At 38.0% G+C, this 248,844-nt stretch overlaps 1 protein-coding gene across 3 annotated transcripts; it reads right to left on the bottom strand.

Annotated features, from left to right (window-relative positions):
- Positions 1 to 86,456: 86,456 nt before the first annotated feature.
- Positions 86,457 to 241,702, bottom strand: LOC131078430 (uncharacterized). Of its 3 annotated transcripts, none has more exons than XM_058016128.2 (5): positions 241,134 to 241,699; positions 161,043 to 161,195; positions 160,706 to 160,847; positions 160,365 to 160,585; positions 86,457 to 87,117 (listed from the first exon to the last, which is right to left on the bottom strand). In XM_058016128.2, the coding sequence occupies exons 1-5, from the start codon at positions 241,431 to 241,433 to the stop codon at positions 86,911 to 86,913; spliced, it is 1,023 nt and encodes a 340-aa protein (XP_057872111.2). In that variant the 5' UTR covers positions 241,434 to 241,699; the 3' UTR covers positions 86,457 to 86,910. The 3 variants fall into 3 exon arrangements, with proteins under 3 accessions (XP_057872111.2, XP_057872110.2, XP_057872112.2); XM_058016127.2 differs by having other exon boundaries at positions 160,365 to 160,606; positions 241,134 to 241,696; XM_058016129.2 differs by lacking the exon at positions 86,457 to 87,117 and adding an exon at positions 159,859 to 160,239 and having other exon boundaries at positions 160,365 to 160,606; positions 241,134 to 241,702.
- Positions 241,703 to 248,844: the final 7,142 nt, after the last annotated feature.

Raw genomic sequence — 248,844 nt, 5'->3', positions numbered from 1 at the left:
AAATAATATAATTGAAATCTACGACTGCTTATTAACAAATAACTAATTACATCCGTAATGTTCATTATCCTTAGAGCATGAACTGCAAGAACTCTATCGTAGCAGAATTACTATAAGGCTTACCCTCCTTAGCAAATAAGTTTCTTCATTGGGTGGAGAGAAGAATTCTATGTTGAATGGAGACAGCATCACGCAAAAAAGCCTTGGGCATTGGAAAAAAGATAACTGGCGGTGAAGGCAACGATAGTGATGGGGAAGAAGGCTTGACAGTTCTTAAAGTAGAAGGAAGTCTACTTTAGGGCATCTCTTACAAGTGTCACCCCAGACCATGACATATTTATTCTTGAAATGTATAGAGTATAATCAAACTAAATTAATAATAATTAGCTGCATATTTTATTTCGTCAACCCCGCTCCTATGCCCTTCCCCTCATATGATATAACACTATATCAAACTCATTTTTTACAAAATAAGAGTTGTCTTATAGTTGCTCATTGATATAAAATGATGTTGATTTTTACCACTTGTGTGAATCATAATAATAGACTAAAGTTTTATGCACATTATAACTACTTTTTAGACAATTTTACAACATTATGTCTACATTATGACTTACACACTTACACATACATATACATATATGAAAAGAGATACATAATGTATACAAACACATACATCACATATATAAATAATTCTACAATGTTGTCTCTACACTAAATCTAATTACACACATACATACATACGTGTGCGCGTGTGCACACACACATGTACGTACATACCTAAATGCACATACACACGTGAACACACACACACACACACACACACACATACGAACATGTATACATATTTGTATATAAACACACACAAACACACACACATACACATACATATAAAGAAACATACACACACGTACACACATGTGCATACATATATACAAACATATATACGTTGAAGAGAGTCTTTTACCTCTTTGTTGATAAAAAAATATATTTCTCACTTGTGTCCACCTTGGTTTCATGTATGTGAACTTAGGCTCATCCTTGTAGAGAACTTGCTTAACAATATAACAATATAATGATCATAAAACCAAGGGCTAAAAGATATTTTCCTACTGGGTCACTTTCCTTCATACTCCTTAGTTGAAGTGCTACTTGAATACATCTATTATGACGTGGTATATGGGGGTGTAGGATATGCAAAATATAGAGCACACATTTGACAAATCTCCCACTTGGTGAATGCATTGTATAGGGGGCCATGCATAAATAAATTATCTACTAATAACTTTTTGTTTGTAACTATATTTATAATAAAATTACTTTGTGCATCAATATGCATTATCCAATCATGATATGCAGTGTTCTTTGTCAACCAAATTGCACTTGAATTATTGTAGTGTATTTTTACAACTTTTTGTAAGAAACCCATTTTAACACATCCTCTATAACCATATAATTTTCTTGCATGTATGAGTGGTTTTCATGTACTTAGCTTCTATAGTTGAAAGTGTGACAATTACCAACCTCTTGCTCCTACTTTATGGACAATTGAAAGTGTGACAATTACCAACCTCTTGCTCCTACTTTATGGACAATATGTTATCAAGTATAGATTCTGATATACAGTAGATTTCAAATAACAAGGAGGAACTATGAAATTAGGGTAATACTTCTACACCAATTGACAGTATGTATGCTTAAAGTTCCCATTTCCTGGGTAATTTGTGATCAAGTATAGGTTGTGATATACATTGGTTAAAGGAACTTAAAGTACCATTGTTAATAGATTTTCACAATTCTGAAATTAGGGTTATTGTTAGAAATTAGGATCTAAGGATACTAATCATTATAAACAAGATTATAAAGTAAATGAAATATGAAACATACATGCAAAATGTACACATTACACAAGATATACATGGGGAAAACCCTTTCGGGTAAAAAACCCCATAAAGCATCATTTAATTAAAAAACTTACAAATATAGTCTATAATAAAATAGACATGAACCTGGGGATACTCCTCCAATACTTCCACATGGGCAATAATACCTCATATGCATAGTGATACAACTCACCATAAAGCTCCAAATTCACACACCTCTCAAATGAGAGAGAACCTCCTTAAATATAGGAGGAAGGGTGACTTCACTAGTCACACATTTTCAATAACTCCCACTCATAAATAATTAATAATCTAATAGTTACTGGATTATAATTATTTCAAATGGGATATGCTTATAAAGCATATAATATATAAGGTTTTATAACCTTATATTAGAACATTATATATAAATGTTATAAGGATGTGCTCCCTAATAACATTATGTTCTAACACTCCCCTTTAATGTTAATAGGGGATCACATGTCAATTTCCATAGAAGAAAAAATGAAGCACCCCAGTAACGTAGGTCTTTTTTGACAGTGATAAATAGGGACACAAATATATGCCAACATGAAGGTCATGCATTCCAGACTACATGAAAGTCATCTTGTCACAATTTATAATCCCAGTGTTTTAAAAATGATGCTATGAGGTCTTAAAAATTTATATTGGAGCCGCGGTCCCATCAAATTAGCCTCTCCCCAGGTTCATTACATAGTGCCCATAGGTCTTAATACAATGCTTTTACAAGTGGAAGATTTACAAGGAGAAGAATTTACAATATGTCCGTAGGACTTAAAAAAATAAAGGATTTAGCCACTAGGTGTTGTCATTGACATGCACACTCCCCCTCAATGGCATCACCTAAGGCCAAACATTATTTGAATTTAGAGCATATAATGCCTAAAGGTCTTATGCCTATTAGGTCTTAAATCTAGGATTTAGCCACTAGGTGGTGTCATGCACACTCCCCCTTAATGGCATCACCTCAAAGCCAACCACTGCATAGAGGATTTCAAAGTGATGGCTAAAATTATAATATATAGTATGTACTCATGATCTTCGAAGTGTCTTTATTATAGAATAATTTCACTTGAGTGAGGTGCCCATGATCTTCAAGGTGCCTTTATTATAGAATGCTTTCATTTGAGTGAGGTGCCCATCATTTTCAAGGTGCCCTTATTATAGAATGCTTTCACCCGAGTGAGGTGCCCATGATCTTTAATGTTCATTTTGATCTTTAGAAATGATATTTTCTAGAAAGAGTAAAGTAACTTCAAGTAATATGGTACTTTCATATGTATCCAAATGGAACTCTTCCATAAATCTTCAAGGCCATATTGATTCTTCATATTTTGTCCATTTGATTCAAAGACACATAGAAGACAGTCTTCTTATTAAAGTATTGCACCATCCATGTAATAGCACTTGCACCATATGTTTTGAAGGCATAACCTCGCCATAGAAGAAACAATATAGTTAGTAACATAGTAATCAATTAAATTAATTTTTGGTGCAAAGAAAGAACATAATAGTATGCATTTTCCATTTGCCAAAGGTCATATAATATTCCTCATAAATGTAAAATATAGTCCAATAATTGGTAGCAAGGAGATCAATGTATATTTTCATGAGAATAAGCATGAATAACTAGTTGTCTTGTTTAAGATACAAAATAGACATGCTACTACATATAGTAATGATCCATATAAAATTTTAGGCAATGGGTGAGCTATCCTTTCCAGGTTTGCTCCCCAGACAGTTTATAAGGGCGATAGCCACCCATTATAAATAGGATGATTGAAAAAGGAATGGATCAAATATAGAATAGAATAACAAATAACTTGGATCTCCAAAAGAGGATACTAATGAGAAATTTTTAAATTTACATATGCATTATTAATAGCCTTTATATTTCATAGGTAAATATTTTATCCTCTATCTATAGATGATCATGTGATAATTTGATAGTAAATCATTCGTACATCAAACGTAGTACAAGTAGGAATATCCTCAATGTTAATATAATGCATATCCTTCATCAAATACTAAAAAAAATTAAGATAATTTATGATGTTCCTTCTTTTATTCCTACTAGTTCGTATGTGACATTTTAAATGCAACATAAGCACTAATATAGTTAATAATAAGTAATTTGGAAGGGCCACTTGAAAGGCATGTGACACATTGAAGTAAAGTTAGTTGATCAAAGATTCAAAAATAATTCCATGGGTCTTAAATATATATGAAGACTTGATTTTTTTTTAAAGTATTGAAAGTAAATGGGAAATGTTATAAATAAACAAATTTCATTATAATGACAATGGATAGCAAAAAATTACCCTATCAAAATGTAGTTTAAGATATTCTCATAATAATTTCATGCCAATTAAAATGACAAAAGGACCCCAAGAATATGGTTTGCTTCTAGATATTATCATGCCAACTTAGAAGGGGTGTAGATTTTGATATATCTTTATTTTGATAGACCTAATTCAATATCTTCTATAAAAAACTCAAGAAATCTTGAAAGAGAGGAGGGCATTATTGAACATGAGGTTGAAACTTTCATTTAGAATTGTTATGAAATTAATCTCATATTAAAAAAAATAATGTAGATTATACTCCACAATCTTAAAATCTCTTCAAAGATATCATCTTTATGAAATTAAAAGTGGTTATATGAGAACAATGATCCATCATAAACTCTAAAATGCATTATTGGTCAGACACTTAGATGTGACGTAGAAAAAAAAATTCTACAAATTTCACCTAGCATCACACTAAGTTGCATTATCTATTTCATGGAGAAATGACTTGAATTTGGTTTCATATGTGAGATGTAACTGCAAGAAGGCTACTGAGCATGAAGGAAAATTTTCAAGTGGAAGTAATACATTAATAAATATAGTTTAATCAAAATTGAATATATTTCATTCTAATATTCGACTTAAAGTTTTAAGGCTAGTTTGGAAAAGTAGTACTTATCTTGATAGATTCTCTGATTTGAGATATATGTTTCTATATTGTAAACATCCCCTTAGACCATGGTTGATATCTAACAATTAGTGGAGAATGGATAAAAAACACAAATAATTTTCTGAAACAAAAATCTTCAATCTTCAACATGTTGTTGACTCCTCTTAGACCATCATTGACCTTTTGTTAATGTTGATTGTTCAAATCACAATCAATAAACTGCAAGGCTTAGGTGAGGCTAAAATAAAAAACACAACCAATATTTCAAAGTCTCCCAAATGAATCAATTTCATTCCCTTAAAAAAAACAACTATAATGATGAAATCTTCAAACTCTTTTCTAATTGCTGCAAACTTTGTTTTAAGATTCTTTTATTATAAGAATCTAAATAACTATTGTGTGGAGCCCACAAAGCACCTTGACAAGCTTATTCTAATACTAATAAATCTGAATTTTCTATTGAAATCCCCTTACTATAATTCTGATATCTATATCAGACCAGATGGTATTCCTAATTCCCTCCTTTCCTGAATCGATACTTGTGCTTAGACTTGTTAACAGAAGATATGCCAAATATCTACTAATGTTTCAGATTCAATTCTACAATATGGTATAGGTATGTCTGTTACGGGGATATGAAATATGTTATGAATGTAATATTTGCATCAAATGTTATGAATGTAATATTCCCATCACTAATAGTGATAGACAATGATAGTATGTCTGACATGAACAATATAAAGTATCCAAATAATATGTATTACCGGCAGTGGAGCGTTTGCTATGTCGCAAAGGACAATGCGATTTGATTTGATTTGGGAAAACAGGTTGCATAAATGAGCAATACAACGTCACGCCCTGTTGCACTCTTTATCATCAGATTTCACTCTTTCTACGGTAAGCAATTCATTTATTTGGATATTCCTGAGCTACTGGCAGATATATTTTTTTAAATATAGTTTGATGATATATTTTGTACAATGTCACACTGTATGATTAGTTTTACTTATTTCAGCTTTGCATCGTGCTGGTGCTTACACCCATTTCATGGAGGAGGAGGATTACGAAATGCTGGAGTGGTTTAAAATATTCAAGGAAAAAAGTTCTTTTCATGTCTTTTTTAAAGAGTGTAATCTAAACATGGAGATATAATTTGCTTTTGTGTATCAACAAGATTATGTTTTGTATCCCTTCAAAAACACGTCCTTTTGAAAATCAATCATATGTTGAATGGTGAATGGTGACGTATCTAATGAAAGACAACTTCTTACACATTTTGTGTAGTCTATAAACAATTCAGTCATATGTACTTATTGTATAGCCACGCTGAAGGTCCTCCATGACCACTTTATGGATTATAATAGTATCAATATAGTCATAAAATATTGTTAATGGTCGCAAGATTATGTGATGTTTTAACAAATTCAAATGGTATTTATTTATTTATTTTTAATAAATCAATTCTTAAAGAAGATAATTTTTGGAAATAATTGAATGGTCATTCTTTAGAAAATTAAGAAATTATTGTTATAAGAATATAATTTTGGTTAGCATTCAATTTTATTCTTTCTTGAAGAATTTAGATATAAAATGACATCGTGATGATTGAGATTGTTGAAACTTTTCTTAGCATATATTATAGATGAGTACCGATTTTTTATTTTAAGATGCAAGCTAAAATATTAGCCTTTTTTGTTTTTCGGAAATGGTGTCCTTGTAATCATGTTGCTCAACTAATGTAATATATGATATATTTCTTCCTCAAAAAATAGATTAGCAATGAACAGTTATGTCACTAAGATTTGTTGATTTAAAGAAATTAAAGTGAATGATAATAAGAATGAAATTTGATGATTTTTAATGTAATAATGGAGAAAGAACATTCAATTCATGTGAGAGGAGGGAAACCAAGGTCACGACTTATGACTTTTAAGAACATTATTTGACATTTTAATAAGGGATAATAATGTATTAAAAGAAGCATAACTTTCTATAGATTTGGCACTCAAAGGTTTTGATAATAAAGTTATTTTATAAGAGAACAATTCTTGATTTAGTTAGAATGTAAAATCATAACCACCTAATAATTATCTATATGCATTATAGATATTTAGAAAAAGAATTGAAATATTCTTGAAAATATCACTTATGAAAAAATAATAGTTAGAATTTCCTTACTTGGCCTTGATAAATTGATTTAAAAAAAATAGATAAATAAGACCTTGCACATGTGTTGATTCAACATAAATAAGAATTCCATCAAGTTGAACACATCTTTTAGTATAACCTGTAAAAATGATTAGTATAGCCTAACCTGCTCTGATACCATGTTAGAAATTAGGATCTAAGGATACTAATCATTATAAACAAGATTATAAAGTAAATGAAATATGAAACATACATGCAAAATGTACACATTACACAAGATATACATGGGGAAAACCCTTTCGGGTAAAAAACCCCATAAAACATCATTTAATTAAAACACTTACAAATATAGTCTATAATAAAATAGACATGAACCTGGGAATACTCCTTCAATACTTCCACATGGCCAATAATACCTCATATGCATAGTGATACAACTCACCATAAATCTCCAATTTCACACACCTCTCAAATGAGAGAGAACCTCCTTAAATATACGAGGAAGGGTGACTTCACTAGTCACACCTTTTCAATAACCCCCACTCATAAATAATTAATAATCTAATAGTTACTGGATTATAATTATTTCAAATAGGATATGCTTATAAAGCATATAATATATAAGGTTTTATAACCTTATATTAGAACATTATATATAAATGTTATAAGGATGTGCTCCCTAATAACATTATGTTCTAACAGTTATACTTTGGCACCAATTGAGATCAAAGATGCTACTGTGAGATTTTAAAACTTCTAAAACTAATCTTACCAAACTTCCACCACACTTAGAACATTTCATTTGTCAAAACTATATTTATCTAATGTATTTAACAAATTAAAAAAGTAGGGTTTTATTTCACAATAAGAAATTCATCGAATTCCCAAAAAGGAGTGAAAATCAAACAAACCTTAACTTACTTTATTATTACTGTGGAAACAATGATGCCCCATGAGATAACCCATTTGATTGAATTTAAATTTAAGGCAAATTTAGGGAATGTTTGTAGTTATCTCAAATCGTTTAGGTACAATTGTTAGCTATAATTCTCTAAATGTGTAGGATTACAAAAATCTTTATAACATTATTAAAATGGATCACAATCTTAAGAAATGAGCAGAGCAATGGATGCACACACTTGGTATATAGAGAGGGTGAGATATAAATAGAGGATGAGATATAAATAGAGGGTGAGATAGAGTGACACATGTGCGTGTAATCATATTGTAACATCTCATTCTACTTAACATAGAAAAGTAAATGAATTTCAATTTAATGTAAACACATGATTGAGATTACCCATATGAAATTTTTCTAACTTTCAAGATAACTTTTTGAAACACACATCAATGTGATTCATTGCATTGCATAATAAACATTGAAATAGTTATGAATTTCTCAACAAGAATTAAAGATTTCCTTTCAATTAATAACATACTTTAATTTTCAACAAATGAAATAACATAACAAGTGATACAGTGTAGAATCTACTATTGATTTGTATCTCAAGCCTCAATGCGTATCTATGATAGGGAGAGCATCACTCGAGTGCTTTTCCTCCAACCACAAGTTGATGGTCCCCCACACACCTTCCAACTATAGACGTCTTTCTAACTATGCATGACCATTTGACTGGACTCTGCAAGTAGAATATGATAAACCAACTAGACACAAGCAAACATTTGTGTAACTTTGGCCAAACATTCATGTAATATCACTTATGATCAAGTAGCACAATCAAACGTTCACACACCCTTACTTAACTTGGGTACTATAAGCATCCTACAGATTGAAATTCATGACTCAAAAACAAATTAAGATTTGACATGGAACCTCTAGTCACGCATACTCGCATCCACTGACTCTAACAACTACTTCTAGTTCTCATGACATAAAGATAAACAAATATTTTATAAAAAAGAGGGCCTCAACTCACATCAACATAACTTGCAATCTGGATAAGAACACGTCAATACTATCACCCTTCACATACTCATGACTTGATGAATTATAATGCACCTAGTGAGGATAAAAGACGTACTGTTTTTACCAAACAACTTATCGGATATTCTTATTGATTGATTTTCAACTAGTCTATAACATGATTTTAGCTTAATATGATTCATACAAAGTTCACAACCATCCAGAAACCGAAGGTTTATAACATGTATTATTCTTTATTAAGAATGATACTTGAATACTGTATAACTTGTGTTCACTGTCCTCTTTGGTGTTAAATCAGTTTCCATTTTTTCCCATTCATAATCCACTAAATAAGAATTAATAGAATTCCATATGCTCGAATGCATAATAAAGAACATCCCTTGCTCTTATATGTAAACATGCGGGCTTATGAGGAGTTGTGTTTTTATGCTCTTACCATGATAAGGTTTTAACATTACTCATCTTCAAAAGACTGAGTGATAGAACAGAACTTCCCTTCCTCTTATATGTAAACATGCGGGCTTATAAAGACCATACTGCAGTTCTAAATAGAACCTATAATAAAGACATGACTATCTCAAAATAAATCTGCATTTTATGAAGAGTCTTTATACATTTGCATGCATGTACACTACTTGTATATGCAAGCATGAGTATATGACTACTCATAGGCTTATTTTCTGAACAAGTTTGATCTGAAAATTCATTACAAAATAAATAATTACTCCTTTGTTTGTGAGGGTACATTCCTATGCTTCTAGTCTACGTCATAATAACAAAACCATAGCCAAGATTCTGTATTTGGATCATATAAACAAGAAGAATGCAACTACACTCTTTTTACATATAATGGAGAGAAAATAAATCGTTAAAGTAATTAAAAAACTACTGTTGAAAATAGAGAAAGATATTGAAGTAAGAAGCACATGCCTGGAGAATAATATGTTGTAGCTATAAAAGACTCAAAGCTGCCAACATTGTCTTCTTTCCTTTCGAACCTTTATAGACTTATCACACCCCAAAGCAGCATGCAGTTGCAAATCCAAGTCTTTCTTCCCCTTCAAGCTCTAACTAGCTCTATTGAACTCACAAACAACTCTTTTTTGAACTCTTTCAAACTCTATTAAGCTCACAGTAACTCTCTCTTTGGAGCTTTCTTTTGTTCTGTCAACTTTCAACTCCAATCTGAGAGGAAAATAGAATGCGAGTTTTCTAAATTTAAGTAGAGAAAAGAATCAAGCTAAAAGAAGCATTACTCTCTCCTACAAGCAAATGCAAATAGCAATCAAGTAACAGTTGAGAGATTTTTGTTTTACTCCCTCATGAAAATGCAAGAAGAAAAGTCTATATTTCATTGCTGGACAACAGTTTCTTGAAGAACTTATCATGTTTCATAAACAATGACAAAGATAAAAACTGTTTCCTCTCAATATGCTTATCTTGATAGCAACTGTGCCAGGCTCTTCCAAAAGCATATCCACATATGAAAGGAATGGTTTTGAAGGATTAAAGTCTCTTTCACATCGTGTCCCATAAATCGGTTTTTAGATGGATATATCTGCAACTTTTAAATTTCGCATTCACTTTACAAAGATGCAATGAAAATATCTTTCATCGAGTTGGTATGAAATCGGTTTAAGAAATGACATGGCCATGTATCCATATGAAAATCGATAGCTCCCAGTGAGGTTCGTTTGTCCTCGTGGCTTTAAGCCTATCATGGATTAGTATCCACTATTATAAGACAATCTGTAGGTCCTCAGTATGGTTGCCAACATTGGCCAAAACAAAAGCTTACCATTGTATTAAGATATCGTTATACAAATTTACATTGTATTGTTGCCTAACAATATTAAGCCGTAAGAAATCAGCTAAGCAATTTTACACAATATCGCAGCTTCAGGTTTGGCAATTTAACCACATGGGATTTTATCGCGGCTATTTCCACACCACAACTACTATACTACTATATATATGATCGATATAGGTTCATACTGACACTTTATCTAACGTGACACAAAGTACTTCAATCATTAATTTGACCACAAAACAATGACGACTTGAATCTGTAGACACTCAAAATTGATCATCACTCTTATGTCACTAACCCAATTTTTAACATGTCTTCTATGTCGCATTTGATCTTCATCATATGTTGACATTGTGTCATTCCTCCATTTCAGTTCATTTCAAATCCAACCCTACACGGTCTTGTTCATTCGCATTTGGTCCTAAATCATTATGATTGGCATTTTATCATTTTCAAATCATTTGAATTGGTCTCATCTTGACAATTAGACGCAGTTCCCTCTTTGTTGATAATTAATCAGTCATTAATTATCAACCTCTTTATCAATCAATTTCAATCAGTCCTCCGTGACACACTATCTGCCTTTCATGACACTTTATCAATCGATCTTATCAGTCTCTTATCAAAATCATTATTAATCTTGGATCTTTTTCGATCTTTGTCCTATTTGTTGTCAACTTTAGTCAATTGTCTTAATTTTTATCAATTATTAGCCAATCAATCATCACTATTAGGACCTAATTCAACAATCGGGTTGATATCTTAAATTGTTCAAATAATTTCCCTTCGTTTGATTAATTAAATAATTAATCAATCCCCTTTCTTACTAATATGTCCTCCCTTTTGAATAATTAAATGGATATTTATTTATTCTTTCACTTTTTTTTACAATTAATATTTTTTATTTTAATTGGCTAATTTGAGTGGAATTAATAATTGTTTATAAAGTCACATAAATTTGTCCACTTAATTAAATGAATATTTAGTATTTATTTGATTATTTAACCATCAATCAATAATTAATTAAATTAATATTTAATTAATTCATCTTAACCCTCTTCTCTTATTAATTAAATAAATTATTCAATTTATTCGATTTAATTCACTTAACCAAATTCAGACCATTAATTAAATAAATAAATCATATTTGTTTAATTAAATCTTCTCTCACATTTAAATAAATTAATATTAATTTAAATCCCCCAAAATCCCATCTCTCACATTTAAATAAATCAACATTTATTTAAATCACCTTTATCCTCCACCCACTTACATTTTCCTACAAGTGCAAGTTGCACAACTATTTTAAATAAATAAATAATTTATTTAAAATTCTATTTATCCTCACCCACTTGAAACCTTTAATGGTTTCCCTTAAAGTCTTCAAACTTAGTGGCTTCCTTCTAGAGTCTTCTCAAGCCTTTAATGGTTTCCCTTAAAGTCTTCAAACTTAATGACTTCCTTCTAGAGTTTTCTCAAGCCTTTAATGGTTTCCTTTAAAGTCTTCAAACTCAATGGCTTCCTTCTAGAGTCTTCTTAAACCTTTAATGGTTTTCCTCAAAGTCTTCAAGCATTTAATGATTTATCTTCCTTTTTCTCATGTAAATAAATTAAGATTTATTTAAATCCAAAATTCACATTCACATCTAAATAAATTAATATTTATTTAAATATCTATCCAAATACAAATTACACCATTTAATTGAAATAAATGATTTTATTTTAATTGAAAATCCCAAAATTCCTCCCACTTACATGCCTAAACCCCTTCTAGATTTTTCTAACCCCTTCCTAATTAGCCTAATCCATCCCCTAAATATTGTCACATTCCTAAGCAACTTGGAAGTCACTTCTCAAAGCCCTCAAAGTCTTTGAAAGACATTTAAGGCTTTAAGTCTTCAAATGGTTAACCTCTAAAGTCTTCCAAACCATTAAAGGCTCTTACATAACCATTTATGGTTAACTCACCTTTTACCTTTGGTTAGAGACTTTCCTCTAACTTAACCATCCTTTTGACTCACGGGTCTCTTCAAATCATTTGTTTCTTTGACTAAGGTAACCATTTAACCCTTGCACATTCATTTATCCCTTGAATAAAAGGAATATCCATTAACCTAACCCTAACCCAACCCCTTAGGGTAACCATTATGTCCCCTCAAGCATTCAATGCTCCTTATCTCTCCTCTCAAGCCTCCACATGGTGAAACTTGTCAACATGAGATTGGGTTGAAAGTCTCATATGGATTGAATATCTTTCAATCCTAACCCTTGTTAAGATTGCTCAATCTTAACCCTTCATTTTCCCATTTATTTTATAAATAGAACCCTTCTCCTCAAGCAAAGGAAGGAAGCATTAGAGTATTGTTGTTATATTGGTATTAGCATAGAGTTTTTTCATAGCATCACTATCTACACTTGCATAGCATTTGTTTATCAGATCCAACCATCTTGAATCTTCATATGGCATCCATGGCTAGTGCTAAAAGCTGAGAGCTACACTCATGTGGAATTTGGAGAGGAGAGAAACAAGGGAGGAGAAACTATGAGCATCTTGATTAGCATTTGGAAGAGTATAGTTTATCTATTCTATGTTTGTATGCTTTCTATTTCATGTTTAATATCTTTCTTGATATGCCTGTTTAGGATAATCTTTTTTTGCTAACACTAACGTTTGTTTCTTGTGCTCTTGTGTGTGTTGTCATCGAACAGATTTTCTAATCCTTTTTGCAGAGCATAATTTGGTGAACCTGACGTGAATCAAAAAGCAATCATTTTGAAGACTACTAACTTTTGAATATTTTAATTGACACACAGGTTATTCTCTTGCGCTTTTATTCTCAGTTTAGCGCCTTCGCAAATTGATACTTTAGCGCTATTGTCTATACTGTTTCTCTTTCGTGTTAAATATCGCTTCTATTTTCACATAGAGTAGAGCTATTGTAACAGAGAGTTGTAAGAAAATTCCTTTTAACCGAAAACCTAAATTTTTAGGCTTGTAGAAGCCCACCAAAACATGTGGATTTTTCTAACTAATTATGTTTTGTGCAGGTTTTAACTAACCCCTACAATAGGATTTTTTTTAGCAATTTTAGTTTAGGATATAAATTTGTTCATATTGCTAACTTTTTCTTTCAAATTAGGATAAAATAAATCCATTTTCCTTTTGGGTTAAAATCAACTACACTTCCATTTGGAGTTTTAAAAAGAACCACATCTTTCGTTTAGAGCTCTAAAAAGAATCACACTTGTTCAAAGTTAAAAAGAATCACAAAAACAAACACAAAATTATTTTTTGCAAAGTTAAGAACAAATTCTTTTGGTTTTCAAAATCAACAAGACAAATTTTATTTCTTGCATCAAACTAAAATTCACAATCAACACTTCATTTTGTGCAAGTTAAAAAGAATCCCCAATTTGTCAAAGTTGTTCTCACATTGATTTACTTCAAGCAAAACATGCTCTTAATTTAGTTGACTAGGATTTCCAATTCCTAGATTACAACACATTTTGCCATTGAAGGATAAAAAGAACACCATGACTGTTGGAGCAACATCTCCAATTAGATAGAACATCATTGCAATGACAAGTTAAAAAGAACAAGTGCATTTCGTGTTTGGCACACTTGTGTAAAAAGAGTTTGTCGAGTGGTCCTACTTCTAACACACACTATCCTCTCCCTTGGCTTTCGTGTTCCTAGGTGCAAGAGAAAAGTGTTAGTAACACTCAAGTTTTATCTTTTTAAGAGAGGCCTGCCAACAGATCGATCACTCTTGGGAATGACCTCGCGCGGTAAATCCTTCAAGCCGCTATAGAAATCAGGTGAGAGCGAAAGCTGTAGCCTTGGGTATAGCTGTTCCTACAGTGTAACTTGCCGAAAGGACAAATGGGCTCCACCGCAAGTTACAAGGCTCTTAAGTGAGTCATTGCAAAATGAACTTATGTCCAAAAACATCGAAAATTACTAAACACCTTTAAGTAGTAGCCCACCCGTTCTATTGATTGAGGATATTTTTGATAAATTTAGTGCAAGAGCATAGAAGGTTTTGCTCCCAAGACACTCACCATACATATTTTCTTGAGTAGAAACATAGCTTTTTGAAAGGTTACTTGTAGCCCGATAAAAGTGGTGACTCCCCCATCATAGGGATCATCTATTTGTTATGATCGTGCAAGACTTAGTATATCACATCCTTACCTGCCACAACGAGATTCATAAGGTATGTAGTACCAAAGTCGAAGAAATATCAAGATGTGGGCTGAACTTATCACAACTGGCCATTTGACCTTAGGGATAAATAGTGTTTGAAGTGTTTTCGTTTTGAGTCAAGACCAGTGTAAATTGAGCCGACTTCAGGCTTTGGAAAACACCTAAAATACATTTAAAGGAAAGAGTCATAAAAAGTCCAAGGATTGGGTTGATCTAGACCCATACTTATTTGTGCCTTTTTGAGGCAACATTCTTGTGTTTGTGTGCTTGCTTTGTTTTCTTGTCAAAGAAGAGTCAAAAATCAATTCCAAAACAAGTATTCATCCAACACAAACATTTTAAAAAAACCAACAAAGATAAAAAAACAAAGGGCAAAAATAGAGTATCAAACTATATGACCATTCTTCCAATCTTGAGAAAGAAGAATCTTCATCAACATATCAACTTGAAGAAAAGACCATTGAGCTCAAAGGCTTTTATGAAAAAGAAGAAATTCTTCTATCTAAATGGACAAATCTTTTTCTCTCATAGAGCTTTCTTACGTCACATGTGTCTATATCTTCAAGGGAAATCAAACGAGTTTGATCAAGAGTCATTAAACCACAAAGCTTTCACTCAATACCGAGCTTTGAGTTATCACAAGAACAAGGGAGGCAAGATCAATCCTGACTTCTTTCAAGACATTTGTATCACATATAACGTAGCTCGGGAAGAACCACCAACTCCCGAAAGAGAAGAGGAAGAATTTGTCCCCTATGTAACACAAAGTTTTTATTGAAGTTAACATCTCATCCATTCTTACATTCACATATCATCACACCATTCCAACTCTCAAAACATCAAGAGGTTCTTGTCCTAAGTTTTTTTTAGTAATTGCTGAATCAAACACAACACATTATAGGAGTTGAGAAAATACAACACCATAGGAGCTCAAATAATCTCTACAAGCTAAAAAACCTGTTATAAGGAGAAGCAATGAAGCAAATCACAAAAGGAAAGAATACACAGGAAAAATATGCTCCAAAAGATGAGAGCTCAATAATCTCAAAAAATGTATTGTGAAAATAATCCTTCTTCATACAATGAAAAGAAAGAACTCAACCTTTAATAGGTCAAGAAACCCTAAAAGGGAAAACCTAGGTTTGCACATAATAATTAATTAAAATAATTAATTATATGCACCTAAAGTTAGCTTAAGTGTAAAGAGATAAAGAGAACTTAAATAATTAAACAAATAATGTTTAATTAATCAAGTAAATACCCGAATACTCTAACACCCCCCCTTAAGCTAGACTTAGGGAGAAGCTAAAACCTAGAACAACTACTGAAAGCAATAAAGATGGGTCCTGGCAACAAGGCCTGATCAGGTATCCAAATACAATGAAATCTCTATGAACAAGAGAAATAGAGAAAACCACATGGGAACAAAACTCTAATCCAAAAAGAGATGGAAAAGAATATCATTGAAGCATGAAGACCTTGCAAACTCTGTCGAAGAATAACTGCTGATCTGAAGAACATCCACTGAACTAGAACATGACCAGGTAGAGAAGACTGTAATCTGCATGAGTGCCCTCAAATGACACTACTCGAATCAGAGGCAAACAAGGCAAAAACAACTGAAATCGAAGATGCAAATGGCATGAGAAACCAAAGCGTGAAGAGCTGATCAATCAAACCACGGAAGCATTAGAACCAACAAGATAAACCTCCCCATAATGCGGAAGTGGGAGAGGGACAGGAACACTGAAAAGGATAGCAAAAAACAACTACATGACGAAGAACCAAGAAAATCAAAGGTGCTGAGACACATCATCATGAGGCGAATGTCGTGGAAGGAACACTCACTTGACAAAGGAAGATGACAAACAATAGGCAAACATCAAACCCCTCATGGCACTTGATCAACAGTGCATGTACAACAAGACACAAGATATGCAAGATTCCAAGTAAACAATGCATGATGGCACTTTATCTCAGTGCGTTTGCATAATTACAAGCTACAATGATAAGAAGACTGGAAATAGAAACTAGAATCAAAACAAAGACACCCTACTCAGAAAAGAGATCCTAGGACCTGAAACAACCACGATATCCACCAGAGTGCTGAAAAGCAAAAAACTAAATAAAATATGCATGGAGCAGAATCTGAAAAAAAACTCATATTTATGGAAAGTAAACAAAACACGCTTTTCGAAAATATAAAGTTTTCAAAAAATGGAGGTTGAATTCTCATTCTACGTCTCCCGGAGTGCAGAAAGGAGACCTCACTTTGATTGCAAAAAAACATAGTCAAACAGAAAAATTGGGAAAAATTACCAACACCATGAGGTCAGCCTCAGAACCAGCTTTCCGACGCCTATTTGTTTTCGAAAAAATGACTCCGTATGCCCAAGATAGGGCCAAAAAACCAAACCCCCCCTGAAAGAGCCAAAAAAGGGGTCTGGTGGCCGGTGGCCAAGGAGCGGCGCTCCGGTGGCGGCCCGGTGGCAGGGCGGCGGCTCGGTGGCACAGCGGTGGTCGGTCGGAAAAAAGGGCTGGGTAGTGGCGGGGGCTAGGGCGGAGGCCGCAAGGCCGGCAACGGGCTGGGCAGCTGAGCGGGGAGCTGGGGCCGCAGGCAGGTGGGGGCTAGGGCGGAGGCCGCATGGCGGCGGGCTGCAGGCTGAGCGACAGGCGAGGAGACCGGCGGTGGCGGTCGGGGAACATGTAGTGGCCGGCGGAACATGTAGCGGCCGGTGGAAGAGCCGGTGAAAGGCGGCGCGGGGCCCGAGGGTAGGCAATGACAGGGGCTGTACTGACACCTGCAGGGGTCCCACGGTACCCTGCGTACCGTGGGAACCCCCCATTAAAATTGCAAACAAACAAAAAAAAAAAAAAAAAAAAAACTATTTTCGCCTTTGTTTTTTTTTGAATTTTTTTTTTTAAAGCAAATTTCGGCTTGCATGCCGTAAAAAGGCAATTTTTTTTTTCATTTTTTCTCGATCTGCGTGCCAGGGCCGTACGACCTGGATCTGAGAAAAAAATTCACCCAGAGGCTCAGGAACAAAAAATGGTCGAATTTTATATGACCATAGGGGTTTTTGGGCCTTCTAAGCACGATGGCGAGGTCCGTTTAGGCCCAAAGTTCTCAGAAAAAAGGTCAAACCCTAGGTGCATAAAAAACTTTCTGAAACCCTAGATCTGCTTCCAAAGCCAAAAATCTCAAAACACGAACAAGTAGCTGCAGATCTGAAGCTCTGATACCATATAGGAGTTGAGAAAATACAACACCACAGGAGCCCAAATAATCTCTGCAAGATGAAAAATGTGTTACAAGGAGAAGCAATGAAGCAAATCACAGAAGGAAAGAATACACAGGAAAAATATGCTCCAAAAGATGAGAGCTCAATAATCTCCAAAAATGTATTGTGAAAATAATCCTTCTTCATACAATGAAAAGAAAGAACTCAACCTTTAATAGGTCAAGAAACCCTAAAAGGGAAAACCTAGGTTTGCACATAGTAATTAATTAAAATAATTAATTATATGCACCTAAAGTTAGCTTAAGTGTAAAAGAGATAAAGGGAACTTAAATAATTAAACAAATAATATTTAATTAATCAAGTAAATACCCGAATACTCTAACACACATCACCTTTTAGAATGTCTCTACATCTAGGATAGACTCATCCTAAGAGGCATTTCTACGTAGGTTAAAACTAGTCTATGAGTGCATCCTCTCATTACTAGGTAGTTGGGTCGGTAACACATCTCAGGCCTCTCTAAACCTTATCACATCAAACTTTGTCAATCAAACACAACAAGCAATTCAAGAAGGAACTTTGGTACCATCTACCTTTAGTGCTAGAGATTCATATGCAAAACGCTTCACCAAACATCAATCTTTCATTTTATCACCAATTTATAATCATTTTCATCAAGCTTCAACAAAAAACTTGTAAACAAAATGGCTCATACCAGGTCTAGGTCTAGACAACAAAAAATTGAAGAGGAAGAGGAGGAAAATATCAATGAATTCCAAGAAGCCTTTGGAGGAAACGTAAATGATGACAACCCAAGTACTCCTACTCCTGCAACAATAGAAAGGGCACAACACATCCCTCTCTTTAATAAACTTTTTGACAAAATACTTAGGGGCAATGCTGATGCTCACTTTTTAAGACTTGCTCAAGAGGGGGCTAAACTACCCTCTGACTTTGATGTTGCACAACTAAGACAAGCATCAGAACGCCAAAGTCGTAATGAGGATGAAAGAGGTTGAGATCACATCAGATATAACCTTCCTCAAGGTAATCCCCCACCTCCTCCTCCAAATGAAATAGACATGTTGCGACAACAAGTCAAAAATCTCGCCCAACAACTTCATAGTGGTGTAAAACCTAATCAATTTTCACTCAATGACATTTGTCCCTATCCCTTTTATAGGAATCTTCATATGCCACCTTTTCCATGAGAGTTTGAAACACCTAAGTTCGAAAAGTACCGAGGAAAAGGAGATCCTCGTGATCATGTTAGAGAATTCCATTCAGCTTGCCTCGAAGTGGCTTACGAGGATACATACCTAATGCGACTTTTTCTCCAAAGCTTGGGAGGAACAACCACATCATGGTTTTCCCGATTACCAGGTGGCATTAGGACATTTGAAGAACTCATCCAAAAGTTCCTGACACATTACCCACACAACATTGAATGTGATATCACCATGGCTGATCTATGTAACACTAAACAAAAACCAGGTGAACTATTTTCAGTTTTTCTGCAACGATGGCGTCAAATGTCTAGTAGATGTTCTCTTCAGTTGCTTGAAGAAGAACTAGTGGGAATATTTATTTCCAACTTAAACAAAGAAATGGAATTTCACCTAGACGTAAAAGACACTGATTCTTTCAATGACATGATCACCAAAGGCTTAAAATGTGAGCGAGCTCTCATCAAGAAAGGACTTATCAAAATCTACAATGAGCCAAAGGATAACCCTCGTCCACACTTCAATAGTGACAAGCCTAACTTTTGGAACAAAAATAAAAACGTTGTCAATGACGAGGTTGTGGATGCACGAACTATCAAAAGTGCACAACCTGTGGTCCGATTTGCAGGACAGAACCCCCCCCCCCCCAAAGAATAACACAGTTGCTCCTCCAAATCAAGGCCGCAACCCATCTCAAGAATAACCCAGATAACATCAACAAAATTTTAAACCGAAGCGAACATACACTCCCTTAGGGGAACTCATCGAAACAGTGTTACGCCAATTGGTTTCTCAAAATCTGGTGACCTTACCCAAAACATCAAATTATGAACCTCAAGTCAAACCTTCATGGTGGAGGGATACTGAACATTGCGATTTCCATCAAGGGAAAGGGCATAAGACAAGCAATTGTCACAGATTGAAAGATCTTATTGACTGAGGTGAAATTAAAATCGAAGGACATGACCCAAAAACAACAAACAATGATCATCTTATGTTCAAAAATCCACTTCCATCCCAAGATCAAAGGGGTCCTTCCACTTCAGGGAGAAACACAGATACCATTGATTATATGTAAGCCGCGTATAATTACATTGTGAATCACCTATATGATGCTAGCGAACAAATTGCAACTATTACCAGAAAAAATCCCAGCTCCACTTGCAATGTTGTTACACATCGTGACAAGATTACCATAAAAGCAGCTCCACAAGGCACCCCATCTATCCCAAAGCAGTATAACCTTGTGGAACAGTTAGACAAAGTGCCCACACTGATATCTATCTTAGAGTTATTGCGCCTATCTCCATCCCATAAAACAATCTTGGATCAAGCTCTCCAAGAGGCGTCAGTCCCTGCAAACCTAAATACAGTTCCGTTCCAAGCTATGGTTGGAAACCTAAGATCATCAACTTGTCTCACTTTTTCTGAAAGTGACAACTCATCCTTCCAACAACCTCACAACACCTCACTCCATATTGAAGGGTTTATCAACCAACATAGGATCAAGCGAGTCTTGATCGGTAATGGAGCAGGCCTGAATATTTGTACGCTGCAATTAGTCACAGCTTTGGGATATGCAATTGAATCAGTGGATCCCCGCAAGAAGATAACAATCAAAGCCTATGATGATGCAGAGCATTCATCCAAAGGAGCTGTTGTGCTACCAATCCAAGTGGGCCCTGTGGTGAAACACATCATCTGTCAAGTTATGGACTTTCCTCTGCCATACAATTTGTTGTTAGGAAGACCTTGGATACACGCCATGCAAGTAGTTCCATCCACCTACCATCAGTGTATCAAGTTCCCGCATAATGGTGTAGAAATCACAATCCTGGGCGATGCAAACCTCTTTGCATATTGTCATAATATAAGTCATCAACTAGAGATTACCGTTCCCAACAATAGAGAAGCCATTTCATCCACATCATACGCAAGTCCAACCTCTCTTTCTGGTTCAAACACCACTATACCCAAGCACGAGAAGCTCAAGATGAAAATATCAGAGGAAGGTCTCGAAGAGTACAATCTAAGCCAACTCTTTTGTGTTGGACAACTGCCCACTTCTCCTAGAACACATGACAAACCTCAACAGATACTTCAAGCACCATTGATCAAGCCAACATATACTTTGACACCGTTCATCCTTGGAAATCAAGAAAAAGAAACCAGAGATGAAGACTTAGCAAAATGGATCTATAAAGATCCTATCACCACTGACATTCTACAAGCTAAGCTTCCCACAAATCAATATGGAAAAGGCCTTCTCATTATGCAAAGAATGGGATATGATGGTCAAAGTGCTTTAGGTCATTGTAAGCAAGGGCGACATGAGCCGCTGCAGTCGGAATTAAAACCCAAAGATAACACAGGCTTAGGCTTTCAAAAGGAGATCTTTCCTAAGCTTAGATTTAAAGGGAAACCCACCAAACCTCTATATCAACCTACTACAAAGAGGCCGCCTTTGATTATAAAAGCAACACCCAAAACCATAGCAATTGCCCCATTGAGGCTAAAAATCCCAGCAATACCATCCACAACACCAATCATCCCACCAATAAAACCAACAACCCCATCAACAACAACAACTCCATCAATAGCACCATTATCAGTATCAAAACCCCCAACAGTATCGACAACACCGACAATTCCATTAGAAGCAGCAGATTCAACAACATTGATACTCCCCGTATCGGATTCACTGGTCCTAATAATCCTTCCTACAACACCAATCATTCCATCTTCCAAGATACATCAGCCAATTACACCTGCAGTTTTTAACTCAAAAGATATCCCAGTATGGTATAGTAATCGGCTACTAGAGGATGACTCAGAAACTGACTCACATGAGTGGGAATTTGATTCGGTACAACTTAATACTTTAGATGAGGAAGACACATCACCCCCTCCACCTCACAAAGAAATCCCTATTGATGGAGAAACACAAATAAAGACCTCTTGGGTTCCTGAGTTGGAAACTTCTTCTCCAAACCCTACGTCACATCCTACGCCTGATTCTGATAGGGAGAGTACCACTGACACATCTCATGAACTTAACCTAATCGATGAGGTAATGCCCATTATCCATCCCGAACTCATTGAATGGAACCAACCTAATTCCCATGTCTTGACAATTTCCAAAATGATGAGGCGATCATTGACTTTTTAGAATTACAGGATAACATACCAAGCGGGGATCACAAAGCTGGATTCACCATTGAACTTAATAGAGCAACATACTTCGGGGCGGATGCCAAACCTTTCAGATGCAAAAATATAACAATAAAACATGGATCTTCCAGTGAAAACCACACTGTGGCACTGTTTGATCCTGCAAAAGTAAAAAGAAAGAGCGTATCCAATGGTGAAAACCTCCCTGAGGTGCTGGAGGATGAAAGGTTTGACATTCTCCCCTCTAGTACGCAACAAGAACAATCAACAATCCTTATTGAAGAGACAAATGAATACAACGTGGGGACTCCTGAAACTCCTCACCACATACATCTGGCATCTCGTTTGACTCCAGAGGAACAACCCAAGTTTGTCGAATTCTTCAAAAAGCATTTGATCAACTTTGCATGGTCATATGCAGATATGCCTGGACTTGATCCTGATTTAGTCATGTATCATCTTGTCATAGCAGCACATGCCAAACCTGTCAAATAGAAGCTTCACAAGATGCATCCTCAGATTGCAGTATTAGTCAAAGCATAACTTAAGAAACTCCTGGATGTTGGTTTTATTAGACCAATTGATTATGTAGATTGGATATCCAACATTGTGCCTATCAAAAAACCAAATGGGGGCATCTGTATCTGTATTGACTTTAGAGATCTGAACAAGGCATGTCCTAAAGATGACTTCCCCCTACCAAACATCGACATAATTGTAGACCTAACAACAGGACATGCCACGCTTTCACTCATGGATGGCTTTTCAGGGTACAATCAGATAAAGATCACACCAGAGGATCAACATAAGACGACCTTCACATGTCCATGGGGCACATACTACTGGAATGTCATGCCTTTCGGTCTAAAGAATGCAGGAGCAACCTATCAATGAGCAATGACCACTATCTTCCATGATATGATGCATACCATAATGGAAGATTATGTTGATGACTTACTGGTAAAATCACTCACAAGAGAAGGTCATCTGGAAATATTAGAAAAAATCTTTGATAGATTGGAACAATATCATGTTCGACTCAACCCAAAGAAATGTGTCTTTGGAGTAACCTCAGGGAAGCTTCTAGGGTACATTGTCTCAAGCAAAGGCATTGAGGTTGACCCAACAAAGGTCAAAGCAATCATGGACATGCCACCTCCAAAGAACATCAGCCAACTAAGGACATTACAAGGGTGGCTTCAATCTATCCACAGATTCATTGCACAACTGGCAGATAAATGTCACCTATTTACACACTTGCTACACAAAAATATCTTCTTTCAGTGGGATGTTAGATGCCAGCAAGCATTCCAGATGCTTAAAGATTATCTCATGAATACGCTGATCCCACCAGATCCCAGTAAGCCTCTATTGCTCTATATTTCAGCAACAAGTACAACATTAGGTGTACTTTTGGCACAACACAATGCAGAAGAGAAAGAGTGTGATGTTTACTACATCTCTCGCACACTGGTTGGCTATGAACTCAATTACACGCCTATTAAGCGAGTTTGCCTAGCAGTAATCTTGGCAACCACTAAACTGAGGCACTATCTGTTAACACATAAAGTACAACTCATTGCAAAGATCGATCCACTCAAGTACTTACTCAACAAAGCAGCATTGACAGGCCGCTTAGCCAAATGGGTAATGATTCTCAGTGAATTTGATATCGAGTATGTGGACCGTAAGGATATCAAAGGACAAGTTATTACAGATCAGTTGGTCGATGCACCACTCATAGGCAATCATCCCCTCATTTCCAATTTTCCAGATGAAGAGATATTCATGATCACAACAACACAACCATGGAAACTCTACTTTGATGGTTCATACACTAGACATGGCTCGGGGGCAGGCATTCTGTTTATCACACCTTAAGGTGATAGCATCCCAAAGTCTTACAGGCTCACATTTCCATGCACAAACAACATAGCTGAATATGAGGCCTTGATCATAGGACTCAGGCTAGCCATACAATGGAAGTTACAAGAACTACAAGTATATGGTGACTCCCAACTGGTCATTCGACAAGCAACAGATGAATATCAGACCAAGGATGACAAACTCATGCCGTAAAAACAAATGGTGGACAATTTAAAGGGATCATTTACTACTATCACCTTTGAGCAGATACCTAGAGATCAAAATCGAGCTACTGACGCTATGGCTACCATTGCATCTCTCCTAGATCTTCCACATAATTCAACACGCTACGAGTTCTTGGTAGAGCAACTTTGGATTCCCGCTTATGATATCCCCGAATCCGAGTTGATATGTCTCCTTGTCGGTTCCAAATCCCCATGGTATGGTGAGTTCTACACTTACCTCCATGATCACACACTTCCTCCTAACCAATCGAATAACCAACGTAAAACCTTCATTCGCCAAACCGCTTGATATACCATTATTGCTAAAACCCTATACCGACGCAGTCTTGATAGTACTCTCCTTCGATGTTTGGAATAGGATGAGACAACAAAGGCCTTGGAAGAAGTCCATGAAGGAATTTGTGGGACTCACTCAAGCGGTCCCTCACTAGCTAAGAAGATCATACGAGCTGGATACTATTGGCCATCAATGGAAAAAGAGTCCTACTACTTTGTCAGAAAGTGCAAAAAATGCCAAGTTCATGGAGACCTGATACATGCACCAGCACATGAATTACAACCCATCACAACACCATGGCCTTTTTGTTAATGGGGACTTGACCTTGTGGGTAAAATCCATCCATCTTCATCCAACGGCCACAAATTCATTATTACCGCCACCGTATACTTCACAAAGTGGATCGAAGTTGTTCCACTTACCCAAGTCACTGGCAAGCAGATCGCCTCATTCATCCTTAATTACATCATCTGTCGGTATGGTGTACCCATATCTATCATCACAAATAACGAGCTTCCTTTCAAAAATCAAGATGTCCGTGAGCTCTATGAGAAGTTTCACTTCCAAAACCGCTTTTCCACTCCCTATTACCCACAAGGCAATGGTCAAGTTGAAGCATCAAACAAGAACATATTGAGAATCCTCAAGAAGACAGTCAATGATGCTAGCCGTGATTGACATGTTCAATTAAATCCAGCACTATGGGCGTATCGAACTAGTATTCAAACCCCTACAGGCGCAACTCCTTACTCACTGGTCTATGGTGTAGAAGCCATCCTTCCCATCGAGGTTGAGATACCATCTCTACGAGTTTCCTTGCATAATCTGATAGATGATGAAGCATACAGAGTATCATGTCTTCAAGACTTGGAACTACTTGATGAGAAATGACAAGCTGCATACAACCACCTCAAAGCCTATCAGCAACGCATGAGAAAAGCTATAATCATTGGGTTAGACCTCGTACATTTGAGGTAGGTGATCTTGTTCTTTGAGAGAATCCTCGTAACCAACCAAACAGAGAACATAAGGGAAAGTTTGAATCAACTGGCTGGGTCAATATGTTATCATTGCTGTATTTGGGTCCAGGGCATATTAGTTGGCTACTTCAGAAGGAGAACCACTAGCAGATCCAATCAACAACATGCACCTCAAACAATTTTATACCTAAAAAGCTGTATAGAGCATCAGGCTCCCATACATACCATAAAAACACCAAAAACATTCAGATAAATGTCCTGAAGAAAATACAAAAACATCAAAATAGTAGTGAAAAATCATGCATCCAAACGGTGAACAACCACTCCGGTGGCACCTTGGGTAAGTGCGATGGTGAAAACCTGGCAAACATGCACCACTCATAAAGGCTATGGCTCCATTGTCTTTTAGACTTGTTGCAATCACATTCACTACATTCACTCATCCATCAGTCCAAAACCATGGCTTGTTATTGATCTGCAATCAAGGATAGTACTTCATGCGTCTTGCATCCCACTTTTTCATAGTCATATCTAAAATGAGGGCAATACCCTTAATCTAGTTGATGGAAGTGGATTCTACATTATTTTGTGATTCATTGAGTTCTTCATTCAAAACTATCTCACAAAATCCAAAAATATTGAAAAACTATCTCACAAAATCCAAAAACATCAAAAAACATCAAACAAACAAAAACATGGCAACACCTTGTACATACGTTTTTCAAAGCAGATACCAAACAAACATTGTGAAATAATCAAATGATGACCACTTATCACATCGACCAAACAATCAACATCGACACACAAACTGTCTTAATAGGGATAAATCTTTCCTCACCAAAACAAAGACAAGATAACATTTTCTTTGACAAGAAAATTTTGTTTAAGCTATCAAGTACTTGGTCGGTTTGTAGGTTATTCATTCATTTATATCAGGTTCCTACGCTACTCCGGGATATCCACAAGTGATTAGAGTGGCCGGGATGGTTCCTAAGCATTGTTTGTATGTCTTCTACGAATTATTCCAGTGAAGTTCCGGGGCATGTACTAATGGTGTCTACGTGGGAAGTTCACTAAGCTACGTGATCTTATGCAAAATATAGTAATGGATCACTAAGGCTTGCTGACTTCAGCGTATACCTTGACCATATGAGCATGAACCATTATGGAGGGTCCATATTCTTTATTCTTTATTTATGTTGCTTGCTTTCAGGTACAATGCTCCATCCTTGGTTCCTACTGCCTCATCCAAGATTGATACTACCATACTCAATGATGAAAAATAAAGCACTATGGATCGTCATTCTATCTCATCTGTATATATTGCATTCAGTTGCATTCCATCCATCCATACATTCATAATAGCTACATATCATTCATACATAGTAATGACAATGGGTGCATACTCTATTTTCCTCTTCTTCCATAAGAAGGAGTCATAGGTCCTCCATTTCTTCTATTTAACATTGAATCCCCCCTTACCCTCCCTATCATGGTCATCATCATAATCCCTTCATCGTTTTCCATCAAGCCAATCAAGCCACGTTCATCACCATCCATCTCTAAATAGGTTGGATTGTGTTTCCCATCCTAAGTCAACACAATCAACCCAATTACTTTGTCTGCATAGGTACATCGACTCACACACACCTAGACTATCAATAGATACTCTGATCAAGTATCTTCGAGTCTCAATAGATAATCAATCATGGTAATCCTAGACTACAACAGACATTTCTCATAATGACCTAGTCTCAACGGGGCTGCTATGATTCACCACAACCATCCATCACATGCACACACTATCAATTGATCAACCAATCAAACACAATCATAACAGACAATTACATCAATTGTTTAAGTCTCAACGAGTATTTTTCTTCAAATACCTTGACTTCATTAGGCAATTACATCAATTGTCTAAGTCACCATCAGGTCACTTTAATTCATTTACTCAAACTTTATCTTGTCCAAGCAAACAACTGACATCAACTGTCATGCTTTGACTCGACCGGGCAATTAAACCGATTGCACCAAATTGTCCAACCAATTTTGATCAATTGTACAGTATCAATCAAAAGCACAACACCACACTTGTACCGTATCTCCTGCATAACCTACGGGTACTCACTGGCTTGCCATTTCTCCATATTCACTCTGTTTTCTTCCATTCTTTCACGGTTATAGCTAATTTATTTTATTCTACCTCCCCTCCACTTCTTTCTCTTTTTCGAGAGATCGCTCGATTTTTTGAAATTTTTCGACCCATCTCTCGAGGGGGCATACCACCCACTAAATTAACATTTATGGGGCATATTTCTTCACACCTATTTTTCTTTCTTTGAAACGACACGATAAAACCACACCGTCTCAAAGAGGGGCAAATGTAGTCACATAAATTTGTCCACTTAATTAGTATTTATTTGATTATTTAACCATCAATCAATAATTAATTAAATTAATATTTAATTAATTCATCTTAACCCTCTTCTCCTATTAATTAAATAAATTATTCAATTTATTTGATTTAATTCACTTAACCAAATTCAAACCATTAATTAAATAAATAAATCATATTTGTTTAATTAAATCTTCTCTCACATTTAAATAAATTAATATTTATTTAAATCCCTCAAAATCCCATCTCTCACATTTAAATAAATTAACATTTATTTAAATCACCTTTATCCTCCACCCACTTGCATTTTCCTACAAATGCAAGTTGCACAACTATTTTAAATAAATAAATTATTTATTTAAAATCCTATTTATCGTCACCCACTTGAAACCTTTAATGGTTTCCCTTAAAGTCTTCAAACTTAATGGCTTCTTTCTAGAGTCTTCTCAAGCCTTTAATGGTTTTCCTTAAAGTCTTCAAACATTTAATGCTTTATCTTCCTTTTTCTCATGTAAATAAATTAAGATTTATTTAAATCCAAAATTCACATTCACATCTAAATAAATTAATATTTATTTAAATATCTATCCAAATACAAATTACACCATTTAATTGAAATAAATGATTTTATTTTAATTGAAAATCCCAAAATTCCTCCCACTTGCATGCCTAAACCCCTTCTAGATTTTTCTAACCCCTTCCTAATTAGCCTAATCCATCCCCTAAATATTGTCACATTCCTAAGCAACTTGGAAGTCACTTCTCAAAGCCCTCAAAGTCTTTGAAAGACATTTAAGGCTTTAAGTCTTCAAATGGTTAACCTCTAAAGTCTTCCAAACCATTAAAGGCTCTTACATAACCATTTATGGTTAACTCACCTTTTACCTTTGGTTAGAGACTTTCCTCTAACTTAACCATCCTTTTGACTCATGGGTCTCTTCAAATCATTTATTTCTTTGACTAAGGTAACCATTTAACCCTTGCACATTCATTTATCCCTTGAATAAAAGGAATATCCATTAACCTAACCCTAACCCAACCCCCTAGGGTAACCATCATGTCCCTTCAAGCATTCAATGCTCCTTATCTCTCCTCTCAAGCCTCCTCATGGTGACACTTGTCAACATGAGATTGGGTTGAAAGTCTCACATGAATTGAATATCTTTCAATCCTAACCCTTGTTAAGATTGCTCAATCTTAACCCTTCATTTCCCCATTTCTTCTATAAATAGAACCCTTCTCCTCAAGCAAAGGAAGGAAGCATTAGAGTATTGTTTTTATACTGGTATTAGCCTAGAGCTTTTTCATAGCATCATTATCTACACTTGCATAGCATTTGTTTATCACATCCAACCATCTTGAATCTTCATATGGCATCCATGGCTATACTTGTATATACACAGATGCATATATATACACATACTCTAAAATAAATGCAACTAAGCACTTCTCTTGTAGACTGAAAGCTTTGTAAGTTGACTCATTAGTCAATTTACAAAACTTTAAGTATTGTCCTAATTATTACAAGTTTTTATAGTTAGTTAATAGTAAATTCATTATGATTCACAAAAAAAAATGTGATCTACTTAAAGATTTGCTTTATTATTCTTGCATATTCACTTTTTTTAGTAATACATTTCCACTCTATCATTCAAACAGAAAACAACCACACTAACACAATCAAATTTCAACAATGGATAGAAGATTGAAAGCAACAAAGAACATGAACAGTGTAATTGAAAGCATGTTGCAAGAAAGCAACAAGTTAAAGAGCAACCTCAGAAAGATAATTGACCACTACCAACATAAATCACCAAAACAAACAACAATCAACCTCTCTACATCTTGTAGTGCTGTAACAACCATACATAGTATTGAATTAGCACCTTTACCAATACCAAGTACTGAACAATTGGTTGATGAACGGTTATTTTCACATTGGGAGACAAAGTATTTAAATGGACTGATAACGAGCTTGGATGGGTTGCTTGGGTTGATCCTATATGGTTGTAATTATTCAATCTTTGAAAAGTTACATTCACATTTTGGTTAATATTCGAAACAGACAGAAGCATCCCATATTTTCAAAGATCTTTAATGAGATGAACTCATATTTTGTTAATATGCTCTCAAATATGTAAATCATGATGTCATATTTAATGTTTTTTAAGCTTATCAACATATGACCAATTATCGTTTTCAATGCATGTTTCAATCACATTATGATCAATTCATTACCATTTGAAACAAAAAATAAACTGTAACAACGTTACTCTATGCTCAGTTAATTTTGCTCTGCTTGTGCATATATACCTTTGATAAGCTTACATCATGTTGTGATTGTATTCTGATATAAGAACCACAATTCATCATGCTTATAATTTACTTTTAATTCTCATAAGGTCTATATGCACAATGGCATCTTCAGCAGCTACCTCTAAATCGATAGAGCACTGCACTATTGATAATTTGGTAAGCTAAATTATCAAAGCTTTTCAATATAGAAAGCTTTTATGCTCTTTTTTTGGACAGTTCATCACTCTTTTCCATACCACCCTTTTCATTACCACATGCATCCTTTTTTCATAGCATAGTGTAAAAGTAGATGCATACTCTATAGACAACATATCTTGATTACATAGTTTACTAACACAAGCTTTACATTAACAAGTAAGAAAATATATGAGTTGCTTGCCGTTAAAATTAAATCCTCTACATTCATATTATTTTTTGTAGGCAAAAACCCAAGAGTATGTCCCTACCCCTTTTGCAATTCAATCTATCAATGCTGGGGATGACCTTCCTTCAGCATTGCTACAAGTTTTGTCATTTCAGAAAATGCAGAACACAACAGATGATATTGATAGACATAAACTAGTGTTATCTGATGGCACATATATGCAGTTGGCAATCTTGCCTTCTAAATATGCTACTTTGATAGATTCAGATATTCTAAAAATAGGCACAATAGTCCAGTTATCGAGTTATACATGTCGAAACATATGGAACACAAGGTAGGAAATCAACTATGGTTATTAAATACAATATGTTTCATCTTTTTTTAAATTCATTTTTGTATAATTAACAGTCATTTAAAAAAAAGTCTTTTGTTTTCACAGGACTATTGTAATACTTAGTCTGGAAGTGAAACAAACTGATTTCCCATTCTTTGGTCAACCAGTATACCTGTTCAAAGAACAAGAACCAAAAATTTTGTTTGAGGATAGACCATCAACATCTAAATGATCTCTTCAGTTTGCAATTGAATTGCCATCCCCACAAACAACAACTTCTGAAAATATAAGCCCTATCAAAACTTTGAATCCTTGCTTTGCGTAATGCTCATGTTGGCTATTTCAATGGTAAGCTTATAAACATAAAAGCTGCAATGACATTACATATCAACCCATCTTTCCCAAAAGCAGAGCTTCTGACATTAAGAGGAAGGGACCCTTTGCTTGTTGTACCCTTTGTTGCAGAAACTATCCACATAGATGGCAAATATACAAGAATGAAAATTTCTTCAATCCGTGAGCGGATGAGCGTCAAACCAGAAACAATTCAGACAACTTTGCTAGTTGTTCTGCGCTTTGTGAACATAAATGACCAAAATTTCTTTTACACAGCATGTCCACTAATAGTCAATGGAAGGCCTTGCAAGAAAAAATGTACAAAGCAAGTTGATGATTCTTGGTTCTACTCTAAATGTCAAATCACTATGCAAGACTGCAATTATAGTTACCTCTTGCCACTAAAGTTACAAGATGCCACAGGTACTCTATGGGCCACTGCATTTGATGAGGGTAGCATTCACTTGCTACACAAAACTGCAAAATAGCTTTATGCACTACAAAATGATGCAACAACAACAGAGACAGTTTCCTCAGTGATTAAGTCACTACTATCACATTACTATTCATTCACACTGCTGGTTTCTATTGAGACATATAATTCAGAGTCAAAAATGAAAGTGACAGTCAATAAAGTTGCTCCTGTTGACTTCAAAGCTGAGTGCCATGCACTACTTGTAGAAATTGGCTGCCTAAGTACACAGACTTAGAATTATAACGCATCTTTTTTTATTATTAAACTTTGCAGTTTACAATACAATTATAGTATTAGCTAATTTACATATTTAATACTTTTACATATACAAACAATTACATTTTACGAAGACAAGGTTGCTTCTATAAATATCTACATTTCTTACATCTACCGATTATCTCTTTCAAAGTTTTACCTCTTGACATAAGTTATTTCCAGTCATACTCATTACTTTTAATGTGTTGACAGTATGTTGTTTGCAAAAAAATTACACATATATGCACGTATATCATTGTTTTTCTGGTCTAATATCTATCTGTATAACAATACAACACCATAATTATTCATATTTATAGAATTCCACAGATATACAACAATACTTATATACATACATAACTATATATAAGTATTCATAGTTATTGTCTTTTTGATATACACATGTGTAGTTATATATGTGCATATGTTCATATACAAAACTTTGAATTTTTAAATGATATGTATATGTACATGTGTATATGTGTGCATACATCTGTATGTATCAAAATTTACTATAGTTGTGCATAACTATATTATAATCATGCTTTTAAAAACACGAAACAAGTAAGAATTTAATTCATATGTATATATACATGTGTATATATATACATACATGTGTATATATCAAAAAATGCTATATCTATGCATACCTATATTACAATGCTACCTTTTGAAAAACCAACTTGGTAACAACAACATGTCTACGCAGTCCAACACTACAAAGTCAATTTATGACTTTCCAGAACCCATACATTTCAAGTAAAGTAATTTACAAGTATATAAAAAGGTGTACATATAACTTGAGTGAATGAGAGAAACAAAACAACAGAACAAATCACTAGAGATACAAATAAACACAACAAAATCAGTTTACACACAGAACAAATCCTCTAAAATCACATAACCATAGATGAAGCAATTTTCAATTTTCATACATTCTTGATACATACTTCAAAGTTAACTACCTTCAATTATGAAAGTTCTGACATACCTCTGCTCTCTTTCAAATATTAGATATCTATCTAACCTTGCCCTCAAGAAATTGATGCTATCAAATTGAAGAGAAGCGAGACCAATAGAACTTATTATGCAAAGAACTGAGCCGATATCTCCAAGAAATGACAACTGAGGCATCATGCACTATATAGACCTTCCAATAACTCATGAAAGTTATTAGAAATAGAAAACAATGATGTTGAGCAAATTAATCTCAATCAAACATTTTCTACTGCTCCTGAACTTGCTATGAAGACTGCTTCGTTTCAAAATACGTTGTCTAATTTCCGCAAAAAGATTGATATGTTGGAGGTCACAGAGCCATGTTCTGTTTGCAAAGACATGTATGTGGGCATGACTACTAAAAAAGTCAATCATGTAGTTATGTGCATGAGATGTTATGGTGAAAAAGTCCTACACCGCTTCTCATTATCAAACAATATGGACCCAGGTGAGCTACCTTCTATTTTAAAGTCTCTCTCTCAAGTAGAAGAAATGTTCATATCAAGAATTGCCCATGTTTTACAAGTAACACATGCAAGGGGAGGGCAATACAAATATTCTGGCCATACAATAAACTTCGCACAAGATATTTCTGAAATTGCAATAACATTGCTCGCCATATTAACCAATTAGAAATTCTAATTGTCTGTAGAACCAATTTGCAAGGATTAACTAAAAGCTGAGAGCTACACTCATGTGGAACTTGGAGAGGAGAGGAACAAGGGAGGAGCAACTATGAGCATCTTGATTAGCATTTGGAGGAGTATAGTTTATCTATTCTATGTTTGTATGCTTTCTATTTCATGCTTAATATCTCTCTTGATATGCCTGTTTAGGATAATCTTTTGTTGCTAACACTAACGTTTGTTTTTTGTGCTCTTGTGTGTGTTGTCATCGAACAATTTTCTAATCCTTTTTGCAGAGCATCAGTTTAAATGGAAGTTTCCATTTTTTTTTTTTGATTTAATACCTTTTTCTTTTCACTTCTAATGGTAATTTCCTTTTTAACTCATTCTTGCACAAAATCTCAACTGTTGGATTGAGTTGATCTTGTCAGTTCATTGTGATCTCAAAGTCTATAAATTGGGTTCTTGTTTCCTCATTTTGATATCTTAGCAATTTACATTTATGCTATCATTTTGTCGAATCCATCTGCTTTCAAATCTTCAAGTATTCTCGCTTATCACTCTTTCTTCCTTGTTTCATATGAGTTGCACAATGGATTGAACCAACATACCAACATAATTAGAGAAGAAAGAATGAGCAATGTCGTTGCTCCTTTCTCTTCTAATTATGTTGGTATGTGTCGCTGCTCCTTCTTTCTCCTCTAATTATGCTAGTATGTTGGCTCAATCCATTATGCAACTCATATGAAACAAGGGAAAAAGTGTGATAGGCGAGAATACTGGAAGATTTTAAAATCTATTGATTCAACATAATGATAGTGTAATTGTAAACTACTAAGATGTCCAAATGAGTAAACACGAACCCAATTTATAGACTTTGAGATCACATTGAACGTACAAGATCAACTCAATCCAAGTTCTTGTTTCCTCATTTGGACATCTTAGTAGTTTACATTTACGCTATCATTCTGTTGAATCCATATACTTTTAAATCTTCCAGTATTCTCGTCTCTCACACTTTTTCCCTTGCTTCATAGGAGTTGCATAATGGATTGAGCCAACATACCAGCATAATTAGAGGAGAAAGAAGGAGCAGCGATGCCTTCGTCAAAAGAGCTTGGATGGTTTGATTGTTCAATTTATTCATTTCATTTGTGCTTTTTATGACCTTGTTGTGAATGTGTTTGATTTTACATATTTATGTGTATTTTTTTGCGTACATTTTTTGGTGAACCCGACGTGAACAAGTTCTTCCTGATATATGTTTTTGAGTGATTGCAGATCATGCTTCTTCTTGGTGCTTTACAAAATTTCTAACATGCTTGATGTTTGACAGATTATTTCCAATAGATCACACCTCTTGTTCATGTGTCACATTTTGTATGCATGTCTGTTTGATCATTGATCTCTCTTAGAAAGTGCATAAATACATTTTAAATCTGCCACAAAACAACCAAAACACGTTCCAAATCCTTGATAATATGTTGCAGTTTTTTTGCTAGAATTTCTCTTTTGTCTTTGCCTTCATTTTGCATGCATGTTGCAGGTTTAAAAACATTTACAAAAAAAAAATCTGTCAAAAATCTCTGCCAAAAAACTTGCTGAAACCTACTGAAAATATATTGCAAAAAAAATCAGTCAAAAATAGATTGCAATTCCTCTAAAATACTTGGCAAAATCAATCTTGTATATGCTTTATAATCTGCATGCATCTCTGCGAGAGTCGTTCCAATATATTAATACATTCCAAATCTATTACAGAGTCTTCCTGAACACGTGGATAAACCTGCCAGTACTTAAATTTATCCCAAAAAATAATACATTGAGATTTTGATACGCCCCCACATATTTGTCTTTGGCCGACATAATTTGCTCATGTGCTTGAATGTGAATGTGTTTTATAAAGGCTTTCATAAGCCCACGTAACAATAGGGATCCATTTACTTTTAAGTTCAAGTTTTAAAGTTAAAAGTTAGTTATTTAGCTTAGGTTTTTGTTTTTACTTAGTTTTTGATTTATTTATTTATTTATTTTAAAGTTAGTTTTTGATTAGCTTTTCTTAAATTTAGTTTTGGTTTAGTTTTTTAGATTTTAATTTAGTTTTTTAAAAAAAAATAGATATTAGTTTTAGATTAGATCTTGTAATTTAGTTTTTTAAAATAGATATTAATTTTAGATTTTTCAAACTAGATTTTTTTAATGTATTTTCTAATTTAGATTGTTAATTTTAGATTTTAACTTAGATTTTTTAATTTGGTTTCTAATTTAGATTGTTAATTTTAGATTTTAATTTAGATTTAGATTTTTTTTATTTTTTTATTGTTAATTAACTTAAATTGTTAATTAGATTTTCAATTAGATTAGATTACATCTTAACTTTTGTAATTAAATTAGATGAAATTTTTATATTACTTTAGTTTGTCAGTGTATTTAGTCATCATAGAATTTCTTTTTGTTTGGTGTGCATTTTTGATCCTTGGACTGATTTCGTGTTGTTCTTGTGGAGGTACCTTCTCTTATGTAGAAGATCATAATCTTGAAACTACTGACATTGTTCGATGCAGGGCACGACCAAAGAATCTTATAAAAAATAAAGTGTCTGTGTTTTTTTTAGATTAGTGCACACTTCGATTTCTAAAGGTTAATGAACAAGTGCTTGCCATGTTTTCTTAGATGGTTTGCATGTGTTAACCTTTGGAGGACCTGCCTCCTCAGTAGCCTATAAGGCTGTGTGAGAGGGAACGACCCAAGTGGTGACGAGCTAAGGCCAATCTCTTCCAAACCACTCTAAATAACTGTGTTTGCAACAAAAGTTGTAAGCAACGGGTGCTGGAACGACATAGTGACGATTAAATTCGCTGGACCTATGCCCACCCGAACGGATGCCATGACTAAAACCTCTTGTGTTTAGAGACCAAAATCCCTCTATTTGTTGACTCAGGCGTTGTGATACGTGCATGCCGAAGAAACCTCTAATGTACCCCTCAATTAGAGATAGTAAATTCTTGGGAAGTGATGCCCCTTGAATTCGGAGCTTGGTATGCCCGTAGAAGCGAGTGTTGTAGAGAGGAGCCAATGCTACCATGCTTCTAACTATCCGGTTAATTGTGGTATTTTATGGTAAGAGGATTCAACATATATTGTCCTTGCCAGCCTTAGGAAATGTTGTGAAGGTGAATGATTTTTTTCGGGTCAAAGTCCAACAAACATTTTGTCTTCTATGTTTGCCAAAAGTTGAATAAAAAAAACAAGTGTTACAAAAAGTCATTTCAAGCAAGTCCAAACATTCTCCAAATCAAATTCAAAACCAGGTTCAAACAAGGGTCCAAAATCTTCTCCAAGTATTCATCCAACATTCAAACATGGCTTGTCAAAACATTGGAAATCCTTGTCTCAAAATAAATGTCACTTAGGGTTAGACTTTGCATATTCCAAACTTAGGTCTTAGGACATAATCATCACTCTTCATTTTAATCCATTTCATTTGTAATGCCCTCATTTTGCACTTAGGTTTAAAATAATTTTCCTAAGTCTTCATTGCATTATAATCATCCCAAAATTAGGTCTTGGCTTAGGTTGCTCTTTGCATTTCCAAAGTCATTGGTCCTCACATATCCATATCATATTGGTTTCATCATTGCATACTTCAAACCCTAGTTCTTTTCTTAGGTTGGCATTGTCAAACATTTGCATTCACATCCTCGGTTTATATCATTTTGTCATATCATATCATATCTTGAGACCATATCATATTCATATCATATCCTTAGGTCCTTGTCATAATCATTGTCTTCTTGCATTTAGTCTCAAAATTAGGTTTTGTCAAACTTCAAAATTCAATACTTTAGGTTTAACCCTAAGTTTTTGTTAGGGAGTCTTGACCTTGTCCAAAATTTGTTTTCTTGTCAACATCATTTTGTTGAACTTAGCTTAGTATCCAAGTGTATAGGTGAGACATTGTCAATTTGTCTTCCAATCATTTGGTCCTTTTGTCCTTTGTCAACTAAGGTCTTGACTTCATTTCAATTTCCTAAGGTTGCATCTTTAGGTTTGCATTCCAAAAAAAATTGTCCAAATCTTGAAAAGTCCAAAAACATAAGTTGCATTGTCAATCATCTAGGTTGCATTTATTTGAATACCCTCATCATTCCAAAAATCCAAAAAAAAAACATAAGTTGCATTGTTATCCTTTTAGGTTGCATTAGTTGCATACATCATTCAAAAATTCAAAAATACTCAAAAAATTGAATAGTGGCATGCCTATTGAAACAAGGTCTAAGTACAAGAAATCACAGGAATCAACATATCAAGCCATGTCTTTTCCAATGGATGATACCCAGTTGAGACAATCACAATTCTATCCCACACAACAAAGAGACAATATCGTAAAACCAAACTTCAATCCAAATGTTGGTCCACATACAAACATGCTACTAGAGTATGGAATCATTCAATTGGGACCACCACCAAATTTTGAACCAATCTTCGTACCAATGCAACTAGGACTCATAAGTGTTCAACCAAGATAACCCTCAAATCCAACAATTGTTTAAAACCAAACCTCAAGTTTGCATCCGAAACATCAAAATCTTAGTCCAAACAAGATTGATCCTAGCCCACATGCAATTTGGTTAGAGAGAATGATGAGAGAAAATCAAATACCACCAATCATAAGAGAATCAAACTCCGACTCAAACTCAGAATCAGAATCAGAATTGGAATTTGAGTCATACCAACCTTCATATTCTTATGAGACTCAACCTTCACAAGTAATCTATCCTTCCTACCAATCTAACTTACACATGGTCCAACAAATCCAACCAACACAACCAATGGTGCAATTTCAACAATATGCCCAACCAACCATACAACCTCAATAATTTGTTTGAAACCAATTGTGGAATATCAACAACAAGTTAAATCAACATATCAATGTCAACAACTACAACCAACAATTCAAAAATAAAAGTTGCAACACAAACCAAACCAAATTCTAAACATGTCAGAGCAATTCAACCAAAAACCAATTCAACATCAAAATATGACATCAAACCAAGACCAAATTCTTGCCAAACAAGTTCAAAATCCAAACCCAATCATGTCAAAACCTCGCAAGGATTCAAATGTGTCTCCAAAGAAAGGTGGCTTTATTAGACAAATCTTAAAGAGAGTCCTAAGCGATTTTCCTGAAAAAGATCAAAATTGTGTACCTATGTCTACCAATGGCTCATCCCCCCATAAACAAATTGACTCTCCAGTGGCATCTATCCCTACACCTTTCAAAGTTTCACAAGAACCTTCCATATCATCCTCATCAAACAATGCACGCAAGGATGAAATTTCCCAAGGGCTATCCACATTTGATTGCCAAGCTAATCCAATTCATGATGCACATCCTTGCCATGCTTCAGAAATGCTAGGCCCAATGCCACCATGTGCTTCATTACCCGTCAAACCTATTTCAGAGGATTCCATACAAAGTCCATCTCCCTCATGTCAAAGCATTGATTCCTTGCCAAAATCCCTCGTGCATATTCAAAGTCCAACCACATGTCATGAGGATAATTTAGAGCATGAAGAAATGAGTCCTAAAATAGATCAAGATTAAGATATCCTAGTCCATCCTATCCCAAATAATCCCCTTCCATGCCAAGAACACAACACCCTTTCAAATCCCGTTGACATTCCACATCCTGAGCAAGGTCAAGATATCCCCTCCATCCTTTCTGATGACCCTATTGAAAGTCACGAGCATACAAAATTTAAAGAGGAATCCAATGATACTCCTCCTTGTCAAGATCAAAGTATCCTTTCAGATGCATGTCCACCACAAGACTCTATTATCCCTTTAGATCAACCACATTATCCTGATCCCCCTCATGATTCTAACACGGTGCAAGATGTTCATGAACCCCCTACATGCACAATGGGTTCCTCCACTTTGGTCCAATCTAATCCACTTCATGACCCCATCATCCCCATCATCTCTCCTCCACCTCATAATGGACTCGCATCTTCTTCCCAAAACAAAGAGTATCCTATGGGTCAAAATATTCAAAAAGCCAAAAGGGTAGACCTTCTCAAGCAAAACCCCTTCATGTTAAAAACAATATTCATGGTCATGGCCTCAATAAAATTCCTCAAGACGTTGGTATCCCCCCATCAAAGTCCAAACATATGCCTTCCCCTTCATCCCTTCCATCCATCTTTGGTCCTTATATCCCTTCATTCCTTATTCAAGGTCATCAAAGGCACACATCATTAAGCACCTTCCATCCATCCAACAAACCTTCATATCATTCCTTTACATCCACACATTCCTTTCCCCCTCCAAGAAATTTGGATGTCGAGCACAAAAGTCATAAGTCTAGTAATCCACATGTATTCAAGGATCAACATGTCCAATCTAATCGACATGTAAAACAAAGCAAAATATGATCCAAAAAAAAAAGAAAAATCCAAAAGGCCACAAAGGCCCATTGAGAAAAAAAAAGAAAATTCAAAAGCTATATGGGTTCCTAAATCCCTTGTGCAAGCAATGCACTCCAAGGAACTACAAAAGAATGAAACATCAAAAACCATGTGGATCCCCAAGCAGCTCCTTCAAGCACAAAAAGAAAAATCCAAATTGGCATCCAAAATTGTTGTTCCTCCATCCAAACCTTTCAAATCTATTCCTCTATCATCTCCTTCATCCATTTTGGGTCCTTATGTCCCAAAATCCATGGCCTTTCCTCCATCAAAATATCAAAATTTGAAATCCATTGTTCCTCCATCATTCCATCACCTCTCTAGGTGTGTGCCAATGTTGATCTTTCCTGCATTTCCATCTGCTTAGGCCCAATTCTTCCAATACCCTATCCATTATCCAACACCTTTTTTCCATCCTTTCATCAATCCTATCCAATCCTTTGCATAAAGCCTTAGCTTAGTCCCATCTCATTTCCATGTCATGATCCTACCAACGTCTTTGAGCATAACTTTAATAGTCATGGTCCATTTTTCAAGGATACTATACAAAAAACAAGATGCTTGAGTCTTTCTTCCATCCCCTATCATGTGTCCATCTTCTACTGAAAAGTCAAAAATGTAAAAAAAAAAATTGAAAAGAAAAAAAAAAGAGAGAAAAATTGAAAAAAAGAAAGTAAAGAGAAATAATTCATCCACTAGTGAAAACCTGGCAAACAGGCGCCTTGGGAAAGTACCATGATGAAAACCTGGAAAACATGCAACATGCATAATCCATGAACTTCTTGCATACCATACTTGGGGGCAGGTTTCATCCTTCCTATCCTATCCTATCATACCCTTGTCATACCCTCCATTATCTTATCATCCCTCATATTCTCGACAAGGCAGAGGATCTTCATGAACATCATACATCTCGTTCGCAACTTTTAGTCTATCATAGCTTTTGGTCTTTATCCATTTGCTTATTACAACCTTTCATCCATATTCCTTGGCTAATTGCAACCTTTTGTCACTATCCCTTAGCCTATCAAAACCTTCAATCTATATCCCTTATCCATTTTTTTATCTTTCTTATCCTATCCATATCTTATCACTGTCCGTACACTCTTTTCCATCTCTTGATCTTGATTCGACATAAGAACATAAAATGCAAAACATGGTTTCAAAAACCTCTTGACATGTTCCTCATTCCATGCCATTGCTTTACATTGTCATATCCAATATCTTATCCCATCATGCGATAGCCCTCAAAAATTGCATCTGCGTTGTCTCCATAATAAATGGCCTTTCCCTTCCCTCTATCCACCGATATTTCAACAAGATTATCTATCCATTTGTCATATTCCTTGCCTTGCTAGACAATAGGGGCAAAATCATGAAAAAAAATCACTAAAAATCAAATAAAGTCTTGAAAAAATCAATAAAAAAATTACAAAATATCCTGAAATAATACAAAAACATTCAAAAAATGTTTTAAAATAATCCAAAAAAATTTGAAAAATGTCCTGAATTTTTTTAAAAAAATAGTAAAATGTCCTGAAAAAAGCATAAAAAAAAAGAAAAATCTTGAAAAACCCTAAAAATTGAAAAACATAAAAAATCCCAAAACAAACGCTTTTGTTTCATTTCACCAATAAATTGTCCCTTTTGTATATAGATAGACATCTCTATAGACATCAAACAAATGACGCGTTAAACATTGCGTTTAGCAAATCATGCATTAACAGATGAACTGTTCAACCAACCAAGCATTCAAACTAATCGAACTTGTGCTATCAATCAACAATATCAACATTATTGGTCCTTTGTCAACGTTATCATGGGTCTTATGCAGGGTGTGGTATACTCGAAACCAGACTGTGTCCTGTCTTAGACAGGGTATTGCATTCCCTAACACTAGACATCATGATTGTCCTTTAAACACAACATTCTCACTTTTGGCAATGAAGACCAGGATGTTTGTTTGACTTGTTTGAACTTGTGAATCTTATTTTTCTTTGATTTATCTTTGATCATGTTCCTATGCTACTTGATGATGTCACTGAGTGATTTAGAGTGACCAGGATGGCTCATGGTCCTTTTGTATTTTTGTTTTCTGTTTACGGAGTATTTCATAAATTTTGGGGACACGTATGTCTTGGGTGTCTATGATAAGTACGTTCTCTTTGTGAACGCCGCACATACCTCGACCCTTGACACACGTATTGTCTTAGGTTATTTTTTACTCATTCCTTGTCTGTAATGTGTTTGTTTTACGCAAAGGGATTGCATTATCGCCCTGGCCTTCATTGCCATGGTGCGCCACATCCGTTTTGCCATATTAAATAAAGGCTTTCATTCAGTAATGCGCACTTGTGATGTCAATGTTTCTTCACCCTTTTTCTTTGTCTAATTTGCACTTACTAACATTTCTTCTATCAATTATTCAACTCTTTATCTCTAATCAATTAATTGTTCTTTTGTTCCCACATTTTTTATAACATTTCTTCTCTTCTTTCGAGAGATCATTCATTTCTTTCATACATAAACAATCTCTCAAGGGGGTATCCCACCTTCGTCTCCCAATCTACTAGGGCATGATCTTTTTAATTATTCTTTGAAACAATGCTCATAATCGCATTGTCTCAAAGAGGGGCAAAATGCAGACACTCAAAATTGGCCATCACTCCTACGTCGCTAACCCAATTTTTAACATGTCTTCATCATATGTTGACATTATGTCATTCCTCTGGTTTCAATTCATTTCAAATCCAAACCTAATCGGTCTTGTTCATCCACATTTGGTCCTAAATCATTATGATTAGTGTTTTATCATTTTCAAATCATTCGAATTGGTCTCATCTTGACAATTAGACTCAATTCCCTCTTTGTTGATAATTAATCAGTCATTAATTATCAACCTCTTTATCAATCAATTTCAACCAGTCCTCTGTGATACACTATTTGCCTTTCATGGCACTTTATCAATCGATCTTATCAGTCTCTTATCAAAATCATTATCAATCTGGTCTTTTTCGATCTTTGTCCAATTTTGTTGTCAACTTTAGTCAATTGTCATTAATTTTTATCAATTATTAGCCAATCAATCATCATTATTAGGACCTAATTCAATAATCGGGTTGATATCTTAAATTGTTCAAATCATTTCCCCTAGGTTGATTAATTAAATAATTAATCAATCCCCTTTCTTACTAACATGTCCTCCCTTTTGAATAAATAAATGAATATTTTTTATTCTTTCATTTTTTTTCTACAATTAATATTTTTTTATATTAATTGGCTAATTTGAGTGGAATTAATAATTTTAAATTATTAATTCCACTTCATTCTTGTTTAAATGAAATATTTTGAGTACAAATGGAAGTTTCCATTTTTCTTTTTGATTTAATGCCTTTTTCTTTTCACTTCTAATGGTAATTTCCCTTTTAACTCATTCTTGCACAAAATCTCAACCATTGGATTGAGTTGATCTTATCTATTCAATGTGATCTCAAAGTCTATAAATTGGGTTCTTGTTTCCTCATTTTGACATCTTAGCACTTTACATTTATGCTATCATTCTGTTGAATCCATATACTTTTTAATCTTCCAGTATTATTGCCTATCACGCTTTTTCCCTTGCTTCATATGAGTTGCATAATCGATTGAGTCAACATACCAACATAATTAGAGGAGAAAGAAGGAGCAGCGAGGCCTTCGTCAAAGGAGCTTGGATGGTTTGATTGTTCAATTTATTGATTTCATTTATGCTTTTGATGACCTTGTTGTGACTGTGTTTGATTTTACATATTTATGTGTATTTTCTTGCGTACAAAACCTATGTGTGTGTGGAAGCATTGCTAACCTGTTCACTGTGTCTATATCCCTCTCTCCAATGATGCTCCCCCTCTATATCTTAGAGGGCATGGTAGATTGTCCTACATCCAACTTAGCAACCACAACAATAGTTAGCCCATTTCATTAACATCATCATATACATTGAAACACAAGTGACAATCATATATTATTATACATTACTGTTAAATATTAGATATCCATATGCTCATCTCGAAATATCCATCTAATGTAATCTAATTATCACTTGTATACTTACCATACCTTAACATGAAAGTGAAAAGTATTATCAATGTCATAAAATGGGGTGTAACACATATTTATACCTAGTGCATAATTGAGAATTTAAGGACCACTCAATCATATTAGTATCCTTCAACCCACTTGTTAACTATATTTTATTGAGACAACAAGTTTGTCATTGTGTTTTGGTAGGAGCTCTTCAAATTGATAGGTATAGAGTTGACATCAAGCAACACTTAATCACCCATAGGCATATAGACAAACAAAAACTATTAAAAAGTGTGTTGAAAAATACCTAAGAAATTATGTGTGTGTGTATACATACATACATACATACATACATACATACAAAATGTATATGTGGGAATGCATGCATATATATATGTATGTATGTGTATGCGCACGTGTGCACACACACACACACACGTGTGTGTGTATACATATATGCATATATATATCTACATATAAATGTATATGTAAATTATAGGTGAGTATGTTGAGAACGTATCAAATTTTGAATAATTATAAATTCCTTTATTTGTACCTTTAATATGCAAAGATTGAAGGAATTTATTTTTAATATGTCCCATTCTTTCATCTCAAAACATTGTCTTCTCTAATATCAATACCATATAGGTTCTTGTTATTTTTATCACTCAACGATTGCCTCAAACTTGGATAGTGTTTTAGTGTAGATTTCTCTTGGCAATATCACTACACTTCAATCTTATGTCTTTGTTAAATCTATATTAGAAATTTATATTACTTTAAACTGCACATATAACCTTAAGGAGTGTTTTAACCTTTCTACTTTTAAATATCTTGACTAGTCCAAGCCCTATGATCTTATTAGCCCTATCATGACATGGCATTTTAACATTCAATATTTGTAAATAGATTTAATTGTTTCGAATTTTATTAGTATCTAATCAACCCATTTATTTATTTATTAATATCAATATTTGATCTTTTAAATAAAAATATACATTTTCTATCTAAGAAATTGAAAAAAACATAAAAATGCGTGTCTAATTTAATTGGAGATTAATGCTAAAATGTAAATACTCTATAAATAATCATTAGAATAGTTGAAAAAGTCTCAAATAATTCTTATGTGACATTCCAAGTTTTAAAAAGAATCTATAACATACACTATTTAGTCATTTGAGCTTTTTTAAAGAAGTTTTGATTTTATTAAGCTTGCCCCCCTAGAATTGCTTAAAGTGGCTCAAATAACTCTCTTATGAGATAGTGTACATGCACTCTAAGTTCTCAAGAGTGCTCTCCAAGCTCTTAAGTATGAATTTTCTCATTACATTATTCAATTATTAAATATCTTTTAGTGAATACCCTTGTCTAAAGTAACACAAATTCCTTGTAAGAATATTGTACGAAGTGATGTACATGAACTCCAAGTTATCTAGTATAAATTCTCACCTTAATTGAAAATTTGCACTACTCTAGTGAATGCCCTTGCTTTAGTGTGTGAATATTAATAAGGCAATTTACTTTTTCCTATGAAAGGATATAATGCATATAATAAATGATTTTCTTATATCTTACCTCTTCTCTCAATTAGGTAAATGACTCAATAGGAATGTAGTTGGGGAAATTGTCATTGGTTAGCAAGGATTTCTTTTGAATGAACAAACTACATTAGATATTAGTGAGTTTGAAAATTAGTCCAAACTAATTGCATGTCATTAATATTGTCAAAATAAAATAAAATTATAAAGAATGCTAATTAATAGTGATTCTCTCTCAAAAAAAAAAAGGAAGGAAAGTGTTCAAATTCTTTTGTAAATGAAGGATGGGTTTATAGATTATTGCCATATTCTAGTAAGCATAACTCTATAAATATGTATTGATTTTCGTATTATTATTTTATTTAAAAACAATTAAGTGTATTGTATACAAATTTTATTTGAAACATGATATTTTTAACTAAACTACAACACATACTTTGAAAAAAATAAATTAATTTTAAAATATATTATAAACTATAATTATAGATATTAGCTTAGCTATTATGCCAATAATCATTTTATAAGGTCTCTTATAAAGACATCACCTCCATTATAGATTTTATATTTAGAAAACCATTACTTATGAGGAGTTTTACGAGAAAATAAAAGTTGAATTGATCAACCATGTAGCATGACACGAGTGTGCTCATTGCAAGCGGAAAGGAAAGTTGCCCCCCCTCCCCCCCATAAAATAAAAATAAAAAAATCCTCTTTTCTGAGTTTTGGGTGATCCTCCTCACTATTGAGTTGAGTCCTTTTGGGCTTTTACAGGTTTAGCTTACCCTTAACAGTGGTTTTGTCTTACTACTGAAGGCCTATCTAACCTGTTTTATTTCTTTTTCTGCCTTGGACAGTTTGTAAAAAGGGTCAGCACCTTTGTTTGCTTCTTTTCTAATAAAAAATATGACATGAGTGTGTGCTTGAAGATATCAAGTATACATTCTTTACTTCTCTTGTTAACGTATTTGTTTATATAGAATGGTCATTGTTAGAAGCCTTATATCATTCAAACTTTTAAAATATGTTTTTGCTTCTAAAATGTCCAGTTTTACTATTTTAAATTTACCTCTAGAATACAATTGTCTATACATTGACTTTTTAATTTATTGTGGGAACAATCACACCCAAACAAGACATTCAATTGGTAACAAGGACACAAGTACCTCAAGCTTAATTTTAAGTTATGTGCTACTCATGACCACTACAAGATTATCCCATGAATCTAGGAAATAATATTTAACAAAATAATATATTTATCTTATAAATCTATTTGAACATTAAGTAATGCTAGTTGACTTATGGAAAACACTGATGAATCTATGAAATAATATTTAACAAAGTAATATATTTATCTTATAAATCTATTTTAACATCAAGTGATGCTAAATGACTTATTGAAAACCTTAATGCCCATCAAATATTACCAAAATAGTCCGGACTTAGGTGTGATAATTTTTTGGAAGATTTATTTAAATTAATTTCAGATAACAATTCTAAATAATGGCAATGAAACAAAGCATAAGCTATGGAGGACCCCATGGGGTCCACATAGGTCAAATCCATGTGGACATCTTTGTCCAAGCAATTTAAATACCCTACAACTCTTGATTATTTCCTTCCCATGAAGGCCTAATGACCATCCTAGGATTAAAATAATTGTAGCTATCAAATTTAAACTCCCTTTTTAAAATTTAAAACAATAAAACCCCTGAAGCAAAAAGGATTTTAATTTTTCTATATCCTTTATCGAAAAGGGATATCCACCCTCCATTTTCCATTTGAAAATATCATTGACTCCTTACATAAACCTCAAGAAAGAGAGGGAAGAGAAAGTTGTAATTCGCTTCCTCAATTTATTCTCCACCATATAAAGAAACAATAAGGAGATAAGGGTGTAACCTTTCAATGAACATCTTATTCCATATCCATCCACAAACCTAACACTTTCATAATCTTAGGATAACTAGAGTAGAGATGTTTATCTTATTTTTTGTTTATTTATTTCATGACAAGCTCTCCCCTTTCCATAGAGGAGGTTTAACCTTGAGGCTAATGACCTGTAAATTTTATATGTATTTTATTTTGAAATATATTGTTATTATTTCAAGCTTTGCAACTACTTTTTAAAGTGAGTTAAAACTTATAACTCATTTTAATTGTATGGTTAGGAAGTGATGGGTATGTGATCATCCTCATGGCCATATTGTTGGAAACTTGAGTTGTGTTGTCATTGATGTCAAAATTGCTAGTGTTGTTCAGTTGTGTGGATGTTGTAGATGGTCAAGAAATGAGTATTTAGATGTGGCTATGCTATTTGGTGGTGAAGTTGAGTAAGTATGAGGTGTTTCCAGAAGGCTAGTGCAGTGGACGTTTCAATATGAAAGAAAGAGTAATTAAATGTCTTTCTAGAAGAGTGCTATGCATCCCTCTAGTTCTTGATGATCATGGCCTACGATTATGAGTATAATGTCTATGTTATATGGATGTTACACTCATTTTTTTAGGTTCTCAATTACTTAGATGATGTAGTTAGTTGTGGCAATTTGTTGATAGTGAGGTTGTCTGTCAAGACTGGTCCAAAGAATGCTTTGTATTGCTCTACTATGTTGATTCAAGTGTTGCGGATTGGTAAATATATTTATATGGTTTGTGAAATGTTTTAGTTTAGTTTTCTAATGTTGGTTTGATCAACAAGTGAAGTTATGTTGTTCTTTGTTTAGTGTTGTTAGCTATATTGGTCTCTGGTTGATTCATGTGGTGTATCTTATTTGGACCATACTCTTTGGTCTAGATATGCATTGGAGGTTGAGGTAGAATGTTCATATGGGTCTCACTATAGGGTGTGTAGATTTGCATTGAGTATTTTACATTGGGTGATGTGTTTGGGTCGACTAGTTAATATGTTTCATTACTTCTCTACACGTTATGGTTGACGTCAACTTTGGTCGATGTTATAGCATGTGCAGTTCATTGGAATCGAATTTGGAAGATGTGTTGTGATATTGTTGGGCCTCCTTTATCTCCTGGGGTGAATCACATTGTGTATTTTTGGTTTGGGTGGTCAACTTTTTGTAATTCATGTACATTATGTATGTGGCCAACCTAGTTGAGGATTCTAATGTATAAATAGATGTGTGAATGTATGATTTAATGTATGAAATGTGTGTGGATTGGTGTGAATTGGATGCAAGTAGCATAAATGTGAATTTTGGTTTGTGATGAGCTTAAATGATCATATCTTAGTGCAATAGCAAGTTGAGACAATGAATGAAGTCAGAGATGTTTGCCATGATATTGTTTGCTTGACATAGTGGTTCAAGGACAATTACATGATTAGGATATCTTGTTCATTACAATTCATTATTCCTTGTACTTGTAGGAAGACAATGTGTCGTTTGGCAGCTTGTGCAACTCTTTGTATCTTGCCCTGAGATTGTGTGTCTCAGTATTGCAAGTCCTTTATGTCTTTCCCTAAGGTCCTGCACTTTATCTTTGCAAGTCCAATTAGGTGTAGTGAGCTCCTTGGATTTTAACCTAAAATTTTGTAATTAATTAATCATATTGTGATTGTAATTCTCATTGTGGTTTTTCCCTTCTTGGGATTTCCATGTAAATTTGGTGTTCTTATGTGTGTTGTGCTTTTTTCTTTCATGTTTCATATTTGCATAGATAAGTTAATTATGGTTTGAAGTTTAAAGGAATATAAGTAAGTAGTTTAAGGTCTGGACTGATTCACCCCCCTCTCTTAGTCCTATTGTGTATTCAACAATTCTCTCTTAAAAGAAAACGTAGGAACATCTAGGGGTGTAGGGCAATCCCGCATCATCCAAAGAAAATGTTATTTTAATTTTTAGTTAAGGTCAGGTGAATAAAATAAATTAGAACATCTATGGGTCTCTAGGTACCTAGGAAAGTGTCCAAGGGGGCATGGGGTTGAAAATATTCAATATTTGTGTCTTATGTGTAAAGGCAATTGTAATTTTCAAGAAGTGACACCTTTTTGTATCATTTATAATGCTTAAATCATAAAAATAACCTTTTGGATGTGGAAGTAATGAAGGGGAAGATTCATGCACTCATATTTATTGAATGGTTAGATACAAATTGGAAAGAATGCTTTTTTAGGCACCCACTTGGGAAAATTAAAAAGACACCTTTTTAGGTGGCCTCTTGGGAAAGTTGAAAGGTCATCTATTGGCTATGTATTGCATTTCTTGATTGTCATGCATTGCTCTCTTAAAGGTGGCGTGATAATTGCAAGATACATAAGGGAACTAGAAATAGAAGCTTAGGATATAGGTTTAAGCATCTAGAGTTGAGTGGATCATCGAGAGTTGATCCAAAGTTGAGTGGATCATTGAGAGTTGATCCAAAGTTGAGTGGATCATCTAGAGTGGTATGGATCATTTAAAGTGGAGTGATAATTTTAAGTTGAGAAGAATTCTCATTCATTTGGAAGTTGAATTGTAGTTTTTCTTGCAAGATTGGTAAATCTAATGAGGATAAACATTATATTTTAGAATATATGTGTTTCTTTATATTGAAGTAACAAAAAAATGGTTATTTCTATTCTTGCAATTTATATGCAATTTTATTTGTAATTATATGCATGAATCTTGGGTGTAGTACCCCTCATACATTGTAAAAGAGCATATGTTTTGTGTGTGTTAGGAGAGTCTCATATATTAAATGGCATTAGAGCCAGATATATTGAGTGTGTAGATTGTAAACCTCTAAATTTGGTTAATCTAATTAATTGAGTTTAGCTATCCCAAATGCTTTTAAATTAAATAATTATGCATTATTTAATTAATTAGTGTTCCCTCCTTCTAGCTAATTAATTTTATTAATTATGCTATAGTCCCCTTTTAATTAATTATTTAACAATCACTTATCATTTAATTAATTAAATGAGTCCCTTCTATTAAATAAATCAAATGCAAAATTTGACTATTTAATTCACCCTTTGTCCTTTTCCTCTTTTTCCCCATATTAAATTAATTAATTAAATTAATTCTATTTCCCCACGCCTCTTAACCGAAAACCCCATCTAGCCCTCCTTCTAATCTAACCCATTAACTAACCTTGGGTTTTAACCAACCCTACCCCTTCCAACCAACCTTATCCTTTCTAATCTCCCCCCTCACATGTGTGTGCACGTTTGTAATATTTTTAATATTTGAAAAATAATATTTTATTTGGGCATTTCTCTCCCAAATAGACGTGTCCTTGGGGACACTTGTCATTCCTCTCCATGACACTTGCCCTTCACAAGGACAAGTGTGGAATCTTCTTCCACATGGCATCTTGAAGATTGCAGACAAGTGTCTTCTTTTCATGCCTCTCCATCTCCCATCCATTCCTATTTAATCGTTCCATTTTTTCTTTGCAATTATCCACTTTCATGCAACCATATCGTCATAATGCCAAATTAACTACTCACATCATTCTCATTTGCAACCTGATATCATATCCATTTTAATATAGTTTGCATACTCATCATCATGGAGCACACTCAAGAACCCTTGGAATCGTAGATCAAACACACATCAACTCAGAGGACTATCAAATTGAAGGATAAATCTAGAGTTTGCATTTTAAATTGCTATTATTTTGTTTATTTAGTTTTCCTTCTCAATCGTCCTTATCTTGAGTGTTTGAATGGATTTTGTGTTTGCTTAGATTGCTAGGTTTTGTCTCAATCATTTTATTTGCACACATTTTCACTCACACATTTTTGGCACGACCAATGGGACCCACTTCACAAGTCATATCTCAATTTTTTGTTGTTGTTTAAGTGTGTTTTTCAAAAGCTTTGAGAACTTGCAAGCAAGAACGTGAGAATATAGGTGAATTTACGCCTTGACAAAAGTCTATTTCATCACTAGTGCAATTTCGAGAAACAATGGGAATGCTGGTTGAAACCGTGAGATTGACATGAGAAATGATGAAAACACATTTTTGTAGTCGTACAGAAGGTATGAAATCAAAATTCTACTCTCAGGTTTTTTATTTTATTCTATCAAGTTTTCACAGTAAAGTAGCAGGATTACGGGGTAAAATAGTAGGTTTGCATAGTAAAACAACAGGTCTATGTAGGGAAACATCGGGTTTGCTTTATTTGTCTATATTGTCTTGCTCTTTTTTTCATCATAAATTATTTTACTAGTAAAATGGCAGGTTTTCTTAGTGGAATGGCGGGTTTGTAGGTAGTTGTTTAGAAATAGCAGGTTTGCTCTGTCAAATGACAAGAATGCTCCGTGTCATAATTATTTTCATTTTCTTGAATATTAATTTCTTGATTTTATTGCTAACCCACTAATATGTTGTTGTTGTCTTGTTTTTTGCTAACATTTATGTAGGTTCGTTAGTAGAAGACCCCAAAATCCTAAACATCTAACTTGTTTGTTGTAGGACTACCAAAGAGGGGTGCACTTGCAAACTTGGTTAAAATGAACAATGTGTTTTTCTTTGAGTAGTTAGAAAACACTTCAATTTTCTAAAGGAATTGACTTTGTTTGTCATGTATTATCTTTGTTAGATTAGGTTCCTAAAATAATATACAAGTATCCTCTCCCCTCGTACCTCCAAGTGACCTTGGGTGTAAGAGAACATAAACTATTTTATTAGTGAGCCCACCTTCTAGTGCTATACGCTAGCGAGGGAATGACAAGTGGAACTTTATCTGGTCCGCTATATCATTGAGGGTGAGTTGAAAGTCACAACCCACTGGTATTAGCTTTTGTCATTCTTGTCAATTTGAAACAAGTTTTATACTCAAAGTACAATTGCCTTGGCACATGCAGGGTGCTGGCTTCCCTGGATTCTATCGAAACACCCATGTTGCAGTGGCCCAAAACCATTTGCTTGCTGGTGCAGAAGGTCGAACCTCCGAAGCTGTCCCAATTTGTACTTTGTATTGTTGAGATAGATGTCCCTCGGTTCATAAGATCTTCGAATCTTCGGGGTATGATATTTTGGTGTGCCCGAGAAGTGTGTGTCGTGGTGGGGGAGCCAGTGCCACCAAAATCTCTTTTTGTTCGCTTTGTTTAAATATCTAGAGGAATACAAGTGGGGATTCAACAAGTAGTAAGTAGTATCACATTTTCAGCATAAGAAGTTTATGCTTACAATAGCGTTTTGGTTTGTTCATACCAGTAAATGACTATGGGCTAATCTAGGCCCCCATCTTCTAGTTGAGTCGAACATTTCTGCTTGTATGATTGCCATGTTTTTGTGTCACTGTCTCTTTTGCGAAAGTCGGGTCTCAAAAACAACTAGTTCAAAATCCTTTTTCATCACTTAAGTCTATTAGAAACCACAGGTTCATTGTCTCAAAATCGTGGGATTACACCCTAAAACGACGGGAACAGTCTTCATAGAGTCAATATACTCTTGTTCGCAAAGTAGCGGGTTTTCACTTTGAAGTGGCAGGAACAAGTCTCACTCGCATCAGTTTACCACATTTCCTAAAGCAGCGACTTTGCGTCAAAATTTCCAAATCAACTTGCTCAGCCTATCAAAGCAACGAAAATGTTGTTTCTTTACTCAGTCAATTTACCACACTTTCCAAAGCCACGAGTTTGCGTCAAAAGTGCCAAGTCAATTTTTAAGTTTGTGAAATAGCGGGAATGCATTTTCCCAAGTCAGTGTATGCATTTTAGAAATAGTGGGCTTGCACCCTAGAAGGACAAGAACACTATTCTTTGTCATTCGTTCTATCGAGTTTTGTCAAAACCTCGAGTTTATTGTTAGAAACCATGGGAACATTGTCCAGAACATCAGGTTTTGCACCCAAAAGTGGCAAGAATACTATTTTCCTCGTCATTTTGCTCAAATTTTCCAAAATTTGAGTTGTATTACCAAGTTTAGCGGGTTTTCTTATTGCCTAAGGTTGTTAATGATCTCACTGTGTCATTATTATCACCTATCAAGGTCTCGTTCTACGTCATCACTTTGACCATCCTAGTTGTCGAGTCATCTTGGTCATCTTTCCATTCTTGCATCATTATTATCATCATCTAACATCTTCATATCTTTGTTATCATTGCATCTTTCCTAAGTCAAGGATTAATCTTTCAATCAAATCGATCTTTATCCAATCAATTGTGTCGTCAATCAAATTATCCAACATCAATTGAGTCTCAAATTGGTCTCCCAATATAACCGATTTGAGTCATTTAGTCTTTCATCACCATCTCTTTTAGCTGGCCATCTTTCTAAATCAGTTATCATTTTTTGGTCAATCATTCAGTTTGTCATCTGATTCATCAAATCCATCGAACCAATCTTTCAATTCTTGTTGGTCTCATATTCCACTATTGCAATATAGTCTGCATCATTTTGTGTGACATTTATGATTAGCTCTTCATCTATATCGTGTCCAAAGTTCAATCTTTTGTATCATTATGGCCTTATCACCTCAAGCCAGAGGTTTGGTTTACATTGATCTATCTTGTTGCTTGAGTGCATCCTCTAGAGTAATCGCAATATCACATTGCTTTAATTAGACTTCATCTGATTGCAATTTGAGTGCCAATCTCCCAATAAGTTTGTCTTTGGTTTAGTTATTGCTCCTATCTCATCACCCATTTCATAAGTTTGATCGAATCAGTAAATTAATCCAATCCTTGACTTTAGTGTTTCTTTTTCATAATCTCATCTTCTCATCTCATGGTTTATGCCCATCACCTTGGTCGCGATCTCAAAAAGCAATGGAACATCAAGCTTCTTATTTTGGGGTAGGATTTTTTGATCCACAATTGAATCTCGATTTGGGTGTCAACCCCATCATGTTAGAAAATGTTTCGATTAGTTCCTATCTTCTTAACCTGATTATCACTGACAAAACTATGGTTAATCAACTTGACGAGACAAATGTATAGTTCAATTGTGTTGATTAGTGCCTCTCGAACCCGAAGAATGCTAAAATGGTAGATGAAATCATCAAAAGTTGCAAAAACCTCATCTTTGCAAATATGGTTTTGTCAAGGTATGATTGTTGCATCACCCAATACACTTGTGGTTGCTAGCCTATAGGAACCTCCTCAACAACAAATACCTCTGCAATAACCCTTGTCATCATCATTTTCGATTCAACAACAAGACCAAAAATCAATAGCGCCACCACAACAAAGTATCCAATTTGCATCAATCGGATTACCACCTATGGGTACGTTGGGAAGGCATTATGAACCTTTCTATGCCAACTCGTCAGGATTTGTACCACCTCCATCTTCAAGGGGAGTCATCTACAATGCATCAAACACTACACCATCTACACAACTCACAACCTCTATCACCATGGTGGCTCAATCACCCATGACTTCCAGGGTGATACACACCACCCCTTTTATCAATCCAGTCATGTGACTTGTGAATTTATCCTTTGTGCAAACATCCGCTTGGACTACAGGATTGCCTAGTTATCTGCCACCACCTATTACCTAGGTTCTGACTAGGGGCACGAGTTCCACAACGTCAACATTATTTGTACCCCCACTTGTGCAGTCTATGCCACAAATTGTCAACTCACCTCAATATCAACCACAAGTCACTTCACAACTTGTTGTCTCACAAGTACGATTCAGTTACTTGAAAGCACCACCTTTGTCCTACATTGTTATACACACTCATCAACTGCCAAGTGGTGCTAGTCAAAATCCCCCCTTGTATAATGCTCAATCCAATGTACCTCATCCTAGTTATACTGGGGGAAACTATCTTCAGGGTGGTACTCATTAGGTCCAAAAACTTCACAACGTGCAATATCAATAGCAATACATCGCTCCCCAATAGAATACTGCAAATTACTCACAACCACCCTAATATCAACAACCACCGCTTGTCTAGCAACAATTACCTATCTATCAAAACATGAAATCTATCAATATCCACCACAACAACCAAATTGCATCCATTCACATCAAGTGGCATATCAAACACCACACTATTAGTCTGCTATATTGTCTCCTGATCCATTTCCAGTCAATACTGAATGGGAAGAGACGAAGGTAACTCTAAAAAACTTTGCAAGATAACAAATTTGAGCGAGTTTTCAAATTTGATGAGTTTTTCGCTTATATGTTCAACAAGTCAATAACGATAATGCCATTCCCCAAACACTTTAAAATGCCAAAGTTTGACAAATACAAGGGGAAAAGTTATCTGCACCATCATATCAAAGAGTTTTATATGTCTTGTTGAGAGGTAGCATATTGCAACAACTATCTCCTATGTTCATTTCCCAAAAGTCTAAGTGGACCATCTCTAGAATGGTTTTCCAAATTTCCATTTGGCACTATCACTACATTTTCAAACTTATAAGAGAGATTTGTGGCTCACTACCATTACAATGTGGAAAATGAAATTTCCATGCTCAATCTCTGTCATACCAAACAAAAAGGAGGCAAAAGTCTCTTATACTATATCCAAAGATGGAGAGTCATTGCCGCCTGCCTCCCTTGCACAGTGCCCAATGCTTAATTGTCCCCGATGTTCATCAGTAGTCTGCACCTAAAGTTTTCATATATGTAATGTGGTGAAATGTGAATGAGAGATCAAGAGGAAAAATACCCTTTCCCTCCAAGGAGAGATGAGAGTTTCACTACGGGTTTCCCTTCAAACACTTTTCACCTAGTTACATTGGAAGAGGAGAGGAGAATTCACTAGATTTAACCTCCAAAGATGAATATGTAATTCTGAGTGAAATGGGGATGATAAGCTAATCCCCTCTTCCTATTTGAAATGGAAAGGAATTGATTGAATTATGTAGTGCAAAAGTGACAAAGAATTGATTATAACTTAAGATCAGAATATGGTATGAAGCTGTGCATCTGGATCTAGCAGTAATATGTCGAGACGAAGTCGCCTTGTGAATTTGAGAAAAAGTTGCCCGGACCGTGGCGGGAATGTACATGGTCCTTCGAAAAATCCGTGAAACGAAAAGGGTTTTTTGCGCCTCTGCAAATGGAGCTTGAATCCAAAAGTACAACTGCACACCTACAACCTACACACAAAAAAGAGAGGAAAAAGGGTTGGGATTGGGGGTTTGCCTTTAGGTCAAACCCCAGTTTTGGAATTAACCAAGTAATGAAAGAAAGTACTTACAAGTACATGTAAATGAAAGACTGAATTGTAAATCACCTCAAGGGAGGTTGTGGTAGCAATGTTGATAGAAATGCTTGTGTGGAATTGAATATTGGAATCAATCTCCTCTTCAATGGTTGAATCCTTGACTTGAATGCAACACCTAGCCTTGAAGAGAGACTTGAGAATGCTCAATGCTGGAAAAGAATGCTTGATTGCACTTGAACGCTTGATCGCTTATGCAACTTGACCAACTCCAACTTTAACCAAATTATCGAACCTATGCAAATGAGGGGACAAATGCCCCTTAAATACATGTCAATGAATTTGATTTTCGTGACAGACCGACATCAGAGGAGTTTCCTCGCTCACTGCACAACCTTTTATGCAACCCTAGGAAGGGTCCTACCCCAAAATAGGGTAGGGATAGGGGCACCACACCCCTGTCCTACCCCTTTCTCCAGGGTAGAGTCCAGACAGGGTGGTGCAGAGGCCAAGGAAGAGGCCGATCCCGAGGGTTGAGCAATCTCCAGTCTCTGATCAGGCTAGAGGATTTGATCTCACATGCGTGAGGAGCCTAATGCAGTCAAAAATTGCTAGGGTCACAATCTTATGACACTACAATATCACATATGATTGAATTGTGGAAGCACATTATATGATATCATGACTAAAGGATCGTCGGTAGAAAAGGTTTTGATCAACGAAGGAGTCATCAAACTCTACAAGGAGTATTCTGATAGGACAAATAATGATAAACAAAGGTATTGGAATAAGAACATGAATACTATGGGAGATGGGGTCACTAACTTCAAGATGGTTCAAATGATCATGGCCGCAAAGCCACCACCCCCGTAGAATATGCCAATCCCCCAGAACAATCGCACACCAATCCTTCCCCAACAATCCATGTCAATCTGCCCCCTCAAGATTATCATCATCCTCAAGAACAAATGCAAAATGCACAGGCTAATCGGATGAATTTTATCACTGTTTCTCAAGCTCCCCATTGCTAGGTAGGTCACAACAATCCAAAGCATCAATTTACTCCCATGGGGGAGCCATTAGATGTGATTTTCTAACACATGGAGCAAAATAACATGGTTGTGTATCTACAAACACAACCATTCAATGAGTCCTAGCCTAAGCCTGATTGGTATAAGGATAACAAGTATTGTGCTTATCATTGCATCAAGGGTCACACCACAAATAAGTGATTGAAGCTTAAACACTTGGTCCAAGATCTCATTGATTAGGGGAAAATTGATGTTGATCCCACCACGAGAAAGTCACCCAATGCTAATCTAGGCATGTATAAGGATGCTCTTCCCAAACATCAGGGAGAAGCTAGCACGTCTAATGTTGGTTAGTCTCGTACTAATAGCAATATCAACTACAATAATGTGCCATTTGGTTATGGTAGTACGATAGGTTGCATTACTCATGTGGAGGATCATGTCAACATGATTTGCGTGAAAGGAGATGATACTCAATGTGCATCAACCACCAAAAGGGCTCACATGACAGTCCTTGGGGCCCGAGCTCCTACCAAACCCCCAGTGTTTGTGTTTACACAGTATAACCTTCTCAAGCATTGAGGGAAAACCCCCGCATAGATATCTATCCCATATTTTCTCAAAGCTTCACCTACCAATCAGGATATTCTCACTCGTTGCAAGAGGCTCGTGTTCCCAACAATATAGATCCTACACAATTCCAAGCTATGGTAGCACACTTGTCGTCCACATATCACCTAAGCTTCACACAATCTAATGCCATGGTTCCTGATCCTAATCACATTTGTTTGCTCAATATTGAAACCATTGGGAAACACTACATGGTAAAGCAATCTCTGATCGATAATGGTTCTACCTTGAATCTTTGTACATTGAAGTTTGTTACTCAAGTGGGGTAAACTATCACAAATATGCACAATTAGTACATTACCATCAAGACATATGATAACACTGAGAGAAGCTCAATGGGGATGATCAACCTCCCTATTCAGGTGGGCCTAGTAACACAACATTTTGTGCCACATCATTGTTCTTGACTTGCCATTCAACATCCTTCTTGGTTTCCCATGGATCCATGCCATCCAGTTCGTCCCCTCCACTTTCCATTAGTGCCTCAATTTTTCATATCAAGGTTGCAAAATCACAATTCATGGTGATGCTCAACCATTCGAGTATTGTCGTGCTCTTGAGGCTTCCTCACAATACTCACACCGTTGCCCAGGTATCAACATTGGAACCTCTCAGGCCACCTCTTCATTCTCATATGTTGACCTTGATTCCATACTCATCGCTGCTAAAGAAAAATTCCATTTCATCTACCTTTTCCCAACACAAACTCAATGATGCTGGTTGTGGCGAGTACACACTACAAGGAACCTTCACAGTGGGTGTGCTACCTCTAGATCCTCATGCTCACGGGAAACCCACCAAAGAACAAAAAAAGAACTAACCTATGGTCAGAAAATCTGGCTCCACCACATTCCAATCTCACAGTGAACTTAATCATGAGGTCATAGAGGGAGATATCAACCAGTGTCTTTTCAAAGATGTCTTTATGGATAATGATACCCGCCCATCAGTTCTAAGAGAAATATCTGATAGCCCACAAATTGGCTACCAAGAAATGGAATTATCAAGATGAAGGACTGGGACAAGAAGAAAATGGAATCATAAGACCTATTGATCTAGCTTCCAATGTTCGCCATCAGGGCCTTAGTTTTGGATGTCCATCCCATGAAGCCTCAACTTCAGCAGGCACTTCCGAAAACAACGAAAAAGTTTCGATCGATATTAAAGACATGCCTGAGGAGTTTGTCAAATAAGCGTATGATGATATAGATAACTCCTCGACCTTTGACATGTCCACCCTCTTTGACACAATTGTCCTCCTAATTGTCCTTCCACTTCACCATCTTGAGCTCATCGATTGGAGCCAAACTGTTGCATACCTTGACACATTCCAAAGCAACACAACGCTCCTTCAATTCCTAGGGGCAATTGAGTGTGCACCATATTATCATCCAGAGAAGAATACATTAAATAAATTGGATCCTCAAGGCTACTTTGGGGAAGAGGGGATCCTTAACTGCAAAAGTGAAAATGAATTAAAAGGTCAAGAGTCTACTGGTCAAAACCTTTCTAAGGCACCCATAGACCACAAAATAGTAAAAAGAAAGGGTGTATCTTCGAGTGAAAACCTCTCAGAGGCAACAAAAGATGAGGATTACCCTCTTCCTCTCATCGACATGTAGGTTCCTGATAGATCACTGATTCTCATAAACAAGACCAAAGAAATCAATCTGGCTACCACAAATAGGCCACATATCACTCACGTGACTGCCTCTCTACCTGATGAAGAGTTCCATTTTTGCCTTGTCCTATGCAGATATGACTGGGCTCAATCCAAAGCTCATAGTCCATCACCTAGATTTTGATCTGAATGCCAAGCCTCTTAAGTAGAAACTCTGGAAAATGTATCCCCAAATTGCATTAGTGGTCAAAGAAGAGTAGAAAAATTAATAAAAGTTGAGTTCATCAGACAAGATTACTCAGATTGGATATCCAATATGGTACCTATTTCTAAACCCAATGGAGATATTAGAGTGTGTATAGACTTCAGAGACCTAAACAAAGCATGTCGTAAATATTACTTTCCACTTCCCAACATCAACATTCTTGTTGATTTGACAACAATTAATGAAATGATTTCCCTCATGGATGGCTTTTCAGGATACAATCAGATAAAATTTGCAGAAGAAGATAAACATAAAACAACGCTCACCACTCCTTAGAGAAATTTCTATTACCAAGTCGTGCCATTTGGTCTCAAGAAAGCATGCACTACTTGTCAATGCACCATGGCAGTGATTTTCCATGACCTTATGCATAAGATACTAAAGGATTATGTAGATGACATATTAGGTAAATCAAAGACAAGAGATGAACACCCCACTATTCTTGAGAAGATATTGAGTGTCTATATAATTACAAACTACGTCTTAATCCTAAAAAGTGTGTGTTTAGAGTTACATCAGGTAAACTCTTGGGATTCTTTATTTCCAGGCATGACATGGAGGTTAACTCCAAGAAAGTTAAAGCAACATTGGAAATGCCTCCTCCTAGAACGTTAAGGAATTTGTGTAGCCTACAAGGAATGTTACAATCTTTGAGGTGCTTCATTGCTCAACTTGCTGACAAATGTCATCCATTTGCTCATCTTGTTAGAAAGGGTGTAGAGTTTTAGTGGGATGCCTAATGCCAACAAGGATTTGACAAGATAAAGGAATATCTGGCTCATCCACTAGTTCTATTGCCACCAATTTCAGGGCAGCCTTTTCTTGTATATATCTTGGTTACTCCAATTGTAGTGGGGGTACTCCTTGTCCAACATGATGATCAGGGAAAAGAACAAGCCATTTACTATATCACTCAGACCTTAGTGGGATATGAGCTTAATTACTCTCCTATGGAAAATGCATGTTTAGTTGTTGTCTTTTGTTCGCAAAAGATTCAACACTACATGTTAAGTCACGTTGTTGAGCTCATATGAAAGATTGATCCCTTGAAAAACTTGTTGTCAAAGATAACCCTTACCGGTCATATGGATAAGTGGGTCATGTTGCTCAATGAATTTTATATCCAATACATGGACACAAAGGGTATTAAAGGATAGGTCATTGCAGATCAATTGGCAGAAACACCCTTGATTGATGCTTATCCATTGGTCATATAATTCTAGGATGAATATGTCTGCACAATCACATCACAAACGCCCTGGAAGCTTTATTTTGATGGTTCTCATACATAGAAAGGATCAAGGGTAGGTTTCCTATTTGTTACTCCTCAACGGGATATTATTCCCCAGTCATTCAAGTTGTCTTTTTTGTGTACGAATAATATTGTTAAATATGATGGGTTCATCATTGGCCTTAAGACAACTATTCAGTGGAACATTGCAACTATCTTCATTTATGGAGATTCACAACTAGTCATCAAGTAGGTGAATGATGATTACAAAACTAAGAATGATAAAATCTTGTCGTACAAAAGAATGGTCGATGACCTCAAGCAAAACTTTCAGAGCATCATATTTGATCAGATCCCTAGGACACAAAAAAGGGCAGCTGATGTAATGCCCGCTATTGGCTCTCTTCTCACAATAGAATCTGATCGCCATAAATATGAGTTTTTGGTTGAGCAACTTCTCCAGCCAGCATTGGAGACATCACACACAGAAATGGTGTGCAACAACATTGGTCCCCAATCGCCCTGGTATTGCGACATCTTCACATACCTTAAGGATGGTACCCTTCCACCTAACATTTCCTAAAATGAATGCCAAAACTCCGCCGCTCTCCTTGATTCACACTTATACGAGATAATCTATATTATTAGGGATATCATGACATCCTCACTAGATGTTTAGATTCAAACAAAGCTAATCTTGCAATGAAAGAAGTGCACGCCAAAACTTGTGGCACTCGTATGAGTAGATACATTATTTCCAAACAACTCTTAAGATTGGGATACTACTGGCCCACCACTGAACATGATTGTTGTGAATTTGTCAAGAAGTGTGTGCCCTATTAGTGGCACAAAGATCTGATCCATGTTTTAGCACAAGATTTGCAGCTGATCACAACACCATGGCCATTTTCTACATGGGGTCGTGACCTCGTTGGTAAGATCCATCCTCTTTCCTCAGATGGAAATAAGTTTATCATTTCCGCCATCGAATATTTCACCAAGTGTGTCGAAGCTATCCCTCTCACCCTTACCACCGGTGTCCAAGTGTCCAAGTTCATCCTATATCATATCATTTATGGCTATGGAATCCCTTCCACCATCATTATTGACAATGGGACCCCTTTTAAAAACCAACACATGCATGATCTCTGCTCCACATTTCATATCCAATATCATTGGTCCACTCCATATTACCTTAAGGGTAATGGCCAAGTTGAGGCAACCCACAAAACTTTACTAATTATCCTTGAGAAGGCTATCAAAGAAATCGATCGTGATTGACACCTCCATCTCAACCCTACCCTTTGGGCTTATCACCCCAACATCCAAAATCCCATCGGAGCCACTCCATATTCCCTTGTTTATGGTGCAAAAGTGGTATTACCAATTGAATTCAAGCTACCATCTTTATGCATATCCTTGAAAGAGTTTGCTTCTGATGAATACTATAGGGTGACAAGACTAACTCAATTAGAACTTCTTGATGAGCAGTGTCAACAAGCATATGATCACCCGTAGATCTATCAAATTAGACTCAAAAGACAATATCAGAATAAAGTTCATCCTCGTGAGTTTGAGATAGGTGATCTAGTCCTCAAAGAAATCCCATGATACCAACGGGACAGAGAGAAAAAAAGAAGTTTGAAGTTAACTGGTTAGGCCCATATGTAGTAACAACAAAGTATTGTTTAGGGGCCTATCAGTTATCTACTCTAGAAGGGGATCCCCTCAATGATCCCCTCAACATCTTGCATCTAAAGTGATTCTATGCCTAATATGTGGTAGTGTACCTCATGTTCTAAAAAAAATAAAAAAATAAAAAATCAAAACTAAAAAAAAAAAATGTGTCAAAATAGTAAAGATAAATAAACTTGTCCTATGGTGAAAAATACTTCCAGTGGCACCTTGGGAATGTACGCATGTTGAAAACCAGAAAACAAGCACTATATGTAACTTGGGTAGTTCCATAATCCCTTGGTTCCTCACATCCACCTTCCACGACGCGATATCTTTCGCTATCCGCCCTCATTCGCAGCTCCTTCGCATACACCTTTTCTAGCATAATATCTCACGTTACCTACATCTTGACGTCCATGATTTGCGCCCATCTGCTCCACCTTGTACTTCTATGTGGTCATCTCCTCTCCATAGGTACTTGTACATAGTTTCTACATTCGATTCTTTGTACATGGTGGCAATCCTCGCCTGTATATTCCCTTTGCCTCCTTCTTGGTTGCCATGTTGGTTGTACATAGGTGTGCTTTGTATATAGGTGTCAATTGTACATAAGCGTGTTGGTTGTGTCTTAAGATCACAACCCATCACTTGGTTCTTCAACAATTATCCTTGAGTGTCTTTACCATCATGATCATAATAGGTTTCGTTTGTTGGTCAATCTCATGGATCTCTCATCCAATCATCCATATGTGCAGGATGTATCCTTCCTCTAGTTAGACAACAGTGGATCCTCATCCGTTAGTCATCCTTCTGGCAAAAGATATCAAAGACACTCGTATTGGCCTTTGATTATTTTTAATCATTTTTTATTTTTTTAAGCTCCTTTGTTTCGTTTCCTCTCGATCGCCTCGATCCTTTATATCATGGTGCTCTGGGAATAAAAAAACCAGGGATGTGATCTTGTTAGTCTTGTTTTCTTTTGTTTGAGTGTCTTTTCTTGTTATGTCCCTTGTTGTACCCTCATGAGGTCTCGGATATCTCATGTTACATTGGGGCATATCTTCTGCTTGTGAATAACTCTGTATGATGCTAGACTAACCTTTTGTGTTTGTTTATTTGCATTAGTCCATGCATTGGTTGTGAAATTCACCTTGGTTCTTCGTACCATGGTGCATCACATATGATGCTAAATAAAAATAAGTGCTTGTGACATTAGAAACCCATTCACGAGATGCTCATGCTCCATGATCTTTTCATCTGCATTTTTCATTGCATTGCATTTGCCTGATTCCTTTCCTTTGTCGATCATGACTAGGAATGTGCACATGTCCCTTTTTATTCTTTCCGACATGCTATCCTCGCCGAATATATCTAGAGCATTTTGAATTCATCATAATATCAATCCTACATTCGTTGCATTTGCATCACATCACCTACTCACATGCATTGGATCTTGCATCACAAATGGGTTAGCACACAATCCATACATTGCATACCATTACTAATCCACATGCATCGTATCCTGCCTCATACCTTGGTTAACCCATACTACATATTCATCCATCACATAATCGTATCATATACATCCATATATGTCATACTGCATGATCTCATATATCCATACATCTCATATAAATCCATACATCCATAATGTCATTACGCCTACATCTATTTTATCCACATAAGAATACATTACATAAATGATTGCATCCACGCATCACATCCCGCATCACAAATACATCAACACATGTCATACATATCATATCATAATCACATCATATAACATAATCATCATGCACACACATAATATCCCGCATCACAAACATGTCAGTGCATCATATCATATGTATCCATACATGCATAATGATCTATCTATACATGCATTAAAAACATAAAACGTTCCATACACATGTGTCAAACCAATATCCATCACACACACACACATATCATCAAAATGTCTATCAAAAATATATGTGCAAGTGTATCAATATATAGATCATATGGTACATCAAACATGAAAGAATATTGTGCATCTCTAAATCATCATGAATAAAAGAATTGAGTACACCACTCATGCTCAAAAACCACATGGGGTGAAAAGGATCAATGCAATATTTGAATCAAATCCTGTGTATGGTACATAATAACTAATCAAAGCTATATCAAAATGCATCGAGGAGACTAGTCTGGTCCCTATCTTGCAGGCCTATATCCCTGATCCTGCACTTGGGATCCCTATGCGGATCTTGATGCTGACCCAAGACTTTTCCCACTGCGTTGCATGTGGGTCTTCTTGCCTGATCGGTCAATACTTTAGTTGAATCTCCCTATCCCCTTGCTAGATCCTCCACTCTGAGATGAGATGAACCATCTAACTCTAGGAGGGACTGCGTATACCTCTTTTTACTCTGAAGGGACAACTCTCTCATACTGGGCCTTGTACCATCCTGCCTGGTGTGACAATGCCTAAATATCCTCAAGATTTCTCTCGATCATCACAGCTAGGACGACCTCTCCTCCTTCCCTGCTATTGGATGTGCATCGTGCCTCATCCCTCTCCTGCTAATATCATGAGACCCTCTCCTCTATCCTTAGCCATGTGTGCTCCACGACATCCCTCCCAGCTATAGTTGTGTCCCTCTCCTAATCCAGATTATCTCTATTAGCCTATAGCTGGGATCTAACGTACTCTACTATGTCTCTCTCCCACCTGAGGCTGTCCCTCTCAACAATGCCTATCATGATCCTCTCCTCTGCCTTGACAACTGCCTCTTATAGAGACTGAATCCCTGCTGCAGAACTAGTGGTGTCGATGAATCCTCTCCTCTTTCCTCCCTCTAGAATCGAGGCCAGACCTGTGCCTGTGTGCTCTGCCCCTGTGCCTGTGCATTGTCATCTATGTCCACGACCTAGGCATCCCCCATGTCCCTGTCTCATGCCCTGCTCCTGCCCTCTGCCAACCTCTCCTAATAGGCGTTGCTAGTATCCTTCTATCCCTCCTAAAAATTGTGTCTGTTCCTGCTATTACTCTCCCCCAAGTTGGCTGAGATGTATCAAGTTCAATGCCCATCACCCGTGCTACCCTCCTCTGTGTGCCTAAGGGTGTCAAACCTACTCTACCAATTGTTATGGGTTTGTCCCTTTTCCACCATGTTGTGTATGCGTCGATAACCCTGGGATCAATCACTCCTGCTTAAGGTTCCCATCTTGTAGGTGCTAATCGAGTCCACTCCTCTATGAGCCTCATCCTGTCCCCTAGTAGTGGCCGAAACTCAGCGACGCTCTCCCCGATCATCCATTTGAATCAGTACAGAGCCTTTAGTACATCTTGGTCCAAAATGAAACTACCTTCAGACCCTATCGAGTCTATACCTCTCAATCACATACTCCCATTAGCCAATAATGTACATAAGGGTACTAATATAAGGGACATGTTGCAAATCCTCAAGCCAACCTGCTAGGCCCATGTACGACCACCATGTAATCTAAGTTGTGTCTAACCTATCAAAAATAACTTTCTAGTGATCCACATCCTTTGTCTCCTTGTAGTGTAATCCATCTCTTTGGCTATATACAATAGGTAAATCTACCGCTCTATCTAATCTACCTATTGGCCGGGTAACTACAATATGCTCCCAAGCCCATACTTGTAATACTGTTACGTAACAAAAACTGCGGCTTCAATGATAGCACATGTCATACAATTCCCTGTATAGCTCTGCCAAAACCAAATTACCCCAAGCCATAGGTCGATCTCTTTCTACCACGTCGATATATACTTGAATTATACCCATAATAATTGATCAGCCACCTTTGTACGAAAAAATGAAGTCACTGACCAATGCACACACAAAAAAGTAGATCCACCTATCAGTAGGAGCTTGCCTCAATGCCTAGTCCAATGACAACTACCTGTGTCACAACTCTACACATGCTCCAACCAATCTCTAGATATCATCATCTGGAAATTCTCGCTTTGCGCTCACATGCACTCCTCAAATCAACAACCTCAAATTCTGATACATATCCTCGTCAGTGACTATCATCTCCCCCATCATCAAATGGAAAGTGGTTGTATCAATCCTCCACCTCTCTGCCAAGGCTATCAACATCATCATATGGGACCTAATATGGGGCATCTATGCTATATACCCTAGTCCTATCGCATCAATTAGTGCCCACTCAATAGGTCCAAACTGCTTCACAACTCGCAAAATTGATGATCTCCTCTCTCAGCTAACTAGGATATCCACACTCTACTAAAATCAAGCAAAAAAACATGACAGTTCTTTTTTCCATATCTATTCTTTTTCTTCTTGGCCCCTATTTTTCTTCCATTTTCTCTCAATCCCACCACTTTTAGTAGTCTTTCCTTTCCTTGACCGCAAGAACACATTCTTGCTAGTCGTTTCCCTGTGGGAATGCATTACCACTATCCTACCCAACATTCGTGCTAGGGTGGGAACGCTATCCAAATGTTCTTCCCCTTTTCCCTCTTTCATAGAGCACGAGAATGCCATCTCTCTTGCCCATAAGCTGCGAGAATGTATTCTTGCTATCCTAGTATGTGAACTCGTTGCTGCGGGAATTCATTCCTGAACCCCCCACATTCTACCTTATGCCTACCTGATCCCACTCCACTGTGTGAGTGGTTGGAACGCATTCCTGCCGCTTTTGCGCACATTCCTACGGTTCACAAATCAATGGGAATGCTATTTTCCTAGGTTTCTAAGGGTAACAAATATGCAAAAATCAATAATGAGGTCTCAGTTTTTTGTCCATACTTGGCAATTTGGTTGTTAGAGCCGCCTGACACTCACTACCATGTCCATGCGATACCTCAAAGCCTCCCTAGCTGACATCTTGTCCACTGCTCTCAACTCTCTAAAATGTGCTAAGCAAACACAAAGGGGTCTGAAATCTCTCTATTTTCTCTCTCATGCACGGTAAAATTGACTAGTAAATTTTCAAATTTGGTAAATAGGGCATTCTAAAGTCCTATTTTTCATTGTCTCCGTCCCCCTGGGACCATTTTTCTCCTCGTTTCTTCTTGCGGGCTCTGTTTTGAGCGTCGTTTTCACCTATTGGTACAGTTTCTCGCCTTCTTCCTTCCTGTTTGCTAGGGCAAGGGAAAATTTCTTGTCGAGACGCTTCCTGGGCCTCCATTTCCTGTGCACCCTCTTGAGGGGTATTGCTAACCCATACTTCCTTTGTCATCAACTCAACCTAGGCTAGGCATTTTCTCGCTCCTGTTTCTTGAAGTCATTTTCGAACATAGCTATGCCTTGTATATAGGTGTCGATTGTACATAAGTGTGTTGGTCGTGTCTTAAGATCACAACCCATCAACTGGTTCTTCACCAATTATCCTTGAGTGTGTTTTCCATCATGATCATATTAGGTTTCTTTTGTTGGTCAATCTCATGGATCTCTCATCCAATCATCCATCTGTGCAGGATGTATCCTTCCTCTAGTCAGACAACATTGGATCGTCATCAGTCACTTGTCCTTCTGGCAAAAGATATCAAAGACACTCGTATTGGCCTTTGATTATTTTTAATCATTGTTTATTTTTTTTAGCCCGTTTGTTTCATTTCCTCTCGATCGCCCCAATCCTTTATATCATGGTGCTTTGGGAATAACAAAACTAGGGATGTGATCTTGTTAGTCTTATTTTATTTTGCTTGCGTGTGTTTTCTTGATGTGTCCCTTGTTGTACCCTCATGAGGTCTCGACTATCTCATGTTACATTGGGGCATATCTTTTGCTTGTGAATAACTCTGTATGATGCTAGACTAACCTTTTGTGTTTGTTTATTTGCATTAGTCCATGCATTGGTTGTGAAATTCACCTTGGTTCCTCGTACCCTGGTGCATCACATATGATGCTAAATCAAAATAAGTGCTCATGACATTAGAAACCCATTCCAAGGGTGCTCATGCTCCATGATCTTTTTATCTGCATTTTCCATTGTATCGCATTTGTCTGATTCCTTTCCTTTGTCGATCATGACTGGGAATGTGCACACGTCCCTTTTTCTACTTTCCACCATGCTATCCTTGTCGAATATATCTAGAGCAGTTTGCATTCATCATCATATCAATCCTACATTCATTGCATTTGTATCTCATTACCCATTCACATGCATTGGATCTTGCATCACAAATGGGTTAGCACACAATCCATACATTGCATACCATTACTAATCCACATGCATCGTATCCTGCCTCATACCTAGGTTAACCCATACTATATATTCATCCATCACATAATCATATCATATACATCCATATATGTCATACTGCATGATCTCATATATCCATACATCCATACATCTCATATAAATCCATACATCCATAATGTCATTACGCCTACATCCATGTTATCCACATAAGAATACATTACATAAATGGCTACATCCACACATCACATCCTGCATCACAAATCCATCAACACATGTCATGCATATCATATCATAATCACATCATATAACATAATCATCGTGCACACACATAATATCCTGCATCACAATCATGTTAGTGCATCATATCATATGGATCCATACATGCATAATGATCTATCTATACATGAATAAAAAACATAAAAGGTTCCATACACATGTGTCAATCCAGTCTCCATCACACACACATATATCATCAAAATGTCTATCAAAAATATATGCACAAGTGTACCAATATATAAATAATATGGTACATCACATATGAAAGAATATTGTGCATCTTTGAATCATCATGAATAAAAGAATTGAGTACATCACTCATGCTCAAAAACCACATGGGGTGAAAAGGATCAATACAATATTTGAATCAATTCCCGTGTATGGTACATCAAAACTAATCAAAGCTATATCAAAATGCATCGGGGAGACTAGTCTGGTCCCTATCCTAATGGCCCATAGCCCTGATCCAACACTTAGGATCCCTATGCGGATCTTGATGCTGACCCAAGACTTTGCCCACTACCTTACATGTGGGTCCTGTTGCCTGATTCGTCAATACTTTAGTTGAATCTCTTTATCCCCTTGCTAGATCCTCCACTTTGAGACGAGCTAGACCATCTAACTCTAGGAGGGATTGTGTATACCTCTTTCTACTTGAAAGGGACAACTTTCTCATACTGGGCCCTATACCATCCTGCCTGGTGTGATAATGCTTGAATATCCTCAAGCTATCTCTTGATTATCCTGACTAGGACCGCCTCTCCTCCTCCCCTGCTATTGGATGTGCATCGTGCCTCATCCCTCTCCTTCTAATATCAAGAGACCCTCTCCTTTGTCCTCAGCCATGTGTGCTCCATGACATCCCTCCTAGCTATAGATGTGCCCCTCTCCTAAGCCAGATTATCTCTATTAGCCTATAGCTAGGCTCTAGCCTACTCTGTTGTGTCTCTGTCCTACCTGAGGTTGTCCCTCTTAGCAGTGACTATCCTGATCCCCTCCTTTGCCCTGACAACTGCCTCCTGTAGAGATTGAATCCCTACTGCCAGATCTAGTGGTGCTGATGACCCCTCTCCTCTCTCCTCCCTCTAGCATCGAGGCTAGACCTGTGCCTGTGTGCTCTGTCACTGCCTCTGCCCTTGTGCCTGTGCACTGTCATCTATGTCCACGACCTAGGCATCCCCCCTATCCTCGTCTCAATCCCTGCTCCTGTCCTCTGCCAACATCTCCTAATAGGCGCTGCTAGTATCCCTCTAGCCCTCCTCAAAATTGTGTTTGTTGCTGCCACTACTCTCCCCCAAGTTGGTTGATATGTGTCAAGTACAAAGTCCATCGCCCATGTTGTCCTCCTCCGCATGCCTAAGGGCGCCAAACCTTCTCTACCAATTTTTATGGGTCTGGCCCTTACCCACCATGTTGTGTATGCGTCGGTAAACCTGGGATCGATCACTCCTGCTTGAGTTTCCCATGTTGTAAGTGCTAATCGAGTCCACTCCTCTATGAGCCTCATCCTATCCCCTAGTAGTGGCCCAAACTCAGCGACGCTCTCCCTGGTCATCTATCAGAATTGGTATAGAGCCTTTAGTACATCTCAGTCCAAAACCAAACTGCCTTTGGACCCTATCGAGACTATACCTCTCAATGACATACTCCCATCAACCAATAATGTACATAGGAGTAATAATGTAAGGGACATGTTGCAGATCCTCAAGCCAACCTGCTACACCCATGTACGACCACCATGTAATCTAACTTGTGTCTAACCTATCAAAAATAACTTGCCAATGATCCACATCCTTTGTATCATTGTAGTGTGATCCATCTCTTTAGCTATATACAATAGGTAAATCTATCGCCCTATCTGATCTACCTATTGACTAGGTAACTACAATATGCTCCCAAGCCCATACTTGTAATAGTGTTACGTAAAAAAAACTGTGGCTTTGATGATAGCATATGTCATGAAATTTCCTGTATAGCTCTGCCAAACCAAAGTGCCGCAAGCCATAGGTCGATCTCTATCTATCATGTCGATATATACTTGAATCATACCCATAAAAACTGATCGACCACCTCTGTCCAAAAAAATGAAGTCACTAACCAATGCACACACAAAAAAGTAGATCCACCTATCAATAGGAGCTTGCCTGAATGCCTACTCCAATGACAACTACCCGTGTCACAACTCTACACATGATCCAACCAATCTCTCGATAGCATCATCTGGCAGTTCCCTCTCTGCGCTCACATGCACTCCTCATATCAACAACCTCAAATTCTGATACACATCCTCATCAGTGACTATCATCTCCCCCATCAGCAAATGGAAAGTGGTTGTATCAATCCTCCACCTCTCTGCCAACGCTATCAACATCTTCATATGGGACCTAATATGGGGCATCTGTGCTATATACCCTAGTCCTATCGCATCAATTAGTGCCCACTCAATAGGTCCAAACTTCTTCGCAACTCGCAAAATTGATGATCTCCTCTCTCGACTAACTAGGATATCCACACTCCACTGAAATCATGCAAAACGACATGATAGTTATTTTTTCCCTATCTATTCTTTTTCTTCTTGGCCCCTTGGCCCCTATTTTTCTTCCATTTTCTCTCAATCCCACCACTTTTAGTAGTCTTTCCTTTCCTTGACCGCAAGAACACATTCTTGCTAGTCATTTGCCTGTGGGAATACATTCCCACTATCCCACCCAACATTCCCGCTAGGGCGAGAACGCTATCCCAATATTCTTCCCCTTTTCCCTCTTTCATAGAGCACGAGAGTGCCATCTCACTTGTCCATAAGTTGCGAGAATGTATTCTCTCTATCCTAGTATGTGAACTCGCTACTGCGGGAATGCATTCCCAAACCCCCCACATTCTACCTTATGCCTACCTAATCCCACTCCACTGTGTGAGTGGTTGGAACGTATTCCTGCCACTTTTGCGCACATTCCTGCAGTTCACGAATCGGTGGGAATGCTATTTTCCTAGGTTTCTAAGGGTAATAAATGTGCAAAAATCAATTATGAGGTCTCAGTTTTTTGTCCATACTTGGCAATTTGGTCATTAGAGCTGCCTGACACTCGCTACCATGTCCATGAGATACCTCAAAGCCTCCCTAGCTGACATCTCGTCCACTGCTCTCAACTCTCTAAAATGTGCCAAGCAAACACAAAGGGGTCTCAAATCTCTATTTTCTCTCTCGTGCATGGTAAAAGTGAATAGTAAATTTTCAAATTTGGTAATATAGGGCCTTCTAAAGTCCTATTTTTCATTGTCTCGGTCCCCCTGGGACCATTTTTCTCCTCGTTTCTTCTTGCAGGCTCTGTTTTGAGTGTCGGTTTTTCCTGTCGGTACCATTTCTCGCCTTCTTTCTTCCTGTCTTTTGGGGCAAGGACAACTTTCTTGTCGAGACGCTTCTCGGGCCTCCGTTTCCTATGCACCCTCTTGAGGGGTATTGCTAACCCATACTTCCTTTGTCATCAATTCAACCTAGGGCATTTTGCCGCTCCTATTTCTTCGAGTCGTTTTCTTATTGTCTTCACATTGATGCTATTTTAGTGCCACTGCAAAGAGGGGCAGAATGTAGACACCTAAATTTGATAAATCTAATTAATTGAATTTAGCTATCCTGAACACTTTTCAATTAAATAAATACACATTAATTAATTAATTAGTGCTCCCTCCTTCTAGCTAATTAATTTTATTAATTATTCTATAGTCCCCTTTTAATCAATTAATTGACACTTATAAATCATTTAATTAATTAAATGAGCCCCCTTCTTCTATTAAATAAATCAAATGCATAATTTGACTATTTAATTCACCTTTTGTCCTTTTCTGTTTTCCCCATGTTCAATTATTTAGTCAAATTAATTATATTCATGTCTCCTAACCTAAACCCCCATCTAACCCTTTTTCTAACCTAACCCACTAACTAACATTGGGTTTTAACCAACCCTATCCCTTCCAACGAACCTTATCCTTTCTAATATCCCCCCCCCCCCCCCCCCCCCTCACATGTGTGTACACATTCCTAATATTTTTAATATTTGGAAAATAATCTTTTGTTTGGGTATTTCTCTCCCAAATAGACATGTGTCCTTGGGGGCACTTGTCATTTGTCTCCATGACACTTTTCCTCTACAAGGACACTTGTCACCCTTGACTTAGTGTGGAATATTATTCGACGTGGCATCTTGAGGGTTGCCACTTGTCCTCTTTGAGGACAAGTGGCTTCTTTTCAAGCCTCTTCATCTCCCATCCATGCCTATTAATCCCTTGTTTTTTTCTTTGCAATCATCCACTTTCATGTAGCCATATCGTCATAATACGGAATTATCTACTCACATCCCTCTCATTTGCAACCTCATAACACATCCATTTGTATCTATTTTAATCTATTTTGCATACTCATTTTCATGGAGTGCATTCAAGCACCCTTGGAATCTAGATCGAGCACACATGAAATTGAAGGACTATCAAATCGAAGTATAAATCTAGAGTTTGCATTTTAAATTTCTATTATTAGTTTTAGTTTTTTCCTTCTCAATCGTCCTTATCTTGAGTGTTTGAATGGATTTTGTGTTTGCTTAGATTGCTAGGTTTTGTCTCAATCATTTTATTTGCACACATTTTCACTTACACATAGATAAATCCTCGAATGTGAGGCGATCTACACCAGGACATTGGGTTGGATGAAATGCATATGAGAGAATGTTGGTTATTTTCTAATAGGGATTGAGGCTGGGTATAAGGTGCACATTGTTCGTCCACTAAGAGAGAGTGGGAGGTGTTTCTTCCAAAAACCTTTGTTGGGTAGATGATAGGTGTAGTTGTGATTTTTGTTGCAAGTTTGAATTTGTATGTAAACATGAAAAAGAGGAAGAGTTTATTGAATTTTACAACACAAGCACCTACAAGATCAAATGAAAAACAAAAAAACCTTCCACAAGAGAGCTGCACAAACAAATTTTATATTACTCAAAAGAAAAGAATATAGAATGAACTACAATTCTATAATGAGATGCTTATAAAGAAAACACAAAGATTCCCTAATCTAAATTTAGGAGAACTAAAGTGCAAGCATGAGGAGCTAAAAGAAGATCAACTCTAGCTAAACTAGATACACAAAAGATAAACTAGATGCACAACTAAAGCAACTAGAAGCAAGCACTTCTAAGTGAACTTAAGAAAATTTGCAAAAAAGCATAACTAGTAAAAAAGTAACTAATAGGTAAAAATGCTCTAACAAAGTTTGGGGTTGGTTGTGGGCAATCCCTTAGGAATTTCAATCCTTGTCAAGAGAGAAAGAATGCACATGAATGAAATGAAGAGTATGATGAGAGGCTTAAGGGAAACCAAAAGAGGAATGAAAAATATAAGAGGAGCAAAATGTGTGTATGAAGTATTCCCATTATTTTTCTATCAAGTATGCATTTGCAAATGAAGTTGTGGATGCAGGTTAAGAGGAAAAGGAAATATTACAACAACATGCCTTAATGATGACATGAATGAAGAGATAAAAAGAGAAGTTGTAGAGGTTGAGGGTGAAAAAGAGTAGAGTGCAACAGTAGATGAGAGTCCTTTGGAGGACATAAAGGTATTTGAAGATGTTGCAACAATCATAGAGAAAGAGATTAATGAAGATGAGGATGTCATTTAGGAGGAGATTCAAAGAATCAATATCTTCTTAGAAGATGAACTTAAGAAGAAGGTGGAAAAGATTGCAACAAAGATAAGTATTTGCAAAGGCTTGAAAATATTGATAGAAAAAGAGGAAGGTGAAGAAAAGTTGCAAGAATGGATGATATTGTAGTAGTCAAGGTAGATTGGCTCGCATCAATTGAAGATGGAGGAGCATGTCTTTGGGAAGGTATGAAAGAGGAAAATAAAGAGGTTGTAGTTGTATATGGTGTTGCGGTAGATGAAGATATAATAGAAGTTGAGAGATGTCCTTTGGAGGGCATGCAGATGATGGGAAGCGTGGAGCAACCAAGATGAGAGAGGTTGGTTGTAAAGAAAGAGGATGTTGAAGTGGTGTATGTGGAGGTGGTGAGTATAGAGGAGGTTGAATAATGTATTTGGTGGAGGTAGTCTACCATTGGTGGGTTAAAACCCATAAAGAAGAGAAGAGGAATTTTGAGTGATGAGATGAGAAGGGATGCTAAGTGGAGCAACATTTGGTGGTGGATGGTGGGTTATAGTGGAGCTAATTCCACAATGAGGAATACAAGAGTGAAGAGTTATTAGAGGACGATGCTTGTTCTAGCTAGGTGTTGGGAGAGGAAAAATAAGAACTAGTTGGAGGTACCTATAGCAGTGATGGAGTTCGTTGAAGATTGTTGAGAATTTGAAAGGGTGGTTCTACCATCCAACTCCATTTTGTGAGACCAAGCCCACAAGATTTTCCTATCCCAGGTGTCTGATGTAGGAGCATCTAGGGGAGTAGGGAAATCTTGCATGGACAAAAAAAAATATTACTTTAAATTTTAGTTAAGGTTAGTTGCATAAATATAAATGCAAGCATCTATGGGTCTCTAGCTACCTAGGAAAGTGTCCAAGGGGGCATAGGGGGTTGAAAATATTCAATATATGTGGCCTATGTGTAAAGGCAATTGTAATTTCCAAGAATGGACAACTTTTTCTATCATTTATAATTATAAAATCATAAAACTACCCATTTGGACATGGGAACAAGGAACGGGAAGAGTCATGCACTCGTATTTATTGAATGGTTAGATAAAAATTGGAAAAGTCAATTTCTTAGGCACTCACTTGGGAAAATTGAAAAGACACCTCTTTAGGTGGCTTCCTAGGGAAGTTAAAAGGTCATCTATTGGCTTGTATTGCATTTATTGATTTTCATGTGTTGCTCTCTTAGAGGGGGATTGAAAATTGCAAGAGGTATAAGAGAACTGCAAATAGGGGCTTGGGATAGAGGTTTAGGCATCCAAAATTGAGTGGATAGTTGAGAGTTGATCCAAAGTTGAGTGGATCATTGAGAGTTGATCCAAAGTTGAGTCGATCATCTAGAGTGGTGTGTATCATTCAAGGTGGAATGATAATTTGATGTTGATAAGAATTCTCCTTTATTTGAGAGTTGAATTGTAGTTTTTCTTACACAATTGGTAAATCCCATGAGGCTAAGCATTGTAATTTTTCAATATTTGTGTTTCTTTATATTGACATAATAAAATATCATTTATTTCTATTCTTGCAATTTTATTTGTTAAGCTATGCATGATCTTGGGTGGAGTAACCGTCATATAGTGCGAAAGAGAACGTGTTTTGGGTATGTTAGGATAGTCATCTACATAAAAAAATATGTATGATCATTTTTCAAATAATTAAATCAAATGTATTAAGAAAAAAATTAGCTTTATTAAAATAATAAAGAAGTTTTTTTCCACCCACTCCACATTGTGCCATTCTTTTATTTGTAGTATATTTTTTAAATAAAGGATTATGTTCATAGGGGGCAGAGAGAATGGGCATGTAGGATTTGGTTCCCACCCCTAATAAAAACCAACCAAATCTAGTAAGATTGACTCTAACCTTACAAGGGGTACTAAGCCTTACAGACTCAATGACCTATGTAGGGATACTAGCCTTGCAAGGGTTGACAACCTTGCAGGTTTGATGATCATAATTATTTTTGTTGTTTTTGTTCTTTATATAAACACACATACACACAAATATGTATTTATTATTTCTTGAACATTGATATGAAAAGTGTAATCCCACAATAATAGTTCCCAAACTTGGGACATCCTAATTTTACATAAAATCATATATATTTTTAGTAAAATCAAGTCTTGACAGGTTCCATTTAAATGATTTTAATTGAAGAAAGTTATATCAGACCCTCTATGAAGGAAATGATAGAGTTAAGCTAGCTAAGATGCCGACTGCTAAAGGTAGATATGAGAACTTGAGGATGGAAGAAGGTGAAGACATAACAAATTATTTTCAGAAGAGATTAGAGATCTTGATAGTACCTTGGATGATAAGGATGTGATAGAGAAGATCATGAAGACTTTACCGAAATGTTATAGTGACAAGATTTCAGCTATTGAAGAAACTTATGATCCGTCCAAATTCATTAGAGAACAATTGTATCACACCTTGACTGCATTTGAGATGAAAAAGTTTGGTAAAGACAAAGAAAGAATGGAGACAACATTGAAAGCATCAAAAGCTTTAGATGAAGGTTCATATGATGAGAGCTTGGATGAGATGGAAGAAAACTTTGTGAGAAAGATGAAGAGAGGAACTGAAAAGTATAAAGGTATGTTACCCCTTAAATGTTTTAAGTGTGGAAAGATTGGTCATTATACATCTAGATGTCTAGAGATAGGAACAAAACACAAGTTAATGAAAACAAAGGAAAGTTCAATAAGAAAGCCTACTATGTTAAACATGATGCTAGTATTTTAGATGATGAATCAGATAATGAAGATGTTGATTGTTTTTGGTTGAAAAAGATGAATATAAACCTAGCAATAATAAGGAGATGTCTAAGGTAGTTGAAACTGTTGCTTCAACATTTCACTTTAAAAGAGATAGAAATGAATGGTTGATTGATAGTGGATGCTCAAATCATATGACTGGTGACACAAGTTTCTAAAACTGGAAAAGTATGATTGCGGTTATGTTAGATTTGTAGATGATAAGACTACTCAGATAGTTGGAATTGGTTCTATTACTTTTGATGGAAAATATAATACTGATAATGTATACTATGTGAAATGATTACATCATAATCTCTTGAGTGTTAGACATATGTGCGAAAATTGTTACAATGTTGTTTTTTAAGATGGTGGCTGTGAGATTTAGAAGAGATTTAGAACTGTTATTGTTGCGGGAAAGAGAACAAACGGAAACATGTATCATTTGGAAGCTGCTACAGGACATTGCTTATTATCCTGGATCAATGAAAGTTGGACGATGTGTCATATCAATTTTAACAATTTGTTGAAGATTACTTTGACAAGAGTTGTGAGAGATTTACCGAGACTAACTAAACCAGATAACAATGTTTGCAAAAAATGTCAAGTGGGAAAATGGACAAAGGGAACATTTAGAGGAAAGGAACAATCTTCTACTGGACTGTTGGATTTGGTACACACAGAATTATGCAGTCCGACTAGAACAAGGAGTTCACAAGGTGATAGGCATTTGATGTTCTTAATTGATGATCATTCTAGAATGACGGGGGTTGCATTTTTAAGAGAAAAATCAGAGGCATTAGAAAAGTTTAAGATATCCAAAGCTAGAGTTGAAAATGAAGTTGATAGAAGAATCAAATGATTAAGATCAGACAGAGGAGGAGAGTTTGTTTATGATGAATTTGATACTTTTTGTGGAAATATGGGATTAGGAGACATTTGTCTACCCCTAGGACACCCCAATAGAATGGTGTGGTAGAAAGAGTGAATAAGACTATACAAGAAGCGGCAAGAACTATGATCAAAGAAGAAAATCTACCAGAAGTGTACTGGAGAGAAGCAATACATACTGCTATATATACCCTTAACATAGTTCTATTTAAAAGAAGTTATGGCATGGAAGGATTCCCTCAATAAGGTATTTCAAAGTTTTTCGAAGTAAATGCTATATTTGAAGAGATGAAGAAAATCTTAGAAAGTTTGATATCAAAGTAGATGAAGGTATATTCCTAGGATATTCTACAAAGAGCAAAGTTTACATATGTTACAACAAGAGTGAATAAAAATATTGAAAGTGTAAATGTGAAGGTTGATGGAAATATTTCTAAAGACTCAAGAATACAAGCAAGGTATGAATTTGATGAGTCCTTGGGCAAAGAAGATGAGAAGAGCAGAGAAGATAAGAAGAAAGAAACTCAAGTTGCTCTGGCAACTGCATCTAAAATCCTGAGGTATGTTCAAAAGAATTACTCTGAAAAATCAAATCATAAGAGATAAGAACAAAGATGTAATTACAAGAAGTAAAACAATTGAAGAACAAGTTCTATTGTGTTTACTTTTTGAAACTGAACCTAAGACAATTGAAGAAGCATGTAATGATCAGAATTGAATGAAGGCTATGGAGGAAGAGTTAGATTAGATTGAGAAGAATCGAACTTGGGAATTAGTCCCTAGACCAATAGATAAAAATGCTATTGGAACAAAGTGGGCGTTCTAGAATAAGCTGGATGAAGATGGCCAAGTAATAAGAAACAAGGCTAATTAGTATGCAAAGGTTACACTTAGATTGAAGGCATTGATTTTGAAGAGACTTATGCTCATGCTATCCGAATGGAAGCTATAAGGATGTTTTTGGCTTTTGCAGCATGCAAAGATTTCAAAGTTTATCAAATGGATGTGAAGTCAACATTTTTTAATGGGGAATTGAAAGAAGAAGTCTACACTGAACAACCAAAAGGATTTAAGTTGTTAGATTATCCAAATATTGTTTGCAGATTGAAGAAGACATTGTATGGGTTGAAGCAAGCACCTAGAGCTTGGTATGGAAGGCTGGACAAGTATTTGTTGAATCAAGGATTTCAAAAGGGGTCTGTTGACAATAATCTTTATTATAAAGTTGAATAAAAAAAGATCCTAATTGTTCTTGTATATGTGGATGACATAATTTTTGGAAGAAATGATGGCACGTGCAAGAAGTTTGTTGGTGAGATGCAAAAGGAATTTGAAATGTCTATGATTGGTGAGTTGAATTTCTTTCTTGGATTGCAAGTAAATCATAACAGTAAAGGTATTTTTTATCAAAGTATGTTAGAAAGTTGTTGAAAAAGTTAGGATTGAAGAATTCTAAACTAGTATGTACTCCTATGACAACCAGATGCAAGTTGACTAATGACGATAAATCTCCTAACACCGATGCAAGCAAGTACAAATCAATGATTGAAGGACTGTTATACCTGACTGCTACCAAACTGGATATCATGTATGTTTGTCTTGCAACTAGATTTTAACTAGATCCGAAAGAGACATGTTGTTGCAGTAAAGAGAATTTTTAGATATTTGAAATGTACAAAAGATTTTGGACTGTGGTATCCTAGTGGATCATATTTTACTCTAAAAGCTTATACTGATGCAAATTGGGCAAAAGTGTTGATGATAGAAAGAGTACCAGTGGTGGAGCATTTGTCCTTGGCTCCTGATTAGTTGCATGGTTAAGTAAAAAACATGATTCAGTGTCTTTATCAACTGCAGAAGCCGAGTACATTGTAGCCGCATGATGTTGCACTCAGATACTTTGGATGAAACAGACATTGAAAGATATTGGTGTGATGTTTGATGAATCAATTTCAATCATGTGTGATAAATATCTCTAAGAATCTAATACTGCATTCCAAAACAAAGCATATCTCTATTTGGTATCATTTCTTAAGGGAGAAGGTGTTGGACAATGAAGTAAACCTAGAGTATGTTCCTACAAAAGAGCAAGTTGCAGATATCTGTATGAAGGCTTTGTGCAAAGATATTTTTGAGTATCTCCGACAAAAGTTGGGGGTATTACCCCTTCCTAGTTTGAACTAGTACAATTTGCAGTGGATTAGTCCATGGAACTTCAAGCATATTTTAGTTTGGACTAATAATCAGGGCTTCCTCTTAAGGGGAGCTATGTGGATTCTGAGTTGAGTTGTTGCTTACCTTTGTCTTTGATATCAAAGTGGGAGAGATATAGTCATTTTTCTAATGGGGGATTGAATAGATAAGATTTGTGTTTGTCGTTGATGAATGCTGCCATCAATGACAAAGGGAGAGATTGTTGCAAATGTAAAGTCAATGGAATGTCAGTTGGGTTGTCATTATGTCAACGTATTGATTCTTGTGATTCAATGATTGGTTTGTGCTCCACATTTTTTATATATTGTAGATGTGTTTATGAAGTTTTGATATGTCATTGGATATTGCCTTGAGATGCTATTCTTATGTCTTGGTGGTCCGGAAGTTGTGATCTAGAAATTTTTTCAGTGATGATGATGTTTTATGGCAGAGTTTGTAGAGCTTCGTGTTTCTCCGCATTTCCAGTTCTGTTGATGAGATTTCAGATTTATGTTTTTTATTAAAAAAACAACGTTAACTAGGGCACCGACCCTTTACATAGCCAAAAGGCTATCAAAAATTAAATAACAAACCAAAGGCGGAAAACAGACCAAGCAGAGGTACAAACCCCAAACAAACAAAGTCAGACATGCCAAACAAACCTGTCAAACCTGCAACAACTCAACCCAACTCAAGAGTGGGGAGAGACACCCAAATCTTGACAAAGGGGGGGTTGGGAAAGGGAGACATATTTTCCCTTTCGCCCGCGACAAACAACCATCTATGCAATACTATCATTAGGAACATTCAAAGAAAAGTCAGGCGGGGAGGACCTCGCAGAGTCACTGCCAGACTGCTACTACAACACAACATCAGATTGTTGTTGTAGAACAACAACAAGAGCAAAATTGCCAGGAGAAGAGCGGAGTTATGGAGGAGCTATAGATGTAGGAGCCAAAGGAGTGGAAGAGTCCACAACAATAATAACATCAACAAAGGCTTCATCAATAGTAAAGGGCACCTCATCTCGGGAGGAGACATCATCCTCTAGAGAGGAGTCAACTGAAGCAGACTCATAAGTATTAACCATCAAGTGATCTTCAATATCATCCTTCCACCTAGTAACAACACCTCTGCGGTGGGAGAGAGAACATTACAAATCTAAGTGACCCGTTGAGAAGCATCTTCGACAGTGAAAGGGGAGACCCTCATAATCCAACGATTGAGTCCATGGTCTATCTATGACCATCAGAACCACATTCCTAGGGAGGGCAGACATATGTCAATATTGATTAATAGACAGGCAAAGGTTGAATGACCCATGGAAGTCGTGGCATCATCAACTTTCAAGAAGCTTCCAATGGATTTACTGATGGCCTCAAAATAAGAAGGCTCCCAGAAATGGAGGGGAAGATTAGGAAGGCCGACCCAAACCGGACGAATAGTAAGAGGTTCAGTTTGGGGGTTCAAGAAAGTTGTCCAGGGCTTAATAGAAAGAGAATGATCTCCCCAAGCTCACAACTTACCCAAAACCAAATCGTGATCAAGAGTAGAAGTAAAGGAAGCAATGGAAAACCCTTTAGCACAAGGAAAAAGCTCAATGCCATGAGCAACTAAAGGTTTCCAGAAATCACTCACCTAGCGATGAAGGTCTAGAAGAGAAGGCCAGAATCTAGTAAATCTGCAAACCAAAGAGCAACGTTGGTAAAAATCAACATTTTCCGCAACCTCTTGGCCACATACCACAACAAGGGAAGTCTTGGCACAAGGAAGAGTACAAAATTCCCTTGTGGAGATGAACAACAACTATGGCCACACAAGCAAAGCTACGCCTAGGAGCAAAAGGAGGTTTGGGAGGAACAAGATCACCAACAATAGGGATCTTGGCACCAACATTACCAACCCCGACATTAACACCCACAACAGAAGAACTACCGTTCACAACAACAGAGGAAGGAGCTTTGCCAGTAACAACCAAACCCTCGGCGACAACACTCCTCCTAACACCAAAAGGCAAGGCCGAAGCCCCAACACTTGCACAGGCACCACCAGTCGAATCGCCAGCCACAATAGGGGGGCGTCCAAGGGAAGGAGCCGTTACAAGGAGAGCAAATGTGTTCAAAACATGGGCGGTGGAAATGTTACCATTGTGTGGAGAGGCAGACATCTTGGCAGATTAATACAATGATGATTCGTATTTATTTTATTCATGATTTATCTTTGACATTCTGATTTGGCACGTGATGATGAGCTTTAGAGTCGTGGTTGCTAATATGTTCATTCTAGATCTGGTTGACCTTAAATGATTCTATTTTTGCTCCAGTATTTGTGACGTATGGATAACATGTTGATTTGATCGATGTTGTGCATTGTGGTATGGTCCACTTCTCATTCCTTTTCACTGTGAGAATGTTTGGTGTAGACCTATTTCTAATTGCATTTTTTGGTGAATTGTTTTTGGCCGACTTGGAGACTCTTAATTCAGGAGATCAGTATATATAGAGGATGATTGTAATGAAAAATATGCAAGAAGCAAGCAGATTGAAAAGGAAGTTCTATTTTTTGTGAATGTGTGTGAGGTTGTGTGAAGTTGTAGTTGAGTAGTGGGATTGTGTGTTGTTGTTTGGTACTAGACGCAATGAACCAAATGTTTTTTTCAGCATTGCAACATTGTGGCAGTTGTGTTTTAGTGGTGGATTCCTTCTTTTTCTTTCTTCTTCCAAACAGTGAGCCACCCTTTGTAAAAATCACCCTAACGGGTGTTTCATAATTGAAAATTAGCATTCTCTGTGGTTTTTCCCTTGGGTTTTCAACATATATCTAGTGTTCTTGTGTATATTTTGTGTGTGCGCTCTTTCATGCTTATATATATTTATGGTTAAGTTATCAGAAGTTTGTTTATCGAATATGTTTCTGTGGATTAAGTAAAAGATTTTTATTGGTACAACTGATTCACCATCCCTCTCAGTTGTTTGAGATATTCAACACAATTTTGTTCTTTCTCCCTAGTTTGGTTTATATAATTTTGTTTTGTTAGTTGCTTGTTTTTATCTTCTTTGCATTTTTGTTCTTTATTAGTTATTAAGTTTCGATTCTCTTTTGTGTTTCTTCCTTCATTTTTTGGCTTGCTCTTAGTCTTTGCCTTACTTTATAGGCCATTATTTTTTAATATCATATTCTTTTGCCAAGCAAATATGTGCTACACACACACACACACACACACACATATAATGGTTGTATTTAATAAGTTTGACATAAATTTTTCATTATTATCTTTGGGGATTTTTTGGTTTTTATTATTATGTTATAATTTTATTTTTCTTACTCGTTCTTTGTGCCTTTTCCCTTCCTCTCCCCTCCTTTCTACCTCTTTTTATTCAGCCCCAAATCTCCAACTCACTATCTTGCATCTCCTTAGAATTCTTGTTCATCCTAATGATGAATCATAGAATGTGATTCAAAATGTTGATGATAAAAAAAAATTGACACAATCTAATCCAAAGATATCAAGTGAATTTTTGCATGGATTGTGGAAACCTGATAACATTAACAAATGTTTTATGTTAAAACTTAATGTTCTAAAATGGTTTCATATGAATATAATGTATATATGCATGCTTTATCCATGTTTTCATATGAACGTTTAAAATTTCCCTATATATTTCAAATTTTCCCTATACTTTATATAGACATGCCCTTTGCTCTCCCCTAAATTGGCCAAAAAAATTGTCATCCTAGAAACCTATCCCCCACCATCCTTGTCTGGGAAGCTCAGGGTAACCTTGGTAAGGAGGCATCCTAGTTAGAAGCCTCTAGTTGTTATCGAACCAAACACAAAAAAAAATGGAGGATAATGCCATCAAAACAATATGTAACCCAACCAACCAGCTCTCCATTTTGCAGTGCAACAACACATTAATTTATATAATGAAAGTAAGCATAAATGTGCCATTTATTACCGGAACGGTTTTCAACATTTGTAAGAGTTCCATTCAGCTTTCCATGGCCCAAACCAGTTCATAACGTAAAACTATTCTCTAGATATTGTGGGATTTTAAGAACAGATAAACAGTGCTTGATAAACTTGGATATCCTGCCCTGAACTTTATTTCAGAGGCAACTTGTTGACTTAAACGTACCTAAATACTTAAATCTAACCAGCCAAATGATCTCAACATGAGTCACATGGTTGAAATAGATAGAGATGTAATTGTGAGTAGTGACCAAGCCAGAGTAGACCATATCATTTTAGGAATGAAACTGATAAATCATAAAAGTGCACCAAACACAGGCTTGATAATCATAAGCGTCCCAGCATTACATTAGATGGCCTGGAGGATGGTAATGCTTTCAACCAAATGTAGAAATACATTCTAAGTTTTATAAGTTCAAGAAAGACTAGACTACACTTACAGATGAAAAATGTTCCTCAAAGGTTTTGTTCCATCATTGTTCACTGTGCTAAATCGGATCTAACAGATTTTTATTTAGGCAACTCCCGTTGTCATTTGTGTATATCATGCATAACACATCATCTCTGAATAAATAGTCATCCATATCTAAATTGTGGAAGAGGAACAAAGCTAAGCTTTTTAGATCAGACAAGAGAGAAGACTAATAGAACACCTTGCATGTGCACGTTGTTTGTGGCTGAATAAAAATAGAACCATATTGTCGAAATGGCCAATATACAATATGGTATTCCCTCTGAAGCCTCAAATTAGTTTTTCCTTGGAAGTGCAAGAACTGAAAAAGATTTTTCCAAAGGAAAACAGCATATTGACAAGAATGAAAAGGATCAACATAAATTAACACCCAGGTTCACTCAGGAAACTATATCACCCAGCAGGACGGAAGTATAAAATATCTAACTCACAAAAAGTGAGATGTTAAATATGGTAATAGCCTCGGGTAATAAACTCAGATTAACGTGAGTAAGCAAAAATACATGAACATGATTCAATTTTGCAACCTTTGGTTCATTTTCATATGTAATTCGCAAATCACCATATTTGATGGCTGCCTGTCTGCTAAAAACAAAAGTGGCGTGAGAGACTCTGCTGAAGGTAGCAACTTGAGGGACACTTTTCATGTGTTATATTTCTTACAAAGTACTTCAGAATGACAAGAAATGGTCTTGTAAGAGGTGGACCATGACTGCAAAATTGCAAATGGATAAGAAGGATATTGCTGCAACAGGGACACAGGTAAAGAACCTGAGAGTTATTAATTATCATAAATACAATTGAATTAGCTCATCACTGACAGCTGATGGTGTTAGAATGCCCAAGTCCGTGAACAACAGAGTAAGATACTGAGGAGGAGTGTAATCCCTTTTAGATGATTCAACTTCAGCTGATTGAGGCACAGGTACGCTGAAGTTAATCATGCACGGTGTTGGGGACATGTCCCTTTGATCAAGGGGAGAAAGTCTAGTGAACTGCATATCAAAAACAAAAGGTCAAACGAAACTGCTGAGAATCACAAAATTGAGCATAGCATTATAAACAGTGACATTTTATGTAGAAAACATTTAGAATGTCACAAATCAATATAACTAGGTAAACTTTACATTGCATAAAATGTTATAAAATCAATATCGAGCACAATACTCAGCATAACAGCTTATAAAGTAACCATTTCTGCACAAAAATATCTAGATCATCATTTATCACAATCAATAAAAGCAACTGGATCAAACAATTCCTGTCAAATCAATATCCAAATTCTAGTACTTGATAATCTTAGTGCGTTGTGGTCAATGTAACTCATATTTAACTTTCATTGGATTATACCAATTGAAGTCACTTTTAAAATTACTATGAATGACCAACATTCCATGCACCAATTGTACAGCAATCCCCTACAGTATAGAAAGGTTCTCCTCCAAGCTTTACAGAGACTTCTGAGAGCCCTGGTTTCCAATCTTTTCTCTCAAGCTTTGGTCTTCACTAGCTGCGTGTTTGCTATAGTGTCCTTACCCTCACAAGACTAGATGTATTTTGCATTTGTAATTGATAATGAAATCAGCAGGTTTTACCCCCTTTTAACAAAGTTTGTTCAGTGTTTCAATGGTTGTTGACTCCATCACCTCCTAGGATTATTTCATTCTTTCTCAAGAAACAATTAAATAATCTTAGGATTAGTTCATCACCTCCGAGGGTCTGAGGACCAAGTCCACAGCGGGGTCAAGGCACAGTGCCCCTCACAGATTCTGGAAGAAGCAACCCTATCATGTTCCCACCCCCACCAACAAGCCCAAATTAAGGCCTTTGAGACCACATGGACCTTCACAGCACGTCATTCTTCATAATTTAATCACTTTTAATATTAACCATCAATAAATCAATGCAATATTATCAAAGAAAACAATTGCATATCCTGTCTGCCAAATTTTCCTATCTCACAAATTTTTGACAATTTTCTCAGCAAATTTTTTGGCTAGTTTTTAGGTAATTGTCCAGTCCCATTTTCCTCATGATGCTCATGAGTTATTGAGTTACTCACCTTATTTTTATGCCATGGTTACAATCAGGTCTAAAGCATCAGTACTCCCCAAATAAACTATCTGCTTAATTTTTTTCTCCTATCAAGATATTTTACATAGAAGAATTGTACGTCATAGAAACAAGAATCTACTTAGTAGCATCTTGAGCGATCAAAGAAACAAGAAAAAGAAGCATTAGACTAATTACCTTTGCTAACATTCATGTTTTACTTATTATGTTCTTATCAGCACTTGAAATAATGTTCCCCATTCATGTTTTACTTATTAGGTGCATTTTCTCTTTGTGATCCCCTGGAGTCTAACAGCTTTAAATCATCAAGCTAGGAGTATCACTTTGGTGATTCTTTCCTCCTTTGCTTAGATTTTGTCCTTGGTTGCATGTAAATGTACATTTTGCTCATCTCAAAATTGATTTGGAATGCAGGTTGAGGTACCGTTGGCTTGACCAAAGACTATGTTAATGTGTTCTTGAGCTTCTACACTCAATAGAAATGTGATGCAGATCATATTTAAGTGTCACGCCAAGAGTTCCTCAAGCTTCCACTGCTCAACGTAAAATAAATTTTTTCTCCTTAGCATCAAATGGCTCTAACCACAACTTCTTCATAATGACCAAGAGGCTTTTGATAAGAAGTATATCTCTGTTTGGCTTCCATAGATAAAGGTTAAATGCCCTTCAACTTGAAATTGGATAAGAGTTCTGATGACAGGAACAAAGACCTTATACACAAGTAGAATTAATATAGTAAACACTTATAAAGCTCTCAAAATATAATGTCCATAATCACTTGTGATGAAGCCTTCTTCTGTGGCTGCTGTAAATCCTAATCAGAGTTCCACTACTGTGAATCAATCTCAGAATATCGTGCTCATTATTGCTGATGAGCAGATGACTGTTCCTTCATCGGCCACAGCTAGTGCTGTTTAAGGGATGGCAGAGAGTTTGGGAAGAGTGATGCTCAAGCATAGGTGGTTTTGTGCAGGCACCCACTACTCCAAGCATCACTCAGTGCTCCTCAAAGGAGCTTGCAGCTGCTGGTGATAGAAGGAACAAAAAGCTGATGCTGCTTTAAGACCAGTGGCTCAGGCCCCCCTATTCTGAGAAACTTCTAAGGCTGGAATGGTAGCTCTAGTCAGTTGGTAAAATGAAAATCAGCAAAGAAGATTCTGCTTTTGGATTTGGGCAATGCAGTTTTGGAGGAAGCTGAGCATTACTCAGCTATGGCTTTCATATGCAAGTTCAACTCTCTTTGGCCCAGTATGCCGGAGTTCCATGAATGGGTAATAAATTCATGGTAAGTTTTACTTGAGGAATTTATTGTAATTTACCCGTGTTCAGAGTTTCTTTGTCATTTTTTGTGACTTTGTTACAGAGACTAAATTCTGGCAAATGGTTCATGGGTGTGGAGTAATACATTTTTTTTAAACCCTGGTTTCCAGGTTTGATCCCTTGACAGAAAATTTCAAGATTGTTCCAGTCTGGATGAGATTGCATGATCTGCCTTCGCACTTTTGGCTTCCTTCTACCCTAGAAAATATTGCCAACTCCTTACATTAGTGTGATTCCATATCTCCTGAAACCCTTAGGTGCTTTCATTCTACTTATGCCCATATTTTAGTAGAGCTTGACTTATCCTTGGGTTTCCCTGCAGAAATCTGGCTGGCAGTTGGTTAATATTTGGTAGCAGCCTCTTGATTAAGAGAAGTCGGCCTTAAAAACTTGGAACTGTTTTGGTATTGATCACTTGTCAAGTGCATATTTGATTAAAAAACATAAAGCTTGTATTACAACAGGGTGGCAAGATGCAGATCTGCAGCATCAGATAGTTGGTTGCTCCCTGGATCCTACTTCTCCCAAAAGTTGGCTAGTCTCACCGGTTGGGATCTCTATGGTTCGGGTGGAAGAAAAGTCTAAGATAAAATTGTTGTTGATAGTGCAGTTCAGTGTTGGCATTAATCTGTGAAGTCTGACAGTTTCTTCAGCAGTTAAAAAGGATGTTTTCTCTGGATCATTGCATCCTTCCTCTAGAGAGACTATTTTGGAAATGCCTCCAATTCTTGAGATAGCTTGAGAGGTAAAAATAATGTTACCTATGAAGGTGCAGCTCAAGAGAAACAAAGCATTTTGTTCTTATCTATAACAAGAGGATGTGCTAAAGCTATTGGCACTATCTTCGATCAATGATGTTAATGTTCTGGGTTATTACAGAGACTGATGATTTGATACTTTATTTTCTAAACAAGATTTTTCTTGTGATGTGGGTTCTTTAGGAGAGGGGAATGTTGGCATGAAGGCAGTTTCAGAGAGAAACTAAATTGATTCTTCCCAAACGATTTTAAGATCTCATATTAAAAAGGGATTGGTCAATTTGTGGTGTTGCTTGAATTGTTTTTTCAGGCATGGGAGCCCCGATAGAACCCCCAATTAGTTAATCAAAATATTAATACTATTTTTTTTTTTAAAATTTGGTCAGTAAACTTGGAATAACTCAAACATGGTATGGAACTTAGCATCGCAAGAGAAAAGTAATTGGCAACACAATATATGCATCCCTACAAAATCTTTACCCAACCTAGGAAAATCTTAATTTTTAGACAAATTCACAATGTCAAATGAGAAGTGTCATAGAAAGACTAAATTAACACGAGTGTAATCAAAGTTTGACAAGGAAGTCAAGATCTATCTTCTCGTCAAGCTTCAATCCAAATGGATGAAAAAATTCTAGCACAACTCCCAAGGTGGGCCAAAGGCAATATCAGAACAAAATCTGATATATTAGGATAAATTGTTCTAGACAATGAAAACTTCCTTCTGAAAAAACATTCATGTCCGAAGTAAAAGAATGCAAACTGATGATGCAATTGAATCCTCAACTGCAAGCATGCACTGAATTACCTTCCTAAGAAAATCTCTCCTTGAACAATAATACTACATGATGAAAACTACAAACTGTATCACTGAGTATTGTCCTAGATGCCCATGTACCCATTCCCCCACAATGCTAGTACTGGTTCAAGTCTGCCCTAGGTGCATTATAGCATTTCCCAGGAGACCCTCATAATAGCATCACTCTAGGTACATCCATTTTCTCAGATACTGCCATGGGTGTAAGTTGTTACCATCTAAACAAATTAAAATAGCATTATGAAAACAAACATTACATACACAATAAAATTGCATAAAAGAATATACACATAATTAACTAAAAATAACTCATATCTATCCCCCCGTATTTTAAACAGGTATTGCATTACATGCCTTGTAACCATCCCTGCATTGTCTTGGTCCTGATTCATGTATGCCTTGGGTATGTTATCAAGCATTGGTTTGGAGGTCCTTATAACTTATAAGTCTATGATAGACTACCCAGGTACAACCTACACCAGGTATACCTATCTTAACAAAAAACAAACGTTATAAACACACAAAAAAGCAACACACCTATCTAACCACACTTCAATTAATGTATATCTTACCCTGCACCACAAACTTGAAATTGGATGAGAGTACTTATGAAAGATCCCTGATGGATCTCTTTTGCTGATCTGCTGTAATTTTTATTATTTTAAATTTATTTTTCCCGTTTATTAATATTTTCTTTCAGAAATAGACAGAAGTTGCAGAAGGGTTGGATTCTTTTTGTGTTTTGATGATTTTTCAACAAGTAATAAATGAAGTACAAGTACATGAACAAAGTACTAAAAATGAAGTTCATATAGAGCCAAAACAAATTCGATTCAAGGCAGATTTCTGAATATAAAATCAAATATTTGACTAGATGAAGATTTCCAATAATTTCAAGAAGATTACAATCAGGAATGAACCCAACCTGGATGCTGAAAGAGTAATATAACTAGGAATCAAGCTGCGGCAAGATTCCAGCCCTCCAAGTGCTGCACGTGGGAAGGAAAGTGCCTGCCAGGTACACCCATACGGCTGCCAAGTACACCCAACTGGATAGAAACCCCCAAACCCCACGCTGAACTCTGTCAGAATCACTGAAACCCCCAGAAAGTGTGTCGTACAATCTCCAAGATGCTAATAACAGCAAGCAAATCCAAACCACTGTATTGGGGGCTACGTCCCAAACAGGCAAGGCATTGGGGTTGGCATCCCAGATGCTGAAAAGCTCTTCCAGAGCCAAAATCTCAAATTCAAGATGTAAAATGTGTAGAAGATGCCCAAGAATTAGGTCTCAACTTCCTTATAAAACCTTCCCACTTAGCTCGAACCCTAAAAGTGACTCAATGTGGCGTTTAGGGTTAAAATGTTATATTTCTCATTTTAAGTTGCCAAGTGCATAGAAAACGACCTTTTTTCAAATATAAAGAAATCCGTTCACCGAAAGGATCCGAGTCAAGAGAGAAATATTTAGAAAAGTCCAAAACCTTTCCAACGAGCTATTACACCAAGGGATACGCATCTAGATGAGGCCAAAAACCCCTTATTACTCCAAAATGGCTATAAACATAGCCTTATTTAAATAATAAATGCTAACTTAGGAAATATTAAAAATATAACCCAAATAGCTGCAAAATGCTCAAATGACACCACAAACCAAAAAGTCAACCTGCCACCTGTTTGTGACTGAAGTCGGAAATCAAGGATCCACTGGCAATCTCATCCCTAAAATCTAGGGATGCTCCTAGAAACTAGGAAACAAACCCAAATCCTCTGAAACTGACCCCAAGGAATAATCTCAAGGAGACCCAACCCTGGGTATGGTCATAACCTCCTAAATAGTAGGGATACCCTCCATAAACGTAGGAACTGCCTCCTAAAAATAAGGAACTGCTCCAAACTGATCAACTACTGCCAGAACACCAAGTCCCAAACACTGTATAACCACACTGAGTCTCTATCCATCATTGTCAGCCTACAAGACCCCATAATAAGCTGACTCACATGTCTCTGCTAGATAGAGCTAAAGAGGGGACATGACAGTCCTCCCCTCTTGGAGATGCTTGCCCACAAGCAACTGTAATGCTGGATGTTGTAAAATGGCCTCACCCTCCCAAGTGGCATCCTCTATGGGAAGATCTCTCCAACGTACCAAATACTCACGAATCACCTTGCTTCTCAACCGCCGTTCCCTCACCTCAAGAATCTCCTCAGGAACCAAAGTCAATTTACCTTCCTCATCCATGGGAGACAAATCGGGTGAAACTGTAATATGCTGTCCAAGGGCCTTTTTCAAGCAAGATACATGAAACACATTATGAATTTTACTGCCTGGTGGTAACTCAACCTCATAAGCAACCTCTCCAACTCGTCTGAATACCCTGTATGGTCCATAAAAACATGGTTTGAGCTTCTCAGCTCCCCCCCCTTTAAGGGTGCTTTGCCGGTATGGCTGTAAGCAAAAGAAAACCATGTCATCCACCTCAAATGCTCTCTCAATCCTATGCCGATCAGCGTATATCTTTTGCTGATTCTGTGCATGCTGTAAATTCTCCCTGAGAGATCTCATGATATCCTGGTTCTCCTGTAACCAATCCTGAGCCAAAGGAACTCATTGTCACTCAGAGCTAAATCAATGAAGGATAATGCCTCATAGCCGTAGAGAGCTTTGAAAGGCGTCATACCAATGGACATATGGTGCGTAGTATTATAACAATACTCGCCCAGATACAACCAACGTACCCATGCCTTCTGCTGCCTTGACACATAGTTACGCAAATATCCCTCAACCCACTTATTGACTATTTCGGTCTGTCCATCTGTTTGAGGGTGGTAACTAGTACTAGGTGTCAACTCAGTGCCTGCTAGCCTAAAAAGTTCTTGCCAAAAGGAAAGCATGAATCTGCTGTCCCTGTCACTCACTATGGTCTTGGGAAGACCATGGAGTCTAAATACCTCTCTGAAAAATAGCTCAGCCACCTGAGATGCTGTAAAATCAACTGCAATGGGAAAGAAGTGGGCATATTTTGTTAGCCTATCCACGACCACATAGATACAATCCTTCCCTTGCACCTGAGGAAGACCTATAATGAAGTCCATAGAAATCCCAGTCCACTTCTGTTCTAGTATAGGCAAGGGCTATAACAACCCAGTAGGATAAGTATGCTCCGACTTGTTCTGCTGACAAGTCATACACTCACGGACATGCCGCAAAACATCATCTTTGAGACCCTTCCAAGAGAATCTCTCTCGAACCGCTCTGTAAGTCTTAACATACCCTGGATGTCCTGCTGTAGGAGTATCATGGAAAGCATGCAAAATTTGTTCCTTCAATTGTGAACTCGGAACAAGATAAACCCTACCCTTGTAATAGATAATATCATCTACCACACTGTATCTGTCATCCACTATCAAACCATCCATGACCTCACAAGCATGCTGATTTTTGGAATACTCAACCAAAAGTTGAGCCTTCCAATCTGCTGAAATCTCGCTCAATGAACATAGGGCAGCAAGTGAGGGTTTCCTAGAGAGTGCATCAGCCACAGTATTATTCTTCCCCTTTATGAATTCGATATCGAAATCATAAGCCTGAATCTTGCTCACCCATTTTTGCTGTCGATCATTGAGCTCTGTCTGATCTAGGAAATATTTCAAACTGTTGTGGTCGGTTCTTACCACAAATTTGCTGCCAACAAGATACTGTCTGAATTTGGCTAAAGCATGCATAATAGCCAACATTTCCTTATCATAGGTAGAATACAACCTCTCATTATCTCGCAGCTTCCGGCTCTCATAGGCAATGGGATGTCTGTTCTGTATCAACACAACTCCGATGCCCAGACCTGAAGCATCACACTCTAGGACAAATGGCTGTGAGAAATCAGGTAATGCCAAAACTGGACAAGTGCTCATAACCTCCTTGAGTCTATCAAAGACTCCCTGTGCCTGTTCTGTCCATCTGAACGCCCCTTTCTTTGTGAGGTCTGTCAAAGGTGCTGCCAACTGAGAGAAACCTCTCACAAATCTTCTGTAATAAGCACATAAACCAAGGAACCCACGTAACTCAGTAATGTTCTAAGGGCGGGGCCAATCCTGAATCGCCTGAATCTTCTCCTCATGCACCTTCACCCCATCAGTACTGATCACATGGCCCAAATATAAAACCTCCCTAAGTTCAAACTCACATTTGGATAACTTAGCAAATAGAGACTAGGTCTCCATAATGCTAAGTACCTCCTCAACATGTCTGAGATGGTCCTCCCAAGTACGACTGTAAATCAATATGTCGTCAAAGAACACTAGAACCGACTTCCTCAACTGCTTGTTGAAGATATGGTTCATACAGGACTGGAAAGTGGCCGGTGCATTGGTAAGGCCAAAAGGCATTACCAGAAACTCATAGTGCCCATAGTGACAACGGAAGGCAGTCTTGTGTACATCCTCTGCTCGTACACGTATCTGATGGTAACCTGAACGAAGATCAATCTTAGAGAAGTAGATAGCTCCATGAAGCTCATCCAACAACTCATCAATGCGTGGAATAGGGTATCTGTTCTTGATTGTCTTCTTGTTCAAGGCTTTGTAATCTATACACATCCGTAGAGTCCCATCCTTCTTCTTAACAAGCACTACAGAAGAAGCAAAGGGGCTAGAACTAGGCCGAATGAAACCCATATCCAACAACTCATGAATAGTCTTCTCAATTTCATCCTTATAGGCTCTAGGATGACGATATGGGGTACTAATCACTGGCTTCGCTCCATCCTCCATCTCTATACCATGCTCAAAACCTCTATCTGGAGGCACTCCAGAAGGTATGTCACCAAATACTCTCCCATGACGGTCCATCACTGACTGAATATCAACATGAAATACCCTGCCATCCTGAGGTGTAGGTGTTTTGGACTTCACCAAACAATGTGTAGCCCAAATCACATCATTATGTCTAATAATAGTCTCCATCTTGCGAGAAGACACCTCCTTAGGTCCACCATCTGAAGCTGCCCTCAAGATAGTCTTCTTCCCCCCAGAAAGGAACTCTAACTGCATACGGTGGTGATCAATAATGTAACGCCCAATACCCTGTAACCACTGCATGCCCAAGACCACATCATAATCCTCTAATGGAAGCAAATAAAAATCATCGGTCAGAGTATAATCCCCCATCTGAATACTAAGCTGTGGAATCCGTTTAGTACAGCCCAAAACTACACCATCTGCCACCTTCACTCCTCATACTGTAATCCACGCCTCTCCACTAACTTCTGATCAATAAAGTTATGCGTGGCACCTGTGTCTACCAAGCTCATGACCCGCTTGCCCTTCAGTGTACCTTTCAATTGAAAGGCATGAAATTTAGGATAACTGGAGAGGGTAGCCATAGTTACTTTGGCTGTCGCCAAAGGCTCAGGGGTATCTAACTCTAACTGTGTCTGCACCTGCTCAACATCCTCCATGCTATCCTCAGTGTCAGTGTCGGGTACCTCCTCATCCCCTAACTCAGATGTCACCTCAATCAAATGAACCTTTCCTTTACCCATACAACGGTGTCCTAGTTCCCAAGGTTCCTTGCAGGAAAAGCATAACTTTTTCCTTCTCAATTTGTTCCTCGTCTCCTGATTCATCCAAGGGGGTCTAGATGATGACCCTCCTTTATTCTGTGAAGTATTGGCCTTCTGTGCAGGCCGAGAGTCCCTGAATGGCTTCTTATCTGCCTGATAAGAAGTGGGAACGGTATCCAGTCTCAATGTCACATCAATGGCCTCCTTAAGAGTGGCCGGCTGGAAAGCACGTACCAATCCCTTAAGTCTATCTTGCAATCCCTCAATAAATAATATCACACTCCGCCTCTGGGGCATATCAAGTACCATAACCACAATATGCTGGAACTCATTAATAAAAGCTTCTGCATGCCCAGTCTGTCTAAGATGTGCCAACTCTCTATAGTAGAGCTCTGTATCCTTACGGTCAAACCGAGTGATGAGTCGTTTAGTGAACTCGGCATAGGAACGTACCAAGACGTGATCCTGGGTGACCAATCCATGGTGCCACCAATCATAGGCAATCCCGTCTAGATGCAACACAACAAACTGAATAGCCTCACGCTCAGGCATGGGCCTCAAGGATAGATATATGTCCAGCTTGTGCACCCAAGCTCGTGCACTCGTATCACCAGAGCCATCATATGTAGCCAATGTGATCTTCCCAGTAGCTCTATTGAGGTCATAGTTCTGCTACTGTGGTGGTCTATAACCACGATCTCCTCTGAACCTAGCTATATCTCTACGCTGTGCACAATACTGGGGAAGAGGGAAAACATCCCTAACCTCTGGGGGTAGGGCTCTCCACTCAGCTGTGGCTGCCAAAACTGACTCTTGGAACCCAACCTCTAGTGGATCTACCTGTGCTGGTTGTTCACCTGGTACAAACTGAGGAAGCAAAGGTCTATCCGTAGCAGGTGTACAATGGCATTCCCGCCTAGAGGAATGAAGGGAGCTCCCAACTAATGAATGGGACCGATGGCTACGCTGACTGCCTGCCATTGAAACTGATCTGCTCCGCCCATGTCTGCCCCTATGTCTATCCAACTCCATTCGTGCCAAGGTTTCCTGTAATTTGTCAAGTGTCTAGACTATCCTGGGCTGTGAAGTGATGAGAGTTCTCATCATCTCCCGTTCTTCATCCTCAATCCGGTTCTGTCTAGCACCCCCTTGTTCATCCGCCATACTGGGTACCTGTTCAAATCCACTCTCACGCTCCTGTTGAGCTACCCTGCGTGTATAATACCTGTGTATCTCCTCTCTACCCGGATGCATAGAATAAAATGTAACCCTAGTGTGAAAATTCCACACAAACCCTACAGGCTGGCAGGATGATAGCTCTGATACCACTGAAAGATCTCTGATGGATCTCTTTTGCTGATCTGCTGTAATTTTTATTATTTTAAATTGATTTTACTCGTTTATTAATATTTTCTTTCAGAAATAGACAGAAGTTGCAGAAGGGTTGGATTCTTTTTGTGTTTTGATGATTTTTCAACAAGTAATAAATGAAGTAGAAGTACATGAACAAAGTGCTGAAAATGAAGTTCATATATAGCCAAAACAAATTCGATTCAAGGCAGATTTCTAAATATAAAATCAAATATTTGACTAGATGAAGATTTCCAATAATTTCAGGAAGATTACAATCAGGAATGAACCCAACCTGGATGCTAAAAGAGTAATATAACCAGGAATGAAGCTGCGGCAAGATTCCAGCCCTCCAAGTGCTGCACGTGGGAAGGAAAGTGCCTGCCAGGTACAGCCGTACGACTGCCAAGTACACCCAACTAGATAGAAACCCCCAAACCCCACGCTGAACTCTGTCAGAATCACTGAAACCCCCAGAAAGTGTGTCGTACAATCTCCAAGATGCTAATAACAGCAAGCAAATCCAAACCACTGTATTGGGGGCTATGTCCCAAACAGGCAAGGCATTGGGGTTGGCGTCCCAGATGCTGAAAAGCTCTTCGAGAGCCAAAATCTCAAATTCAAGATGTAAAATGCGTAGAAGATGCCCAAGAATTAGGTCTCAACTTCCTTATAACACCTTCCCACTTAGCTTGAACCCTAAAAGTGACTCAATGTGGCGTTTAGGGTTAAAATGTTATATTTCTCATTTTAAGTTAAGTGCATAGAAAATGACCTTTTTTCAAATATAAAGAAATCCGTTCACCGAAAGGATCTGAGTCAAGAGAGAAATATTTAGAAAAGTCCAAGACCTTTCCAACGAGCTATTACACCAAGGGATACGCATCCAGATGAGGCCAAAAACCCCTTATTACTCCAAAATGGCTATAAACATAGCCTTATTTAAATAATAAACGCTAACTTAGGAAATATTAAAAATATAACCCAAATAGCTGCAAAATGCTCAAATGACACCACAAACCAGAAAGTCAACCTGCCACCTATCTGTGACTGAAGTCAGAAATCAAGGATCCATTGGCAATCTCATCCCTAAAATCTAGGGATGCTCCTAGAAACTACGAAACAAACCCAAATCCTCTAAAACTGACCCCAAGGAATAATCTCAAGGAGACCCAACCCTAGGTATGGTCATAACCTCCTAAATAGTAGGGATATTCTCCATAAACGTAGGAACTGCTTCCTAAAAATAAGGAACTGCTCCAAACTGATCAACTACTGCCAGAACACCAAGTCCCAAACACTATATAACCACACTGAGTCTCTATCCATCATTGTCAGCCTACAAGACCCCATAATAAGCTAACTCACATGTCTCTGCTAGACAGAGATAAAGAGGGGACATGACAACTTATGATGGCAAAAAAGGCCTTATTGACAAGTAGAATTAGTAAAAATAAACATTAATAGAACTAGCATAAAAAAGTTGGTCAATGAACCTGGAATAACTCAAAAATTATTTGTAACGTAGCAACAAAAGAGAATTGCTTGGAAACACAATATACATCCCTACAAAATCTCTGAACAACCTAGAAAATCTTATTAATTTAGACAAAACTTGTGATGACAATGACAAAAGTTGTACAGAGACCAAATTAACACATGATGGAATAGCAAATTCTAGCACATTTCTTAAAGTAGGCCACAAGCTCATATCAAAAAAAAAATCTGACATTGTAGAATATAAGGGAAAATTGATCTAGCAACGAAAAAATTCTTTAAAAAAGATTTCAAGAGAAAATTTAAACAATCAAACTACTGATGCAATCAAATACTCAACTTCAAGTATGCACTGAACTCTCTTGCTAAGAGGTCAAGTCCATCTTCAAACAAAACTACTACATTCTCAAAAACCACAAACTATGTTTCTAGGTTTTGTCCTAGGTTTTGTTCCCAGCCTAGCATAATTCTACTATTGATTCATGTATGCCCTGGTACATCATTGAGTATTTCCCTAGAGACCAACACAGTAGTATCACTCCAATCTAAGTCATTGCGTTCAAGTTGGAGTTTGAATTTGTCAACATTAAAATTCGGATGAAATTCGGCATGAGAAAAAAATTCGTCATTAAATTCATTTTATATAAATTTGATTTTTTAGAAAATATAAATAACATATCTAAAAAATATGAAAATAAGCAATATTAAATTTGTTTAATTTAATTTAAATTGTCAAATTTTATATAGTAATAATTAACAATAATATTCAAAAATATTAATATTAAATATTAATATGTTAAATGTTTTTGATTAATAAAGCAGTGAGAACAAGGGCATTGACCCTTTACATAGCATAAATATTAACGAAACCACAATGCAGAAACAACACTATAACAGCATTAACAACAACTAATAGCAAAAAGAGAACAAGTCTTTAGAAATCAGAAACAACAGCAAAAAACACAAAAACAAACTATAGGGGTGCCTTGCGCACCCCAGTGGCATCCATGGCAGTGTTCCATTCATTGGACAGGAACTTGTAAATGTCCCTAGCCTTTTGCTTATCCTCCTTCGTGTCCGCAGTACGTTCCCTCAACAGAGAGAGGGTGAGCGCCGAGCTATGTAACACCTGCAAATGAAATTTGTTAAGGCCCGCCATTTGGGCATCTCGGGCCTCCATCTTGCTCTTGAGCCGATTGACATCATCCATGATAGCCTGCAATTCAAGCACGGGGCCTAGGTTCTCAATCCTCTGCGTGATGTCCAACACGTCCGTGCGCAGCTTTTCCATTTGCTGCAAAGTAGGGACACCTCGGGGGTTCACAACAACCATGTCATCCGTAGTCTTTTCCATCTCCTTGGGCACATCTTCAGCAGGGGGGTAGTCAATGTCATTACCCAGGCCCATCAGCGAGAGAGATTGCATCACCTGTTCTGCCATCTTTAAATCCGGGTCCAAGTTACCAGAGTCCAGGGCTTTGTTATTAGAAATATCCTCACCCATGACACCCTCAGTGCCCATGTTCATAGGGGTCGTATCCTTAACATCAATAGGGTCCTGGGTTTGCATCTTAGAATTGCCCGTGTCAGTGGCACCAGTAGTGGTTGGAACCATGGGGTCCCTAGTCATATCCACATCCACAACATCCCCATCAGTGGCCCCCATAGTGGTATTAGGGTCCTCTCCCTCCTTGTCCCCAATGGGGTCCTCCTCCGAGTCAATATTTTCGATCACTGGGGTCTTCTTCTTGCGGCTTTTGGAAGCCAATCTGGAGGATCTCCTTTTAACCTCAGAATTAGGGGAAGGATTGTCATTCTCAACATCCTCAGAGGATGAATTGTCATCAAAGACAATACGTTTGCGTTTAACAGGGGTTTTTCCTTTGCCCTTGGACAGGGAGCGGGAAGCACTGGGAGAGGCTGATTGAGTCAAACTGGGGGAGACCGTAGATAAGGAAACAACAGAGGCATAAGAAGGCAAAGACATGGTGGCCATAGCAAAGCCTTCATGAGGATACTAGAAAAATCTGGGGAAGGCCATAGACAAGGCAGCAAGCTACTGAGGAGTAGGCATGGGGGGCTGAGAGAGCAAGAGGTTCCGGGGGGGCAAAGGGCCTCATGGAATTTATACAGCCTGTAAATGAGGCCCTGGTGAAGGAGGTAGGACGGCTTATCCCCATGCTTGGGATCCATGGTGTCTTTAACAGAGCTTTCAATAGAGTGCAGTAAATAAAAGGGCAGACAGAGCAAATCATTATTGCGGAAATGATTGAGAAGGGGCAAATGATAGTAGTAGAATACCTTGTGCCTGCCCTCGAGAGTGAAGTACTTCATGATCATAAGGCAGATCATGTTCCATGGGTGTTTGAGCTCCTCCTGAGCAAACACACCCTGGAGTTTGACAGGTTCTTCACAGTTGCGTAAGAATCGTTTCAAACCTTTGCTATTGGCAACATGGCTAGTATGCTTCCAGCGTCAACCGTCAAGGGTCAGCTTCGTAGCCTAGGCAATAGTCTCCTCAGAGACATCAAAGGAAATGTCGTCCACCGAGACACGCTTCCCAAACCAAGAGGAGGCAAAAGCAGCCGAGAGCTGCTCATCGTGGCCCTGCAGACATTCTAAAAAATCAGCAACCCCTCCTTCAACGCATAAATTCCAAACCAGGGGGTCCTTCAACCCATAGCTTCCACAGTTGTTGGATAAGGGGGTTGGAAGAGGGGCCCCGAAACTCCTGGGACAAATTTAACTGATTATCATTCATAATCCAACATATATTGAGCTTGCTGTAGACCATCCCCTAGAGCTCTCGAGTACAGGCACAGTGGAGGAAGAGATGAGCAGGACTTTCCTCATCAGTTTTGCAGAGGATGCATCTGTTAGGGAATTGGAATCCCCGCTTCACCAAATTGTCTTGGGTCAAAATTTTGTTGAGGAGAGCAGTCCACCAAAAGAAATTAACCTTGGGGATGAGTTGGGGATTCCAGACCTCTTTCCAGATAGAGGTGTAAGCAGGTTCTCTTAGCAAGCTGGTGTAGGCAGTTCTGACAGAGAAGTCTCCAGAAGGATCCCACTTCCAAATGAATCTATCTTTCCTAGGAAAAAGGGGGAGGAACGTACTGTTGACGTGTCTGAAATCGCATTGCTGCAAACTCCATACGGCCAACGCAGAATAGAATAGCCGACTGATTATCCTACTCTCTCTTTAGATAAGGAAGTCTCTAATGCTGTTTTCTAAGTTTGATCAAAGGAGACAACCTCAAGGTTTCTTTTGTCAGGTCTTGACTGCGGGATCTCTCAGTGGCTTGATGTGTTTATGCTGGAAACACAAGGGGACTTACGTTTAATTGGCAATTCTATGAATAAGTTCTTCGGAACCTTTTACGGTCTTTCCATCAGGTGATATTGGCTAATTTGAAGCTGTTTTAGCAAGACTGCAGATTTTCCGAATAGATAAAAAAGGGGAAAAGGGAAGAAAGGATAGAGAGAGAGAGACATGAACTGTAAATTCTAACTAGGACAGCAGATTCAATTAAGCACACAGACACCTCCAGGAAACTAGATTAGGCATCATCAGTCATTCAGACGCAATGCTTGCATAAACTTAGTGCAATCTTCAAAGGAGAAACCAGATTTTCATATTACCAAATACGATATTAGAACTTCTACATTCATGGTATATATATTTGATAATCGAACTGAGCATAAAATGGTCCAGATTAACCATGCGGAAAGGAAAAGCAATCAGCTATCCTCTAATGGTATGGACTGTGAAGGCTCTATCAGATGCTTGATTAAAAAAAACTGCTATGCAAAATGAATAGACATAATTAAAAGCTTTCAAAACTAAGTGAAGAAGGAGACCATGCACTCACAAGGAAACTTGAAAATAGTCTTAATCCATTGTATTAATTCCTGCAAATTCCTTCAGAGCTTCCGCAACAATCCAAGAACTTCTTACAAAATGAGGGAAAACCAGTCCCTTAAATAGGCCTCAAAAAGGGATGAATGGCCTGGATTAAATCTAAATAAGTGGCCCAGACTCACCATAAAGCAGGGCTGCCCATACCCATAAATGGGAGGCAAATATCAACAACTACCCCAAAATGGGCAATAACTACCCGAAAAGGGATAATTACAACAATTGGAATAATCCAAAAAAGGTGTATAAAAAGCTTTACAATTTGTTGACCAAAAGTCAACTGTCACCCTTTTGGGATAAAAGTGCACTTTTAAGATTTGGAGGGAAAAGAGCACTTTTGAGAAACTACTTTCTCTATTTTGGTTTCACACTCTTTCTTTAGAAACTGGTCCTCGTCATGCAGGTATTCCCGCCATAAATCACGACCTGCCGCTCGTTCCTTGCGAACGTATTCCTGAAATTTGATACATAACTGGAAGAGGAGACTGAAAGGTGGCATGGGAGGGTGCCGAATTTTGTACTGCATGCCCTCGAGATACTGGTCTACGTGCCTTAAACCGTCCTTCCAGCTGGAGCGATTACGCTCGAAGCACAATATGTCTGAATGGAACTGACCAACAAAACTCAAGTCTCCAACAGAATAAGAAACCCTATCTCCCCCCAACCTTTCTTCCCAGTTTGGCCGGATTACACTGTCGGATAGGTCATTTATCCATCCTGAAACCATTGATCGGAGGATGGTCTTACCTAGTTCTTGCATGTTCCCCAGAATTACCTCACATGCGTCATTTTCTTTGTCAATAATTTCCTGGGCGTCGTTCTTCATGGTGACGGTCCAGTACCATTCCTTGAGAACACTGATGCCATGGGGATCTAGGATGTCAAACAGTGTGGGAATCTACGTATGTGTCCAGAAAAGAGCTCTCATGAGGGGAAGGGTAGAGGCCGCTACTTCGTGCATGTGAAGGGATTCCCTCTTTACCTCCAACAGCCTGACTAGAGTGAGCTCTCGATGGAGAACCATTTCCTTCACCTCCCTAAGGATCTGTTCTCCCTTTTTCTTGATGTCCTGCATCCATTCCTTGACGGCCTTTGCGGTATCCCGAATTCCTTCAAATTCAGTTGTGGTCCTTTGTGCCAATGCCATTGGGGGAATATGGGATTCGGAGGGGTTGTGTAATGGCCGTAGGAGCTTATCGATGTATCCCTCGGCTTGTTCAGCACGGGCCCGATACATATCCTTTTCCGCAGTGATCTCCTCGAGCTGTCTGAGTATGTTCTGCACTGAATCCTTTAATTCCTCCTTTTCCTGCTCTTTTGTAGCTCGTCCGATGGGGACAGTCGTAATGCTATAATCTGCCAGTGTTATTTGATCTGCTGGCTTGTCTACGGGCGGGGTGGCAATATGAAGAGTGCGGTTCCTTTGCTCATCCCTGGTTACCTTAGAATATGCCCTTGGTTTCTTCTTCCCTTTAGTTTTTGCTTGATCCATTCGTGAGAAGATATCCTCTAGATCGATGGGTGCTTTGGTGGCGGCCCTGCGCTGAGCTCTGGCGATCAGCCACTCTTGAGGCACTGTCTAGGTTGATGATAGGGTCAAGTTAGCACCCTGTTCTCCTATGCTCTCAACCGGCTGACCACAAATTAGCGGCTGCCCCGCCATCGGAGGGGTGAAAGAGGGAGGAAGCTCCTTGCTTGCAGCTGAGTTCTTCCCTATTTCGCTGAACAATTGTCTGACATCCTCCTGTGAAGGTTGCTCCTCGGTTCTCTCAAGCTCATGAATTTCGTCTATCCTTTGTTCTCCTTCGACGGTCGAGTCGTCCTTGGCTGTATTGAGGAGTAGCAATTCGTGACGGCTTTGCTGGGTAGGTTCATGCACTTCGATCCCTTGGGTGGATGGGATTTCTCCTTCCTTTATTTGGTCACCCAGTTTGGTCAACTTGGGGCCTTTTGGCTCGGTGTCCGGTATATCAGGTGCAGGAGGATCGTTGGCCTCGAATGCATCGATGTCGCTCTGGGAAGGCGGAGCAGGTACGCAATCCAACTCTATGGCATCGTCGGACGAACTGGAGTCCTTTGAAGATGAAGTGGCCTCTGGCCTCCTTATGGGAATCTTCTCCCTTCTTGTTCTTTTGGACGTCCGAGTCCCTCTGCAAGCCTTAGCTTTCTTTCTTTTCTCTGGTTTCTCAGTCGATGTCCCTTCGTCTTCAGAAGACTGAGAGTCGAGACTGCCCATCAAATGGTAAGTGAACTGGACCCCCTCATGGACTAGCCTCTCGATCTGATGATGTAACCACTGATCTGTGTATCTTGCTGGGGCTACCATAACTGCTTCGAAATCCGTGATTGGGTCCTGAGACCAATCAACGCCTGGCAAGAGGTGTCTTACTGCTTCGAATTCTCGGACTTGGAGGCAATTCCCTGAGTCCGTGAGCTGATCTGGGACCTGACGGTATTCAAAGAGTCGCATCTGCTGCACACTCAACCTAGAATATTCCCGTCGCCTGACTTCGTAGTCATCGGAGCAATTTTTCCAATAGTCTTCAACTAACTCCTTTGCTCTGTATCTTCGACCATAGGCCCTTTTTGCTAGATTATCATGATCGAAGTACTTTCTTGGGAAATGGTCCTGGAGGCCATAAGAGGCTAGCTCTGCAAGGGACTCCTCTGCTAGGGTGGGGGTTCTCAATTGGACATCATGGCTGCCTATGATCATAGGAAATGTGAATCCAGCATGCTTGCTCTCTCGAAGTAATATGCCGGCGGGGCGTGATTGCCTTGCCACCTCCATGAGGATTACTTTATCGGTTGGGTATCGTGGAAGTCGAAGGGGGGCACCATCGAAGCCAGCTATTCGGATGTAGGAAAACCTTGGGAATTGAATGAACCAGGCTCCATACCTCTGCACTAAAGTGGTAGCTTGCTCCGAGAGCCTTATGTGTAACCCTCCCTGCATTAGCCTGACCAGGCGCATTGTGAAGGCGTCATTGACGCGCTCATACTGACCAACCGCGTAAGCCGGGCTGTTCTTTTCCCTTTGAGCTATATCCTGGTAATGCAGCTGCGGGTAGCAATCATAGACCCTCACCTGACCAGGCCCATTCCCGATCTCACCTTTCATTATTAATCCTGGCAGTGGCTGGTTCTTTGCGAACATATAGACCAAATAGGAGGTCATGGTGAAGTATTTCTTTGTTTCGAGCTCAATCAGCTGAGCGTGGATGTTATCGCTTATGATCTGGGCCCAGTCAAACTTAGACTTTCCGGCAAAGACCTGCTCTGTAAAATAGAACATCCACTCTTCGAAGTAGCTGGACTTAGGAAGTCCCATGACTCGGCTGAGTAAGGTGACCATATCCCCATGTTCATTATGAAAATCACTTCTGGGGGTCTTTTTCACAATCCTGGTGTTCGGAGGCCTTTTCTCCTTGAACCATTCTTCGTTAATCAATGCCCTGCATCGGGCCGGATTCATATCATATGCCCCTTGTGCTTCGTCTATGGTTGTAGCTGTGGGATTATTTGGAAAGGGGATATCAAATGCATCACCGATAGCCTCAGGGGAGAAGTCGGCGATAGTCATATTTTCCAGAAGCACTAATCTGGACTTTGGTTCGTAATGCCGAGCAGCCTCTACTACTAATTCATAGTTCTGGATTGCTGGAGGAAAACCTGCCGCTTGGGCGATGCCACTTTCCACCATCTGCCTAGGCCTGCCATATGCGTTGGGTGAGAAGACCCGATTCCTGAAGTCCTGAATATCAATGTGGCCCAGGTCGGTGTCACCAATGTTGTCCCAGACGCTCTGGACCTTCGACTCCCTTAATCCTCCCCTCTGATATTGATACTTCATTCTTTCAACCTTCCGCGGGATGTCTGATTTGGATGCTCGTGAGGTTTCGGCTGCAGCGGGTGTTTTTGATGATTCCACCGCCGATTTAGGCATCTATCCTGCACAGTCGGATGCGGATTACAAGGTGATACAAGAACGATAATGCGGGTTAGATAACAAAAGAAGTGCTCCAGCAGGCCGGGATTAGTTTAGAGTTAGTTCGGACATGGAGCAATATCATTTTAGCTAACTACTTGATTAACTTTAACAGCATCATATTCTTGAAGATTTGTGACTACGCATTATCACTTTCGGATTTTGGATTAATTTTCAACAGAGGCAAAACATGAGAATTTTCTTGAATTTGAAAAGAGATGCAGTTTCTGGCTAAACCTCGGGAGTGAATTCTAAATTTCGAATGTTTCGAACAACGTTTTATGAAAAAGAGATGTAGACTTCAAGAATTCAAGCATTGCGATCAAATTTCGTGCATTTGCCTACTTGATTTACACAATTTCAAATGACCATACGCGATAAAGCGTACTTACCTGATGGGAGCGGATGGCGAGAGATTACCCGACCTCGTCGCTTGAAGTGAACGGACGATCCTGCAAAGTTTGAATCCCAACGGTTATCCCTTTGATTTAAATTTTCACGGTTTGGCGGATGAAAGGGAATTTATCAATTTTAAATGGTTTTATCCTTGGCAATCTGAATTTAAATGGTCGAGGGGGGGGGGTTGATGCAGCGTCTTACCTTCTTGTTTTCGGATCTTGGAGAGTTCTTTCAAATTTTGAATTGCATTCTCTCTTCAACTTTGGATTTTGACGAATTTGGAGGTTTCGGAATTTAAACCTGGCTTCACTCGGCCTGCACGAAATTCAGAACTTGGACGCTATTTGCAACCTTGGAGATCTCAACCCGCTGGCGAATTTGGGAAGTCCCTGGGGTTTAGGCGAGCTGGAGATGCTTTCGGAGCTGGAAACGCTTTCGAAGTTCGTCAAAAAACCTTGGACCTGAGCGCCCACTTTGCATGCTCCAGCAACTTTGGAACTTCGGAGCTGGGAACGCGGATTGCAAACCTCGGCAAACCTTGGACCTGAGCGCCCACTTGAACTTCGGCGAGTTGGAAAACTCGGAGGACTTGCCGCCTACGTTGGGTGAGAAGACCCGTTCAAACTTCGGAGGTTTTGGTTTTTAAAGCCTCTCGCACTTCGACTTCGCGATTTCGGACCTAGGGTCCGAAAATAGCACTTCGTGATATTAAACTTCGGACCTGGGGTCCGAAAATAAGCTTTGCGTCTTACTTTATCTCTCTTCAAGGGTCCGAAATTCGGACTCAAGTGCTCATCGGGCTGTTGGACCTTAACGCGCTTTAAAAGACTTCACACCTTTTCAAAACCTCGGACCTGGGGTCCGAAAATAACACCTTGCGTTTTTAAACTTCGGACCTGGGCTCCGAAAATAAGCTTCTTAAGTGATTACGGGTGTTGGAGGCGCTTTTAAAAGATGTCGTATTAACTTCGGACCTGGGGGCGCTTTTAAAAGATTTCGCACCTTTCTTCGGACCTGGGGTCCGAAAATAACACCTAAGCGCCTTTTCGGACTTTCGGACCTAATGCGTCCTTTTTTTTGCTTTTCGCCTTCTGTTTAAGCTTTCTTCGGGGGGGTCCGAAAATAAAGATTTTGAGTTTTAAACTTCGGAGGTTTTGGCGCATTTAAAAGATTTCACGATTTAAGCTTCGGACCTGGGGTCCGAAAATCGCACTTAAGTGATTTTCGGACTTTCGGACCTCATGCGTCCATTTAAACTTCGCTTCTCTTCTTTTCCGTGTTTTCCTTTTGACGTCTCTTACCCCAGGGGTCCAAAAAGAAGATTTACGAGCCCCCATCCGAAGTTTCGGACCTTGAAACACTTCTGCAATATTAAAAAAACCTCGGACCACAAGTCTGCTTTAGCGAAGTCGAGATACTTCTAAAATTTCGGAACAGGGGTCCGAAAATAAAGATTTTGAGTGATTTTCTGGGTTTGAAGCGCTATCTTCGCAACATCTTAAAAGAACTTCGGATTGCTTTCGAACCAAGCAGGGAGCATCTGCTTTGAAATTTTCGCTCCAGGGCCCGAAATTCGGCCTTTTAGACAATTTTGGAAACTTGCACAGAACGTCGGACCTCCCACCAGCTTCGCCAGGCTCCACAAATCTGGATTTGGGAGGCATCAGAATACTAAGGCACTTGGCTTGGCGGGATCCGTCAATTCCTACCATCCTATACCTATCCAAGGCAATCTTCAAAAAATTGGAACAAAGCTCTTAGCGCTCACGCCCGAGAGCTAGACTAGTCAGGAGGACTCATCGGCTCATTATTTCAACGTCAATCAGTTTACGGATTGGTCACTAACTCGCTCGAAGAGACACGAGAAACTCTTCTTGGAACCTCAGGACAACGATCGAAAGCTTAAAACAGGAAAGGGGACCCTGTCGCCGACAGGGAGCGTGTGCAACGCACAACACGTACCAACCAAAAGCTTCTGGAGCTCTCTAGCAGCAGGGAGGAGGAAGGGATGATCAATGCAACACTCCTCCAAGGCCCTCCAAGTGCAGTTGCTGAAATAATCACTGACCCTTTTTCCAAAGAAGCTTTTGGTAGCATCTTGGAGCCTTCTAAGGGAGGGGGAAGAAGCAAGGGGTTTCTCTCCCAACCGACAATCCTCCCAGAAGAGAATATTCCTTCCATTTCCAATAAGCCACCTCAAGCCATGAGATAAAGGGTCCTTGCAGCTCAAGATGCTATTCCAAATTTTGGAACCCCTGGGAAGGCCCTCCTCTTTCAGAATAGAGGAGAAGTCCCCATTACCCAGGTATTTGGCCCTGATGATCCTTCTCCAATCCGTATCCTTATTCAAAAGCTTCCAGGCAATTTTGGTCATAAGGGCCTTATTGAACCTTGAGATCTTGCAGGTTCCCAACCCACCCATGGCCTTCGGAAGACAAACTCTGTGCCAGCCCACCAAGGCGAGCCTCTTCTTTTCTTCCATTCTCGTCCAAAGGAAAGTCTTTTGGATATTCTCCAGCTTAGCAACCATAGCCGCAAAAATCTTAAAAAGGGAGAGGAACTACACAGGGATCCCCTGGAGGGAGGAGGAGAGTAGCTGCAATTTCCTAGCACTACTAAGGAATCTACCTTTCCAACCAGCCAGCTTCTTCTGCATTCTTTCGAGGATAGAGATCGAGAAGGAATTAGAGACATCTTTAACAATCAAGGGGAGGCCCAGGTAGGTGCCAGGGAGGGAGGCCCTTTGACAACCAAGGATTCTGCAGAATTTATCTTGGAGTTGGACATGAGTGTGAAAGAAGTAAATGTTGCTCTTCTCATAGTTAATGTGTTGGCTAGAGGCCAGAGCATAGGAGTTGAGAAAGGATTTCCAAGCCTTAGCTTCCCACACAGAGGAGATACCAAAAAGAATAGTGTCATCGACGAACTGCTGCAGAACATTAGGAGGCGTCGTAGAGGCAAGTTTGATGCCCAGGAGAGATCCCCTGCGAACCATGGAGTTCAAGTTAGAAGCCAACACTTCAGCAAGGATGATAAAAAGGTAAGGGGAGAGAGGATCCCCTTGTCGCAGACCTCTGAAGGCCCTGAACTTCTCCAGGGGGCTCTCGTTGAGAAGCACAGAGTAGGTGATTGTAGATATGCATTCCCCAAAAAGTTTGATGAGTTTATCTCCAAAACCCATAGCTTTGAGAACTTTGAAAAGGAAGTTCTAGTTGACTCTATCATAAGCCTTGGAGATGTCAAGCTTGAGCACCATCCCCGACTGATGATACTTATCCATGGAGTGGATAATCTCATGAGTAGAGATGACCGCATCAAGAATCTGTCCACCCGGGACAAAACCCTCCTGGGAGGGGCTAATCAGAGGATCCAAGAAAGGTTTGAGCCTATTAACAAGAATTTTGCTGAAGATTTAATAAATAGTGTTGCAAAGACTGATAGGGCAGAAGTCCTTGAGACTAGACGCCTCTTGAGTTTTAGGGACAAGGGCAATGAAGGTGTAATTGAGCTTGTTGAGAAGCCTTCTAGATCTGAAAAAATCCCTAGTGGCCAAAACAACTCAGGGCCCACCACATCCCAGAAATCTTGGAAAAAAGCCGGGGGGAAACCATTAGGATCCGGGGCTTTAAAGGAACCCATAGCAAAAACAACGGACTTGACTTCCTCCTCAGAAACAAGGGCCAAGATGAGGTTGTTATCTTCAATCGAGAGGGGTGGTGGGAGGCAGTTGAGAAGATCCTCCCCAGCAGGGGCCCCAAAGTCACCATCTTCCCTAAAAAAAGTGGCAAAATAGTTGGTAGTTAGTCTGCTCAAACTATCCTCATCATTGACCTCTTGATTGTTATCATCCAATAGGGAGGAAATGTGGTTTCTATGCCTATGGATAATAGCAGATCTGTGAAAGAAAGTCGTATTCTTGTCACCCTCTTTGAGCCATTGAACCCTGGATTTTTGTTTCCAGTAGAGTTCTTCTTTGTGGGAGTTTTCCTTCCATTTTCTGCGGAGAGCAGCCTCCTCCATATGGGTAGCTTCAAGGGAGTCACCTTGATCAATGTGCTCTTCGATAGCAGTCAGTTTACTATTGAGCTCCTTTTTTTGCCTGAAGATATCCCCGAAGGTGTATTTATTCCAACCCCAGACGTTTCTTTTGACCAAATCAAGCTTCTGGACAATCCGGAACATAGGCGTGCCAGGGATGCAGGTGCTCCACCATCTTTTAATGCAATCCTTGAACTCCGGATGAGCGTTCCAAATAATTTCATGCCGAAAAGGATGATTTTTCCTTGCAGCATTTGTGGTATTCCAGAGGAGCAAGGGGTTGTGGTCAGAGACCGTTTTGGGGAGGGCAGTGAGCTTCAAGGAGGGACCAATTCCCCAATTGCCCGAGATGAGAAATATGTCAAGTCTGACCTGAATAAGATCCTTTCCCTTCCTAAGATTGGACCAAGTGAATTTTTGCCCCGTTAGTTCCACATCCTTTAACCCATTTCTACCAATGAAGTCGGCAAGATCAGTCATGTTGTCAAAGTACTCTGGGAGGCCTCCCAACTTCTCAGAGGGGATCAAAGGAGAGTTGAAATCACCCGCAATCAAACAGTGGCCATTGGCATTATTTTGTATTAGAGCAGTTATGTCGTTCCAGAGATTTAGTCTACCCGATCTGACATTGGGGGCATAAACATTAACGAGAAGGCAGGAGTCCATCGGGAAAGAGAGTTCAAAGACCAAAAGGTTGGCCGAGGGGGAGAGAAGACTGCCAAAAAAATGGGAGGGGTCCCACATGGTAACCAAGCCACCGGAGGCTCCAGTAGCATCATTGATAACAAACTTAGCACCAGGCCATAGCAACAAGGGAAAAGGAAGACATAGACATCTTAACTTCTTGGAGGACCATAATTTTATTTTCTAAAATACACTTCTTAAGAGCATATTGCTTTTGGGGGTTGTTGAGGCCCCTCATGTTCCATGAGAGGACCTTCATTTCTTACCTTTTATGGACATCTCCAAGGTCCGTTGCCTGCCATTGGAAATATCCCTTGCTGCTTCCTTTTGCCTTGATAGTCTCTGCGATGGTCGGCCCACTTTAAAGTCCGTCCCCACATCAGGCTTTGCGTTCCTAGTCTTGCGTCTTTGAGTAATCCATCCCTCGTCAACAGGAGTCATGCAACCGCTGGATGACACACCAGGAGCACCAGGGGAGAGGATACCCTGGTTTGGAGTGGGAAACACCATCGGGGAGCGAGCTGTCTCCAGGGCAAGTGGGGTCCCTCGCAATCTCGCCATCTTCCAGTTGATCAACCAGTGAAACCGAGTTGGCCATCGGGGAGATGCACTGTTCCTTCAGGGCTGATTTAGAGGCTTCGTCCACATGCTTTGCAGGAGATTTGAGAAGGTTGATAATACTCTCAGCAAAGGGGTATTCTTCCATAACCGGGTCCTTGACTGCAGGGGGAGGTAGGTCCAGGGCAGGAGTAAGAGTCACAACAAGCCCCACAATCGGATCTTGATGAATAGGAGGAGCATTTGGCATAGGCTCTTCAACCAGGGCCGAGCCCTTAAGCTTAAGAGGCAAGGGAGCCGGAGCTTTACATTGAGAAATAATATGCCCAGGTTTGCAGCATTCTTGGTAGAAGAGGGTGGCATTTTCATAAACCAGGGCTTGAGTCCAGCTACCAAGCCTGGATTTGAGGGTTATAAAATTGGGGAGATTCATGCTCACAGTAGCTTGAACACAAAAACAAGCATAGACCAGGTGCGATTTGGTTCTGGTGATTTCATCAACACCAACAAAATGACCAAAGGAATTCCCAATCCATTTAAAGATGGACTCATCCCAGTATTCAAGGGGGAGCCCCGAGAGCCGAACCCATACCAGAGTAGTTTTTTGTAAGTCAGCCGCTGGGTCAAAACCAGCCTTCCAACGACAAAGGGATAGATTGTTTCGAACATAGGACCAGCATCCAGAGAGGACAAGAGCGACATCCTCCTCAGCAGCGAATTTGAAGAGGAAGAGGGCTCCAGGCATGGCACTAACAGAAACACTCCCTTTCAGTTTCCATTTGTCCTTGACCCATTTTCTAACCATCTCCACCATGGGGCGTAGGGAGAAGAATTTTCCCACCAAAGTATTAGCCATGTTCTGCAAAATGTGGTCCAAAACAACATTAGGGAGCTCTAAAGGCATTGCCTCCTTAGTTTGCGAGTAGACGGGGACGATGTTGGTGTCCACAGTTTCAGTGTTTCCGACCAACACGTTTTTCCAGCCTTTGAGATTCGTGTTAACAACAGGAGGTTCTGTGATATTTTGTTTATCATGAACAACCGGCACGTCGGGTATAGGATCAGAAACCACGATCGTGGCCAGAGAGCTCTCTGAAGAAGAACTGTCAAGCTGAATCACAACCGGATCGGAGGGAGGATCCACCGTGGGACTAGGAGAGGATGTGACAGACAGTGTTAGCATCACAAAGTCTAAAACGGGGTTCGCAGGCGGTGGGGGAAGATCCCCACCAACAGATTCCACCATGAACGGCAGGGGTTTGAAATTTGATAACTTGCAAAGCGGGAGAGCTTGATAAGAACTAAAACTTGAAAACTTGCAAAGCGGGTTATCTATATTGTTATGGTTTTTGTTTTTAATAATAAAAGCAATATGTTAAATGTTTATCAAGAGAGACTTTGTATTTATATCCATAAAGTTTTTGGTTTAATTTTTTTATATTAATTAGCATCGCATCGCATGCCGTCTCCAAACCCTACCCGGCATGGCATTGCGTCATTAAAGTTTTGCTTTAATCTTTTAATAGTTTTTAGAAAATTCGTCAATAGAGTCTTTTTAACATTAAGATTTATATGAACATTTATATTTGAGAGGCAACTTTTGTCGAGGCGGCAATATCCAAACCCTACCCGCAGCAAGTCATTGCGTCCGTCTGCAGCCCTTTAGCGGCCTTCATCCCTCTCGGTGGCAAGTGGGAATTGTTAATCCGCTGATGGAAAAAATATCTGCCCATAATCCTACGAATTTAAGATGAATTTTTGCGAACTTCATGCGTTTTTTATAAGTTCGCCGAATTTTGAACCCAAAGCCAAAAATTCGGCGAATGCGGTGACTAAGACCCCAATCCATCTATTTTCCTAGTTCCTACTATAGGATTACCCTTCTAAGCAACTATGATCACAAAAAACATTACAAACACAAGAAATACACAACAACAACCCACACAATTAGCTAGAACCAAATCATAGATAAACCACCACCACCGATATACTAGGCACATCCTAGATGCCCTGTAAGTCCCGGATTGAGTACACCCTGTGTACATTATCAAGTCTTTCCCTAAATACCACTAAATAGTACTGCTCAGGTACAACCTACTGTGGGCAGCACATATAAACAAATGCAATCATACAAAAACATATTAATAAAACATACATTACAAACACAAAACTCTAACGATGCAAACTCCCTTCATTATATATATACTCTCCCAATATGCTTAAAACTGAAACTAAAAAGAGTGACACTTTCAACATCACTTCTGCAACATTCCTACACCATTGCTAGTGCTTTTTCTTATAAAGCAAGGATATCTTTTTCTTTCAAGGTAAGTTCTTATTTTTTCTTTTATTTACTCATAGATTTTTGTTTTCAATTTTTTAAATGATCTTTTCATTTTATTTTTATCAAACAACAGCAGTCATCTAAGATTTGTCATTTCTTCTTTTTTTGTTGTCTATTTTGTGTTTGTTTTGTAGCTTGTAACCTAGTATATTTTAAATTTATCCTGCAATGGCAACCAACTCAGCTTCTTGGACCAAAGGACAAGACCTGCCTTAAAAACTAATACTTATTTGCATCTTTAGGGACATAAAACAATGTCACTGGATATTCTGAATTGAGGTGGTTATCTTTGTAGATGCTTTGAGTGCAACAACAAATAAATTATCCCATTTCTGTGCACCCCTTGGGTTGAAATTAAACTTGTGTTTGGCCAAGTGGTAAAGGGTCACCAAAAGCTGAAATTCTGATATTAAAAGATCAAGAGGATGCAGATGCAGCAACCACAAGAGCTTGGTCCCATTCCCAACCTTTCTCAAGAAATCTCTTGGGCAGATCACCAAAAGCATCAGTTTCTAATTCAAGAAAGATCCCACTTTCAAATCCCTTTTTGCAAACAGCTCCTCCTTCAGTAGAGGATACTTCACTTTTGTGTTCAAAACTAGGAGATGCAGGCCTGTTGGAAATAATTTCAATAATAATTCAAGGACCACTGAGTCACATCCCTTGTACTATGTCCCTATACATTAGTTTGGGTCCAATATGTCATTCATGGTGTCTCTACACCCTATGGCTAATAGATTAGGTTATGGTTAATATGGATGCCATTACTAAGCTAACACCAGTTGACCTTAGTTGTACGAATGATATTGTAAGACATTGTAATCATGAGTAGAAACTTGTTATGGTGGCACTAGACTAAGTTATAGTCATTAAAAAATGGCAAGACATTAGTATGTCATTATTTCTCTGAATAAAAGAAGATTTATTGGAAAGACAAATGTAAAGGTACATAGTGTACTATGGTGGTAAATCAAAATTATGGATATGTTTTTCTAAATACAGCTTTATGATTGTGTGGATGTTGGAAGTGAGAATTGACTATGTAACCTTTGAGAACTCTAAATCAAGTTTTGCACAGTAAATTCTTGAATATTAGTAGACAATCAGATAGAACTTGTAAACTCATATGTCATTTCAAGGTCAAGATGTTATAAACTTGATAACCTTGCCATCGTCCTTGGTACACGTATGGTAGCATCTAAGTTGTTGTCTTGTAATCCATATGCTTAAAGATGAAGGGGATAAATAAGGATCTTTGTCATGTCCACTTCTCTAGCATAAATTTAAAGAGGACTGTTGTGACATTTTCACACATTACCCCATTGCAAATGGGGACCCCCCACTTTTTCACTATCTAGGTTAGTTGTCTTTGCTTGGCCGTTGGTAGTTTTTATCTTTAGCTATTAGCATTTCACTTGGAAGAGGTGTAGTATCTTAGATGGCCAGCAAGTAATCAAGTCATGTCTCTCTTTAGGATGAAGTGAGCTCAGTTAGTTCTCAAAGCTTGCGATGATCATTTCATTTGATCATCATCTTTTGCTTGCAAAATCAGAGTTGAAGTGCAACTTTGGCTAAGGCAAGTTGGTTCTGGAGGTCAACATTCTAAGAACAAGGGAGCTGAAGTTCAATTTACCATGAGAAGCTTGGAACAAAGGCATTAAGACAGCAAAGGTTGCCATTTTGGAGGACTTCCTTTGCCCCCCAAAATCAGCAGCCTAAGGTTTTCCACTTCCTTTAATCCCTGGAATCGGTGAATGAAGGTTTTTGCATTGCATTGTTTTGAATGAGATCACCATTTTGTCAAATGCATTGCTAAGATGCTTAAGTGATATCAAGTTAGGGAGCGTTTTGATTACTTCCATTGACCCCTCCAAAGAACGACTTAAGCATTTCGATCATTTCCATTGACCCCTCCAAAGAGTGACTTAAGCATTTTTTGCTTCCTATGAGACCTGAAATGTGCGACTTAAGGATTGAGTTACTTCCTTTGACACCAAAAATGTGTGACTTAATGATTGGGCGACTTCCTTTGCCACTTGAAATGTGCAACTTAAGGTATTTTACTTCCTTTGCTGACCCAAAAGTGCGACTTAACACTTGTGCATCCCCCTTGCTTGGTGATGATCATGACCATGCTAGAACACTTTCAAAAAAAAAGTATGATCCATGACAAGAGAATGGAATGGCAGGTTAATCAACAAGTGATGAATCGCTGAAAATGCTACTTCCTTCCACCTCCACTTTCTTCCATTCCCTTTCACTTCCACTTTCTTTGCCACCTGAAACCAATGCAAATCAGGCCAGTCTCAGAAACCAATGCAAATCAGGCCTGTCTCAGAAAACAATGCAAATCAGGGCTGTCTCAGACCTGAAACTTATGAAATCAGGCATATAAAGTGAGAAATCCACCAAAAATCAGGCATATAAAGTGAGAAATCCACCAAAAATCAGGCCTGAGACACAAGATCAGACTCAAAAGTAGATGTTTCCATGATCAGAAAATTCCTTTCCAAAACTAGAGAAGGTAGAAGGAAGCTTGATTAAGTACTTTTTACAATGTTTTGATTCAAGTTATGTTTATTTCCAGGTTTGATGCAAGGGGAATGAACATGCAAAGGAACCTGAAGAAGGTCAAGACTCCAAGGCGTGGAAGGAACATCAGCTCACATACAACATCAAGATTTCACCACATAAGCAAAGACAAGGGCCCAAGGAAGACATTGCAATTCAAGTCTCAAGCTCATACAAGGCAGCTGATGGGATCATCATCATAGACTATAGGGCAAGAGTAGGAGTCATCTACATCAAGGGGAGCACAAGAAAGTTCCAAGCTTGGAACGAAAAATTTCCACCACATGAAGAAGATAATATTATACAATGAAGATCAATGCATTCAAGGCAAGAAGGAAGGATCAAACATAGGCATCACAAGTTCTACATCAAATGCAGCACTAAGGCGGAATTCCCAAACAAAGGATAAAGGGTGAAATGATCAAGAAGAGATATGCCTCATTCATTTACCTTGTGATGAGGTACAAAGACGAAGCAAGCTAAGGTGGTGCCCAGTCATCACTTAGCCAATCATATCATTCCAAGTTGAGGCATCCAAATCCAATGCACCTAACTCATCCAACGAAGCAGATAACTACCACATGTGGGCACAAAGTCCAATGCACCTACCATTATCACCTATTGGTCAATTATTCACAGAAGGACATGTGTCCCATCAAATGTAATTTTGTCATTGGTCAAGCATTAAAAGCTTTGTAATGGGTGTAAGAAACCCTAATTAAGGGTTCTATCTTTCAATTTTGGCATTGATTGTGAATCAATCTAAGCCACTCAATTGTAATGAGAGTGCTATATAAGGCTCCACTCTTTCATTTGTAAAGGTTAATAGACAATAGTGAATAGTTCAAGAATAGTTAGATAGCAGTTAGAATAGAGTAGGAAGAGAAGGCAAAGATTGCTGCCTAGATTTTGTTGTGAGAAGCATGTAAACTCCATTGAAGACATGGTGAACTCCATGTGTTGATTCAACAATTTGCATGGTCTCTACCAGTGTTACAAGACTCGGACTTGGCAAGCTGATTTTTGACTCGGACTCGGACTCGCCAAAAACTTGGCCAAGACTCGGCAAATTGAAAAACCCAAGAAATTCAAAGATTTTTAAGAATTTAAAATTTGTTTAATGCATCCTTTAATCAATAAATCTTAAAAACACAATAATCTCATCAAATAGAATAAAAATGACTATATACTGTTAAAGACACTATAAATTACTAGATCTGTGTATAGACTATACAAGGTTGATTGAAGACAATCATGTGCAAATGACAACTTCTTCACAGGTTCAATCTCTTAAATCAACCAACACAATTTTCAAACAGATTGTGTAAAATGACACCAAATTGCTCATTCATGACTCTTTGTAAATTCTAATTTGCCTTGATGCACCAATGGGGTTCATGCATGCCTAATACAGTGCTTAGCAGAATTAATCAAGTGCACATGAATGAGATATTGAAACTTTTTAAATGTATTAGATTTAGGATATCATATCTCAATTACGTGTTTATTCTCCTGTTTATGCCTTACCTAACTATGCTTCTATTGGAAAAGATTGATTGGGCTACAAGTTATGCATCTTCAAATTTGAATTCAAGACATTCTTTTGCAGATGTGTAGCACTGAAATCTAGCAATTTTTGATTGAAATTTTACTTCCACAAGATAGCATTCAGTAGATTACATATTGTACTACTAATTTTGTCCCATCCATTTAGAAACTTTCTATGTTGGCAGATACAATATTCTCACTCAAGAGTCAAGATATGTTGTCCTCCGTATTCAATAACTATCTGGATTGGACATTGGATATAGCTCATGATCTGATATCATCATCTATAACACATATTAAGAATTGAAAATAAAATTTCCATACCTAAAAATTAGCTCTGAAATCTTCTATGTGGCAGAGTCTTACCCTCGAGACTCGGCGAGTCTGCCAAGTTTGACAGACTCAGCGAGTCTGAGCAGACTCGGCTAGACTCGACCGAGTCCGAGTCTAGGGTTGTTTGGACTTTGCAAAGTCCACCGAGCTCGGGACTTGTAGAGTCCAAGCCAAATTCGCAGAGTCTTGTAACTATGGTCTATACCAAAGTTCCCAGACTCGGACTCGGCAAGGCTGACTCGGCTCGGACTTGGCAATGACTCGGCAACGACTCGACAAAATAAGAAAACCCTTGAAATTTAGATATTTTTAACGATTTAAAACTTGTTTTATACACCCATTATTGAATTAAGCTTAAAGACACTATAACATCATCAAATAGAAGCTAACTTGATCACATACATAAACATACATCCATCACATGCATAGAAATGTAAATTGTAGTTGAAGGAATTAGAAAACATAGATATATAGAGTTATAAATGTTGTCCAATGTATATAAAATCCATGACTTCAAATGTTCCCAAACATATATGTAACTGTAAAGTGTAAACAAAAACAAGTCTATGGTTCAGGCTCTGGCTCAGCCTCGTCTATCTGCCTCCTAGAAAGGCGTCTAAGGTAGGTCCTAGATGACTGAGTAGCCATAGTCTTTGCCTGTGATGTGCCAGTCTGAGTAACCATAGGTGTTGTGCCTGATCATGCTCTATCCTCCTCTGCCATAGCCACAGCCTCAGCCTCTCTGTCTGCCTGGTCAACCCACTCAAGGTCCTCATCAATGAAGACTGGATCGATGGACTCAGTGAGCCAATCGGACTCGAGGTCGACTTCCTCTAGAGTGATCGGAGAGGAGTCAGCGTCCAAAATCTGTCTGGTCCTGAGACGGAGGTTGTAATAAACAAAGACTAGATCATTCAACCTCTCCACAGACAATCTATTTCGCCTCTTCGAGTGGATGTGCTCGAACATGCTCCAGTTGCGCTCACATCCAGAAGCGCTGCATGGCTGGCTCATTAAAAAATCATTAAAAATATTATGTTTTTTTTGTTTTTTTTACTGCACTTTTTTAAATGATGTCGGCCGGGTCACGACCCTCGGACTCGGCGAGTCAGGGAGTGACTCGCTGACTTGGCAAGTCAGGCGAGTCACGCCCCCTGACCCGTCCAAGCCCGGGTCAGGGTCACCTTTACCCGACAGGGGTCACCCGACCCGCTAACTCGCGTGACTTGCCGCGAGGCACGAAACTCTGGTCTATACTTCTCATTCGATTTTCATGTTGTTCAAATGAATGGAAGAACTTTGTGTATGATCAATGGTGAAATTTGTACATCCATACTGCTAACACCTTGCCGATGGTAAAGTGCCTTGCGTAATCAACTAGATCTATCTTAGCCAAGCTTAACTTTAATTATCACTCCTTCATTGATATGCTTCACCTTGAGAATATCTATGCTTGTATTGAAGATTTGAAAAATCATTAGCTGTCCTTAGGAGATTGCACTAGCTTTGTGGAGATGTTCACTGCATGTCAAAGGCAAGCTTAGTTGAATTATATCAAAGATTCTCCATTGCTCTTACATTCTTAGAGTAAGACTAGCTTCCAAAACCCTCATCTTTTTTCCTTCTTTTCCAAATCAAGTGAAGTGAAATCCACGTTCCAATGATATCCAAGCATTCAAGATTCAACATAAGTCCACCTTGTTATTCCAGCAATATCATAGCAAACAATTGAGTCTATCCAAGAGCACATCAAGACCTGACATTTAGAAGCTTGGAGTCATCCCATTTGATCACGCAGCTTAGCATTTGAGAGGATTTTGTTCAAGAGAGGATAGAATACTTAGTATTTTATTCTGTGTTGCATAGTGCGTAAAAACACCATCAACAAAGACCCTTAGCCTATTTTTCTCAGTTTTTTCCATAGGTTAATGGGTGTGAAACAAGGGCAATTACTAAAATAATTATATTAAGTTGTCAAAAAGTAAATTTGAGTTATAAATGAAAAGACAATAAGGATCTATGTCATGTCCCCTTCTCTAGCGTAAATTGAATGAAGACCCTTAGCCTATTTTTCACATTTTTTCCCATAGGCTAAGGGTTTGAAACAAGGGGAATTACTTAAATAATTATATTAAGTTGTCAAAAAGTAAAATTTATAAATGAAAAGACAACTTATATCTGGTTATTTAAAAAAGTCATCAAGTGAATGATTAAAGTTTTGCTAGACCCAAGGTCCAAAAGGTATAAAAAAATTAAGTGAATAATTTAATTTTTTTTTTTAAATTTGAGAGCAAGTATAGAAAAAATATTATATTATTTCCCTAAAAAAAATTATAATAAGAATGTTTTCAAAAAAGGGTCTTCTTGCTCATTCAAACAATTTCATTTTCCAAGAATGAACATGAGTTCTTAATACTTATTCCTTCTCCAAAGGATGCAAACCCTCTGGAATGTTGGTTTCAAGGATGAAAACCCTCATAGCCTTTCAGCACAGTTCCACACAAGGATTGCCAATGTGCTCAAGCTGATCTTGATTTCCAATTCGCAATTGCAAGTTTTTGGTGTAAGTTTTTTGAGTTTGCAGTTGAGGTGATATAATATTATGTTGTTACTTGTTTATCAATGACTTAAGAGTGCTAATCCTAATATGTAGGCTATAACATTAGTTGATTTTGATGAATGATTGAATGAGATCCAATGCTGGCCATACATTTCTGGGTCGTACATCTTGCAGGTCATTCCAGCTTGTACCTGCTGGTATCTCTATTTGTTTGCAAATTATTAGATATTAATGCTGATCATAACATCTCTGTAGGTCATGCCAATGCAGGGGGAAGGAATTAATGTCATAAACTGAAAGTTGAACACTGATTTTTATCATAATCCTAGCCGTACCTATCATGTCTACTGGCCATAGCATTCCAGTTGCCGATTGCAGTTATTTTGTGACCTTTCTATGGTGTCATACATATCTAGATAGGTTCGTACATGAGCAGAAATTCCAAATATTTTATTGGCAGGCTGCCTGTGAGATTGGGTGTTGATTTGAATAGAACTTATAGACAAATTGCTATTTGTATTGTTCTTCCAAGCCAGTCATACCTCTTCTTGCATGCATCTATTATTCTGATCAAACCATACTCATCAAGATAGGGACCTACAAGTTCAATTATCAGTAGCTTATTTCGTTAAGGTTTGATTTCAGTCTGCCTTCAATCTATAAGTATATTTCCTAGTACATGATCTTAGTCATTTTCTGTTTCAGTTATTATGCAAAGGTATCTATTTATTTCTAGTTTTCAAAGTTAAGTTTTGAGTTATATGGATTCCAGAATGAACAATTGCTTTCAAGAATCAGATATTGTAATAACTTGCTGGTTTACTACCAATAGTTTATTTTTAAATCACTAAATATCCATGACAGTTCGCCATGGGATACTTTCTTTAATTGTAAAATATCCTGGTCGTTTTGTTCACTGAATCCCCTTTATTTTCAGTATAATATCCGCCAGCTTGGCATGTATCAAAATCGGGTGATATAGGCAGCAATTTTGGCATTGATGCATTCTACTTGTTATCAGCCAGTTTGGCTTGGTCGGAATTTGCATATCACTATCTACCATTTTGGCATTGATCAGTTCTATAAATTTGATTTTAATGTAGTTTGACTTTGGTCAGCTAGCCACTAATATCTTTCTGGTTAATTTAATTGTCTTTATTGTTGACTCTGTATGCTCTCACCTTTCCTACACCGGCAACTCTGTATGCTCTCACCTTGCCTACTACCTTGGAGGCTGGCAAGAAAACCAGCTCTAATACCACCGTACAATGCCCAGCTAAGCTATTTGTGTTTTTTATGATTGTTTAACAAACTGACAACTGAGGCAGCAATGCATAAACAGATTTTACATTTTACAAAAGCGATAAAGGTTTACAATAATATTTTTCGATGGTACCCAGCTAAGCAAGGATTCAGAACTTTATGATAAAATTATTAATTGACCAGCTATAAGTATTTGGTAATACCAATATATTGAGCTTGAAATGAATACAATTTTTTAACCTTAAGATCTGATACAATGTGCTAGAAAAAATCTTGAGAAGATAATATTTGCTGCATATATTCCTCTTAATTCCCATAGGCTGGGTGACCTCCTTTAAAGACTAAATTTATTAAGGATTCTTCAACTATTTGGACGAGCAGCTGATTTAAGCAGTCAGATGGATATTGCTGCACCGACACCCTTTTCCCCACCTAACATCAACTTCAGACTCCTAAACTCCCATGCCACCTTCCACTTTGAGGATGCTACCTTTTTTATAGTGCAGCTAGATGTAGAGTCCCACCAGCAATAGGAAACTCAAGAATACCCTTTCTTTTATGTTACTAATTCCCTATAAGTATGGGCAACTCCTGTTCTTTTGTTGGATTTGGTTGTTCATTGCTGCTGCTAGGATATGTTGTTGTCATTGACGTCAACATATTCCTGTGAGTTAGTCCGGAGAGTTTGGGAAAAGTTTTTGATCCGGTTTTGTAGTTTGGTTTTGCTGATCACGGCTTTGCAGAATCCGGTATTTTCTCTAGTATATTCCGGTGTGATCAGATCTTGCACTGAGACTTTGGATTATTGTTTAGGATTATCTTGTGTATCTTAATTTCAGATGATTCGTAATTTGGTGCTCCGCAAGTTATCTTTCCTCATGACAGTTGCTGATTGGTTGTGTTCTTGAGCTTTCAGACATTGACCAGTGAAGATTTGAAAAGAGGTGTTGGTGCAACTGTTCTGGATGATTCTAACGTGCTTGTTGGTGTTTCCTAGTCGTGTCCTATTTGTTTTGGGCGATCCGCATTGATCGTTGTGCGAGTTTTTGGTGATTTCTATGAACTGGTGATGATTTGCGTGTTATGCAGCATTTCTGATGGTGTAGCATGTTGCGGTTGACCTTGGCGAGATTTCCGGTGGATGTAATCGTTTGGGAATTTGAATTAGGTCCATGCTATGTAATGTAAATCATAATATTGGTCCGGTGGTCGATCCTTGTATCGTGCAATGTAATTTTTATTATTATGAGTTGAGGGTTGAGGGTTTAGCCGACCTTGTTATCAAGGTTGATGATTTGTATATATAGGTGAGAAGCTTATGTAATTTAGGTGTTGGTATTGTGTCTACATTATCAGAGAGAGATGATTGTGCGAAAGAGGATATATCATTCAGCGAAGTGTTGAGGTGTGTTTGGTGTTGCAAAACAGACAACTGTGTTGCACCGGAACTGTCATCAGGCATTTGTAGATGCTATCATTGCAGTTCATTCCTTCCAGATTGTAGTCCGAATCATATTGTAAGTTAGTGAGACTTCCCTGAGGGTTGTAGCCTTCCGGGCATATTTTTTTGAGCAGTGAGCTCTAGGCACTGTGCCTGAATGCATGTGCATTCTCCATTGTAATATTTTCACATACTACTGCAGAGTATCATCTTATTGTGGGTAGGTTCCCACCATGGTTTTTCCCTTAACCGGGTTTTCCACGTCAAAATCTTGGTGTTGTGTGTTGTGCTGTTAATTGCTTATCTATTATTGCTGCAGTTTATCAATTTATGTTTTGAAGTTTAATTTGCTGAGATCCAGTGAAGACTGATTCACCCCCACCCCCCTCTCAGTCTTCCTTCTTGATTGCTGCTAACAATTGGTATCAGAGCTAGATCCTCCGGTAGAAGCTAATCGCTTGAGGAGATCTGAGATGGCAGCTCAAGGTATTCTTTTCAAGAAGGACAGTCCGAGGTTTGATGGAAGCAACTATACTGTGAGGAAGAGATGGATGGAGGGGCATTTGAAATGTCTTGGAGAAGATTACTAGAAGATTACCAGGAATGCCTATGTTGTTACTCATAATGGACCATCCACTTTGTTGCCGGGAATAATCATTATGTCATGTTGTCGTATTATGTTATGTTGTCGTCGGTAATTATGAGTTACGACAGTCAGTTAGTTGTCCCGAAGGGCACGCGACGGTTGGTCACACCCCTTCGGGTATTATATATTGCATACCTTCCCTTCGTAGTGGCATCATGATAGTCGTACTTGGGTGTAATGTTATAGGCACTTGATGTACATGGACTGTTGAATTAATACATAGACTGGTTCTTTAATATATTTCCATTATGTTCTATACATTTACTTTCTGCATTTAATCGTTTACCCGTATGTGGCAAACATTTGGCGCCGTTGCCTAGACATACTCGGGAAAGCAAGGAGTGGATGGCGCACGGACATGATGGGCCTAACTGTCGGTGAGATTAACCGAGAGGCAAACGACGCACAAACGGAACTCTACGATGGAGAGGACACTGCAACGAGGGAATTCTCAATCCTGCTTCAGGCGGCCATCGAGACCTACGTCCGAAAAGAGGCCACGGAGGTTGAAGTCCCAACAAGTGTCGTGTGGATTGCACTGGAAGTTAGCCCCGCAGTGAATCGGTTGATGAACCACCTCCCCCGGTTGCTTGCACAGGCATCACTGGCACAGCGAACCCGCCTGGAGGAGATTGCCCGTGAGGAGCGACGCCAACAGGTCCTCTGACAGTACGAAGAAAACAATCGTCGTTGGGACGTAGAGCGTGATGGCAAGAGGCCAAGGGGAAATTGAACCCTGTAATAATCCCGGCACAATGTTGACATAAATTGTGGCCAAAAGGTAAAATAATAAAAGTTTTTTTTTTTTTGTGTACATGGTGTGTGCTTGCTATGTACGGAAGTGATTTATGCCCAATACACTAAATAAGGACAAAAATAAAAAGATACAAAGTGACGAATGGGAAGTAGCACAAAGAGCGTTGAATCTCAGATAGCAAATAGAACGAAGGCATAGGCTAAGGCAGCTTGCCGAGGGACGACCGATCGAGGGGTTGCTCGAAAGGAACCCAGGAGGTGTCACGGAGGTTGCGGAGGCAAAGATAGACGGAGAGAATTACACTCTACACTGTCATAGGGTTGCCCAAAGGGAACCTAGGAGTCACGGAGGGTGCCGAAGGAGAACTCTACAGTTCGCCAGAATACCACCCTAGGGTAAGAAGTCGTGAAGAGTTGGTGGAACAAACAAGGCAAAGTCTAAACCTGATCAACACTACCAGAGACCTACTAAAGAACTTGTCCATTTCGGAGGACAACCGGAGGGAGATGACCGAAGGTGACGGTACGGCCGACGGTGCCGAGGGAGCACAAGGGTACCGTACGGGAGGCAATTTGTTCGGTTCGGGGTCAACAACCTTCTCTGGAGGACCCACGAGTGGAGGGTCGGGTGCAGGAGGCGGAGGCAGAGGATCACCAGGTACAAGCACACAAGGCACCAGAGGAGCAAGACCCAGCGGTGGGATGGCAAGTAAGCAAAAGCTACCGAAATTCAACGGCGACGGGAAGGAAGATCCCGTCCGCCATTGCCGCACTTGCGAAACCATATGGTCAGCAAACGGTGTTATCGACTAGGACGAATGTGTAACACAATTTCCAGCAACCTTAAGGGGAGTGGCCATCGACTGGTACTCCGATACCGATAAGACGAAAGTTGGCACATGGCCCAACCTGAAGAGGGAGTTCGAGATAGAGTTTCGCCTCCTCAAAGAGGACAATGAAATAGTAGCCGAAATCTATGGCACAAAGCAGAACAAGAACGAGACTGTCCGAGCCTATAGTCGGCGGCTCAAGGAACTGTTGGGGAAAATGGAGTCAACCAGCGCATGGGTTGAAAAAGAGATAGTTCGTGGAGGGACTGAAACACTCCATCCGGAAGAAGATAAAAATTGTTCCACCAATCTCGTACGAAGATGCATATAATAGAGCGATGGATCTCGAGAGCGAGACCAAGACATCCAAGAAGAAAAAGAAGAAGGATAGCTCGTCCGAGGATCATGACTCTTTCGAGGGAAGCAGCAGCGACGACGAGTCCGGCAAAAAGGTGCAAGCCCTGCAGAAGGACATGCTGAGGATGATAGAAGAGATGAAGGTTATGAAGGGAGGTCCGAGCAAGACCGACGAAGGGGAGCTTTGGTGCACGGAATGTAAGATGGACGGCCACACGAAAGGCTCCTGCCCAAAGAAAGCCTATTGTGATATATGCCAGTTGATGGGGCATCCCACCAAAGAATGCCCCTACAACATGAAAACACGAAACCAACAAGTATTGCTTACGCAGGAACAACCAACTACATCGGGCGGTACCGGCAGCTCCTAGGCGAACAACAATGCAACATCGGGAGGCTACTGAGATAACTAGTGGGGAGGACGAAACAACAATAACAATACAAGGAGCTGGATCCAATACGACTCCAAAGGCCGACCGATGATACAATGCAGAGCGTGCAGCCAGTGGGGGCACTTCGCCCGAGAGTGCCCGAAGGGAGAGGCCACACAATATTTGTGCAAATGGTGCGGACCAGGAGACCATGAAGACGCCACCTGCCTGAAGTTTGGCATCAACTTGCTCAATATCGAGGAAACCAAAGAAGAGGAAGTGTTGGCCGTAACTTGTGCCCAAGCCAGACAAGCAATGTGCCCAGACTCGGAGACGGAGAAGCGAAGGGTACGGGAAGCACAAGAAGAAATCGAGAAAGAGGTACGAGAGGGGGCGAAGGCAAAGGGTATGGCGGGTACTTCCAGCCGACTAGAGGCGGAGGAGGCTAATACTAAATCAAATTTTAAAACTAAAGGTGTCTGTGAAGGTACACGACCTCCTCCAGACGATGCCTCAATTACGAACGGGGTTGCTAAATAATCTCTCCCAACCATGCACCAATACCAACCACCGCACAAATGTTCCAGGGGGGTCTGCAATAGACCCCATGCTGCTGGCAGTTAACATTGGAAGGAACCCAGCCATTGTGGAGATGGGTATCCTTGGCACCATTCTAACCAATACCATCGTCGATGGTGGATCAAGAGTGAATGTTCTTCCAGAAGAAACCTGGCGGAAGCTGGGGAAGCCGACGTTGTGGCCATCTACATTCAATCTGCTAGGAGCAGATCAGCATGGAATCAAACCCATCGGGACACTGATGGGCCAGCAAGTTACCATCGGGATGCAACCCTTCATACTGGACTTCGTGGTAATCCCACTAAAGAAAAAAGGGTATGATGCGATCTTAGGGAGAGGGTGGTTGGTGGCAGCCAAGGCCACCCACAACTGGAAGAACACTCTGTCTATGGAGAACGGAGGAAGGAAGTTTATCATAGACCTCGGGACGCAGTTGGTTAGTGAGGAACTGGCATCATCTTCGGAATCGGAGGGTGAAGGAGAAGGCGACCTGAGGGACGAAGGATGGGGCTGCAGGGAGCCCAACGACAAAGGAATTCTCAAACTAGGAGAGTGCTCTGAGGATGAGACAAGGTCATTGAACGGGCTCTTCCACTGGCAGATGGAGGAATACGAAATGTTCCAGAGCTACAGGCTCGAAGTAGAGGAACCGGAGCAAGTAATAGAGGAGGTGTACCTACCGGAATACAGAGATTATTGGAAGGGAGACGCCCCAAACCTCAGTGACGTAGATAATCCCAAGATCATTCGTGTCGGCAACGATTGGAACCCTGTGTGGAAGGCCGCAGCCTTCAAAATCTTTATTATTATTCTTCTTATGTACGGGAAGGAGACCGTGGTTCCTGTAGAATTTATGGTTCCAGGTCTTCGGATGGCCATTGAAAATAGACTTGCCATCAACGGGTCCAAATTGAAACCTTACCACGAGAAGCGCGCAGGGGACTTGAGAGGCCGGAAGGACACCCGAGAGTCCGGAGGGGGACCCAAGAGGATGGAAGGGGACTCAAGAGACCGGGTAGGCGACTTGAGAGGCACGGGACCAAAGCGGGAGACTCTCGGGCGAGGAAAACCGAGAAGGATGAAGGGTGATCTCAGAGACACGGGACCCGAGCCGAAGACTCTCTAGACAATTAGATTAGGAAATTGAAAAAAAAAAAAATCGGTGGAACCACTTTCGGGGGCCACTACGGGAGACCACCGTGCGGTGGGACACCGTACGGTGCATCACCATGCGGTGGGACCCCATACGATGCACCACCGTGCGGGTATTCATCCACCATACTGGAGATCAATCACCGTGCGGCACCAAGCTTCGGGTGGCCCCAGTCGTCGTACGGATTCACTCCATCGTCCGACAGAAAACCTATGTACGAGCTCGAGAGATTACAGTCCGTAGGCCTAAAGGAGCACGGCGGTGGCGGTTTAAAAGTGGGTGAAAGAGAAAATACCACGGCACGGCAGGGATAAGATAAACAGTGGTGATGGCACGTGAAAAAAAAAAAAAATGACGACCAGATTTAAAATCATTCGATGAAGTCTGGAGCCAGGACACTGAAAAATTAGAGTGGAGAAGTAGGTTTTTGGCATCTTAAAATATCACAAAAAATGATGTGCGCCATGGACTTTCGTGTGGCTGCCCCTTGACCCTGTTGGGGCACTGCCCCAGACCCCGTTGGGGGCACTGCCCCCAGACCCCTAGTTTATTTTTGTGCTACAATACACTTTTGAGTTGGGCGAAGGCATCAAAGAAGTCACGGTAAGTGTTGGGGTTGTTTCGTACTGTGAGAAAGAAGCCTGAAGCTAAGCATTGGCGGGGAAGCCATAAGCCGTAGAGGGAGACAGATTTGGAGGTTGCGAACAAACAGAGTTTGAAGGAAGGGCATTGCAGGAACGCGAAGTCGTACGACACCAGGGAGTTATTCAATTCAGTTATCAGCCTTTGGGGAGTGTGATGGAGGATTTGAGGCATCTCCTAGCCTTTGTGCCAAAAGGTTGTGGCCACTTCCAAGCATGAATGGTACGATTTGAGGAACTCAGAGTATGTCTCGGCTGGATGTGAAGTTGCCTTGATGGATGCATAAAGGGCTCGCGAGGAGCTGACCACCAGGTTGGAGGCAGTAGTAGCGTGAGACTTAGCTCAACCTACCCAGGAGTTGGATGCTGGGAGGGCAGCGCAGGTGGCTATCGAAGACAAATTGGCTAGGGAGACAATATCATTTGAGTAGCAGTTGGTGGAGGTTGAGACTAAAAAGCGTGTTTTGCAGACAAGTTTGGTTTAGGCACAGGAGGACTGTGATGTCAAGAAAAAAAAAGAAATCCTTGTGGAAGCAATAATGGTGACATCCGCACTTGAGCATCGAATGGTAGCAAAAAAGGGTTTTTAGGCGAGGACGCAGCAGGTGTATGAGTTCCACTTCTCGACTAGCGTTAGCAGTTCCTGCAGTTTTGTACCTTGGTTTTGTTTAATGTCATCTCTATTTTGTATTAAGTCATCCGGAGATGACTTCTTTTCTTGGGGGGGATGATGTTGCCAGGAATAATCATTATGTCATGTTGTCGTATTATGTTATGTTGTCGTCGGTAATTATGAGTTACGACAGTCAGTTAGTCGTCCCGAAGGGCAGTTGGACGCAACGGTTGGTCACACCCCTTCGGGTATTATATATTGCATACCTTCCCTTCGTAGTGGCATCATGATAGTCGTACTTGGGTGTAATGTTATAAGCACTTGATGTACATGGACTGTTGAATTAATACACAAACTGGTTCTTTAATATATTTCCATTATGTTCTGTACATTTACTTTCTGCATTTAATCGTTTACCCGTATGTGGCAAACACACTCCTGGTGAGGTTAAGGAAGTTCAATATAACATCAAAGCGAAGGAAGCATTACTCAATGCCCTGACTGATTCTGAAATGACAAATGTTATGGAACTTCAAACCGTACATGAGATCTGGGTGAAGCTTGAGATCCTGTATGAAGGTGATAGTCAAGTGAAAGTTGCTAAGTTGCAGAGATTAAAAGGAAAGTATGAGACATTGAAGATGGGTGATGATGAGAACATACATTCATACATGGCTAAGGTGAATGAGCTTGTCCTTGGTATCAGATCTGCCGGTGGAAAGATTGAAGAAGATGAGATTGTTGCTAAGGTGCTGAGATATTTGCCTCCTACTTATAAACATAAGGTCGCTGCTATTGATGAGATTTAGAGTGTAACTATAGTAACAAGAGATGTGTTGGTTGGAAAACTTGTTGCATTTGAGTTGAGCGAATTTGGAGAATCACATGGAAAGTTTGAGACAGCATTCAAAGCATCAGCATTTGTGTCCGTTAGGCAGAAATGTGATCTTGATGAGTACAGATATCTAGATATGAAAGAGAAAGAAGAGAGATAACAAAGAAAGAAAGAGAGCTTGATGAGCTTGCATGAAGCATTGATTGCCCAGAGATTGCCTAAAGGTGTCGGTAAGTATGATAGAAAATTTCCCTTGAAATTTCTTGTAATAAGATAGGACATTTTGCTTCTAGATGTCCGGAGAGAATGGCTAAGTATGACAGACATGATAAGTTTGATAAGTTTGATAGGAATAATAGATATGAGAAACATGAATAAACCTTATAAGTCTAACCGGAAATTTAGGAACCAAAAGAACTGTTATTATGCTACAAATGAAGGTGTTACAGATGATGAATCAAAAGGAGATGAAGTTGTGTTTATTGCCATTAAAGAAGATGGACCCGTGCCTATTGATTCCACTAGTTGTTCTGTTGAGGAGAAAGCTTTGGCTGCAAAAGTAGAAGAAAAAGGTGAATGGGTGATTGACAACAGTTGTTCACATCATATAATCGGTGACAAAAACAAAATTGTAAGCATGGAAAGGTATGATGGTGGAATAGTTAGATTTGGTGATGACAAAGCCTGTGTAATCCGTGGGAGAGGTTCTATTTCTTTTGATGGTAAGCATAACACTGATGATGTTTTGTATGTTGAAGGTTTGAAGCATAATCTTTTGAGTGTTGGACAGATGGTTGATAAGAGTTATGATCTACAATTCAAAGATGGTAAATGCAAGATCTTGAATGCCTCCGGTATAGAGATTGCATCTGCAACTAAGACAGAAGGTAACATTTTTCATTTGAATGCTAGTGAGAAAAGTTGTTTGATTGCTAAGATAGATGAGAGTTGGTTGTGGCATAGAAGAATGTGTCATGTAAACTTTCATTCATTGATCAAGATCAGTTCTACACAAGTTGTTAGGGATCTGCCTAAGATTGTTAAACCTATTAATTTGGTATGTAAGGAATGTCAGTTGGGTAAGCAAACAAGGATTTCTTTCAAGAGTAAACGGTATACATCAGATGGAATGTTAGATCTTGTGCATACTGACCTGTGTGGACCTACAAATGTTAGAAGTGTGCAGGGTGATAGATACTTTATGCTACTAATCGATGATTATTCCAGAATAATGTGGGTTGTCTTTTTGAAGGAAAAATCAAAAGCATTTGAAAAATTTAAGATATTCAAAGCTAAAGTTGAAACTGAGTTTGGATTGAAGCTAAAGTATCTGAGATCTGATAGAGGTGGAGAATTATGTTTCAGTGAGTTCAATTCTTTCTGTGAGATGCATGGAATCAGAAGACAACTATCTGCTCCTAGGACCCCACAGCAGAATGGGATTGTTGAAAAGAAGAACCGTACTATTTTAGATGCTGCAAGAACTATGTTGATTGAAGGAAATGTTCCGAAGGTCTACTGGAGAGAAGCTATTAGCACTGCAGTCTATACATTCAATAGAGTTCATATCAAAGGTGATACAGGTAAGACCCTTATGAGCTTTGGTTTGGTCATGTTCCTATTGTGAAATATTTCAAAGTTTTTGGTAGCAAATGCTATATCAAGAGAGATGAGGATATTGGAAAATTTGATGCTAGAAGTGATGAAGGTATCTTTTTGGGATATTCTACAAATAGAAAAGCCTACCGATGCTATAATAAGAGACTGAGAAAGATAGTTGAGAGTGCAAATGTGAAGGAGGTGGATGAAAACCTTGGGAAGGAGATCAGAAGGTTAGCATGTTGTTTTAGCTCCTATTCAGCCTGAAGAGCCTAAGCAGAATGATCCGGTAGAGACTGTTAATTTCGATGTTGTTGTTGTTGGTGATGATGTGCAGGAACATGAAGATCAGAACAATCAGAAGACTCCAAGGTATGTATGATTGAATCATTCTGGGAATCAAATTATTGGCGATAAGAATAAAGGTGTGATGACTAGAAGAAGGTTAGCTGCAGAAGAAATATGTTTGATTTCTAAAGTTGAACCTAAAGATGTTGTTGAAGCCTGTAAAGATGATAATTGGATTCAAGCCATGGAAGAAGAGTTAGATCAAATTGAAAAGAACAATACTTGGGAACTTGTGCCTAGACCAAAGAAACGGGACTCGGACTCGGCTCGGACTCGGCAAGGCCGACTCGGACTCGGACTCGGGACTCGGCGTCAGACTCGGCTTCAGACTCGGCTGGACTCAGGATAGTGAAAAACTCAAGAAATTTAGAGATTTTTAAATATTTAAAACTTGTTTCAGACACCCTTTATTGAATACACCTTAAAGACACAATAACATCATCAAACTCGGCTCATTTGATTACATACACAAGTATACATCAATCACATAAGCATAAACGCAAATTGTAGCTGAAGAAAATAACAAACATAGATATATAAATATTGTCAAATGTATACAATATTACAAAACTCATGGAATAAAAAATCCATGTCATCATATGATCATCATCAAATGTTTCATACAAATACCAAAGGTAAATACAACTACAAGTCTATGGCTCAGAGGAGCCTGCACCCTCCGGCCCCGGCCCCCTGCGAAGGCGTCTAAGGTAGGTCCTAGATGATTCGACTGCCATAGCCGCTCCCCGTGACACCATGCCATGCTCACCAACATCAAGAACATCCGTGTCACTATCTGCCTTTGAATCTCCTGTCTGTGCTCGTGCTCTCCGCTCCTCCTCTGCCATGGCTACAGTCTCAACCTCTATATCTACCTGGTCGATCCAATCAGTGTCAGACTCGGAGGTTAAATTTTCTCTACTTCTATCGACGCAGTTTCCCCCATATTTTTCGACGGGGGTTTGGGGGCAATGCCCCCAAGGTGGGGTCAAGGGGCTGCGCTCCCTGTTGCGATACAGGGCGAGGTCGAGGGGCAGCGCCCCGCGAGGCCAAAAAAACTTATTACAAGTCTGAATTAGGGTCTCTTTGAGAGTCTTCCTTAGGGCCTGGTTTTGCTCTTGTTGCTAATTGGGTCTTGCTTGGTGAGTGAGTATCATTCTTGAAGGTCCAAGCTAGGTCAAGTTGGTGAGTGATAAAGTCTGGAATGTCATCCTGATCTTCAAATGCCCTGAAATTTGGCTAAGTCTGGAATGTCCTGATCGTGAAATTTGACTAAGTCTGGAATGTCCTGATCCTGAAATTTGACTAAGTCTGGAAAACTGAAGAATCCTCCAAAAACTAGATTTTGCAATATAACTCCTGGAGGCCCGAAACCACTCTCAAACATCCTGACAGTATATATGGAATATAACTTAAAGTATAAGAAAGAAGAAAGATATAAGGAAATGTCACTTATACTTAAATGTTATATTCCATAAAATAATCCTGACGGAGAGACCAAAATGTCAAATTTCGCCCTTCCAAAAAAACTTATTACTTTTAAAAAAAACTTTTTAAAATGTTTTTTTTTTTGTCATTTTATTAACCCAGCCAGTAGCCGAGTCTGGGGCTCAGGACTCGCCGAGTCTGGCGATTTTGAGCCAAACTCGCCAACTCGGCGAGTCTGGCGAGTTTACTCCCCAGACTCGGACGAGTCCGAGTCCGAGTCCCTAGGACTCGCCGAGCATGACTCGTACTCGGACTCGCCGAGTTTGGGCGAGTCCAGGCGAGTCCCGTTTCTCTGGCCTAGACCTAAGGATAAAAATGTTATTGGTACTAAATAGGTTTTTAGGAACAAATTGAATGAAGCCGGTGAAGTTGTTAGATTGTTGCTTGCTTATGCTGCTTACAAAGATGTCAAGGTATATCAGATGGATGTCAAATCTGCATTTTTGAATGGTGATCTAGAAGAAGTTTACATTGAAAAACCTGATGGATTTTCATTGTCAGATAATGGAGACATGGTATGTAAGTTGAAGAAAGCACTTTATGGATTGAAACAAGCTCCTAGAGCCTGGTGTGCTAGATTAGACAAATACTTGCTAAAATTGGGAGTCATCAAAGGTCTTGTTGATAGTAATTTGTACTTTGAGATTGAAAATGATAACATTTTGATTGTTGAAGTCTTTGTCGATGACATTATCTTTGGTGGTGATGATGATATGAGTATGAAGTTTGCCAGTGATATGCAAAAAGAATTTGAGATGTTTAGGATTGGTGAGATGAAATTTTTCTTAGGTTTGCAGATTGCATAGACAGGAAAAGTTATCTTTATATTTCAAACTAAGTATGTGAAGGAATTGCTGAAGAAGTTTGGATTAGATGATTCCAAACTGGTTGGAACTCCTATGGTGACTCGTTGTAAATTGTCTAAGAATGATGAATCTCCTAAGGCTAATCAGAGTTTGTACAGATCTATGGTTGGTGGACTGCTATATCTTACTCAGACTAGGCCTAACATTATGCATGTTGTGTATGGCTGCTAGATATCAAGTTGATCCGAAGGAGAGTCATGTCACTGTTGTTAAAAGAGTATTCAGATATCTAAAGGGAACTGAGGATTATGGTTTACGGTATCCAAAGAATGATGATTTCATGTTATGTGCTTACACTGATGCAGATTGGGCTGGTGATGTTGATGATTGGAAGAGTACTACTGGTGGAGCATTCTTTTTAGGTAAGAAGTTGGTTTCATGGGTTAGCAAGAAACATGATTCAGTATCTTTATCTACTACTGCTAATAATTGCACTCAGATAGTTTGGATGAAGCAAATGTTGAAGGATATTAGAGTTATTTATGATGAGCCTACTGTTATATATTGTGATAATTTCAGTGCTATAAACATGTCTAAGAATCCGGTGCAACATTCAAAGACTAGGCATATATCAATCAAATATAATTACTTGAGACAGCAAGTCAGTGAACAGAACGTGAAGCTGGAATATGTGTCTACTAAGGAACAAATTGCTGATATTTTCACTAAGCCTTTGCCTGCAGATACATTTGTCTATTTGAGAGACAAGTTAGGGGTAGCAACTATTCCGGATGATTCTAACGTGCTTGTTGGTGTTTCCTAGTTGTGTCCTATTTATTTTGGCAATCCGCATTTATCGTTGTGCGACTTTTTGGTGATTTCTATGAACTGGTGATGATTTGCGTGTTATGCAGTATTTCTGATGGTGTAGCGTGTTGCGGTTGATCTAGGCGCGATTTCCGGTGGATGTAATCGTTTGGGAATTTGAATTAGGTCCATGCTATGTAATGTAAATCATAATATTGGTCTGGTGGTCGATCTTTGTATCGTGCAATGTAATTTTTATTATTATGAGTTGAGGGTTGAGGGTTTAGCCGACCTTGTTATCAAGGTTGATGATTTTTATATATAGGTGAGATGCTTATGTAATTTAGGTGTCGGTATTGTGTCTGCATTATCAAAGAGATGATTGTGCGAACAAGGATCTATCATTCAACGAAGTGTTGAGGTGTGTTTGGTGTTGCAGAGCAGACAACTATGCTGAACCAGAACTGTCATCAGGCATTTGTAGATGCTATCATTGCAGTTCATTCCTTCCAGATTGTAGTCCGAATCATATTGTAAGTCAGTGAGACTTCCCTGAGGGTTGTAGCCTTCCGGGCATATATCTTTTGAGTAGTGAACTCTAGGCAGTGTCCCTGAATGCATGTGCGTTCCCCATTACAATATTTTCACATACTACTGCAAAGTATCATCTTATTGTGGGTAGGTTCCCACCGTGGTTTTTCCCTTAACCGGGTTTTCCACGTCAAAATCTTAGCGTTGTGTGTTGTGCTATTAATTTGCTTATCTGTTATTGCTGCAGTTTATCAGTTTATGTTTTGAAGTTTAATTTGCTGAGATCCGGTGAGGACTGATTCACCCCCCCCCCCCCCCCTCTCAGTCTTCCTTCTTGATTGCTGCTAACAATTCTTTGTTGGTTGCCGACTTCAGTTGACTCCTAGATCACCTTACCATGATCAAACACTTTCTTAATGACTTCATAATGCTACGATTTCCCTTTTCCTTTGAAAGTTTGACTGATCTCTATAAAGTTGCAGCTAACTTTGAAGAATTCCTATGACACCTTTTCACTTCAAATTAGTTGTTCCACCTTACATGCCATCCCTCTATCTTGTTGTGATTCCTATTTGGAAGTATGAGTTTTTCCAAATGAATTGTGGTTGGGTTTGGGACCATTAAACTCCCCTCCAAAAGCAGCAATAATATTTAATTTCACTCCCACACCCTTCTATATGATTTGGCGATCTCAGTCAAAAAGAAGGTGCTGCTAGGTATAAATCAAGGTGCTACACCCCATTTAGGGCTCCTTAGCCCTTGTGAATTTCCTCTCTATATTTTTTAGATGATTCCTAAATACATATATACATACATATATGTATGTATGTATGTATGTATGTATATATGTATGTGTGTGTGTGTATATGTGTGTATGTATGTATGTGTGTGTGTGTATCTGTATGTGTGTGTGTGTGTGTGTATCTGTATGTACATGTGTGTGTGTGTGTATAATACCTAGACAATATCTTCAATATTGAATATCTATTTGCCCTGCAAATCCTTTTCATGAATCTCAACAATCACCAATTTAAGTGCATCTATGAATCTTGTATGAATCCACCTATAGATTAGCTATGAGGGTTTTCATCCTTGAAACCAATTTCGCTATAAGGTTTTTGTTGAATACACCAATAGACTGAGCGGGGGGGGGGTGAATCAATATATTATCAAATCTCCTAGCTTTTCCAACTTTTCATCCAATCACATAGCATTAGCATTATCTTTAAAATATGAGGATAATGAAAGCAATCACATAAAACTCATAACACTAGAATTTACGTAGAAAACCCCAGAAAGGAAAAACCACAATGAGCAAGTTGCTTGGAGCTACTACCCAAATCTAGCCTCACAATAAAAGTCAAATGATTACAATCAGTTTGAAGGCACCAACCTTCACAAGACACCAATCCCCTCTCCAATATATCTATTTAGGGCACTGTTGTGACGTATTCACACATCGCCCCATTGCAAATGGGGACCCCTACTTTTTGCCTTCTAGGGTTTGTTTTCTAGGTCTTTTAGGGTTTGTCTATTATCCTTTGCATGCTGAGTGTTGCCAGAGGGATCACTAGGATGGCAGGCTCTGCTTGAGCCAAGGTGAGTACGCGGGGCCCCAAAATTAGGGTTTCTTTGAGAGTCTTCCTTAGGGCCTAGTTTTGCTCTTGTTGCTAATTGTGTCTTTCTCGGTGAGTGAGTATCATCCTTGAAGGTCTGAGCTAGGTCAAGTTGGTGAGTGATGAAGTCTGGAATGTCATCCTGATCTTCAAATGCCCTGAAATTTGGCTAAGTCTGGAATGTCTTCCTGATCCTGAAATTTGACTACTAAGTCTGGAAAACTGAAGAATCCTCCAAAAACTAGATTTTGCATTATAACTCTTGGAGGTCTGAAACCACTCTCAAACATCCTGATGGTATATATGGAATATAGCTTAAAGTATAAGAAAGAAGAAAGATATAAGGAAATGTCACTTATACTTAAATGTTATATTCCATACATGAATCTTGACGGAGAGACCAAAATGTCAAATTTTGCTCCTGACCCTTCCAAAGGGTCCAAAGCGAATTTCGCTCCTAACCCTTCCAAAGGGTCCAGAGCGAAATTCTCCATAAGACATTCTACATTGCCCAAAGTCATGAACTAGCTCATTCCCAGGCATTTGTGAAGGCAAAGCACTTATTTGGAGTGAAGAAATGTGAAAATAAAGTCAGGATTTGAGCCCAAGGATGATTTTCACTCCTGACCCTTCCAAAGGATCCAGAGCGAAAATACTTATAAACCTCATTTTCTCCCTTGTTTAGACCAACATTCTAGTTTTGAAGTGATGGAATGTGAAAATGTGAAGGATTTTGGCCTAGAACATGATTTTCGCTCCTGACCCTTCCAAAGGGTCCAGAGCGAAAATCCTTGTAAACCTCATTTTCTTCCTTGGTTTGGTTAGCTTTTGGTGTTCTTGCCTTGAAGGGTGGTTGGATGCATGAAAAAATGAAGATTTTTTGCCTAAAGAATGAATTTCGCTCCTGACCCTTCCAAAGGGTCCAGAGCGAAATCCTCATTTTGACCCTCTATTTTGCCTTGAGCACTAGAAGGACCTTGTTTTGAGCTTATTTGGTGGTGGATTGCCTTGATTATGGTGAAAGGAGGTTGGATAAATCAAGTTTGAAGGAAAATTGGGACAATGGAATGTGAAATCAACCTATATTGGAAATTTCGCTCCTAACCCTTCCAAAGGGTCCAGAGCAAAATTCCTAGATGGCACCTATTTCTTCCTTGTTTAGACCAAGATCTTAGTTTCTAAGGCATATTGTGAAAGTTTGGACATGTTCTTGCCTAAGGAAGTGATTGAAAGCATTGAAATGTGAGGGTTTTTGTCCAAGAATGAAATTTTGCTCCTGACCCTTCCAAAGGGTCCAAAGCGAAATTCTTTATTAACCTTTTTTTTACCTTGTTTGGGCTTAAAACCTTGTTCCTTGGTCTTGGAGGTGAATTGGAGTTGAAAGAATGAAGGAATATGCTAAAAACAAGAATTTCGCCCCTGACCCTTCCAAAGGGTCCAGAGCGAAATTCCTAAAATCCACCTTTTCCTTTCATTTTGTGTCAAGCTAAGCATGGATAAAGATAAATAGAGCTTAGAAGGATCCCTAGGCATGCCTTGGAGTTGATTTTTTGCCATCAACAATGATGATTTTGAGCTAGGACATGAATTTCGCTCCTGACACTTCCAAAGGGTCCAGAGCGAAATCCAAATGGGTCCTGTCCTTGGCCATGGTCTTGAGCGAATTTCTCCTTCCAGGGCTTCTTGGGGGTCAAACAAGTGTTGTCTTCATGAGGAAGGAGTCCAAAGGTGAGAATCATGGAATAGCAAGAGAAGATTAGAGTTGAAAAGATGAAATACCAAGCCTAGAATGGGAATTTCGCTCCCGACCCTTCCAAAGGGTCCAGAGCGAAATTCCCCAAAACCACCCTTTTTTCTCAATTATGCTAAGTCAAGTGTGGGTCAGGATAGGGTAAGATTGGAGAAGTCCTTGAGCAAAACTTTGAGTTGCTAGTGATCCGCGAACATGAAGGAATTGAGCCAAATCAAGAATTTCACTGCTGACCCTTGCAAAGGGTCCAGAGCGAAATTCCTAGGATCGCCTATTTTCTTTGCAAGACAAGTTAAGTTTTTGGTTTTTATGGCCTAGATAGGAGTGAGGCGATGTATCCTTGGTCTTGGAGGTGGATTGGAGTTGAAAGAATGAGTAAGTAAGCTCAAATCATGAATTTTGCTCCTGACCCTTCCGAAGGGTCCAGAGCGAAATTCTAAAATCCACCTATTCCTTTCATATTTGTGCCAAGCCAGGCCTAGACAAAGATGGTAGAAGCCCTTGAGATTGCCCTTGAATGGATGGTTGTTTCCAAAAATGATGATTTTGGGCTAGAGGAAGAAATTCGCTCCTGACCCTTCCAAAGGGTCTAGGGCGAAATCCATTATAGGTCCTGTCCCTGGCCATGATTTCTAGCGAAATTCTCTTTTCTGGTCATTTTGAAGTCAAACAAACCATTGCAAACATGGGAGAAGGATCCAAGGATAAGAGTCCAAGTGTAGAAAGTGAAAAAGATAGACCTTGGTGAAGGAAAACAAGCAAATCATGAATTTCGCTCCTGACCCTTCCAAAGGGTCCAGGGCGAAATTCACCAAATGTCCCTTTTCTTCCAAATTTGTGCTAGACCAAGACAGTGATCAAGGTAGATTGGGCTTAAAGATTGCCACAAGCATGTCTTAGAAGGGGTTGTGAGTGAAAGAAACGAGTGTTTTGTCCATGATCAAGAAATTCGCTCGACCCTTCCAAAGGGTCCAGGGCGAAATCCTCAATTTCACCTAACTTGCTCATGATAAAGGTCAAAGCATGGATCCCTAGGCTTTGGAGGAAAGAAAGCTATCATATGTTTGCCTTGGGAGGAATTTTGGAGTAAACAAGTGACAATTATCCTAGAATGCAAAATTCGCTCTTGACCCTTCTAGAGGGTCCAGGGCGAAATCTTTTGAAACTCCTATTTTTCACCTTGTTTGGGCCAGGCGAAGAGCTAATTGTGAGATAATGTTGAAAAGAGGTCTAAATTGGGCAAAATAGCAAATTTCGCTCCTGACCCTTCCAAAGGGTCCAGGGCGAAATTCTTATAAGGCCTATCCCTGGCAAGGATTTTGAGCTAACTTTATTTTGAAGTCTTCTTGTTGATGATTTAAGGTGGAAAATGCTTTGTTGAAATGAACATGTCATATGTACTTAATCACCTTTTGTTTTATTTTGCAGATGGAGAAAACCAGGCCAGGGCAAGGACAACCTCTTCCAGTCCATCATCATCAAGGACGACCACTTCCAGTCCAGCATCATCAAGAACGACCAATTCCAATCCATCATCGTCAAGGACGTTCCACGGGCAAAAGGGAAGACTCAAGATGTTCAAGGAATTGCCAGCTACCTCCAGAACCTTCACTTTGCCACACTAAGGAACTACAAGATGACAATGAAAGGCGTTGCCAGCATTTCAAGGAGAGGTACTCCATTCATCAAACACATCAAAGACAGAGGAGAATCAACCAAGGTCAGTGCAAGGGTCTGTTGAAGAAGCAAATAGTCTCAGAAGAGTTAATCAAAGTTAGCTTCTCAACCTCATCAAATTGAACATCAACCAAGTTACAAGTGTCAAACAAGGTGGCATCCTAGTCATCATTCCTCCAGTTGGATTGGTCCACCTCAACGTGTCCAGATTCAATGTACCTGACTCATCGGGGACGACACAAACTTTGAGGCACCTACCCCTGCTTCCTATTGGTCCTCACCCTTGGAATGTAATTTTCTAATTGGCTAAGGAAGTTTGTTGTAACAAACCCTAATTAGGGTTTCTATCTTGTAATCCTAGCCATTGATTCTAAATCAATCAGAGCCGTCTATTTGTAAAGGGTTTCTCTATATAAGCCCTGGCTCCTCATTTGTAAAAGGTTAATAGGGGGTTGATAGAGAGTAGCTAGTTAATGGTTAATAGTCGGTGAATAGTTAGAAATAGTGAATAGTCAGCTGATAGAATAGCAATTAGAGTAGATTAGGAGGACAAGGCAAGAAATTGTTGCCATTGATTGTAAATAAACTCCATTTTCATTGAAGTTATGGTGAAGTGTGTTGTTTCTTTGCAATATGCATGGTCTCTTGTTGAATCTTCATTTTAGATGATAGATAATTAAATTGAATGAAATAAGTTATTGAATGCACTCGCATGGAATCCACCTAGTCCAAACCACTAGCCTTTTACTGACTGTAAGAGCGCATTGCGTGGTCAACTGGCATAGAACGAGCTTAATCCCGAGTCATAACACCTCTGTTGTTCACGCATTATCTTGAATGGTGATCAGTATCTGATGGTGTACGATTTGGACATATTTGAAACATCCCTTAGAAGATCGCACTGAGTTGGTGTTGAATCGTTCAACCTGATGGTGAGACCCAACCCAGTAGGACTCCACCTAGTCATTCATCCATCTTCTCGCATTCTAGGTCTTAGAGTAGACTTCCTGAACCTTGTATCTTTTGCCATTTCTTTATCTTCCAGTTAGTAAATAGGACTTGTGATTCCAGCAAATCCGTCATTCAGGTCATCGAATGTAAGTCCCCTTGTGATTCCAGCAAAATCACATCATACCACGAAGAGCTTATCCACGAGTAGAGAACCTACATAACAAAACCTTGGAGTTTCTCCAATTGATCCTTCGGGGAGATCTTCAGCAGTCGGGAAACTTTGTTCAAGAGAGGATAAGGTACCTTTAGGTATTTTATTCTGTGTTTGGTCGTGTACAAAAGACACATCAACAGGCACCAACTCAAAGAGGACACCAATCCCCTTACAACATCATATATGACACCAACCCAATACAAATCAGAAGGCTACATCCTTACAAAACTCAAGAGGCAACAACCTCAACTAGACTAGACAAAACTTTGTCTAAGACACAATTAAATGATGTCAAAATGAACCTTTGTAATTTTTCTTTTTCATTTACAGACTTCGGGTTCATGCGCTCTGCTCTACAACTCTCCTTTCACTTCTATATTGAATGATTTAGCATAATCTGCACTGCCCAAGTTACTAGTAACCTCTTTGTTACACACTGCTCCCTATATTATTTCTCTTCCACATGCATACAGTTACTTACGAACTGATACCCTTATATACACCTCGACACCGTTTGTATGTCGGCCAGGAATTATAAAATTCTTCTTTACATGTTGGCTTTTGATCAATTTAACTCCCTTAAACACCACAGATGAACATGTCGGTCCATACTACGTTTTTCCATACCTCGTCACAATCGCACCTAAACAGGTTCATTTGAATTCATAGACTGGTCGTTTAATCCTTTTAAATCTAAGTTGTTGATCTTCTCTCTTTGTGACAAAACAAACGTTCGTGATGGAATCATCTTTAAAGAATTCGCATCTAGGCCCTCCATGGACACGTGGCACCAATACACAATTGTGCATATAGAAGAACTAGTCCCACAAACTACCTCATGCAAGTGCGCAAACTATCAATCTCTTCAAACACAAAGTGCACTAGTTGTTGATCACTTCAGCATGTCACTTCCTCACAATCTTGCAGCCTAACAATTGAGTTCTCATAGAAATCTTGCAAGATGCTTCCACATGTCAATACAAGTCATCCATGTCTTCTTCACATCCTCGCAAGAGCTAGCAAAAGGTTCTGGCGAAGGTGAAAGCTTCAGTGAAAGACTTGGCAATTAGGCTTCACGTCCACGTCGGATGCATATGTCTTTTCTAGTAGTTCACAAAAACTTAAAAAAAACTCCAGCAAATGTGTATGTTTCAACAAAAACACTAACATGGACATAACCATTCAATCACTGGATTGCCCAATCTCCTGACATGTGTTGACATTGTGCATCTTCTTTCCAGCCTAAAGACATAAGTTCCTATCACAATGCATTGAGACACCACATGTAGCTTTCCCACAATCACATAGCCTAACTTACAAGATCCCTTAAACATTTTGCAAGCGCACGAGAGCCATCCAATCTCTTGACATCGAGCTAAAGTGTCAGCATTGTGCAGTTGCGCATCAAGGAGCAAAGGGTACAACCACAACCTTGCGCACATGTGAGCACCATTAGATCTTAAGGAATGCATTAGGGTCGTCCTACAAAATCAATCTGCCCAACTTACGAAATAATAAGGTCTTCGAAATCCGGTTAAGTTGGTAACTTGCTAGGTAGGGAGGTCGGTACGCACAATGACAAAGAAGGCTTAAGTTATCACTTAAGCAACCGGCGACGAGCATTATCCAGTTAACAACCAAATAGAATAAACAGCACATGCCAAAACAAAAACCTAGGTTTCTTTAAAAGGTGAAAAGTATGCAAACCCATACAAGCTAGAGAGCATAAAAAATTAGATCTAGGGCCAGCATTGTCTGATCCATCCAAACTAAATGCATCATGGCATCGGATATGTAATGCCAAACATCTCCATATCCTCACAACAATCTCACCCTTTAGTAAACACTCTTTTATTTTTGCAACAAGGCATCAATGATTGATGCCTTTGACATCAATGACAACACTATGTCCAACAATTTCTATCCTAGAGTGAATAAGAACAGTTGTTCTCTTTTCCAAACTTTCTTTGTAAAAATGAAAAAGTCAAGAATACATTTTCCTCAATTTTTCTCTTTATACACTTTTCAAAAATAATAGAATATTATTTTCCATAACCATTAAATTTCTTGCTTAAACGACTCTTTTAGTTCAACATTACTTTTGAACTAAAAAATAAGTCACTTTTATGTCTCCATATAAACTTTTTGAAATAATTAAATATAACTTGTCTTCCACTTTTTCTACTTTATGACAACTTAATTCATAGTTTCCATACTCGACGATGTTAATTTTGTGGATCGGAATTAAAATTTATCTTGTTCTATGTATTATCTATCACTGAATTGTTGTATAAATCTGATTGTCTTCTTTTATGTTGTAGGAGAGGAGGAGCATTTTTATTTCGATGTCCATTCTCACACATTTCATTTGGTATATGTAGTGGGCTGGGTACGGTCAAGCAATGCCTTGACCGGCCATGTCTTTTGGACATGGCCGATCAAGACATCACTTGATCGTGCCCCCTCACGATAATAAATGTTTGAATGAGAGACTTCAATTATCTCTCATTCAATCATTTATCTTACCGAGGCTATCATGCATTAAGACTCCCTCTTAGCTAGGTAAGATAAATGTAAAAGGTATTGGGAGCAATATTCATAAATCGTATGGTGCTTATCTTGGGACCATAATTTCAAGATGTGAATTGCCTCTGTCGGCGATTCTATTCACAAACTCTTGAGTGGATTGCCTCTGTCGGGATTCTATCCATAAGCTCTTGTGTGGATTGCTTCAGTCGGTGATTCTATCCACAAGCTCTTGTGTGGATTGCCTTAGTCGGCGATTCTATCCATGAGCTCTCACGTGGATTGCCTCAGTCGGCGATTCTATCCATGAGCTCTTACGTGGATTGCCTTAGTCGGCGATTCTATCCATGAGCTCTTGTGTGGATTGCCTCAGTCGGCAATTCTATCCACAAGCTCTTACGTGGATTGCCTTAGTCGGCGATTCTATCCACAATCTTGAGTTATTGTAAGATCGTCGCCTTCCAATAACCTCAAAAATACAAGTGGAAATCATTTGGAAGTCGTCACTTCCTTATGATTTACATAGGGCCCATAAAATAATTATTAGTATTAATAATACTAATCAATATTTACAATTTTTACCTCAGAAGTGCTCAATCTTGCTTAGTAAGCTCCCTCTCAATCACAAGGTATCTTGAGTTTCTTCTAGAGAGCATATTTTCTGAACATAAGTCTAAATTTCTGACTTCAGCAAGGGACGCTTGTAGTTTAAGTTTGAGACGACAAGTTCTTGCAATGTGGCCATATTCGAGACTTTCAAGGAGATATCAATCTGATCTTAATCGGATCTTCCTTCAAGCGGTTAGGCTTTATAGAAGGAAACCTGGCTCTGATACCATGTTAATTTTGTGGATCAAAATTAAAATTTATCTTGTTCTATGTATTATCTATCACTGAATTGTTGTATAAATCTGATTGTCCTCTTTTATGTTGCAGGAGAGGAGGAGCATTTTTATTTTGATGTCCATTCTCATAGATTTCATTTGGTATATGTAGTGGGCTGGGTATGGTCAAGCGATGCCTTGACCGGCCATGTCTTTTGGACATGGCTGATCAAGACATCACTTGATCGTGCCCCCTCATGATAATAAATGTTTGAATGAGAGACTTCATTTATCTCTCATTCAATCATTTATCTTACTGAGGCTATCATGCATTAACAGACGAGTCATCGAGTACTCGCCATTTTTTTCACCCCCGAGTTTTATTAGTGTGTACTCATCGAGTTATTTTAAAAGCATCGAGTTTTTGGTGAGTGCTCATCAAGACTTGCCAAAAAAAAGTCTCTTTTTTCCATTTAACTCGGCACCATGTTAAAGTTGAGTTAGACATTGCAAAAACTCTATTTTTTTTTGTTTTATAAGCATTTGCTTTTGCCTTCTAAAAAATTATGAAAATGGTATGTGCCATGAAGGTTTGAGTGGTTTTGAAGGTCTTCATTTGGGCTTTGTGGTCTCCGCCCCTCAACCCCACCCTATACCACAACAAGGAATGCACCAAGGGCATTGCCCCTAGACACTATAAGCAAGGCTACCCCTAGACCCTCACGAGAGATGCTACCCCTTGACCATGTTGGAGGCATTTCCCCCAAACCCCCACCAAACACATTTGATACAATTTGTAGCTATATTTTGTATGAATCTTCTTTTTAAATTATGTTTTTTTCAAAAATTTAAGTGTTTTTTAAGATGTCAAGTTTTGTCGAGTTTTTCCCCAATACTCTCGAAGTCAAAAAAAAATTGCCTTGCCGAGTACTTTGTAAGTCCAAGTTTGCAAACTATGACTTAAATATTTAATCATTAAATAATTTAATTATTTTCCACACAACCACCAAAATTACAAAAAACATTGAAACAACCCAGAATATGAATTTTGACCAGACCTCCAATTCCCTAAGTGATAGGAGATTGATTTATGTGAAATTTGGTGCTCTTCCAAGATGATGGACTTCTCCAAGAAGTAAGGAGTTCTCCCTATGCCACTGTTAGAATACCTTTTCAATAAAGTTTGCACTCTCTTGGAAAGTTGGGGTTTTCTACAGATGTTGGAATGGACCCAAAAAGGGGCATTGCAGAAAATGAAATGCCATTAGAGAAACAAATTCATACTCATGCCCAAGTAATAGGAGACAACAACGATAGGATTGATAATGAAGAACCTAATTGTTTACTCCCTCCTAAAGACATTCATTGAAGTCAATTGTGCTGATGAAACTAAAGAGACTTGGATTGTCCAAGGACCAATATTGTGGAATGATGGATGGAAAAGTCAGTTATTGGAAGAAAATATTTTTTATCAGGTATACTCAGGTATACTTGATAATGACTTAATGATTGAAGATTTAGACCTTGATGATCTCTCAGATTCAGTCATATATGGGTTGTCAAACGAAGTCTCAAATGATGAAGATGGTCAAAAAGTGTTCCCACTACACTTTGCCCTACCAATATCAATGGTGGATTCAATAAGTCAAGAGTCAATAAGTGAAATATTCTTTCAATGGCTTCAACCTTTCCCGAAGGATGATAGTTTGACTAAGTTAAGAGTTTAGTATGTAGAAGGGACAAGTGATAAGGATCAAATCAAATATGTTAAGGTCATTATTCCCACGTGTTATAGTTGCAATATTTGATCAAATACCCTTGAATAAGAGACACCAGTGCTCATCAAGCAATTAATGCTGAAATTTTCAATACATGATCATTCCTATCCACCTAAACCTAGGATCTTCACAGGCAACTTGTAGAGGTTTTCAAAATATGAGTTGTTGTGGTTAAACTCCAATTCAAACAAAAAGGATGTTATTTTTCCAAACTTAATAATGGTTTCACTTAGTTATGTTTCCTTTTGACCATAAGTTGGTAGGTGAGTTATGTGTGATGTCAAAATATTTCATTTTCCAATGATGTGTTTAATTATATCTATTGGTTTAGGTGCTTTACTTTTTGCCGCTGTATAGGTTCAACTCAACTCTATCACCTAATGGATAATAGCACTTATCTTTTAATTCACCAAAGATTTTGAAGTTCTCTTAAGAACCAAGTATGTCTCATGGTCCCCAAAATTGTACCCTAAAAAAGGTCAAGATTAGTCATATGTGTAGCCAAGTGTAAGGTCATTTTTGTCACATCAATATCCAATATGTCATCTTTTTTATCAAAATAGCCAAGTCCTTGGGTGTTGGTCTATCTTGATCCACTAGTGGTGTATTTAGGTTGCTCATCATGAAGATTTTTAAGCTAGGAATCCTGAAGGAGGGTCCAACACCAACAAAGGAAAGAAAGGGTGAAGTTCAAAGAAATACTATGATGACAAATATCAAGAAAAAGCAAGAAGGATTAATGCTAAGGCAAATCTTCTCTAGCACATTGAGGCAAAATCATATGAGGATCATATTCCAAACATAAATTTGTCACTTCAAGGGTCCAATATTCAAGATAACCAATTTCAACATATACCAGAGATCAAACTTACTATTTTAAAAGGTTTTGTATTTTAGAAATAATGCAATATGCTTTTTTGTTGTGTCCCAAATTAAGGAGATAAGCAAAAATAAATAAAAGCTTTCTATTTTTTGAATGCCATCTTTTTGCTTTTCCTACTTTTTCAACAAAAATTTGTGGATGGAGGCAGAAGGTTATCAAAATAGTTTTAGGTCTCATCATTTGAAAATGGAATTCAAAAAGATGACAAGCAATGAGATAGAAATTTTATTAAAGTCAATGTTCAAAAATAGAAAAAGGGAATAAATTTAAAATAAATTCAAAGTTGTGAGTTAATCATTCGAAAATTAACGTTGATGGAAAAAAATTCCACAATTTCCACTTTTTGGTGTCAAGTGGAGAAAGTGTAATGTCTCCAATCAAACAGCCTTTAGGAATTATGCAATTTTCCTAATGTGTGCAAGCTAAAATGATGAATGCAAAATATCGATGACAAATTCCAATGAAGAGATGTGTCAATTCAAGAAAGTTCCACCATGTTCTAGCATTGGTAGTTTTCAATACTTGGTGTCATTGTCAAAAACTTTCACTTTGGCATAAGCACCAAAATTCTCCCACTTATAATCAAGTAAAGAAAGTTTCACTAAGTGCCGATTTTGCCAATTTTCATAACTTGGTGTTAGAATTGTAAAACCTCATCCAAAAAACATATGGCCACCTAAACTCAATCAAGCACCAAAATAGTATGTTTTTCTTGCCAAAACAAAGTGGGAAACAAAGCAAAATTAGCACCCAAGTTATTATATGTGTCCAAGTGAAAGATGGACATCAAATAAAGGAGAAAAAGCGATGAATCTAAACCCTTCATTCAAAATGATGCCCAAGATGAAGCATATCAATATTTTTGTTTCCTTTTTAGAAGATGAGGAGCAACTAAAATAAGTTAAAAAGACAAAATCAACATATCAATGCTATTGATTCAAATGAACACCCAAGATGAGATGCAAAAATGGAATAAATGTAATCTTTTATTTTATTTACAAAGGATGGCGATAGAACTACTTTCAAAGCAATTATTTTATTATTTTTGAAGCTTCATGAAGATAGAATTGAAAAACTATGAATGTGTCATTTACACATACATTGTAAATAAGAGTTGATGCCAAACTTGTAGTACCCCTTCTCGATCAGACTCTTTTTGGACTTATGTTTGACTTCAGTTAATTGTTCAGTGGATACATTACTGCTATACTTTATTCAGACTTTATGCGATGTTATTTCATGCTTTAACTGGATATTCGATGTATGTTCTCTTGCAGTATTTCAGTACTTATGATTAATGTTATTTTTTATGGATTATTGTCATGGACTAACACTTTTACCTTACATATGCGATGCGTTATTTATATGTTGTGTGTTTGCAAGTGTATGGGATGCGAGGGGGTGATGTTCCTTCACTCACTCCGGTGAGACAGGGAACGTCACGATTCTCCTTCATCGGTGTGCATGTCGTGTCTGATTATATATTTGTCTATATGCATGTGTGGTTCGTTGATGCAGAACATTGCAGGTACAAGTATTGGGTAGGTACAGGGTATCGACTCCACCTGGTTTCACAGGTCTGAGCGTACCTTATTTGTCCGATGGGAGTGGAGGAGATAGTGGTTGGACCCTAACTTGACCCGCAATCACACTCATGTGAGTGTTGTCAGTCGATCGTCTTTCTCGTTTGACCGGTATGCGAGTCATAGTGCTTTAGTATTTTTGCTTTGTGAGTCGTCGTTTGATCACTCCTCATTTTGCATGCTTTCGATTATTTAAATGGTTGTTAAATTGAGTGAATGATGCTACTTTGGTGTTGGCATAATTAGTTGTTTAATATGCCTTGAGTAATTGATTTAATTAAATTGATGAAGTTGCAACAATTAAATGGAAAAAAATTGCTTAATATATTGTGTTAAATTGTATTAAAATATTGGATAAAGAAGCAAGTATATTCTTTACTATTTAAAATTCAAATGCCATGTTGAGTTAAAGTCTCTTAGAAAATGGTAAATGTAAAATAAATAATAAAAGTTTTTCCTCTCTTACCTTTCTTTTTAACTTTTGGGTTTGTTTAATTGTTGAAAAAGAATTATTCATGGGAAAAAGGTAAAATCAGATTTCCTTATTTTTTTAATAGCTTTATTCTAATTGGTTGGGGAAAACTTTTCAACCTAAAAGTTTAGGTTGAAATATTTTTGAATATATGCCTGTGAGTTCACAGGAAGAGAGGGGATTATTTTTGGAAGGCAAATTTGAAAATCCATTTGGAAGAAGGAACTGGGTTTGAGAAATTTGGTTGCAGGGTTGAAGCTCTTCCACAAATTAGTTCCTGGATAGCTTTGTAGGTTGGGTAGTCTCTTCTTTTGTTTTAATAGAAATTTTAGAATGCTTCTTCTTCTTCCTACGTGTTGTGTTTGAGATTTTTGAAATATGGTTGAAAGTTGATTTGGAGTAGTTGCTATGAGATTTAATGAAATTTCAGTTTAATATTGTTTTTGAAAGCTTCTCCAATCTCCTTCTTTGTCTATTTCATGCTTAAAATTTAGCTTGTAATCATTTCCTCCATTTGTGTCATATGGATGGAATTGATTTTTTGAGTGTGTTTCAAGTTTTGATTTGTGCAAATTTGGGAGTTATGCTGGCAAAATTTTGCTAAATTTGCCCTCTTCGTGTTTCCAAAGAATTTCTTCCTGGGTGTTTTAAAAAAAAAATAAATGAATAAGGAAGTTGCAATTAAATCTTCCTCTTTCTCTGTTCATTCCTTTATCATATTTGCCCAGAATTTTATTTGGGATTTGTCAATCCCTTGGGTTTTCTGCCAATTTGGCTTTATGGAAGAATTTTTTTTTAAAAAGTTAGTTTTTTGCACTCTTTGTTCTATCACAGAGATTTTGGTTAATAATGAAATTTTTACCAGTAAATATATTTTCTTATGGTTATAGTTTTAAAAAAAAAAAAATTTAAAAAGGATTTAAAAAAAAAATTATTTTTGGTATGGGGTTGCGTGGCGGGGAGCTGGGCTCGACCCAGCCACGCACCCCAAGCAGCAGCGCTGCTACCACATCTATGTGCTAGCAGACGGAGCTGCTCCCAAGCCTCGCTGTCCTGCTACCACATATATGTGGTAGCACGCGGCTGCAGCCATGGGTCATGGGCCCCACCGCAGAGTAAAATTTGTTTCTGTTTTTTTTTTCTGTTTTTTTTTAGTTTATTAATATTTTTTATAATTAGAGTATTTTTTTAAATAAAAAAAAAATATAAATAAAGTTCAAATAATATTATTAATACATATTTTTGGATTAAGTAATATTTTAAGACAATTAATGTTTATAATTAAATTTGTATTTTATTAATTATTAATCGTTAATAAATATTATTATATATATATATATATAATAGTTTTTATTAATTTATTAATAGTTTAATAAAAGGGTTTAATTTTTTTAGATCAAATAAGGCTTTATAATTAATAAGTTTTTTCAATTGGGAGTGTTTGTCCATTTTTCATTGTGATTTTTACTATTAAAAGAATTAAATGGATTATTTTGATTAGTTAGATTTCTAGCCCTGCCTATCAGTGCAATGATGACTTGATTTTCTCGTAGTTTTTCATGATGATGATTTGTTTAATTTCAACGATGAAAATTGCAAGTATATATGTTGCTGTTCTTTTCAAAGATTGACTGTGTTGGGTCTTAGTGAATTTAGTTTTTCTTGCATGGGGGTTTAATTGGTTGTTATCCCTCGTTCTTGTCAGTCGTCCTGTTGTGGTGTACTTTGTATCTCTTGAACAAGTAATGTAGTATGACCTTGCTGTCTTAACCATGTAGTGCTTGTTCCTTATGGTTAGCCAGGACTTGTTTCGCCATAAGGTCCTCGTAGAGTGACCATGTTAGTGTCCTATGAGAGAGTGGCTTTCGAGTGGGGGCCACACCCAAAGTGGTTGGCAGGACAACCCCTCGAAAGTCAGTTAATAAGTGATAACCTAATAATTGATTAGGGGGTGGGTAGTTGTAGTTTTAATTAAGATATTGTACCCCACACATGGTTGAGTGCTCATATAGGCTCAAGATGTAGTGGGAAGGCCTGGAATGGCAAACCGACCACCTTGTTTTCATGAAGGGTTGGTAGGGTCCGCATGACACTTAGATGGAGCCAGGGGTTCGGGAAAGGTTACCAGGATAACCCAGGATGGGGGCCGGGACCTATGGAGGGCTACCTAGGGTAACCATCTTAAGCCATGCAATAACACTCTCTCTTTAGGGTCACTAGTGTATTGTGAGTTTGAGTCACATGGAGTATTGTAGAGTCATATTGTACTGTCGTCCTTGTCTTGTTTATGCTTGCTTGAGGGTCCTCTGTTATCTCCTAGCACAGTGGGGCGATTCCATTTTGGGATCACATGGTCGGGTGGTAGTGCCACTTCCCATCAAATATTCTTGTTCATACCTTCATCCGAGGATTGGCTTCGCAGGTGCTTCTGTGGTTCGTGATTCATGCTCTATCTCATGTTGGAGATTATTATTTTGAGACCTATGTGGTCAATTGTATCAATAAATTTATGTAACCTTGTAAATGATTTAGATGTTAACTTTGAATGTAATATTGGAAGCCATGTATTTTTTATGGTCAATGTAATCCTAAGAGTTGGATGTTATTTATTAGCTTTCAATATGATATGTGTAAATGCTTTATTTTAAGGGAATTATATTGTTACTCTTTCAATCTTTAATGGTGTAATCTGTTATTGTTTATGGTTAGTTATGTTCATGAGTAATGATGGTTAATTAGATTAATCGTAATTGTGGGATTTAAATTTAGTTTAAATCTTCGTTGGTAACCCTTTAGAAATTCTGGTGTAAGTCTTCCGCTTGTGTTATTGTTGTGCAATGTAGTAATTAATCTACTTAATGCGATTTATACTTTAAAAAAAATATATATTTCACCCTTAGTTGCCTAGATGTGTGGTTTTTCCTTTGGGGTTCCTGGCGGGGCATTACAAAACTCATGTTGCACAAATTGTCATTAAAGTTCGAAGCCAATTAAATTGTTGAGTGTTTGTGTAAAGAATGTAAAGTTGAAGCTTGCTTATGCTACCAAGATTTCCATTAAAGTCCATTCCCAAGTGTTGTAATTGTTCAAGGAAGTCTCCAATTAATAAGATATGTGTTAACTTTGTGTGCCATCGATTTTTGAATTCATAAAACTGTTGGTGTGAACAAGGGTATTTCATATCCAGTTTCCCCTTTGTAGAGTGAACAAGGCACACTAACTGATCATTTGTTAAGACCAATTAACACATGCTCAGATGTTAAGTTTATTTAGGGCTCTAGGAATTTTTCTAGAAGTATCTAGTACGCATGTGATCTTATCATCCAGTTGACACATGTCATAGAATTAAGACACTTGTCATCATCCTAGTTAGTCCTACCTCTCAATCTTGGCTTTATGAATAAGGCTCCCATCACATTTACATATATTACAATTTATTTTACACCATAATCAAGCAATTATTTCTCTTGTTGCTCTCTTGTGGAGGGTAATCTTTGGTTTTGCAACTAAGCCATGGAGCTTGAGTCCATTGGTGACCCTTACATGGTATTAGAGCTTCAAATCTGCAAAACCCTTCTCTAAGCTAGGAGATAATCAAACAAAAGCTTTTGTTGGGTGCACTTTGGGGCAGAGCGGGTCTCACCATTGAATCCAAAAGGCCCAAAAACCCCTACTTTCATGAATGGTAATTTATATTTCAAAGTACGAAAAAATTTTGACCATTTTTTTGGTTTTGAAGGAATCTACAAAAACTTATAACTATGCAATTGTATGAAATCTTTACAAAATGGATTCGTCAATCAATACTCTATCGTACCCTTTGTAGGTGTCAATCGAGTAATAGTCAAAATCTTCTTCCACATATTTGGTAGTCTATGCATTAGCTGGTGTCATCAAAATATTCCCAATTATAACCTACAATTTATTAACTAAAAAAATCTCAAGGTTAAACAGGTGCAAGTTTTGGGCCTCAAATTTAGATTGATGGTCATTGCCAAACATATGAGACTTATCGCTAAGCAACACGATCAATCCCACTATGGTTCCGTCCGCTCTCTCTACTCTATAGAGGTTCACCACCCTATTGTCACTTGAGCAACCTAGCCCAATTTTTTGGCCGAAAAACTAGCAACACTACCCAAATCTGCCAACAATGGGGTGGCACCACCCAAATTTCCACCAAAACAATGTCAGCCCCTCTTTTGGTGCCGTAAATAAGCTAAATTTTTTTGGGGGAGCCATAACTTTTCACCTAGGAATTGGATTTCAAAAACAAGAAATTGTCAAAAAGCTGATTTCGAGAACTTCATAGTGGTGCAAGTTATTTGGTCAGATTGTTGTAGGTGCCTAATTTTGCTGATTGAAGTCAAATATTCATTTTTGGCCTCCTAGTTCATAACTTTTTGCTTAGATTTTTTATTTACAAGTTTCTTGTGATATTGGAAAAGTATTGAGGAGCTCTTTAGATCTATACATGCACTTTTTACCAATTTTTTGCCATGAATTGAAGAAAAGAGAATGGTTTGATAGAAAAGATGAATCCTATGGAACTTTATGTCTATCAATTTCTCAACCTTTGCTTTCATATTGAATCTTGCAAAATGCCAAATAAGACATTTCAAAGTGAAAGATGAACTCATTGGTCTAATTCCCACAGATTTTGACAATATCCAAGGCTTCTTCACCAAGCTCAATTCTTTAAGATTGCAATTAAAACAATATGATATCGAAAAAGAGGGTGACCAATTGAGTCTTTCCATCCTTGCCAAACTTGGTCCTAGTTATTCATTTTTTTATCTACATTCTATGCTACTATGGATACACTTAGTACTACATTCAAAATGCCATTGCTTGATGCATTTGCTACATCACTCACTAAGTAATAGGCAAAGTTAGTACAAATGGGTACATTGAAGTCTTCCAAACCACGAGCTCTTAGTGTTAATCCAAGCACAAAAGATCAAAAGTCTTCAAATAGAAAAGGCGAGGAACAAAACAATAAAAAATTCAAGCACAATGAGCAAGCAAAGGAATTACAATCACACAATACCCCTGAGTTCTCTTCCTCTTCAAAAGGGGAATCATCTAAGGAGAGGACAAAATGTGCATATTGCAAAAAGTTGGGACATAGTAAGCATAAGTGTTAAGAAAAAAGGATTAATGAATTAACACACCTTTTACAAAAGCACAACATCCAATTGACTTCATCAATGTCCACCTCTTCTTCAACATCATCACCATCATCTACACACTTGGGGATAGATGGAGCAAATGGCACAAATAAAATAAAAGGTAAAACACTCTTGGCATCTACAAGACTTCGGTCAAGGAAATGGCTTCTTGATTTTGAAGCCTCTCATCATATGACTTCATCACAAGATATGTTCTCTTCTTTTGAACCTTGTACTTCACCACACATTTTGACGAGTTACAATACATATATGCATGTTTTTGGGAAAGGTTCTATTGACATGGGAGAACGCACTTTCAATGAGTATATTTGTTATAATTCATCATATTTATAAGAATCCCTATTTAAAATGCATTTTAATACACACACACACACATATATATATATGTATATTAAAATTCATCATATTTAAATATTTATATTCGACAAAACTACCAATTATTAATATTTGAAATTTAAAGAAAATTAACTAATCAATTTATATTGTAGACTTTGAGTAAAGCATGCTATATACATACCACACACACACCATCCCTACATTATCCCCAAAATTTTGGAAAATTTTTGCCATCCTGAAAACCCTATCCCCACGCATTCCATCCCACCTCAAAAACTCGGAGAAATGATAAATAGCTTAATATATATTTGTACTTAATTTTCCTTTTCCTTTTATATACAAACTTTTACTACAATAAAAGCAATCTTAGGCTATCATCCCCACACACCCCACCCTAGAAACTCAAAGAAAGGATGAGTACATATATGTCTGTCCTTTGTTTTTATTTTACATTTATATACAAACCTTTACTAGAGTAAAAGTAATCTTAAGCTATTTTCCCTTCTAAGTTAGCCCTTTGTTACACTATGTCACAAGGTTCGAGTTTGTGTTCATGCTTGGCAACAATAAAATTTGGATGAAGTTTGGTATGGGGAAAAAATTCAAAAACAAATTCTGATTAAATTCACCTTATATAGATTTTCGTTTTTAAATATAAGTTATAAATTCCATATAAATAAAACAATACTGTGTTAAATTTGAATAAATTATTGTAAGTTTAAAAACATTACAATATAAATATTCTTATAAAAGAATAGCTCTCCCTCAACTGCTCATTTCAATCCTAGCGGAGTTGTTGGAAGAGCCCTCGAAGGTGGGTGGGAGGAGGAAAAGTATAGACGATTGTCCACCCTTTAATTGTCCCCTCCCTCCAATTGGCATTGGTGGGTGGGAGGCCCCTCTTTTATATTATTGTATATGGCCTTCCTACCAATGGATACACAAAAGAAAGAACTACGATCCTAACACACAAGAATAGAGGCAAGACCCCCCATTATAGATAGTCCAAAAACAAAGGAGGTGCCATACTACAAGGGAGTGAGGGTAGAGTCAATCAATAATAGTCTTGGGTAATACCTCCAAGGGGCCCAAACAAAAGGGGCAATTAAATGGCAAAAGTAATGCACCACCTATCTCAACAAGGTCATCGAGAGTTGAGGAAGCTGGAGCACATAGACACAAAATCCACTTATGAATCTACTAAATAGCCTACTTGAATACTCTGCAATGCAATGTTGTGGGCATTGGTCGCACTCAATGGATTAATTTTAATATTATTTTTATGTCAATAATAACTATGTTATAATAAAAAATCTAATTTAAATATTTTAAAATATTGAACTCTAATATATTGAATAGAAAACAAATCAACATGGTTTAAAAAACAAAATATAAAGATATTAAATTTTACCTAAAGTCAAAAACTTAAAATTAAAATAGAACCTAAACCTTCCTCAACAATTGCAGGTGACAGGTGAAGTGTTCCATGACCAAAAATGGGGTGGTAGGTTATTGACTGACTTATTGAGAAGGAGATGCTTTCAGATATTGGAGTCGTGGAAAAACGATGAGTACAATCATAAACACATTGTGGAGTCGAGCATGTCTAGCCAGCAATAAGATCTGGAAATAGGGTATTCTATTTTGAGCTTTCAATCACGTAAACATACACTCTCGAGCTCTCCCAAATCGTCCCAATTTGCAAGCTCGAGCAATCACCACATTGGTCAACAAATTCAACATAGACACTGCAAATTGTAAACACCCAAAGACTCTTTTTAAAAATATACTTTAATAGAAAAAACTAAGCCCTATTTCATATGAATTATTGGTTAACTAAAATATTTTTTTAGGTTTTCTTTTAAGTCCATTGAATTTCGAACTTCATGGCCCAAATTCAGCAAACCTTGTGACTTAGGTGACCTAGATTTGAGATTTTGCCAAGTCATTTATTATTTCTTACACATCCTATCAACTAGGAAATGTACCTAAATTTCAGAAATTGTGACTCATACATATTACAAACAAATGTACAATAGAAATTTAGTATTAGTCCAACTAATATATCAAAAACAGTATCCAAGAAACAAAAGATTAGGGTTATTAAATGGTTGAAAACCCACCATAAATATTTGTAATGAAGTGCATTTATTTCAATCATATCTATCAAATAGCTTTATCTCATACTTCAAACTGTAATTTTATCCTTTTCCTTTCCACTTTCTGCTGGACATGACTTTAAAACAAAGAGAATTTGTGATAACATTTGAGAAATTCAGCACAGGGAAAAATGTAACTACATACTTTCCACAACCTTTAAAAACCTAGCCTATTGCACTTTCATGAAATAAAATTTCAGAACAACTATTTAAAGCTTAAACCATGTATCTATATATGAACTTATAAAGACTTCTCAAACTTGTCATCAACCAAACAGAGCCAGAGAAACAACCTGATATCATCCCAACTCTCACAACTGAACAGCCAACCCATAAAGGAAACAATAGAATCATACGTGAGAAAAAGTATTAACAAATCACAAACATAAGCCATTTCTGCAATAACTGTAGCAATGATTTTTCACATGTGCTTAGATTTTTCCATCTCCCCCTCCTTTCCATCCTGCAAACTCCCTTGCCTTAAAAATTTGTTTGTAATTTCAAATCAGCTTTAATTTTCCTTCCCCAACTCAATTTACAGAAAAACCCCTGCCTCAAATATTTATTTTCAATGTCTTCAGTATACATTCTTTGGAATATAGTCCATATGCAACAAAAGAAGAATGCCTTTATAGACATTCCCAATGCATTTATGGCATCCCTCACTCCTTTAGAACATGGTTCCGTTCACCTAAAAAGAATTGTGTAGAGCGAGGAATGCTATGCAATTTAGAACAGAATATCCATCCAGACAAATTTTACTACATACTTATTCTGTTCAAGTGAGAAAAATACTTTGGTTATGAAGCAGTTGAATTTGTTTAGGTGAATTCATATATCTCCCTAAGTCTATGTAATAGATTGTTCAGGAACACATAAAAGATTAGACCTGAACATACCTTGTAACTTTCAGCAGCTACATAGACAGGTTTATTCATGCTGTGAGCCACCAATGCAGTTTGATATGTTCCAATCATATTGATAATACCTCCACTCTCAACAACGCCATCCGCACCAAAAAGTACCATATCAATCTTTTCCATGGTATACGCAACTGCTGAGTCTAATATTAATTTAACAGGAACATCAGCAGCAACCAGCTCCTTTGACATTTCTATGCCTGTATTATCAGGCCGGCCTTCTACTTAAATATTAGACCACAAGGAAAGACAGAGTAAGTGGAAGCCAAACAGATATTCAGAAATTTAACAGGTAAATAAAAGTACAAACTAAAACTAACCAGTGCATATAACACTAAAGTGCTTCCCATTCAATGCTGCCATCTTTAGTAGTGTGAAGACAACTCTTGAAAACCCATGAACAAGGATGGTACTACCATCCTGTACAAAATCTTGCCCAAGCATTGCAATAGTCTTACGAGCCTTCACGTTAAAGAACATGCAATTAGGCTTTTATTTGTTTGAAAATACTATCCCTACCAAATCACCACTTCACTTGAAAAAGGCAGTTGCTTTCAAGGAAAAACTATATATTTTTCATTATGAAAATGTTGCAAGTGCAAAATATGAAGCATAATTCATGTTCACATTCAGAGTAAAAAATCAGAAGGTATATACCTTAAAGGAGATTTCACCAAATCTTTCACCCCGCTCTATCAGACGAGATTTGCCAGCAAAAAAGTCTTCATACTCCAAAGCATTTGTCCTAGTCACATATCGCATGAAAAGGTCACACCCAGCAGACAGCGAAATAGATGTCTCATCCCATGCCTGGCAATTCACAACATCAGCAAATGATCAATATAACAGCAGCCATACAACTGCCCCTTGCGATTTCATTTTGATGCTCTACCTGATGATTCTGTTACAAAAGACAGTTCATACTTCATACCATACTATAAAACTCATCACACATTTTTAGGTGATATTGCACACACCTCAAGCATTCCGAAGGTTATCCATGATTGGATTCAGAATGTATGAATTTTACATTACTAAACACACATGAACCAAAAGATCTTAAAGGATACCAAACCCAAAACAAAATTCAAATATTCCAGTTACTTCACAATTGAAGACAAACATAAACATGCAGTCTTTGAACAGTGATTGAATATAAAATAATATTCTTGTTTATCCATTTACAAACAAACCTTTAGGAATCAGACCAATAATTTACATCCCATCCAAAAAGGTTTGAAATTGCATTTGGTAAGGCTTCTAAAACAATGCAGGAAATGGCTAGAGATGGTGAATTTATTCTATAGCTGAAGAAGGTACCACTCTCCATACAAAGATTATGGTGGTCCTCTATCTACTTTCATCTGACAACTTCAACAAAGGTGATTAGCCTGTTTTATCTAAGTTGCCGAATCGGGCATGGGAACGGGAACAGGTACGTGGGTATGAAACATCGGTACGGCATAAATTTATATATATATAGCTAAAACATAGAATTAAGTTTAGAATGTTATATACCAATACATATGCTAAACAAAACCTTACAAATTTCAACTTTTGAAACATAAATACTAATTTAAATTCAGTTTTGAATATCAAAAAGATCAAACTAGAATCACTAAACATTTCAACATCTAAAAACACGAATCCCGGACGCACCCACAGGAGATTCATTTCAGAATCCGTCTCCGGTATGTTTCGTACCCGGAATCGCCCGAAAAATCCCATGATTCAGCAACTTAGTGTTTTATTGAAGAGATTGTCACTCTCAAACACAGATCCTTACAAAGGACACTTAAGGAATAAAGGTAGTTGCTGAGGGTGATTCCTACCTTAATCTTCTAAGTATTCCAAGTTTCATTAGAAGTTGTTATTCTAGGAGTGGAGTGGTTAATCTCCTAATTGTATCAACTCTTTTCATTGAAGGGACGTCATAATTCTTTCATATCTTCTTTGTTGGGCAAAAGTTATCCATTCTAGCTATCTCCCTAGCATCTAACAATTTTTCCATTACCAATCTCTCAAGATAGTCTATATTGTAGCCATAGTTACAAGGCTAAGTCTCAACTAACTAATTTTTTACTTGAACTCAAACTCAACACAAACTCGGCAAATTGAAAAAAACCATGAAATATAGAAATTTTCAAGGATTTAAAGCTTTTATTATGAACCCTTCAATAAATAAAGTTTAAAGACATAATAAACTAATCAAATAGAGGCTACTTTGATCACATACACAAATAGACATCAATCGTATGAATACAAAAACAAATTTCAGCTAAAGGAAACAAAAACTTTAAATAAACAAATATAAACAAAACTCATGGATTATATAGTTCATGGCATCAAAAATAAAAGTATAACAATAGCTTAGAGGAGCCTACTTCACTCGTCCCAACTGTAATGTCCCTGCCAAAAAACTTTAACAAACTTGCAAATTTTTCAACCTTTAGCTAACAAACATTTCGGCAAATAGTTGGTGGAAAATTGAACCAGTCAATACTTTTTAAAATTTAATGATGAGGAACAGCCGCAATAATCTTTTAATAACATCGGCATATTGACAAATTGTTTTCATGCATTGAGCAAATAATTGTCATACAACCCACATTTGGCAACTACTTGAAAAACGCATGGATTGCATACAAATAAACACTGAAATGAATGAACTTATTTCTCTTATTTTTGACAATGAGACCAAATCAGTCATACAATTGAATACAAATTTAATCAACTGATGTTTCAAAAAATACAGTCAATATACTAAACAATTTGTTGATTGTCCACAATTGTCTGATACAATTGGAATAAATTTTTGTTCACACAAATCTGCTTCTGATATGAGTATAATTCTGATTATTGTTGGTTGTCTTTCTCTGAAAACTAGCTTCTTGCTGACAGTTTGCTGTTTCAGAACTGATTATGGACTGCTGTAACAGAAAATCAGATCCTTCAGCTTCACCAAATGATGCTGAATGTAACTATCAGCAACTAATACTAAGTACCACAGCTGAAATAAGTCATATTTATGATACACTAGCTGATCCCAAATAATACCAGCATCCACAATCTCCTTTCAACTCTTCATATTCTCTTCAATATGACCCATTTACATGTCAATCTCCACTTATCGGCAATATTTGAAAACCAAGAAATGATATTTTGATATTTCAATTCTTCAATGCAAATCTCTACAACTCTCATAACATTTAACACATTGGCAATCTCTGAACGCAAATGCTCCAATGGATGTTGAGAGTTTTTGTCCCCAACACAATATCGTCAACACACAGGTGACTTCTAGATGAAATCACTCTAAAATGGCTACGAGGGTTTTTGTCCCCGAAACAATTCTTAACTTAGGGTTTTCAGCCTAGGCGTAGAGATGAACAAAGTTCAATCTTTCAAGAAAATAAATCTGATAATGAACAATGGATGATCAACCTCTTACACAAGCCCTCCTTAAAGAACCTTTTTGTTGCTTTTTCAAAAAAAACATTTTTCTCTTTTTCATTCGAGTGACTTTTGAAAAACCCTTTTTAATTCAACTTTACTTTTAAGCCCAAAAATGAGTCACTTTTATGTTTCCATATATAACCCCTTTATGAATATTAAATAAAGTTGTTTTTTAATTTTCCACTTTATGACAACTTAAATATTTAATTATTTTCCTCACAATTGCCAAAGTTATAGGAAATAATAAAGTGGCCCACAAAATGAATTTTGAAATTTGAACACACCACCAATACCTTAAATGCATAAATATCAATCTCTATAAAAATTGGCACTCTCCCAAGTTAACCGACTTCTCCAAGAAATGTGGAGTGCTTCCAAAATGTTGTATCTGCACATGAAAAGTACCATTGTACTTTCTGGACTCCAGGAACTCTCTACCATTGTCAATACACCTCTCCAATAAAGCTAGCACTCTCCAAGAAAATTGGAGGTTTCCAAGGATATTGGAATCAAAGAAGCATTAATCTTTTGGGAAAAAAATCAGCAGACCCAAAGTATAAGATTTTTTTTTTAAAATCGGATAATATAATATTATTATTATATTATATTATATTAATATATTATAATTATATTATTATTATAATATTATTATTTCTATTATAATAATATATTATTATATTATAATTATTATGTTATAATTATTATATTAATATAATAATATATTTAATAATTTTTATTATAATATTATATAATTATAAGATTATTATAGAATTAATATAATGATTATATTGATATTTTTCGAGAGGAAATGAGGCTACGAAGAATGGAGGCGGCACTCTGTTTTGGAGGCTAGGGCTCGGCCCTGGCCGCGTTCCTCTGTTCTAGGTGTGTTCATCTATGGAGGCTGGGTCGATTGTCTGTGCTAGGGGCAATGATCGAGTTTGGGGGGTGGGGTTTCGCTGGAGGATTTAAGAGTCTTTGTGCATTGTGGGGCAGTTTTTGTGCAGTGAGGTGGGGTTTAGGAGGTTGGTGTGTGTCTGTGATCTCACAACACTTTTTGACGAAACGTTGGGTGTGGTGTTGGAAGTGTTTGCAGATTCAAGGTTTTGTTTCTCTCCGTGTGATTTTTTTTTAACCCGTGCGTGTTGTGTTTTGTTTCCGATTTGGCCTTGCATGGCTATGCAAGGGGGCCTTCGTGGAGGGTTAAGCATGCAGTTTAAAGATGTTGTGATTCGATGTTCCCCAACTACAACCATGTATGAGAATCCTATTTTAGGGGTGCATGACTTTGGCCTCAGAGAAAGTTCTTCTCGGGCTGAAGGATTTAAGCCCATTAAGGTTAATGGTTGCCTTGCAAGGAGTGAGAATAGACATGTTTTGGTGATTCCACCAGACTCTGTGGAGGAAGACATTAGCTATTTGTCTAAGCATGCCTTGATATGCAAATTTAAGGGGATTCGGGTGTCTCTGCCCTTCCTGGAGTCATGGGCTCGCCACTCATGGTGTCCAGAGGGGGAAATGGAAGTTTTGTTGGCAGCTAATGGATACTTTTTGGTGATTTTCTCTTGCATGTTTGATAGAAATAAAGTTTTTGAAGGAGTACCTTATTTCTACAATCAAGTCGGTCTCTTCATCAAGCCTTGGCATGTTGGATTCAAGCCTACAGAAGAGCTTCCGCCGCGGGTTCTTGTATGGGTACTATTGTGCCTAGCACACACTCCCCGTCATCGACAGGGTCCCCCCCCTTTTCTCGTCTTGTTACCTCGTCGAGGTCCTGAGTAGAAGTTCTGTGAGTTCGCAAAGATAAGTCGCAACAGTGAAGATTTTGAGCGTTGGGAAGGTGATCCGACCTAAGATTGAACTAGCTTGAGTCCTATATCCTAGAGGGTTCGCAACTTGAAAATGAGAAGCAAAATTTTGCATCTAATCCAAACCACCAGTCAAACACGAGGTTTTGAAAAACCGAAAAAGAAAGTTGGCTATCTGTGTAAGAAACCACCTGAGGCAAGGTCACAAATGTTGTCAAAACAAAATTGCTCTTTAGCGAATTTGAAACCTAAAGCCAGGATGCCTGACACATATCAAAGGTCGCACCTTTTGTCTAAATCGGCCTAAGTTTGAAGTTTGCAATGTATATGGCAAAAATCTTGCAAAATGCCTAGAGTGCCCGAAGTTGTCAAAGTCTAGGCGAAATTCACAAAGTTAAAATCTCGCGTTTAAGCTGATTTGGCCGAAATTCTCAAGAGAAGACACTTTGTTTTTTAACAAGAAATCTCGCATTTTGGCCCAAAGGGCCGAAAATTTAAAGAGGCTCCTTTTTAAACTTAAGTCAAGCAAAAATCGTGCAATTCGGCCTTTTGGCCCAAAATGTGAAGACTCGAAACTTAAGTCAAGCAAAGATTGTGCAATTCGGCCTTTTGGCCTGAAATGTGAAGACTCAAAACTTAAGTCAAATAAAGATCGTGCAAAAGGCCCAAAAGGCCCAAATTTGAAAAGGAAAAAAAACTTAAGTTTAAAATTGCACCAAATCGTCAAAAGACCCGAATTTGGGAAGAGTAAAGGTGTATAAAAGGAAAATCGCACGATTCATCTCTAAAACCCGAAATTCAAGAAGAGAGCATCTAAACAACTTAAAGGAAAATCGCACAAAGAGGACGAAGGGGTGTCTAAAAAGTAAAAGCAAAATCGCAAAATTCACCCCAAAATCTCGAAATTCTAAAGGAGTCGGCATTTTTACATGTTTTGAAAGAAGTCGCCCAAAGTCAAAGTAGCGCAAAAAGGCTAGAAAGCCCGAATTTTAAAAGATGGGGCTTTTTTAACTTAAAAGTAAAACAAAAATCGCGCAAGGGAGTATAATAGGAGTTCATCGACTGGGTTATTTCTCAAAAACAAGCTAAAATCGCTCAAACCCTTGTCGTTTCTCCAAATCGGCCGAATTTCATAGAAGAGAACAAACAAAAAGTCATGCAGGGAGAGCCCAAAATCGCGCATTGTGTCTTCAAAATCCGATTCTTGCAAGAGGGAGGACGTTGGAACCAATAGTCGTGCGTTTCCAGAAAGTGTTTAGAGACCAGGGCCAGACAAAGTTCGCATTTTAGAGGTGCAAGTTTGATGCAAACTCGGCAGTCTTAGGGCTTTTGCAGATTCATTCCAAGCTCTGAGTCTGCCAATCACCTTCAAAAACCACCCATCAGCATTCAAAACGCCAAGTTACAAGTCGACTCACCTTCTTGCAATCAAAAGCCTCTTCAAGTCACTGCCAGGTAAGTTAAAATTTCCCTTTCATGGTTAAATTCTGCAATATGGTCATATTGATTACCTAGGGTTAAAATGTAGAGGGCAATGCAAGTAAATCTTGAGGTTTTAAACCCTAGGAAACGCTATCAATAACTATTAACTGTCAAAATCAGCCCTCTAGCCGAAAAATGCAAGCTTAGGCAAATTTAAGGATCATAGACAAATTGCAAAACATAAGCTCATCCTCTCAATAACACGCATTCAAAAAACGATCAGCACAAACAAACCTAAAACGCTGAAACATACCAAAACATTTGCAACTTTTTAATCATCAGCAAAACAAGGAGCAACGATATTTTGAAAATTCGCTCCAACCCAAACCAACTAATTTTCAAATTCAAATTGCATTTGTCCCCAAAGCATAGATTCCAGATTGTTTAAGCGGCTTTTTTCAAATTTTAACTTTTTTTTCAAATTTCAATTATCTCGTTGCTGATCAATTTAATCGCTAACGCCATCTTCTGGCATTGCTAACCCGTGTTTTCACATCAAAGTCACCCTGTAATTCGTGTTCGGGTATGCAAGATAGATGCCTAATCAGAATGTTGAATCCTCCAAGGTACCTGACACACCAGGAACTTTCCCAGCGTCTAAGACAGATTTTCCCCGCAAGCTCGACAAAATGAAATATTAGTATCAAGGGGTGATAAAAGAGTCGAAGGTCCAGAGCAATTGGGATAATATTGGGGATACGAACCTCGGGCATATAGACATTCAAAACTTTAGAGAAAGGGTGTATGCTCCAAATGCATACGGAAAGCCCAAGCGGATGGTAGAAAGCGGCATTGCCCAGGTTGTTGGTTTCCCATTGACAATACAAAATTATGAACTTGTGGTCAAGGCCGCAAAACACTATCAACCGGAAACCAAAATGGTGGTAGTAAAGGGAATGGTAATGGCTGATTTCACTCCTGAGGCTATCGGAGAAGCATTTGACATCCCGCAAACTGAGGGTGCCATTGCAGTGACCATAGATGAGGCCTAGCTCGCTTTTGATATGAGTCCTAGTAAGTGCAAGATACTAGTAAACGAAGAATGGTTTAAAGTAAGAAGAGCCCCAAGCACTAGGATCGTCAAAAAGACCTACAGAAGTGAGTTCAATGACGAATACGGAGACATGGTCACACTGCTCAGCCAAGTCATGGGGCTTCCCCACTCTAACCTATTTGAGGAGTGGATGTTTTATTTCGCAGAGCAGGTCTTCAATGGAAAGGCTAAGTTTGATTGGGCTCAAATCGTTAGCGACAACATTCATACACAGTTGGTTGAGCTCGCAGAGAAGAAATACTTCACCATGACCTCTTACTTGGTCTACATGTTTTCTAGGCATCAGCAACTGCCAGGGTTGATCCGAAAAGGTGAAATTGGGAATGGACCAAACCAGGTGAAGGTATACGACTACTACCCCCAACTGCATTATTATAACATAGCTCAAAGGGAAATAAAAAACATTGCTTATGCAATCGGCCAATATGAGCGCGTGAATGATGCATTCACAATGCGCATGGTTAGGATGATGCAGGGAGGATTACACATAAGGTTGTCAAAGCAGGCTACCGCACTGATATGGAAATATGGAGCATGGTTCATTCAATTCCCTCGCTTTTCCTACATCAGAATTTCAGGCTTTGAGGGAGCACCATTCTGACTTCTCCATTATCCATCAGACAAAATGGTCCTTTTAGAAGTTGCAAGACAAGCGCACCCAGCGGAACACATGCTCAGAGAGAAGCAGTCAGGGTTTACATTCCCAATGGTCGTAGGGAAGAATGATGTGTACTTCAAAAACTTTGTACAGGTTGAGGAATCCTTCGATGAGTTAGCATCATATTGCCTACAGGAGGACCTCCCCAGGAAATACTTCGACCCCGCTGGATTAGGTAAAAAGGCTTATGGCAGACATTACAAGGGTAAAACATCCATAGAGGACTACTGGGCTAACTACCTAGATGACTTTGAGGTCCGCCGACGAGAATACTCAAGGTTAAATATTCAACAAATGAGAATTTTCGAGTACCGTCCGGTCCCAGATCAAATAGTTGATTATGGAGATTGCTTGCAGACCCAGGATTATGAGGCAGTCAAAGACCTCCCACCATCCATTAACTGGGCCCAAGACCGGATCACGGATTTAGAGCCCATCATGGAAGGTGCCAGGAGATATACAGATAGCTAACTATACTAGCAGATAGAGAGACTAACCCAAGAAGGGACCCAGTTCACCTATAATATGATGGGCAATCTTGATTCCCAATCTTCAAAGGACGAAAGAGCGTCAAGTGCACCAAGGGAAGAAGAGGTTGAAAACCCTGAGAAGAAAAGAAAGAAAGCAAAGGCCAACAGGGGAACCCGAACATCAAAGAGGACCAAGAGGAACCCCAATCAATCACCCGAAACCCACGTGCGGGAAAAGATCCTAATAAGAAGGCCAGAAGTCGCCACTTCATCTAAGGACCCCAACTCGGACGATGAAGTAATTAAGCTTGATCATCTACCTACCCCACCTCTGCAGAATGATCCAGTTGCCGTGAAGGCAAATGAGCCACTAGAGACAGATGATCTAGAGCAGCCCAATGAACAAGATGCAGAGACACGGATCATTAGTTTGGATAGGCCTGAAAATCAGGTCAAGGATAGAGGAATTATGCCAGATGAGAGGAATGTCAAACAAGAGCCCACATAGGGGAGCAAACATGAGGCACAACAAGAGGAAGGTGATACCAGAGATAACACCACAGTTGAAGGAGAAAAGGAGGAAGATAGAACCAAAGAACCCAATGACACTTAGGAGCAACCGCTATTAGAAGCTACAAAACAGTTGCTCAGTGAGGTGGGAGAAAACTCAACTGAGTAAAGGACCAGATACAACACCCAATCCACCCTTTGCGTCCGATCAGCCACGGATAGGCAGCGAGTCTGCTGAGACATCTAGGGGACAAGGTGGGGAGTTGGTAATCACATCAGGACAAACCGTCCCTCACGACTGGTTGATAGCCCGAGCACAACGGAAAGTAGCTGTCAAATTGTCAATTAAACTAGAGGATATATTTGCTCGAATGGGAGAATCTCAGGCTAAAGGAAAGAAGAGACTAAAGACATATTCCTGGATTACGAGGGACGAGCAAAGAAATCACACAATCCATATTGCTGCCCCACATAAGGATAAACCAGCAGAAGAGGTCACCCTGGCTGATTACAGTGTCACATCTATCCCAATTGGGAAGGCAACTAAGGAGCAGGAGAGAGAAGAGTTCAAGGACTCTGTAAAAACATACTTCAGCAGCTGGATGAGATGACTGCTAAACGGGACATGTATCGAGCTCGTGTCGAGCAGGCTAAGGGGTACATAGATCATTTACTAAAACCACTACAACATGTTGTTGAATCTCACGTTCCTCCATTGGCTTTAGCGTAGAAGACTACAACTGAGTTTGAGAGTGCCCGAGACACCGCAAAGGCAGCCAAGGAGTGGATAGAGGAGAGCACAAGAATGGGGAGCACGATGATTAGTCACTTAGCTGATTATAAACGGGATGCAGGCGAAATCTTCCAAAGGGTCAAGTCCCTAAGGGACGACATTGGAAAGAAACAAGAGATAATTGGCAAGCTGCTTCCGATCATGAGAGCCTTATTCTGGACCCGCTCGAAAATTCCAAATGCGCAACAAATCTTCGATCCTTCTGGTCTCAGTATTTTTGAAGATTGGTTCCGAGCTGTAACAATGCAGAATGATATCTTAAACAGCCTCAATGATGACTAGGAAAATAGCGAGGCGGCTTTACTCCGTATTGAGCAGTACTCAACAAAACTCTTAAAGACTCTAATATACACCTGGAGGCCGGATAAGGATCCGAGCGAATTCAAACTTCTCTGGGAAGGCCAGTTAAAGAAAGGAGGCGCGTACACTGTTAATAATTTAACACGTGCCGGCAAATTTTAGACAACCATGCAAGAGTATGGGACCGAAAGAGCTGATTGGATCCATGTGCTAGAGGAAGTGGATAATCGCTGCAAGGACACTGCTTACTGGATGCTATACCCGCCTATGCCTCCCCTCAATCTGGTGAGGGTTGTGTGCATAAAGTTTCTAGAGCATGTTCAGGTGGAGCGCGCAGCGAACCGGGATATCTGGGAGGATTATTTAGATATAGAAAATGACTTTTTGGAGAGAGAATCCACTTTGGGATTCTCAAAAATGCTTTTCTAGAAATAGTTATTTCTTTCCAAGTTCCAAATACACTTTTCCAAAAATAGTTATTTCTTCTCCCCACTAAAGTGCTTTTGCAGATTTTGAACCCCGTGCAAGTGCACTTTTTGGGGGACAGCTTTATGTTGGGTAGTTATTAGTTAGTTGGTAGTTGGTAGGGGATATTTGTTCCTTATTAATAGGTATGGTCAGCCATTTTTGTAAGGATGAATCTAGGCCACTTGTATGATTGAATCAGGGCCATTCATCCCATTTTGGAATTCTATATAAGGGACTGTTTTTCCCTATTTTTGCAAGAAGTTCTAAGATTGTTGCTGAAACTCTACCGGAATTAATACAGAATTAATGGAAGTTAAAGCTGTTATGGTTTCATGTGAGTGCATGGTCTCCTTCTTCACCATTTGATTTCATGTCATCTATTTTGTTTTCAGATAGTATATTCAAACTAGTATTTGATAGAAACCTTTGTAGTTCTGTTAGTTTTTAGTAATCAGATAAGCATTAAGAAACAAAAAATCAGAATGCAAGATAGACAAACACAAAATCAACACATGACACACAAATACCCTGGGAAAACCTCCCTCTTGGAGGTGAAAACCCCAACAACACTTCTCAAATCTTTATTAGCAATAATTTGTAGGTATCTTTACACTCAGAACAGCAATATATATGCACAGATGAAACCAAGCTAGGGCACAGCAGTGTGATGTACTTATCTGCTGATCAAGAAGGATATATAATAAACACAGTTCGCTGATACTGGAGTGCCTGCTGCCCCTGAGTGGATTCGCCATCTCTTGAACTGGTTCGCTATCCTTGAAATATGTTCACTGTGCCTCTAATGGTGTTCGCTATGCTGCTAATGATGTTCGTTGTGCTTCTTCTGATATTCATTGTCTTCTGATTATGGTTCGCTGATCACAAAGATACTTGGTTGTAGGATACCAAGATAGGAATGTAGTTTTTGAATGCTTGAAAATGAATGATAGGATGGATTACATCGCCTTGCTTATATAGGAGATACAAGTAACTTATTTGCCTTAGTCGGCTACAATGCATTTGGCGCCAAGATACAATAACTTCAATTTTCATTTACAAGTTACATAAATAGGTCTTGACCTATTATGTAAGTCACAAGTTACATTTGCCCCCTTATGGCACGTCACACATAGCTTATAGGACCATGCTTTAAGTTATTACAATATGCATTAAATTTTAATTCACTTAAAATTTAAATTAAGTAATCTGATCTGGCTATTAATTTCAACAGTTCATACCATTAAGGACTGGCTGATTGCCATTCCCCCTGTATGGTTAGTCTAAACCAACTTATATGCTTAGTTCGGTTATTAGATATCAAATGGATGGATGTAAAAGTTCTGCATTTATGTTTGATAGCATGAAAATCTAACTCCTCTTGAAGATTGCATCAGAGTTTACATAATTGTGCTTTATTAGCTGGTAAAGTTGAATCTGATTTTAGACGGTTTCAGTCTATTTTCCTGAATATGTTTTAGATAGATTACTTAGCGGTTTTTTCTCTCTTTCTCCTTGTTTCTTTTTTTATCAGAAAGTTGAAGTCCAAAACAGCATCACGTTAAAGAGAAATTCGATGAAGTCAAGACCGTAGAGTCTTAGGGAACCTGTACAACCGGAATTGATTTTGTCTAATCACGTAAGCCCCTTTGTGTTTCCAACAAAACACATCAAACCGCTGAGTTATCCCGCAGTCATGACCTAACAATTGGAACCTTGAGGTCGTCCTCGTTGATCACTTAGAACAGCATTAGGGATTCCTTATTCAAGAGAGGATAGAACACTCAGCTAGAATATTCTATTATGCACTAACAGGAGAGAGTTGTTGCTCCGATTTTAGCCACATTAACAGGTACGACTTCCATGGTTTCCATTGGAGTTTTGGAGAGAGGACATCTTCAATTTAGTTGCAACGAAACTTGGTAAGCCAGTGGGCCCTTCTCGACAAACAATGGAAAAGAAGGTAATTACCTACACTCATGTGTGTGTTGAAATTGATCTGAATAAACCCTTACCCGATTCCATGGAAATTCAGTTGGTAACTGGCTCATGGATCCAACAACTAGACTATGAAACTTTACCATTCCGATGTAGAATTTGTCATGAATATGGGCACTTGCAAAAGATGTGTCCCAAATTTAAACCGGCAGGAAATTCTAAGACGGGAACAGGTTCTCCACCTCCCAAATAGTATAAAGGGAAAACCCCTATGAGGGAGGATAAGGAAGGATTTATTCCAGTTAAAGCGCGCAATAAGGGACGAGGCCAGAAGAGGACACTTAATGATAGACAGGCAGATGAGGTGTTTAACAAATTTGATGCCCTAGATGATTTGGATCAGTTGGAAGGAGCCATAGCAAACATGCCTGTTGGCCAAGATCTTGTGATAGAAGGCGATTTATTGGGTGAGGAAAGCAATACTATCCAGGTAGAATCACAGTAAGGGATAGATGGGCAAATGGACACAGATATCCCCTTGGAGTCCGTGGGGGAGATGGAAGCAACTGGACGTAAAGCAATCAATCATGGCTTAGGTAATAACAACTCTTTGGTTTGTGTGGAGAGGAATTTGCAGGATGGTACTAAAAGTAAAGGTACTCCACCGACCTTAGGTATTCATCAAAAAGTTCTTAAGAAAGGTGCTTTAGAGAAGCCTCTTAAGGTAGGAAGGAAGAAGGATCAAGAGAAGGTGAAGTTAGTTGGGGAGACCTTGGTGGAGTCTGGCTCTATGAAGCCCATTGACTCTCATTTCCCCTCATCCCATAAATGATTGTTATATCATGGAATGTAAGGGGGTTGAATAGCATCCCTAGACCAAAGGCTATTCGAGAGTTGATTGTTTCCCATTCTCCTGATGTGGTTTTTATTCAGTAAACTAAGTTATCAGTTGAAGGTATGAAGGACAAGGCTTCCAAAATTTGGTCACGCTGTTGTTGCCAATGTATTGGGGCCCAAGGCAGTTCAAGGGGCATTGCTTGTTTGTGGGATCCGCGTAAGATTGTCCCACTCTGGTGGACTTCGAGCAAATCTTCTATTTCATTGGTGGCTTCAAGTTTTGAATTTGGTGGGAAAGTCTTTGCTTTGGTCACATATAAGATTTGTTCGCTCTCTTTCTCCCTTGTTCCCTTGGATTTTAGCAGGAGACTTTAATGCAATTTTAAGTTTCGAAGAGAAAAGGGGAGGAATTTCAAGATTGGATCCTTTTGTTGAACTTAAAAACAATATTGAGATTTTAAGGATGGTGGATGTCAAGCCCAACAATGGTTTATTTAATTGGAACAATAGAAGGTGTGGAGTGGAGGCAGTAGCTAAAAGACTGGATAGAATCTTGGTCTCCTGCTTTTGGATGGAGGACAGCTGGAATTCTAGATCAAAGATTTTGGATTGGAGAGGATTAGATCATCGGCCAATCATTTTCACTACCACTAAGTTTTGGGTGGCAAATAACTCCTCTTTTAAATTTCAGCTTATATGGCTATGAGATTCTTCCCTTCATGATCTCATGCTTGGATGGTGGAGTGAGGGGAAACCTACTTATGGCACTACAATGTATTCCTTTGTCGAGCAACTACAATTCATTAAGTTCAAATTGAAAAGGTGGAATAGGATGAACTTTGGCAATATATTTTTGGCTAAAAGGAATGCTCAGTCTCGTATTGATTCTATTACTCGTCAAATTAGAGATCAAGGGTTATCTGAAACTCTGTACAGGGAGGAAGCTGCTGCAATGAGTGAACTTTAGGAATGGGAAGTGCGGGAAGAGATTTACTGGAAGCAGAAGGCTTGAGTGGATTGGCTTCAGGAAGGTGACAGAAACATGAAGTTCTTTCATAATGCAGTCAAGGATAGAAGGCATGGGAGTTCTATTTGATCTCTCATTTCCTCTGAGGGAACTCTTCTTTCCTCTCACAAAGAGATTTCACAGGAAGCTTCTAGGGATTTTCGGAATCTGTTTTATGAGGATTCTGCTCCGGCTTGGGAGGAGGAAGCATTGGTGTTGGATTGCATCCCTGCCTTAGTTTCCAATGAGAAGAATGAGAATCTCACTAGACCTATCTCTCCAAATGAAGTTGAGGCAGTTGTTTTTGGCATGAAGAAGGGCAAAGCTCCAGGGCCAGATGGCTTCCCAATCGAATTTTATCAAGAATTTTGGGAGATTATCAAAATGGATCTTTTTGACGTTTTGCAGGAATCCTTCAGAAACAAGTCAATGCTCAAAGCTATGAATGCAACTTTTCTTGCACTTATCCCTAAGAAGGAAGGAGAAAATTCTCTTGATTCCTTTAGGCCTATAGCTTTGTGTAACGTGGTTTACAAAATAATTACAAAGTTGATTGCTGAGAGGCTCAAGCCATGGCTAAGCAAATTAATCTCTGAGGAGCAAGGGGGGTTTGTTGCTGGAAGACAAATCTTGTATGGGATTATTATAGCAACTGAGGTTGTGCACTGTATGGTAGCCTCTAAGGAGAAGGCTATGTTCATAAAATTGGATATGACTAAAGCTTATGATAGGGTAAGATAGGGTTTTTTGCAGAAGGTGCTTACCGCATTCGGTTTTGGGGATGAGTGGATTTGTTGGGTTATGAGTTGCATCACGTCTTCTTCTTTTGTTGTCCTTATTAATAGTAAGCCCACAAAGCTTATCAATGCTTCAAGAGGCCTTCAGTGTGATGTCCCCTTCTAGTTGACATTACGTCAGTTAAGTAGATTGGCCTATAATAGACCCTCGTAGGCTGATGAGGTTGGATAGAGGGTCATTTGAGGGGAGCTTCTCCTTCAATGGTCAGAGTTATGCAGGATTGGTGTTCATTTGAAGTCTTTTGGGCCCCGCATGCAGAACTTACTATTTATAGTAAGACAATGGGTGATCGAGATGGACCCCTGCTACTTTTAGAAATAAGGGTTGGTCATATGCAGAATCCTCATGCCAGTTTACAGTTCAGACGGTGTGCAAAACAGATGAGTATTTAGAGAGATATTAATATTTGGGTTCTTACATTGGGATTAAGGAAGGTGCAGCTGTGAATGGTTATATGCTACAGTGCGCGTGAACAGTGACGCGTGAACACTACCCGTGAATAGTACTCGTGAACAGTGATGCGCTACAGTACCCCGTGAATAGTACCCATGAATAGTGACGCGCTACAGTGCTGCCGTGAATAGTAAAATGCTTCAATTCCGGTTGAAGGCAAAGAAGAATCAAATAAAAATCAGGTTCCATGTTGTTGCTGCCATTATTTTTATTATTAAAAAAATAATGTATTTTCCCATCCTCTTGAGAAACAAAGATACATTGCAGCAATAGTTCAGTTGTTTCAAAATTTTCAGATTATTGTAATTAGTTTCAGTTTTAGGTTATTTGTTTTCAATAAACCCTCAAAACACAAAAAAACAATATATATATTCAAAACACAAAAACAAATTCAGACAGGGCATTCAGTAGTAGAGCAGTATAGCAGCAAAGAACCAGTGGGGTTCTTACATTGGTATCAGAGCCGAATCCTGCCATCCTGAGGGTTTAGCAATCACATGCAGCCGCCTGAGGTTGGCTCTCACAGATATTACACTCGCAGGCGAGCTTTGTTTGACAGGGAACAAGAATTTGACAGGCAGCTGGGCACCATGGGTGACAGGCAAGAGGGTAGCCCACCTAGAGGCAATAGGAATGAGGAGCAGGAAACAAGGGAATTTTTCAGAGCAATGGCTACAGGACAGCAGCAGATGGCTCAGGCCTTGCAGGCACTCACCACCATGATTGAGCGCATGAACCCACAAGACAGACATAATCAGGAGCAAGGAGATAACAGGAGTGCAGTGGGGTCACCTAGAGCTCATAGGACTCATTCCAGGATAGCAGACAGGCCTACACGTCCTACCTTCATTAGAGATGAGCCTGAGGTAGCACCTACAGAAGAACCAAGAGAGGAGATGTTCGTAGATATCCTCATGGCTGTGAATGACGAATGGGATTTATTAGCTTCACAGGTGCGAGAGAGGATGACATTCGAGAGGTTTGTTAATCAGAGGAGAGAGCATTACAGGGCAGCAACACAGGATAGGAGACCTCGTGGCCAGAATAATGAATTAAAGCGTGCTACAGGCAAGCTTTCCTTGACTACATTTGATGGTAGTAGCAGAATGACAACGCAGGCTTGGATTCACAAGCTTGATATCTTCTTAGCACTGAGACCTATGACAGAAGTGGAGGCAATAAAATATGCCACGCTACATTTAGAGGGAGTTGCACATGATTGGTGGTGCCATGGGATGGTTACCCTTCAGCATAACCGGGTGACTTCATATCAGGACTTCGTGGACAAGTTGGTAGAGAGGTTTGATAAGAAGGATCCAGAAGTCTACTTCAGGGAGTTGGCACAGTTGAGACAAACAGGCGGATTGGAGTATTTCATTAGTGACTTTCAGAGGCTATCCGTTATGGTGCCAGATATCTCAGATAGGATATTGGTTGTTTTGTTCACTGAGGGATTATCTGAACCACTGAAGGGTTGGGTAAAAGCCTTTGATCCATTCAATTTGCAAGAAGCAATTAAGAAGGCTAGAAGTATGGAACAAGCAGCCCCAATAAATAAATTTCAGTCAAAGGGTGCATCATCTAGCAAAGACAACAAACCATTCTTCAAGAAACCTGAGAGGAATGAAACAAAGGCTGAAAATAAGGATAAATCATTCGCTCCCTTGGATAGAGAGACATTGAATGATTTAAGAAAGAAAAAACTCTGTTTTTATTGCAAAGGGCCCTATGACCTGAACCATGACTGTCCTTTGAGACCAAAGGGGAAAGCAAATAGGGTTATGTGGGCTTACTATGATGATTCCGATTCTGAAAATTTGGACCAGCAAACTAAATATGGGGAACCTAGTGAACAAAATGAAAGTTTAGATGATGAAAAGTTCAAGCAAATGTCTAGATCGTTTCGGATGAGAGGAGTGTTGGCTGGACAGCGAGTTATCACATTGCTAGATACAGGTGCCACGCACAATTTCATTGATTCCAGGTTGGTTGAGAGACGTGGGATCCAAACTGAGCAGTTTGAGGGCTTGAGAGTGAGGGTAGCGGATGGCTATGTCCTCAAATGTGATAGAAAGATTACAGCTTTGCCATTGAAAATTAATAACTTTGAATTCAAGGCTGAATTCTATGTGGTTAACATGGGTGACACGGATGTAGTTCTTGGCATGACTTGGCTACATGATATTGGAGAGTTCACTCTCAATTTGAGAGAAATGGTGATGAAATTTCAGATTGATGGTAAAACTCACATTCTTACGGCCATCCGAGACAGTGAGTTTAGGATATGTCTTGCAAGCGCATGGAGAGCTTGTTGCGTCATAACCAAGTTGAGAGGGCAGCCCGTTGCACATTGATGCCATCACAGGGGCAGCAAGAATCCAAATACCATCCGGACATATAGGAACTAAGAATCAAGCACTACAAGGTTTTCAGTGACATACCACCAGGTAGACCTCCAGATAGAGGTATTGAGCATATTATTGAGTTAGAGGAGGGGGCTAAACCCATCATGATCACACCCTACAGGCATCCAAAGAGATTGAAGGATGAGATTAAGAAAACCATCAAGGAACTACTTGCTATGGGGCACATTAGACCGAGTAAGTCTCCTTTTGCTTCTTTTGTGGTTTTGGTGAAGAAGAAGGATGGTACTCTTAGGATGTGCATAGATTACAGGGTTCTGAACAAAAAGAATATCAAAAACAGGTACCCCATTCCACGGATTGATGAGTTATTAGATGAGCTACATGGAGCATGTTTCTTCTCCAAAATTGATTTGAGATCAGGTTATCACCAGATCCGAGTCAGAGAGCAAGATATAAAGAAGACGGCATTTAGGTGTCATTGTGGCCATTTTGAGTTTGTAGTTATGCCATTTGAGCTAACTAATGCTCCAGCTACTTTTCAGTCTACGATGAACAGGGTCTTTCAGCCTCAGTTGAGGAAATTTGTGTTAGTCTTCTTTGATGACATCCTGGTGTATAGGAGGACATGGGATGAGCATGTGCGACACTTAGACACTGTGTTGAGCATTCTAAGCAGGGAGTCCTTGTATGCAAAGGATTCCAAATGTGATTTGGGATTATCAGAGTTATTATATCTGGGTCACATCATCAGTGCACAAGGAGTACGCATGGATCCTCAAAAGATTCGTGCTATTGTTAAGTGGCCTACTCCAGTGAACCTAACACAGTTAAGAGGATTTCTGGGGTTGTGTGGGTTCTACAGGAGGTTTGTTAGTGGATATTCCAGGCATGCAGCACCCTTGACGGATTTGATGAGAAAGGGGGCTTTCTTGTGGACTCCTGAGGCACAGGAGTGTTTTGATAAATTCAAGGAGTTGATGACTTCTTGTCCAGTGCTAGCATTACCAGATTTCAGTAAGCCATTTGAGCTTCATTGTGATGCATCTGGTGAGGGCGTTGGAGCGGTGCTTATGCAAGACAAGCATCCGATTGTGTATGAGAGTAGGAAGCTCAGGGGACCTGAGAGGAGCTTCAGCATTTATGATAAGGAAATGTTGGCAATAATGCATGCTTTGGCCAAATTCAGGCAGTATTTAGTGGGCAGCAAATTCAGCATAAAAACCGACCACAATAGCCTAAAACATTTCCTGGGGCAGAGTGATCTTAGTGACAGGCAACAAAAATGGGTAAGTAAATTACAGGCATATGACTTTGATATTACCTATTTCAAGGGGACACAGAATGTAGTAGCAGATGCCTTGTCACGAAGACCCCACTCGAGCTTGATGACTGATATATCAGAGGACTGGAGACATTTGATCCTTGCAGAGTATGCAAAGGATACATGGGCATCAGGATTCATAGATGGATCGGTCCAGGATAGTGATTTCACCCTTGTGAGTGAGCTCATCATTTACAAAGGGCGCATTTATTTGGTGCCAGGGTCAAAGGTGAGGAGGATGGTGTTGAGAGTTTATCATGACTCACCTATGGCAGGACATCCAGGTTTTTATAAAACCTACCGGCAGATTCATGAGCGTTTTTCTTGGAAAGGGCTCAAAGCTGAGGTGTTACAGTATGTTAGAGAGTGTCCTACTTGCCAGCAGAATAAACAGGAGCACTCTTATCCAGCCGGTTTACTTCAGCCACTTCCGATTCCTGACAGGAAGTGGGAGTGTTTGTCCATGGACTTCATCACAGGACTGCCGAGAGCCCAAGGCAGAGACTATATATATGTTGTTGTTGATCGGCTTACGAAGTTTGCCCACTTCTTCCCGATCACTGCTATGCAGGTGGCAGATTTATTCTTCAGAGAGGTATTCAGGTTGCATGGCTTACCTCGGAGTATCGTCAGCGACAGGGACAGCATGTTTATGAGTCACTTCTGGCAGGAGTTGTTTAGATTGTGCGAGACAAAGCTCACTCCGAGTACTAGCTACCACCCCCAGACAGATGGTCAGACAGAGATAGTGAGCAAATGGGTGGAGGGATACCTCAAGAATTACATAGCAGGGCAGCAGAAGGCTTGGGTTAAGTGGATATATCTATGTGAGTATTGTTATAATTCCACTTATCACATGTCTATCTAGATGTCACCATTCATGGCATTATATGGTTATGAGGCACCCAGTTTCATGGATTTGTTGCTATCAGATAGTAGAGTGCCTAGTGCTGGAGACTTATTACAGGAGAGCCAGGACATTGTAAAGGCTCTTAAGGAGAATATCACTAAGGCACAGAATCAGCAGAAGCAGTATGCTGATCAGAAGAGGACTGAGCGGACTTTTGAGGTAGGTGATATGGTATATTTGATGTTGCAGCCTTACCGCCAGTCCACTCTCAAAAGGAGTGGTGCCAAGAAACTTAAGCCACGTTATTATGGGCCTTTCAGGGTGATCAAGAGAGTTGGAGAGGTGGCTTATGAGTTAGATTTGCCGGCAGATAGCAGAGTGCATAATGTTTTTCATGTATCACGTCTCAAGAAGGCGTTAGGACATCAGATTGTTCCTTCCACAGTACTTCCTCCCTTGGATGATGAGGGAAAGTTGGTGTTAGTACCTGAGGCTATCATTGAGTTCAGGGAAAGGAATTTGAGGAGGCGCACTATCAGAGAGTACTTGGTCAAATGGAAGGACATGCCGATTGAGGATGCTACTTGGGAGAGCGAAGAAATTTTACAGCATCCAGAATTGAGATTGCTTGAGGACAAGCAATTTCAGGAAGGGCGGACTGTGATGTCCCCTTCTAGTTGACATTACGTCAGTTAAGTAGATTGGCCTATGATAGACCCTCGTAGGCTGATGAGGTTGGATAGAGGGTCATTTAAGGGGAGCTTCTCCTTCAATGGTTAGAGTTACGCAGGATTGGTGTTCGTTTGAAGTCTTTAGGGCCCCACATGCAGAACTTACTATTTATAGTAAGACAATGGGTGATCGAGATGGACCCCTGCTACTTTTAGAAATAAGGGTTGGTCATATGCAGAATCCTCATGCCAGTTTACAGTTCAGACGATGTGCAAAACAGATGAGTATTTAGAGAGATATTAATATTTGTTTGGTTAAATAAATATTAATAGTTTTGAGCTCATATTATTAAGTTATAATATGATTTTTATATTATAACTTAAATCACTTAAGTGAAGGGTCTAATTCTCATAGATGGGGCCAAGTGAACAATTAATGTAAAAGGATTATTGGAGCACCAACTATGGAGTTTTAAATGAATTTTTTGAAAGTGGGAATATATCTTTTATCCCACATTGGCCAGGTTAGTGTGTGAGCTCTCATAAGAAAAGAATAAAAGGGACTTAAGAGCTCATTCTCTGGGGAGGAAAAAAAATATATTTGATCATTGTGATTTTGAACTCTGAGAAGGGTTTACAACTTTGCCATTGGAGAACGTAGTTCTTCTATGTGATCATCATTTGAGTCAATGAAATACCTGGTGAATTTGATAATTCTGAGAGAATCTCATACAGAGGTTCTGATTGTGCTGCAACAGTATTTATTTCAGTGTTCATCGAATTCACAAAATAAGGGAGAGATAAGGTGCAGCTGTGAATGGTTATTTGCTATAGTGCACGTGAACAATGACGCGTGAACAGTACCCGTGAATAGTACCCATGAACAGTGATGGGCTACAGTACCCCGTGAACAGTTCTCGTGAACAGTGACATGCTACAGTACCCCGTGAATAGTACCCATGAATAGTGACGCGCTACAGTGCTGCCGTGAATAGTAAAATGCTTCAATTCCGGTTGAAGGCAAAGAAGAATCAAATAAAAATCAGGTTCCATGTTGTTGCTGCCATTATTTTTATTATTAAAAAAATAATGTATTTTCCCATCCTCTTGAGAAACAAAGATACATTGTAGTAGTAGTTCAGTTGTTTCAAAATTTTCAGATTATTGTAATTAGTTTCAGTTTTAGGTTATTTGTTTTCAATAAACCCTCAAAACACAAAAAAACAATATATATATTCAAAACACCAAAACAAATTCAGACAGGGCATTCAGTAGTAGAGCAGTATAGCAGCAAAGAACCAGTAGGGTTCTTACATTCGGCAAGGAGATCCTCTCTCTCCATACCTCTTTATCTTAATGGCTGAAGCATTAGGAAGATTCTTAAAATCTCGAGTGAGGCAAGGCTTGTTGCAAGGCTGGAATTGGGGTAATGGTATTCCTCCTTCATCTCCTCTTCAATTTGTAGACGATATTGTCCTTATGGGTGTTGCCAGAATTAATGAGGCTGTCAATTTCAGATAGGCTTTGGATAATTATTTGGGAAAAGAATTAATGAAGGGAAGTCTTCTATCTTCTTTTTCAATACTCCTGTTCTTATTCAAGCCCGGATTGCTAGAATCTTGAGGTTTCAAATTGGTACTCTTCCATTTCTTTATCTTGGTGTTCCTATTTCAGCAAGTCACTTACATGGAGGATTCTGGCAAGAGTTAGTGGATAAGTTCCAGCGAAAGGTTAGTCATTGAACTAATGGATGGCTCTCAAGTGCTGGTAGAGTAACCCTTTTGAAATCGGTGATCCAAGCTCTCCCTATTTTTAGGTGTTTTGTGCAGACAGCTCCGGCAAGCTTCATTAAGGAGTTTGATGCCCTTTCCAAGAAGTTTTTATGGACCGGTAACTTGCTTTCCTCAAAGTGGAGTTTGGTTAAATGGGACTCGGTGTGTAGGTCAAAGCAAGATGGTGGCCTTGGTCTACGACATGCAAGAATGAATGGTCGTGCTTTGCCTGCTAAGCTCTACTGGAGATGGTGTACCAACCAGGATCAAAGATGGGCTAAAATTCTCAATATGAAATATTTGGGAGGGGTTGATGGTAAGGAAGTTCCCCGGTTTGACTTGTGGGGAGGTGGATCCATGATATGACACACTCTAAAAACGGAAGCGCAACTTGTTAAGCAAGGCTTATTTTGGATTTACAATAGGGGTGTTGATGTTATGTTCTGGAAGGATTCTTGGGATGGCTTCCCTCCTATTCTTTACCAGTTTCCTCATTTGCAGTCTTTGTGCAATAGTTTTCTTGAAGTTGGTTGGAGCAAAGTTGAGGACTATAAAGTTGTTATGAATTTAGGGCAAGGTAGAGTGGCTAGATGGAAAGAACTAGATGAGTGGCCTCCTGGAGGTTCGGTTGAGGACAGAAAGTGCTAGTTAGTATCCTTGCTAGAAGAATGTGTAACTCTCTTAGTGAACCAGATATTCTTGCCTGGAGTCCAAATCCAAAAGGGAAGTTCACAGTGGCTTCAGGATATCAAGAACTTGACAGGTTGACCTTTTGTTAGGGCAAATGTGCCTTGGGGGAAGCAAGTGTGGAATAGGATGTCTTGGCCTAAGTGTAACTTCTTCCTATGGTTGGTGATTCAAAACAGATGTCTCACTTGGGAGAATCTCAGAAAGAGGGGGTTTCAAGGGCCTTTTGTTTGTGTTTTGTATGGAAATGGTGAGGAGACTAGCTCTCATCTCTTTTTCTAGTGTTCTTTCTCTAGGGATGTTTGGCACTGGTGGTGGGGAGTTTGGAAGCATGTTTGTGTTCATGCCAGCTCTTTGGTCGATTTCTGGAATTGCCTAGGCAATCCCCCTGTCAAAACATGCTTTCTTAAAGTGGCATGGGATATTGATCCCGGTTTTATTATTTGGCAGTTATGGCTTGAAAGAAACCGAAGGATTTTTCAAGATAAGAGGATGTTGAAGGAACAAGTTTGGTTGTGGATTATAAATATGGTGTAGGAAACCCTGATGGCTAAGTGTGACCTTGCTGAGAGGGTTAACCCTGTGAATTTGCAGGTTGTCCAAAACTTAAATCTTTTAGGGGTGAATTTTGGAGATGGCTTCTTTAGGAGGCAGCAGGTAAGATGCAGACATACTAAGCAGAAGGTTCAAAGGGATGGTAAGTGGTCTCCTCCACCTCTGGGAACCCTTAAGGTCAATATCGATGGGTCTTCTCGAGGAAATTCGGGGCATGCTGAAGTCAAAGGAGTTGTCAGGGATAACTCTGGTAATGTCATTTTCTTATTTTCAGTGTATAAGGGACGTCAGACCAATAATTACATGGAGGCCCTTGCAATTCTTTTAGCTCTTGAAAGAGGGTGTGCTCTTGGATGGAGCACAATTATATGTGAGTTTGATTCCCAAGTGGTTGTGGATATGTTAAATAGGCAGAAGATGGATAATGTTGATTGGCATTTGGTTGTGGTGGGTCAGCAGATTCTTAGTTTGAGGAATTCCTTGGAGTTTGTTTCCTTTCACTATGTCCTGCGAGAGTGGAATAGGGTTGCTAATTGTTTGGCCAAGTGGGCCTTGGAAGGTTTGGAGGGTTGGCATGTTCGAAACTGGGGTCAGTTGCCCCCGGAGTATTCTCTGGAGTTAGAAAGGATTGTTAGGGAAGACAAGATGAGATAGGTCTGGCCCTTTTGGGGTTGCTCTTGTTTTGGCACTAGGTTTTTTTCTCTCTGTTGGGCTTGTTGGCCCTGTGTTTTGTACTGCTTTCCCTGATTTAATAAATTTTTACCCCTTTATGGAAAAAAAATAATGATTATATTATTATTATATTATAATTATTGTTAAAATATTAATATACTACTCTATTATTAATATATTAATATATTATAATTATTAATAATTATTATAATACTAATTACACTAATTATAATGTTATAGTATATTATAGTATAATAATTATAATGTAATAATAATACATTAATTATTATTATACCATTAATATATTAATATATTTTTTTTTATCTATATTATTATATTAATGTATTATTATAACATTAATATATTAATAATATAATAGTATATTAATATAATGATATATTTTATATTAATGTATTATTATAACATTAATATATTAATAATATAATAGTATATTAATATAATGATATATTTTATATTAATGTATTATTATAACATTAATATATTAAAATATAATAGTATATTAATATAATGATATATTAATACAACAATCGTTATATTGTTACACTATATTAAATATAATAATTATAATGTAATAACAATGTATTAATATTAATATATTATTATTACATTATAACTATTATACTATAATATTAAATAGCATTATAATGATTATATTAAATATCAAAAATAAAAAGATCAATGGCAAGTAAAAATCAAATCGCCAAAAACATATCAAGGGCATTCCATAGGTGGGTGGAAGAGTCGGTGCAGCTCAACAACAATGGTCATTATCAAGGGCATTCAAAGGCATTTGCTAGTGGTCATTATGGAGGAAATTCAGCAAGACTCGTTTAGGGTTTTTCATGTGCCCAAGACACGATACAAATCCTCAAATCGATCTAAATTGTTGTGTTCACATCTGCAAATCCTCAAAATTTGTCAATGGAAATGATCATTGGTGAACAATTTTATTCAATATCGCTATTTTTTTTTGTGGAGGGGGGGGGAGGAATTGGCATTCAAAAAGTTTCACGATGTTTTGTCAATTTTTCCTTCACTAATTGGAATGGACTAGAAAATGGACATTACAAGGCGCCCTCCCCAAAATTGCTTGTTCTCAAGCAACGTTGATTAAACTCACCATCAATTCCAACTAATTAAATCATTTTGCAAACATCAAAATTCCAACTGTACACGTCTTTTACTGAAACACCATTGCATCTCTTTAACCAAACTCCATCCTAAATTTTCAAGCAAGTGCAAACTTCGAAATTCCAACTTAATTGTATCAAACCCTCTTGTGATGCCCATAGAGTCTGGGTCCTCTTGTCAAATGACGTTTATTTTTCCATAGAAGTTTATGAAGACTCCTATCCACAATATTCTTATGCAATTTTTTATTGTTCAACTTCATGAAAGACAATCTGTTCTCATCATATGGGTTGTAAGCAAAAGATGTGCATATCTCACCATACCACAAGTACAAGCTTCCCATCATGGAACCACAAATATGAGCAAACATTTCAAATGTTCCCCCTTGACTTGAAGTCCGATGGTGTTCTTAGCAGCCCAAAAAATTATTTGATCATTAAGTGTGCATAATCAACAACACATGCCTTCTCAATATGATCTTCATTAATGATGTTATGTTGTTCCTTCCAAGAAAAGACACAAATCAACATGTGTGCAAGCTGAAAACTAATTATGACAGTCATAGCTCACCTAATTTTCTATCCAAACTAGAGCTATATTAGGTGAAATATCCATTCCCTTCATCTGAAACCATTCGGCAACATTTCCTAGAGATTTAGTGATCCCAAAATGATTAATCTTGCAGCTGTCCAAATCTGGAAATAAAAACTTATAATCTGATTTTCCCAAAGTTGATAACTTGAATTTGAAACAGTGCTTGTGTTGTGACGTATTCACACATCGCCCCATTGCAAATGGGGACCCCTACTTTTTGCTTTTTAGGGTTAGTCTTCCTGGTTTAGTCTTTTAGGTTCTTGGCTATTGGTCTTTGCATTGAAGGGTCGCCAGAGGGCTCATTAGGATAGGATGGTCTGCTTAGGTTCAAATTGGTCAGTAGGTGGTCCAGGTTAGGGTCTCTTTGAAAGCCTTCTCTAGGTCAGGCCTTGCTTTTGTTTCTAGGTTAGGTCTTGATTGAGTTTGAGGAAGTCCTTCTATCCTGCTAGGGTGGCCTTGCCTTTAAGACCTAGGGAATTTAGTCAAGGAAGTGATGAAGAATTTGAGCACAATTGCCAAATTTGCTCCTAACCCTTCCAAAGGGACAGCAGCGAATTTCCTTAGAAACCACTTTCGCTCCCAGTCTAGACCTCAAAGCTTGTTCCTACATCTTGACTGAGTGAGGAATGACCTATTTTTGCCTTGTGAACAAGTTGGAACGAAGTGAAATGAGGAAATTGAACCTAAAACATGAATTTCGCTCCTGACCCTCCCAAAGGGTCCAAAGCGAATTTCTCTAAAAAACCTCTTCTGCTTCTAGCATAGGTTTAAATCCTTGATTCCACGCCTTGAGTGAATAAAAAATGGACTTATGCATGCCTTTGGAAATGAGCTAAACCAAGTGAAATGAGGAAAAGTGAGGAATTTGTGCAAAAAAGCAAATTTCACTCCTGACCCTTCCAAAGGGTCCAAAGCGAAAAAAATTTAAGCTCGACCCTTCCAAAGGGTCCAGAGTGAAATCCTCCAAATGGCTTATTTCTTCACTAGGGACATTGAATGGTGGTCATGCATGGCAGAGAAAAGGATCAAAGGTCAAGTCTAAAGCAAAGCTAAGTGAAAAAGGATGAGAATTGAGCCAAAATGAGCAAATTCGCTCCTGACCCTTCCAAAGGGTCCAGAGCGAATTTCTCCATAAAACATTATATCTTGCTCAAACCTACGAACTAACTCATTCCCAAGCATTTTTTGAAGGCAAAAGACTTGTTGTTGATGATTAAAGGAGAAATGGAGTTTTGTGAAGGAAAATCAAGCAAAATATAAATTTCGCTTCTGATCTTTCCAAAGGGTCCAGAGCGAAATCCTTAGGAAGACTCTCAATTTCACCTAGTGCACTAAATGAACCTTGTTTTGATAGCGAATTGACTTTATGGTGATGGGAGGAGGTGTGATAGGTTAAATTCAAGGCAAAGAAAGGACGAATGCATGAAGAAATTGGGCCTAGGAAGAATTTCGCTCCTGACCCTTCCAAAGGGTCCAGAGCGAATTCTCCTAAAAACACTTTTTTCCTCCTTGTTCAAACCAAGATCTTTGTTCCTAGGACATGGTTGAGGGAGGATGGATATATAGTTGCCTTAAGAATTGAATGGAAGTGAAGGCAATGATGGATTTGGGGGTAAAAGACAAAATTCGCTCCTGACCTTTCTAAAGGGTCCAGAGCGAATTTTCATAGAATCCTCCCTTTTGCTTCAAATTTGGACTAATTTTATGCCTTGGAGCCTTAGCTTGGATGTCATCATGCCTTGGAAGCAATTGAGGGGTGAAAAACTGGAGGATTTGGGCCTAAAATGCAAATTTCGCTCCTAACCCTTCCAAAGGGTCCAAAGCGAAATCCTTAGGATAGCCTAATTTCTTGCCAAAACATTGAAATGGACATCACTTTGAGGGTAGATGGGCTTGATAGTATGGGGAAAGAACCCAAAGGCCTATCCTAGGAGCAAAGTTCAAGGAAATGATGAAAGGTTGAGTGCAAATGCAAATTTCGCTCCTGACCCTTCCAAAGGGTCCAAAGCGAAATTTCCTAAAAGCTCTATTTTGCTCCTTGTTGAGACCAAGATCTTGGTTCCTAAGGCATGGTTGGGAAAGGATTGATGTGTACTTGCCCTTGCAAAGTGATTTGAGGCAATGAGATGATAGAATTTGAGCTAAAATCCAAGTTTTGCTCCTGACCCTTCCAAAGGGTCCAGAGCGAATTTTTCTTGAGGCCTGTACCTTGCCCAAAGTCCAAAGCAAAGTCCTTCTTTTAGGCCATTTTGAGGGTCAAATTAGTGATGTCTTCATTAGAGACGGATTGAAAGGTGAAAATCAATGCAAATTGAAGTGAAAGGAAGGAAGAATTCAACCTAAACGCAGAAATTCGCTCCTGACCCTTCCAAAGGGTCCAGAGCGAATTTCATTATAGGGCTTGTCCCTGGAGAGGGTCCTGAGTAAATTTCATTATAGGGTCTGTCCTTGGAGAGGGTCCAGAGCGAATTTCATTAGAGGGCCTGTCCTTCCAGAGGGTCTAAAGCGAAATTGATCTTAATGCCTTCTTGTTGATATTTAAAGAAATGTCATGTTAGAATCAATATATTATGTATTCTTAATCATCCTTTGTTTGTTTTGCAGGTCCATCAAATCAAGCTGGAGGAAGATCAGGCTAGGACAAGGGCGACCTCTTCAAGTTTCATCATCATCAAGGACACTTCAAATGCGTAGAGGACTCAAAGTGCTTCCAAGTTGAAGGACTTCAAGTGTTCAAGGAGTTGCAAGCAATAGAGAAAACTATCCTCAGAACCTCATTCTATCACATAGATAAATCACAAGATATCAAAGGAAGGATCTTAAAAACATTTCAAGGCGATATGAGCTACCAGATGAGGAGTGACTTGACTATGAAAAGGCCTCATCAAGCACAAAAGAGTCAAGGAGGGGTACATCATTCATCAAGTGCATCAAGGATAGAGGAGGATCAAACAAAGTCAGTGCAAGGGTACATTGAAAGAAGCAGATAGTTTCAGAAGAGTTAATCAAAGTTAGCTTCTTAGCATCACCAAATTGAGTGTCAAAAAAGATACAAGCAAGCGCAAGACAAGGTGGCATCCCAGTCATTGTTCCTCTAATCAGACAAGTCCACCTCAGCATGTCCAGATTCAATGTACCTAACTCATTGGGGATGGCACAAACTTCGAGGCACCTACCCCTAAAATCTATTGGTCCACACTCATGAAATGTAATTTTCTCATTGGCTAAAGGAGTTTGTTGTAACAAACCCTAATTAGGGTTTTCATCTTGTAATCCTAGCCATTGATTGTAAATCAATCTGAGCCATTGAAATGTAAAGAGCTCTCTATATAAAGCTCTGGCTCTCCATTTGTAAAGGTTAATAGTTGGTTAATAGAGGTTAGAATAGCTAATAGTCAATAGAATAGTCAGTAACAGAAGAATAGTGAATAAAGTAGCAATTAGAGTAGATTAGGAGGAAAAGGCAAGAAATTGTTGCCTAAATTGTAAATGAACTCCATTTTCATTGAAGTTATGGTGAAGTGTGTCGTTTCTTTGCAATATGCATGGTCTCTTGTTGAATCTTCATTTTAGATGGTAAATAATTAGATTGAATGAAGGAAGTTATTGAATGCACTTGCGTGGAATCCCCCTTGTCCAAACCAGTAGCCTCTTATTGATTGTAAGTGTGCCCTGTGTGGTCAATTGGCATAGAATGAGCTTAATCTCAAGTCGTTACGTGTCTATTGTTCATGCATTAACTTGAATGATGATTAGTGTTTGACAGTAATGATTTGAACATGTTCAGAACTACCCTAGAAGATCGCACTGAGCTGGTATTGAATTGTTCAATTTGATGGTGAGACCTAGCCCAGTAGGACTCCACCTAGTCGTTCATCTATATCCTTGCATTCTAGGTTCTAGAATAGATTCTCCAAACCCTGTATCTTTTGATATTTCTTCATCTTCCAGCTAGTAGATAGGATTCAAGTTCCAACAGATTAAACGCTCAGGCAATCGAATGTAAGTCCCCTTGTTAATCCAGCATAATCACATCAGACCAAATTGAGCTTATCCACACGTAGAGACCCTACATATATGAACCTTAGAGTTGCCTCGATTGATCCTTAGGCGAAATCTTCAGCATTCGAGGAAACTTTGTTCAAGAGAGGATAAGATACCTTGGTATTTTATTCTGTGTCCACATGTGCATAAAAAACACATCAACAGGTTGAAAAATTGAAACCTCCTTGCAAGAAAAGGAAATGTAAGCATTGTAATGATTAAAAACACTGCCGTAAAGGCTGAAAAAAAAATTCCAACCACCAACTAAAATATGCTCCATCCCTTGACTGAAAATACTTGCCAATCCACTTGTATGCATGTAGATGAAATTATGTGGAGGCTATTTATTTTGATCTATTCTGAAATTTGATAACTAACTTGTGCTATCTTTCACTTCACAATTGAAATTCTTTCAATTCAACATTTTACCATACAACTTTTTCTCTAAATTTCACCAAATTTAGAATGACTTACCATGGCAACTTTACAATTGATAAAATTAATATACTTAAGAGGAACAATTATATGAAAAATCCATGGCCAAATACCTTTGGATATTTGTAAGAACTGAAAAACTGCCTATTGGGAAGCATGTTACTGTGGAACATGCAGGTAAGTTCTCCATAAGGATTCATTCATTCATTGTAACATAATCTTTTGTGCATCAATAAACAATTCTCAGGTTGATCAAATTATTCTTGCTTGATCTCCATTTGTGGCAGGTGTTGTGCTTGTGGATGATTCATAGCCTTGTGGGGGTGATTCTCTCTCACATTGGAAACCAAGACTCTCCTACTAAAGTTTGAAAACTTCTAGAATTTGTGCACAAGATCACAAGACTAAAAAATCATCAAACTTATATTGGAAGTGTTTGCTACTCCCATGAAAGGAGAAAAAAATCATGAGTTGCCTTGCTAAAATGAAAATATTATCCAAATAGATAGTAGCAATAGCAATCTGATTCAAAACAAATGTGTTGCTTTATCATTCAAATTAATAGACATGAAGAATTTAAAAACTTTATCTCAGTTCTAAATTCAAAATATCAAATGACTTATCAACTCTCTATGTTCTCACCCAAGAAGAGCAAGTAATGACCAATTTTTATTCTAAAGAAAATGCTACTCGAGCATTATTCGCTCAGAAGAAAAAAAAAATTCTAAAAACAAAGGTAGTAACCAAAATAAACACATTAAACTAGAAAAAGAAATATTTTTCTAAAAACTAAAATGGCAGATTCCCTAGAAATTGCAATAAATGTGGCATAATTGGTCCAAAAAAATTGATTGTTATGCTAAGGAGGGTAATAGAAAGTTCTGCAATAACGAGAAATCAAAAGAATGTGTGTGTGTGTGTGTACAGATGTATGTATGTGTGTGTGTGTATAGATGTGTGTGTGTGTACAGATATATGTATGTGTGTGTATGTATACAGATATGTGTGTGTGCGTATACAGATGTGTGTATGTATATACAGATATATGTATGTGTGTATATCAAAGAAACAAAAATCGCCCAAAATCACCTGGACTTGGCGAGTCTCGAGCTGAGTGAGTCTCGGCGAGTCCAGGGGGCTCGGACTCGGACTCAGCCAAGTCTAGGGTCCAAACTCGCCCAGACTCGGCTGGCAGCAATGACATTTTAAGCTTAAAAAAAAAACTTACAATATGTTTTCAATTGATTTTTTTTTTTATATTATTCTTCTAGCCTAAAAGTGAACTTGATTTCATTCATTTGGCAAAATCGGAGGAGAAAGGTGAGTTGTGAGGAGAAACAAGGGTTCATTGAAGGAAAAACAGCAAGGAGGAAGCTCAAGATTTTGTCCATAAATCACATTGGGGCTGCATTATACTTTCATTTGGTGCATCAAGAGTTGGAAAGGAAGAGTTTGCATCTCATTTCAAGCTTGTTGTAAGAGGTAAGATTGATTTTTTGAGTTTTTTTTTGTTTCTTGTAAGCAAAAATTTTATTGTAATTTGTTTGATTAATTTTCTATTCATTTCATTTGAACTCCTCTAAGCCATAGGCTTGTAGTTGTTTTTACTTTTGATATTTGTATGGAACATTTGATGATATGATGACATGGATTTTTTATTCCATGAGTTTTCTAATATTGTATACATTTGACATTAATTATATATCTATGTTTGTTATTTCCTTTAGCTACAATTGGCGTTTATGCCTATGTGATTGATGTATACTTGTGTATGTAATCAAATTAGCTTCTATTTGATGATGTTATTGTGTCTTTAAGGTGTATTTAATAAAGGGTGCATGAAACAAGTTTTAAATCTTTAAAAATCTCTAAGTTTCTTGAGTTTTACACTTTGCCGAGTCCATCCAAGTCTGAGCCGAGTATTTTTTGCCGAGTCAGAGTCCCAAGTCGAGTCGGCCTCGCCGAGTCCGAGTCTCGTTTATATGGTGTATATAAATATATGTGTGTGTGTTTATATATATCAAAATCAAAATGAAAATCATAATTAGAGTTGAAATCAAACCAGAATCAAAATCAATTTCAATTCCAAAATAAAAATCAAACCATTGTTCTCTATACTACCTTCTCTACCTCTAATGATAATGAGTGGATCCTAGATAGTGGTGTGTCAAGACATATGTCATTTATGTATGATATCCTAATTGGTATCCAATATTGTAATGATTAAAATTATCTAGGAGGTAAATCAATCATAGAACCAAAAGGATGAGGAAAAGTTGAATCACCAATAGTTTTATTGGAGATGTTTTATTTGTTCTAAAATTAAGGAAAAATCTTCTTATTCTCGACTTACCCAACAAAACTTCAAAGTTATTCTTCTTATAGACAACTGGTTCATAAAGGTTCTAAACTAGCTCAAGGCATTTTAAAAAATGGTCTTTATATTTTTAATGGTTTCTCATAAGAAACTTGTCTTTCAATCTAAACCAAAGATAACAGTCAACCTTGGCTTGAAAAACTGAGCCATATAAATAACATAAGTATATGCAATAGGGTTCATCGTGATCTCATGATGGGTTTACCAAGAATCAAAAGGAAACTAGAAGCATGCGAAGGGCGCTTATTAAGTAAACAACACTCTTTTGCCTTTAAAAAGAGTCACATCAACAAATTTTCTAACTGCTTGGAATTGGTCCATAGTGACCAAATGAGATCTTTACAAGTCACTTCTCTTAGTGGATCTCTTTATGCCCAAACATTCGTTGATATGGGCATACCAAGATGATATGGGCATATTATCTTATATATATTGAATGCAATGATCTGACCCAAATTACTATACCAAATTTTTGTCACCTTTCATAGTTTTATTACATTGGCATTCCATCAAACAGTTCATGATGTTTGGTTTGATGGTTTTGGAGTACAATGATCTTACAAAAACATTCATAAAAGGTGTTGAGACATGGACCAGCTAGGACTTGAACCTAGGACCTTCCATACGCCGCTGGAGTGCTCTACCATTGAGCTACTGGCCCCTCTTGGACCAATCCATCGTCGGTCCGGGTGTGGCTTATTTCCAACACCAACACCCCTCCTTAAGCCACACCTCTCATGTGCTTGGGGTTCCTAGCCTGGACCTGGCTCTGATACCATGTTGAAACATGGGCCAGCTAGGACTCAAACCTAGGACCTTCCATACGTTGCTGGAGTGCTCTACCTCTGAGCTACTGGCCCCTCTTGGACCAGTCCATCGTTGGTCCGGGTGTGGCTTATTTCCAACACCAACAAAAGGAACTTGGCATTCATAAATAGCTTAATAAGCAGTTTGCACTAACCAAAATGGCTGATGACATTAAGATTTCATATAACAATCTGCTGTAACAAATAGAAGATTACAAAGATAAGCATTAATAATGTTCTGACCTTATGGGAAAACAGATTTAATCACTTGTGAATCAGTCCCAACATTGATCACCCACTATGAACAAGCGGCAGACATGATTCCAAATTCAAGACCCACTTTCTAGTACTCCAGCCACTTGATGTGGGCAGCACCTAACTTATGGTAGCCCACAATCCTCACAGCTTGCCTTCTAACTCCTATCAAAACTCACATCAGCTACAGGAACAAAGGTCGACCAGCATAAATGAGTTTCAAATCGCCAACTCCTCCCTACAATCACACCCAGCAACGTATATCAGTCACGCCCAGCAATGTATGTCATTCACGCCTAGCAAGATCTCTTTTTCACACCCATCAAAAGCTTTCCTTCAAGCCCAGAAATATTGAACCTTTACACCCAGCAAACTAAAAACCTCACAACCAGCAACAATTAATATTGGTGCCCAGCTCTTGATAATATTCTCACCCAGCAAATAAACTTCAAACCATGGCATCCTCAAATAGTTTCCTAGCATTCACCATGCTATACAACTGAAATGATAAACAATTATCGAAAAATTGGAGAAAACAATAATTTTTCGCTTGCCCACAAACCTCTAAAAAATTTATGCAATCTTCAGCTGTTCAACACCTACATGAAACCTATACGATTCCACCTACAAATTGGATAGGGTATATATCTCACCAGTGAAACCAATTCCCTTAGGGTTTTCGTCCTAGGGTTTTCTCTCACTAAAAGCTCCAAGTAATCCCAAAGAAAATAAAATCCAATATATGGAAATGAGTTTCCAATTCACCTTTTTTAATTTCCCAAAGAAACTTCCTAAAGGTACTTCTTAATTTCCCACCTTAAAATAAATCAAAAAAGCACTTTATTAAGTGACTTTATAATCTCTGTCCTTTTAAATCACCCAAGTCACTTTTTGTAATTAAACAAAATAGTCATCCAAATAATTACTTTATTGTATTTATTAAATTATTCCCTAACAAAGTCCAAAATCAATTTACAAGAATTAAATAGGCTAAAAGGGTCATTTCCAGCTACTCCGCGAAAAGGACATCCCAATTCCCCCCTTCTTGAGATTGGTTGTCCTCAAGCAATTTAAGATTTGGATGTTGCAGAATCTACTCATCCTCCCATTTGGCATCATCTAGCGGTAAGTGTTCCCACTGAACCAAATATTGACTGATAACTCTATTCCAAAGCCTCCTCTCCTTAACCTCCAATATGGCCTCAAGCTCTAAAATCAACTTCCCCTACTCATCCAAGGGTGGTAGCTCGAAAGGTGTGATGTGTTGTCCAATGCCTTCTTGACACATGATACGATACATGGAACACATTATCAATTCTGCAATCTTCAGGCAACTCCATGTCATAGGCAACTTCTCCCACTCTCCTAGTAACTCTGTAAGGACCATAATACCTGAATTTTAGTTTTTCTACACCACTCTTCTTCAAAGAAGACACCTATATGGTTGTAGCCTCGGGAAGACTAAGTCACCTATCACAAACATCCTCTCTATCCTTCACCTATATGCATAGATTTTATGTTGATTTTGTGCTTGTTGGATGTTATCCTTATGTGACTAGGATATCTTGACTTTCCTTCACCCAGTCATGAACCTTGGGCAACTTGCTATCAAAAATAACCGAATCCGCAAATATCATAGGGTCATAATCGTTCAATTATCTAAAATGAGACGTGCCAATGGACATGTGTTAAGTAGAATTGTAATAATATTCCCCTAAATGCAACCACTTCACCCAAGCTCTCTAGTGTCTGAAAACATAATTGTGCAAGTATCCTTCCACCCATTTAGAAACAATCTTTCTCTATCTATCTGTACCTATCAATTTAAAGAATTCCCTCCAAAACATGTTGATAAATCCGCTATCTCAATCACTGACTATTTTTCTTAACAATCCATGCAACCTAAAAATTTCTCTAAAGAATAATTCTACTACCTACACTACTAAATACTCAATAGAGACAACAAACAAATATGCATACTCTGCTAAACTCTAAACCACTACAATGATATAGTCTCTACCTTGAGCCCTAGGAAGACCAGTGATAAAGTCCATATATAGTCTTTAAACTTTTTATCTAGAATAGGTAATGGTTGCAATAATCCTACTAGTAAAATACACTCTAGCATGTTCTACTAACAAGTCACACACCCCCTAACATGTTACAAGACATCACCCTTTCGACCCTTCCAAGAAAATGGCTCTCTAATCTACATGTAGGTCTTGAAGTAACCTAGATGTCCCACAAGAGGAGTATCATGAATGGCCCTGAGATCTTCCCCTTCAACTTTGATTCTGGCACCAAGTAACTTCGTTCCTTATCATAGATGACGTCATCCATGGTCTTATATCGATTGTCCAGTATTTTCCCATCCATGATCTCGCAAGCCAAAATGTTTTTGGAGTACTCAACTAAAAGGTGAAATTTCCAATCTGCAAAAACCGTAGAGAGGGCACATAAAGTGGGCCTCCTGGATAAGGCATCTGCTAAAATATTTTTCTCCCCCTTCACATACTCAATATCAAAATCATATGCCTGTAGCTTGCTCCCTTGCTTCTATTGTCTCTCATAGAGATCCTTCTGCTCAAGGAAGTACTTCAAGTTGTCACGATCCATCCTCACCACAAATTTTCCTCCCATAAGATATTGTCTAAATTTGGCTAGGGTATGCATTATAGCAAGTATCTCTTTGTCATAAGTAATGTCCCTCAACCTGCCTAAGTTTCTGTTAGTGTGTTTTTTATGCACGCGCAACTCAAAATAAAATACCTAGAGATATCCTATTCTCTCTTGATCAAAATCCTCTATGTGCTAAATAGATTAACCGTGTGATCACAAGATGACTCCAAGCTTCTGAATTCATGTGGATAATCTCAGTTGGTTCGTTGCGATTTGCTGGTAATCTCAAGGGGGACTTACGTAATTGTTCGACGAGTGAATCCCTCAAAGGATTTTGTTGATTGCCAACGCTTGTAATTTTCTTCCTTTTTGGAATGATTTTGCAATAAGCTCTTTTCAATCCTACTTCTACTATGACTTGGAAAAAAAAGGGCAAAAAGATGAGGGTTTAGGAAGCTACTTCTAATACTAATCTAATCCTATGAATTTGGGAGACGGAAGTTGCAAAAGTGGAATCCAAACCAATTCTTGCTTCGCCAAATTCAACAACTATACAAGAATGGTGCAATCTTCTATGGAATTCACAAGAGTTTCATATCACTCATATTCACCAACATTTTGAACAATGAATAAAGCGATAGAAGTTAAGTTTTCTTTTACTGGTTTAGGCTAACTTTGCACAATAATTGAAAATCATCCAATTATCAAAAGTATTAACACATTATTCCATATTGAGCTATTGACCTAAGTTACCGGGTTCGCCCTTGGACCCCCCTGGTACCGATCCTGGTTCGAATGGGTTCCTGATTCGAGTCCGGTTCAAACTGGGTTCGACCAGGGTTTGAAAAACCCAGAGGTGGTTCGTCCCTAGTCGAACCCAGTCGAACCCAGGCGGCTGAGCGGTCCAAAAAAGTAAAATGTATGCAAAGTTTAATTTTTTTTTGAATTCCGCCTTCTAAAAAGTGAAACTTATACCCTAAAAGTGACTTCTAAAACATTATATTCACTCATTTCACCTCAGTTGTGTTGCAAACAAAAGTTTTATGAGAGCAGGTTGAAGAAAGGGTGAACAAAATTTGGCTTCCAAGATCAAAGAGGAGTTGAAGACTGATTTTTCAAGCTTCAACAAGTGTCAACAAGTGTTGTAGCATCATTTCCATACATTTTCAAGCTTCCATTGGCTGCAAGAGGTAGGTTTTTAAACATTTTTTTCCAACTATTTTTGTTTCAAAATTGTCAAACATGAACCTTGAATTTTTTTTCATTATTTAGTTTGTTTTTTGTTTAATATGTTTATATTATTTCTTGCCATAGGAACTAGAATAGTATCTACATCTTCCTCCATTGGCAATGAACAAATAATTGCAAAACAAAGAAATGATCCAAATTCTCCCTTATGGAAGTATGTTGACATTATAAAACAACTTCCAGGAGGTGGGGGATTCTGTTGGAGATGCCAAGGATGTGGTATTGAACGTAATAGTTCATATTATCGGGTGGTAGGCCATTTGTGTGGAATAAAAAGAAGAGGCACCAAAAAATGCCCTGGAAAAGATGGTAAACCTATACCAGATGAGACAGTGATGAAATATATTAGGGAGCATGAGGCAACAGAAGAGAGAGAAGCCCGTAGATTGAACCAAACCACATCAAATAAAACAAGGGGAATGCAAGCCCCTTCTAATCCCAATATTGTAGTAGAAGACCACCCCTTCTTTGCCACAAATGAACCACCCTTGACATGTAAAAGAACAAAGGGGCCTTTAGAAACCACATTCCAAAATGAGAGTAGAGACAATGTTGACGAAGATATAGTAAGGTGCATTTATGCAAATGGGTTGTCTTTCAATGTTGTTCGCTCCCATATTGGAAGCAAATGATAAAAAGTGTTAATGAGGCTCCAAGAGGGTATAAGGGCCCCAGTTATGAGAAGGTACATGGAACATTATTGGAGAAAGAGGTGAAGAGGGTTGAAGATGCATTGAAACCCATAAGGGATTCATGGGTTGAGACAGGTGTAACAATTGTTTCAGATGCGTGGAAAGATGCTAAAAACCGTCCCTTGATCAATGTCATAGCGGTGTCCCCTCAAGGGGCAATGTTTTTGAAAGTTGTGGATTGTGAGGGCCAAATAAAAGATGGCCAATTTATTGCAGAAATTATCATCTCTACCATTGAGTCAGTGGGACCCCGCAATGTTGTCCAAGTCATAATGGACAATGCAAAAAATTGTAGAGTTGTTGGTTTGTTGGTTGAGAAACGCTATGATCACATCTTTTGGACACCTTGTGCGGTACATTCACTCAATTTTATGCAACAAAGGATTGGGCAAAAAATAAAATGGATCAAAGATGTGTATGAAGAGGCTGAGGACATCCAGATGTTCATCACAAACCACCACATGTCTCAATGGATTTTTAGAACCTATTCGAATTTGGAGCTATTGAAGGTAAGTGAAATAGTAATTTAATTTTACATTTTCTGTTTTTTTTTAATTTTCAATGTTCATAATATCATTGTGTAAGCTATATTGTGTATTCTTCTTTAAAGTTTGGCTTTATTTTTTAATCATTTGGCATTAATTTGTGTTATAGGTTGTTGAGACCGGTTTTGCATCAAACACAATTGTCTTCAGACGACTTGTGAAAGTTAGAGTGGTGATTAGCACCAATTGGACTGTATGGAAGCAGAGTAGCATTGAGAGGGCAGAAAAAATTAGGGAGAGAATATTGAATGAGAAATGGTGGGATCTTGTTACATATCTCCTAAGTATCACTAAGCCCATCATGAGCAGAATTCGCTATACAGACATGGATAGGCCTTGCATAGGTGAGATTTATGATGGCATTGACTCAATGCTTGAAAAAATAAAGGTCACTATAAATGAAAAAGAAAATGACCCCCAGGAGAAATTCTTCAAAGAACTGGAAGCAATTATTGTAGAAAGGTGGAATAAGATGACCAATCCTTTGCATCTTCTTGCCTATGCCTTGACACCTAAGTACTATAGCAATCAGTTTCTTGATAAACCAGGAAGGATTCCACCATGGAGAGATCTAGAAGTATCTAATGGGTACAAGGCAGCATTTCTTAGACTATATCCTGATGATGATTTGCGAGATGTTGTTACAAATGAGTTAATAGAATTCGCAAATGGGAATGGTCTAAGTGTTGATGCGCTTCGTCATAGATCCAAGAAGGATGCTCATAGCTAGTGGTACTTCCATGGCACATGCTTCCAACACCTGCAACCCCTCGCTATAAAAGTTTTATCACAACTAAGTTTAATTAATAAAAATTTTAAATTTACAAGTTTTAGTTTATTGATAGTTTACTTTGTCTTCATAGGTTGCTAGTAATTTTATTTTTATTAATGTATAACTTTAATTGTTTACTTTGTCTTCATAGGTTGCTAGTAATTTTATTTTTATTAATGTATAACTTTAATTGTTTACTTTGTCTTCATAGGTTGCTAGTTCATCTGCTTCAGAAAGAAATTGGAGCACATACTCTTTCATCCACTCTGTAAAGCACAATAGGCTGCTATCAAAAAGAGAGGAGAATTTAGTATATGTGCATTCCAACCTACGTCTTCTTTCACACAAACAACATTACTACACACAAGGGGAAACAAAGCTATGGGATATAGAGCCAGAGCATATTGATTTGGATGCTCCTGCTTCTCAACTTCTGGCATTAACACTTGATGACTCGGAAATCGAGCCAACTTATAGTGCAAGTGCAAGTGGCATTGGCTCATCTAATGTCAATGTCAATGAGGAGGAGGAGGATGAATTAGATGATCCATTTGATGATTAAACTTTATATTGTTGAAAGTTGAAACAATGATACTTGAATATTTTGTCATTTTGATATTAAACTTGATGTATATGATGCTATCATGGTATCATCATGATGCTATGATTACAAGCTTATGTTTGTTTTGTTGTTTATATGGTGCTATGTGATATGCAAATTTTAATTCATGCTTATAGGCTTCACAAATATCAAAACATATATATATTAAAGAAAATTACATGTTTTTGTACTAACGAACCCAACCCCTTTTCAAAATTTTGTCGTACCGGCGTACCGGGTTCTTCGAACCCGAACCGATAACTTAGAGCTATTCTATCAAATCCTTCATTCAATCTGACAACTTGCAAATGAAATCTATTCTATGGAGAGCCAAGAAACCATGCTAACTTGCAGAAGTAGACAAGATTCACCAACAATTGAACAATGAATTATGGCTTAGTACTTAAGAAGTATTATTACAACAATTTCTCTGAAAATCTCTCTTTGCAAATGAGAGGATGGTTTATATAGGCACCCGATTACAAAGCAACAGCCTGGATTGATTTAAGATCAATGGCCAAGATTAATAGATAAAACCCTAATTAGGGTTACTTGCAAAAAAAGTCCCCTCAGCCAATGAGAAAATTACAACACTTTGGATAACCAATGAGAAAATAGGAGCCACTTGTTGAGTCTGGTTCATTGCATCTTGACATGTCTGACTTAGAACCCTTGGATTGGCTGATTGATGACTAGGATGCCACCTCAGCTTGCCTTGTGGATTTGATTCCCCATAGGCAATATCTCTTGATCTTCAACATTGTTCCAATTGCATCATGTGATGAAGCATACTCTGAAATGATTCTCTTCTAAAATTCCCTACCTTGGACTTGTACGGTCGATGTAGAACCTTTCATCCTTGGATGACTTAATCTTCTTGAATGTCTTAATGAAGTGTGAGTCCTTCTTCGTCCCATTCGTCCTTGGATTCTAGATTGAAGCATGAATTTTGTTCTTCCATCATATTTCAACCGGTTCCTTGTTATATTGGCACCTTCCTAAAAGTCTCTTGCTTGAGTTGACATCAAGTACCTGAAAATATGAAAAATTTCTAAAAGTTAAAATAAGCTTGATGTTATCTTGACAAATTTTGAAAGAATAACTCTAATTTTCTGATTAAACTTTGAAAATCAGACTGAGTATGGTCTGAGAAACAAAGATCAAAGTTAAGTTGACAGAGAATTTTGAACTTAGCATTGTTAATGTCTAATTTTGAACTTAGCATTGTTAATCAAGTCTAGGAGTAGTCTGGAAATTTTAAAATCAGACTCAAATTTTATGAAAATACCTAAGAAAATCAGACTTATTTTCCAGAATTTAAAATCAGACTTAGAAACTTTGAAATTAGGTCTGATCAGACTTTATAAATATTCTGGAAATCCAAAGTCAGACCCAAAATATACTTGGAAATCATGAGATATGGTCTGATTTGAACTCTGTAAAGTTAAAATCCGATTAAAATCAGACCTTATATCATTCTGGAAATCAGAAATCAGACACAGAGAACCTGGAAATTATGGAATAAAGCTTAATTTTGATCACTCTCAGAGATGAAACCAGATTAGAAAACTCAAAATTGAACTTGGAAAAATGTAACTCGGAAAATTAAGTCTGATTTCGGACATCTCTGCAGAAGCACACAAAAAGCACCCCTTATACTACTGATAAATTTCAAAAAAATTGTGCGGGGAGGTTATGCATTGGTCTGATAATGAGAATTCAGAATAAAAGATGGAATTTGGGGACTAAAATCCCAGAATTTAGCCCTTGAATCACTTCAGACCTGCGAGTAATGGAGGAAAATTCTAGAGAATGTTGATGACTGGTGTTTATATGCCTTGAATTCCTCTTGAAACCTGCAATTACACCCTTAATATAGTCTAAAAGAACTTGGAGAGGAACTCAGAGAAGTTCGAACTTTTCAAAGATAAGGAAAAAGTGTGAATAATAAAGTTGCCAAGACCTATACTTATAGAAAACTCGAACTCCTCCTTGCATTGTTTTTTTTGTTTTAATGGATTTTAAGGCAATGAATGTATTTAGTCTTTGAATCGAACTTTCCCGTTTTATTTTTTTTAAATTTCTTGCTATTCCAAATTTTTTATCCTTCTAGAAATCATCTCTATTAGGCAAATTTCCTCATAAGGTATGTTTTTCTGCTTTAATCCATACCTTCTATTCTCATTTTGGGCGAATTTTGCTTTATGTTGACTTTGCAAAGTTCACAAATTTTTTGAATTTCTCTTAGGCTGGGTGAGTTTTCAAATATGATAAGTTCTTTTGTTTTTTTTGTTTTGTGTTTTTAATCCATCTCATCAATCTTTCACCTCCATCCTAGGCGAATTCCATTTCCAGCTTTTGTTGACTTTGCCAAATTCAAAAAAAAACCTTTAATTTCTCCCAAGTTTGGCAAATTGCACGTGTTTAGGCTTTTCTTATCACCTTCATTCCAACTCTTCCTCAAGCTAGGCAGATTGTTTGCTTTGTTGCCTTGCTTTAATCATCCAAGCTCAAACTCAATTTGCCTTTAGCACATCCCCTTTTGTTTTAATTGTTTCTCTCTTTTCCAGCCAACGGTGGACTTGGCCAATAGCTAAGGAATGCCACCAAGGTCCTAGGGCAGACTTCATATGTTGATGAGGAATATTTCATTAGGCATAGCGGACTTCATAGTGCCTTGAGGATTTTGTAATATGTATCCACTTCACTTTCTCAACACTTAGCATTAGAAATGTCAGCAATTCTCACCAGATTTAACATTAATTTCTTGAGCTGTTTTCAAATGGTACGGCGGACTTGAGGTCTTGCCAAGGAATGTTGCCAAAACTCTAGCTTTCCCTACTCCAAGTACCAACACTACATTTCCTTACCTCTTCCTAAGGCCAACTTGATGATGACTTAAAGGATAACTCTAAGAGGGCCTAGGCGGACTTCACTTAGGTTTTGGAAATACCACCAAAGGGGAAGGGCAGACTTTGCCTTTAGCCAAGGAAGTTTGTATCTCTTTGAGGGCGGACTTGGCTATGCCTTAGGGAATTCTATCTCTTGCTAATGGTGGACTTGGAGTCTTGATAGGAATTTGTCATGATGCTGCCATACTGAAACAAAAATTCCAAACCCTTCTTCCACATTCAGTCACCTCTATTACCCTTTCTTGGGCAGAATTGACTCAGGAACAAGGAAGAACTAGATCATGCCATAGCGGACTTCACTATGGAATAGGGAAAACTCTTCCTTGCCATGGGCGAAGTTCACATTGACTAAGGATTTTTACCATGAACAAATGATTTTGGAGTTCTAAACAATGAATTCATTTGATTTTGTATCCAGACTTAGCCTTTTCGCCATGAAACTTAGCTTTTCTAGAATGCATCTTCTGAATTTGAAGCTATTTCAAACTGGTGCCTTCCGGATGAGTTCTTCTAACTTGTCGCTTGCTCCGGACTTGGAACAATCCAAAACCTCGAAAAAAGCAAAAAACTACTTTTCCAAAAAGCAACTTTCTAGTTTTAGAAAAAAGCAGGCCGAAAAAGTAGGTTCCCGGATTGGCCCCAAAATGCCAAAAACAAAACTTTCTAAATTTAGAAAAAAGTAAAAAAGCAAAAATCCTCAAAAAAACAAGTAGTCAAAATTGACCTTGAGAAATTGCGATTTTACTCCTTCAACCTATCTAAGCCCATCCGTAACATCAGAATGTCCATTTGACCACTTTTCCTCCTCATTGATTTTGTAGACTCCTCCAAATTTTGAAAAACTTGACTCATTTGCAAAGGCTAGAGACTAGACACAAAACCCTAAGACGCCAAAACACCAGCCCTAAAAGCAAAAATCGGGGGTCCTGTTGGTGTCTGTTTTATCATCTACCAAACATTAGAATAAAATACCCCAAGGATACTCTATCCTCTCCTGAAAAACCACCGCTTATGCTAAGATTGCGAGAAGATCATATGGCGATTCCAAGGTCTATATGTGAGAACAAGCGACTTTAGTGAGATAGCTTCTTGGGTAGTGTATGCTGAAAATCTCAACGGGGACTTACACTGTCAACTCATGTCATTTAAGTTGTACTTAGGCAGATTTAACAATTTATGCTCTATGTTTTTGGATTTTCTATTTAGGACTTCAAAAAAGGATAAAAGAAGATAGGGTTTAGGAATTCTAACTAATTCTAGGAGCTCAAGAGATGGTATGGACTAGGTGAAACTAAAAACAACACTCTATTTCGCCACACTTGGGACAACTACGCAAAGTATGTGCAATCCTTTAGGATTGTTCTTATGATTTTCACACTTAGGAATAGTACCATTGAACAATATTATTCCAAGTAGAAGTTAAACATCCACATTAAAAGCTCAAGCTAACTTTACATATTGAGTGGAAATCATCCACCCAAAGAAAGTATGAGCAAAATCTCACCAATCATACTATAAAATCTATCATTCATCTAACAACTTCAAAGCAAATTTAATCTAAGTGTTGAAGGGAATATGCAACCATGCAACCATTTAGCAATAAAAAGATTTCAAGACAATACTGATAATGAACTTTTATTACTCAAATAGCTCTAAGCAACAATTTCATAAATCTCTCCACACTGAAATGAAATGAGAGAATGAGTTTATATAGAGTTTTTGAAAACAAATGAATGGCTGAGATCAATCTAAGATCAACGGTCAAGATCAAGACAACCTAACCCTAATCAAAATTTCCCAAAATAAGATCCAAGATCAACTGTAAATGAGACAAGTGGCACAAGATGCTATCTTTTAGGATTGCACCCCCTTCTTCTGATATCCGATGAACCTGGACACAATTTGGTCAACTTCCTCCATTGTGACATGTGGCAATATGTCGATCCTAAATTCTAATCCTTCCAAGTCATCTGCACATAGAGCAAAAATGATTTCTTGGTCTAGTTCTTGCTTCTGAAAAAGCATCTCTGATGGACAGGAGGTTCGATGCCTTAGCCAAATTGCTCTTCAAGATTGGTCCTCCGATAGTCTTGTGTTCTGACTTTCAGATTCTCCAACTACATATCCCTTTCTCGGATAGTTTCTTTCCCAAGTATCTCTGTGACTATAAGGAAAATCTTGTCGTAAATTGCCTCTATCTGTTCTTCTATTCTATCAACATCAACCTTTACCTTTTTCAAGACTTCATTTCGTGCAACCAGCGTCCAATGCCAACTATTGAAGTCACAGGCAGCCCCTACTTCAATAATCTTTCCATTAACCAATTCTTGTGGTGGGAATCCTTTCAGCTCTCTAAGGCACGGGATAATTCTATCTTGGATGTCCTGGAAATCAGCCCACGTTTATGCCATGATCACAATCCTGGAAAGTAAAGAAGAGGTTTGTTCATATGCTGATGATATTCCTTCCATAAACGTGGCTGCTTCTTTTCTTGTACTTTCCATCCAATCTTTAGTCTCTCTAGTTGTCACTGCTTCTTCCTTAGAACCTTTGACTACCTATTGTGAATCCAAGAGTGGAAGAGCTTCTGGATTTGCTTGATCGAGTAGCTTAGTAGTCAAATGCTGAATGTAATCCCTCAGGCGCTTAACTTCTCTCTTATATTTTTTTTTCTTTTCTGTCTCCTTGTCCAACTTTGCCTTCATGGAAGCAACCGAACTGTCTAAGTCCTCTTTTACTTGGGTTTTGGTGCTTGGTCCCAAATCAAGAGTGGTGATCTCGTACTCATGGGGACCAATATCTCCCTTTACCTTTTTTACCTTTGGCACTGCAATCTGTACTCTCCTGCATCCTGTTTCATCTCCAATCTCTCCCTCAGCCAATTAAAAACAGTGGGTTGCTCAATTCCTTCTACTTGTTGGTTGCTTTCTATACGTGCAATACCCCGGAGAGCGGAAATCGTACCCTCCTTCAACATCCATTTCATTTTCTGATTCTAGAATTTTTGTGCCAGTAGGAGACGGTGGTTGTTCATCTTCTTGATGGGCTGATTCTACATTCTCCTCATGGACTAGGGAAGGAATTTCCATCTCTGCCAATGACTGATCAATGGCCAATATATCTATGTTTGTGGATACGAAAAAAGGAGATGGTTCCACCCTTTGTTTCTTTCGAACAGGTCCTTCAGTCATAATTGCCTTTCCTTTTGTTTTTGAAGAACTTCCTACTTCTTTTTGTTTTGTATTTTCAATTTGCCTGGCACTTTGAGAAGCTTCACCATTTGAGGAACATTCCTCTGCTTCTCCCATAAAGTCATAGGTCAAGTTCACTTTTCTTCTTCTCAACCTTTGGATCTACTGATCAATCCACCACCTGGAATAGTTTTCTACTGGTCGCATCAAGGTAGCTAGGTCAACATGTTCAAGTTCTGACCATTTGATAGGAGGGATGACTGAGTGCACTCTTCACTTTCTTCCACTTGATCTAGCATAGGGAAAATTTTAGTGATCCTGATTAAACAAATTGGTAACCTAGACCACATCCTTTTCCTGACAGCATACTCATCAGCACCATCTGCCAAATAGTCTTCTATATCCACCCTATGCCTAAATCTTTCTCCATTCACTGATTCAATATTGCTGCAAGGATCAAAGTTTACCCTGGATTGGTAAAAGGTAAAACAATACCATTGCATCTCCAATCTAGTTGTTTTAGCTGCTTGTGCTGAAGGACAAGATTTTAACATGTTTCCAATAAAGAATGGAAAAGAGATAGCAACCTTCTGCCTTATTCTTTTGAAGCTCTGATATGTTTCTAATTGTCTGAGAACTTCCAATAGGACTATCTTGTTGGTTGGATAAATTGGCAATCGGTAAGGACAGCCAGTGAAACCTTGGATTCTTTGGAAACTGGATAAACCAGGATCCGTACTTGCTGAAAGACTTTTTGATTCAAGAGAAAGTCTTTTATGAGTACCTCCTTGCAATGTTCTTGTGATATACATAAGGAATGCATCATTCGTCCATTTAAAATCGCTTTTCTCCTTGAGTTGCAGCTGAGGATAACAATCATATGACCGGAATTCATTCTCACCACCTCCAACTGTGCCTTTGCAAATCAGTCCTGAATATTTGTATGTTGCAGACAATAGCTATGTAAGAACTCATGTAAAATGTCTTTGTTCTCTCCAAGTTCATCAACTGTTCATGAAGGTTGTCGCTGATTATGCAGGACCAAATGAATAACTTGGTTCCTTAAGTGATTTCATCTATGAAATAATACATCCATGTGTGGAATAGTGCACCTTCAAGGCTGCCCATTATTCTGTTCAGTAGCAGGATGATATCACCATATTCTTCCTTGAAGTAAGGACACAGCAGATGCTTTGGCACTTTCCCTTGAGGTCTTTTCTTCTCTAACCAAGACTTGTTAACATTCACAACACATAGTTCAAACTGACTGTCATAGACCCTCTTGGTTTGCTCATTAGTCTTGTATGTGGCCTTACTATGGATTGGTATGCCAAATGTCTCTTGAATGGTTAATTCTAAAAATTTTGCCAGGATTATCTCTCTCGATTATGCGTTATAGTGCAAGGCGCATTCAACTATCAGCTCGGCACACTCCTTGGCTGGTGAAAATCCAGCTGCCTAGACAATTCCATTCTGCATCATCTTGCGAGCAATAGGCGTAGGAATGTGTCCATTGTGCCCGTACATTCTTTTCTTAAATTCCTCCACATCAACATGTCCGAGGTCTGTGTTAGTGATGTTCTTCCATTTGGATTTGATCTTGGATTTCAACTGTGCTCCCTTGCTGGCGAGCTTCATTGGTGCTTCCTTGATTATCCACCTGAAAAATTAAAATTAGATTTTAATTCTGATATTTAATCCTCTTTTCTGAAAATTTCACTTTTAGTCTGTTAAAAGATTAAGTTTCTGCAAAAAATCAGACTGAAAGTAAAGGGTTTGAGGAAGAAATTGATGAAATTAAGACAGAAAGGTAAGAAAATTCAGTCAAATTGAATCTATGAATGACTGAAATTTACCTTCTACTATGAAAATCTGTCTTAAAATCAGAGAAATCACTCAATTTCTTGACCTCTAACACTTAGAAGATTTTCACTTCTTGAAACTTCTTGAAAATCTCTCTTCAAAATTCAAAAATCACAAATTTTGAGAGAAAACTTCTCTCCAATGCTCTCCAAATTCTCAAACTGAGTAGTGAATTGTGAAATGAATTGGTTGAGAATATATAGAGTCTAGGATTCTTAAACTTAGAAGTTTTATATTTATTTGTATTTTATTTTTTTAGTGTTTTTATTATTTTTTTTGTTTTAATCTTTCCAAAATGGAAAGTTTTATTTTCCAACTTGCTGGTCTGATTTCATGTGTAATTTGCGAAAAATTTGTCTTCTTTTAGGTATGGCGAATTTTTATTTTTCATCTGGCATCTTCACATATTCCATTTATGCCTGGATGAATGAATTTGTGTTTGTGCTTGATTAAATTTGTTTGGACAAGGGTTCGGACAATTTTTCAGTTTTGCCTTATGTCTTGATTGCTGATATGTCATGCCCTAGGGTTTGTGTCTGGAAGGAATTTGTTTCAATCTTTACCTTCCATGCCTTGGCATGCTTCATGTCTCTTGGATTTGGAATGTTCTTGGTCAATCATCTTTCAATTTGCTTTAATCTCTTTTCCTTTAGGCGAACTTGAACTTTGTTTGTCTTGTCATGGCGAAGCTTGAAGGGTTTTAAGCATTCTTTTTTATCATGGGCATGCTTTGTGTTTGGCTTGCCAACTTATGTCTTGGATCAGATTTGGAAGGATTTTGAACAGTCATTACATCTTTCATGTCTTTAGCTTCATTTCAACATGTCTTGAAGAATTCTGAGGTCTGATTGCTAATGTTACTATTACTCTTGGCAAACTTGAATCACTCTCATCTTTTGTAAACAATCTTGAAGATAAGTTTTGCTTTATTCATTGGCAAACTTGGATGATCTTCTTCCTTGATCACGGTAGGGCGAAGGTGTTTGGACAATCATCTTCATGATAGGCGAACTTCATGCCCTATCATCCTTTGCTCTTATTTGTTTTCTGCTGTTCATTGCAGACTTGGAAGAAGCTTGGATAATCTTTGGACAATTTTACTTTATTTCCTTGCTGAGATCATGTCTAGACAAGGGCAGACTTGGATGAGGTCTAGCCAACTTTGTTTTGGCTTTGGTTTCTCTCCTTGTGGCGGACTTGGAATCTTCTTAGACAAGGCGGAGTTCAAGGTTCTCTTATCATGCTTTTATGCTTTCATACTTGGCTGGGCAGAGTTCACACAAGTCTAGAAATCTTTCTTTATGCCTTGGCAGAGTTTGAGGGTCTCATGACATGGGCGGACTTGGAAGAAGTCCTGCCAACTTTGCCTTGATCATGCTTAGGTGGGGTTCAAGTCATGTTTGCCAATCTTCACATATGCCTAGGTGGACTTGGCACAAGTGTGGACATGTCTTCCTTACCATGTTGTTGCCTTAACCTGATCCTTTTCAACTGCAAACCGAAGTTTGAGTGTTTGATGCCAAAGCGGACTTGGACTTTGTCTTGCCATGCTTATGTCAACCTTTACTAGACGGACTTTGCTTTCCTCTAGACAAAGCGGAGTTTGAGAGTCACTTGCCAACTTCAAAATTCGGTTGAGTATTCCTATGTCTAGGGCGGACTTTGAAGAGTCTTTGCCAAGGGCGAACTTGGAGGGGTCTTAGCCAAGTTATTCTATGCCTTGGGTGGACTTGGACAATCATCTTCCCAACTTACTTCACACTTTCATGCCTTTGTTTATTTTCAACTTGATTTTGCTTGACCTCGAGTAGGAGTTTAACTGACTCTTGCCAAGAGTTGATTAACCATTAGTAGGAGTTTACCAAGTGTCGGACATTTTTGCTTGGACAACTTCTTTATGCCTTGGTGAACCTTGATCATGCTTGGATATCTTCCATGCTTGACATTCTTGGGTGGACCTTGACAGATCATCTGCCATTTTCATTTGTCTTACTCTGAGCCTTGGCGAACTTGACTGATCATCTGCCATTTTCAATTCTTCAACTTTGGCAAAATTTTCAATGTGCCATCTCCCAATGTTACCTTTATACTTGATCAGCAGTTTATCTAGAACAAAACCCTAATTAAGGTTTCCACTTTGCTTTTTGCACTTGGAAACCTAATTTTCGAAATCTGAGAACATGGGCAATGATCATATGGCTGATCTTCTGGAACAAAACCCTAATTAGGGTTTGCATTTTTCTTTTTACCCTTAAAGACATATTTTTTCAATTTTGAGAACATGGGTAGTAATAATTTGGCATGAAGATCAAAACCCTAATCTCAGAAAAAAGCAGAAATTTTGAAGCCCTGCTTTTTATACCTAGAGACAAGATTTTCAAATTCCAACAACATGGGCAATAATGAAATGACCCAAGGAACAAAACCCATATGCCACTTTCAAGAAAGTAGAAAAAATCAAAAAAACAAAAATATTCTAAAAATAAAAAGTTGTCAGAAATGACCCAAAGCAATTGCGATCCTCGTCCTTCAGACCTTCTAAGCACTTTGACAACATTCATACACAATTCTGGGCTTGATTTCTCAACTTAGCTTGGGATGACCTCGGAAACTCAAACTCAAAACTCTCCGAAAAAGGACTTATGAAACTTGCAGAGCTAGGACAAAACCCTAAAAAGCGAAAAACAAGGGGTCCCTATCTGTGATGGGGCGATGTGTAAAATAGGTCACAACTGGTCCACATTTGCAATGGGGTGATGTGTGATTATGTCACAACAATTTTCTACTCTCATAAGCTACCGAATGCTTATTCTACATAAGCACTACTCTAATTCCCTCTCCTAAGGCATCACTTTCAAGCACAAAAGGTTGGAAGAAATTTGATAGTTCCAATAATAGACAAGTGCTCATTACCTCATTGAGGCAATCAAACACCTATTGAGTTGATTCCGACCAAGTAAAAGCCCCCCTTCTTTGTCAAATCTATAAGGTGTTGTAAGTTGTGAGAATCCTTTTACAAGCCTTTTGTAGTAATTGCATAATCCAAGGAATACCCTCAAATCACATATCTGAAATATAATAGTTTTGTCATTCAAAATTCACATTTAGACATCTTAGCGAACAAAGATTGTGCCTCCATGATACCCAATACCTCATCAAGGTCCCGAAGGTGGTCCTCCCATGTTTTACTAAAGATTAAGATGTCATCAAAGAATACCAAAACAAATTTCCACAACTACTTGTTGAGTATGCAATTCATAAATGATTGAAAAGTGGCAAGAGAGTTAGTCAGCCCAAAAGACATGACCAAAAACTCGGTGTCCATCATTGCACCAAAAGTTTGTCTTATGTATGTCTTCTTCCCTCACTCTGATTTAATGATAACTAGAACAAAGATCAATATTTGAGAAATACACTGCCCCATGAAGTTCATCTATGAGCTTGTCAATTCTAGGAATAGGATATCAATTCTTGATAGTTTTCTTATTGAGCACTCGACAGTCCACACACATCCTCATTGTCCCATCCTTCTTAACTAACACTACTGATGAAGCAAAGGGACTCGAGTTGGGCCTAATATGTCCCATATCACTACTCTCTCAGGTACTACTAGGTACAATTTGTTCATGGTAAGAGGAAACTTACAAGGGCGGTGAGTGATAGTTTTGGTCAACAGTGGGGCAAACCACAATATTATGGATGAAGGTTTGGCGGCCAAGAGGGGTTTACAGGCAAGAGACTTCAAGGGTTTCAGTCTAATGGCAGTAGATGGCTTTGCCATGGCTTGTACCAAATAGATTCCATAGTTGAGCATAACCTTGGGTAACTACACAATGATAAATGATTTCTATGTAGTGGGTAGGGGGAGGCTAATGTGGTCTTAAGAATCTAGTAGTTACATTCATTGGGGAAGTACTCACAAAATTTTCAAACCATGGAGTTGAAGCATATAACCCTAACAAGTCACACATCCCTTCACATCTTGCAAGACATCATCCTTTAGACCGTTCCAAGAAAACGGCTCTCTAATCTACGTGTAGGTCTTGAAGTAACCTAGATATCCCACAAGAGAAGTATCATGAATGACCCTAAGGATCTTCCCCTTCAGCATTGATTCTGGCACCAAATAAATTTGATCCTTATCGTAGATGACGTAATCCATGACCTTATATCGATTGTCCGATATTTTCCCATCTATGATCTCGCAAGCCAAAATGTTTTTGGAGTATTCGACTATTGGTGAAATTTCCAATTTGCAAAAAACTTAGGGGGCACATAATGTGGACCTCTTGGATAAGGCATTTGCTACAATATTTTTCTCCCCTTTCACATACTCGCTATCAAAATCATATGCTTGTAGCTTGCTCACCCGCTTCAATCGTCTCTCATTGAGATCATATGCTTGAAGTACTTCAAGCTATCATGCTCCATCCTTGCCATAAATTTTTCCTCCCATAAGATACTGTCTAAATTTGGCAAGGGCGTACATTATAGCGAGCATCTCTTTGTCATAAGTAATGTCTCTCAACCTCCTTGAGTTTCCCACTCTCATAAGTTATGGAATGCTTATTTTGCATAAACACTACTTTGATTCCCTCTCCTAAGGCATCACATTCAAGCACAAAAGGTTGGGAGAAATCTAGAAGTTCTAATACCAGACAAGTGCTCATTACCTCCTTGAGGTAATCAAACACCTATTGAGTTGATTCTAACGAAGTAAAAGCCTTGTTCTTTGTCAAATCTATAAGAGATGTTGTAATTTGTGAGAATCCCTTTACAAGACTTCTATAATAACTGCATAATCCAATGAATACCCTCAAATGTATAATAGTCTTTGGTGGAGGCAAATAATGATTGCCCAGATCTTTTCTTGGTCCACCTTAACCCCACCAACTCCAATCACATATCCCAAATATAATAGTTTTGTCATTCCAAATTCAAATTTGGGCATCTTGGCAAACAAAGACTGTGCCTCCATGATACCCAATACCTCATCAAGGTCCCAAAGGTAGTCCTCCCATGTTTAATTGAAGCTTAAGATATCATAAAAGAATACCAATACAAATTTCCACAACTGCTTGTTGCGCATGCGATTCATAAATGATTAGAAAGTGGCAAGAGCGTTAGTCAACCCAAAAGACATGACCAAAAACTCAATGTCCATAATGGCACCAAAAGTTTGTCTTATGTATATCTTCTTCCCTCACTCTAATCTAATGATAACTAGAACAAAGATCAATATTCGATAAATATACTACCCCATGAAGTTCATCTATGAGCTCATCAATTCTAGGAATAGGATACCGATTCCTAATAGTTTTCTTACTGAGCGCTCAACAGTCTACACACATCCTCATTGTTCATCCTTCTTAACCAACACTACTGATAAAGCAAAGGAACTCAAGTTGGGTCTAATACCTCCTCTAATGAGTGCTCATCCACATCCACCTGCTCACCATCTAAGTCACTCAACTCACTACATGTGGCTCCTTCACTAGTTGAGACCATCTCTATGTAATGTACCTTTCCTTTCCCAAGCACCTATTACCAAGTTTCCAAGGTTCTTTGCGAGAGCAGCAAAGCTTTTTCCTATGAATTTCATTTACGGCTTCATCATCCAAATTATTCCTTTTTGGCCACTGTGTTTAGAAAATCTTTTCATCCTTCTTGGGTGGAAATGTTTTGGACTAGAATTTGTTTCTAGGTGCTAAGCTTTCCATGCTTCTAGCCATCTTAATAGCATCCTACAAGGTACTTGGATCAAATGCTTTGACCCATCCCCAAAGAGGCCCTATCAACTCTTTCACAAAGAGAACAATCAACCTGTGCTCAAAAACACTAGTAACCATAATTGAGAGTTTTTGGAATTCAGATACATAGGAGTCACACTTGTTGAAACCATCATAACTAGGAATGGACAACTTCCCTGCTCTACACCACAAATTCTTGTTAGGTCCTTGTCCCATATCTCCTCTAGGCTTATTCATATACTTTTCCTAAAAGAAATCTGTTAAAGATATGGCTGCATGAAATTCATCAACCAATGATTGGTATTCCCTCAAATAATCTACAAAACCTTCAGCCTCTTCCTGTAGTCTAGCTTGTCCCCTTGGTAGTGCTTCTAAGAAATCAAGCATTACTGATCTAGGAGTTATTCTATGAAATGTCCCCCACAATTTTTTCAGATTTTTAACACCATAAATTCACCCATTAGCATTAGCATAATAAAATATAGAGAGCAATATAAATTGGCAGTTGGACCAGCCACTTCCACTTTTTCAGTGGGATGAAGAAATACTGAAATTAAACAGCTATTTTGCAGTATAACCAGCCAATTACAAATCCAAAATAATTGAAGTAAAGAGACAATCACTCAACCACTTATTCAGCGAGAGGACTGAATATGATAATAACAATCCACTCAACCACTTATTCAATGGGAAGACAGAAGTACAATGAAATAAGATAGGCGGCAAAGCTAGCTTCTTCCCCTTATTCAGTGGGTGATGTGATACAATTCAAAAATAAGAAAGTTGTTAGTACTACTAATCAGCTTTAGAATTCATATCATAGATTTTCTGATCATAAGATATTGTTGTCCAAGCTGCAAATAATGTTTAATGCACTTGACCAGTTACAAGAGACCAACTACCCCAAAAACAACCTCACACTCCAAAATTCTAAGTCTGATATACTTTTCCAGCAAGTTGAATAACACAGACCAGCAACTTCTAACCACACTAAAAATGCACACAACTCCTCCAAGACTCAACGGAAAGACTTGAGACTAATTGCAAATGAATCCTAGGAAGGAGGCATCCTAGCCAAGACCAACAAACAGCTGCAAACTTGCTCAAAACATTAATGCATGCCTCTCAGGACAACTTCAAACATGGTACGGCCTGGGCATCAGGCCGATTTGCAATATAAAATCCAAAGCTTCAAATTACCCTCTGAAAATTGGCATAAGAGATCGCCTAGGCCTAAGGAAAATTATTAGAGAATACCCAGATGCAACAAAAATTCACCCTTGGACTTATGATGAAAAAACCACTTCAGCTCTACAATCGACCTGCAACCTGAAAACTCACAAACACCACAAATTACATTAGAAAACATCAAATGTCACTACAACAATGAAATCCATCTGTTCTTCAATGTAAAGAACAGTCTCACAATCTCAACTAGTTGCTATTTTTCAAGCAAGAAGCCAAGAACCAACTAGGAGGTATACATTCCTCGAAGCAATCATTCTGAATTTTGGCAACACTTCGTTGCAATAATCGTGGATAGTCTCAAATGAAGGCCAAGGCACTTATTTATAGCCTTCTCCCCAAATCGAACTTCTTTTCCCTCCAATATGGGATTAAACAAACACATTCAAATTTCCTTTAATTTGCATTTTATTTCATCCCCTCACTAAATTGCCCAAGTGCCTAGACAAGTCACTTTATTAAAATGCAAATAATAGATAAAGTGAGTGCCCAACATATAATCAAGGAAATGACTACAAATATCAATATAACTTAAGCAATCCCCCTTAAATAAATCATCCAACTTTTCCTTAAGTTATGATTTAATTTAAAACACCAATTTTCATTGAATACGAAACTTGCTAAAACAAGCTCCAAGAATATGGGGAATCAAACTGAAAGAATTGCCCTGCCAAATATAGCCACTGCACTGAGCTGCAGAAACCCTACCAAAAATAGCACTGCTATAAATAGCACTTACTAAAAATAGTAAGTGTTTCCAAAGTGATTTTAACCACATTTTGAGCAACCCTCGCAACTTACTAAAAATAGCAAGTTTGGAAACGTCTTCAGATTCATTTGCATGTTACATCATCGTGAAGCTCTCTGAAAACCCAGAAAAAACCCAAAGAAATAAGCTACCCTCGCCTCCACTTACTAAAAATAGTAAGCTTGCCAAACTCCACTGCTTGCTATGCATGTACCATTATTGTGAAGCTTTCTAAAAACCCAGAAGGAATCCAAAACTAAAACTAACAAACTCCAACATGCAAGCTACCAAAAATGCTGAAACATCCTCCCTGAGGCAGGAAACCCTAATTTCTGCTCCCGACTAACCTACGGGTCTTCGGGATAGGCTAACAACCGACTGTACTAGTCATTGTTGAGAAGGGGACATTACATTCGATTAGTTGTGCTTCAAACTTTTCACCCATCCAATCTTGCCAATGTCCTCTAACAACAAGCCCAAGCAATGTGCAACACAAGGAGTCCATGAAATTGTAAGATGCCTCTCCACAAGGAGTCTACCTGCAGCTACATAGGCAGTTGCATCGTCCATGATAACTTGGACAACATTCTCAACACCAACCTCCTAGATCACTCTTCTTATTTCTCGATATCCCATACTTCTATGCAGGGTCTTTTTATATGGCCTTGAAGATGATATTGTTTTTGAACATGTAAAAATTTAAAAAATCAGTAGCGTTTTATTAAAAATCAGAAAAAAAAATGACAATCAATCATTTGAAAAAAAATAATTTCAAACACAAGCTAAAAATACTAGGAAGAAATAGGTAAAGAAGAGAAATGGAAAAAAATTGCTAACATTTCCCCCTATTTTTCAGTATTTCAATTGACAAAAAGAAAAAAAAAAGCAGAAGAAAAATCACTTACTTGGCTCTAATTCGATCTCGTACACTCATCTTCTCCTCTTCTTCCAACCCTATCTCAATGTGCAGACCTATTTTTGGCAACCAAGAGGCAAGAAATGATCAAAAAGTGAAAAAAAAAAATCATGTTTTAATGTTGGTTGGGCATGTATCTAGACGCACGAGAGTCCTGGGTCAGGACTTGCGAGTCCAACTCCAAAACTCTTGCTAGTCCATGCCAAGGACTTGGTGTGTCAGTTTGTCGCTGGACTCACCAAGACATGGCTCACGAGTCCGTAGCACTTGGACTCAGCGAGCTCTGGGACTCGTGAGCCCACCAAGTTCTAGCGAGTTCTGGCCAAGTCGTCAAACTATGGTTACAACAGCACCAACCTATGTGAAATGCAAGAGTAGGACCCGCCAAAAAGCTACTGTTGTTGGCTCCTCTCTACCATAGTTTGAATTTTTGCTTTTGATGTCATGGACATTATAATCCATGAGTTTCCTACGCCAAAAATACTTCAGAATATTTATATAATTCAAAATTTTGTTTCTTTCAACTCAAATCTGCTTTTGTACTCATTTGCTCAATGTATTCTTGTGTATGTGATCACCATAGCTTGTAATTGATTGATTTTTGTTCTTTAAATTCATTTAATGAAGAGTGCATAAAAAAATATTTAAATCCTTAAAAAATCACCATATTTCATGATTTTTCAATTTGCTTAAGCCTAAGGGCCAAGTCCAAGTCCAAAATCAGCCTATCGAGTTCAAAATTTGGAACTATGCATATAACAAATGGGTTGTGTTTAGGCATTCAAACAGAGCCTGGGAAATAAATAATGCAAGGGATCTCAGAGGAGTAAACTCTAGAAAAGTAATGGAGAAGGTTACAAGTTATCAAAGAGCAGAAGCAATAAGAAAAGGATGAGCCCCACTAATTGTGCTCAATCAGATGTAATCTGCAGCACAAACTGCAATCAAATCACCAGGAACATTCCCATTAATGTAAATTTGTCAAAGGGGTGTAACAGAGAACTACAAATTTGCAAAATGATTCATATTAGAAGAATTTCACCTATGGTGAAAGATCAAAAGTTAAAGGTGAAACCTGGCATTACAACTGCACTTGTAGTCTTACCTCTAGGGTGCAACCAATCATGGATCTGCCTAATGATGGTTTCAGCCTCCCTTACAATTCCTTATAACATATCCATAAACTTGAATGGGTAAAGTATTAAAGTTCTCTGCCATCTAACATAAGCATTGTTCTAATATTTTCTAGCATTTAATTATTGATAGTATGGCATGTGCACAATTTAAATTTGTGTGTGAACAAAGAAAATGAACTGTTTCAATTGACTTGTCTGTCAGAAATAAATCATTTCTCTCTCAAATTAAATTTAAGAGTAATGTTTAAAAGCCTCTTTGAAAATACCATGTTAATGTATTTGCAATGTTTAAAGACTTAAGAATCTTTACAAAGCTGGTAAAATTGTACAGGAACCTTTAAAGGAAACGATAGTAACCTAAATAAAACTAAATCTCATGTTAGACAAATTACCATTTCAATAGTCTTGAAAGAACAAAGTAGTAATGAAAATTAACTGCCATTAAATATTATAATTCACCCAAATAACACCAGAACCTGCATAAGAAATTAATCCATAGTTAGCTTATAAACAAAAAACCTCTTTCAATAGTCTTGAGAGAATACAGAAGAGATCTACAAACTAACTGTAAGAAAATAATAGATTTCACCAGTTATATATGTTTTCTTCATGCAAGCTTAAATGTAAACTTATAAAAATTAAATTAACATATACCTAATCCCTCAATTTTTGTGCATGTGAACTAACACAGACATGTCTTTCTTAATGATCTCATTTACATAAGAAGTAAATGTGTTGATGCAGACCCAAACCCTTACCAAAAGCCTAGAAAAATCTGGAAGCTGTCTTTGGGGTGCGTTGTGACATTTTCACACATCGTTCCTTTGCAAATGGGGACCCCCACTTTTTTCTACTTTCTAGGATAGTTGTAGTCTTCAGCTATTAGCCTTTCATTTGAAAGAGCTGTAGTATCTTAGTTGGTCAAGAGCTAATCAAGTCTCGTCTCTCTTTTCAATGAGTGAGGTCAGTTAGTGAATAATTCATGATAATCATCATCTTTTGCGTACAAAATCAGGGATGAAATGCTAAATTTGGCTAAGGCATGAAAATTTCCTTTGATTGCCTAGATCAGCAACTTAAGGCATTGACAGCATTTCCTTTGCCCAACCAAGGCATTGACAACACTTCCTTTGGACCTCCTAAGCACTACCAGTGGGCTCTCAAGCCCAATCACTCCCATCACCATCTCTCCCTCTTTCTTCCCTTAGCACATGCTTCCATCTCCCCTCTTTTCACCCCTTCCATTTCTACTTCCCTCACCTCCTTCCATTCACCCTCACTTCCTTTCTTCCATCCGTATTTCCTTCTCCCATCCTCCTGCATCCTCCTTGCCATCCATCTTCTCTTCCTTCCATTTACTTCCTTTCCTCCCTTCATTTCACCTTCCTTCCTTTCCACTTCACCTTTCACTCCCTTCTCCTTTCACTACCTTTCTCCATCTCCCCTCTCATTACCACCTTACCTCCTTCCATTTCACCACATATCCTTTACCTTCCACCCATCCTTCTCCTTCTATCCTCTATCTTTCATCCCTTATCTCTCCATCTTTCTTCATCTTTCATCCTTCCACTTCCCAACTCCCTTTCATTTCACCATTCTTCCTTTCCCCCCACTTCGTAACACCCATCCCTACACTCCTTCCTCCCTTTCATCTTTACTTCTTTCTCACTATCTTCACCCCCACTTCATACCTTTCTTCCTTCCCTTATACCTCCCAACTTCCCTTTCTTTCACCCTCTAACTCACATCTCACACCCCCTTACCCCTTTACTTCCCTTAGCCTACCCATCCACTACCCACACTCCTTTACCACCCTTCCACTACCCCAATCCTATCCTAACCCAACTTCCTTGCTACCCTTCATGACCCTGGTCTTATCCCAGCCTACACCCCTTAATCCCCTCTATCCCTTATGCCTCCCTATTTCCCGACACCTTTTCCATTACCTCCTTCCGACTTCCTTTTCCCAACTCCCACATCCCACCGCAGCACTTATCCTATCCCATCCTTCATCTACCTCCTCACAGCATCTCTTTACCACATCCCCTCATCCTTTCTTGCCATAGCATCTCTTCCACCTCATTGACTTCAATTCCCTTCACTACCATGTAGCATGCTTGGGCCCCACCAATCTTACGATGGAGATAAAAAAGTTTTAAGGCATTATTCAACGTAAGCACTTCACATGCCTTGCAATTTCCTATGGCTCCCAAAAGAGAGCGAACCAACACTTCCTTGACCATTCAAAGGCACGGGCTAAGCATTGAGTCGTTTCCATTGCTATGCCAAATCAGCCTTAAGCATTCCCTTTGCCTAGCTAAATGGGCAACTTTAGGTTTGAATGATTTCCTTTGCCTAGTCATATCAGCGACATAAGGATTTCATACCTTCCTTGACAAAGGATATTACATCCCTGGGCTAAAGATATCAGTGACATAAGGATTTCATACCTTCCTTGACAAAGGATATTATATCCCTGGGTTAAGGATATCAAAAACATAAGGATTTCATACCTTACTTGATAAAGGATATTATTTCCCTGGGCTAAGGATATTGGTGACTTAAGGAATTTCATACATCCTTTGACTAAGGATATTGGCGACTTAAGGAATTTCGAACATCCTTTGACCAAGGATATCGGCGATTTAATAATTTGGGACTTCCCTTAGCAAGAACAAGACACTTCTTAGCAATCCTACCTCCATGACATGTGATTTGATGAGCACAATTTGCAAAGGCACCCCCACTCAAATGATGAAAAGGATACAAAGGAGAAACGAAGGAAGAAAACTACTTCCTTTGCCCAATGAGAACAATGGACTTCCCTTGCCACATGAAACCAATGCAGATCAGACCTGTCTCAGACCTGAAACTTATCAAATCAGGCATATAAAAGTGAGAAATCAGACATAAATCAGGCCTGAGACATAAAATCAGAGTTGAAATCAGATGTTTCCATGGTCAGAAAATTCATTTCCAGATCTACAGAAGGTAGTAGGAAGTTTGATTAAGTACCTTTTGCAAAGTTTTGATTCAAATTATGTTTGTTTCCAGGTTTGATGCAACTGGAATGAACATGCAAAGGAATGTGAAGAGGATCAATTTCAAGGCATGGAAGGAGCATCAGCTCACATACAAAATCAAGATTTCACTACATAAGCAAAGATAAGAACCCAAGGAAGACATCACAACACTTCACGAACTTCAAGCAAGATCACACAAGGAGTAAGATCAATGCATGCAAGATCAAGATCAACATCATGAAAGAAAAAAACACTTGTGATGAGGTGCAAGAGCAAGCATAGGAATGCATGAACTCAAGGAAGAAATTTTCACAATTTTGAATTTCCTCCAAAAATCCAAGAAGCATTTGTGAAAATCAGATTCACTGGTAAAATACTTCATTCATCTTAACTGAGGAAGGATTACATTATATAGAAGTTACAAAATATTGTAGCTATTAATTAACTACCTACTTCTAGCTACTTGTTACTGTAGACATTTAAGATGTCTAACAGCCAGTTACATTATTGACCATTAACAGTAATAATATTAAATATTATTCTAACACCCTCCCTTAATGGTCAATCTATCAAAAACACCAAGTTGTCCCCTGAATTTTACAAACTTATCCGGGCTTAAAGACTTGGTGAGAATATCCGCAGTCTGATCTGTTGTACATACTGCAACTGAACTGATCCGTCTTCTACCAGCTGGCGGATGTAGTGACAATGAAGCTCGACATGCTTGGTACGTTCATGGAAGACTGGATTTTTGGCCAGTTTGAGTGCCCCTTGATTATCAGTATACAAGGGAGAAAAACCTACTTGCGGCATCTCCATGTCAAAAAGCATCCACTGGAGCCAAACTGCCTCACATGCGGCCTTGACTGTTCCCCGGTATTCGGCTTCGATCGAGGAAAGAGCCACGGCCTATTGTTTCTTGCTGCTCCAAGTGACGGCCCCTATACTCAAACTAAATAGGTACACAGAAGTGGATTTTCTGTCATCCACTGATCCTGCCCAATCTGAGTCACTATAGCCAATTAGCTTTGTATCATTGCACCTGCTATACAGAATGCCATAGTCTGAAGTACCTTTCACATATCGCAGCACTCGCTTTGCTGCAATCCAATGATCAACTTTTGGGGCTATCATGAAGCGAGAGATGTAGCTGACAACAAAACAGATGTCAGGTCTAGTGGCAATGAGGTAGATGAGGTTGCCTACTAGTTGCCTGAATTCGGTCTCATCTACTGCAAGTGAATCAGACTTGGCTGATAGCTTCAACCCTTTCTCCATAGGTGTGGAAGCAAGTTTACAATCCTACATTCGAAACTTGTCAAGCAAACTGCAGGCATACTTGGACTGTGAAATAAAGATACTATCATCAATTTGTCATACTTCAACACCTAAGCAATAATGGAGAAGCCCCAAATTTGTTGTGTCAAAAGCTTGGCACAAGTCCTGTTTGATGGTTGTAATCAAATGTGTTGAATTACCAATAATGATCAAGTCATCCACGTAGACAACAAGAAAAAGGATATCATCACCGGAAAGTTTGACATACAGATTAGTGTCAGAGGGAATGCGCTGAAAACCATGTTCAACCAAATATTGATCAATCTTGAAATACCAAGCCCAAGGGGCTTGCTTCAAGCCATAAAGGGCTTTTACAAATCTGCAAACCTAATGTTCCTTACCAAGAACCTTGAAACCAAGAGGTTGAGTCATATAAACTTTTTCCTACAACTCATCGTTGAGGAATGCACTCTTAATGTCTATCTGGAAGTTTCCATCCAAACTGAGCTGCAATGGCGAGAAGAAGATTAATAGTGCTCATCTTGGCAATAGGAGCAAAAGTCTCCTCGTAGTCAATGCCCTCCCATTGTGTAAAACCCCAAGCAACCAATTTGGCCTTGTACTTATCCAAAGTACCATCTGCATGATACTTGTCTTTGTAAACCCATTTACAGCTGATAGGTTTCTTCCTAGGAGGCAAATCAGAAAGAACCCAAGTGTTATTCTTCAGAAGACTATGGTATTCTGTCTCCATAGCCTTTTCCCACTCAGGAATGCCTTTAGCCTCGGAATACGTTTGGGGCTCATGGATGTTGTGGATGTTGGCCATAAGAGCAGGAAAGTTGACTGTATTTTGCTGCTTTCTCTTGCGGCGAACTGATCTATCCTCAAGAAGCTCATCATCACGAAGATCTCCTATAGTCTTGGCCCACCATTTAGGCCTAAGGATAGAAGTACCAACATCTGGCATTGGAGGAACAACATCCCCTGGAGTTGCTAGAACAAAGTCATCTAGATGCAAATCCTGAGAAAAATCGGGTGGTGCTGGATCAGTAGATTCCTCATCTTCAGAGTCAGAATGCTAAAGGTACAACCACGACGATACAGCGTATATAGAGAAGAGGCACTGGAAGCCATAATAGCTACAGATGGACGAACTGAATACAACATCTAATTGAGGAGAATGCCTCATGATCTGACTGACAGAGAGGAGATTATGTTCCATGCTTGGAACATAGTAGACATCAAGAAAAATTAGATTTCTACCTCCTTAGTGAATCTGGACAGTGCCCTTACCAACAACTGTGTACTCTTCTCCTCCTCCGAAGATGACTAAAATGCCACAAAGCCCCTGAATCAATATACCAGGCAAAAGAGTGGACTAGATCTGTTGTTCTCTTGGCCATAAAAGCATAGAATGCAGATTCTTTCTGCTTAGAGTGCTCTGCGACGTTTGCCATTTGTTGAGACCCTCCCTGCTTCTTTTGTTCAGAAGCCAAATGAATTCGACACTCAGCCTTCATGTGACCAAACTTATGACAATAATTGCCCTGAACGTTCTTCTTCTTCTTGCTGTCCTGAGAAGAACCAGAGCCTTTCGACTGAGAAGATTGAACCTTCCCTTTGTTCTTAGCAGAAGATTTGGCAGAGAACGCTTGCTCAGTGGAGGGGGAACTGGTACTGCTTCCAAACTGTTGGTGCCACCGATCTTGCTGTAAAAGCTTGTTACAAAGATCGGAAACTTCAAATCGACGTCAGTGGAAGTGATTTTCAGCCTTTCAATGAAATGCTCATAAGATTTTGGCAAACTCTTCAGAGTGATGATGACCATGTCCTCTTCCTCCATTGTGCGACCAATCGCCTCAAGTTGGTCACGGATGTCCTTCATATTTGTCAAGTGATCCTGCAAAGGTGTCCTTTCGTCCATCATAATCGAAAAGAGCATGTTCTTCGGAAAGAATGCTTTGCTCTTGTCAGAGGTTTCACGGAGACTCTTCAAATGATCCCATATCTCCTTCGCAGTTTTGTCGGACGGTACCTGAGGTAGTTGCTCATCAGTCACGGAGGGTTTGATGAGCATGACTGCTTACCGATTGCGCTTATCCCATTTGTCTTGATCTTTTCCGACAGTGGTTGGGCGTTGAGACATGCCCAAAACAACTGCATCAAGACATCGATACTCAAAAATGGTCAGCATACGCTACTTCCAGGTGTTGTAGTTGCGGCCGTTGAACTTCTGGCTACTTTCGAGCATTATATTTGTCAGAGATGCCATCACATACCCCGAGGTCGAACTGGTGAAGGCACGAATTCCAAGAGACGTAAACCAGCAGATGAAAACAAAGGGTTTTTATCCAAAAATTCTGCAAGTCAGTTTTTTAAGGCAGAAACTGAAACCCTAGAACAATTTTCGAGGCAGAAATTTTTCAGAAGACCCAAAAAAAACCAACGAAGACTCAGAAGAGCACTCGAAAAACACACAAGGAATTTGTAATCAGAATTTTTTTCTGACCGCAAACGAAGGAGATAATTACAAAACCCTAGCATAGTTTTCGAAATAAAATTTTCTGAAGACCCAGAAAAATCAACAACCCAACTCAGATCTCGAAAAACCCACCAAGAATTTGAAATCGAGAAAAAATTCGAGTTGAAACAGAGGGTTAAAACCCTAGACAAATTTTCTGAAACCCTAGGCAACAAAAAAATTGCGATTTGCAAACACAAAGCGGCAAAACCCTTGGCACGGCGGCCGAAAATTGCAGAATACAGAAAAATCGCGCGAATATTTGTAGATCACAAAGTAAAAATCGCCAAAAAAAAGCGATTTCGGGGATTGTGACACCAAAAATGCCCGCGAAAATCGCGAAAAATGGAGTCGATGCCAATAAAATCTGCAGAAAAAAAAAAATTCCACCACCTAGAAAATGCGAAAACGCGAGTCACGGGAGGGCAGAAAAACAAGAAAATACTGCAGAAACCCGCGAAAAATAAGACAAGGGCATCGCGATTTTTAAGGACAAAACCCTAACCCGAAACCTGCAAGAAAAAATCGCCCAGAGAAATTCGAATTTTTCTCAGAAAACCAAAAACATTTCTTTCGAAATTTTTAGAGAAAAATTAATCTCTTGTAGGCTTTGATACCATGTGAAAATCAGATTCACTGGTAAAATACTTCATTCATCTTAACTGAGGAAGGATTACATTATATAGAAGTTACAAAATACTGTAGCTATTAATTAATTACCTACTTCTAACTACTTGTTACTGTAGACATTTAAGATGTCTAACAGCCAGTTACATTATTGACCATTAACAGTAATAATATTAAATATTATTCTAACAGCATTGCTAGTACAAAGGAGTAATCAAGAAAGGGAGAGAAGATCAAAGACAATCAAGAGGAAATATTCCAAGGATGGGAAGTGAAACATATCCAAGACGAATGAATTTCCATACAAGGGGAATGCAAGTGATCAAGATGGGAGATAGTTTCAAAAGAGTTAATCAAAGTTAGAGGATCGATTTGAGAAAAGTCATCATCACATCAGGTGCTTGATAATGTTGAGTATCAAGAGATATGCCCCGTTCATTTACAATTACAACTTGTGATTAGTTACAAAGATCAAACAAGTTGATGTGGCACTTAGACATCATTTATCCAGTCATATTATTTCAAGATAAGGCATCCAAATTCAATGTACCTGACTCATCTACAAAGAAGATAACTACCACATGTGGGCACAAAGTTCAATGCACCTATTGTCATCATCTATTGGTAAATTATTCAAGGAAGGACATGTGTCCCATCAAATGTAATTTTATTATTGGTCAAGCATTAAATGCTTTGTAATGGGTGTAACAAACCCTAATTAGGGTTTCTATCTTTCGATCTTGGCCATTAATTGTGATTCGATCTTGGCCACTCAATTGTAATGAGAGCACTATATAAGGCTCCACTTCTTCATTTGTAAAGGTTAACAATAGACAATAGTTAGTAGTTCAAGAAATAATAGCAAATAGTTAAAGTAGAGTAGGAAGAGAATGCAAAGATTGTTGCCAAGACATTGATGTAAGAAGCATGTCAATTTCAATGAAGATATGGTGAACTTCATATGGTGATTCAACAATTTACATGGTCTCTACTTCTCATTTGATTTTCATGTTGTTTAGATGAATGGAAGAACTTTGTGCATGATCAATGGTAAAATTCGTACATCCATACTACTAACAACTTGTCGATGGTAAAAGTGCCTTGCATAGTCAACTAGATTTATCTTAGCCAAGCTTAACTTCAATTGTCGCTCCTTCATTGATATGCTTCACCTTGAGGGTATCTATGCTTGTAGTGGTGATTTGAAAATCTTAAAGATATCCTTAGAAGATCACACTAGCCTTGTGGAGATGTTCGTTGCATGTCAAAACAAAGCTTAGTTGAACTTCACCAAAGATTGTCCCTTACATTCCTAGGACTAGATTAGCTTTCTCAACCCTCATCCCTTTTCCCTTTTTTTTTAAATCATGTGAAATCCCACATTCCAATGACATTCAAAGCATTCAAGCATTCCACGTAAGTCCTCCTTGTGATTCTAGCAATATCACATCAAACAACTGAGTCTATCCAAGAGCACGTCAAGACCTAATATCTGGAACCTTGGAGTCGTCCCATTTGATCACGCAGCTCAGCATTTGGGGAGTCTTTGTTCAAGAGAGGATAGAATACTTAGTATTTTATTTTGTGGTGTATAGTGCATAAAAACACCATCAACAGGGTGCAAGTTTATGGATTGTTATGTTAGCATCCTTCACTTAGGTGCTAACACTAATTTAACTGTTGGAGTACTTTGTGCACCCCATTGCTTGTGGTAATTGTATCTACAAAATTATCTTAAACACCAGCTTAAAATAATATTGGTGTTTCTCTTGTGGAGGATTTTGTTTCACATCAATCACTCATCTACTACTTTTACTCCAAATAGTACATCTAGCTTTCAAAAAAGTGCATGACAGTTCCCCATTCTTAATTATATTAGTCTATCCAAACTTCTCACTAATTGATACACTGTCCTTTGTTCCATGTTCCTACTGGCATTAATCTATTTTAAATTTTGCAATAATTGTTGTACTATTCTCATACTACGAGATCTATATTTATATCTTGTGGGGTTTTAGCCTTTACAACTTTGCACATGGCATCTTCCTAGTGAAGCCTGCTTAACCACCTCCCATTGAAGTTGCTTAATCCATAATAGCATTACTCTTGAAAACTTGCAAGGAATCATGACCTTGTTGGGTTTTTCTCAAGATCCTCAAAAAGTGCTTTTTAAATTTTTAAACATACATATTACTTTACGCTTCAAAGTACAAAAATTCAAAGCACGGGCAAACTGATAAATTTTCAATTTTAGAGTAATGGTTATGGGATTTCATTTTATTTTTTGATTTACTTTAAATAAATTTATTTTACAAGTTCAATTGTTGGGTTTTTTTTAACTTATATCCGTATTGGTGAAAATTGCATACCCGTGTCCTTCCCTTAAGTTTTGGGCTGCTTTGATTAGAATGTTCTAAATGCAATGAGTAGTCTACAGGTTGCATATCATTGTGTGAATTCAACTCATGACATCACCATATCTTTGTAATGTCCCCTTTTCAACTTATTCATGTTTGTGGACCAAAGGCCTATTTCTCATTTTCCGTGTCTCCCTTGGTCAAACAATATTTGTGTCCTCTCTCTTTAACCCCCATGAGCCTAGCTAAGTTCCCAAAGATTTCTATGAGTGGGGGCATATGTATTCGAACTTTTTAAGTGCAAGTGAATTATCAGGGTTTCAGACTTTACCCGACATACCTTTTTTCTCAACTCTAACATTTCCTTTATTCCTGTCAAAGAATCAAACTTCTCCATCCAAGCATACTACTCATCCATTCCCTACTCCTTCCCTTGCTTTGTCTGAGTTTCAAACTTTCCCTTACCATCATGTCTCCTACCCTAACTCCGATCTCCGACCAGTGGTAAAAGTCATGAAATATCTCCAGCCCTTGAACTCAAGCATTCCCACCATTTCACTCTATCATTCCTACCTACCCCCTAAAAAACTGAGAGTGCCATTAATGGCCAAATAGGATGTCGCAACTTATCCAAAAGGGATTCTCCCACCAAAAGACTTTGTTCAAAATGAAGGTTACAGATTTATGTGCACTTGCAACTTGAAGGGTGATAACAACCATATCTCATTAATGCAAGTAGTTGAAGTTGGTTGCCATTGCAAAGGTTTTTAGGGGCTCCTCTCCACCTTGCACACTGAAATCAAAGGATGCCATTAATGCTAATGACATCAAGGACCAACAACCATACATCTCTTCCCCAAGCTGTTCAAATATGCCAAAGGGGATTCTACACAGAGAAACTCTTGCCAACATTGCTCTAAACAACTATGTTTCAATGATCAGATGTGAGAATGAAAAACCTCGGATTCGTAGGAAACCAAAGGCCAGAAACCCTTTTGGTTTCATGAGCCAAAGGACAAAACCCCTTTAGTTTGGTAGAGCAATCTTACTCAGAGAGCACGAGCTCCAAGATCATGATCTTCAGGTGCAACGAATTACATAATTTGCCATTTATCACACGGTTTGAGCCTAATAATCTATGTTGTACTTGTCATAGTTGCAAGGTCCTTGAATGTATTTCTAGTGTTATTTCCACTTTTATCATAGAATATTTCAATCTATTACCATTTTAGTTAATATAAGGGTTCCACACTACATTGACAAGCTATAGTGTAATATCCCCTTTTCTAGCACGCGTTGTATGATGTTGTCGTTAGCCTATTTCTCCATGGTCCTGTAAGCTAACTAGGACTTTTAAGGGATTTTGATGATATTTGGCCTAGGCAGTTTCCGTTGCAGGCGATTTTGAGGTGTTTTTATTTGTTTTGGGGATACTTACTATTTATAGAAAGTCAGTTGGGCCATGTTGGGATTGTCAGTGGTTCATGAATAATATACTGTCATTGGTTATTGATGATATTGAATTGAGATTTTAATAATCATTTGCGATTATCAATTAATTTATTAATAAACTTTAAGTTATAAAGTTAAATTAAAATATTTAACTTTATTGATGTGGGAACTTAAGTTAAAAGGGAAAGCAATTTGAATATTAACTGTTCCCTTTATTAAAGTATGTAGAGACATGAATGTTAAAGGGGGAAAAGTATATCTTTTATCCCACATTGGCTCGAAAGTGTGTGAGCTCTCCCAGGGAAGTTATAAAAGGTTCTTAAGAGCTCATTTATGGATATGCTTGGTTTATTATTTTCCATGTTCCACGAGGACGCATCCCCTACATTTTTTGCCTCGTACCCGTACCGGAGATGAAACTGGGATGCGGGGACAGGAATTTGCCGTTTCCTAGGAGTCCCCTTTTTGGCAAATTCACCGGGGACGTTTCGGGGATGGCCAACTGTCCCTGGGACAGCCAGAAAATTTTGAAGTCCAAAATAAATAAATAAACACATTTTTAATTTATAAAAGAGGTTCGACTGGCCCCACCAAGACCCCAAATAAATATTAAAATATAACAAACCCTAATCTAATGCATAAAACAAACAAAAGGAAGAACGAGACAACTCATTGCATCTATAGGATCGCCAAACTCCAGAGTATCGTCAGACTCCAGCCTTATGTTGGAATGTCGATCCTAAAGATGCTATGCAAGTTGAGGAGGACAAGACACCTCCAAGATTGCTTGGGGTTCCATTGGTTGAGGAGGCAGCCCCTCATATTGATAGTGACTCAAACAAAGACTCTAGCTCTGATCTTGATTTAGACTCTTAGTCTTAGACCTACCATGTGCTGATTATGGACAGCCATATATTTTCTTAGCTTATCTTGACATTATGATAGACAGCTGATTATGGACTTCTATGTTTTGCCTTTTCTATTTACAGTTTATGTCATCCCATAGTTATGGATGTTTAATATTTAATATTTATCATTTTATGTCTATTATGGATGTTTCTGACATATGTTTGTTGGCAATGATTGATAAAAGCATTTGAATTTTGGTAAAATGTTTGTCAATTCTCTTGTGAAATCTCAATTCAAGTCTAATGCAATGTATTAATTTCTATGATAAATGCTTTACTATTGTTATGATATGCATATTTGAAATTTCTCTATATTTGTAAAAACCCCCCTAATTTTTTAACAGTCGTCCCCCCGAAAATGACCCAAAAGTACCCCTGTACCGGAAACATGTCTTGGCGTCCCCTGCCGTCCCCGTCCCCGAAACTTCGTGGAACATAGTTATTTTCTCTTGGAGAATTTGGGAGCTTTTGCTTTCAGAAGGTTTGAGGACAGATACCCTCGAGCTTGGAGGCAGTGGATGAAAACCCATTGTCAGTTGGAGATATCATTCAGGTATCTCACTTGTGTTTCACAATTTGGAAAATGAAGCAACTGCTGTGGTAAGTCTGGAGTTTCAGCTTGGTGCCCGCATGACTAGTAAAATCTTTAAGTACAATTTAGGCATTGAAGGAACTTAATGGCTGTGATTATATACCTTGTTGGCTGTGAAGCCGTCTCCTTTCTGATGTTTGGACATGGGATTATTTTATGCATTGTTCATGTGCTAGAACTATTAAGGAGAAGTCATGACAAGATCTTGCATTCATGGAGCTTGCTGGAGGGTTCTTTAATTTTGTGTTGTGAGCTACAGTGGTCGTGAACAGTGACGCAGCTACAGTGGTTGTGAACAGTATCGCAGCTACAGTACTTGGTTTCAGTTTGGTGTGATGTTTGCTGTTCATACTTGCAATTTGATTGTAGAAAACTATGCTATTCCTGTAGCTGTTCATTGAAGCTTATAATCAGAATTTGCAAGTCTTTCTTCTGATTTGTATCAGAATTTATGAATGAATGTTTCTGTAATCAGCAATAGTAGTAACCAGCTTGCAACCTGGAAATAAAGTAAGTCTGGGCATAATTATCTCTGCTGTTGCAAATTCCAGTGTTATTTGGCACCTCTAGGTCGGAATTTGGTCTATGAAAACCCATGTATTTCTGATTTCTTCAATAAAATGCCAGCAAGTTATATTCTAATTTAATTGCAGAAAATTAGACTTGAAACAGTTTGTTAATTCTCTTTCATTGGTATGCTTATATATAAACGATCTTTAGAAATTGGCACAAAGAGGCATTTAACATACATTTGCAATCACTGTCATATACATGCAAACTGTTTGTCAAAATGACTATGGTGAAGTATGCATAAAGGCAGTGAACAACCAATAAACATATGCAAACTGTTTGACGAAATAACCAGCTGATTGTTAAAGGAGAAGTGGAAAAATTTAGTGGAAAACAGGGGTTGGATGTTACATATAGCAACATAGTGTAAGGAATCTTCAACCAGTTTAGTACACGAACTCCAGCTGCACAAAGTTTATACTGTTCTTGTTCTGGGTTCAAGTACAGTTGTTTACAACAGTTATATCTACTAATGTGCAGCATTTTGTAATAGACCCATGTAATGAAGAAATGTTTGCGATTTATTTTTTTATCTTGTGAGCCTGATTGTGATTTGATTAATTTATGTTAAAGCATGAATTGTGCTTGTTATCTGGGTTTATTAGATTAGAACATAAAATTTAAATCGGTAGTCTATTATATTTGTGAGCCCTACCTACAATACCAGGGTTTGTTGTTATTTATGTGAATGTAATGAGAGAATTTTGGGATTAGGGTTTGCTATTTTAGGGTTAAATGATGAAGTCTAATGCATAATATTGAGTTGTTAGAGCTGTTGTATAAGCATAAAAATAGCCTAGGAGGTTTGGTTAAATATTTAAGCCAGAAATTTAAAGAGCCAAAATATTTGCATATATAATTAGCCGAGACATCACAATCTCAATCCCATCATCACTCATCCCCAAAGATCCATCATGATCCCTAGATCCCCCATTCGTCACCCAAGATCAGATCCACAAATGCGGACTTTACCTAGGTCATTTTCATAGTCACAGATCTGAACCTTGAAATTGTGAACTTCGAAATTCAGATTAACGTCTTGCAAAGCTTTTGACTAGCCATTGTGAACCGATGCAGCACAACTTTGTGTTGATTTTAGTGTTATGTTGTATTTAAATGCATTCATTCGTTCATTTTGAAATAATGGACACACCTAGGAATCTATTGAGCACATTTAGAGTTCAATTAACAAAGGGAATAAAAGGAATCTAACACTATTATCAGAGCATTGCATTAGCACCCATTAACCTAGGTCCATTTCACTCATTGTTCCATAATCATTAAATCAACAATCCTAGGGGCCTGACTAAGGAGAACATGATGCTCATAATTCAATAGATTCTTCAAATTTGTTTGTGCGCACCACCTATTCTTTACCAGATTATATTAGAAGATCAAGGCGAGCCCAAAAGTCAATTTTTGCTAGTTCAATCCTGGAAGCTAAGTATTGCAATTTAATTTAATTTCAATATTTGATTACTTTAGTCCCACCTCCCTTATCTAGGTTAATTGTTGGTTAATTGCTTTAATTGTTGGATTAGCCCAGACATTTTATGCAAGTAGTTTATTTACCCTTACAAGTTTGGTGATCCCAACTCATCTTACACCCCCTCGCATTTGGCCTTAGGGTTTATTCCTTCTACACTAGGGTTTTAGATCTGATTCTTTTATTGTTTATGCTTCACCCCAAATCTTATCAGGGTTTGGATCTGCCCTTTGTTCATCTATATTGAGGTTTGCGCCTTCATTGTTGATATTTACTTGATTACTATCTACCCACCTTTTTTTGTACATTATTGATACATCTTTTCTCATGGAGAATTACAGTCCATTGTCCTTGGCCTTATTCGTGCCTATCCTAAGGATTGTCCTTAGATTTGGATATGTTTCTATGCTTTGTAGCATCCAATTCTTCCATCCTTGACTTTCTCAAGTTTAATTATCCTATGGATGGAAATGTCTTTTCTATGGAGGTTTTGATTTATCATGTATGTGATTTGTTCTCCTCGTAGAGTAGGTTAGTACTTTCCTTTCCTCCTACCTATATTGCCTTCAATTGACTATGAGCTCATGTTGCTTCTACATTTCATATAGCAAGTGCTAGTTATGTACATGACCATAGTAATGTTTTACCTCTGTACACCTTCCCTTTCCATGCTTTGGTTCATACTATTGATATTTTATCCCTAAGCTCTCATGAATACATCTAGAGATTTTCCTTCATGTAAGAATGATATACCTAATGAGCATATCCTATATGCATCTCATGCTAGCTTTCCCAGTTCACTTATGGGTCCATCTACTTGTGCCTCTATTGCGTCATCTTTCCTTGAGGATCCTAGCAATGTATATAAATGTTTTACATTAATGTAAGGTTGTTATCCATTCTCTATCTTGTGGCTCATGGTATATTTACAACATGTCTAGTGATGAGCATAGCGATAGTTGTTTATCTTTTCACCATAAGGTTGATGACTCTTTGTTTCAAGATGATTTGGTTTCTGATGTACGTCCTTTTCAACACTAATGATGGAATCATTTAATGGTAAAGAAGATACAAACGTACATGTTAAATCCTTCATGTTCTCATATTATGCTTATATACATAATGATGCTACATTAATGAATGCAATTGTTGATACTTTGGTTGATAGAGTTTAATGATGGTTAAATCCATATCATGATTCTTATTCATTCTTCCATGCCTTGTAATGTGCTTTCGTTGATTACTTCATAATTGGACCTAGAGCATGTTTTACCCATAATTCTCCTTGTTGATTTTGAACATGTGTTGTGTTGTTCATGTCGCTTATTCCTTGTGTTTTGTATCATTCCCAATTGAACCTCTTAGTTATGGGTATGTTGTGATCCTCCTCTCTTATTCTTCCACTTACCTTTTGTCTTTACACTTTGGCCTTTTGTCTATGCATTTCTTCTTGTGCCTCTCCTATTCTCAACTTCTAACTTATCCTTGATGTTTTTTTTTCCTCACCTAGGGGCATCTTTCCTTTTTCCATATTAGCTCCTATGATTTCCCATTTCCAACTTTTAGCTACAACGTTTTCCTAGTTACATGATTAGCTCCTATGGTTTCCCATGTTCAATGTGTGGCTTCTATGCTTTCGTATGCGCCTTGTGTCACTCTTATGTCCTCCTATGTTCCATGTTTTGTCATCTATGATTCCTTGCTACTCCATATGTTCCTAGGTTACATGATTTATGATGTTCCTACGCTTCTTATGTCTCACAATTATGATGTTATGTATATGCCATGTTTATTATGCTTATTTTTGTCATGATTTTAATGCTTCACATAACTACATCTTTTGCTATCACAATTATTATTCTATGTTTATGATCCTTATTATGCTTATATCATATGATTCCATATTTATAATCATTATCATGCTTATATCTCATTATAATATGTTATGGTCCTTGTCATACTCATCTTTTACAAAATCCTCATATCTAATATTTATTGCTATCCTTTTCTTGTCCTTTGCTTTTATTGGGGCCAACAATGGGAGGCATCTTGCCTCTTCCCATGCTATATGTGCTTTTACAATTCTACTTTATCTAAGTCTTTACATGTTTATCGTATGATGCTATGCTTTACCAAGTTTATCATATGATGCTATGCTTTAACATGATTACCTGCCTTATCATGATTATATTTTTCTCTCCTCTCCTCCAATTCCTTGCATCTATTGTCTTCAAAGAATTGGGGGCGGGGTTGGAAGGCACATCTATGTCACTAAGGTTCCTTGGTGAGTTATGTCTTGCAGCAACAAGCTAATAATCATTCCCATTTCAAGGGAGCTTTATCTATCCATCTGTGTTGTCAAAAACTTCCGCTTAGCAGGAGCTTTATGAATGTCCATATCAAGAGGGATCTCTTACTTTTCTCTTCTTTGCTATTACTTTTCCAAGGATACTTCCTTCTCAAGCAAGTTGTATTTAGTGCCTAATATAGGTATGTGACTAATGCTACTGATCTTTTTTGTTCTGCAAGTTTTTTATAGAATGCTCATTGTAAGAAGAATTCAAAAACAATTTGTATACTTATGCAGATCTATATCGTTTGAATGTTCAAAATATTTAATTTCCAAATTGACTAATTATTTTACTTTGACATGCATCTGCCTGCTAATTTGCATGAACATCAACATGGGATATAATTTAATGGTGAAATTTGCATACCCATGCCTTTTTCCCTTATGCTTTGGACTCACTTTGATTAGAGTGCAATAAATGAAATGACTAGCCTACCAATAGCATACTGTTGTGTGAATTTGGCTCATGACATCACCATATGCCAATCCCATCATCACTAACCCTTAGAAAATTGCTCGTGATCCCTAGATCCCCCATTCATCACCTTGGATCAAATATATGAGTGCCTACTTTGTCCAAGCCATTTCCACAATCATGAATCAAAACCTATAACTTTTAAACTTCTAATTTTAAATTTACACCTTGCTAACCTTTTCATTAGTTGTTGTGAGAAAACCTAGCATATGTTTGTGTTGATGTGAGTGATATGTTGTATTTAAATCTAAGTTGCCGGTTCGGGTTCGGGCACCGGTTTGGGTTCGAAGAACTGGTACGCTGGTATGGCAAAATTTTGAAAAGGGGTTTGGGTTCATTAGTACAAAAACATGTAAATTTTATACATATACATATGCATACACACACACACACACACATATAGCCTATAAGCATGAATTAAGATTAGCATGTCACATAGCATCATATAAACAACAAAACCAACATAAACTTGTAATCATAGCATCATGATCATACCATAACAGCATCATTTACATCAAGTTTAATATCAAAATGACAAAATATTCAAGTATCATTGTTTCAACTTTCAACAATTTAAAGTTTAATCATCAAATGGATTCTCTAATTCATCATCCTCATTCTCCTCCTCATCATTGACATTGACATTAGATGAACCAATGCCAATGCCACTTACACTTGCACTTGCACTATAAGTTTGCTCGCTATCCGAGTCACCAAATGCAACAAGCTGAGAAGTGAAAGCATCCAAATCAATATGCTCTGGCTCTATATCCCACATCTTCGTTTCCCCTTGCTTGTAGTCATGTTGCTTGTGTGAAATGAGCCAAGTTAATGTTTTAAAACTCACTTTTAGGGTTATATTTTTTTTTTATGTGGTGGATTTCAAAAAAAATTAACTTTTGCAAAAAAAACACCATTTTTGGGCCATCAAACCCTCGGGTTCGACCTGGGTCCTCTTGGGTTCAACCTGGGTCCTCTTGGGTTCGACCTGGTCCGAACCAGTCCTGTGAATCACAGACCCTGTCCGGACCAGACCAGTACCAGGGGTCTCGGGGGCCAAACCCGGTAACCTAGATTTAAATACATCCACTCGTTCATTTTGAGATAGTGAAGGACAAATCTAGGAATCTATTGAGAATGTCTAGAATAAAATTTGCAAAGAGAATAAAAAAAATTAATAACATTATTAGAGTATTACATCAACACACATCATCCTAGATCCATTGCAAAGTTTGTGAGCACCACCCATTCTTTACTAAGATTCAAATATCAAAAGACCAAGGCAAGCGAATTCCAACAATCAAATTTTTTAATAGTTCATTCCAGCTAGTACAGGTTTAAGTCCTCCCACTAGTTTAGATCAAGTCTACAAGCATGGATTTGATCAAAAGTGAAAACACAATCAATTTGTAAATTCTGGGACAGTTGCCTGAGCAAGCCCTAAAACCCCTATTGGCAAATCAATTCCTACTTTAGCATCACTTTTCAATCTCCAAAATCCAGCTAAGTTCTGCAATTTAATTCATTTAATTGCAGTATATAATTATTTCAATCCAAGCTCTCTTATCTAGGTTAATTGTTGGTTAATTGCTTTAATTATTTGATTAGCCTTGATATTTTCTGTAAATGGTTTATTTATCCTTACAATATCCTAATAAGGATTTTAGGAATAACAAATAAGCTCACATCTAAAACAGTTGACATGCAGCACAACCTGTCACTTTAGACCAGCACTTTGTTTTGACATAAACCTTCTTAGCTAAAAATAAATTGGTATTTTTTGTTGAAGTATGTAGCGTCGACAGAGATCTTCTTCCTGTTCGTATGCTCAGAATATGTGTGTTCATGCTGGCGTATCCTTTCATACTTTTATGGTGTGATGACTAAGCCTAAATGATCTGGCGTTTTCTTATTATCTGCCGATATCTCTTACTCTTCATGTATCACGTTGTTTTTGAAGGCTTCCGTTACTCCTATTTCATCTTCTTTGCTTCGTTGCCTTCCGTTTCAAATTCGAGATGCTTCTATCATTTATATGAATGCTCCTGGCTGTTCGTGTAATGCCTATGTGGCTGTCGGTGGCGTATATGTGTCTATATGGCTGTCGGTGACCTTTCCTCTACCAGCGTGGAGTCTTTCCCTTTGCTATTCGATATATTATATATATCATATTTCTATGTTCGTGTAGCTTCTTCTTTTCAGCAGTTTGCTTTCTGTATGCAGGGTTATCGTTCTGTTTGAGCAAGATAATTGCTATTATACATGAGTGTAGATCATTGAGATTGATCACGTACTGAGTTGTATATTTCAGACTTGTCATTATCTGAAGTGTATTGTTCGATTCCCTTGAAGTTATGTATGTTTTCTATTGAATGGGAATCATATGGGTTTCAGGACTTATTGATGATAATCTGAGAATTATCAATACTTGTAACTACTTCTGAGATAGAAATAAAGATCATATTTGTGTGGGCTGGGTTTTTCACCCTCAGGTGGAGGGTTTTCCCAGGATAAGTCTTTTTGTGTCCTTGTTATTGTTAAATTTTGTGATTTCTTTTATATATTCTGGTTCAAATTTAACATTTTTAACCTTGCACGTGTTTTTGTGATTTCCATTTTTTTATGTATAATGATTATATTATCTCTAGTCATTATATTTGACATGAAGTAACAAAAACAGTTTGTTTCCTCTATTTTTATAATCATCATTTTTAAGTTTCCCTAGTTTTAGTTGGACTTGTTCCTATTATAAACCCAGATAATTATTGTCAATGTTATGTAAATGGAATGGTATTAGGACTTATTCACGAAATCAGATAATTGATGGGGAGGGCAAGAAGTGAGATATATGTTGGCGTAAATATTTCATTTTACTTAGGATAACATTTACCCTAAGCGTAACATTGTACCTAGTTATTTACTTAGGATATTAGGAATATTTATTTATTCTCATCTAGATAGATAATAATGATGTGTTCACTTTAAATTTAAGTATACAAATGTCACTACCTCATCAATCTTTGATTGATAGCAATCAGGTACCATCTCTATTTAGTAAAGGCAGAATCTGTCTCAGTTAGATCAAGTTAACTCACCTCCTGATTGGGGATGATTAGGAGTTAGACTCTTACCTCTTGCCCACGTCATCTCCTTAAATCATCGATCTAAGAGGTCTATAATTATACTCCATAATACTGAATATGGAAATTCTTTATTCATTTCCTAGTTTTGTGGTTATGTCATAGACATTAGGTCTTAGAAAGAATTATTGTTCATGCAAAATTCTAACAACATGATCACAAGCATTTACTTTAGCCTTACTACAAGATCATGCTTTTGCACGCCCTTTTTCCTAAGGATGTTTATGCTCCAAATGTAAATGGATACAAAATTTGAACACTTCATGAGTAAGTGAAAAAAGAACTACCCCCTTGGCCTTCTACAAGGCGAATCTTACTCTGGATTGGCTATGTGATATAAAGGTGAACTTCACCTCTATTTAGCCAGGGTTTTGAAGACAACAACGAATAGTTTATGGTCAAATGGGATGACGTCAAGCAGTAAAGGCATTGACAGGTTCAAATTCCCAGGCAACATGATAACCTATTGAGCTAGCTGAATGTGGCAGCGTTACCACAAATAGACAAGAATGCATGAGGCCTCATGTGAATTTGATGGTCGAGATAATGGCAAACTTGAAGGTCATATGGCTGTATTTATAGAATCAAAATTTAAGGAAAAGTGTATCTTTTCAAAGAGGAGATTTTGGACAGACCGTCAAGATTTTTACAAGATTATTCTGTTACTTATGTGTGTATATGTCAACTTTGAATAAATAACGGCCAAAAAGATTTCGCTTCACAGGTAAGTTCTACCTGTGAATTATATGTTACCTATGTGTGTGTATATGTCAATTTTGAATGAATAACGGCCACAAAGATTTTGCTTGACAGGTACGTTCGACCGTCGAATTTAGGTCGTGGTCGACATACTCCCGAATTTAGGCCGTAGTCCACATACTCCCGAATTTAGCAAATCAGAAAAGAAAATCCAATAATTAGTTCGTCTCCTTTTAGTTCTAGGCATCTTTCAATTAGGACTTCTATAAAGCTGTGATTCGAGATTTGGCAAGGAATTGTCACGTAAATAACCAAGCCCTAAACTTAGTCAGTGGTCACGCCTGAATGATTCCATGGAATAACTCTGCAACGATTTTAATGAAAGTTTTTGCGGGCAAAAATAACCCAACAGTATTCTCATTTCATGAAGGGCTTAAATCATACCTTGAGAGAGTGAGAAGCGCTCGTGAGCTCATGTTCGAGTTCCATCATGGTATGAGCCTGGCTGTGCTTAATTACAGTCGTCAATGCCCTGATAGCTGCCACGGCTTCGGCTAGCTCCGGATTCTTCCGCCATTTATTAAATTCCTCAATGACGCTCAACGTTTCACTTCCTTCATTTCTAGGCGTGCCCAGAGTGTTATCCTGCTTGTCATGTGGAACGGCGGCCTCTGCCTGTGCAAGCCATTCGGGCGTCACGCTTTGTGATAAATGTTGATCCCCCAATCTTCTCTCCTCCGCCATCAAAGATGCAGAGTTAGGCGTTCTAACTTACGGCTCCGCGCACCAATTTTCTTTGGCATTCACTGAATTATCTCAAATTTCCAAATGTGTAATTTGATTCATTCCAGGGGGCTCGGAGTGCGTTCCAAGGAGTTTGGAGTGCACTGAAACTGTTCCGTACAAAAGCTCCGACAAAAAATTAAGTCTTCATGAGCAATTATATTTGAGGACATCTCAGTCAAAGATGAAGAAATATTAAAAATACATTCTATGATAAGAAAAACAAATTGAAAGGTTTAGAATACTCATGGTGTAGTGATTGGTGTAACTGGTAATTCTACGAACTATTTTATTTTATTTGTTTACAGAGATGAATGAATGAATGGAAGAACTTAATGTTTAATGTATGGAAACAAGGGATAAAAAATGTGTTTTATAAATAAATATTTATGGTAGATATTATATTCAATTTATTTGTGATCTTAGATCATTTGAGAAGAATTTTAATAAAAAAATTTGTTGTTCAAATTTGTCTCTCCTCTTAAAATAGAGCAATCAAAGAATTAGCTTTCAAGATAGTGTTGTAGTTGATCTGAATATCAACATCAAGTAGTGATACTACATTTTTGTTAGTCTCAAATTACAAAAACAACATATCTTATATAAGCTAAATAATCCATGTTGTAATATCATAATGTTTGCACTAATCTCAAAGTGAAAAAAAAACATATTCTAATGACCTAATCTTTTTTGAAGATTATTTCCCTTTCAATGCCAGAAGATACAAATCCAAACATTCAAACTATTATATCAAGCAAAGAGAAGTTGAAAAAGAGGCTATTTCAGAGATAAGGACGATTCCTTGTAAGGAGGACTGAAAAGATAAAAGAAGAATGGAATAGACTCATTAAAGTTGTCTCCATGAAAATTGAGGACAAAAACTAGATTCTAAGAAATTAAAGGATTTTGAAAGCTTCATTTTTTTATATGAATAATTAATTCCAATGTAAGAAGTGTAGAGAAGGGGAGAATTGGTAAAGATAAATGGGCGTGGTAAAAAAAAAATTGTCACTCAAAAGTCTCAAAATAAATTAGTACAAAGAGGAAGGTAGCATACGAAGAGCAAAAAATAATAATGGCAAATGACATGAAACGAATATGAGCTAAAGGGGATAAGGTTGATACCTTAAGTCATCAACTCCAAGATAAACAATGAGTAGGTCAAGAGCATTTCAAATTGCTATGCTCGTATCATTAAAGATGCACTTGGAAGAGACCTAACTTAGAATTTGTCACTAAAAGAAGAGACCTATTGTATCTTATGGTTCAACACATCAACATGGTGGCAAAAAGACTCATACTTTCAAAGGATATAGAAGACTATAATTTGGTTAGAAACAACAAGATATGGCAAAAGATATGGAGGAACAATGGTATTGGTGAAAGAAACTCGGGACAAAAATGTTTAGTTAGAAAAATTAGACCTTAATAAGTAATACATTTCAATTAAAACAACAATAAATGAAAGAATGTCATAATTGTAACTTGTTACTTTGCCCCACAAGCCTCAAAACACATACAAGAAATGTGGGATAGATGGTGACAATCTATACATAGCCTTAAAGAAAGGTATGTCATTGTACTCTCAACATGGATAATAACTTCTCTTAACAGATTTCAACCAAAGGACAATAAATGAGTAAACCAAAATTTTATGTAATGAGGAAGATAAAAAATCATTAGGGATTTCCAAAGAGGAAAACCATGTGTTCAAGATGTTTAGAGGATAAAGAGGACATCAATCAATTTAGTGAAGAAGTACCTACATTGTGTGGTATATATGGTGTGCTTATTTGCAATGGAATAGGTGGGTGCAATAAATCCAAAAATGGTATATACAAAACTTATAATAGGCCAAGTATTGTTGATTATATTATTTGCTTATAACATATGATAGAGATAATGACAGATATAGTGATTGCAGATTCTCCTTGAGAATTGAAACCAAACATAGTCTAATATCTATGAAGTTGTCATGGTAGGAAATAAATCAATATATGTTAGATGTACAACCCAATCTACAACCTTTGACAAAGGAAAGCATTATTATAACTTAAGAGAGTTTTTGTGTTATCAAGGAAGCATTAATGCATGGAATCTAGAAGGGAGGAAGAACAAATATACAAAGCTTCAAAAATTGCAATCTAACAAACATAATTTAGAAGGCACTTGAAAGACATAAAGGTAAAAATAGGAAGCAGAAAAAAAGTTGTTTTCCAGGAAATAGTTGCAATGAAGATTATAAGGTTGCAAGGAGAGGTCCAAAAGAGTCAATTAAAGAGGATAGATAGATAGACAAACAGACAGACATATAGATAGATGGATAGATAGATAGTGCAACGTCCTAAAATTGTGCCCCTATACAATTTTGAACGCATTTGGGTCCCTACCTTAGCGTTTGCACCCCTAAGCTTGATCGGAACCTGATTCTGCTCATATCACTCAAGTATGACTACATTTTTTTCTTTTATATCAAATTGGGCCCTATTTCAAGCACTTTTCCCTATTTCAAAACTGAGTGAGAATTCTAGCTCTGTGTCGGCTCATGTCAGGAAATTAGTAAGTTTTCTGATGGGCAAGTATAAAAGGAGGATTTCTCCTCTCATTTCGATATGCATCAACAAGAACACACACATGAGATCAAGAATTCAAGCATCATTCAAGCATTCAAGCAATTGAGCAAGTAATCAATCTTTCTTCAAGCTTAGGAGCAACAACAAAGTCAAGATTCAAGCATCAAAGTGGAGATTTCCATACTATTTTATCAAAGACTTTATGAAACCCTAATCCTGTGTGGAGACAAACAAAACTTCACATAGAGGTATATCATTTGGTTTTCAATCATCGGCATCTCCCTCAAAAGGAGAATCTTCAATGACATCAATTTAATTATCTTTCATGTCTATTTCATGGTTAGTTCCAAAATTGAGGTTTGACTTAGGCAAGCCCCTATTCCACACCTATTTCCCTTTCTCTATGTGTGTATGAAACAAGTACAAAGTTGCAATCTTCAGAATAGGCATTATTTGCAGAGACGAATCAACCCCCTTTGGCGTGAGAAAAGTTAGGAGGACCAGAGCGACAGACATTATGGTCCCGACAGTTTTGGAGCTTTTTCGGGGATCAGATTTGAATATGCTTATAATCCTCATATTTAAGTGTGTGTCTCAATCCCCTATTTGTAGCTCATTGTTTTTGCATTTTTTCCTTCATTTTCATCACTTTTCCCTAATTTCAGTAATTCAACTCACAAAAGAGGGCAAACAAATCAGCTCCCTTGAAATCCAATCAGCGTTTAGTCCTTATCTTTTTGGTTTGTGACTAAATCTATTAGGTTTCACCCCTCTTTTGAATGTAATGGTAAAATTAGTGGTTTTCATCCTTCTATGGTGAAAACCCTAATTTTTCACCCATTACAGATAGATAGATGGATAGATAGATAGATAGATAGATAGAAGTTTGTGAACACAAGCAAAGAAAAACTATATATTTAGGAAAAAATAAACCAGGAATAGTTTGCAAGGAATTCTAGCAAAGAAAAAGCAAATGAAGAATAACATTACATTTAACCAATTGTTAGAATATGAAAACCAATTGTAAGAATAAGTGTCAGAGTAAGAGCCCCCTCACACATTTAATAATATAACAAAATTATTCATTTTACAAGAGAGTAAGGAAGGTCTCAAGAAGATGGATATAGGTAAGGCTTTGTGACATGGATGGGTGACATAAAAAATAAACAAAATGGAGATAGAAAAACATCACCCCTTACATTAAAAAAATATTCAAAATTATCATTCATCATGGGTTTCTAATATTTTAAAATCAATTTAGTGTTGCCTCTATTTAAGAGTGGAGATGTAAATAATCTTTCTAACTACAACACTATATTTGGAAGAATATTTTTGTTAGGATGAGGTGGCATTAATGTTGCAATCCTAAGCCATTCATATGTCTCCATGTTCCTTGGAAAGTGTTATGTAGGACATATGAGAAAATAATTAAATATTTATGCTTAATCGTTATTTGTAATTTCATTTTCAACTCTAGGTGAACATAAAGAGGTGATAAAGATAAATTAAAATAGGCAAAATGTACTCTTTCCCACATTCATATTGAGACATTAACGGTCATGCATAAGGAACCCAAGTTTGGGATGGGAAAAGGTGTCCATTAGGGATATATATAGTCATCGAGAGCTACAAAGTACTTCAAATGTCTAAAGTCTTAATGGCTTTGGGTTTGGTGTTGAAAGAGGAGTTACTTGAAGAGTTTAATTATTTTATTATGTCATATGACTATTCATTCTCCGAGGCGTGGGTTTTTGACAAGTGGTTTTGGCCCTTTTTTGGGGGAAAATAGCTATGATTTTTCCTCTCCTATTTGGCTATAAATTGGAGCCAAGGCATAATTTTTTTATCATAGTTTCTCTGAGTTTTCCAAGTATTTACAAGATTATTTAGATAAGTGAAGTTAAGTGTATAATTGTTGCAATCTTTGTTTTAAAGACTAATAATATAATTGCCCTCATTCTCTAGTGGAGTTCTTTTTCAAAATGGTTTCTCCATTTAAATCTAGTGTCTCTTTAGGTATAATTGATTTTGTATTCATGTTGAATGGTGCAATCACATGTTGATTTCATATTGTTTCATATTGGGTAGTCTTTTAAGCTTTGTAATCACATAAGAAAGTTGTGTTAGGGTTTATGCAGATCCAAAGCAAATACAAATTAACAATTATATGCAAATTTGAATACACAAAGATGAAGAAAAAACACAACACAAAATAACACAGACATTTAACGTGGTTCACCCAAGATGGGCTACATCCACAAAACACAGTCATCCAATATTTTCTTATTATCCAATAAATCAGTACAACACCATTAGAATGCCTTTTACATTCCAACCACTTATAACATGTAATTTTTAGGGCAACATAAAAAGTTGGTTAACTAAATTAACCCTAACCCTAACCCTAAAAATATATTCTCATAATCTTTTCCTTGTACTCGTATTCTTCTATTCCCATGCACATCCAAGAAAAATTTCACATGAACATGTACTTTAGGACTCTACATTGTCACGTGATGCTTGGAAGAAAGTGGATAAGAAGACATGAGGAACCATTCAGTTGTGTCTTACCAATTTCATCCTCTTGAATTCTCTAAAGAAGACTCTGCATACAAGTTTTGGAAGAGGATTGGTGACATTTATCAATCTAAAATTTTGTCTAGTAAGTTATATCTCAAGAGAAGGTTATATTCTTTGAAAATGAAAGAGTGTGAATTTATTACGGATCATTTGAATGCTTTTAATCCGAGTATAAGTAAGCTTGCATCGATAGATGTGAAATTAGAAGATGAAGATAAATGTATCTTGTTTCTTTGTTCTTTGCCTGAATCTTGAGAAAATCCAATTGTTGCAATTAGTAGTGGTAGTATAGAGTCAAATATAGACAACTTGATTATCATGCATATTTTAGAAGAGGTGAGAAGAAAGTCTATGAATATTTGCTACCAAGATCCCCTGCATATGTGAGGGAGATTTAAATAAAAAAGGCTTGAGGGGGATAAAAAGAGGGAGGAGTCTAGAGGGCGATCGAAGACCCTTGGAAAGAGAAAAGTGTTGGAATTGTGGGAAAAGAAGACATGTAAAGAAGGAACGTAGAGTTAAGAAAAATAATGTTGATTACTCCATGAAAAAGTCTTCTGATAATGATTTTGATGTTATATTTATTTATGCTAACATTGTTAGTGATGATACGACTTATTAATTCAAGTGCCTCCTACCACATGACTCCTCACAAGCAGTGAATTTCCTCTTACAAGAAATGTGATGGGGGAGATATTTTCCTTGGTGGAAATAATACAAAGAATGTTGTTTGTAAAGTAAAGGTAAAGCTGTGTTTCAATGATGGAAGAGTAAAGACTATTGATAATGCTTTTCATATTCTAGGACTTACAAGAAATCTTCTTCGTATATCCAAGTTAAATGATTTTGAAATGTATGTGACATTTGGCAAGTCTAGTTACAAGTTAGTAAGAGGGAGTTTGGTGATAGCTAAAAGATCTTGAATAGGGACTTTGTTGAGGCTTAATGCTTCTACTTTACTTTTTCTAACTCTACCAATGTAACTAGCACTAAAAATGCATGCATGATATGGCACTAGAGATTGGGTCACACTAGTGAAAAAGGTCTTAGAGCCATTCTATATAAAAATCAATTGACGCTTTTTCTAATTATTTTATTTGCCAGAATGATTTTTGTGAGTATTGTGTGTTTAGTAAACATAATAGATCATCTTTACCTAGAGTAATCTATAAGGCAAAGAGATCATTAGAAATTATTCATTCAAATGTGCATGATCTAGAGGAAGTTGTTTCTTTGGGTAAATCTCAGTATTGTGTTTCCTTCACTAATGATTTTTTGAGATACAATTGGATTTATTTTATGCATTCTAAATATGATTTTTTCACTAAGTTTAAGGAATTAAAGGCCTTACTAAAAAAGAAACCATATTATAAGATAAAAAGTGTTGAGGACTGACAATGTGAGTGAATATTGTTCTAGGTAATTTGATGAATTATGTAAGCATACAGGTATTGTTCGGTAGAAGAATACTCTTCCCAAAAAAATGGGGTAGAAGACAAAATGAATCAAACTATAATGGGAAGAGCTAGGAGCATCTTATGTGGTGCTAAGATTGATAGAGGATTTTGGGAAAATTTTGTTGGTACTGCTTGTTATTTGTTCACTAGATCTCCTTGTTCAACTCTTATTGACAAAACTCCTTATCAAATGTGGACATGTAGAGAGCCTTAGGTTTCACACTTAGGTCTTTGTTTGTGAGGATTTTATTCATGTGCCTTAGGATAAATGATCTAAACTAGATCCAAAAGCTTAGAAATGCATCTTTGTTGATTATAGCAAAAATGTAAAAGATTATAACCTTCAAAATCCTCTAACCCAAAAAATAATCTTTTCTAGAGATGTTATTTTTAGGGAATTTAGAGCTTACTCAAGTTAAGAACAACCAAAGGAGAATACAAATACAATTCACTTCAAAACACAAATTGAGAAGAAGGAAGATGCACATGTGGAAGAGTAGTTAGATGGATATGAGGACGGAAAAAACGATAGGGTTTAGAGAAGATGATGTGCGGGATGAATACATAGAGGAAAATGAACAATTAAAGTCAATTAGTCCTAACTTGAGGAGGTAAACAAGACAACAAAATCCTGTTGACAGGTATAGCCCATCATGTTTTCATTGTATATTTTCTTTATTTGAGTATTAATGATGAACCTAGATCCTTTAGAGAGGCTCTCTCTTCATAGGAAAGTGAGTCTTGAATGAAAGCCATGCAAGA

This window comes from Cryptomeria japonica, chromosome 7 (genome assembly GCF_030272615.1).
Source record: "Cryptomeria japonica chromosome 7, Sugi_1.0, whole genome shotgun sequence".
NCBI classification, from domain to species: domain Eukaryota; kingdom Viridiplantae; phylum Streptophyta; class Pinopsida; order Cupressales; family Cupressaceae; genus Cryptomeria; species Cryptomeria japonica.
The sequence above is the reverse complement of the archived record's forward strand: the minus strand, read 5'-3'. Positions and strand labels throughout refer to the sequence as shown.

Bases quoted from the DNA above. Each gene is read 5' to 3' on its own strand.
- LOC131078430 (XM_058016127.2), bottom strand. From the start codon at position 241,433: ATGGCGGAGGAGAGAAGATTGGGGGATCAACATTTATCACAAAGCGTG. The intron at 161,196-241,133 runs GTATGATTTAAG...GTGAATTGCCAG, and splicing joins GCGCTTCTCACTCTCTCAAG to GCATGGGATGAGACATCTAT. The intron at 160,848-161,042 runs GTATATACCTTC...TTTAACGTGAAG, and splicing joins TTGGTGAAATCTCCTTTAAG to GCTCGTAAGACTATTGCAAT.